Raw genomic sequence first — 288,358 nt, 5'->3', positions numbered from 1 at the left:
TCTCACACCTCTCGGTGGCCTCATACTATTGGAGAACTCTCTCTGGGGACTTGGGAGGGATTGGGAAGCCAGGTAAGAGGGCTGTCTTCTCTGAAGCAGGATTCGATAAGGCAGAACTCAGCTATCCCAGAGACCGTGAGGGGCTGAGGCAGTACAGGAAACAAACTGAGGGCTCTTAGGGGATCCAGCCTCCCTCCCCCACCCCAGCATTAAAGGAGCAGCTACTGGTCTCAGAGCACCAAGTGCTGACCCAAGGTGGCCTGGGGTAATACACCCTCACGTTCCACCTCAGACAGAAGCCTACCCCACGGATAAAGATCAAACCAAGTTAAGGAAAAATGACACACTAAGTTTTAAGGACTCTCAATATAGATTCATGAGTGGAAGCTCCCAAATAAACATGGGTAGAGAACCTACAGATTCTATATGGAAGGAAGGGATTCATGCTGGAAGCCTTGGGCGTTTTACCTGAGCCATTATGGAAAACCGAGAGAGGGAGGGGGATGTAGGAAAGCCCCCTCAGGCTCTGAGGGATCTAGGTGCTCACTCCAGGACTGCCCCTCTGCCAATGCCCAGCTCAACCCTTCCCATCCAGCCGGCTGACTCCTGCTTCACCCCACCCCACCCTGTCTACACCACATGTTTACCATCTACACTCTGAAAGCTGCAGGCTTTCCAAGCCTCATATCCCCATCACTGAGGTCACATGGAAATGGCAGGCTGACTTCCAAAATTTCCTGTGAATTCAGAGCACTGAGCTGGCCCACGTGAAGCACCAGCCACGGTGGCATCAGAAGCTGCCTTGATACTATTATAGTCATCCTATGCTCCCACCTGGGAGGGTTCTGGGTCTTCCATGATCGCTCCCTTGGAGGTGCTACCTGGGGTCCTGATGGGTCTGGACTAGTGGGCAAGTGGGGAAAGCTGTGAGCACGGTGCAGTGAGGTGCTCCCAGCTTCATAGGCAGCTCCACACACTGAGCTTACGGTCTGAGGCGGCATCTAAGAATCCCCTGAGATCTAAGGACCTTTGCCGGGTTCCCAGGTGCTACTGATGCTGCTGTCCCAGGACCACACTGTGAACCACTGCTGTAGGATGAGGCAGGAGGGCCTCTTCCACTCTGTCACTGTGTATGTCACAGGGTGGGAAGGTGGGGCAGTCTGGTCCAGTCGCCTGTCTGGGCCTTTCGGTAAGCCACCAAGCCCTTTCAGGTGTTTCTTGTTCTTTTCTTCTTCCTCCTCCTCCATCCCTCACCCTTCTTCTATCCTATTCTTTTCCTTTCAGGTTTTTGTTTTTCATTTTTAGCTTCTAACACAAAGCCAAGACACCCTGCCGAAACCAGTAATGATGAGTTTAGGAGCTCCTCTGTTTGAGTAAAGGACTGCAGACCCTTGGAGGGTCCCACAACACTCAGCCGCCACACACCTGTCCAGACATGGAAAGCAGCCCCCAAGACTCCCTGCAAAACTTGGCTCCAGCCGGCACCCCAAACAATAGGTTCCTGTGGATATCCACCCACAGCACCCCCACAGGCTCATCTCATTTTTATGAGGAGTGCAAACTCAATTTCTCCAGAAGCATCGACACCACTTTCCCTGTTGGAGCAAGCCCTTAGGAGAAAGTGCCAGGACATTAGAAAAGAATAATGCCACCTATTTTTTTTCTTAAAAAAGAAATCAGTGTGGGTTGATAAGAAAAACTAGACCTAGGCAGAGCAGGCAGCCCATACTGAGGAAATTCTACCATTTAAAGCATTTTATTTTAGAATAATTCTAGATTCATATAAGTTGCAAAGATAGTAAAGAAATTTCTCGTATACCCTCCACTCAGCTTTCCTCAATGTTAACACCTTACATAGCCAAGGTGCATATGTCAAAACTCAAAATTCACATTGGTACACTGTGATTAATTAAGCTTCCTATTTTATTTGGATTGCACCAGTTTTTCCACTAAGGTCATTTTTTTTTTATGTTCCAGGATCTGATTTGGCAAATAAATGGTTTTAGTTACTCAAAAAATGTGTAGGGAATGCTTTAGGTGCTAAAAACCACTATTAGGTGCTAAAAACCACTATGCCTTTGGAAAGTAAAGACTTTTTGATCTTGCGTCTCTAATACACCACTTTTCTGGGATCAGCAACTCCATGAATATGCTGTTAAATAAGATGATTCCATTACCTGTCACTTACAGAAATTCAAAGATCTAAAGAAGGAATATTTGTGATGCAGCATGACTAAAGTATGAGACTTCCCGGGAGGCTGGCAGAATGGGTGGAAGGACATTCCCACCAGACTCCTGCATTGCCGGCCACACACAGTATTTCTTAGATTAACCATGGATCAGAGGACCTAAGGACCTGCGTTCCTGTTCTGGTGGTGTCCCTCTCCAGATAAGGTATCTTAGCGACTTCAGCACCCCTCTGATCCTTAGTGCCCCTCACTAAGGGTGATGCTCAGGCTTTCACCTGCAGACTGCCTACTGTTTGCCATGCAGACTTGCCTGGAATGTGACCAGGAGCAAGAACAGACATTGCCTGAGATTGGAAGGTCATTACTTCCAATCTCATCCCCTGTTCCAGAGGTCTCACCTCAGAGGATAAGTTCAGAGACAGGAAACATGAGAACAATTCCACAGATAGCTGTTTCCAGGATACCCAGCCATCTATAGCCAATATGGCATTACTATCTCTCATCCCCAAGCCTTTCACCATGTTATAGCCAAGGCCACTGCTATGGCTTGAATGTTTATGTTCCTCCAGAATCCATATACTGAAACTTAACCCCCAATGCAGTCCTATTAAGAGGTAGGACATTTAGGGGGTGAGTACCCTGGCCAATGGGATTAGCTCTTGTAAAAGAGGCCCAAGGCAGTTTCTTTGCCCCTTCCAACACACCAAAACACATAAACAGGGCCTGGGGTTGTGGCTCAGTGGTAGAGCACTTGCCTAGCATGTGTGAGGCACTGGATTCAATTCTTAGTACCACGTGTTAATAAATAAACAAAAGGTCCATCAACAACTAAATACACACACACACACACACAACAACAACAACAACAACAACAACAGGGCACCCTCCATGACCAAGAGACTGAACCCTCCCCAGACACGGATTCTGCTGGCACATTGACCTTGGACTTTCTAGCCTCCAGAACTATAAGTAGTAAATTTTTTGTTGTTGTTTATAAATTATCCAGTACAAAGTAGTAATAACAGTCCAAATGAACTAAGCCACCAACAGCCATGGGCTGAATTTTTGTGGGAAAAGTGGTTTGGGTGGAGGAATGTCTAAGCACACAGGGATGCCTGCCATCTGACTGGTTAAACAAATGTAACCCATGTTCCAACCTCCCCCTACTCCCAGGATCAGACAGGATAAAGACAGCTTCCCCAGAGGGCCAGAGAGATGGGAGCAGAGCCCAAGGAAGGGCCAATATGAAGCAGTGCAGAGGGCACTTCAGTGAGCTTCTGCAGGGTCCCCTGCGTAGGCGTGTGAGTGCTCAAGGAGCTGGAACTACGTAAAGAACGCATGTCCCAAAATTCCACCCTGAGGATGAACCAAGAGAATAGGACCACATTGTGCCATGAGCCCATGCGCAGTGGATGCCTTGGGGCAGACCAGCTCCTCTTCCCAGAGCTCTGCAGGGGAAGTGCTCTTGAGAGCAGTCAATGGCAGAATCCCATCGGGGTCTGCTTTGAAGGATAACACTTTCAACATGACATGAGTTCTAATGTAGGAAAATCATAACGTTTTCTCAACACTTTTAACAGTACTGACTACAAATATATGGGGGCAAGGATGTTTCCACTCCAACAATTCTCCGATTCTCTGTAGACACCAAGTGGGTGCCCTACCATTCATTTCTAACACTACCAGATCTCACAAGTTAAGGGCCCAGTTTTATAAGATTTCCCCCACTTCAGTTGTCAATCACAAGTCTGACGTTGCCAACTGTACTTCTAACCAATTAGCTATAAATCAGGGTTCCCGTGACCTCCTCCACAAGTTCAGTAATTTTCTAGAACAGCTCACAAATCTCAGGGAAACGCTCTCATTTACCAGTTTACTACATCATAAAGGTCACAGGTGAGGAGGTCCAAAGGGTGAGGTCTGGAAAGGTCCCAAGCACAGGAGCTTTTGCCCCAGGGGCTGGAGGGTGCCACCTTCCTGGCACATGGATGTGTCCATCAAGCTGGAAACTCTCCAAATTCCATACCTCAGGGATTTTTATGGAGGCTTCATGACACAGCCATAATTGATTATTAATTCCATCTTCAACTCCCCTACCCACCAGAAGACAGTGTCTAGGAATGAAATTCCAAGCTTTTGATCATGGTTTGTTCTTTCTGGGAACCAGCTCCCACCCAGGAGCCCATCTGGAGTCACTTTACTACAACAAATGACATTCCTATCACCCAGAAAATTCCAAGGGATTTAGGACCTCTGTATCAGGAACCAGGATCTGTTAGAACAAAAGATGTTCCTAGCACCCAGTCACTTAGGAAATCACGAAGGTTTTAGAATCAAGTGTATACATTTTGTGTCACACTGGGCCACACTGGCTCCTGTGGTTGAGAACCAGAGGTATTTGTCTCCCTCCGCTGTTTTATTCTTCTGTACCTCCCCACAGTGCTTGGTAGGATTTCTGCCCACAGTGCATCTGCATGAACGGCGCTCACTAATTTACTGTCTGGGATTCGGATGACAGTGGTGGGAAGGGGGTTAGCCATGGGGAAGCCACAGATGGGCACCACCGCAAGGCCATAGGCATCTATGAGGGGGGTAACACTGGGCTGAGTATGCTGAACCAAAGGCAGGGTGACAAGCAGAGGGACTTCACCTTTCTCTGAGGTCAAGAAATGGTGTGTGTGTGTGTGTGTGTGTGTGTGTGTGTGGTGTGTTTTCTGATCCTCCTTCAAGGGAAAAGGAAAAGAGAAAGAAAACAAAAATAAAAACCCATTCTCTGAAGGTTGGGGATGGCCAACACCTTCGATTTCTTCACTTCAAGTTTAACTATGTGGGTAGTCTTCTCAAGGAGAGAATAGAAAGTGGTTTTTCTCCATCTATTTATGGTGTTAGCGACAACTAATAGCATTTCTGTGATAAAGAAACGGACCCTTGACATTAATTAGCTCCAGCAGGAAGAAACTCAAGTTGAAACAACTTGCCAACAAGGCTGGCAAGATGGCCCCTTTCAGGAGCCATGGGACAGCCACTGTCATTTCTACCCAGGTGAGGATTTCATGGAGGTCTTCCCATAACAGAAATAGCTTTTCTGTGCAATTATTCAACAAATATTTATTTACTATGTGCCAGCCACTGTTCTAGATCCTTAAGATTCATCAGTGAGCAAAAAAACAAAAACAAATCCCTGCTTTCCTGGAACTAAAGTGCCAGTAAGGGAAACCTATAAATAATATTTAAAAATAAGTACATGTAGAGAATGTAAGGAAAGGATAACTAGTATGGAAAGAACAAAAAAGTAGAATAAGGTTAGGAGGTTTGGAACTTGGGGGAAGGCAAGTTGTAGCACACAAGCGAGTCAGAGCCGATCTCATCTAGATGGTAACACCAAGCAAATATTTGAAGTAAGTGCAGGATATGAAGATGAGCATATCCGGGAAGGCGCATTCTAGGAGAGTGAACAGACAGAGCCAAGTGTGTAAGGTGGAGTGTGCCTGGTACATTGAGGAACTGTAGTGGGGCCACTGGCTAGAGAGCAGAAATAAGAGGGAGAGTCAAGGAGATGAGCTCAGAGAGGTAGAGTTGGGAGGGCCTGGCAGATGCATTTCTTTAGGAAAATGAGCCATGGAAGAGTTTTAAGAAGAGGAATGACATGACCTGATTTAGATTTTGAAAGGCTCCCTCTAGCTCCATTTTGAGAATAGACCTCAGAGAGAAAATTAGTAGAAAGCTATTATAATAATCCAGGTGATAAATGATGAAGATTCCAACCAGCCATGGAGATAATGAGCCTGAGCAACTAGAACGATGGAGTTTCCATCCAGTGAGGTGGAGACAGTTGTGGATGAAGCAAAAGGTCACCAGGTGGAGAAGGGCACAGGGGACATCAGGAGGGGATGTTGAGCTTAAGGTATCATCAAGTCGACTTCCAAGTAGTCTGAAGATAACAATTTAAATTTGGGCATCAGTAATATATGACATGAAAAGCCATGAGACCTCCAAAAGAATTAGTACAAAGAAAAGAGGACTGAGGAATGAGCCAGCAAAGGGAACCAAAAGGAGCAAAGAGTGTGCTGTCTGGAGTCAAGTGAAGAACGCACAGCGTGGGAGAAAAGGCAATCACCTGTTCAAATGCAGCTGTCAGGACAGCTAAGTTGAGGACTGAGACACCACCACGGACCAGCAATAGGAAGATTGACTAGAGCAGTGTGTTGATATTGGGGCAAAAGCTTGACTATACCGGGCTTAAGAAGAAATAAATGGGAGAAAGGGGAGCACAGACAACTTTCTGGAGGAGCGCAGCTGCAAATGGAGAGCAAACAAAGAGTTACAGGCAAAGTAGGCTCAAGACAGGTGTTTTTAAAAGCGGGAGCAATAATGCCATGTGTATGCTGGTGGGAATGATTCTGGAGGGAATGAGCAAGTGAGGATGTAGGAGGGAAGCTGCATTGACATCCTTAAGCAAGTAAGAGGGGACGGTACACCATGTGTGGGTGGAGAGGTTGGCTCTACAGAGGTGCATGACTGGTTCATCTCCGTTATAGCCTAGGAAACAGAGGACAAGAGGGCAGATGCTAGTGGTGGTTGGAATGGGGTTGTCAGAGAAAAGAAAAACAGGTCATCAGTCAGGAGTGATGTGGAAGGAAGGATTCAGGGGCCTGCAGAGAGAAGCGATGGTGGAAGTCGTCCTCTAGGAGAGTGGGGAGGGGTAAACAGACTCAGAACACAGAGTGTGAGAACTAAGGGCCTCCTTGAAAAAACATGGGCATGAACTGAAAATGAGATCGGTCAGAATGGTTCTATTTTTTTTCCCCCAAAATAAGCACGGAATAAGTGGAGAGCTGGACGTAACCATGGTTGTGGCTTTGCCAAGACGGTACAACGAAATGAAGGGGACAAAGGCGTCAAAGGGATACGCAAGGGAGTGATTATAATGATTGACCATGGAATTTAACTTACGTTCTAGAAAGAAGGGTTTCCATTTTAGTAAGTAGGAACATGTGAGGTCTCTTACTTTGCCAAGAGTGAGCTGTGGATGGAAAAAGTCTGAGACTCACCGCCTGGAGCCATCATTAACTCAGTGACTCCCCGATGATTTAATGGTGGTGACCTGCCTCCTGAACTTGCTCTCGAGATCAGCTTGCCAAGAGAAGGGATGCAGGGCAGGGGCTGGCCGTGGAACAGGGAGGTAAGGGGCTGTCACATTTCACCAAACTTGCCATGAGGCCACCACGGAGTGCCCCACTCACCCCAAAGACACAGTGCTTCCTGCCCCATGGCAAGCCTGGCCTCCCCAGCAGCAGCTCTAGCAGTTAACTCTGACCTCAGCCAGGCCTCTCAGCTCCTCCAATTTGTGCTGAAGGAGCTCTTCCAGGCAGTGGCCTGTCCTGCCTCTCTTCTTAAGGTTGACCCTCCTACCACCCAGTTTGTGAGCCCCACCTCAGTACGTGTCTTTAATTCTCAGGGATGTCTGAATCTCTGCCCCTGGCTTATGTGACCAAGTCCTTGTCTGTTCTGCTCTACTCTTCCCGCCCCAACCAGTCCTGCCACACACCCAGGCTGGACCTCACCAGCCCACATCATTCCTGTACACGTGGTCCCAGGATTCATTGGCCTGGCCTCACCCACTCCACCAGCAGTCAATCTCTAGGCCTGTTTTCAGGATCATGATAATAAAATTAGCAGCAACTATACAGTATAATCACTGATCTATTTAGCTTAGTTCCCCCCAAACCAGCACAGTATGTATAGGAGGTACTCAGTGAATACCTGAGAAATAAAGCAATAAATGAGTAGCATCTATCAAGTGGTTAAGTCCCAGGAACGATCTAAGTCTTTTTCCATATATTACCTAATTTAACTCTCCCAAAAACCCTCTGTAAGAAAAGAAATGATACTGTCCTAATTTTACAGATAAAATTTTACAGATAAGGAAATTCAGATGCAAGGAATCACAAGGCTAATAAATGGCAGAAACAGATGTAGAACCCATTCTTTCTGCCTTTTAAACCCAATATTCTATATTCATTTAGCCAAGAGAGTTCCCAAGGTCACTCTGGATCCACTGAGTAGAGAACAAGGGTTAGAAATCAGAGTCCCTCACCAGTCAACTATATTTCACAACATATGGCATAGCAACAACAAGCCCCTGGCTTGGGCCCCCTACCCCAGCTTTGGGAAGCCAAGCTCCAGTGCCTGATGGCCCAATCTCCTCAGACAGCTCTGCCCAAGAAGTGCCAGATGACCATCAGATTCCTGGACAAGGACTCTAGAAATTCCTCCACTAGTGACCACACTCAGTCTGTTCCCTACACAGCTAGTCCCACTGTGTGTTCCAGGCAGATGTCTCAGATATGAGATGGGGACTTCAGTAAACTGGCAGTCCAAAAGCCTGAGACTGATGCAGAGACTATCAGTTGTCCCCAAACATTAATTCCATTGTTCTTTAATAATAAAACTCACAAGCTTTAGATGGTAGAAGGTTGAACAGCTAAGTTATGAGCAATAAGATGACTCCAGAAGTAATGTGCTTTTTCTAGATCCATAGTTCTTAACTGAGGATGATTCTGTCTCCCAAGAATGTTTAACATCTGCAGATGTTCTTCATTGTCACAACTAAGGAGCATTACTGTGGGTGGAAGCCAGAGATACTAAACACCCTACAATGCATAAAACAGCCCCTCACAACTAAGAATTATCTGGCCCAAAATGTCAACAGTGTCAAAGGTTGAGAAATTCTGTTCTACATTATGCCCTTAAATGGAATGCACACAACTCCCCCTTATCTTTTCTTCCTCTCCTCCAGGCCACAAGTTGAGGAAAAGTGGGGACAGTCACCTTAGTTTAAGAAACTACATGCTTGGGGATGGGGGAGCCACCATAACAGCCCTGGACTGCCTACCCCTATTATTACCATAAGAGAGAAATCATCTCTCTTGCTTCAGGCACTGTACTTGGGGTCCTTTTCTTATAGCAGTTTTTCCCATATACTAAGGTTTGTACACCTTGCCAAGGTCAGTCTGCAATAAATTCCTAGAGTTGCAAATAGCTCTTTTTTTTTCTCTCTCTCTGCATATCCTGATAAAACAGACTTTAAGAGGGCAGCAACATGGAACCCTTGATATGGTTTCCAAAGTTATAAAAATACACCAGTCTCTGCCCTTAGACCGACCTTCCCAGACCATATCTGGTGCTTATCTGAGATGATCTCTAATCCTGGTTTAAACAGGATTTTAACTTGGCATAACTTGGTATAATTCTTTCTCTCCTATTCCCTTTTCCCCCTCTTGTTCTTTTTTTCCATAATATCCTGTGGCAGATCAAGTAACATCCTCCACCAAGATACCTACATCCAAATCTCTAAAACTTGTGAGTATGTTGTATACATATTACAAAGGGAAATTAAGATTTCAGATTAAATTAGGATTCCAATCAGCTGTCAGACTATAGAGGTTTTTCCTGGATTAGCCAGGTGTCCCGAATGTAATCACAAAGGTCCTTATAAATGGAAGAAGAAAGCAAGAAAGGCAGAGGCAAAGTGATGCAGTGTAAGAAAAATGTGATTGGCCATTGATGGTTTTGAAGATGGAAAGGGCCACAAGCCAAGGAATGCAGGCATCCTCCAGGAGTTGGAAAAGAACAGGAAACTTATTCTCTTCTAGAACTTCCAGGAGGAACTAGAGCCCTTCGGACACCTTGATATCAGACCAGAGACCCCTTTAGAACTTCTGACCTCAAGAACTCCAAGAAAATGTCTGTTGTATTAAACTCGAAGTGTGAGGAATTTGTTAGAGCAACCACAGAGAAAGAATATTTACCTCCTTCTCCTTTCCTCTTCCTTCCTTCTACTATATCTCTTTTCAATTTCGCTTCCAGGGATCTATTCATTCTCTAGGAAAGTCGGACTCAGGAAAGAGAACCATGCCCCAGTTGTCCTAGGTCTGGGCTCTCCTTGCGTCCACCAGCAGGACAGATTGAACACCAAGAGAAGGAACAGTGGTTATGCTAGGTTAAGGGATTCATAGATTCAAGACTAATTCCTCTTAAGATATGAAACACATTTCATTGCACCCAAGGTCCTGCAGCAAGTCACCTAGTCTGCTCCATATGAAATCCAGGTCATTGCTAAGATGGTCTGCTTCCAAAGGTGCTGTGTCCAATGCCAAAGGGACCAGTAGGCCACAGCCACACTCTATGGCAGCGGAATTAGCCAACCCTCTAATTCCAAAGTGTTTAGCTTTGGAGCACAAAAAGTTAAACACCTTCTTGCAACACATTGTAAACATGTCAGTGTGTTTAACATGTTAACCGTGCTCTGTTCTCCTGCCCATGTGTTTAGAAAAGAAACAGGTTATGATGTTTAACTAGTAAATGGATGTATGTGCTCATAGCAGCTAACACTTTTTAAACACTTGTGGATGCTTAAAATTATGATGTGTTTAAGATTCGTACACGTTTGCTTTTCTACACTCTTAATCCAGTGAGTGCTTGCCGCACTTTTTTCTAATCGCAAAGGTTTGTCCACCTTGCAGGCCAGTCTGCAATGATGAGTTCCTAGAGCTGCCAATTGTTCTTTTTAATTTTTTTCTTAGCATTTCTTTCAGATGCAGACCCCCTTTGCAGGGGAAAATACTACCTAGGCATGTATAAACAATGAGCATTCTCTAGAGGATTTCTGGAGCCTTGCTCAAAGGGGTTTCACTGGCATCAGCTGCAAGACTTTACCAATTCCACTATGTGGTTCAGAAAATGAAAACTGAAGAGGCTCTGAGTCCTGTGCAGGCTGCACAGAAGCACATGGAGGAACTGGAGGGTGAGGCCAGGTCTCCTTGCTGCCCAGGCCTCTGTCTACTTGTCTTCCCCACCCAGTCTTTCCAAACAGTAGCTGGGAAGGCCTCGGCTCCTGCCTTACTCTTCCTGGCATGGGCTCAGGTGCAATCATGGAGAGGGTGATTAGGGGACGGTGTCCATCTTCCAGCTATCCAGTGCCCTCTCTGCACTCTCACCCAGGGCTCTAGCCTCTCTTGTCCAATGACTCTCATCATCTCCACTATCTCCCTCATCCTCCCTTGTGCTCGCCACATCTCCATGCCTTACTTTCAACCACAGCTCCTGCTGAGACCTCTAAATGACCAACAGACTCCTGTCCTAACCACCCGTTTTGTTGCCAATATTGCTCTCTGTCTCTATGCTCCAGCCCCTGGCCTCCTTTTAGTCCCTGTTACTTCCTGTCCCAGGGAATTTAAGTATGCTGCTCCCTCTGCCTGAAAGCCATTCCTTTCTTGGTTCTCTTCACCTGGCTGTTCTGCACGGCAGTGGCTCAGGAAGGCTTTCAATCCAGGTCATATCCTCCTTCTCAATGCCATCAGAGCACTCTTGGCTTCTCCTCTTGTAGCACCTAATTACCATTTATTTAGGTCTGCCTCTACCACTAGGCTAAATTTCCAATGAGGACAGGGTCTATGACCCGTCTTGTTCACCATTGTATCCCAGCACCCAATACCTGACACATAGTTAGCACCTAATGAATGCTTGTTGAATGGCCAATGGGACTTCCAGCTATCCAGTCAGTCTTGAAGAAATGGAAAGAAAGGTTGCATTATGAGTTGGGGCTGTGAACATAGTTTCCCACCTGGTGCAAAATGTTTAATTTCTCTGACTCTACGTCTGGCTGCATGCCAGTTCGGCAAATGTTTATTGTTCTGGCCCTGTGTATAAGGGCTCTGCTAGGCTCTCTTGGTGTTTGCAGAAAGAAAAAAAAAACACACAGTCCTTACCCTCAAAAGGTTTGTAGTTTAGCATGAAAAAAATAGAACTTCAACATTAAAAAACCACAATTTCAAGGTAAGCTTAATAATGCTCCAGGATAATTGGAAAGGACTAGAGAATAAATAGAAGTAAGAACTCACTTGCAAGTGACAGACTGAGAAAGTTGTACGGAGGAAGGGACATCTGGACAAACCTCAAAACAGGTAGGACTTCAGCAGGCCAAAGGTGGGGGAAATGAGAAAGAATCTTTTCACTAATGCAGTGACATGAAAGGCACAGAGAGACAGAGGTGCCTGAGGAGCATCCAGGATCTAGCTCAGCTGCCATGTGTGAGACTCAGGAGGAGAGGAAACAGGAAAGGAGATTGGTGTCACATCAAGAGGATAAACTCCTGATGTAGCAGGGAGCAACTGGACAGCAGTGAGCAGGGAAGTGACCGACGAGAGTTCCGCTGTAGGGTGGTTAATCCAGTGGCTGGCATAGGGAGGGATGATCAGTCGAAGGCAGTAAAGTCATTCAGGAGAGAAGGAGAAGACAGGTGATAGTGAGAGGAGGCAGAGGCTGAGAGCAGGGACCTTTCGAAGACAGAAGCAGCTGGACTAAGAAGACAATTAGATTAAAGGCCAAGCGAAAGAGTGAAGCCCAGCAAAGATGTCAAGGTTGCAAGCTTGGATCATTAGGAGCAGGATGTAACAGACAGAAGAGACCAGAGGGTAAGAGAAATGGGAGAAATGGGAGGATCAGAGAGCATATTTAAAGCCACTGTGAAAACATCTGCAGGCAAAGGAAATGCAGGTCTTGAAACTGGAACGTGGATTAACCGGTCCCCACCTGGACAAGTCAAAGGAGATGTGAACAGAAGGTACTCTGGGACATAGGACTCACTGTGTATAGTAAGGCATGACAATTTATATGTTTATTACTGTAACAAAATATATTTTTAAATGTTTCAGAAGTGAAGATGGAGAAAGTACATCGACTCTGTCTCTCTCCTTAGAGACTAGAAACCCAAAATCTAGCGGCTGCTTATATTCCCAAGTGTTAAAACCAACCCACAGAGAAGCTGGCTGAAGGTCCTTGAAAGAGACAGAATGACTTCAGGTTCAGCAGATAGTAGTGGCAAAGGAGCTGAATAATCCCTGTGGACACAGGAAAGAGAGAAGTAGGATCTTTACTCTCTCTGGCACGACTGGCCTCATCCAGCCAAGTCCTGACCAGATGCAGAGGCAGGTGCATTCCCATCTTGTTCGTGGTGATCCCTCTCATCACACAAATTCTCATACCAAGTGCACACACATTTGTATGCACACACGCATGCACTTACTACCGATGTCTGGGTTCTATCTGCAGTAATTCAGACTGGTCTTCTAGTTTCGTAGCACCCTTTGAGTTTGGTTAATGCGAATTATGCACACAGAGGATCCTCTCCCAGCAAGCAAGGCTGAGTGCCAGATTCACCATTAATGAATTTGCCAAGTGAATTCTACCTGGTAGAGACCCAGGTCAAAGAGAAATGAACAGGTTCCTGAAGGAAATCTTAGAAGGACAAAAGATCCCAGGCCCTCAAAACCAGTATTTTAAAAACATTTCTCTTTACTTAGAGAAAAAAAGAAGCTTATTTTATATATGATAACAAATAGTCAACCTATTTTTATTAATAGAAACTATTCCAAGCCAGATTGTGGTACATGCCTATAATCCCAGTGACACAGGATGCCAAGGCAGGAGGAGTCCAAGTTCAAGGCCAACCTGGGTAATTCAGTGAGAGCCTGTCTTAAAATTAAAAAAAAAAATTATTATTTTTTTTGTACTGGAAATTAAACCCAGGGGCACTTTACTACTGAGCTAAATCCTTAATCCTTTTATTTTAAATGCTGAGACTGACCTATAACTTGCAATCCTCCTGTCTCAGCCTCCCTAGTCACTGGGATTACAGGTGTGTACCACCATGCCCAGCTTCAAAATAAAAATTTTTATAAAAAAGATGGAGGATGTAGCTCAGGTAGAGCACTTGTGCATGTATGAGGCCCTGGGTTCAATCTCCAGTTGGACCAAAAAAGAAGGAAGGAGAAAAGGAAAGAACAAAGGAAAACCTTTTCTAAATTAAAATAGGATTTCAGACACTGAACGTGCCCTTAACACTTCAGTGCATTTGGAACAGGCTTGCGTTTTCCAGTTTCCTCAGCTCTCAGAAATGGACAGCATTAGTCTCTCATGCTCACTGAGGTCTGAGGTAACTTCTGTGGAGACAGTTACAAAGTCATATTCAAATATGATTTAAATGTCTGTTTCTCAAGCATTCCATTTTCTGTAATCCCGCTGGCATCACTGGTGGAAGGCTGGTTCCCTGCAGGCGGCCTCCCAGACAGGGAGTTGGTATTCTATAAAGCTCTGTAGTTTTCTGAACCACTTAGCTTCTTGGGAGGTATATTAAAATATTTAAATTTTAGATAGCAAAATAAATCACTCATTTCCTGAGAATAGCATCACACTCCATGTATGATTCAGTTTCAGAATTTCATCTGATGATGCCTGCCAGTCTGGGGCCCTTGTCAGCTGGATAGTCTCGTGATGGGTGGGGACTCCCACACTGCACAGCACAAAACAGGCAAATGTGAGTTAGCAAAGCACTTGATGGACGTGGGCCAGTGCAGTGGAGACTGTTTTCTATGCCTCTTGAATGTGCTATGTCCATGAGAACATGGTGGACTCTCCCAGTGTGCACGAACTGTTGGTTCTCATCCTTTTGCTAGCACGGGAAATCGCTACTCCTCATGGCCCATAGAGCAGCAGAGGACACATGCTGGCTCTGGCTGTGGGCTGAGAGAGGAAGTGACTCCTAGAATGACGTAGTACAAGCCCATGCATGGTTTTCCCTCTCCCTTCCTCTGCCTCATTGATTAAGAAAGCCATGTGTTTCAGAAATACAACCCTCATGGGTCTCTGAGTTGGTTATATGAAAGACATTTGCTTTGCAGAGGATCAGGGCTGGTGTAAGTGTTAAGGAAACCTTGTGTGTTAAAACTTGGATGTGTGATGATCATGTGTGGAAATGAGACCACACCAACTTTTTTTTTTTTTTAGACATTTTAGTTCCTATAATGAATTGGTGACTGTATACATTTTCTACTGCTGCTGTAACAAAACTCAATGGCTTAGAACAACACAAATTTTGATTTATAGTCATGGTGATCAGAAGTCCAAAGTCAGCCTCACTGTGCTAGTATCAGTGTGTTGGCTGGGCTAGTTCTTTTTGAGGCCCTGCAGAAGAATCCATTTCCTTGCCTTTTCCCACTTTTGGAGGTTGCCCACTTTGGCTTGTGAGCCCTGCCTCTGTCTTCACAGTCAGTAGTGTGACATCTTCAAATCTCTCTCTGCTTTTGCTTCCGTGGTCACACCGACGCTCTTGCCTTTCCCTTATAAAAGACATTTGTAACTCTATTGGGCCCAAAATCCTTAACCAAATTACATCTACAAGATCCTTTTTATCCTGTGAGGTAACATATTCACAGGCTCAGAGGATTAGGTCATAGATAGCTTTGGGGGGCATTAGATAGTCTTTCACAGTGACCCACACATTGGCTTGTCCAGTATCAATCTGATAGTCTTACTATCAATTTGATGGGATACGGTCAGCAGCCAGACAGTTTTCTCCAAGGAATATGCCTCTGGGTTGTGGTTTGGGTCTAGGATCTCCTTCCAAGGCTCATGTGTTGAAGATTTGGTGCCCTGTACGGCAGTGTTCATGGGGCCTTCAGGAAGTCATTGGTCATGAGGACTCTGATCTCATCAATGGATTAATCCATTTACAGATTAATAATTTTATGGCATATGTTGGGAGGTAGTGGAAACTAGGAGTTGGGGCCCTAGTGGGAGGAAGTTGGTCACTGGGGGGGTTGCCCTAGAAAGGGATATTTTTGTCCCCTTCTTTCTCTCTCTGCTTCATGACTGCCATGAGGTGAGGGGCTGTCCTCTGCATACCCCTCTGTCATGATGTTTTGCCTTGGAGCCAGACAACTATGGACTGAAATCTCCGAATCTATGAGCCAAAATAAATATGTCCTCCTAGGTTGTTTTTCTCAGGTATTTTTCCTGGTGGTAGAAAGCTGACTAACACACTCCAGGATGCCCACGGCTATGCATCTTTCCTTTGAAACACATATAGTTCCACACATAAGAACTGATTGTGGGGAAATAATCCAAGATGTTTATGAAGGATTACAGATTTTAAGAAAAATTGGAAACAACCAAATGTGTAACAACAGAAAAATGTGCAAAGAAATTCTAGAATACCCCACGTATGAATATTATGCAGCCATCCGAATGTTTATGAGAAATTTTTACAACTAAACCTTATCTAGTTTTTAAAGCAAATTGTATATTTATATGATCTCAACTCTGAGGGGGGAAAAATGTGTACAGGAAAAAAAATTGTGGACTTGTTTATTCTAAAATATCTACCGTGGGTTTCATTTTCTTTTTCATTCTTTCACTTTTTAAAATGTCTGCAAAGATCAAGGACTACTTCTGTAACAGCAGGGATCTCCTGGTGTTAATATAGTTCACCAGAGTGGACAAGAGTAATCTGCAGGTCCCGGAGAACTGCAATTCATTAGGAAAGGTGCTCTACCGTCTGTCTGCAGGCACCTGAGGATTAGTGGCTGTGTGTGTTCTGCTTCCCTGTGTCCAGATCCGTCTGTCCTTCTACCTCCTTCCTTTCTGTGTATTTACCTTGAGGGAGCAGCTAGGATTTCTGCAAAATGCAGGGACCCACTGATCACTCTGGATGATGAGGTATAAGGTGAATAAGGTCAGAGATGTCACTTCAACAGTTACCACATGTTCCTATTCAGTTTAGCAAGGAGATGATCAATGGAAGGTATTGGGTGTGGGTATGAACAAGTACACATCTTCAAGGGTGGCCAGAGACCAGGTAAAAACCCCAAATCTCAAGCAACAGCTCCACTGCCCTAAAGCAATGCAGGCCTGAAAACAAGATGGAAATAAGTGATATCCAGTTTTGTAGAATGAGTGGGAAAATGAGCACATTCAAAGGTAGCTAAAGGAAGTATAAACTGATGAAAACCATACTGTATAGCTGTAGGTAGTCTGCATCAAACTACAGGAATGTTTGTATCCTGTATTTCCACTTCAAGAAATTTATCCTAAGATAGGAAAAATAAAAATCTAAATGTGTGGCTTTATGAGTCCCCCACAGTGGAATACTATGCAGCCATTAAAACCATGTTTGAGAAGAACAATTAAGAGATGATATCTATTGTATATGGCCAAGTTTTAAAAGCAGGATATAAAACCGTATATGCAACATAATCTAATTTTGCAGGAAATAAATATATATAAACAGATAAATATATAAATAGATGTTCTGTCACATACAATAATATGTTTTCAACTCAGCAATAACAGTTTTTCCTGATTGGCACCTCTAATTCTTTTTTAGAACAAGGCAGAATATGTAGCAAACATGCATGTCCGGGGAATTCTGGCCTTGCTGCATGACTACTAGAGGAGAACAAGCTTCATTTGGCTGGGTACATTTTATAAACTTAGTTTTTAAGATCAGATTAGTCATACTTCATAAATTCCTGCTGTGTATTTCTATAGGGAAACTTCATCCACATTTAATTGTCTTTCTTAAAGAATTAGCAAAAAGTAGACTTAGCTTGATTGACTCCATCTTGTATTAAGGGTGTCCGCATGCAGCAGGTTTGTCCATAATTCCTCTTTAGATTCCAGGGATGTGTCTAAGGCTGGTTTAATGATGGTTACAGAGGCTCAGCAGAACTCAGGATCAAGCAGAACAATGCCTCCCAGCCCTCGTTTCCCCACTGTCTGACTAGACAGGGGTGGTAGGTTGTCCTACCACCTTGATGTGTGAGGTGCCAGCTACGTCTGATCTGGTACAGTGTCTTCTTTGCCCTATTTTTATTGCTATAGCTGTAGAGAAGAGTCTACCTTTTCCATGACAAATGGTCACCATGGTGACTGCAGCTTTGCAAGGCTTGGGGAGCCAACTCCAGTGAGCACTATCATTTTCCTAGTCAGGCCAAGCTTCATAAAACACCAAGCTGCCTGTGCAGTGTGGCCTGAGTACAGAGACACCTCAAAAGCTCCCTGCTCTGGAGCCTCTCATGCCCTCTGCAGACATCACCATCTCCCATGAAGGCTCCTGTTCCTTAAGAAGAGATAGTCATCAGTTGCCCCCTTTAAGTGTCAATGGGCAAGTGGGACAGGATAGCTGCTGTGGTCTGGGGTACACTGCACTGAAGCCCCAGACCCAGACCCATCCTCGGCAACTCCTCCTTCCTCCCCTAGTCTCCTTCCCTACTCATCCTCTGCCTGATCCCTGTGTAGATGTGCTGCCCTCCGTGTCAGCTCCTTGTCCTGCTGTGACTTCCAGATCATGGGTCTCCCTGCTGAGCCAAAGCCTGGGCTCCTTCTGCCTGCCACCCTTGAGAAGAGTGAACCCCTTCACTGCCAAACACTTTAAAAGGTCTGAATTAATAGCTAATTACCAAGAAGAAGGGGGCAGGGGGAAGGGGCCCAGAGGAGACTCTGGGCAGCGGCAGGAATGATGCCAAACCTCCACTCTGCACCCCACAAACTCGTGGCTACAGTGTAGTAATGGGGTTTGGCTGGGTTCCCTTATCATTGGCCTTCTTCCCTCTGGTTCTCACCCCAAAAGTCCATTTGCGAGGACACTGCTTATCTTAGACTATGAGCTCCTTAGAAGGTGGAATGGGTCTACCCCCAGCACAGGGCTAGATGCAGCCATTTAAAGTCTATAAGGAGAGGAAGGAGAGAATAAGGGAAGAGAGAAAGAGGGGGAAAGAGGCAGAAGGAGATATGCTTTTTCACCCAGCCTCCATGCCTCTGTTCATACTGAAACCTACAGAGGTTGCCACATACAAACTTCTACCTGTTTCTGCCCTGGCCCTTGCTGCTGTCAGCTCCCCTGGTCTCGCCATCTGGCAGTGCCCTGGAAACCCAGCCCGCTCACAGCTGCTTGCGCTGTGGCCGTCCGCTGCATGTGCATCCGTCTTGGGTCCACACCTCAATTGTGCGCTGTTCTTCTCATAGGTGGTGACTAATGGACGCTGGCTGCAGCCTTGATTGATTGAGTGACAGAGTAGCCAGGGTCTGAGGCACCCTAGTGACTCTTTGGAGAGGAAAGGAGAGTCCAAGGCACATTCCAAGCCTTGTCAGCGCTGGCTTAGCCCCTTGTGGTGTAAAATCTCACGCCTGGAGCCCTGTACTCTCCTGGTGCCAGCTGCAATTTTATTGGTGGTCTGTGACTTCAAAGGCCTCCCCTTCTGCATGGCTGGGCTAGGCAGGCTGAGCAGGCCTGTGCCCAGGGCACTGAGGAACTCCCCTGGGGACCTGGACCCAGCCTTCTCTCTAGCCTGCCCTGCCTCTTTCTTTCATATCCATAAAAAATCACTTTCCCAGTTCACTTTGTGGCCATGCAGATGGGGTGTAACCACCTATTTGGGAGACTTCATCAACCTACATGTCCCAGGTGTGCAGGCAAGACACTGCCGACCAAACATCTGTTCACTGTCCCAACAAGTTCCATTAAAATTTTTTTTTTTTTTTTTTGGTATTGGGAATGGAATCTGAAAGCTAAAGAAGAGAAGCTAAAGAAGGAAAAGCCACCCTCCAACCTACCCAGGATCTTGCTGGAGATGGAAACTAATGTGGATGGAAACATGACAGCAGAAAAATACACACTGTTTTGAAGTCTGCCCACCTGGGAGTCAAGCCACATTGAAAATCAATAAGGTCCAATTTACTATTGAGCTACATCCCTAGTCCTTTTTTCTTTTCAGGCAGGGTATAACTAAGTTGCTCAGGCTGGTATTGAACTTGTGATCCTCCTGCTTTAGCCTCTTGAGTCACTGGTCTATAGAAAGCTGCTGGTGTCTCTCTCTGGCAGTTCTGAAACTCAAAGAAATGTTCAAGACGCACTCAGCATTAGAATCTCAACTCTGACATTTCCCAGCTGTGTTCCTTTGGGAGATCCCCAACCCCTCTATGCCTCAGTTTCCTCATGGGGATTAGTTAATAAATCTGAATAGTTCCTGGCACCTGGTAGGTGTTTTGGAAATGTCTGTTATTATTATTATGGTCATGCATATGCCTCATCTTGTTGACTGATTCCACGTGAGTACATATGCCCTGCCAACAAATGAGATGACAGTGTTCACTGTTTCTTTCCCCCATAACACCAACAGGCACACTGGCACACCAGTCCAGAAGGATGTGGTGGCAAGAGTGGCCCAGCTCCTACTTTGTCTTTCTATTTGATTAAGTGAACATGGACAAGTTTGTAAGCCCATGAAATCCAGGTTAATCATGGACAGAGGGGAGCTAAGAATAACCTGTTTTACCCAGTGGCATAGAATTTACATGAAGTTTAAGGAAAGTTACTAGTAAATAGGAACAAAGTAGAGTGCCCAGGCCCACAGGAGGCACCTGGTGCATGCTTGTTCTCCTGGGGCTGTGCACTCGGTAGCTAAATAAACACTTGGTGGGATGAGGTCCTTCTGAAGAGTATAAACTGGGCAGTGGCATTAGTCACCGGCTTCACCTGCCACCACTGGCCACACCTTCTATAGTGGCCACACTTAGAATACACTTAGATGAGCTGACAGACACGAACCCCTTGAGAACAAGGACTGTATCTTCTCCTTCACACTTGCTAGCATTTGGTACCACTCCATGCAAACCTCATCAGACATGACCCCAGCAGAAGTGGCCCCGGCTGTCTAAAATACTCTCCAGAGGAAAAGTAAGAGAAGCTAAAGAAGGAAAAGCCACCCTCCAACCTACCCAGGATCTTGCTGGAGATGGAAACTAATGTGGATGGAAACATGACAGCAGAAAAATACACACTGTTTTGAAGTCTGCCCACCTGGGAGTCAAGCCACATTGAAAATCAATAAGGCATCAAGGCCGGGAGCTCAGAGAGCCAACTGGATACCTGCTTGGGCCTCCTTTAAAGCAGGGAAACCTTTGAAGTTGCAGATGACCAATAAAAATACAGCTGGCATTTACAGCTTCAATCCCTCCTGCCTTTGCTTTTCCCTACACTGCTAAAGCTGCAGACAAAGCTGCCCCAGGCAGAAATCTAGGCCTAGGAGCATAGGACCACTTCCCTAAGGACAGTGGCTCCTGGTGTCCACTAACCAGGGATTGTGATCAATTGTAAGCATGCTGGCACATTCCCAGGACAACCTCATCTTACTTCTGGCCATCAGAGGCAGTGGTTGAGGGGATCTCGAAGCATATAAGATAAGCTCCGTTAGAAGAGGTCTAAGTTGTGGCCTGCTAAGCCCCAGGGAAGCTCTTGCCCTTCTGTGAGACCCTTTTTGTATTTGGTATGCTTTCACATCCACTGCTTCATTCTGTTTGTTTTTCATGCCTCTGACATCAGGAGAAGAACAGGCCCACTGAAACGACCCCCTCTGCCAAAAGAGGGAGCAATCAAGACACAACAGAGTTAAGAGACTAATCTAAAAAGGCCGCAGAAATAACAGTAAATGGGCACTAGACCCTGATTCTGCCAAATGCCTAAGTGAAAGGTGCCACACTGAAGGCTCTTTTCATTGTTTTTTCTATTCACCATCCATAGGAAGTTCCATGACCTTACTTTTCATTCAATACGTACATAACAGGTTCTCAGGACCAGGGCCTCATGGTCTAGTCAGGAATATAAGATTTAGAGACATAAAACTTCCAGGAAAAAAGCTATCTCAGAGTGCATGGAGGATGTTATACTATACAATATATATGGGCAATGTCAGGCCTAATGACCAAGCTGAGCTAATGTCAATAAACAGAGAACTATTAGGAAATTCATTAATCAAGGTCTTGTTTATACTCCTATTTGTCAACCAAATTATTTGTTTGACTTGTGGCCTCCTTGGTTTATTATGGTCATTTCTGTCATCAGCAGAGCTGAGCTGATGGAATTTCACACATAGGAAGAAAGGTCTGCACATGGCCTTGCTATGCTGTCTTGGTCAGCCTTCCCAGGATAAGAGCTCTTGGCAGATCTGAAGTCTGTGTTCAGTTAACAGCCACTCTTTATAATCCAGTGATTTGGTGGATCTTAATTGATTTGCTAATCACTGCTTCCTGTTTCCAGAAATAAACTGGGGAAGCTGACCTCTGAAGCATGCTCCTGCTCTTGGGGGAATGTCCTCAAAAAGCCACTCCGGGATGAAAACACAGCAGCAGGGCTAACAGGAGGACTAGCAGCTTTCCAAGGCCACCTAACATCCTACCCCATCTGGTACTGGTCTCCACCTTTTCTCGCTGTCCTTGCACCCCCACCTCCATGCACACACTGTCTTCTTCTTCACTTGTTTCACACCTGAATCTCCCACTGCCTTTCCTCAATCCCAGCCCCAAAGACAAGCTCCTCCAGAAATCTTCCTCCTATCCACATAAGCCAGAACTGCTCAGTCCCAACAACGGTCTCTGCTCCATAAGCACCTTTCATACACAGCTTTGTGAAATGTGCCCTTCAACTGGTAAAGGTGTGTAAATTCTTTGCCAACCTTACACGTCTCACAGCTCTGTATTCTAGTTCTTTGACCCCATTCCTCCACCAACTCACATACATGTGTTTGTTCACATGCACTGCTGGCCCAATAGAGTGTAAGCTACTCAGTACAAATGGAACCATGTCATGAAGGGGTTTGCCTCCCCCCAGGACAGTTAGATATCCCTACTTAAAGCCCTGCCCTTAAGCAAATAGAGAATGAAAATTACCTTGGTAAGGAGCAGCGCCATTCCCCACTTTTATCTCTTATGTTGTGCTAATTTCTGCGGTTTATGCCTTCTCTGAGGTGGTGCTTCCTGTTTGGGAAATAAATGTGAAATGATTTCTCCATTACAAGTGACAGATCACAGTAGGTTTCTGGGTAGCAGGCAGGGAAACCACCTCATAAAAGTAGACATCCTTTATTACTTTGAAGGGAAAAAGAGCGAAGGTCCTTGTGGAGAGTGGGATCAAGGATTGGATTTCTTCAGAATCATTGAGTAATATCTATCCTCAGCAGCTGCCCTATGGATTCTGACACATCTCAAAAAAACAAGCGTCTGGAAAATGTAGCAGAATCTCTTACCTTCTGCAAAAAGCTACTGTGCAGTCTGCTCCTTTGTAGTTGTATTTTTTTTTTTTTTAAGTCAAGCCATCTTGGAAAAATCAGAAAGCAGATGCGCTCATAATTGAACTTGGCAAGAGCAATAGAAACCTCGTTATGGGTGTTACAGGCACTCGCACCTCAATTAACCTGCAGGGTGAGGGGCTGTTGGTTTCTCTGCACAGATGTCTGGGGATAAGAGAGTCTCAGAGGGCGAGAGATTTGGGTACCCTGAGACCCCTCCAGAAGCTGAGGGCCTGAGACCTCCACCCAGCCTGGACTCCCTCTCTGGGCTTTGGAGTCTCACGTCCAGGGAAATCCCTGGACCCAGGGCCCCGCTCTGACGAAGCCCTCTATGCCTGGTGGTCCACCTCAAAGCAGACCAAGCGAGAACCGAGGCTGGCTCTGCTCTGACAAGTACGACCTGGTGCCGAATTTTACTGTCCGCCATTTACCATTCTGACGGGGAAAACAAATTTAAAACACCTGGACATTTATGTCTCTGATGGGTCGAGTTGCACTGTTCCATTATATTAAATAAGCCAGGCTGTGGGCTTCAAAGGCCGCCGGCCTCCTGGAGGCAGCCAGGGTGCAGGGCCTTTGTTCGCAGCTCTTGGAGCGGGTGCCTGGGCCCACCTGCGCCTGCGCCTGCGCCCTGCCCCTGCCGGGAGCGCCAGCTGCGCCGCGTGCCCAGGACTCTGTGTTGCGCCTGCGCCATGGTCTCCCTGACAGGGCGGACCTCACAGCCGGCTAAGGAGTGATTCTGGTTGCTTTTCCTCTCCTCTCCCTCCATACACGTGGAACTTGAGCAGCTATCAACATTTGCCCGGGCTTGAGTTCCAAAGGTTGATTGAGGTTTCCTCTGTCACCAAGCCGCTCACTGGCAAAGTGACTTGGAGACATGGTTTCTTCATCTTTGTTAAGAGGACATCAGTGGCGGACAGCTGTTTGCGTGGCTTGCTCCCCTCCCCAGCCACACGGTGTTCTCAGTGCACCCCTGGCCTCCAGATTTACTCAGAGGCCAGAACTTGGAAACTCAAGAGGCAGTTCCTGCGAGTTTAATTTCCTCTCCTGGAATAAAAAATTTAAGAACTCCAAAAAGCCCTAAAGGTGATTTGCCTCTTCAAATTATAGCACTAAAGTCACGCCACCAGCAGTCATATATAGGTCAGAAGTAGACTCAGTCCTGGCCTGGATGTTGTTGAGTTCATTGGCCCCAGAGATACTCAACTAAACTATCCCAGGGGGCCACTGGGCTAGAGGAATCAGCAGCCAGAGAGGCCACTCCACTACCTTACCCAGACCCCCAAGTTGGAAGGGCCTTTGGTCCCCCATACTACCAAGGACAGGACATATCCACCTGTATGTACAGTTTGCCATCCCTCCAAGCCTCAGGGGAGCCTTTGAGATTTAGACTGGTTTGCTTTGCACCTATGAAAGTTACTCTACTGTACACCAGAGTGGGAAGGACCTTCAGGAGCCCAGAAAATTAGAGTATTTAGAAGAAATCCTCTGTTAACCCATAATAGGACACCAATGGCAGATGTTGGAGGTTGAAGCAGTCTCCAGAGAGCTCCTGACCAAAGCCTACCTTCAGGCAGGAATGGTACTCATCCCCATATTAAGTCTGCAATAAAAACCCAAAGGAAGGTATGAATATGAGTGCCTCACCTGGTCTGCTCTAATGAACTCCACTTATTTCTGATCCTACTTACTTATAATTAACCGGATTCTAAACTGACCTGCTTGGGAAGTTTTCCTTTCTTAAGCAATAATGATAATACTTTCCTTTTATTATGTGCCTATTTCCACAATGTGGTGCTGCATAACCCCTTGAAATAGGTGAGGTAGGTATTAATGTCACTATTTCACAGATTAAGCACTCAGCATAAGGTAATGCCAAGGTGAAACTCTTCTAAAAGCCAGGTCTCCGGAGTATCTGTCATGGTCTTATCCTCACCCCATAATGCTATAAAATAGTTCTTTCCCCAGCTGCAATTGAGCCTACACCATTTGCTTGTTCAGCAATTTTATTTTTTAATTAAAAGCATGTGTTGCATTCCCAATTATACAGATAAAAAGCATGAGATAAGATTATGTTTAAAATGTGATTTCAACTTTGAAAAAGTATGTGTATGTTATACTTACATAAATAACCCAAATAAAATACATCAAAATATTAACCTTGGTTATATATGGATGGTGAGAATGTGGTTGACTTCTACTGTCTTCCTTTCACCTCTGTGTATATTTTTAAGACTTTTAAGTATGTGTTAATTTTGAATTTTAAAACAAGTTAATTTAAAATTTGAGTTCTGGCTCAGGAGACTGTGCAAGAGTAAGCTTCAGCTCAGCACCATCTGCGTCATCATGAGTTTTAAAATGGCACCAATCCAGTTGGGATGGCAATTACCAAGAGAAAGCATGCAGTTTAGCACCCCAAGCAAAGCTCCAAATTAATGGCTGTTAGCCATCACAATGGTCGATTTCTCAGGGATCATTCCAATTAGGATCTTCTCTGTGGCTTACAACACCAGCCCTCTGACTTCAGACAAGGAGCATCTGCAGCACAGCTGGAGCAGCTGGTTTGGAAAATCAATCACTGCCCAACAACTGTGCAACTGATGGCCCATCAATCAGAAACATAAGGCGCTTGCTCCATTTATAAAACACATACATTTGCTTGCAAATCTGCAAATGCAATAAGCAGCCTGAGTACCTCCAATGCTGGAAAAATGGCAGCACCAGTCACTTTTGCCTGTAAAGAATCATGGACTGGCATCTCTAAATGGAGGGGTTCTACTGCAAGAGCCTGGGGAAGACCCCCACTGACCCCTAAAGCCTCTGCTATCCACAGGGACCCTGAGTCCTCTTAATACACCCAAGGCCAGCTTTGAGATTTCTATTGACCCTGACAACTATCATGCTATAACTCTGTGAGAACCCATTCATACCTGAGGAATTTGAGATTTTCTAAAATGGCTTTTTTTTTTTTTTTTTTTTTTTTTTTTTTGCCATTTTAGACAGCCCATCACACACATCCCTGGCCCCTGCCAAGACTGTTTAACTTGTTCCTCTCTGTGTAATATCGATGATGATGAACATCACATGCTGCTTTGTGATTTATAAATTATCTCATTTGATTCTGAAAATTCTATGTAGTAAACATTAGCACTAACAGAAAAGATGAGGAAACTAAAAGGGAACTAGGAAGAAAGAATGTTGTATAAGTATTTGTCAGTGATATGCTCAACTATGCTAAGCACTTTTCCAATAAGAGATGCTTTATTCTTAGGACAATCCTGAAAAATGTCTATATTCTAGGCCCATTTTACATATAAGGAATTAAGACTCAGAAAGGAAAAAGAATCAGAGAAGTTGTGAGACATAAGCGATGCGATGGATATAGACTGGGATTTAAACCTGGGACATGTGATTGCACATCCTTAAATTTTTTCCAGCTATAGTTTTGTTAATTGACATGTAATAATATTTATGGGGCATAATGGGCTATTTCAACACATGTACAGTGTGTACTGATCAAATTAGCATAATTATGACTGAGGTTCTATGAGTATGTTAAGGGCATAGTTCTTAAAGTCATATAAGCTTTTCTGGTTGATCGATAATTTGGAGGTCTTGATTTCTTTTCTGGAGGGAAGACTAGACCAGAAATATCTCTGAATGGCCCAGCCTGAAGTCCAAACTCATTCCTAAGAATAGTTCCCCATGACCTAGCCTTGCCCGTCAGCCCCAAAGCTAGAACTCGGGGTTCTGAGAGAAGGCCACCTTCTCTCAGATTCTGCTTTCTCAGCCCAGAACTGCAGGCTGTTTGCTCCAGAAAGGATAATTTCTGAAATCCCAGGACCCACCTGCTCTGATTCGGTGGAGGAAAGAGTAAGCTGCCTCTACCGAGGCTTTTACATCCTTTCTCTCCATGAGCAAGGAACACATACCATTGGGTGGGCAGAAGGGAATGCTGCTGTGGCTCCATTCCTGCTCTGAGCAATGCAACCGTGGAATTACAACATCATCAGAAAACTTCAGGCAGCAGAAGCAGACTGCCAAACCACATCACGCCTGGGGGTGAGCCGTGAAACACCGGGGCAAGCGGTGCCCAGAGAGTTTGGCTGGGTTAATGGTGTTCAGAAATAATAATTGTAGAGAGCAGTTATTGAGCATTTACATGTGCCAGGTGGAAAAGCGATTGAACTTTCCTGTATGGCTCCAAGGGAGGGCCACAGGGAAGAAGCAAAAAAGGACACAGACTTCAGGACGTAAAGGGAAGAACAGAGCTACGCAGAGAAACAGAAGGCTGCATTGGTGGGTAATGGGATCTCCTCACTGGAGCTGTTCTTTCACAGTGTGGAGGAGTCCTTTCTATGATGCTTTAGATATAACTATGGGATAGAGGAGCAGAGAGTAATATTTGAAGATCTTTAACATCCCTGTCAACAATGAGGTGCCTATGATTCTACTTCTGTGTTTTAGCCACCTGTCTTCTCTCTTCCATTCTTCAAACCAAGCCATGCTGACATTTTCCAACTGGTAGTTGCTATATCCCAAAAGCTCCTACAGGGACAGGAGCACGAGGACTTCTTTTCCCTGTATCTTCCCACAAAGATGGGAACATGGTGGTGTTAGTTCACGTTCAGAGGCCTTCCTACAGTCCAGAACACAGCAACATTAGATAAAACCTAAGATGAGAGTGTTAAAGACAGACCTCCAGTAGCTCAAAATCACATAAATATCTCCAAGGACCTGAAACAAACAAACAAACAAAAAAATAAGACCAGCTAGCAAACAGCTGCAGCATAGCTCTTGCAGGATAGCAAGCCCTAAAAGTGCCCAACAGAGGTAAAAAGCCGGATTCAGACCCATGGTCCAAAATCAGGGTTGGGCTGGAGTTTGCCTGTTTGTGAAATGAGGTAGAAAATAGCTCTGACTGCTGCTGAGGCTCTGATTGACCTGGAGGGTCAGGGAAACAGTGCAGTCTCTAAGCCAGGACCCAGGGCCAGCTCCAGCTGGCTTGAGATGGGAGACCCAAGGCACAACACCAGGCCTGGACTATAGGACTTTAATGTATCTACATACATGAAATCCAGGACTCAGGACCTCTGCAAAACTGCTAAATGGGAGACGTGGGGGAGGGAAAGAGAGAGAAAACGCCAAAGTCCATTCAAAATGAGCTTGTGAACAAAAATTCCAAAACACCTAAGGAAAACTAACCTTTAGGGGGAAAAAAACTCTATTGGGAAGTGTATTCATTCCAAAAGAAATAAAAATAAAAGAGAATTCCCAAAGCAAAATTAAAATAAATATATTTATGTAGAGGAGGCAAAACAAAAGAAGAAATTATATTTTTTAAAAATTATGTCACAGAACATAAACAAGTCAAGAAGACAAAGATATAAAAATAAATAAAACCCAAAACAATGAAAGTAAAAAATATAGTTAATAAATTAAAAATTTAGTAGAATAGCTTTTATATGACATACAGTTAAAGAGAGAAAAAAATGAATTAGAAAATAGTACCAAGGTATTTACTCAAAATGTAGCATAGAGTGAAAAATAAATTGTATATGCAACTTAAGAGACCTGGAGGATAGATTGAGAGACTCAAACACATGTTTGATAGAAGTCCCACTTTAAAACAAAGAAAGCAGGAATAACAGAAGTAACAGAGACAGTGCAGGGAATTTTCTGAAACTAAGGAGCTATAACTCACCAAATTTAAAGTAGTCACTGAATACAGATGAGGATAAACATCCGAGTGAAACTGCAGACCATCCAGGAGAAGAGGAAAACTATAAAGTTCCTGGAACTGGCCCTATCAGAACTCAGAAAAGGAAAACTCAGGGAAGCCCAGGGCTGGAAGCTGTAAATTCTTGAACTTGTTTCTACAACAGGGAGATCGGCCCCATCAGCAGGAAGGAGCAGGAGTGAGGAGCTGCGGCCACTGTCCTGAGCCTGAATTTGCAGTCTGATGTGCAGAGAAGGCCTGTCATGCTGGGTTCTGGGGAAGCTGTGTCTGTTACGCCCCACTTATATGCCACAATGCCCCAGGTTTTTTACACAAACTCTCGGAGCCATTGTAGCTGTCTCTGGCATTTGGGATGAACACAGAATCCAGAATTTCTTCTTCTTTTTTTTTTTTTTTTTTGCCACTGAAATAATCCCTGATTCCCAAAGAAGCAGGTCTTTTGAAAGGCAATGGATTCCTTTCTTGGCAATTACCAATTGCTGGTTTTCTTTATTTCGTAACTTTCAGTTTTTCCCACAGTTTGTCACTCTGGAAAAAATGTGGAAATGGGGCTTTCACATGTTTGAGATGGAGAACACTCTCCTGTTGGAAAAAATGAAATCTCTGACCTGGAGCCCCAAGTGTGAGTCAAACTTTCCACAGAATCAAGATCTCTACTTGCAACTTGAGAGGCAAAATTAAGTTGTAATATTCCAGCAAATAGCTACAGCCATTCAGAATGCTACTCCCGGCTCCTTGGCTGGATCACAAACCAATGCAGAGGCAAATTTAATTACCTGTCAGGAACTAAATAAAAGGTTTGCTTCATCTAATACTCCCAGCGTGCGGGACAGCTATGAAAACAAGTCTGACGCTCAATCGATTTGCTGTTTACAGAGGCCCAAAGAGGCACTGAAAACATACAAATGGGCTACTTGAAGCTTTGGGAAGTTTAAATATTCTTTAGTGCATGTGCTCCATCTTCCTGAGCTAGACTCAAAGCCACTGCCTACCACCAATAGGTCTTGCATCTATGCCTTAAAAAAATCCAATAATCTTTCCTTTCTGGTGCCAAAAGTGGCTGGTGAGTCCCAGTGCACTAGGTTATCCACAACAGGATGCTCACCTCTCCTAGAGAGAATCCTGCCTCCTCATCAAAACCTGCAGGCTGCCTTTATCCCCAGCGGCCCCAGCCATCAATGAGTCATGGTAGAAAGACTGTTTTGGTACCAGGAGACTTTGGTGAGCAAGGCTAAGTTCAGATCCATTGCTCTTAACCTCAGTTTCCCTGACTGACACCTGGGGAAACCTTCCCTGCCTATTTGCAGGGGTGTCACAAGCCTGAGCATACTAATTGTTTCAAAGGAGCTGGGCCATGTAAGGAAGTCTTCTTAATGCAGATTAAAACCTGCAGGGTTATTTCATTGCCTGGATTTGAAGGCCCAGAGACAGGGAAAGAGCAATTTCTGTGTTCACAAACGTGGAAATGGCAGCTGTGAGTAGCACGCTGAGGTCAGAGGGAAGGGGAGGACAGAGCCATGGTGTGGACTGTGCAGGGAGATGGGCAGAGGCAGCTGGCTCCCAGCACAGCCCAGGGGGGACCTGGCCATCCAGTCCTCTCCTCCAAGGCTTTGCAGAAAGAAGTGTGGGCCCACAGATGAGCTCAAGAGGACCCCACTCAGCTTTAGGAAACCCCAAGAAGCTACAAAAGCCGTAGTTGATTAGAAACAAAGGGACTGAGGAAAAGAAATTCAATTAAAACTATTTTTTTTTCCTGGGCCTAAAGTCAGCAGTATTGATTTTCAGAGTCAGGACCCTGCATGGCTGTATGCATTACTTAACTTCTCAGAGTCTCCGTTTCTTTACTTATAAAATGGACTTTGAAAAAGTAATTAACTTTTTAAAGTGATAATCACTTAGGTGAACAACTCTTGTACCTTAAGGTTTCTGCCACTTTTCACCAGGAGCCTAGAGGATTTCAGTGGATGTACAAATTCATTTGTGCCCCCTGAATGCTTGGGAAGGGTGTTACAGAAAGGGCAGCCTGGGGCCCCCTAAAGCCAGTTCAGACCTGCAGCAGTCTCCTCAGCCCCGTCTCATCAAGCCAAGTGGGCACAGTTTTTCAACTTAAAGACACCAGGTCCTGGCATGAATATCCTGAACTTGTATGGGATTGATTAAAACAGGGTGTCTCCATCTCCCCTAAACTTGGACCCCCGGGTACTGCCACCACTCCCAGCAGCACTCCCAGGACCAGAGAGGCCTCAGGTCTCTTTCTCGCCACACCCCTACCAGATAGGGCCTGGTGTATGCTTGACACAACTGGGCCAGCACCAAAGCCTGTGACTCTGTCACTCTTCTGGCCCTTAATAGGTAGGGCCACAGGAGCTCTGCCCACATCCCCACCTCCCTGTTCTTCACAGATCTGCTCCAAGTGTACTTCTTCATCTGGCCACAAAGAACCTCACCCTCCACCTGGCCAAGTTCAGGGAGGCTCCGGATACCCCACACTGCTGGCCCTGAGCTAAAGATGGAAGATGGCAGCGTCTAGAGAGCCCTAGACTCCCTTTTCCAAGATCAGGGAGAAGAAAGGTGCTCCCTGCGCATCTTTAAGGAACTGGTGATCAGGAAGACACAGCATTCTCTAGTTCTCTCCTTGGTGTTGTTTTTTCCTAAGCGGTGCTAATAAAAATCCCTAACCCACGTGGCAGCCCCACTGCTCATCAGCTATTAGCTGCCCTCAGGCTGTGCCAGTCTGTTTATATTATAAATAAAGGCTGAAATATGCAGCTTGCTCCATGCAGGCTCCTTAGGGGCTGATGGGAGCAGAGCCAGCCCCCTCTCTCCTGCTTGCCCTCCCCCTACTGGGCAGAACAGAACCCTTGCCTGAAGCCAGCTCCTTTGGACATTAACAAACCACTACAAGGACCTGCAATCCATCCCTGGAATCCAGGTTTAATTATTTAGGAGGAAGAGTGCTTTTTGCTCCCCCCAAGCTCTGTAGGCCCCCAGAGCCCGTGGAATCATTGTTCAATGCTTATTACCGCCGCAGGCCCCCGGGCGCGGTGTTGCAGAGACCTCATTTCAATATTTACCACTTAGATCACTTAAGGGCTGTCAGCTTTAATAACATTTTATCAATTGGATACTTATATTATTCACGGCTTCATAAAAATAACAAGACCTGCCTTGGCATTTCAATCATACCCAGGCTAATTTTGGTGACTGCTCAGGGATTTCGTTTTTATTAACATTTAGATCCACTGTGACTGATCCTCTTCCTGGATGCCTAGTATGGAGGTGGCCACACCGGCAGGCGGGGAGGAACAAGCTGCAGAGCTCTTTGCTGTGGGCCTATGGCCTGGGGAGGCACAGAGTTGACACACGAACTGGCCAGGCTGAGACCCCTGCCCAACTGTGTAACTCATTCTCAGTAGGTGGAGTGGCTCAGGGCTCTGTCGGTGGAAAACTGTCCTCCAGCCCTTGACAATCTGTCCCAGCCTTTTCCTCCCTACTCCTGGGCTGTAGCCTCTATTCAAATGTAGCTCCATGGGGACAGCCTCCACTCTGCCCTCCACCTGCAGCATTCCGAGGTCACCTCCATCACCAAGTCCTCCCCTGCTCCCAAGAGCCTGTGTCAGGGTGGGTGCTCAGTGTGTGTCTTGGGAGACAGAGGTACCTCTGGCCCTTCTGGTTGTTCCCTGTGCTGATTCTGATGTCCTCTTCTCTCTCGGGCTACAGAGTTCAGCCTTCCTTGAAGCCACCACTCCTTTCCCTTCTGCCCTCCCTCAGGAACATGGTCCATGCTTCCTCGCTCTTCCAACATTTTGCTTTCTGGGCCAAAAGCTGGCAAACCTCTTCCTGTCTCTAAGGGGTTTGCTGTTGCTAGTAGCTACATGGCAATTCCATGACTTTTATATAGTCATGATCTTGGCTACACCCCCCAGAAACGTTGCCCGTTTAGAGGAAACACCATTTTGTGCAGTGGCTGCCCCGTGTCCAGTGGCTCCTGCCTCCTGTCACTACCTCTCTTCTTTACTGCTCCCCAGGCCGGGCCTCCTTCACTGCCCCAGGGGCCCTCAGCTATGCCCCCTCAGCAGCCTCCTCCCTCGTCTCTCCTCCCTCTCCCTCCAACCTGTTCTCCTCCCAAATGCCATGGGTCTTTTATTCATGGCTTAGAATGCTTCTGTGGATTTTTATTGCCTTCAGAACCAAACCCAAAGTCTCCACCCCTCTGCCTCTGCGCTCCGTGCCTCCACTCTTGGCCTCATCCACAGCCCTTCTCAACTTACAGAGCCTTTGCAGTACCTCCCTAGAATGCCCTTCCCATTGCCCTGCACATGGCCAACACCAGTCTCTGCTTTAATGTCATCTAAAAGACACCTCCCCAACGCCTTCTGTAATGTTTATTTCTCCTTCCATCCTGGTCATCATCTGTCTTGGTCTTTGTAGTCTCCTTGGGACTGATCACAACTTACAATTTTTAAATCATCTTTGTTAATTTAGTTTCCTTCATGAACTCAGAGACTAAAATGGGTACATAGTAGTTGTTTAATAAAAATGAATGGATGAACTTATCCCATTCCCTTATTCCTTTTCTCTTATGAAAATCCCACCTCCCTCAGCCACCTTCCCTCTCACATTATCTTGAATATACTGATAAAGGTAATCAGACTCTTATGGACCAGTCAATTGTTGGAAAATGTCAGACTAGTGTTCACAGCCCATCATCCATAGTGCTTAGGGACACAGGCACAGAAGGCAGACTGGGCTCACTTGTCATTTTGTGCTCTTGGGTAGGTCCCTGAACTTTTTCTGTGCTTCTGTCTGTTCATCTGCACCTGGGGACAAATGGTTATTGTGAGGATTAAATGAGTTGATATGTGTACAGTGCTTAGAGCAGTGCCTGTCCCAGAACAAGTGCTCCATAAATGCCAGCCAGTACTTTACATTGAGAATGGCCCTCTCCATTCACAGAGAGAGTTGATCCCTCTTCACTTGCCCTGCTCATCCCACCCTGCCCAGAGACTTGGGAGGCTGGTCACCATTGACCACTCCCAGGGAAGGGCATCCAATGAAGCTCAGACTCCCTTGCTTCCCTGCAGTGGAGGCTGCAGGTGGGGATGGGTAGAGGCTGGGGTGGATCCTTGCTGCAGGCTCACCAGGCAGACCTATCTCTACAGGGGAGAAACACACTTTCTTGCAAGAAGCATCTTCTCATTCTTACCTGCTCTGTAAAGCAGGCTCCTGGATCACCTTGCAAAGCCAATTCCTTGCAATAGGGGCCTAAGGAACTCAGTTTCTCCCAACGCTCCCAGGAAAGGGTTGCCACATCCGCACGCCCCGTGGATCCACCAATGCCCCTGAAGAGAAGGGCTGGCCTTTCTTGTTACGCATGAGGCAGGTGAGAGCCTGGCCTGCTGCCCCTCTTCTAGCTGGAATCCTTCAAACAGCAATGTTGTGGGGTTGCCAGGCCCCCTTTTGTGCCCATAAGCAGTGTCGGTTCTGTCAGTATATTTGTCTATTGCTTGAAGCTTCTATGACTATTAGGGAGGTTGCAGGGCTGCAAGGTTCCCAGCCTCCTGGGGCTGCATGCGTTCTCATGCACATGTGTGTGGAGCCATGTGAAGTCAGACTTATCCTTTTGACACCCTGGGTCATCTGGGTTCTGTCCTCCCAAACGTTCTAAATTGCAGGAGAAATTGCCCTGACAGAACCTCTCGCTGACAGACAGTGTCTTTTGTTACACAGGGGGTGTTGATCCTTCTCTAATCAACAGCTTAATTAAGTCTGCTGAGATGAAAGCGTCATTTTTACTTTGGGAGCTAATATTTATAGACAACCCTCTCCCCGGCCCCTGCGCTGGAGGTGTTAACAACTTGAGAGCTAAATCAAATAAAAATTATAAAACTCATTTCTTCACTCTACAAAAATCACTGGCAAACTCAGAACTCTCCAGACTGTGAGCAGCTCCATAAAGCAGATTTGTTCATGCCACAGAGCCCAGCCCAGGCTTGGCACACACTGGGCACTTGGGAAGCATTTGTTGAAGTTTGAAAAAGCACAGAGTCTTTTGGATGGTTCCCTTCTCTGGCAGGAATCAGTATGGCACGGTGGTGAAGAGCTTGGCTTGGGAATTAAATCCTAGCAGTCTCACCCCTCAGCTCTACGACCTTGAGCGAGCTGGGGAACATCTCTAAGCCCCAGTTTCTGTGGCTATAAAATGGGACAGTAATAGCACCTATCTTAAAGCCCACAGCACTGCCTTTGGCCCATAGAAGCACATTTAGCACTGGCTACTAGGAGCAGAAGTGGTGTCAGTAGAGGTGGAGGTGCCAACCTCAGAGCCTCTACTTCTATGGAAAGGTCTGCCAGGCAGCTTTTAAGATGTCTTGTTTCCCAGACTGCTCAGTTCTGTTAGCAGTGTCTTAGGGAAATGCAAATCAAAACCATAATGAGACACTACTCCGTGCCTGCTTGGCCAGCTATAATAAAGAAATCTGGAAAATAACAATGTTGGCAAGGATGTTGAGAAATTGGAATTCTCATACATTGTTGGTGAGTTCAATGGTGCAGCCACTGTGGAAAACTGTTTGGGGGTTCCTCGAAAAGTTAAACATAGTTCTATCATACATCCAATAATTCCTAGGTATACGACTTAGTCTGTTCAGGCTAGTATAAAAAGTACTGTCATTTGTAAATAATAGAAATTTATTGCTTCTAGTTCAAGATCAAGTAGCCAGCAGACAGGGCCTGGTCAGGGTTCCTTCTGTGTGTCCTAACAAGATGGGGGAAGGAAGTCCCTTCAAACCTCTTTTATAAAAGTACCAAGCCCATTCTTAAGCGCAGAGCCCTCATGACCTAATCTCCTAGAGAGGCCACCTTTTAATATCATCACAAAGGGGATCAGGTTTCAACAGGAAATTTGGAGGGACACTAACATTCAGGCAATAGCAGTATACATCCAAAAGAATTGAAAGGCGGCTCAGACAGACACTTGTATATCAGTGTTCATAGCAGGATCATTCATATTAAAAATATAGGATGAACATAAATGCCTGCCAACTGGTATATTGAATAACAAATGAAGTGTACAGTGGAATATTAATTAGCCAATAAAAGGAATATAATTCTAACACATGCCACAACATGGATAAACCTTAAAGATATGCTAACAGAGTATGCCACATATTGTTGATTCCATTTATATGAAATGTGTAGAACAGACAAATCCATAGAAAAATAAAGTAGATTAGTGGTTTCCATGATTATCTACCCCTTTATAGTTGGGGATCTAGGAAGAGACTGTTACAGGGTTTCTTTTGGGAGTAATGGAAATGTTCTGAAATTAGTGGTGATAATACTAAGAGCCACAGAATTGTGGGCCTCCAAAGCTCACGTTCCACAGGTCAGAGGGACAGAAATGGGTCACCCAATGCCCATTTCTCCCAAGCAAGGAGCTCCCTGCAGCACTAACCATTGTCTAGCTAACACATGTTCTCCTGAATGTCCCACTGATCTTCACATTGACTAAACGCCTCACACACAGGGCAGTGAGGAAGTCCCTGTTTTCACTCATTTGTCTCCTCCTGCCCCATGTAAGAAGGCTTCTTGTGACGTTCAGAGGCTTTAATGCACAAAGATGAATGAGGTATTGGGGGCAGCTGTAAAGAAACAGGAGAGGAGGAAGGTTTTCCATTTCGGATATTGGGATGAGAGGTGAGACAAAGGGAGGCACCAAGGAAGGGAGTGGAGAATGGACAATATATAGAAGGAACCACGAGGAGTCCTGCCTGCCTGGAGTAAAAAGGGCAGAGATGAAGGGACAGGAGCAGAGTGGTGGGGGGGGGTGCAGAATTACAAAGCCATGGGCAGGAGGCTAAGGAGGGAGGCCCACTCTGGCACTTGTTGACTAGGGGACTGATGGGAGAGTCTCCAAGGTGTAAGCTGACCACGTGGAAAAGTCACTAAAACAAAAACCACTTGCTCATGGGCCTGTAGCTTCTGTGGGTAGCCAGACAGGCATTAATAACCAGCCAAACGGGGGCCGTGTCTCGAGGAATGGAACCAGTGGAGAGTAAAACAAGCTTACACAAAAACTTTAACTCTGAGATATTCAGGAAAGGTCTGAAAATCCCAACGTTCTTTTTCATTTGATTCCTCTGGTACTTCACTGGAATAGAAGGGGACAGGAATAGAAGGAGACCACCTTCAGAATGAAGTTTCAACAGGCAGAAAAATAATGGCCTTGTTGTTTATTTCTGTAGCCATACCAAATCATTTCTTGTTAAGGCTGGAAGTGACCTTTGAGTCATTGATACTTTCATGTGAAACCCAAGTTCTGAAGTAATTAATGTCCTTGCCAAATCATTGTCCGACCTCTGCCTAAACCCCACCCACCACCCCAGTGACAGTGTTGTCCCAATCTATTGGAGCAGCCCTCTCATGTCTTTAGGAATATCTGGCTTTTAGAAACTATTTCCTTAGATAACAAACTTGACCTCCTGCACCTTCCATTCAATGGCCTGTTTTTCTTCCTAGGGCTTGTTCCGAGGCACTTTTGCTCTTTCTTCTATGATAGCTCTTCAGTATTTTAAACCTATTGCATCCTAATCACCTACTCAGTGAGTCCTCTTTGTATTTATTTTGGGGGGAGGTACTGGGAATCAACGGCAGGGGTGCTCAACCATTTTTATTTTTTATTTTGAGACAGGATCTTCTGGCTTTGAACTTGCATTCTGCCTCCCTCAACCTCCCAAGCCGCTGGAATCACATTTGTGCATCACCATGCTCAGCCCCTGCTTTGTATTTCTTAAGTGACATTGATTTAAAATTTTAAACTATCCAAGTCATTTTGCTCTTTTTTTCTTGTGCCACAACTTACTTCTTGGGGAAGGAAAAAATTCATTCTGTATTTCCTCTGAGATACTTTCGAACTTGCCCCCTCTGAACCACAGAGGGAAACCTCATGAAGACATGGTCTCATCTCCTTCTCGCCTCCTAAATAATACACCTCTTTGCATGATTGTGCATAGACATGGTGTGGGACCTGGGACTATAGTATAGAAAGTTCTGAAAGGAATTCAACTGTAACAGCAGAAAGTGGCATCTAAAGGGTAAGGAGACCAACAGCAGCAGTCATCAGGAGTTAATCCAATGAAGGTCTCAAGGAGGATCTCCCATAGATACAAAGATCAGACATCCAGGAATATGCAATGCCCCAAGAACGAGACAGACAGCGACACCAGGAAGTTTTGCAGCAAGTGGCCAAGCCTCAAGCCTAGAGCCTTCATCTTCAGGAGAGTCGTGTTCTGTGAAGACCATCAGTAGTTACAAGCTCATAGTCACAGAGAGTGGTACCCCAGATCTGTATCTGGGTGAGGGACATGATCTTGGCCAGGTTGCCTGCCAGCTCTGGCTGGTTGCAGCCTCATTTCTGCCCTTTTGATTTTGAGCAGTCTGGACTCCTTGAGGTTCCTTCACATACTCGGCATATTTTTCACTTAATTCCCTGTTCTCCTCTTCCTTCCTCTCACTTGCCGTCCCAACATCTGGAATGAAAAGCCCTTCTCACTCTTCTCGGCTTCTTTACATCTGGCCTTCTCTTCTTGATCCAGCCAATTGGATGGCCCCACCACCTCATTCATCTTGATTCTTGGATTCTAAGACAAGATGCTAAGACTTTTTTTCAGAAAAGAGTTTTGTGATTGATTACCAATGGTCACTCCAGGCATAGGAGGAAAGAGTAGTGGCATGAATGTTGACTATTTCCAAACTAGCAACAAGGACCTGGGACCAGGATCAAATGGGAAGAGCTTTAAATGGTACTTGATGCTATTGAGTCCTGAGGTTGGAACGGAGCTACCTCGATATCCTTCCAAAGGACAGGACTGAGGGGCAGGCTGACACCTAGCTGAGCCTGTTGGGAGTGTGGGGATATAGTGGACCAAGGCTGAAGACAAGGTGGGACTCAGCCACAATCTCCAGGCCAACATGAGGCTCTGGCCATTTTATAACCTCTCCAAATTATGCTGACTCTTGACTTTCCTCAGTTTGGGTGGTGAAGTTCTACAAACAAGAAGCATTTTGCAGAAATGATTTTTAACAGTGAACAAAAGGAGAATTCCACCTGTTTCAGGTTCCCCAAACCCAACAAAAACCAGGGGTGGGGATGTGAGGAAAGGAGATGAAATCAGTATAGAAATAGTTAACAGAGAGTTTCCTATAACCAGTAAATGGCATCATATGTGAAATTTCTTTATGTATATTTAAGAGGTTCATCACTATTTGGAAGGTTATACTGCTTGTGAAACCTGTAATGGAAACTGGCTGGGTTTTCTTTAAGTTATTTAATTGTAGAAACCCACATTCTTACTGAGGCATAGGAAAACTGGAGGCCATTGGGCTGGACTATGGAAAGAAGAAGGGCAGGGTATCTTGAGATGTTTGGAGTCTATCAAGACATTTGAGTAGGATTTTATGCAAATCTAATCAGCTCCAAAATCAAATCACAATTATTTAACCTATTATCTCTGGTCCACAGTAGTGTCAGGCACATTATCCTCACCAACCCCTAACCCTGTCAAGACAGGAAAAAATAGGAGTATTTACTTTTATTATTATGCATTCTGTTACATATCCAACTGTCACTAAGTACGTACAGCACCTTTAACTAAAGAAACTAATTGCAAGCCACTTTCAATATCCCTTGTTTTTTAATTTAATGCCCTTGGAGATATATAATTGGGCTGGAGGGAAGAATTTTCACTGAAGTCATGAATTTGCTATATAAATACAAACAAGAAAGAAAGCTAATACAGTAAGGGAATATGGGATTAATTTTGAAATTGTCTGATTAGTGGATTGCTGCCCATCAATAATTGCCTTATATTTTCCCAAGGCCCTCTCTTTATTGGAGTTTGGCACCGCATCTGCCCACAGTCTGTCAATCAGCCCGCGCAGCTGGGAGGGTCTGGAGACACCACAATTGGAAGCCTGCTGGGGCGCCTTGTTAGACAAAGCAATATATCCCAGACGTGAAAATGCTCCCATCTCAACTCAGCTGCTAACGTCTTTACACTCAATCCTCCTGCACTGGAGCAAGGCCTCAGTGGGACTAGGTCTGATTTTTAAAAAGGAAAAGAAGAAGTTGAAGCTGCCTGTTTACATATATTTTACAGGCCTGGGCTCTGCTGGAGTCTGAGGTCAGAAACACCTTCCCTCTCACAGTGGCCAAGTTGCCCAGTAATGTCGTTAACATGAGCTCGGCAACAGCTGGAATTTCTAAAGCAACATCAGTGTCATGGGGAATGCCTGTTTAGGCATCATACACTTCACACATTTAAAAATTAAGAAAGATGATCAGAAGGGTTATGAGCAAGTGTGCAGATGGTGGGTTTCTAACTTAATTAATGCTTAAAATCTGAATGTTCAAGCTCCGAGAATGTTTCCCACCTCTCCTCTCTAGGCCCAATGCTTTTAAGTGCTTAAATATGCTTGAACAGAGAGAGGAGAGGAGGGTCTGTTGACCGAACTCACCATAAACATCTTTTCAAACCCACACGCCCATGCACATGCACACAGACTTGCAGGCTGGCTAATGATATGTTTATGCCATGTCCATTGCCAGAAATATTTATGTCTATTTTGCCAGCAATCAGTCAAGATATACAAAAATGGATTTGCATGTAAAGATGCTCCACTTGGAAGACAAAATATAATAGGACAAAGATGGCTCAGAGCTCATTCTTTTTTTGTTTTGTTTTCTTATCATCTACTGTTTGCCTTTCCTGTTTGGTAAACTGAGCATGTTTTCCACAGGGTTGGGAATTTTGTTCTTGGGAGGTAGGAAATTCAATGATCTGGAGCAATGTCCCTGTGGCAGCAGAATGGGCTTATTAGCTACTGAAGCCTAACTTCCTCTCAAAGTCCAGGTCCCTGCTCTGATTTATGGCTAGGATGAGCTTTGTTGCCCTGTTCCATTCTGCACTTTTGACACCTGTGTTTTTCTGTCTGTCTGTAGTGGCGGCAGCCCACTGGGCACAAGGGTCAAGGTCTAAAGGACAAAGCTGGAAGAGATCCAGGACTGAATTTGATAGCAATTCCAGTCTCTGGTTCTCTCTCTCGTGTCCATGCCCAGAACGGAAACCCCAGAAAACTACCCAAGCCACTTCCCTCTATTTTCCATTTGGATCCACGCCTTGGAGCTTACTGCACCACCCTAAATTGTCTCCCACTCTGTTTAACTAACAAGAGCAAGGTCATCAGGGATTGCTGCTTGCACTGCCAGAACACGCCAGGTGGATGCTTCAGTGCCCTGGACACACACTGCTATGGCCTTGCCAATGAGCAGGCCAGGGTCAGTCTGAAAATGTATGTCCATTGGGTGGAAATGCAAATACTTATGCTATAGAAATGTCATGAAAATTAAGAGCTAGAAGGTAAGTGGAAAAAGTTTTTAAGCTTGCTCATGCATTCTATCAAAGAAATGGGATAGTTTATTATTACTAGCAAAACTTTTCATGACTGCATTAGTTGTGTGAGGGAAGTGGCCTGCGTTGCTTGCTTGGCTTTGAAGGAGCTGGGAGCCACCAGCTTAGCCACATGCACCTGGCACTTACAGCAGCCACTTTCCCAGGTAATGAACTTGGCCTTAGGATGGTAGAGTTTCTTCCCTACTTCTATTTTTCTTTTCCAATCTGCTTCCCCTCCAAGGAGCATCGGACACTGGACAACTTCTCCAACTTGAAGGGACTCACACTCTTTCCTTTATGAGTTAAACCCCCCATAGGTCAATGCAGTGGTAGGCACGTCTTTCTCTCCAGGTTATAAACTAGCTTTCGGACCTCCACACCATGTACCTACTACTCCCCAAATGTGCTCACCTTTTTCTCCACTCTGATCTCATTATCACCTGAGCAGGGCTGACTCTCCCATTTATTATCTTCTTCCCTTGCCTGTAAAGCTTCCTTTATTTCACCATTGGCCCAACCCTGACCTCAAGGCTTCCAGCTGCATTTCTGCCACTTTCCACACCAGCCGTTGTTCATCTGCTCTTTGGCATCGCATCTGTGTCTTGTGGCAGTTGTTGGTAGATGTCACTGGACAATGGTCAACCCGGTGGGCTGTTCCTCTCACATTTGTTGAGACTCTCCTAGTGTTGTGCACGGTGCCAAGGCAGATTCACACAAGGATACACACACTTTTGTCAATTACTGTTATTCTCCCAGTGCCTGAACTATGCTTGGTACATAGAGCATAGAGATCCTTAAGGAATATTTGTTGAATGAGTAAATTAGTGAATAGATAAATAAATAAGATCTAAGTGAATGCAACATCCTCATTATCATGTACACAATAAATCTCATGGAGTAATTAAAAAAAAAACCCTAGGTTTCTTTGTAGGAAAATCAATAGATCCCCCAAACAAAGAAAAACAGTAAAATTGACACTACAGATTATAAATAGCACTCCTAAAGCAAAATGCAGGTCTCTCAAGGTTGGAAGATGTGTCATGGGGCAGGGGTGGCTGGACCTGCCCTTCTGGTAATAAGAGTTCTGAAGGCTCCCTCCCCTCTTAAGAGCTCTGAACCATTATTGCTTTCATGCCAGCTCCAATTTCTCACAACAGAACTGAGACTAGAATAGAACATTTAAACAGGCCCAGGGAAACTGAAAAAAAGTGTGGTCTATAATGAGTAAGTAAGTAAGGTCCTAGGTGTTGCAAGGAGGAAAGACCTTCACTGAGAGCCTTCTAGCCACTTTGGAAAAGACAATGTAAGGTTTGGGAGGCAGAAAAAGGACATAGAAATGGCAATGGAAACGTGCTTGTACTGTCATTAATTCGCAGCAATCTTCCTCACCATGCATGCAAGATATAACTCCAGTCTTTAAGATATAACTCCTTGTGCTTGGAGGCAGGGGTTGCAATCAGGTCTGCATGACAGGTTGCTGGTGTTTTTTGAAACACCTTGGATCTGCATCCCACCAGGTCCCATCCTAACCAAAGTTCCCTTCTCCAGCTGGGACCTAAATAAGACTGTGTGAGTCCCCTTACATTACAAACACGTGCACCGGCTTGTTTTAAAACAAATGGTATCACCCTTGATTCCACATGATTCTCACACCAGAATGAGAGTGAGGGGCAAAGAATGTTCTGAAGCAAAGGTACTCCCAAACCATAAGGCTAAAACCTTGCTAGAAATGTGACTGATGATGTGATAAGAGGGTGCCCGTGCCATACAGAATGCAAAACAGGAATTCCAAGGTAACTGACTGCATATAAAGAACTAGGTAACTGATTGCATATTAGGAACAGTTTCCATTTAGCCACTTGGAACAGAACAAGCTGTAGTATAAAAGGAGAATAAAATTTGGCAGGGCTCACTGTGAGCCCTTGAGGATGCATGAGTGCAGAGAATTCCTAAAAGAGATCCTAACTTAATCAATCACTTGAAGCAGGAGGCAAAAAAGCTGTGTTTAGAAACAGATCAAAAGGGTTGTATTGGCTCAGGCGTGCACACACCGTATCAATCTCTGGCCAACCCTGTGAGCCTCCGGGCGTCACCTCACAAGCGTGCCCAGAGCAGCCTGGTTTTATTTGTAAATGCACAGGAGTGGCCTGAAACACAATCCCAGGCAAGGCCAAGGGGCACGGGCCATGTGGAGTAGGAGGGAGAACCAAATGAAAATTCCCTCATATTTATTTTCCTCCTGATTCCATTTCTGTGGAACATACGCTAAGTCTATCCTCAAAATGACAAATCAGTGGGATCGCATCTCAGAGATGGGAGAGGTTCTGAGGCAAGAAACAAAGGCCAAAGGTGGCTTGTGCCAACAACAGAGGACCTGCATTGTTGGCCTATATCTGCCTGAGTTCAGCTCCCACTAAAGGAGGCCCTTCGGGTCTCCCAGCCCTAAGGGTCTGGGCCCTGCAGCAGCCTTGGCTCAGCTTTCCCTGCACACACAAGCAACCATAGTGATAATTTTTTTTTTTATTTACATGGAACTAATTATAAACCTTGCTTATTGTCCATCTTACTTTTCTCACTTTACAATATATATATATATATATATATATATATATATATATATATATATATATATATATTTTCACTTTATAGTTTATCCTGCAAAAATTTCCACATTAACTTTGGATGCTCTGAGACAACAGTGTCTTGAATTCTCCCCATTGCATCGAGAATGACATTAGTAGTGTACAGTCCTTGCAAGAACAGAGAAAATAGCCATCAAATCATTTTCTGTTTTCTAGGTTTGGATGAGCATCCTGCACTGTGATAGAGAGCTTGATACCCCCACAATTCCTAAGCGGCAGAACTGAGCTTTAATCTGCTTTTTCTTCTATTCTCTTCCCTTTGCTCCCAGGAGGGGATTTACCTTGATATTAAAGCTTCAGATCCACATTGAAACCATGAATTCTATGACCCAGGGAGGGGCTCTAGTGGTGTTTATAGTCAGGTATTTTTGTAAAATTTGGAGATGTAAGATATTGAATGGTAGTTAAAACTATGTCTTTTTCATTCCAGTCTTCCTCTCTGACTCATTCTTCTGCTCTTGGGTGACTTTGAAGTGGTTGAGGGCATTTTTAGGATCTGCCTAAAAGTTGAGTTGTGGGTACATTTAGTTTGGGTTTGATGAGATGTTTATATGATTCACAATCACCTCCATGTAGAACTAAGATACTGCTTGCTAACTTTCTGCAAAAAAAAAAATAAAACAAAAAAATCCTTGATTTTACCAAAATAATATATGTACATGTTAACAAATCGAATAGTGTAAGGGCCTTAGAGAAAAGTTGAATAGTATCACAGACCTTTAACCAAAAGCAGTTCTCCCCAACTCCCTGAAATAATTACTTTCAATTTTCCTGGTGATTACTTTCAGTCTATTTTGACATTTATCTCCATGTTTTTAAACAAAATTCTAATACTTCACTTTTTTAAGTTAAAAAAAATAACAAAAAGAAACTCTTGGGGATATATAAAACTTTTCTTACATAAGTTCTTTACAGTAATTTGGCTTCTATATAGGAAAATATCTAATTTTGAATTTGAATATTATAATAAAATTTAAATATTAAAATATTTATAATAATTACTTTATAATACCTTTTGATTTATAAACATTAGATATTATCTATTGATTTCTTATTTCAGATGATAAAGCTATAGCTAGCTCTCTTAAACCTACTATGTCCTCTCCCTGCCATTTTTTTTATAGTTATATTATCACTTTTGTTAAATAATATGGTTTACATTTTACATGATGGTGATAATATTTTTGCACACATTAAATTTAGCACATTTTCTTTTACCTCAAATAATTATTCCCGATAGAAAAGGAGGCATATGTTCTCCAAAACGACAAGTAGAAGAATATTCATAGACTTATTCATTGTGCCTCTTACTGAAGTGGACCCAAATGCCCATCAACAATAGAGTGGATAAATTCTGACATATTCTATAATTGAGTACCCTACATATATGTTAATAAATAAACTATTATTGTTACATGCAATAACATAAATCTTGACAACATAATATTGAGTAAAAGAAGCCAGACACATCATAGAATATAAATCTTATTATATAACATACAAAAACAGACACAACTAATATATTCAGTTGGAAAGTAGTACAGTGGATGCCCCTGGGGAGGCACAGTAACTATATGGAGATAAAAGGGAAGTTCCTAAGTTCTGGTAATGTTCTAGTTCTTGGTCTGGGTTTTTTTGTATGGGTATAGTCACATGATCACTTTGTGAAAATTCAACACTACATATACTTAGAATTTTTCTAGATTATTTTATATTCATACAAAGTTTATCCTAAAAGGATATTTACACTTTTATTATTAAATTGTATTTTTGACTCCACTAGCTTTTAAAGATTTTGTTATATTTGAAACATTATTATCTTTATTTCTTTTCCTCCAACTTGTTACTTAATTCCATTTTCACATCTTAGTTTATAATATTTACATTCTTTTCTGTAATCAATTCTATACTTGTTAGTTTATTTTAGCAGTTAAGTAGATTCAATGCTCACCACCAGATTATTTTGCTGAAGTTTCCCTTCAGATAATTAAAATGCATGCTTTTTACTGGGCATGGTGTTACAGGTCTGTAATCTGAGCTACTTGGGAGGCTGAGGTAGGATTATAAATTCAAGGTGAGCCTGAACAACTTAGTAAGACCCTGTCTCAAAATGAAATAAAAAGGGATGGGGATGTAGCTAAGTGATACAGCACTTGCGGAGCATGTGTGAGGGCCTGGGTTTAATCCCCAGCACTGAAAGAAAAAAAAAGTATGCTATATTCATCAAAAAGGTTCAATGAAACAATATCCCCTCTACAATGTTCTAGCATATTCAAAACATTCTGTTGTTACAGTACAGTATTGGGATGACAGTTTGGGAATAAAATTCTTGAAGTCATACTTTCTAAAGAAAGCATATCCTATTGTCTTTTAGTTACTTTGAAGCTTAGCTGATAAGCCCCATAATTTTCCTGTCCATAAGTAATTCATTTTACATTTGCCTGCTTTCCAAAGAATTCTTTGAAGTTTAGTAATTTAATGAAGGTATATCTCTAAGCTGACCTTTCTGCCTCAGTATTTCTTAGTTAGGTCCCTTCTTATAGAGTCATAATATATATATATTTTTTATTTCAGGAAGCTTTTCTTGAATTTAGTCTTTAAATATTTGTTCTACTCATTATTTCTCTTGCCTTCTTCGGAGACCCTACCACTGAAATCCTTGGCTTGTCTTCTGTAACTATCATTTCCTTTTTAAGGCTTTCTATTCATTTACTTGCTTTGTTTTATTTTGCTGTCTTCTCTCATTTCTATTCTCAATGCTAGCAGTCTTATGCATACTTCTAGGCAAAGACTTTCTAAGGGATATGCAAGCAGTTTTAAAATAATCGACTTCCATATTCTCAATTTACATATATATTCTTTTCAATTGATCTGCCATCAAGGCCAGTGTTTGTGTTCATTAAGTTTCACTTTTGGTTATATTTCAAATTATTTATCACAAGCTTTATTATTATTAGTGTTGCCACAATAATGTGGCAAAAGAAGCCAATCTAAAATTCAGTACCTTACAACAAAACTAAGCATGTCTATTTTCTCTCTAAGGTCTGCAGGTTGGTCACAGTTCTACAGGAGTTGGCTAAAATTGGTTGGACTTGGCTTGAGGTTACAAGTTTGATGCATGTCTGCCCTATAGATCTCTTCATTCTCCTTGAAACACTAGTTATCTAAAGAATATTCTTTTCTGACATATAGCAGAAGTGCAAGAGAATGAAACAAAATCATGCAAGTAGGTTTAAAGTTCCTGTTTTAGTCAGTGCACAAACAAGTCATTAGCTAAAGGAAGGCACACTTTCAAGGTCAGCCACAATTTGGAAGAAAGTATACTCTGCCTATTGTGGGGATGGAGGATAGGAGTACAAAGCTATGTGATAAAAGAGTGTGGATTAACAATCCTGTTATATAATCTCTATTGATATAAATATATTCTATTGAATTTTTAAAGTTTTTTTTTATAATCTTGACTGAACTCTTGTATCTCTATTAATAGTTGTTGAAACTTTGGGATTTTCAAGACTGATAATCACAAGTGTATATACAAAGACAATTGTTATAAGTACTATTTCTTTTTTCTTTTCTTATAGCATTGGTCAGGACTCACTTGGTTGAATCATAGGAGAGATAGTGGGCAACTTTGTCTTGTTGGAACATGACATTTCATCATTAAAAAAAATTGATCTGCCAGAAAATATACCTATGGGTTTAATGTTTTGTGGGATCTTTTCCCCCATCCATTCTGCTTTCACAGTCACTCAATATCATGGGCGTTGGTGAAGCCTCCTTTAATGAAGGCACCATAACCCTTGGTAGGATGCTATGTCTTTCCTTCTCTTGTACATATTTATATATTACTTATTTATTTATTTATTTAAATTTATTTTTTATTATTAGTTGTTCAAAACATTACAAAGCTCTTGACATATCATATTTCATACATTTGATTCAAGCTGATTATGAGTACATATTTATATTAAGATCGACTTTCCTTAGCTGGGGCCAGGATGCTTGTTCTTCCTGGGAAGCAGAAACCTCTTTGGGGTGAGGTCCTCATTTCACTGGGCAACTAGCATGGCACCTGGCAGTGGCAGCCCTACACTTGCCTATAACATGGCTTTGGTCTCCCAGCTTGCCTGTGTCTGCTCTGACTCACTCTGCACAACCAATAGATAAGCACCATAAAGGATAAGGTCAATGTCCTCATTGAAGCAGTTGGTACAAATGTTGAACCTCTTTGGCCTTGCTTGTTTACAAAGGCCCTGGTTACCATAAACATCGGAAGTTTCATCTGCAATGTAAGAGCTGGTCGACCTGCTCTAGCAGCTGATGCCACATCAGTAGGAGGGCTTGCCCACTCCACTGCTGCTTCCTGGTTAAGCAGAAGAAAGTGGAAACAAAGAAAAGGAGTGTCTGAGGAGTCTGATGATGACATGGCTTTGGTCTTTAGGACTAGCTCTCTTTTATAACATTAATGAAAAGCTTAACTCTTGATGGGGGAGATGGAATGAAGGCATTAGAAACTTAGAATTTTGCCTATTGTATGTTCTGAATTCACTGAACAGTGGAGCAGCAGAAAAGTTGAGTTTTGTTTACTGATCTCACTTCTTCTAATATATAAATATTGTCAAAGAATACACTGCCTCTAAAAGAATCTTATGAGCATGTAGGAGACAAAATTATGACATACCCCAGCTCTTATTTATCTTATCTTTATGCCCATTAATCTAAGATACTGAGTACTGAAGTGATATATATCAATCTGTCATAAATCATTCTTTCTAAATTTCAGCCACTTACAGTGATAGAGCTTGAAGAATATTCTCATTCATTGGCCTATTGCATATCAACATGATTTTAAGGAGGAACTGAATGATTCCACACTAATTTCCAAGCACAGCAGATTAGTGTTGCATCTGGAGGTGGGATTTAAAACAATTTTCTTTTTTTTCAGCACTGATGCTTGAACCCAGAGTTAAACATGTTAGGCAAGCACTCTACCATGGACATCATAGCCTCTTCTAATTTTTATTTTGAAGCAGAGTCTTGCTGAGTTGCCCAGTCTGGTCTTGAATTTGTGATCCTCTGTCTCAGCTTCCCAAGTACCAGTGATTATAGGTGTGTGCCACCATGCCCAATTTTATATTTTTAAATATAAGGCCCTAAGCAACTCAGTGAGACCCTGTTTCTAAATAAAATACAAAGGAGGGCTGGGAATGTGTCTCAGTAGTTATGAGCTCCTGAGTTCAATCCCCAGTAGAAAAAAAAATTATTAACTTTTACTAACAGGTTATGGCATGCTGTAATCTCATGTTTATTTTTTATTTGGGCTTATATTTCCTTCTCATTGCCATCAGAAAACCATGTGTTGTTCAATTATTCTTTTTCACCACGCAGCTATTAGATTTATGTTATTATAACAGAAATGTTATAGATTCTCCTATGAATAATATAATTAGCAACAATTATTAATAAAGTTTTTATAAGTCTTCTACTTATTGATGGTCCAATGCTTTCCTTTTGCCCTTACTTTCCACAAAGCAGTTTAAATTGCATTCTGAAAAACAGAACATCATCCATGTCTATACAGGTGTAGGATAAAATGTTCCCAAAACATATAATAGAACATAATATCCTGAACTTTACATAACCAATTTTATTTAATTAGGGATAATTCCTCCCTCTCAGATCTTGATGTGCTTTTATAACAATATTAAACACATAATTATAAACATGATCTTTTCCAACCATTAAGTGAATTACTAATTTATCTCTGTCAAGTATCAAACTCTGCTCACCTGTTGCCTTTTAAAGACATTTCAAAATGCCTTAGAAAACTGAAATTCAGCATTATACTACGTTCATAATAAACATACAATTTCTAATATTATTCTTTAAAAAAATCCTTCATTTAATTAACTTAAACTGTAAAAACAAAGTTCCTCTAAAAATGATAAGAACAATTAATAGGAATTTGATAAGTCTTAAAAAACACTTTTTTTTTTTTCCTGGGTAAAATTTCCAGAAATTGAGACACTGAATGACTCTAAAGAATAGGAAACAATCCTTTTTGCAAGTTGGGTCAGTTCTAATTCCAGATTTTCAACTGAAAGAGGATCTAATCAAATTATCATCATCTACGGATAATTAAAAATATTTTTTATTATCATTGTATGATTTTGACATGTAACTTGAAGGGACATGTAAAATAATAAAATTATTTTTATTTCTATCTGCTTATAAGAAGAGGGTTTTCAGCTCTTATATCTATAAAAACTAAAAAGAGAAATAGAATTGATGTTATATTGTGGTCTCAATCTGAAAATAACTCATATTTACATATTATGAATGTGAACTAATTGAAAATTCTTTATCCAATGTCACTGAGTGATAATTTTCTAATAACCTTTTACTTTTAAAATTTAATCATTATTTATCAAGTTTATAACATTTATTTAGCTTAATTGTATGCTGCTAATAATTGCAATATTCAATTAGAAGGGGGAAAATGAATACTTTAGAGACATGCAGGCAGGAAATTAAAAACTATTAAATTTTAATTTATGTATGACTTTTGTTGCAGAGAAATACAATAAGGTAATCAATAGCAGCTTTTAAAAATAAAGATTTTGTGTTGGAATAAAATTATCTGGAAGAAGTGGAAAGGTGGTAAGATTGAGGAAAACAGAAATGTATCTATAATATTTGGCTATTAAAATGATTTCATGTACTATGGAGCATATTAAAGCACTGTAACATTTAGATCTGAATGGATAAATTAAAAGTTATGCAGTCAGTTTAATGTGGCTCTTGGGTTGTTGTTAGCTGATCCTTGGTCTAGGATCACTAAGAAAGTGATGGGGAAAATGTTAATAATGCAGATGAATGAAACTTGAAAGTATGTAACATCTGTAGCCACTGTGTTGTGAATAGGAAGAAAAAGAAAGGGGGAAAAAAGAGAAAAATCAAAGTAGTATTCTTCCAGTATTTATAAACTTTTCCAATTCAACAAAGAAGTCACATATGCCATTGATAGCAGATGAATGAGTGACGTTGTGATATATGTGCTCATTGTTGTACTGCTTTTTTTTGGTGGGGGGTGGTACTGGGGATTGAACTTGGGGACACTCGACCACTGAGCCACATCCCCAGCCCTATTTTGTATTTTATTTGGGACAGGGTCTCACCGAGTTGCTGAGGCTGGCTTTGAACTCGCAATCCTCCTGCTTCAGCCTCCCAAGCTGCTGGAATTACAGGCATGTGCCACCACACCCGGCTCATTGTTGTACGTTCATGTTTCTCATTAATGGAAAACAAATTATTAGTCAACATTCATATGGGAACTACACTTGGCCAGCCAGTTACTCAACATTTCTCAGCAGCATACATGATCAGACTTGTAATTGCTTGTTTGGTCCTTTTCCTTGAGTTTCTCAAAATCAAATTGAGTCTTGGGAATCTTCTGCCACCAGCCCATGAGTTTTCTTCATGCTGGTGTGCACAAAGACATTAGATCTTACCCTTAAGAACATGCTCCTCAATTCTGAGAAACACACTTGCTGGGCTCCTCTAAAATCTGCATCAATGAATTCTCAGAGCATCCCTCACTTGAGCTTCACAGCTTTTGTTGTTTTTATCCAGTCTGAATAATCTCTGCCTTGCATATTTAAAGTAATTACTGATGTATTAAGGTTTAAAACTCCCATCTTACTGTTTGTTTTCTACTTGTCCCATATGTTCTGTGCTTTTTTCTCCATTCTTCTAACAATTTAATAAAAGAAAATCAATCAAATACATTTTACCATTGCATTTCCCTTTTGATTACTTTGTTACTTGTACATAATTTTACTGCTCTTTTTGCGATTACCCTAGAGTTACAACATGTATCTTGATTTGCTAAAATCTGATGTAAATTTGTATTTTTCACCAATGTGAGGTCTATATTGAATATTTTAATTCCCTTTATTCTCTTTTCTCATTTTTGTGCTATTATTGTCATGAATTTTATTTCTACATATTTTAAACACCTCAAGATACTATTATAAGCATTGTTACACAGGCAGTATCATTATATTTACCTACATACTTTTCTGACTTTGGTGTCAGAGTAACACTGGCTTCAGAGAATGAATTGGGAAATCTTCTCTTTAATAATCTGGAAGTATCCCTTTAGAAAGACTTCTAGAAGAATTACTTTTTTCCCTTAAATATTTGGTACAATTCCCCAGAGGGGCTTACGTTTTAAACTATAAATTTAATCTCTTTAATAGCTACAGCAAAATTCTATCTATTTCTTCTAGAGTGAGGTTTGATAGTTGTATTTTCAAGGAATTTTATTTGAAGTGTTGATATGTTTTTTTTAAGTTGTAGTTGGACATAAATACCTTTATTTTATTTTATTTATTTTTATGTGGTTGCCATAATGTTGTTCTTTTATTCTTTCAAAAAATCTTTTAAATACAAATAGACTATGTGTAGTTATGTTATCCCCAGCAGAGATTTACCTCTGCTTTTTTTCCCTTCAAATAATCAGTTTCACTGATTTTTGTCTATTATTTTCTCTTTTCTATATGAGTGTGATAAAAAAGAAATCCCAGTATAACAATTAATGAATAGGGTACGAAAGTGGCCAATTCCAATTGGACCACAGAAAGTCTACCTTTCAAAAGAAAGTGGATTTTACCAAAAGGTTATACAGTGAAAAGAGATGGATACTTATTATTACAGTGAATGTATATATTGTAAATATTAATAATATAAACACTGAAGAGAGAAAAAAGATAATTAAAAACCTGGGTTATAGCTCAGTGGTAGAGTATGTGTCTAGCATGGGTGAAGCCCTGAGTTCAATTCCTAAGACTGCAAAAAACCAAAAAGCAAACAAATAAAAAACATGAATCTAAAATGTAGTATAATTTTCTCAGAGTACAAGAAAGATAGAATTATGTATGGAACATCCTGGAACATTCTATTTCAAGAATTAGTGACACTGGATTATGTTTCCTTCTCTAAGTTTCCAATAACGATACTGAAGTCAGTTTACTATATTTGCACAGTCTAAAATAATTTAAGCAAATGTTATTTTTTCCAGTTTTTACAATCAATGTGTAAAAGCACAAAGAAGGCAGAAGGAACTGTAGATCTATTTATTTTTTTAATTTACAAAGTGTTTATATGTGTGTGTGTGTGTGTGTGTGTACACACACATATATATACACATACACACATATATATATACACACATAAATATATTATGTATTTTTAAGTTGATGGGCAAGAAAGAGGTTTAAATGTATAGTTAAAATCTGAAAATACCAGAAGAATTAAACTGATAATAAATTATCAGTCTTTCATTTTTAAGATGGAGGAATAAAGAAATCTATGACCTTATCTGCTTTCTAACACCAATCAGAAATAATAAGAATAAAAATTCCATATAGAAGGAATAAAGAAAACACCTATGATCTGAACCTTAGTATTCATAAAGAAAAGCTGCCAAGCATTAAGGAGAAAGGATGCCAAGAAATGATGCCCATGACTGCGGATATGAAGTACACTTACAAATTAGTGATTTACCTTGAGAAGCAAAAGCAACAGCTCCTTAAGAAAATCTGAGCTTTACAATTTGGCTGCAGAATTCTCTATAGTTCCCTTTTGAAATTACATAGATATGACATTCCTACAAGAAAAAATTTTGAGCAAGTTACAGAAACTAAGGTTAATTGGTGGACCTAAAGTTTTCTTACAAATTAAAATTCTGTATTTTGATACACTCCACTCCTCCTTATACTCTCTCAGCACTTCCTTGTGAGTTAGGAGAAACTCTTTTTGATTCAGAGGTTGTTCAAAATTTCTGACACCTCTATCTCACATTTTATTTGCCCAAGAAAAATCCTTCAAATTTCTTGTAGGAGGACATTATGTTATAAAATGTGGATAATGGAAAAAGAACTAGGAATGTTTTGCAACCCTGAATATATTTTAAAAATATTGTATTGTGCATTTCTGGTAGATGAATTATATTGTATGTGAATTGTATTTCAATAAAGTTTTTTAAAAAATGAATCAGGCGATAAAAATTATAAATTCAGCATATGTCAGAAAAATTTTGTGGAATAGTTGAATATTGTGATCAAACAGCTTCATACAGATTCAAGGAACTTAATAAAAAATTATGGATTGAGAGTGTGAAGTACAGACAAAAGGACTGAAGGAAGAAATGATAAAACATCATAAGACAAAAATTACACTGCACAAGCTCCAAGAAGATGTGGAAGAGAAGTGATGACATCATAGAAATGGAAACCAAAACAGATAGTATCAAAAACAAGCTAAGGAATGGAGGACAGACTTATGAAAATTGAGTGAAATAACAGAAAAAAGTAAAAAAAATCTTAAAGAATTATTGAACAAATCATACGTACATATATGGGAGACAGGTAAGGAGGAGGAGTTAATGTTCAATTATGCATTTTTTGAAGATGACAAAAAAAAGCACCAAAAAATTTCAAAGAATAGTTCAAGAAAATTCTCTGAAATAAAAGACTTGACTCTAAAACTTAAACAAGCACATCATCTTCCAGGAAAACTAACAAAAATCAATCAGTGCTAGAACATACCCTAATAAAGTTACTGGTTTTCAAAGATATGATCATTCAGACAGAAAATCAAATTGCCTCAAGGGGAAGGGCAAGAAATCAGGTTGGCTTTAAACTTCTTTAAAGCAACATTGAACACTGTAGAAATTCACTGTTTTCAAAAACCTCAGAAAAACTATGACTATGACTAAAGATTTTATTTCCAGCCAACACATAATTCATGCATAAAGGCAACATGCAGATGATTTCCAACATATAAATATTCCAAGATCACACAGTTCCTAGGAATCTTTCTTGAAAAAACTTCTAAAAAACAGTTTCGTCCACTGAAATACAAATGGAAAATGAAATGTGTTCAATTCAGTAAGTTAGAATGGTACAATAGCTTTAATGGAAACACTAGTAAACACTAGCTTAAGGCAAAATACTAGTAAAGGTAAAAACACTAGTAAAGTAGTAAAGGTAAAACACTAGTAAAGGTAAAAACAATAGTTAAAGAATTAGGAAAGGAGAGAACTGAAAGACATATATGTTTCTCCAAGGGAATGTTCTTAAGGAAAAATAAAAGGGCAAACATTTAGCTAAACTAATTAAATAATATAAATAAAAGGGTAAAAATATTAAAAACAAGTATGCAGAGGGTTGGGGATGTGGCTCAAGCAGTAGTGCGCTCGCCTGGCATGCGTGCAGCCTGGGTTCAATCCTCAGCACCACATACAAACAAAGATGTTGTGTCCGCTGAAAACTAAAAAAAAAATTAATATTAAAATTCTCTCTCTCACTCTCTCTTAAAGAAAAATAAGTATGCAGAAACGATCATGAATGCTGAGAAAATTAAAATTATGAGAGAATACATTGCTTAGCTTTATGCAAATATAGTTGTGTTCCAGGACACCTGTGGATACCAACATGTGTGGGTGCTGAAGTTCATCATATGAATGACGACAGAAAAAAGTAAAAAAAATGAAATAGCATAGTATTTGCATATAACCTACATACATCTCCCATATACTTTAAATCATCTCTAGATTACTTATAATCCCAAATATAATGTAAATGCTATGTCAACAGCTGGTATACTGTATTGGTCAGGAACAATGACAGTTACAATTTTTAAAAAATATTTAGGATCTGTGATCCATTTAATTCACAAATGCAGAAGTCATGGATACAGAGGGTTTACTATATATGTAATAGATAATTAGCTAAAGAAATACAAATTATCAAAATTTACTGCAGAAAAGAAAGAAAATACAAATAGACCATTTAAAAAATTACAAGTTAATTCCATTAAATCTTTAAGGAACATATAACTCAATATTATTTAAATGGCTCAGAGTATGGAAAGTTTCGAAAATCTTATCAACACTGGAATAGTTCAATTCCTGGACTTACTAAATAAAATATTAGCCTGCTTACTCTAAGTAACACATTATTCAGATATATGTCATGATCAAGCAAAATTCATAACAAGAATGCAAAAATGGTTCAATATGAAGAAATCTATTATTATAAACTCAGATGCTCATCAATAGATGAATGGATTAAGAAATTGTGGTATATATACCCAATGGAGTTTTACTCAGCCATAAAGAAGCATAAATTTATGGTATTTGCTGGTAAATGGATAGAAATGGAGAACATCATGTTACGTGAAATAAGCCAGTCTCAGAAAATTAAGGGTCAAATATTTTTTCTCATATTTAGAACCTAGAGCAAAATAAAAAAAAAGGAGGGGAGGACTAGATATCATAAAGATATAGGGAAGAGCAGTAAAGTAGGAGATCAAGAGGAAGAGAGAGAAGAAATAGGAAAGGGCAGGAAATTCAGAACAAATTTTTAAAAATCATGTTAAGTGCGTATATAAATATATCACAGGGAATTTAACCTTTATATATAAGTAGAAGATATTATTCAAAAATAAATAGATGAGTGAAAAGAAGATTAATAGACTAGAAGGAAGGAGAATAAAAGGGATGAGGAGGAGAGGGAAAAGGTGGGTGATCATGAACTGAAATTGAATTCTATGCATGTACAGTTTTATCAAGATGAATCCAACTACTATGTTTAATAACAATACTCTATTTTTTAAAAAAAACTATTATAATAAAACTTATGGGGCTGGGTTGTGGCTCAGGGGTAGAACACTTGCCTCTCATGTGACACACTAGGTTAGATTGTTAATATCACATATAAATAAATGAATAAAACAGAGGTTCATCAACAACTAAAAAATACTTAAAAAACAATAATAAAACTTGCACATAGATCTAAGGGGAAATACAGTATGAACACTGCTGTAGATGCCAAAAAGGCATCTAATACCATTTGTTATCCTTGTTGAATTAAAAAAAGCTATCAAAAATATTCTAATAGTTTCTTAACATGAAAAACGTACATATCTCATTTCAAAAGCCAGAAACCATGCCATGAAACACTGAATCTCATTAAAATCAGAGGCAAAATAGGGCGCACATTATTACCACTATTATTTAATTTTGCAACACTAGCCAATGTTATTAGAGAAATGAAAGGAAAAATATGTAAGATGAGAAAGGACAAGGAAAAGAAATATTTGTAGATAAGATGGTAGGAACTCTTAAGAAAATCAACTAAAATTTTTCTTATTACCAAGAGTAAGATAATTTAGTGATGTATCTAAGAAAAAATTGAAACAAAAAGATATCAGTATTTCTCCATATAAGCAATAATCATCCCAGAAAATATAACAGAAGAAAATGTCCAATTTACAGTAATAAGAAATATGATAAGATCCTAAGAAACGTGCATGGTGAACATGAATAAAACTTGGAAACATTTTAAAAAATAAGAAATGCTTATATAAAAAGTAAGATGTTATATTCTTAGATATGGAGATGGTGCTAAATAATGGCAATCCTCTCTAAATAAGCCTATGAATAGAACTTTCTCAATAAAAATACCAACACCATTATTTTGGGAATAAAGCAAGAAAAGAGTAATAGGAGAGGACCTGTCCTACAGATACTGAAAAGTACTATAAACATTTTAGTGATTACAACAGTTTGGTATCAACACATGAAGAGAAAGATGTATGAATAGAACTGATATCCCAGAAATAGATGTAATGTATTGGGTTTAATTTCTCATACAGTTGACATTCAGATTAGTAAAATTATGTTTGTTAAATAGTAGAGGAGATTATCTATGTGGAAAATATGAAACTAAATTCTCTTTCATGCCTTACATAAAAAAAAGTTCTAGATAGATTACTCAAATGACAAATGTTAAACACAAAAGTAATAGAAATTACATATTTAACTTTATGAAAATTTTGATTTTATTTGGGGAAAGCCTCTCCAAATTTTGAATTTCCAACTATAATTTAACCTCTTTTATCAGATCACTATTGGTCACTTTTTAAAAGAAAAATTGGGGGCTGGGATTATGGCTCGGCCATAGAGCGCTTGTCTAGCATGGGCAGGACCTAGGTTCGATCCTCAGCACCACATAAAAATAAAGGCATTGTGTTGTGTCCATCTACACCTAAAAAAAAATTATTTTTTAGTTATACACAACAGGAGAATGTATTTTGACATATCATACATACATGGAGTATAACTTCCCATTTTTGTGGTTGTACATGATGTGGAGTTACACTGGTCATATATTCATATATGAATATAGGAAAGTTATGTCTGATTCATTCTATTGTCTTTCCCATTATCATCCCCACTCCCTTCCCCCCACTGCCCCCCACCCCACCCCACCCCCATCCAATCTGGTGAACCTCCATTCCTCCCTCCACCTCCACCCCCATCTAGTGTGAGTCAGCATCTGCATATCACAGGGAACATTTGGCCTTTGGTTTTTTGGATGGGCTTATTTCACTTAGCATGATAGTCTCCAGTTCCATAAATTTACTGGCAAATGCCATACACAATTCCATTCTTCTTTATGACTGAATAATAATATTCCATCATATTTATGTACCACATTTTCTTTATCCAAGGTCACATAGGTTGGTTCCTTAGCTTAGCTATTGTGAACTGAGCTGCTATAAACATTGATGTGGCCACATCAATATAGTATGCTAATTTTAAGTCCTTTGGGTACATGCCCAGGAGTGGGATAACTGGGTCAAATAAATGGTGGTCCATTCCAAGTTTTCTGAGGAATCTCCATATTGCTTTCCAGAGTGTTTGCACCAATTTGCAGTCCCACCAGTAATGTATGAGTGTGTCTTTTTGCCCACATCCTTGCCAACATTTATTATTACTTGTATTCTTGATAATTGCCATTCTGACTGGAGATGAAATCTCAGTGTAGTTTTAGTTTGCATTTCTTTAATTGCTAGTGATGTTGAACATTTTTTATATATTTGTTGACCATTTGTATTTCTTTTGTGACATGTCTGTTCAGTTCCTTTGCCTATTTATTAATTAGGTTATTTGGATTGTTTTTGGAGTTACATTCTTGAGTCCTTCATATATCCTGGAGATTAGTGCTCTCTATCTGAGGTGCAGGTGGCAAAGATTTTCTTCCATTCTGTAGGCTCTCTCTTCATATTCCTTTGCTGTGAAGAAGTTTTTTAGTTTGCTACCATCCCACTTATTGATTTTTTAATTTTATTTCTTGTACTTTAAGAGTCTTGTTGAGGAATTAGTTTCCTAAGCCAACATGATGGGGAGTTGGGCCTACTTCTAGTAGGCACAGGGTCTCTGGTCTGGTGCTAAGGTCCATGATCCACTGGAGTTTTGTGCAGGGTGAGAGATAGGGGTTTAATTTCATTTTGTTGCATATGGATTTCCAGTTTTCACAGCACCTATTTTTTCTCCAATGTACATTTATGGCACCCTTGTCTGGTATGAGATAACTGTATTTAGGTGGGTTTTCTCTGTGTCTTCTATTCTGTACCATTGGTCTTCATGTCTGTTTTTGTGCTACTACCAAACTGCTTTTGTTACTATAGCTCTGTAGTATAACTTAAGGTCTAGCATTGTGAGGCCTCCTTCTTCACTTTTCTTGATGAGGATTGCTTTGGCTATTTGGGGATCTCTTATTTTTCCAATCCATTGGTCACTTTAAAATAATCTTTATAGCCATATAAGATGATTTGTGTCTAATCCCTTCTTTTATTTAAACATATAAAATATACTAATTTTCTAATCTATGTCTAATTATTCCAGTATGCAAAGCTTTATGGGTCTCATTCAGGTTTGTTTTCTTCTGCTACTCTTATTTATGGTGGCTTATTTCTTGGTTTGTTTTTTGTTTTGTTTGTATTTAAATTTTTGACTGTAATATATTCTTTGGAAGTTGTCTGAGAATGCTCCTTCAGTAACTTATGTTCATTTTATCAGATACCAAGAAGCACAATCATTGTAAACAATATTCTTGGCTTAAAGATTTGGGGATCACTCAGGTAACATGAACCAGCAGTTCTAAATAGCATTTTAAATAGATTTTGTTTTTCTTTTTTTAAAATTTATAAATATTTTCTAATTTTCTCTGATTTCTTCTTTGATTGGTGGATTTTTAAACCTTTTGATATCAACTGTTGAGTTTCACTATCCTCGATAACCTCTATGAGCATTCTGCGAGTAAGCATTTACAACTACTCCTGCATTCAGGCCTCAGTTACCTCTTGCTTGTACTAGAATAACCACTGCATACTGTCTATAACACCAAAGCTGTTCTATATTTAGGGGAGAATACTCTTTGTCTTTTTTTGTTTTTTGTTTTTTTAAGAGAGAGAGAGAGAGAGAGAATTTTATTTATTTTTTTAGTTTTTCGGCAGACACACAACATCTTTGTATGTGATGCTGAGGATTAAACCCGGGCTGCACGCATGCCAGGCGAGCGTGCTACCGCTTGAGCCACATCTCCAGCCCTGTTTTGTGTTTTTGTTCTAATTGAATTTAGTAACAGGTCTAATCCAGATCTTACAAAATTATTCTAGAGAAAAATTCACAGACAAAAACTTCTTATCAGTGAGGCATTGAATCACCTGGATTCACCTGAAACAATAGAGACATTGAATCAGGGCACACATGCTTCCTCTGAGGACACAGAATTGATTTGTTTAATTTCTGAAAGGTCATCTGCTCTGGAAAAGGGAAAGGGAATTCTGCATTCTCTTCCTTGGTCTGTAACCTCATCCTTGACAGCTGCAGGGACACGTGCATGAAGAGCCACATCCCTGCCCCCAACTCTGCTATTCATACTTAACTGCTTGGCAATTTACTTTCAATAGCATGTCCTGGGATGGTCATTGCTTGCTAGACATCGTCCTCTCCTCTGAGGCTTGCCATGGGAAAGTTTCTCCTGAGCCTCTGGAATCACTGGATCAGGTATTATTTCCCTCTTGGGTCTATCCTTGGATTGACCTCAGTTCATCACCATCCTCATGAGTGAAGCTATCCATGCCTGGACTCTGAGTCAGTGCCTAATCACACCCAGTTCCAGAAGGCACAACACAAGGTACAGAGCCAAAAGGAAGCCAAATCCAGCTCCTGTTAACTTGCATCTTCACTGCAGCAACTGCTTCCAGCTTATCTCCTTGATTTGTATTCCTCCTGCCTCCCATAAGGCATTTACATGTCTGTCACAGCAACTGTCCTCAAATATCAATTATATATTCAAATGTTCCCATTTCCTTTTTTGTACGAAAACTTCAGGGAACCTCTTTGCTTAGAAAATAAGGTACAAATGAAGAAAACCAGAAATGATATATAAAGAGGTTAATATATAACAAAATCTAAAGTAACATGCTGACCCATTATTTTCTTAGTTCCTTTAATGGACACAAATTTATACAAAAAATATTAATGTTGTGTTTTAACATAGAGTTGTAATAATATATAATATGATATATCAATAACAGTACAAAAAGGGTTGAGAAGGAGTAGAATCATATAGGAGCAAAGTTTCTGTATCTCAGGGGGAATAAGTTAGTATGTATCAGAAGTCAGTTCCACTAAATTAAGATGTACATGGCATACTAGAGAAATGCTAAGAGTATAAATCTAAAAACATCACAAGTAAGGAAAAATACAGACCAAACTCTATTATGAATATAGATACAAAAAAATCCAACAAAATATAACAAAATAAATCCAATCACATGTAAAAATGACTACATAAGTTTTCTAGGGCTGCTGTAAGAAAGTACCAAAAATATGAGTGGCTAAACAAAAATATTGTCTCACAGTTCTGGAGGTTAAAAGTCCAAGACCAATGTGTTGACAGGGTTGGTTCATCTTAAGGGTAGGAAGGAAGAATCTGTTCCAGGCTTCTCTTCTAAATTCTGGTAGTTTTCTGGTCTGTGCCACCATAACTCTAATCTTCACATTATATTCTCCCTCTATGTGTCTGTGTTCAAATTTCCCCTCTTATAAGAATAGCAGTTATATTGGATTACATCCCCAATGACCCTATTTGCAACTGAGGTCATATTCTGAGGTAATTGGGGTTAGAATTTCAACATGAGTTTTTTTAAAGGCATGATTCAACCCATAACGTATATATGACCAAATGGGATTGAGATTGGTTTAACACTTGAAAATTAATTAATTTAATAAAAAATTATTGAGTAGAACAAAAATGTCTCAAAAAATTAATTATACTACATGAATAGAATAAAGGACAAAACCTATGTTATCACCTCAATCGATGAAGAGAAATAATTGGACAAAATTCAATACTTCTTGATGATTAAAATACTAAACAAATTAGAAAATTAGAAAGGAAACTTCAATTTGATAATGTATATGCATGCACACACTCCCACAAACCCATAGCTAACATCATACCCAATGACAAACAAACAAACAAACAAACAAAAACATGAATGCTTTCTTCTCAAGATCAGGAGTAAGATAAGAATGCTCACTCTCACTACTTCTATTTAATTTTGTGGTGAAGGTTCTAGTCAGAGCAATTAGACAAAAATAACTAAATAGTAAATAAATAAAATTTAAAATAATTCCAATTGGAAATTTAAACTACCTTCATTCAGAAAAAGACATGACCTTATGTATATAAATACCCCAAGAAATATTGGAATAAATAAGTTCAGCAAGATTGTATGATGCGAAAATCAATATTAAAATGTCAATCATCTTTCTAACACTTGCAATGTACATAAAGAAAATGAATATAAGAAACCAATCCCACTTATAATTACATCAAAAGATTAAGTACTTAGGAATAAATGTAACAAAAAGCAAAACTTGTATTATGTAAACAACAACAAATTCTTAAAAGAAATTAAAGAACTCATAAATGGAAATATATTCCATGTTCATGGACTAAAAGGCTTAGTATTGTTAAGATGGTAATATTCCTCAAACTGATCTACATTTTCAACACAATCCCAACTAAAATCTCAGTAGACTGACAAATTCTTCCTCAAATCCATAAGAAAATGCAAGGGGGACCCAGAATAGCCAAAATAATCTTGAGAATGAGGAACAAATTCAGAGAACTCACTGTTCCCAATTTTAAAATGTGCTACAAAGCTAGGGTACTCAAGACTGTACAGTACTGGCATAAGGGCAGAAATGTAGATCAATGGGTTAGAATTGATCTATACATCTATGGAATAGAATTCTTACATCTACGGTCAATTGATTATTGACAAAGTGGCAGGATAATAAAATGTGGAAGGAACCATCTTTTCAACAAATAGTGCTAGGCTTGTTAGGCAATAGTGTTTCACCAAGACACCAAAAATCCAAGTAACAAAAGGGAAAAAAATAGAGAAATTAAATATCATAGCAATTCACAATGTTGTGCTTCAAATGACACCATCAAGAAAATGCACAAAATGTGATAAAGTTTAAAAATACCTATGCCTGATGAGAAATTTCTATTTAGAGTCCACAAAAAATCCAAAATGTAGAAAAACAACTTAATTAAAGAATTGTCAGAGTGTGAATAGACATTTCTTCAAAGCTGATATACAAATGGTCAATAAGCATATCAAACATGCTCAATAATATCACCCATAAAGGACATGCAAATTAAAACTACAATGTGAAACCACTTCATACTCACTAGGATGGCTATTTTAAAAAATACAGATAACAACAAATGATGAGCATGTAGAAAAACTGTTACCATCATACATTGCTGGTGAAAATGTAAAATGGTGCAACAACTTTCAAAAACAATCTGGCAGTTCCTCAAAAGGTTAAACATAGTCACCATTAATTCCACTCCTCAGTATATACCCAAGAGAAATGAAAATGTCTATATAAAAACTTACATGTGGATGTAATGCAGAATGATTCATAATAGCTCAAAAGAGAAACAACCTAATGTCCATCAATTGATGAATGGATAAATAAGCTATATATCTATTTTGTTTATTTATTCTTATGTGGTGCTGAGGATCGAACTCAGGTCTCATATGTTTGAGGTGAGCATTCTACCGCTGAGCCACAAGCCTAGTCCCTAAGCTATATATTTATATAGTAGGCTATGACTTGGCTGTAAAAATAATTAAATAAATATAAATGATCATAGCTGGCTACAATCCAGCTACTACAATGAATGAACCTTGAAAACATGCTAAGTGAAAGAATCAGCCACAAAAGACCATACATTGTGTGAATCTATTTATATGAAACCTTCAGAATAGGCAAATGCATAGAGACAGAAAATAGATTTGTGGTTGCCTAGGGCAAGGGTGCAGTGGAGTAACTGCTAATGGGTACAGGTTTTCTTGCTGGTGGGATGAAAATGCTTTGAAATTTATTGTGGTAATAGTTGCAGAACTTTGTGAATATACTAAGATGCTGATTTGTACCATTTACACGGGTGACTGCTATGTGAGTAAATTACATCTCAATGAAATTATCCCCCTCCTTCCACACACCCCCCAAAAGGCGGGACAAGGTAAAGTTTCTGGAGGTAAAACTTTTGACTGCAGACTATTTTCTTTGGTCCTGGCCCTATTCACTGGGGCCAGCAGACTGTAGTAATGAAGAGTTGGCCAAAGCCCAAAGGAACTCTTGCTCTGTGCTTTGCCTTGAGCAATTTATTTTTAAATAACCCTTTGTCAAATTAGACATACACAGCCTAGTTTTGCATATCCTCTCCTAGGGTTTTTGATGTTTTTATCTTGGGGATGAGGTGGGGCATGGAGAGTATGTTTTCCTCTTTGAAAGATGTGATGGGTTAAGGGCCAATTGTCAGCTTTAGTTTTCTTGGCCCCTGATTCTCGTCCATTTTCAACTCTAACAGCTTCCAGTATCAATCAAGCAGGAGCCAAACTCTCCATGAGCCAAAAAGATCTCCCCACTGCTCTGAATTTCTAATTTTCTGTTTTTAACGGATGTGTAGCCTTTGCTCTGTGTTCCTGGAGGGCTGGGGCAAGGTGGGGTGGGGGGAGTGATCCAAGGGAACCTTGTAAACAGTGAAAAAAATAAAGGCTTTTTGGCACTTCAGTCACCCAGTGCTCCTAATTGTGAGGCCAGGGAGTTGGTTGGAGACTCTGGGTTTGAGTTGAGTTCCACAAGTACAAAATGGGAGCCAAAGATGACTGGGGTGGGGTGTGGACTGGAGTGGTGGTGGTGGGCAGCTTCATTTAGGTAAGCTAGATGTGTTAGAACATCAATTCTAATGCACCAGTAGCTGTACTGGTCCAGTTCATGGGGCTCCCCAGATTCACTTGGCCTCACCTGCATCACCCCCAGCCCCATCTGCAGCCAGATGCTCTCTGGGAGGCCTGGCTGCTACTGCAGTTGTGCTGTTTGCTGTTTTATCTCTGCTGGTAGAGGGGAGGGAGTATTGAGAGCCAGACTTCAGCATGGACTCCATCAAGTCTGCTGTTTGGAGATCCAAAGTAACTTCATTCAGTACAATTGGGCCCACCTGTCACAAGCCATCCATAGGCAGTGTGTGTAAGCTAAGTGCATTTGAGCAGTATGAGGGAACTGGTCTGATGTTCTTGCCTAATTGGGCTGTGTGACATATGTGTGTCTTTTCTCTTGCTCTACCTGTGATCCCACACAGCACCTGAGATGGATGTGACTTTCCAAAATGTCACCTACTGACCACAAGACTTTCTCTTACCTGCCTTCTACCCTTCCACTGTTCTAAGCCACCATCATTCCACACAGCTTTTTCCAAGACCATCTGGCAACTTGGAAACCAGCAAGGTTTTCTTCTGAGGCTTTGTCCAGCTCAGTGACACCCCCCTTTGTATATGCTTTCTCTGCTTCCTGGGCTCATTTCCCTTTTTCCTTTCCTTTTCCTGCCCTGGCATTGTAATCCTCAATAAAGAATAAGTTCCTAAGCTTTTTTTCATGCTCTATTTTCTAGAAAAAGTGAGCTCAGACAAAGACGAAGGCAAACATCACATCTACTTAGAATCAAAGGAAGAGGAAGATGGAAAACCCACAAGGTCTGGAAAGGATGGGTAAAAACCAGAGAAGGAAAGGAATAAATAAACGGGGCAACTAGTGATAGTTGCCATCCTCATGGAATGCAGAGGAAGACAGTCTTTAAATCCTGTTATCATGTTCACCAACATAGATGTGCAGAAAGTGAAGGACAGTTACATGGTGCAAGGAGAGCCTATATAACTGTGAACTTGATTTAGTCTGAAAGGTCAATAAGACTTTTGTAAGAAAATGTCATCGGGAGTGAGATCTATTCCTGGGATACAATAAAGGGGTGGGAATGAAAATGAGGGGAATCTTGTTTCAGACAAATGGAATGACAGGTATCATTACTTCCACTGTTGGAGGAACAGGAAGAACCTCACCCCACAGATAAAGGGGCCTACAGAGGTTGACTCTTAAAAATTTCAACCCACAATACACATACTGCATTTTACATCTTAACCTAGTATCCACACATGTTCACAAACACGCACAACTGAAACAAAAGTTCGTGGAACAATATTTATCCTTATATATAGGGGATTTTCATAGTAGGTATTGACACTTAAATGTGCATATACTTCTGTGGTGTTCACTGCAGCCCTGTGGGCAGTTTATACATATAAAATGAAATGTGTTACGGTAGATATATATGTGCTAATATGGAAAGTTGTGCATACTATTGTAAACAGTGTATATAAAATGACCACAACATGTTAAATATCTTAATATAGGAAGGAGTATTTGTATAAAATAGGGCTATGAAAGTGGCTACTTCTCAAATGACAGGGGATTTTTTTATTTCACTATTTGTACTTTTTACACCAGAGAATATGCATTCCTTTAGCTTTGGATTTTTCTGTTAGGTTTGGGCCACATTAACATTTCAGGCCTGTAAGGCCATGATGTTGTGAACAGCTCTCTGACATTGGAGAGGTTTCTCTGTAGAACCATTTATTTCCTTTCTTCACTATGAAACTTTCCTCCTTCAGAATACTTCAGGGGTGTGTATTACAATACTTATTTAGATTCCTGGTACGAGGCAAGAAAATAGCAAACTTTTTTCTGGGAGTATTTTTAATTTCTAAAAATGTAATGTTTAGTGCTAATGGCACTAGTCTACTAACCCCTCTACTAAATAAGAAACGCAGCCTATGTACACAAAATCATCCTCACTACATAGATGAGTGAGCGAGAAGAAATCTAATCTTTCTTCCTGTGGAACAGACTGCTTTGGCAATGAGCCCAGTCATTCAGGAGTTCTCCATGATCTGTTATTTAAATCCAGTTCATAATTATGACTGATTTTAGGCAGGAGGCCAAAATAAAAAGACTGACTAAATATATCTTTGTTTTTTCCATCCTGTCCCTTCTTGCCATCTCCAATTTTAACTCAAGTGCTAACTCCGAGGTCAGGGTTAGAAATACAGACACCCCAACATGAGTACTCTATTAATACAAAGGCAAAGTTACCAAAAAGTCCACATAGCCTCAAATGAGATGGGATGCCATCATATTCTGAAGAGGACAACAGTCAGATTGAACTCCAGAGTGCACATGATATTGAACTTCAAAACTGCTTGCTGCCACTTAAATTCCAGCTCCTCTAGGTTGAACCCATCCTCCAAAGATGTCTTATTCATCTTTTGACTCTAGCACCTGGCATAGGACCTCATATAGGTGTCCAGGAAAAGACTGCTGAGTGAAATTTTTAGGTCTATCGGAGGTGAATATTTTCTTTTTCTCCCAGCACTCCACTACCATGGCTATTCAACCACTTCTCAAAACCCCCCTATGTTTGCTTGTAATTAAAACAAAACAAAACAAAACAAAAAACAACTTCATGTATAATCCATCTGGAGTTTATTTTGATGTGTAGTAAGGCAGCATAACTTTGTTTCAATCTGAAATGCCACTCACTTTTTAACATCATTGATTTTGAAATCTTTATTTTATTCTATTCTTCTCTTTGTTCCTATGCTAGTAACACACTGTTCAAATAATGGCAGTTTTCCAGTCTACTTGAATATCGAATAGGATGATCACCCTCACACCTTCCAACTCAATTATCCTTTATTTAAAAAAAATTTTTAGTTGTAGATTATTTCTAGATACTTCATAGTGTATTATACACAATAAATAGGAATCTTCCATCATTTTTTAATATGATCGTTTGGACATTTGTTTTATATTCAACCATTTTATTGAGTTCTTACTAGATATTTGATCATTTAGTCATTCAATCAACCAACCTTTACTAAGCACTAAATACATGTGGGATACAGTAAGGAAAATGCAAATGTATGTTCAGGAATGTACTTTGGTGTAAACCCTCTCCACTTGCACCTGGCTTAAATGAATAAGGAGTTTCATTTATTCTTCACATAATGTGAAGTCCAAGGAGGCAGTCCAGGCTGTTTTGGTTCCACAATGTCAAGATGACTCAGGCTCTCAATGTCTGTCTGTGTGTCCATTCTTATTGCATACTTGGCATTGTGGGACCCCCAGCACATCCAGCATTCTATCTGCATTCCAAGTAGGAAACAGGGCAGGGGCAAAGGACAAGAAAAGCTTGATATTAAGCCCAATCTCCCCACTCTAACTTTCCCAGAATCCCACTCCATGCATTTTGCCTATACTCAACTGGTCAAAAAACTGTATTGCACGACCAGGTTCGTCTCCATTGGCCCTTTATTGCTCCCCTCCCATCAGAATTGTGTTAGGAAGAAGGGGAGGAAGAAATTCCTGCCTTCACAAAGAGATTCAAAGAATTCATGGCAGAAAGTCTTGGATTTCCAATAACTCAGTCTTTGGACCTCTTTTTTTTACTTTATCTCCACTCATTCCATCGGTGATCTCATTCTGTCTCATTGTAACTAGCTGCACACTAGGGACAAGCATATTTACATTTTTAGTCCAGCACTCTAGCCTGAACTTCAGACTAAAACAGCTAACTTTGCAGATCCACTTGGATGTCTACTGAGTATCTCCAATTTAACCTGTTCAAAAAAAATGTCTTCACCAAACTGTTCCTCCCACAGCATTACCTATCTCACACATAACAATGTATACTTGTAGTTGCTTGGGCTACTCTGCCTGTTTTGCATCTTACACTAGGAAATTCTGTTTGGCTTTACTTTTTCCTTCTAAATATACTCAGAATCCCAGAACTTCTTATCATTTCTACCACTAATATTCTGATCCAAGACACCATATTTTATGCCTGTACTACTGCAACAGCCTCCTAAAGTCCTCATCCACATAAACAACCCTTTCTAAATTGTTCTTGATCTCCTCTTTTCTATAATTTCATCCTTTGCTTGTGCACTTAACCCACCATTATTCCTACAATGTCAGTACCCAAAGCTGCAACCTCTCTAGGATCTCAGAGTTATGCACCCCATGGTTGACAACCACTCTTATCCACCCATTATTTCCTCTTTCATTCTCACTCCAATATTCCTCCAATTCTAATAGGACCCATAAGCCTTTAATCTGACAATTTTCCACCGCCCTTCACTTTTCCCTTACATTCTCACGTTTCTTCTGAGCTTAAATTTCAGTCAATAATTTTTTTGTCTTCCTGTCTTCAACTTTCTTGCCCTTTTCTCATTTGGCAATATAGCAAACTCCCAATTCTGATCAGATCACCTCTTTACCTAATCTGAGTCTGCACCCATACAGCTGATATAGCTGTAAAAAAAATGATAATTAAGTGGACTAGACATTCAATTCACGATCACTGATCTCAAGTGGAACACTGATCACTGCCTGGAAATCATACTCTATTCTCCCTAGGCTTTCTGCCCTCTCATTCAGATCCTTGTCTCTTCCCTTCTTCTCATTCCTCCACCTTCCCTCCCCTGTCATTTAGACTCATATGATGATGTTCCTTCATATTTTAATGAGAAAAATAGAAGAAGTGCAGAGACTCTTCACAAGCTCCCACATTATCTGTCACCTCTATACCCACACACTCAATCTTTTCTCCTGTTAACATGGATGAACTTTTTGAGGTTTTTAATTAAACCAATCCCTTGTATGCTCAATTCCATCTGATCTCATCCAGGCAAGGATATCATTCCAGTAATTCATCCCTGTCTGCCGAATCAAAATTTCTTGTTTTCTGAATTATTTTCCTTTACATACATTATTTCATCTTAAAAACAAACACCTTCTCTTGACTCCATTTCCCTCTTCCAACCATTATGTTATTTTTTAAACAAACTCTCTGAAATAAATGTTTATATTAATCATCTCTAAACTAACTCCTCCTCCTCTATTAAACTCAATCCATTAAGGTTCAGCCTCATCACTTATTGAAACCAACTCTGATTAAAGTCAACAAATAATTTTCCTACTTACTTCTGTTTATTTTTCATATCTCCGTCAAATCCCACTGTAACATTTGGACATTACTAAATCAATTTCTCTAATATATTAAAGTCACTGTTATATCACTTATCATGATTTTAATTTTTATTTGTGTATAATTCTTTGATTTACCTTTCTCTTCCTTAGTAAACTAAGTTCCATAAGGGGAGCAGTAATATCTATTTTTCTATCACAATAATATGGCTTGTGTATAGCACAATGTCTGGTCCACAGAAGACTGACAATAAATATTTAGGGAGATAAGTGCTTTATTATCACCAACCCCATCTTATATTTGGGATTAGGAGACTCCTAGAAGCAAATATAAGCTGAAAGGCACAATGTGGATTATTGGTACAGTAAGGACTAGGAGTAGTATAAAACACTGATTTCCATTCTACATGAGAGTTGCAATGATAAAGAGATGAGGTACCTCTTTTCCCAGCTTTGGCCTTATAGACCTACCACTATGTTAGGGATGGAAAGAACAAACTATACTATCTAATGCAATGTCAAGTTCCCCCTGTGTCCAAAAAAGCTTAGCTGCCAATTCAACAGAGCTGCCCAGCATTGTCAATTACTCTGGTTCCTGTGTACAAAGTGTCCAGGGAAAAGGACATCTGTTTGAAGTTACATCCCACAGGGGTGCATCACTCATCAATGATTTGCAAATTATGGACCATGAAGACTATTGGGAAGAGTGAGTAGGAGGATCAATTTAAGGTTTGAACATTAAAATTCACTGTCAGCTGAAGACCAATAATAAACAGAGCAAAAGTACTCCAAGAATAAAACTACGTGGCAAATAAGATTTGCGTTAACACAAGTTTTAAGGAACATTCTATATTAAAAAGGTCTATGGGCACTAGCTGGAAAGCTCTACATTTTGAGAATAGTGAGCCATCAGGCATCATTGTTATGAGATACACAGTCATACTCACCACACTGTGAGTGACTACTACTACTAGGTGATGATATGATCCAAATGGTGCACTCTGAAGATAAAAAGAGGCATTATTAAAAATTATGCCTAGGATTGTTTCAGGCAAATAAATAGGATTGGTCACACTTTAGAAACCATCCTCTACTCATTATACATAGAGAAAACCAGGTATTGATTCATGCAAATAACTTCATTAGGCAAATCAACAACAGCAGCAACAGTCTGACACTGCTACCAGTCTAGTCTGAGTTCTATTCATATCATTTTGACCCTGAATAGTCATGCTAATACTTACCATGTCCACTAGTTAAAAGACAGTAACAGTCACTTCTTCCTTTGTCTAGTTGTTTTTCTTGCCCCTTCTCACCTGATCTACAATCTTTAGGGAGGGCCATTTTTATTTCCAATTGAAGTTTAATCTGATTGTTAAGAAAGAATCTACCCTTCTATGATAAGCTAACTCAAATAAAATCATTCTTCAAATTTCCAGAGGCACCTCTTCCCAAAGGTACATTTCCATGAACCATATCTTCTTTATCTGAGACTGAATTCTATTCATTCACTGAATCAACATAGCAAAAGCAAGACACTAGCCACAAAACTTTATTGTAGGGATCAATACATATATCCTCTAAGAAATATTTTGAGCCATTCAATTGATGTTCACATCAGAATCTGGTTTTAGTTTGCGTGGCAAGAGAAAATAAAGATTATTGTAAAATCATGAATCATGTCCAAAAGGCCTGATTAAAAAAAAAATCTATAAAATGGAAGAATTACATACTGCCAGCTGTACTGTGTCAAAAAGTATTGTACAATTCAAATAAAAAAGATGATCCCATATAAATCCAATGAGGAGGATGCTGGCAAGTGGGAGTGAACAATCTATTATAAAAAATGTTGAGTCAAAAAAATGAAATACAAAAAATAAAAAATAAAATTTTGGTCAGAAAACTGTGACTACATAATACCATGTAAGGATATCTACTAGCTGCTTTCTTTAACTAGTTGATAGTTTTCTATTTATTCATAAGGAAAGTGGAAAATACTCTTGTGGATTCTTTCTTCTCTGCTATCTAGAACTCAATAACACGTGATCTATCCTTAGAAATGAAGAAATAAAAATCAGTGTCTGGCTTTCAGTGGGACACTCACAACACCCGAATGAGATCCAGAGTAATCCTAGATCGGGGGATGTCAATGTTCAGTACTCGGACTTCCACTCTTTCTCCAGGGCCCAGTCCAAGACTCCTTCTCTTTTTTGTTTTAGAAAGTTTTGCTTCTGTTACATTTCGTATGGGGATCAACCCTGATTTTCCCACTCCTATATCCACAAAAATCCCAAACAGAGTGGCATTCTCAACTTTGCCTGTAAGAACTGTTCCAACCTGCAGATCTTCCAAGCACACTATACTTCTCTTGAAATCAGGTTTATCAAACTCTGTAAGGGAAGAGGAAAAATTTATGTAACTAATAATGCATTGTACTTCTTAGATACAATATAACTTAGTGGATCAGTACTGACTATATATTGATTATATGCTCAGACCAATATTAGACTTTGAAGGAGGACATAAACACAGCAGAAGACATATCCCGGCTTGAATTGTAATGCAAATAATAATAATAATAGAGCTTATGTAAAAATAAATAAATGAATAAATAAGAAAAAGAAAATGCACTCTATAAGAAATAGCAGTCACAGAGTAGAAATAATTTGAGAAGATTTACTTACTTTCTTCTCCCTGAACTCTGTATCACTAATGTAAACATCTGCACTACTCATAGTCTTCGACTATATTTTTCTTTGTAAGAAATGATGACCACATTATTTTTGGTTAATGAATATACATGCTTAAATCATAAACACTGAGAAAGTAAGATCCTTGGACTGGGAATTTTGTTTTCAGTGCCTGAAACCTTAAGCTATATAAAAGTGGCAGAAAAGACATTAACTTTTGGTTAAAGGTGGATGAAATTCAAATGTTCTGTCTTCTAATTTTTTTCTGCAAAACTGGAACTCAGGAATCAATTCTTGTCCATTTCAAATATATTTATGGATTCTTGATTATACAAAATTTATGAATTATGATTCTGGATGTCTTGGTCAGGTACCCAAACCATCTAGAACCCAACCTTCTTTTTCTTCTTTCAAATTCAATTCATCAAACATATATTAACTCCTATTATTACCTCCTGGCCGGGCACTCTGCTGGACACTAGAGATACAAAGGTGAAGACATTAGATCTCTGTTATCAAGTGCCTACAGCCCCCTCATTCCTTGCTTATCCAAGCATACATTTATTTCTCTGTTCACTAGTACTCACTGTCCCCAAAAGGTGGACATAAAGCATGCCAAGGAATCATTATGGCTCTAGTTAAAATAAAAAAACAACAACTCAGGTTTTATGAGGGAGATAGTGAGAACTAACAGTTTAAATGGACCTGTGAATTATCTGTGGCCTCCATTTATCCATGCTCTTCTTGGCCCCCTTTCCTAGGATTACTGAGTGTTGACTCTAATAACAAAGAACACATTCTATGCTTGGATCTCCTTTTACTAAGACCTCATTTTCCCCTCCACCCAGTCCATTTCCTTTTCCTCCACAGCTGTTGGCTTTATCCTGATTACTTGTTAGAGCTATCCTTTACATTTGTATTAACAACTGGTCACCTCTTTGTTCCCCTCCCCCAGTCCAACCACACTAAAACCAGGATCTTTTAAAAATTAAGCTTTTTCCTGTAAAACAAAACAAAAGCCTCCTTTAAAACCTAAATCTCTTTTTTCCTCATTTAAAAAAAAAGAGAGAGAAAGAGAATATGCTAAAATTGGAATTGATTCTGTAGAATTTCACCTGATGCTAAAGCAATGAATTCCTAAAGCAAGAAGCCTACTGTAATGTAATGTTACAAGGGGCAGGGACTATGTCAAAGCAAAGTAAAGCTAAGTCGTTGATCAAGGCCAGAGGTAGGATGGTCTCTGAGGCCCTATAAGGCATTGTTTTTATGCTTGGAAACTCTTCCCCCGCCCCTCTTTTTCTTACAGCGGTCCAGCTGCTGCAGATTCCCCAAGGGGTTCTGATCAGCTGCTTAGTTTAACTCTGCATGGAAAATCAGAGTCAGAAACTACTTAACATGTTCCTGAAGACAGTCTGGGCCACTGAGAAATCAGAAAATCCTCCATATACCCTGTAAACTTTAACACTTTGATGGCCAAGGCTGTGTATTCAGGCCACTCTCACCAGACTGCTTCTGATGAATCCCACTATGGAAACTAACTTGCAACCATTGTTGTTAATAAAAATGGAATCGATTATGTCACTGAGAAAACAGAAGACAGGATGAATATAAGGAAAAAAATGAATCAGCATTAAGAAAGGAAATACTTTTGAAAGAATGGAGAAAAGAAATGTAACATAAATACTAATATGTGGAAACAGCCAAAATATTATCTACCTTCTCAAAAAGCGTGACTATTCTCCCTTCACCTTGGGGATGTAGCAAAATGACAGTTCTCAGATACAATTGTGACTTTTGTTGCTTAAAGACACATATTTGAAATGTCACTTAACATACTGATAAACACTCTAGTAACTGGAAAGCTCAGTCCAAAGCCCAGGTTCATCTATGTTTCTGCTGAACAAAGGGCATCTCAGGTAAGAATCTTACTTAATTTGGTTGGCTAAGTGGACGACATAATTTGAGTGCTGATCTTTTCTCTAAGTTCACCACATAAGTGGGATGATGGTGTGATCAACACCATAACAGAAAAACAAAATGGACAGGGATATCCTGGTATAGGATACCTGTAGCTAAAGCACATTTAACAACCATCCACAGCCATGGCATAGGCCTGCCACTCCAAACACCCACCCTGTTTGAGAACCACTGCTCTATGTAGTATTTCTGCTAGACATATCCATGACACTCACACACAAAGAATCAGGCTTCCAAATGGAGATGGATATGTTTGTTGAAACAGTTATTTTGTGAGAAGGACAATCTGGAGGGGTCCATGCCCACATTTTTGCCATGGTCTAACTGGGTGTTTTATTTATTCTTTTTTTTTTAAATTTAGGACCTACAGAACACTAGGGAATAGCACAATGAATGAACTTGCTGGGTGTGTTTTGAAATTTCCTTAAATCTTTTCAAGGAAGCATGTCCAACTATCTTACACTGCCTAATCCAGACTGAAAAGAGCCAAGCACTAAATATGGCATCATCAAAACTAATTAAGAGACAAGTGTGCAGATTCATTTAAATCTCAGGGGTTCCTAGTCAAACTTCCTTAGGAAGTAGGTCATTTAATACCTTAATTCTTTTTCACCGGTCATTGCTCTCAACAACTATGGCTATTATACTTCCCTCACCCCCTACCTGTGCTGAAAGCTGAGAGCACTTTTAATTAGAAGTAAAATCAACAGAGAGATATCATCTTATTTGTTCAATGTGCTCATTGACACTGAATCCAGAAACTTGGAAGGCTGTAATTTAGGATGAAGATTCACTTTTTAGTTTGTGAGTAGAATGACTTAACTTGCACTTCTGTCTTCTAGGATATAAAAACAGTGTACAAGAAGAATGACAAAAAATGTGTGCCTTCATGCATAAGCAGGACATATACAAGGCATCTAGTCCAGTGATGTGACAAATGAACAGTGGGCAAGGAGTCTGGAGACCTGGTTTTTAGCTTTGGCTCGAAATTAAGTATAAGAACTTTGAAGGACAATTACTAAGTTCAATTTTCTCATATATAGAATGAAAGAATCTGTTTTATTCATGGCAAAGAGCTGTTATGGGGGTCAAAAGAGACAACATAAGCTAAACAAGACCCAGGTGTTATAATTCAAGTTCAACTTACCTGTTCGAAAGTCAAAGCTTTCAGGCTGGCTGAGACCATCTATGATGACCTGTAAAGTGTGTGCTGTTGTCTGCAATCTTTCAGCAGTTTTCTCTATTCCTTCCTTTCCAAGGGATGAATTTATTTTTTGTTGCATTTCAGGCTTTCCAATTTCATACAGTGTCCCTCCAATGAATGATAAAAACCTTCAGTAGAAAGAAAAGCCCCAAATTTATCAATAATATTACTTCTTTCTCACTATCCTTACACAGATTTTCTTAAAATTAATTCATTTCAGATTTATAAATTGCCATCTCAGATCTACACATCACCATACATCAATCAATCATTCTTTATTGAGAATCTACTATGAGTACCATGCTATAAGAGGTGATCTATTTTGAGTGGAGGAAGACAGGGGCAGGGAATGGAGTTGACTGAGTTCTTATACTGTTTTTAAATGAAGCACTTGCTCAGAGTCAGCACCAGAACATTTTACAGTAATGCTCATTGTAGACTAGTGTCATATATATTTTCTAAATAAGGTTGTTTCCTGAAATTTCTGTTAGGATAACATTTGAATTTACATGAGCTAATAAGCAAACCATTAATTGGTAATACTTTGGTATTATCCAACAAAATATGCATCAAGCATTGCCAGCTTCTGACAAATGATTTGTTCTATTCATGGGTAGTATCATTGCTTTTTACTTTTATGTGGCTGTGATGGGAGCATCACCTTGCAGCCCACTTTTAGGCCTAAAGATTCCCCAATTCCATCAAGTCTCATATTAACTAAATTATATCAAGAACATGCAATACTAAAATTCAACAGATGAAATATGGAAGGGGAGCTGGGGAAAGGGTTTAAAGGTAGAGCATGCGCTTAGCACATATGAGGCCCTAGGTTCAATCAATCTTTCTTTCTTTCTCTCTCTCTCTCTCTCTCACACACACACACACACACACACACACACACATACATACAGCAAAAGTGGGGGCATATCTGAAACAAAAAGTAATTTACTTCCAAAATGGAATCAAGTTTAAGACCTCAATTGTATAATCTAAAGATGAATATTATCTTTATATATTTTATGCATGAAATAGCTACAACATTTGCCAAATAAACAGAGCTGACTTAAAAATTTCCTTTTGCTATGCTTACAATTTCCCTTGCTTGTACAGCTCCCTCTCAACTACTTAGCTTTGAAGTTCAGAAATGAGTAAGAGAAAAAGACAAGTCAAGTAAAGGGTTAAGATGTATTTTCCTTCAATTTCATGTGAATATTGGGCTGTAGCTTACTTTCTGACATTCCTTGGCTGGGTATTTTTCTACTTCATTAAGTTCCATTTCCTATGATTAATGGCACTTTAAAAACGTCAACACAGTAATCAGACAGACAGTGATACTAATGCCCTCAAATCCTTTCCTCTAAGGACATCTCTTGAATACAAGAAGGGAAAGGAAAACTGTTGGAAGTTTGTCTACAGTCAGGACTGGGATGTATCCCATTTGGCAGGCTGCTATGTCATCACAAAAGGAATGGATATATAATTCCACGTTTTTATTTTGCATTGTTGTGTTCAACCAGAAAGTGCCTCTTCAGCAGTACTCTGGTAATGATAATCTGGTATCTGGTGGAGAAAGCTCCTCCATCTCTGATTTAACAAGGGTGTCCCTTTGAGTTCAAATGAGCAGCTCTCCTACATTTCTAATGGCCTTTTTGTGTGTGGGTAAAAATAAAATAAATATCTCCATATTCTTCAGTATCCAGCTAATCTTTTGAGAATATATTTTAGTAAATGGTTTAATAAAAGATAAGGAGACTTAATGTCCTTCTTTGGAAATGAGCTTCTATCCAAACTACAAGCCAGTTTGTAAGTCTACAGCTTCCCCCCAGCAGGCAGAGGCAGCCGGTATCAGTGCTGACGGATGGGCAGTAGCACATAGGGTCTGGTGACAGGGCACAGCTGTTGGAGGTCTGACTGACAGGGCAGATGACACATGACAACCTCTGCCCACAGCCAACTTCCTTACACAAGTTTCTAAATAATTCATACCCTGCTGAGCAGGCTTCCCTGGTATTCACTGTCTTGGCTTTATTGGTCTGCAACTGGCTACTTAAGCAGGACATCTTTCAAATCCTCAAGATTCTGGCTTATAACCATCTGTTAAAATGCCCAAAAAATGTATTCATGGGCTGTAAATCTATAAGCTTGAATGGCATTTTACAATTAATAGAAGTAACTAAACAGTAAAAAGTTCCCAAAGCACTGTACATCTTGGCCTCAATAACAAAAATACACACTCAGCAGGCCACTTGGAGTCTTTAGATTGTGCATCTGTGTGTAAGAGAGGAACTAATTGCTACCAAAGTTATTTCCATATAAAGAATTCTACTTATAGTGATCGCAGATCTCAGAAGAAAATTGGTCTGTTTAACCTGGGTGCCTATTTCACATATCATTTTCATTCTCACACACACAAGCCTGAGGGCACCAGTAACTGAAATCAATAAAAGAAAGTACCAGGTTGTGCTCCTAGCTAATGCTTCACATTGATCAACTCTATTTTTAAATGACTACAGAGTTAAGTTGAGTGCTTTTTTACTTTGAAAACTTTCTTAAAGAAGAAGGTTACACAAAGAAAAAAACAGCAAACCAAAGGGGAGAGGGACTATAAAATGAACTGGGAGTAGCACTAGGATTGACCTCTCCTTACTGGCTTTCAAATATATTCAGATGCATATGGTAGGAAGCAGTGCTTTCTCCTTAGTAGCCATTAAATAGACATATGATTCTTATAGAGCCTAAAAAAATTATTCTACATATTCCAAATTTTCAATTTAGAATTGAGAAATAATACACAATACAAGTATTTCCTAGCTCAAAAGTACTAAATTAAAATGACTTTAAGAAGCTTGGAACACAGAACGTAAGAGAACATGTGCTGATCAGTAGGTGCATAGCATTATGCTAGCTGGGTATTCTCATTTAATCAGGGCAATAATCCTAAAAGGACAATAATCCTGTATACTATCATACAGAAAAGAAAAATTAAGGTTCAGGGAGGTTAAATAACTTGCCCAGGGCCATGTAGCTATTCCTACTAATGGAGTTTCATTCCACATACAGGTTATCTGTCTATATAACTGAAAGTACATAAAAATTAATGTGTTGTATTTGGTTAAGATAGAAAACACAATATTATGGATAATATTTTACCAACATGATTTAATGGAAGATTACTTTTAAACACCAGACAGTTAACACTGAGTAAATCCCACAAAGAATTATCATATACAAGCTTTTAAATAGACAAATTCTCTCCAAAGTTAATGAGTTATTGAAGTCATAGTTTCATTTTCTCCACTGTCTCTGGAAGGCTTTTTCAGCTTACTAAGGACTGCTGCTAGAGCTGCTGTTTTTATTTAATATGTAATTTCATCCATCTTACTTAAAGTAAGAAAGTAGCATAAATGCAACAAATAAGCACATCATGTTCTTTTAGCACACATCTGCACAAAGTTAAAATACAGACCTTGGAACAGAGATAATGCTTATTTTTCAAACAGAAAGCTACATAACTAAATCACTCAAAGCTATACACTATAAAATCAGTGGTATGTCCAACAGAGACTTGTTACAAATGCAAGGCTTTTCTTCTCAAAGAATAAGAACAGTCTTTATATATATATATTTTTCCCCCAAAGAAGAAGAAATTCTCAGAATTCACGAGACTTCAGACATAGCTGTTCAGTTTTATGTAATCACTTCCAGCATGGAGATTTAGGCGCTGGGGACTCAGGTTCATTACACGAAAGCAACATGATACCTACAGAGCACAGAAAAGCCTGGTGATGCAACACAAGCAGTAAAAACAACTTCGTATTAGCATGTGCTTAGTGTGCAATGCACACATGACTCATACTTCCACCAGGAACCATGCTATCCGGCAGAGAACTTCTAGCTGTCTACCCATACCTTACATTCTCAGACACCTTTGTACTTGTTTGTTTTTATCCATTAATTTTACTCAATTTTAACATAATTTCATCAATAAGCAAAAAAAATTAATGGCAAGAACACCATCATTTTGGAAATGAATAGGAACAAGTTCCAATTTGTAAAACAGTGAGAAATGTAGTGTTTATTTTTGGTTGGTTGTTTGTTTTTTGTTTTAAAGAGAGCTTACACTTTAAGAAAAAAGTCTGGACTTTAAAAACTCTGATTATAGATTGAATAGGGAGACATGAATGAGAAGTCCAGCATTACTTTGTTATTCTAAAAATACATATATTTTCAAATCTATTGTTGTTAACATGAAAGACTGAATATAAGTTCAAATGAGGCAAAGGAGAAAAATCAATCCTCCTCTGACCTTATCTACAGGAGAACTAAATTCCCACTGGTGAGTGCAGGGCAGCATGGATGGAGTTGAGCTTAGAGAGAGAGGGCCAACTTTACCACATCTGCTGCTCTAGTGGTCAAATCAAAGCGACAACAATGTGAATTGTACTTTAATCATCAAAGAATCTTTTCAAACTTCTAACCTCCTTGTTAAACCAAGACACTGAACTGGGCCAGAATCCTTAAAAATCTATGTTGGTGTAAAACCCACAAGGAGTTGTAAATTCAAGGAGAGTACAGTTAAGAAGAGGCCCCCAGAATACCTCCTTAGTACAGAAGCTAGTAAAGAGCTAATGAAAATAATATCTAAATGGCTTTTCTCAGCATTTGATCAACAGAAAGTAAGCACAAATAACTCTTCATGAGAATGTACCGCTGACTGGACTTAAACAAAATTAACATATTATCAACAGATAAATAGTTTTAAAATGTAACCGGTTCAGAGAGGGTGGCAGGCTTGTTCTGAAAGCTTTCACAGACTGATCTGAGAGTACAGTTTTAAATAATGTGCAGCTACCTGGGCTGGGTAGGGTACCTTTAATGTTATTGCTTGGTACCATTTGGAATGTCTTTGGAGCACCTCTTGCACTGAGGAGTAGCCAAAAAAAAAAAAACCAACCCAGATAAAACCAAACAAAAACACACTGCCATGGATTAAAGAACACAGGTTTTCCTGCCAAAAGACTGCTTTATAAGATCATATTGTTACCTGCTTTTAACTTCTGAAGAACTAAACATTTCCTTCTTTTTTTTAAGAATCTGTTACACTTGTGCAGAAACTGGATACTCACTGCATGTTGCATTAATTGTATGTGTGATAACATATACTTAGAAAGCTGTTTCATTTTAAACTTCTTATTCCCTAGTAACATACTATAGGGAATTAACTGTTAGAAAAAAAAGTGCCAGTTAAAATGTCTTTACACAGAAATCTTCTAAAAGTTTAAGATTTAGGATGGTATTATGGTTTGGATGTGAGGTGTCCCCAAAAAGCTCATGTGTGGGACAATGCAAGAAGGTTTAGAGAAACGATTTGGTCATGAGATACTTAATCCAACCAGTGAATCAATCCTGTGATGGGATTTACTGAGTGGCAGCTGAAGGTGGGTAGGGTATGGCTGGAGGAGGTAGATCTTTGGGGGCATGCATTTTGGGGTATATATTTTGTATCTGGCCAGTGGAGTGTATCTATCAGTCTGTCTCTCTCTCTCCTTCCTGATCATCATGTGACCTGCTTTCCTCTGCCATACTCTTCTGCCATATTGTTCTGCCTCACCTTGAGCCTTAAAGAATGGAGCCGGTTTTCTCTAGGTTTCTCAAAAACCCCAACAACTCAGTATTACGTAGTTTGATCACACTTCTTTCCAGAGAGTATTGGTTGTTTTTAAACACGGACCTCTGAAACTGTTGCCCTCAAATAAACTTTTCCACCTCTACAGTTGTTCTGGTCAGTCTTTGAGTTACAGTAGTGAAAAGCTGACTAATACAGATGGTCTTCCTTTTAGAAATAGGGAAAGACAGTACTCATGCAGTTACACTATAATATCTAAGATCAGTTGGATAATAACCAATGTTGTATTATCTATTATCTATTATTATTATTATCTATTTCAGAATATCTTGCTATATATGATAGATTGTGGAATTATAATTTAAACACCAAATGTATATTCATATCAGCCAAATGAATATGAGTACATAAAAAAGGAAGGTGTCATGCACTGAAAACTACTGTTGCTTTAAAGATGTCTAAACTAGCGGAGCCCAGTGGCATAAACCCGTAATCCCAGTGGCTCTGGGAGGCTGAGGCAGGAGGATTGTGGGTTCAAAGCCAATCGCAGCAAAAATGAGGTGCTAAGCAACTCAGTGAGCCCCTGTGTCTAAATAAAATACAAAATAGTGCTGGGGATGTGCTCAGTGGTCAAGTGCCCATGAGTTCAATACCTAGTACCAAAAAAAAAAAAAAAAAAAAAAGTCTAAACTGTTTCAGGAATTGCCTTAGAAACAAATTTACAAGTGACATAAAAAAATCAGTCTTTTCATATTAAGAAAACTTCATAGATTATATATATAAATAACCAGAAAAACATAAAACAAAAAACCCTAACAACTCAGTATTACTTAGTTTGATCACCTCTTTCCAGAGAATATTGGTTGTTTTTAAACATACACACCCCTACCTCAAATGATAAAGATTTGCTTAAATCAAAGCTTTTCAAAGGAATGCAACACAATGCTCAGGTCAACTAAAAGCAGTTTGGAAAGGCACACCTAGGGCTGGGCATGATGGCACACACTGTAATCCCAGAGACTCCGGAGGCTGAGGCAGGAGGATCACAAGTGCCAGGCAGTTGTTCTGGAACCTCAGCAACTCAGTGAGATCCTGTCTCAAATAAATAAATAAATAAATAAATAAATAAAAAGGGGTGGGGATGTAGGTCAGTGGTAGAGAACCCTGGTTTCAATCCCCACTGTGGCAAAAAAGAAAAGCCTACTCAGCTTATTCAATAAATATTTATTTCGTGAAGAGGAGACCATCAAAGATCATAACAGAATCTTTGCCATGAGTGAGATTATAGTCTAATAATGACAGTATAATTGAATTAAAGAATCTTCTACTCATATCTATTTTTTCAGAGGCAAATTTTTCTATTTGGATAAATAGATACTTTGAAAGTGCTCAACAAAGATGATTTCACTTAATTCTCTCAAAAATTTACTGTAGCTGTAGATTTGCAGAAAAAGGAAGCAAACCTCAGAAAAACTAAGGGACCAGCGCAAAGTCACACACTGAGACCACAAGTTGTAGCTAAGGTAAAAGTTATACATCACATCGTCATTAGCACTTCCACCTCCTTACTTTGGAGAATTTTCAATGCAGACAGAAGATTTAGATCTTAGATAAAATTTGGCACCCAGGGCCCCTGCCTGGGAACAATTTATTATTATTTTTAAACCGAATTTGAAAGAAAAAAAAAAAAAAAACTTTGGCCCTTTTTGAGTTACTGAATAAGAGTTGGACAAAATTAAGTTAGTGGTTTCAAAGGCTGCAGACTCTCTACAGCTCAAAAACACTGTGTTTAGAATTAATATAATTTAATTTACTGCCTGTAAAGCCATGATGTGGATTAGTGCCTGTGTATTTGAAGAGACAAATAAAAAAGTAGCATTCGAAAAAAGATAGGAGTAGTGGAAAGGCTGAAATTAAACAGCTCTAGCACAAACAGGGATAAAACCCACCTCTTAAGGGTAAGGACTTTCTTCATTGGGACACAGTATTCTATTATGAACATGAACCTGTTAAAAAAATAATCTTATTTATTATTATGTAACATCTTCATTTTATTAACTTCTTGGCTGTTCCCTGAATGGGCAGAGACACTGCTATCCATTTAAAGAGTGGGCAACTGAGCTCAAAGTCACTTACTTATGGTGACAAAGTAGATTACTGAGGTAGCAAAAGACATGCTGAGATTCAAATCCACATCTAGCCTGGGAACAAAGAAAGAGGAGATAATGGGAGACCAAATCAATATCCTCTTGAATTTTGGGCTCCAGACTTAGTGGCCTAAAGTTGAAGAGAAGACAAGGAGAAGGGCAGACACATGCTTTGAAAATATAATCCTGAAGCAAGCTCAAGGTTTATTGTAGGTGGCTGGCAGTTCCCTCTCCTCCCTCAGTGGGTACTAACAAGTTGCTCCAGATATGCAGGAGAAAAACTAGCATGTTCTCCAGTCCCAAGAGCCAGTATGAATATAAATCAACAATGTTAAATGCTCCAAATTACATCTAGATCACATGACAAAACAATAAACTTCCTCCGAGTCAAACTGTTGTGATATATCCCATGTTTTCTTTTATGGTTCAGCTTGACCCCACCTTCTTAATTACAACCAAGGGATCAGCCTTAACTGCAGCAACTATACTAACCTACTTATCCCAAGAGCTAAGGATTCCAAATACATTAACTCATGTAATTCTATGAGAAAGGTGTATTATTATCACCATTTAACAGATAAGAATACTGAGGCACAGGGAGGTTAAATAACAGTGCCAGGTCAAATAGCTATATCAGACCTTCTGACACTGCAATGCCTCCAGACTGACTAGGGCAAAGCCATGTTCACAGTCTCAGGTCCTTGAACTTCATATCCATACTCCCTACTACTAGCTTTGTCAGAAACTTTGTGTGGGTAGTATGTTGAATATTGTGTAAGACATCAGAAAGGATAATCAATTCCCAAGAACCTGAGAGCCTAATCATCTAACTCTAAAGTGGATGGATTCTCTTTTATCACTTTTCTCTTTTGTGAGGGTACTTTTGAAAATATAAATTTACTTCCTGAGAGCTAAAGTATGCTATTTAAGTCTTAACTATTAATAAAAAAATCACTAAACAAAAAATTAGGACTCTGTCCATTTAACATCTTTGACTTTTAGATTTAGCCTCTCCTTTATAATTCTTTTTTAAAAATTTTAATCACATATTCTATTTAACCAGATATATTCAACATATTGTTCCTACATGTAATCAATGTGAAATTACTGAGATCTCCTTTATGATTCTTATTTTTCTGAAAAGGCAATCTAATATTTTTATTATATTTATTTTTTTAGTTTTAGGTGGACACAATATCTTAATTTTTTATTTTTATGTGGTGCTGAGGATTGAACCCAGTACCTCATGTATGCTAGGCAAGCGCTCTACCACTGAGCCACAAACCCAGCCCCAATCTAATATTTTCTAATGATAGTTCTATTAGAAATGAATGCAGGATAATGAATTGATAGAAATGCCAAGTAAATTGCTTGTCAAAATCCAGCAATGATTCTCCCTAAATTTTCATGTCTAAAATACTGTCAATTATTCTGAGACAAATCTAGAAAAATTCAACATCTTTCAAATATGCAAATAAATTCTTAGGTCTATTTATCTAGTTGTCATTTATGTCACAGAACTTGCAGTTGGATTTCTTTTCAGGCTAGTCTTCCATAAAGAAACATGTTTTCAGACTATAGGAGTTAGGTGGCATGCTACTGCGGAACAAAGCTGTGGTGAATTTTAGATATGTGAGGAGTGGGAGGTGAACTCAGGGACATATCCCTCAGAAGAATCACAATTGACAAGGTCTGGGGCTTCTGACTGCTCACAGTTGAAACTATGAAATCACATGTGTGATTGGCATAGGTCTACTCTTGTTTTTTTTTTTTAATTGTGTGTGTGTTTTTTTGTTTGTTTGTTTGTTTTTTTAAACCCAAAAGCAATTTAAACTCTCTGTTTTATAGTTGTTTACTAGCTAGAAAACTTCTTTCCTTACTTGGAAAGAAGATTGAAGGCCATAAAACCTCTGAAGGCAATTTCAAAAGTGAGGCTAAATCCTTGAACAGAAATGAGAAAGAGCCAGAGACTGGAAAGCACCTACTCAGGGTCTTCAGTATTGGCCATTGGTCATTATCTGGCTTGACTTATTTTAGCTCCATAGCAGGCACCAACAAGGCAGGACCTCCCAACCTCCCTCCTGCTAGTCCTAACTACTTCTAATCCAGGGCACCAGTTAGGGTCCATCTAGCCACTGATCTGATCATGGAATTCTTGTGTATCAATTGTGTTGATTCTTCTTTTGCTCTTAAAAATCTTACACAAGTTTTTAGTAAATTAAAGATAAATATTGCTTAGATTTTTTTTAAAACAGAAGCTTATTCCCTCTGTAAATAAAGATTTTGTCAAGTTGATAAGATCATTCCTGTTCTAGACCTAAATTTTAAATTCATGGTTCTTTATTCTCTCAAAATATACTTTTCAGGCCACATGCTGGTAATCCCAGTGAGTCTGAGGCAGGAGGATCAAAAGTGAGGTCAGTTTCAGCAATTTAGTTAATCCTGTCTCAAAACAAAATGTAGCTTATTGGTAAAGTACTCCTAAGTTCAATCTCTAGCACATACAGATGCACACCACACACACACACACACACACACACACACACACAAACACTTTTCAGCATTGATTGCTAAGGGTGAGAAACAGGCACATCATCAACAATAAGGAAAATATCCAGTACTAACATTATAATATAGCATTAATGCAAATCATTCCTTGATGTACATTTATCTAGTATGTGATAATGGTACTACAATGTCATATTCCTGTTACACAGGCTGTTAACTACTTCTAGAAACTAGTCCTATAATTTCTCCCTAATGGCCAACATGGAAATAACAAAAAATAGCTAATGTTTTATCAAAATGAGTGCTGAGTGACAGTCTTGACATTAAATTTCCTGGTATTTTTCAAGAGTACAACTTTCAAGCTTAACTATCTGGAGTGCATGAAATTCTTAATGCAATAGATTCTTTGGGAGAGTGCCAGGTCTTACTGGGACACATACAAATCAGTATCATCTAGAGCATAAAGCACGACTTCCTGGCACCTTACATTAAAAAAAAAAAATGGGGGAGTTGGGGCAGATTGGATACATGCCTTGGTTCTCAAGATCAACCCAAATGGCAGGATAAAAGGAAAGGAGGCATGGTGGAGGTGGGGTGTGGGAACCCCTACATAGGCCATTCTGGGCCTCATTCTAACTCATAACATAGCAGTAATTTTATTCATGCCTTACAGTAACCAACATAATGAAATCACTCACATGTGGATACACTATGACTGCTTGATGATGACAGAAAACAGGAAGAAATCCTCCTTCACAGACTGTCTCTGGTTTTCCAGTGTATAAAATCTAGGATGGCTTGGGCACTGGACGCAATGCTTTGTGAAGGTGAGTGGGATTCACTTTGGAGAGGTTCTGAAATCCTTTCTATCCACAGGGAAATCTGAAAATAATTCCTCAATATAGGAAAAGGCAATGCCATGAAAGAATGATCTAGATGTTCTAGCAGCAGGTTTGCTTGTACAACTGCATTGACCTCAGCCAGTGTAGATGATAGATAAAAATATTCAGATTGAAGTAAAGCTAAATATTTCATTTTTTTTTCTATTAAAGTGTCAATTCTTGAGTTCCTTTTCCTCAATGTTCTTCTATTTAGACATCTTCTATTCTCTATTTCTATCATTTATTCTTTCAAATACTGCCCTATCGGTCTTTGTTAGGTGTTGGGGATACAGTGGTAAACTAGATTCTTATGGTCCCTATTTAGAGCTTACAGTCTACCATTATAAACTAAACTTAAATTTAACTGTCACTAGCCTAAGCATATCTGGAACTAAATTTTCAGATGCATCATTTACTTTATGGGGGCAAGGACAAATGGAGAAGTTTACAGCTTTAAATATGATATTCTACTGTCATAATTTTTTGACCACCTAAGTTGATTATGAATAAGTGGAACAGAAGGGAGTAATGAGGGTCACATTAAAGAAACTGTTCAATTAAATTTTTTACCTATTATTCTTTTCTTGATTTTAAGCAAGATGGGTCTTCTTTTAAGATCCCTCACTTCTAAGATCAGTTTAGTGTTCCCCAACTCCTGAATTCTTTATGGTACCAATATTTACTGTATGAATTTTGTTGTTATGATTTTATTAATTATTTGGACCATGTAGATCACTGTAGTAGTGCCTAAATAACATAAAAATGAACACAGGCCATTTATGACCTCCAAGAGTCTACCAAAATAGGAAGAATAAAACTTAAACTCGCAGAGATAGGCACAGTGGCACATGCTGTAATAGCAACTTGGAAGGCTGAAGCAGGAGGATTGCAAGTTTAAGACCAGCCTGGGCTTCTTGAGACCATGTCGCCAAGAAAAAAAAAAATTTAAAGGGCTGAGAATGCAGCTCAATGGTATAGCAGTTCTGGGTTCAATCCTTAATATAACAAAACAAAAACAAATAAAAAAAAACTTATACTACCAGGTACTATAATAGACATCAATAATAGACATAAATAATTAGTTATGAGCTTGGTGGAGGTTCTAGCTGCTATCCGTACACCCCTTGACAGAAGCATGGTCCTCCTCTATCAGGGAAGGTTGTCCTCTTTGACCAAGTGCGCAACTTTGGGAGGGACACCCACTTAGCCAGCCAGATCAGTTAAATCAACTCTGGCAATCAATGAGATGATAGAAATCGCAGTCAGACTGTCCTCACTTCTAGGGCCCTTCATGAAATACAAACATCACTCAAGAAAGAACTCAGAAAGACCTCACAAGGTTAAGGATGACTTCAGAATTGTTGGTATAATAAGCTGAAGGGATGAATGAAATTATCTGAGATGAAGAAGACTGTAGTTGGAGTAAGATTCAGAGGAAAGACCTAAGGTCAAGTTTTAGACATGTTAGATTTGAGGTGCTAAGTAGATAGCTATATATACAGTATGAAGTTTGAAAGAATGATTTGGTTTAAATATAGAAATTTAGAAGTCATTTTCTTATGATACTTCTGCAACCACGAAACTGAAAGAGAGTACCAAGGGAGTGATCACTATTTAGTTCTTTAACTTCTTCCTTTCCCTCTCTCCTTCCAATATAGTAAACTTCTACTTCATTTTCTACATCTTATTTTTGTCATTCATAACCAGCTACTGTCTTTCATAATCTTCACCCAATCTGTCAGCAAATATTGAATTTACTTTCAAAATGTACAGAGAACATATCCACTTCTCACCACTTCTGCTATCATCTGAATGTCAATCATCATCATCATTCACTTGGATTGCTGCAATTAGTATAACCGATCTCCCTCCTTCTCCCACTGCCTCCTATCTTCTATTGCTTACACAGCAAACAATAGGGTCCTTTTAACATGTACATCAGGCTCTTTAGCTCAAAACCCAGCTATGATTTCTGAGTTCACTCAGAATGAAAATCAACTACCTGTAATAGCCTCCCAGTGAGTTGATGGTGTCAAATATGGCAGCAAGGTTAAGTTGTTTAAGGATGAAAGAGTTCACTGGTTTTGACAATTGAGGTCACTGATTGAGAGAGTAATTTCAAAACCTGGGCAAGGATGAAAACCAATCTGTAAAGGACTGGGAGAAAGCAGGCAGTAAGAATTAGAGGCAAGTAGTTCTTCTGAGAAATTTGGCAATGAAAAGGAGGTGAGGTGGACTAGAAGTTCTAGAGAAAAGTAAGACAAAAAGTGGTTGCTATGCTTAGCTCTCAGGGAGTAAGGAAGGGAGTAAGGAATGGGGAGGTTGCAGCAGTAAGTCTGTAGCCCTCATTTAATTCCATCTTAAATGAGGGCTACAGGTATAAGTGGAGACATTAAAATACTAGACATTCACATAATTTTATAAAGCTAAAAGACCTTATTCATTTACCTGCCACTTTCTGCCTCATTTTTAGAAGTGGAGTGATTATGACACACAATTACAATAATAGCCGGGGCCAAGAGTTCTCAGCAGCAGCCTGGGAGATGGAAACAGAATGAAGAAATGAAGGGTAGCTTAGGTAAGGATGGGACACAATGAATAAAGATAAGGAGACAATCAGACAAGTGGACTATAAGGTAGTTTTGAATTTTTTCAGTGAGATAGGAAGTAAAGTCATCAGGTACAAGAATGTTCATAACATTTTTCTCATAAAAGCCAAACTGAAAATAGACAAGTTCCATGTGATATTGGGAAAATATATATATTTCATCTTTATCCTATTTCTCAGCAGAATGTTCCTAAAACCCTTGTAATGTCGGGATAAAAGTGTCTTTTGCATGCTAATGAAATGACTGGTGGCTAGAGGTCCCTAGATAGCTTCAAGATGAGGGTTGCTCACCAAAAAAGCCAACTATGTGATTAGAGGATTGGAATTTCAAGCCTCATGCCGATCACCAATAGACAATGATGTAACTGATCATGCCTCTTCAAAAAACAAAAAGTACTGGATTCAGATCACTTTCCAGGCAGCTGAGCATGTGCAGGTACTGGGAAGGCAGTGCCCCCGGAACAGCAAAAGTTTCCATGCCCCTTATCCCCTACCTTGTCCTATGCGTCCATTACATTTGGCTGTTCATTTGTATCCTGGAAATATCCTCCATAATAAATGGATAAACATAAGTATTTTCCCTGAGTTCTATGAACTGGCAAATTAACTAAACCCAAGGAGGGTGTCATGGGAACCCCAATTAATATTTTCTTTCTTTTGTTTGTTTGTTTATTTATTTTTGTGGGGGATGTACTGGAGATGGAACTCAGGGCCTTATGCACATTAGGGAGTCCTAATTTGGAACAGGATGGTCAAAAGCCCAAGTCACAATCTGTGCTTGTGATTTGCACTTGAAGTGGGGGCAGTTTTGTGGGACAGAACCCTAAACCCTAAACTTGTAGAATCTGACACTACCACTAGGTAGATGGTGTTATAATTGAATTAGAGGGTGTCCAGCTAGTATCTGGTAAAGAATCAGTTACAGAATTGGGTTTTGATGACACACATTTTGGTGACCAGAGATCTCAGAAATATTCTATATCATACTGAGAGTAAAGAATAAAAGAAATAGTTTGGTTTTCCAGTATCTCGTAAAATCTATAAATAGAAGAATAGATAAGCTACAGTATGCCTTCACAATGAAATACTATTCAGCAATGAAAAGGAACAAGCTGCTGGTATGTGTTACAAGGTAGATAAAATTCTAAACATAAACACCATGCTCTAAGAAGCCTTACGCAAATGAGTCAGATATAAATTTAGAGATACTGAGAGAAAATTGAGTGTCTAAAGGAGAAATGTTCCTGTTAGAGTATGAATGGGTAGCTTGTGAACAACTTGTAAGCTAGACAAAAAAGCCTAAAGGATAGAAAGGGACCAAAATGTAAGAGAACCTAAACATCCCATAAATTACTTCATAACTTTTCAGCTCTTAAGTTTTCTAGAATGTAGCAAAGCAGGAACAAAAATCAAATAGAAAAAGACCATTAACCACATGAAGCTTCAGGCTAACACACTGATCAGAATACAACCCTCAAGTGTGTGATCAACCTATCAACCATGTGATCATCCAACAGAGCACACAACCACCAGATGTTGATATCAGCAGAAAGCAACAAACCAGACCAGACTGCAGTCTCGGGGAAGGCCAGGCCCTTTGCATCATATTCAACTGTTATGTACCCTAAAAAAACCCAACCTTATTCCCTGGTGGTGGGTATGTCTCAAGATTCCCTGCATTCTGTTCTGAGAATGCCTATCTTCACCTTTCATTTTCTAATAAAGTTGTTTCTTTCTTCGCTAAAACCTGACTCTTTTCTAAACATGATCAAGAGATTAGAAGGTCCAAGTACAGGTCTCCTCTGTCTCTGGAGTGACCTCTTCATACCCACTTCTGGTGACATGAAGATAACTGTGGTATTGCTTACATGAAGTTCTAAAAGTAAAAAACTAATTAGAACAAGTAGTTACTTCTGGGAGGCTGGAGCAGGATTGGCAGGGAAGAGAAAACGTTTGGGGATACCAGTAATATTCTCTTTCTTTATAGGGGTTTGGGTTACACAGATGTAGTAGGTATATGTCAAAATTCAGCTAAAGTATAGTTAAAATTTAATTGTCTATGAATTTTGCCTAAAAAAATACTGTAAAGAATCATCAAAATATAGTTAATTGGGCTGGGGATGTGGCTCAAGTGGTAGCGCGCTCGCCTGGCATGCGTGCGACCCGGGTTCGATCCTCAGCACCACATACAAAGATGTTGTGTCCACCAAAAACTAAAAAATAAATATTAAAATTCTCTCTCGATTGCTCTCTCTCTCTCTCTCTCTTAAAAAAATATATAGTTAATTGTATTCATGATGAAGAATTTAGAGGAAAGTGTATTGATGTCTGCAATTTTTTATTTGTTCTTATTAGTTATACATGACAACAGAATGTATTTTGACATATTATACATATATGGAGTATAACTTCCCATTCTTCTGGTTGTACATGATGTAGAATTACACTGGTTGTGTAATCATATATGCACACAGAAATGCATCCAAAAAATAAGAAACCAATTGAAGAACAGATGGATATATATGGGGAAAAACTGGTAGAATAAAATGTAAACGATAAAATCTACATGTGGGTATAGAGGACTTCACTTTAGATTTTTTTTCAACATTTTTGTGTGTTTACATTTTTTCATAATAAAATGTTGGGGGGGGGAGAAAGCACTGTTTTGAGGTTAACAGAATATTATTTTTTACTTTTCCCCCTATTTTCTAAATTCACTATAATGTGCTCTATCTTTTAAACAGTTTTAAAAGAAAACAAACCAATGGAATTTACTTAAATAATTTCAAGACAAGTTTCATATCCATTTTAAAGTCAATAAATTATTCACTATTTTTTAACTCACTATAATATAATTCAGCAAGTCACTGGTTTTGAACTGATTAAAAAATTTTAAAGCTAATTAAATGTGCTATTAAAAAGTTATTTTTTTCTTTTAATGCCTTATATTAAACTTCTCTTGTATTCAAAAACCTTCTTGTATCACTCTGTGTTAAATTGTAAAGACACATTGTTTCTTAGATTCTGTAATAACTTACCAGGACAGTATTTCTTAGGAACTCTGAATTGGCTGTTTACTTTCAAAAGTGCTTTAACTTTAGAGAAGCATAAGATTACACCAGGTGCTAGTCAATTGTGTCCTTTTAATTTCCAAAACAAACAGAAGAGAGTGCCATGCAAATTCCATTACACACACTTAACCATTAGAACCAGGGTTTATTAGCTTGACACTGATCCAGGAATAATGGTTTCATTCCTCAATGAAATAAAATAATGTGCCACATAACTGAGCAATGCGGAACTTCTAAAAAATGTTGTCATGTTATTAAACATAGTCATATTTTTCAATTTCCATTATGCCCAAACAAAGGTCATTTGCTGTAGAGAATTCACTATGGGCATGGAGAATTCTTACATGGGCTTCAAACTTACCTCATTGCTATATCATATGATTCTGGATGAATACAAGTCTGATCCAGAGGATTTGGCTTCAGTACAATATCCACTGTAGTTTTGCTCTTCTTTTTGCCTTGCTTCTCACTTGTGACCTCTCCTGCTGAAGATTTTACAGCAACCGCTTGAATTTGGCTTGAAGATTCAGTTTGCTGACTATGGCAGTCATTTAAAACCCAGAATAAAACAAATTTTAAAAAGAGGAAAGGTTGGGCAGAAAAGAAAAGACACTTTAATTAAAGGCATGTTTATTTATCTGCCATAGAAATATACACAAACAGCAACCATTCACTTCACAGAAACTATCACTTATGTGTTTAAACCATTGTTAATAGATCTTTCTGTTAGTTAAAGCCAAAAACATTCTTAACTGATTCAGTCTGTGCAATTGGCATTCTACGAGAGAACAGAAAAATGCAAATAATAAGATGATGATTTCTCAGTTGAAGAAAATCCCAAGTTTTCAAAAGAATCTAGTGAATACAGAATAAGATGAATGGAAAAAAGACTCACATCTGACATAAATAATTTTTTAAAAACCTAAAAATCTTTCAAGAGAGTAAATGACAAATTGCAGGCACCTTTCACTTTTTATTTCTTTTAAAAAACTATTGGACTTTTTGAATAGAGTGTTCAAAAAACATAAAACAAATAGAGAATTATTTTATCATCAATTTTATTTCTGCCTTCAGGATTTTGTGATCTATTTGGAACTTCCACCACTCCATTGTTCTGCAAGACTTACCCATGTTCTGGTACTTAAAACAGTTTCTCTTTTTACATTTAATCCATTTGAAATTTGAGTATAACAAGTAAAGTGGAACTACAGCATCCTTCACACATATCAAACTTTTGATAGTTGTCATAAATGCCATTTATGGATAATTTATCAACTTTTCCCCAGTTTTTGAATTGTTACTTTTATTATAAACTAAGTTCCAACTACATTTTGGTGGATTTCAGACTCTATTCTGTTTTATTTATTCTATATCAAAACCACGTTTAAATCATTAATATGTTTGTTATTAAGCTTTACAATATATCCTACTATCTTGTGGGGCTGCTTTCCCTTTAGTCTTTTCTAGAATAAAGATTATTTTTTCATATAACCTTTATTATAATTCTGTCAAGAGAAAAAATACATGTCAATAAGTTAAGTAATCCCACAGGAGCAGATACATAAAAGCTATTTTTTTCATAATTATAAAATGCTAAGAAGTTTATCTAATTTCTTTGCTTTTGTGCTACCAGGATTAGAAAGTAAGAATTTAGGAGGAGGGGCTGGGGTTGTGGCTCAGTGGTAGAGCACATGCCCAATACATGTGAGGACCTGGGTGTGATCCTCATCACCACATAATTAATAAATAATTAAGTTAAAAAAAAAGAATTTAGGGGGAATGCCAGGGAGTGATACTGGCCAAATTATATTGTTATATTGTGTACACGTATGAATATGTAACACAAATTCCATCATTATGTATAATTATAATGCACCAATAAAAATGTAGAAAAAAGAAAGTAAGAATTTAATTTAATCTACAAAATTGATAACTAATGCTAAGGGAGGAGTTATCAACATGAAGTAGTCAGTGCTAAATCATATTTGACACCTCATCTCAGACCATTTCTTCCTACTACACTACACTCTAATCATGCTAGCCTTCATGTTGTTTCTCAAATATACCAAAGTTGATCCTACCTTAAAATTTTGCACACTCACTGTTTGCTTTCTCTCTGATCCTTGTGCAGTTGGCCCCTTTGTTTCATGTAAAACTCTACTGAAGTAACTTTTAAATAAATAACTCATCTAAAGCATTTGCCCTGCTCTCCAACACAATGTCACATCTTTCTGTTTTAATTTTTATAGCACTTATGTACTATCTGAAGCTATTTATTTTACTAGTTGATTATATTTTTCAAACTTCATGACTCCATGACAACAGGGAATTTGCTGACTTCATAATTGCTGCATTCCCAGTGCCTAGCAAAAAACAGACACTCGACACATACTGAATGAAGGCATAAACAGGGGCATCTAGAATTTATGTCAGTCATAGGCTGAGTAACCATCAAAAGAGAGAAGGAAGAAAATAGTATGAGAAATACACTTTTATAATCACCTGCAAAATGTTCGAATATAATCCTGGTTAATTCTGATGAAACCAGCACACTGTTGGAAGGATTTTGGACCCAGCCCTTTCACTTTCTTCAGCTGTTCTCGGTTGATAAAGGGTCCATTTTTCTCTCGCCATTCAATAATATTTTTGGCTCTGTTGGCATTGAGTCCTGCAATGTGCCTAAAAAATAAATAAGTAGACAAAATGAATAAACTGGGAAAAAGTTCTCGTCTAAAAAGATAATGATATAAAACATCTAGTCATAAAATCAATTGCAATTACATATTATATGACAAAAGTTAATACAAAAGGGTATTAAATCAAAAGGGCAAACAGGAAATAAGGACAACAGAATGCAAAAATAATGACAAAACCAGATGCTGTCAAAGAGGCTGGTAAGTGGTCAACACTGATTCAAGGGAAAAAAAATTCTTTATAATAATTCTCAAATTCATCGTATTTCTGAATCAAGAGAAAACTCTATTTCTATTTAGCTTAAAATGACAGTTAGCAGTAGAAGTTTCAATAGCTATGATTATGTTGTACCATCCTTTTGTGGTGGTGGTGGGGATCTGTCTGTTTTCATTAAAGAAAACCACAGAAGGATACTTATCCATGAATGTTGACATTAGAATGAGAACAATTTCATTAGGTAGTTTGCTTGGTGTCAACTAAAACATTATTTCAGAGAATCTCAATTCTATTATGGAATTCCATATTTGGAATTATGTAATGTTTGTAGCCATGGCGGACAAGCAATACCTTAAAACATGAAGGATATTTTCCACTGTACCAGTTTCAGTAAAAAAGGTCCAGATCAGGGAATTTCATACTGCAATACCATAGTGTGCAATAAATACAAGACTACAAACAGAAAAAGCAGCTCTTCTGCAACCACAGGTAAAAAAAAGGACAGTATGTAAGATAAATCAGTATGATGGAAATTTTGTTAGGTGACATGTGGAATCAGGGTAAAAATATGGTGACCAGACGTTGGAATTTCAGAATTTTATCTTTTGGTTGATGCTAACTATGATCAATGCATGCAAGAGAATGAACTAGTGAAAAATACCTGCTCTCATGTGGGAAACAGCTCTTTTCCATGTTAACTTTATTTAAATTCTATTAGAGACACTAATGCACTCAATGGTTGCCATATGCTTTTCACTTTATATTTGCAATATTAAAAATGATAATGTGAATTGTTATAATTCTTTCCTTAAATGACATCTTTCTCTCTGATTATCTAAAGCAATGTATAATCCATATGTTTTCTACACTTGACAACTTTACACATGTCTCTTGTTCTGCTGGAGTTTGGACTAGATAGCCAATTATATTCAAGATTCTATGATCTTCAGTTACAGATTTCTGTCTCACCTTAGCAAAACTTCTGAACAGATGTTAATATCCACTCCCACAAAGCTGACACATTCTTCTACAACACTGTCCAGTGTGGCCTTGAGTAATGTCTGAGATACATCATGCTGAGAAGACAAAATCAAATATCAATCAAAAGCAAAGGAGATGCAGCTCTTGGACTATTCTGTTATTCTGCCTATACTCCTGGTAGATATCTAACACACGTCACAGAGAATTTCTTCATTCCTCTTAAATACACCTATCAGATTTAACAGACCTGAACTTAATGAATCTGTATGTTCTGATACAGTAAGATACTCATACACCTGATTTGAACATAAGAATACCAATATGTTTTCTTTGTCTGAAATTCTGCCTAGAGTAGTCAATCTCAAACCATAGCCTGCATCAAAATCACTTGTAGGGATTGTTAAAATACAAATTTTTTATACTCAGTGTTCCATTCTTCTGGATCATTCCTTTACTCAAAGACATAGGTGTCAAAGTTTTCTACGCAGTATAGTTATGCTCTCAAGACTCTTGGTAATGCAGCATTTCCAAACAGAGCCGTCCTCTATTATCTCTGAGATTTTCTTTTAAGCTTTAGATGGTCATTCTTGGAAGCTATCTTAATCTTAACAGAAGATATCAACAGAAGAAATTTTAGAATACTTCAAAACTCCTATTTCTTCCTCAAATGGTTACTGTTCAATGGCTTGTTAACTAAAACAGTGAAGGGCCTGCAGTTCAGTCATGTCTCTAGAATTAACAACCAAGTTCATGAAGACACAATACCATAATTAACCACAGGGCCAACAGTAATCATAGGGCAGCATTTATTTTAATATGCTTCCTGATTTCAGAGTGTTAAAAGGTGAGAAAATATGCATCTTACAATTGAAGAAATACACTATCTAAAAGTAAGTATTGCTTGGCTAAGCAATCTTGTTACTACAATTAATACACTTGATGTTATCAAAAATTCTAATTTTCTGATTGTTCTCCTGGTTATGAACTGTAGGTCAACGTATTTCTCCAAATGTTTTAAGTAAGTATGAAAAACAATATAGTATAGTTCCCATACATCACAATTACATTTACCATTTAATAACAGAAGTTTATGCTCCAGAAGACTGAGAATGCAGAAGTGCTTCTGTATTTAAGAGGTAACCCTGTAACTATCCAGGCCAGAGCTAAAATTTTTAGATATAATTTTAAAATGTAATAAGCAAACATCATGATGAAAAAGAATAGAATGAACCTCATTCTGAGACCTCATTACTACTGAGCCATACCTTTTAAGAAGCTAAACAGTGAACTGGAGATATAGCTCAGTGATAAGAGAGTTTGCCTAGCAAGCATGCATGAGCCCTGGGCTCTATCCCTAGTACAAAAAAAAAAAACCCAAAAAACAAAACAAAACAAAACAAAACTACATAGTCTTTTCCTTGTCTAAAAAGAGAGATAAAAAGGCAGATTGACTATTTAAGTCAGTTTTTGCAGTTATTGTGACCAAAAGACCTGACAAGAACAATATAGAAGAGGAAAAGCTTATTTGGGCTAAAAATTTCAGAGGTCTCAGTTCAAAGATGGCCAACTCCATTGCTCTGGGCCAGAAATGAGGCAGAACATGCAGAAGGGTGTGGCAGAGGGAACCAACTCAGGAAACAGACAAAGCCAGCAATCTGAATACTTTAACTGACTTAGTACAAGTCACCTTAAAATCATTTATACTTAGAAGAAACAAATAGTGAAGTAGGATTTACAGAGGTAAACTCAACTACTAGATAGAGAAGTGTTAATAGTATCAAATTTGAAGAAAATGTTGACTCAACTTAATCTTTGACTTGACTCTTGCCATTCTAAATAGAAAAGAACAAATTCTAAGACTTTAAAATAAATTTAATTTTTTTAAAAAAGTTTTACAAATATGCAAAACTTAATGATAGATCTCAGATGTTTGTTAGTAATAATATTCTTGTAGATGACATCTTAAAACCTTCAAAATTTTTAAAAAATTGAAACACTCATAACTAGAATGGCTAACATGAAAAAAATGGAAAATATCAAGTGCTAGTAAGGATGCAGAACAACTGAAATGCTCAAAATATTATCATGGTAAGTAAAGAACATGTTAGATCAGATGTTAAGTTTATGGAGGATTTATTGTATATGGCTCAAATATAACTTCACATAAAAATTAAATCAGATATATTTATGCAATGTAAAAATGTATTATTATTCAATACATGTTAAACTAGACAAGCTTTAAAGGAATAAAACTTAACAAATTCTGGGGAACACAGAAATTGCCAAAATTGACAAGAAGAAAAGAAAATCTGAAAAAACTTAACAAGTAAAAAGATTCAATCAGTAACCACAAATCTCCCAACAAAATAAAAAGTTCAGATTTGGATAACTTCATTGATAAAAAAACTATTATCAATCTTTCTCAAATTCTTCCAAAAAGAAAAACAGTAATAAAAAGGAGAACTCTTTCAAAGTCATCTATGAGGCTGGCATTACCATGACACCAAAGTCACACAAAGATAACATAGGAAAACTTAGACCAATATCCTTTTCTCAACACAATACTAGCAAACAAATCTAACAACATGTTAAGTGAATTATAAGTCATGATATACATAATAGTGTATTCAGAATATATGAAATTTAAAAACCCATGTTTACGTCCCCCACACCCATCAGAAAATAATCCTAGACAATTTTACAACTTTTCATTTTGAAATCATTTCAAATTTAAAAAAAAAATATGTAAGAGCAATTCAAAGAACATCCCTATAGTCTTCCCTCAAATAAATATTTCAGTGTTTTTTCCAAATAACAAGAACATTGTCACACATATCCACAACACAACTGTTAAAATGAAGAAACACATCAATGTAATATTATTATCTAATGTACAGCCCATACTGAAATTTTATCAACTGTCCCAATTATACTTTACAGTGTTTTTTTTTTTCTAATCCAGGATCACATATGGCATTTAGTTATCTTCTCTTTTTATATTCTTGCTAGGTAACTTCAAATATGGTTCCAAGATCCCCAAATCCTGGTATTCACAGACTTATATAATATATTCCCACTGAGTGTGGAATTAATGACTCTTGTCTGAATCAATTCTAAGATTATCTTATGAATCAAAGATGTGAAAAAAATATTTTCAATCTCAATCCAATTCAAATTTAAAAGAGCAACCTCAATCGAGTACCACTGTGTACTCACAGCACTGTTCTTATGTTTCTGGACTACAAAAAAATTAATGAACAGCCTACACCCACACATTAAATTAAATCTTTTCCAATTTTTGTATTTGGGTATTAAACACATTAAAATATAAATAAAATAGCATTTATTCTTACTATCATGTAGTAGAAAGGTTATATATTTTTTTTTGGAAAAAACTTTATTCTGAATTATATTCACTTGTAAAGAGTAACATACATATATTCAAATATATGTGTGATGGGTACCCCAGTCATGATGTAAAATGTGTTTCCTAGCATATGCCATGATCAAAAGGAATAAAAAAAATTGTCTAAATAAATCATGGTGGTGCCATTCCATTTATTTAATGAAATGTGAGGGAAAATCTGCTATTTACAAATGCCAGGCATTGTGTCACATGAAGGAACTAGCTGGGGAGAAGCTGACTCACCAAAGACAGCAGAAGGCATACACTGAAAGGTTGGTGGGTTATTCTGGAGCTCCTGAATCAACTAGCTTAGGACTCATTCCTCCTCTGGGCTTCTCATAATAACATTTCCTTATTGTTTAACAAAGAATAATAATTTCCTTATTGTTCAAGCCATTGACTTAAGATCTCCTGTGTTTTTCTAACTAATTCGTTCACTTTATCTAGAGGCTCAAAGTGTAGTGGGAAGACAGAAGTAATGAAATCTACAATAACCATGCTAGAAAAACCTTTGAACTTTTTCAGACATTACGGTAAGTCTTTATGATATCATCTAACTGAATCTTATACCATATATATAATTTTATATAGTACCTTCATAAATAAAAATTTATTCTAAGGAAATAGCAAGATATATGCAAAGACAGGCGTGTATGTGTGTGTGTGTGTGTGTGTGTGTGTGTGTGTGTATGTACACACAATCTAAAAATGCACCTAGAGGGGATTCATACAAATAAATTATAGACTAGCCACATAGTAAACTAGGATGAGGCAAGTAAAAAACACAGTAGACTATCTATTTCACCAAAATACCTTAGAAAGAAAGAGGTCCAAGATGACACATTGAGTTAAAATTTAACTCCTCTAGAAGTTACTAATGTAAGAGAAATTTCCAGAAGCTCTGCTATCAACTATAATCATGGATTTTGTCTACATTCTCCCCCAACTTTTTGCTTAAGAAAGTACTGAGAGTTGACACTATTTTCTCAAAGTAAAAATCTTACATATTTGGGAGAAGGAAAATGGGACAACATTGCACACTGTGGGGACTGGGGTTGTGGCTCAGTCGTAGAGCGCTTGCCTAGCATGTGTAAGGCACTGAGTTTGATTCTCAGCACCACATAAAAATAAATAAAGGTCTACCAACAACTAAAAAAATATATTTTTTAAAAAAGTTGCACACTGTGCTCATAATAGTGTCCTTGATAAAGCAGAAGTATTTATTTTACCATTTAAAAAATATTTTCTAAGCAACTATTATGTACCAGACACTGTGCTAGTTGTGCTAGGTGCTGAAAGCATAGGAAAAATCAAAAGTGTTCCATGTCTAGAATCTCCATTTAGACTTGCCGAAAGCTGAGATGTGACACATTGCCCTACTGGCAATCACAAGAGGCGAGAGGCCCCCAAGACCGACTGTGTTACTGATCACCAAGGACTTGATGCCAGGAAAAAAAAGGACTGTTCCATTTTTAAAAGAAGTTACCCAATTCTACATTTTGGGGCAAGTTATTTGAATTATATAAACAGTATCTTTTGAATTTAAGGAAATGCTGTTTGAGCAATTAAGATTTTATGTAAAATTTATGAGATTTTTAAAAAGGAACATAAGTGGTCATTTATGCTGGTCAGCTTTTTTGACGTAAGAACCCACATTTTTATTATTACTCTACCACAAACTTCAGAAGGATTGTTCATCAAACTGCCATGTTTTATTTTGTTCTGAAGCACTAAAATTATCTCACAATTATTAAGGAAAAAAAATCATTCCAGATGCAACATTGTCGTCTCTCCAACTGTTTCAAGAACAACATTCCACTTTATATATTCCATGTTAAACTTTAAGTTTAGGCCTCAGTGGTTTTATGGTGCAATATTCTTACTTGTTTTACTTAGCATTATCACTCAGGTCCCTTACTATTGCCAAAATACAAAACACCAGAAGCTAAAGAAGCAAAAAAATTTAACAGGGAAAATCTACCCAATTTTAAATAAAAGCAAGTGTTTTTTTTTTTTTTTCCCTCACCTTGAATCTACTTTCCTTTGATTGACAGGTGACAATTTAAAAGAATCATCGAGGGGAGTGTGTTAATGACCTATGAAAGAGCTGACAGGAAATATTTGAGCAACCAGAAAAATGTGTGCTTAAAAGCAGCAGCTCCTCCAATTCTTCACATCCAGTATACAAGAAGGCTTTTATGTTCTCCCTATAAAGATGAGGACCATGTTCAGAAATACTTGAGCCATTTAAAAACTAGTGTTCTAGCTTTACTGATCACAGATAATTGCAAAAAGACAAAGATTTCTTCCTAAGCACATACTTTTTTTTTTTTTTTAATGAATAAATTGTACAATGAATGACACATTTGCTATCTGGGACCAAGATAGCAAAAAGGGTATCAGTCTTTCAGCACTTGAGGGATTTTTCCAGATCCGAAAATTCAGATCAAAATATGGCCAGTGGTTGTAAGAAAAAAGAAAAAAAAAAAAAAACTCAACATAGGAAGATGTTCTCTTTACAAATTTTCCTCCTCTGAAAAAGTATGTGGAAGGTATGCTGAAGACTCTTCAACTGCAAACTCAGCATTTACATACTACTTTGCATGAACTTAAACTATTTAATAGAAATCAATCATTCAAGTCAACTTCATGGAAAGGTCTCTGGGACAATGATTTGTCTTATATGTTCTACAAAGAAAAAATGGAAGTTAATTTTAAAAATCTAACCTTTAGGACTTGAATAGTCCCACTTCTAAGGCATGAACTTTTGGGGGTACCAAATGAGTATCCACAGATGTTCAGTGAGGTTCCCTCACTTTGCATGGCCCGAACTCCTATGTTTCCGAGGACACTCTGGAATCTCCATTCAGCTCACAAATCTTTAGCAGCTTTTCTGTGCCTTAATATCTGGCAACTGATTTTTAGATAGGAGACAACAATGTAGGACACTATGACCTCAGAAAGGGGGAAACTACATGGGACAAACCACAAAATGTCCCAGTTTTCTATCTGAGGACACTTTCTAGATCTTGGTACAAGCAGAGCATGACAGTCTTAATGAGCTAGGGAAAGATAAAGTAGAGGTCAGGAGTGTTGAGACAACTGGAATTTTAAAAGCGTATCAAAGAGAACAAAGATTTGAAAAGCAGAACTCCAGAAATTTTTATAAGAGACACCTTAAGTATTTAGTATAAATTTGCACATACCCAGGGCACAAGGACAAGACTATACAAGGCCAGAGGAGACATAGCTGCCTGGAAGTTGTGGGCTACACAGAGAATTCTGAGATTGCAAAGAACTTGGACACACATAAGATGTCCTCCCAGACATAACGAGGAGACTGCCTTGAATATCTTCAATACTTTGTTGATACCCCAGAAAGGGTATAAGTAAGATATTCTAGTCCTAGAGTAAGGGCTACCTGACTTTCCTCCTAAAAAACTTTAAAATAAACAATCCTTACCAAGCTGAGTTCACTGGTAAATTCTACCAAACATTTAAGGAAAAAAATATCAATTCTCCTTATTGTCTTGCAGAACAAATAGAAGTTAATTTTAAAAACAGAAGTAGCAGGAATACTTTCTAATTCATTCTATGAAGAAAGTATTACTCTAATCCAAAACCAGATAAGGACATTTTAAGAAAACCACAAACCAGTACCACTTACGAAGAGAGGTGCAAAAATTCTCAATTAAATACCAGCAAATTTAATTTATCAATGTGTAAACATAATTACATATCATGATCAACTATGATTTATTCCAAGTATGCAAATTTGGCTTGACATTCAAAAAAAATAATTAATGGATTCTATCAAATCAACATGCTAATTTTAAAAATAACATAATCCAAACTCTCAGCAATCTAAGCATAGAGGGGAACACTCTCTACTTGATTAAAAACATTTACAAAAACAAAACCAAAAAACCTACAGCTAATATTATATTCAATGTAAGAAACTAGAAGATTTATCACTAAGGTCAGGCACAAGGCAAGGGTGACCTTTCTTGTTGCTCTTTTTTAACATTATATTGTAAGTCCTAGCAATGAAATAAGAAAAGGAAATAAAGGTGAAGGATCAGGAAGGAAGAAACTATTCACTGATGACATGATAATATAGAAAATTCAAAAGAATCAACAAAAAATTCCTAGAATAAGTGATTATAGTGATGATGCAGGATACAAAATGAATATAGAAAAGTCAATCACTTTCCTATATACCAGCAATAAATCAAGTGCCACTGGAAATTTAAAAACACATTTCCTTTTATTAATGTATCCCCCAAAATAAAGCGAGCATACATTAAGAAATAAGTCAATGGGATAGATCATTCACTCAATACGAAAGCAGAAGCAACCTAGAATGATGACCCAGATGTTGGAAATAGCATACAAGAATTTTAAAGTAGCTCCAGGCCTACTTACAGGAAAATATAGTTACAAATGAATGAATATGGAAAACAACAAGAGAGAAATAGAAACTATAATAAGTAACCAAAGAACTGAAAAATAGTGTCTGAAATTTAAAAAAAATAATGGAAGGGTTTCATAATTGATTGGAGAAGAAACCAATCAGGGAACATGAAGAGAGATCAGCAGAGATTACTCCATCAAAAGAACAGGATTACAAAACAAATAGGTAATGATGGAGGGAGAAATAGAGCCTCAATGTCCCACAAGACAAGATAAAAATATGTAAATATGTGTAATGGAAATCCTAAGAGAGAATAGAACAGATAGATATTTGAAGAAGTAACAATGAAAACTTTCCCAAGGTTTCTGAAAAACACAATATACAGATCCAAGAAGCTCAGTGACCCCCAAGAAGGATAAAAAGAAGGGAAAACCTCATCTAGTCAAACTGCTAGAAAACAAAGATAAAATCATGAAAGCCATGAGAATGAAAGGATACACTATATATAGAAGGATAACGACTTATCAATGGCTAAATTCTTATTAGAAACAACAGGGACTAGGAAACAATGAAATGACATTTTTAAAGTGCCGAATAATAATAATAAAAACATACACAAAATCCTGTCACCCTCAAGTTCTATATATTTCAAAAATGAAGGAAAAATAAAGGCCTTTATAGATAAATGAGAACTCAATACCAGCAGATCTACACATAAAGTTAAAGGGAAATTTCAAACTACAGAAAATTGACACCAGATGGAAAATGCATGGATAAATATAAATTTCTATGTGCGTGTATACATTTTTATTTTACTTAGAAGACATGAACATTTAAAGCAAAAATTATAACACGATTTTTCTGGATGTATATACTATATTTGTATATATGCACATATATACAAATATTATATATATTTCACACATGCACACACACTACAGTAGCACAAAGGAGAATGGTAAGGACTGTGAAAAGTTTAAGAATATATTATAATCCCTAGAATAACCACTAAGAAAAAAATGCCAAGCGGTACAGCTGAAAATCTAGTAAAATAAAAATTGAAAACTAAAAATTATTTGATTTTCTGCCCAATATAAGACAGAAAAAGACCAAAAGGCAGATTGGACAAACAGCAAATAACAGTTATAGACCTTAATTCAACCATATCAACTGATATTAAGTGTTAGTGAAATAAATTCTCTAATTAAAAGGAAAGATAAGATAGGTATGATGTCACAAGCCTATAATCCCAGCAGCTCGGGAGGCTGAGTCAGTAGGATTGAGAGTTCGAACGAAGCCAAACTCAGCAATGGCAAGGCACTAAGAAACTAAGTGAAACCCTTTATGTAAATAAAATACAAAATAGGGCTGGGGATTGGCTCAGTGGTTGAGTGCCCCTGAATTCAATTCCTGGTACCAAAACCAAAACAAACAAACAAAAAAGGCAAATGTAATCAATAAAGATTGTATTGCTTAAAATTTTTGCATTCTTTGTGAAAACTATAAACAAATAAAAAAATCAACATAAGTTTCTAAAGTGTTATGTCAGATAATCAGGTTCAAAGGAAACAGTGATGCCCTTAACTCCATCTCCCTTTCAGGTTTCCAAGCTACAGAGTAGGTAGCTGTGTATAAAATAAAGAACACTTCTGATTTTGTCCATTGGAACCTGATAGCTGGTGTCCTCTTGACTCCAAAGCATAATGTCTTTTGTACAAAGTCAATTTCAAAGCCAGAATCATTCTCAGCATATCTTCATGAGAGTCAATTAAAGAGGAGGAGGAGGAGGAGGAGGAGAGGAGGAGGAACAGTTAGGTAGCGCAAGCTTGCTAGTCAGCTGTTTGGTTCTCATTCACTAACTACCAACAAAGACACTGATCCTGCCTATGAGGATAAAAATTTAAACAAAATGTATAACCACTTTACGAATCATGGGAATAAAAAGTCTCTTCGTATGTTACTCTAACAGTCCGGTGTTTATTACATCTTAATCTACTTAGACTTTCCTCAGATCTCCCAATAGGTGCTCTTATATCCCCCTAGTGGTTACAGGTCGATATGGCGGTGGAAAGACAGGGGCCATACTGGCTAAGTAAAGATCATAAATCCTAAATGTCTGCTTTGCCCACGTACTTTTCCAAGCCAATGCCTTGCACTGTCTAATTTGCTATAAACAAGGAAAACATTAACACATCTGAACTGGACCATACTATCTGCCCCATGTGTGGTCCCTATGCTAAAACATAATCCCGGCTCATGACATAGGCATGAACAAATGCACACCAATTAGCAACACATTTTGACCTGACATAATACAAAGGAGTCGACATTTCCACTGTAAATCTCTATTTTTAGAGATTTACAGCTTAGTCATAAAAGTGGACTTCAGAAAAATTTAGGGTGCAAAGATTTAGCCACAAGAGAGAATTTTTCCTTCTAATAAACTAAAAGTAAAACAGTGTGCAGAAAATCTGATCTGAAACTATGAGTGGTAGAAAGGGTGGGAGGGGTGGGGGAAAGGAACACCTTCCTATGAACAGAAAACTTAACAGCTAAGTGTTCAAACTGTTTGTCTATTTTTTTTTTTGAAGGGGCAGAGGTTAGAGATAAAAGGAGGTATTAATGTAAATTTTAAAAGATTTTTTCCCCAAAATATAGAAATAAGCCTCCCTGTTGATATTTTCAGTTTTAAGTTCTAAAAATATAATTTTGTTCCCAAATATACTGATACATACATGTGTGTGGCCAGACATGCAGTTGGATATGAATTATCTTCCAGTCCATTATTATTATATATAGTTCACTTTTCCCAATTAAACCTGAAGCTGACACTGCCAGCACTGGATCCATGTCAATGGGTTTCCACAGCGTCACTACATGGAAAGGCAAAGTTCCCTTTATTGGTGTATCCTCTTCTCCATAATATCATGGCAATAGAAAGACCAAATGCTCCATGTGGTCTGCAATGATACTCTGTTCTCAGCATCCTGCTCTGGTAGGAGTAAAGACTGGACTCCACAACTCTGCCCCTTATATCTCACTTCCTGTTTTGTTTTGTTTGCATTTGTATATTATCATTAGGTATACACAGAAATATGTAAGAAATACACTTTGTTCACTGCTGTATCTTAGCACAGAGTAGTTGCTTATTTCTACTGCCATTTTAATTTGCATTGCTCTGGTTCAGTTGAGGATCTCTTTGTGTGTTTACTAGCCACTTAGATTTTGTTTTGTATTCCCACTTCCTAATGCTATCCTTCTTAGTACATGGTAGGTACTCAATAAATGTAATGAACAACCACAGGCAAAAATCTAGCAGTTTGGCTTTGTATTTTTCTGCTGAACTTGGGAAAGGAGTTTAAAAAAGAGTTGTCATAAATAATGAGATACTGGTGACATGGAATTGCTTAAGGTTATTACAGTAGCACACCTACATTCATATTATAGAAACATGTTTTTAGTTGGCATAATCAACAGCAAACTCATAGGTGAAATTTTAAAATCTAAAATCTTACCATAACATGTTAATACCAACCACGGTCGCAGGCCCTCCCATTTCAAGCTGTCAAATCCTCACGCAAATTATGTCTAGATTTCTATTTCAGTAAAGAGTTCCTGTTAACTCACAACCTAGTCAGAATAATTCCTCATACTTTAAATTAGAAATGCTTAGGTCTTTGTCCTGAGAACTCAGTAAAACTCAAACTTCTCTCATTTTGAACTTGGCTAAAGTGCAGAAGCTTGTTACACAATAAAGTGACAAAAGAAGCTGGGAGATTTGGAACCAAAATGCAAAGAAACACTAGAAAGGAAGTTCTCACTTGTTAGCACCCAGGTAAAGCCTTGTAAAACTCACTCATGGGATGCCATTTATCATAGATAGACTATCTCATAATGGACATGATTAAAAACTGATTAGTGGAGCTGGGGCTGTAGCTCAGTGGTTGAGCTCTTGCCTCGCATGTGTGAGGCACTGGGTTCGATCCTCAGCACCACATAAAAATAAATAAATAAAAACCAAAGATATTAAAAAAAAATAAACTGATTTAGGTACTTGAAAAGTCAAACAGCATACCTTGATACAGGTATATGCCTTGAGATACAACTAATAGGTTGGGTAAAAATATTTTTTATATGAAAATATTGCATTGAAACATAATCTTCTAAGTCTCAGTGTAATACAATGGACTTGTTTTCCCAAAATCTCTCTGAGAAATTGTAAGATTAGGCAAAACCACACCCATATGACTCACAATAACAGGGCATGGATAAGGGCTAGATGATAAGAGTTAAATTGAAAAAATGAAGATTTCTAGAATGTAGAAGAGTGATACAGACATTACAAATTCCTCTCTACAAAAGAACCCTGGGACAGAGAAACCGAATACTATCCTTGAAGAATAAGCTTCACAATTAAGATCAGGACTCAAATAACTCTTCCTTTTATTAAGTCTTCAAATCATCAAGGGGAATATTCTGTCAGAGTAATCTCAGTTTAGAACCAACAGCTAGTTTTATATATGTTTGGGTTTTAAAGTGAATTAGCAACTTATTTCCATTTCAGTGTGAAGTTTTTCTCCCCCCGACATTAGGGAGAAATGTGAGGAAAAGGCAGTCTAGGCTCTTTCTTTAGGTGCCTCCCTTTCATAACATTCTAATGAAATGTCTTTCCTATTTCTTGAATCATTACAGTTTCTGGTTCAAAGAAATTGTAATAAAACTGCTGTTTTGAATGGAAAATTTCAGAGGCAACTACAGTCCTTCATTCCAACAGGAAGAAGTGGTAAGTTTTACCCTCTCTAAAGTCACAGTGAAGGCTGGGGATGTAGCTCAGCAGTAGAGCATTTACTGAGCATGGGCAAGGCCTGGCTTCTATTCCCAGCACCACAAACACAAAAACAAAAAAGTACTAAACCAAAACAAATAAACAAAAACCAGAAAAGAATCACAGTGACCCAGGTTATCCCTAAGGAAACTAACACTTTATCATTAATCACGTGGCAGACAGACCCTAGGTGACCCTCAGTGATAACCAACTCCTAGCACATAATTCTCGTATAATCCCCTTACCTTGACTATGCACAAGATCTGTGATTTTCTTCTTCTAAGCAGGATATGGCAAGGGTGGTAGGATATCATTCCTGTGGTTAGGTTACATTATATGGTAAAGGTGATTCTCCTTATGCATTGATGAAGTAGGCAGTCATGCTGATGAAGTCTGTGTGGCAAGGAGTTGTGGGTAGCCTCTACAAAGAAGTGAGTGTGGCCTCATGCTTTTAATAAAAAGAATTTTTAATGATGTTGTAGCTTTACTAATTGGGTGACTGGTGATGCCATTAATAGAAGTGGAGAAGAATGGAGACAAAGTGATTAGTGATTTTAATTTTAAATTTGGTGGTGGGGGAGGGAGTTAACGGAGTAAGGCTGAGAGTTCTCTTCTAGGCATTGTTAAGTCTGAGAAGCCTGTTGGACTTCCAATTGGCAGGCAGATACATGGAGTTTGGGGTTTAGGGGAGAGATCTATAGTGAAGCATTTAAAGGATGAAGTTCTAGGGTACAAATGGGAGGAGTATAATAACTACTAAAACTTGGGAGAGATTCAGGGTATAGTGAGTAGAGGATCCAGCTTCATCAAGGGGCAGAAAGGGAAATATGCAAACTATAAGCAGGAAAGCAAACAAGAAATCAAACACAACTCTTTTGCAGCTTTATGGAAATGATTTTGAAATTTATGTGCAAAATGTAGGAACTGACACAACCTGCTGTTTTATGGAGGAGGACTGCCTCTAGACTCCTTTTTATGTTCATCAGGTAATTTTCATCAGACAAGGCATTCTATCTTTAATTATAGGAACTCTGTAAGTAAATGTCTATGACAGGGCTGAATGTCCAGCTAAGAATTCATAATTTTGCTTAGTTGTTTTTCACACGAGGGGACAAAACACAAAATGTTATAGGGCACCTATATTAAGCTACCGAACTTACTCTAAGTTCTTGTGCAAAAAATCCATCTTATGATAATAAAGCTAGAAAAAATTTGCAGTGGTTGCTAATAGGTATTTGGAATTTTACAATGCCGACTTAATTCATCCTCACAACACTGTGGGTTAGAAACAATTATTAACACCACTTTATAGAAGAGGAAACCAAGGCACAGATGGTTAAGTTAGTTGCCCAAGGTCATAGTGCCAGAGTATAACTAAACACAAAGAGTCTACCTCTTGAGCCCAAGGTTTTAAACATGGTGCCTGTTTCTCATAAGTAAATTATTATCATTTGATCTAACAAATTCCAGCTTTCTTGTTTGGGTTGCAAAGAAAGCCCATCAGTTTTATCTATCTTATTTTTTTAATGGAAACACTTTAATAATCATGAACACAGTATTTATTAGACAAGATTTTCTATTTACTCATAAGATTTATAATGACCAAAAATTTTCTGAGAAAATACACTTTGAAAATCTGTTATTGCATTGTTCATATTACAAATCTTATATAAGTGGTAACTACAATAAAAAAAAGTGTTTTCAGAAGAAACTACATTGTAACTTGCTTTGACAGGGCACTACTCTTTTCTATTATAAAACTATAATTTAGTTTCTCCTGTTCTCTTTCCCTCTAATTTTTCTATCCTTCTGTCACTAAGAAGGATCAATTGCACCATTTTATTTGACACACTGAAAATAATTATGATTGCCAACTAACCAACTCATCTGTGAATGACAGATGCACTTCTTTCTCAAAAGAAACTTGACTGCTTTGGGACATTTCCATTACTGATTGGTTCCTTCACAGTGGAATAAAGAGTAAATACGGATGCTAGGAAGGAAGTATGCACAAAAAATCAGAGTTAAAAGAAAAGAAACATGCTCCCTCAACTGGTGTTTGTACCCTACCCCCAAAATGGCCTTCTTGTGCAGATGATATTCCAAATTTGATTTTTTTTTTACACATTCGTTTTAGTCATACATGACAGTGGAATCCATTTTGATATAATAATACAATCATGGACTATATCTTATTCTATATCTCATTCTAGTTAGGATCCCATTCTTTTGGATGTACAACAATTTCATTTTTAAAAATGGAAAAAAACAGGGCTGGGGTTGTGGCTCAGCGGTAGAGCGCTTTTTAGCACGTTCGAGGAGCTGGGTTTGATCCTCAGCACCACATAAAAATAAACAAATAAAATAAAGGTATGGTGCCCAACTATAAGTAAAAAAATATTTTTTTAAAATGGAAAAAAAGATTTTATTATTACCATCTCCAAACAGCACAGGAAAAAAGAATGATGTCTAAAAGGTCTTTTTTTAGAATCTTCAACGATAAGGACTGGAAAAGCTTATAAGGAATCATGTTATAACATTCAATTCACAAATGAGAAAATCTAAATTCAGAGCAGCTGGACAACATGATTAAAATGTCTATGAATTATTGTTCTTTCTTTCTCTCTCCCTCCCTCCCTTCCTTCTTCCTTCTTTCCTTTCTTTTGTACTGCATATTGAACTCAGGGGCACTCAACAACTGAGCCACATCCCCAGCCCTATTCTGTATTTTCTTTAGACAGGGTCTCACTGAGTTGCTTAGAGCCTATCTTTAGGTGAGGCTGGCTTTGAACTCGTGATCCTCCTGCCTCAGCCCCAGAGCCACTGGGATTTCAGGCATGTGCCACCGCACCTGGCATGTTATTGTACTTTCTACCACAAATAAGAAATACAATTTGAGTTTGCCAAGTTTTTTCTATAGCCACAATTCCAAAGATAACAAAATTTCCTTTATCCAGCAAAAACCTGAGGATAAAAAAGGCAGATAGTTTTAGATAAAGTTGAAAACACCTAAATGAAATACAGCATGATGAAGTATAATGGTTTCAAATGTCAATTGATGACATCATTTTTAGTGATCAAGAGCAAAAAGAAAAAATGAACAAGTTTATCAATAGGATAAATGTTTTCCATTTAAACAACTGTCCTTTACTGAATAATTACGACATTCTTAGTATTTTGGTGCTAAAATGACTGTCCTTTCCCTTTTCCTTGCTACAATAAGGAAACATTTTAGAACTACATCAGCTCTCTATAACCTCACTGTATTAGTTATCTATAGATGGGTAACAAATTACCCCCCAAAGCTTGGCCACTTAATAACAAATGTTTACTATATCATGCAGTTTTAAGAATAGATGAGCTGGGCGGTTCTGGCTCTCAGGAGGGTATTTCATGAGGCTGAAGCCAAGAGGTAGGCTGGGGTCAGAGTCATCTGAAGATCTGGGTCAGTTGAAGGTCCTTATTCAAGGTGGCTTACTCATGTTAATTGCTGGCAGAAGGCCTGGGGTTCCTCAGATTCTCTTGGCCAGAGACTTCAGTTCCTTTCCACAAGAGTCTTTCTATAGGGCTGCTCATGATATGGAAGTTGGCTTCCCTCGCAGCTATCAATCCAACAGAATCAAAGCATCCAAGACAGAAGTCATATTATCTTCCATAGCAATCTCAGAAGTGACACACCATCACTTCTGCCATATTCTACTGGTCACAAAGACTAATACAATGAAGGAAGAGACCAAGGTATGATGACAACAAGACAGGTATCATTAAGGACCATTTGGGAGGCTAGCTACCATAATATTTTTTAAAAAATATATTACTTTATTATTCCATGAAATCAAAAGTTTGAAAATTACTACTGTAGTAAGAAGGACATAAAAGTTAAAGAAAAATCATTGTTCTAGTTAACAGTGGAAACACTAACTAGTATTGGAAAAGTCATTTAATTGTCAAGGTTTCAATAGATAAAAGGGGGCCAGTTGATAGTCTCTTAGGTCTCCTCCTCAGAGCCAATATTCTACAATCTACAAATCTGTACTAGGAATGACGAGTCATTGTCACAGCATCTAGACTGCAGAGCCCAGGCTATCTTAACCTTAGGAAATAAATGAAAATGAAATGTGGTGAGAATTATTAAGCAAATCAAATAATACTTTTCTGTCTTACTGTCATCAAATGTAAAATGGAGAAAATAATCCTATCCCCCATCCTTATTAAGTACTGTTTTCTTTACTAACTTTCATTGTAATGGTCTATTTTGAGAAACTAGTCTTTGTATAATTTTGTACTACAAGAGTTTTGTGAATTGTGGAATTTCTACTGTAAAATCACTATGCTTACTATGTTGTTATGATATCAGTTTGGTAAAATAATGATGTTAATATTGATACTTATGGAAATCTTCTGCCTAGGTTAGCCTCAAACTTTCTAACTTCCTGCCTCAGCCTCCAAAGTAGCTAGGATTACATGTGTGTGCCACTGTGCCCAGCATGGTAGTAATTGTAAATTATATAATATTTCTTTTTCCTAAGAGCCACTTTTAACTTCTCAGAGAAATTTTCTAATAGCTTAGCTTTCAATGAATCCTTTTGGTGTGTTTTTCAAGGAAAAAAATGTCAAATACTTTTGCACATAAATAGATCAAAAATCATACTTTAATGATTTTAAGTTCTTTATCCTGTTTTAGTTTAAAAACTAATGAACATATTTGTGCTAGTTGACATCATATTCAGAATTATATTAGTTCTTTTTTTTTTCTAAAATTTCCTCTGAATGTACTTCTCAGCCCCTCCCCAACCCCATACTAATTACTCTCTGCGCTAAAACTGGAAGCCACTCAAATGAAGAAACTCCTTTGGTATCAATAAAAAAATAAGGAAAGCCCCTGGCCCTGTGACTGCTCAGTGTTCAATTAGGGCAACTCTTTGGCATGAAAGCAAGGTCAAAAGTCAGGCAAAAAGGATCATGCAAAATTTCCCCAAAATATTGCCAGAAGATGAACATAAAAATTAGAGGCAAAATAATATCATCAAATTGGATCTCCATTTTAGGAACTCAAGGCAAGACAAAAATTTGGAGACTATTAGACATTTTTTTGACACTGCTTTTAACTAACTGCTTTTAACTAACACAGTTAAAAAAAAAGCATTTGAGTTTTAGGCATTCAAGAGTGACAACTGTCTTTCAGACAGTTGGAAAGGACTTGAAAAAACAAAATTGGAATAAATGGAATGTGCCTTGGCTTCTGTGGTCAAAATTTCTGGGACTCAGCTGAAACAAGATTCTGGCTTAAGACTTATATGGTTTTCATCACCCCATAAACATTAACATTATTGATGCAGATCTGTCACTTGAAATATTTGCCCATATCCTCCACTGCAAGGAGTTTTCTTTTTACTCATTCATCTCTAGTGACAAATTTGTGGCACTTACAAATTTAAAAGGCTGTCAAAATCTAATAATGAAATTTGGGGGGAGTTATGTGGGGCATAGATCAGAAAGAACCAAAATTAATTTCAGAGAATTTACTGCAAAGGTTAGGGGTCATAATAAGGCAAGTTTCTCTTTACAATGTGAAATCTACAGAAGTAATATCTTCCCAGAGGTAAAGAAAAAAGTAGAGAAAAAAATTAGTGCTAGTCAAGTGTACAGACAGCATGAAAAACCGCAGGTTGTCAGTGACTTAAACCATGCCTAGGCCCATGCTCATTTTAATAATGGTTATTCCTAAGAGTTAGACATACTCTTCAGCTACTAATAACTCACCTATGAAACTTTTTAACCTCAAAAGGGACTGAATGTAACAGCTTGAGTTCTATACACCCCTTCCAAAAAAAAAAAAAAAGCTTAAAATGCAAAGATGTTTTAAAAAGAAAGGAAACCAGAGGTTCCCCCCATCCCCCCGCCCTTGCTGAATCTTCTATGATGCACCTGCTACTAGAGAAGTTCAATACTGTGGGGTAGACATTTGCCTAAATGCCTTAGTTTTAGGTGTCTTGAGAAAGAAAAGTCAGAAGGAGGAGGAAGTCGTAGCCTGGCACATTCAAGGAGAGGACACAGTTGAGGAGGAAGCTCGTAAGCCAGGTACAGAGCTCTGGCTTGGATATGTCAAGAAGACACTGGATAAGAACTGGGACATTAACTTAAAGTGAGGTTATAAAGTCGTTGTCTCCTAAGACAGGAGTTAAAAATGCAAAGTTTGATGCCAGTGGGCTGGCTTCACACTAAAGTTGGCCTTTTGCACAGTGTGCCATGGAAACAGTAGCCAAGTGCTTAGAACAGCTTTTCTGATAGAAAGCTGCTGTGGTCAATCAGGTCTCTGCTTCATAATATCCAACGCTGGAACTTCAAGTCTTGAGATCTAGGCCCACTTTATCATAGTGGTTCCTCAATCATGAATGCTGAGGTAGCAGAACATGAGAAGAGGCAAAATTCTCCCACACCATACCACAATTCAATCTTCCTTATTCTACCCTAATAATTAAATCTAAAATTCTCATAGCTTAAGGCTTGGGGATCCTGTTATTCATTGTGAGTTCTCAAATCTGAGATGTGAATCTCTGAACTTTGTTGCATATAGTCCCTGAATGAAAACACTACAGGAGCAAGAGGTGCTGTTTTGGTTATTAAGACTTGTTTGCTGCACACCCTAATCTTAGTTTTCTAGGGCTGCTATAACAAATTGCTTCAAACAACAGAAACTTGATCCTCGCACAGCTGTAGTGCCTAGAAGTTTGAAATCAAATGTCCGCCGCAGTTCCTTCTGGGGGCTTTGAGGGAATCTGCTCCACACCTCTCTCCAAGTGTGTGGTATCACTGGCAATCCTTGGCATTCCTTGGCTTGCCGCTTTATTATCAATCTCTGTTTCTCTTCATGTGGCATTCTCTGTTTATGTGTCTGTGCTTTCTTGTAAGTACAGTGATGGTGAATTAGGGTGCATCCTAATTCATTATGGCCTCAACTTAATAAATTATGTCTGCAAAGATCCTCTTTCCAAGTAAGGTCATATTCTAAGTTTCTGGGCAGACTTGATTTTGGGGGTGAAGACACTATTCAACAAGTACACTTCACAAACTTAACACAAGCAGCACCCCAAATATTCATTCTACCTTTCCTACCAAAGGAGAAAAAAATTATAGGGGTTCTTCATGAAGGAGACACAGAGAAAATGTTCTCTGAAATCTGGCACTGAGGTCACTTTCCATCACCCCTCATGAGATCCTGATAAAGCAATGTCTGCTAATGAATCAAACTCCGCCTCCTTTCAACTTTCTATGGCCATGTTCTTAAATAGGAAAAAAACAAGGCTCCTATAAGAAGCTGTTATGGGGGCTGGGGTTGTGGCTCAGTGGGAGAGTGCTTGCCTCGCACATGTGAAGCACTGGATTAGATCCTCAGCAACACATACAAAAAAATAAATAAAATAAAGAAAGGCATTGTGTCCATCTACAACTAAAAAGAAAGAGAAGAGGAAGATGTTATGGTTTTGATAATGGTGTCCCCCAAAAGCTCACAGGTAAGACAACGCAAGATATGGAGGATAAATGATTGGGTTCTAGACTTAAAGTAATCAACAGATTAATCCCTGAAGGGATTAAATGAGTGGTAGCTAAAGACAGGTGGGGTGTGGCCGGAGGAGATCAGAATTAGGGCATGGCTTTGGTATATATATATATTTGTATCTGGAAAGTGGAATCTCTCTCTCTTCTTCTTGATTACCCTGATGTGAGCTGCTTCCCTCTGCCACACACTCCACCATGATGTTTAGCCTTACCTGAGAAATGGAGCCAGCCTTCTATGGACTGAGACCTCTGAAACTGTGAGCCCTCAAATAAACTTTTCCTCCTCTATAGTTGTTCTGGTCAGGTTCTTTAGTCACAGAAGCGAAAAAGCTGACTAAAATAGATGCTGACAAAATCTCCATCCTAAGAGATACCAATGTATAAAACAGGAGAAAGCATCAACAACAGAAAAAACTAGAAGAAGAAACAGACACAGGAAGGCTCCTTTCTAGCTTATATTCTTAAAACATTTACAGAAAATATTATAGCTAAAATAATAAACAACAATAATAAAAATAAGACCAAAATGTCAAAGAAAAGTAGATTAGAGATCAAGATAATATTTTTTTTTTTAGAAATTAAAAATAGAATTACCAAAATGAAATACTCAAAATTATCAGAGGGTAAAAGTTGAGAAACTCCCACAGAGCAACAATAACACAAATCAAGTGGTGAAATTTTAGGGGGCAGGGAAGACAAAGATGTTCCATTGAACAGGTCTAATATCCAACTCAGTGGAGGTAGAGAAAACCAAGGGCCAGTTAAATATACAGCAGAAGATAATTCCCCAGAAGTGAGGGACATCTTCAGATTATAAGAGTGGTATGAGAAGTGTCCAGCTCAATGAATGAAAAAGGACAACCTCCTTGGCACATAAAGGTGCAAAAACAAAACAAAACAAAACAAAACAAACACTTTCAGGAGAAAAATAAAACCAAACCAGATTATGCTCAAATAAATGAGAATCAGATCACCATTAATTCCACAGATAGTACAATGGAACACATGTAAGAAAATCTTTAGGGAAAAATTATTTTCAACCTAAAAGTTTACATCCATGAAACTAGAGGTGAGGACACTATTCAACAAGTAGACCTCACAAACTTAACAAGCGAGTCAGTAAAATACCTTTTGCATAGTGATGATGGCAGTTTGGATATACTAAAGAGATGCCATAAGTGCTTCCTTTAAATGAAAAGGTGAAAGTTCCAATCATTTACATATCTCCCAATTATTACCCACCAATGGTAGATAAAAAGAAGTATTTATTCTTTTGTAATTTTCCATGTATTACTAGAGTTAATACCTGCTTTTTATTAAACTCATTAAGAGTTTAGAAGCAGATAATATTTCTGTGACTTTTCCCCTTTTGTCACCACTTGTAAACAATTACTTTAAGATGGCCTATGATATTCCTGAAATGGGACTCATGTACAAAGAGTTAAGTGATTTAGCCTTCATGAGATTATAACAAATTTTGGAACACACATATTTCTTGTTTCATAGAGAAGCCAATTTTCTCCCTCTAATTAGACTCTCCAACATGGGTTTCTTTTGCCAAAAGAAAAACCAAACATGTATTTGAGATAATAGGCATTAGGCATGAAAAAAAACTATGAAAGTATGTATCAAAGTATTTACCAGAAAGTTTGTTTTTATAGACTTTGTTATTGAAGGGGTTATGTTCTTAAATTTTCTTACACAACAGAAGCTGTTATGTTATATCAGAATTACAAATTTGAAGCTAACATCAGAGAATAACATTCATATTAAGTTTCCATGGTAAATATCAGTGTTTCCTCTCCACAGCTTAACACAATGTACAATAATAACTTAAAAATTAAAAGTTTATTGTTTAATAAAAATATAAAGAACAATATCAGAAACCTTCTGTCCTTTTGTTTGTGACATGCCTAAACAAGAAAGACAACTGTTACTACATGCTCTCTTTGATAGTATGTTTACAGCCAGTAAAAAAACTTCTAAAGTATATGAAATCATTACACATGTAACTTAGCTACTAATGACACAGATTTTGAGTCCAGACAGACAGACTTAGCTTCAAGTCTCGGCTCTACTGTTAATAGACTTATGAGCTTTAGTTGTTTTAGCTATAAAATAGGGAAATAGTAGCACCTAACTGTATTGAATTAGAAATGATTAATGTCCTGGGAGGGACAGAATGAGACTGTGTGACTTCAAAACTATATTCCTTTTACTAATAAATGCACTGTAAAGTTGTATTGATCCTCTGAAATTCTCTGTATTAATACAATCAGATATGGATAATTTTATTTAAATTATGCGAGTTGTTGGGGAGCAAAACCAGGATAGAATGTCTAAATTTAGGAATAATTTAACTCATTTTGGTCAATATAGTAGTTCCCCTCTTATCTGTAGTGTTTGCTTTTCACGGTTTTAGTGACTTCACCTGTGATCTGAAAATTTTAAATAGAAAATTCCAGCAGTAAAAAATTCCTAGTTTTTAAAAAATATTTATTTTTAGTTGTAATTGGACATAATATCTTTATTTATTTATTTTTATGTGGTGTTGGGGATCAAACCCAGGGCCTCGCCTGTGCTAGGTGAGCGCTCTACCGCTGAGCCACAACCCCAGCCCCCAAATTCCTAGGTTTTAAATTGCACACTATTCTGAGTAGTGTGATGGAATTTCACAAAGTATCACTCTGTCCCGTCTGGGACATAAATCATCCTTTTGTCCAGAATATCTATGCTGAATACATTACCTATTCATTTTGTCACTCAGTAGCTGCTTCAGTTATCAGATCAAAGGTCCCCATATTGCAGTGTTTGTGTTCAAAAAACTCTGTATTTTACTTATTAATGAATCCAAAGAGCAAGAATAGTGATGATGGCAATTTGGATATACTAAAGAGATGCCATAAGTGCTTCCTTTAAATGAAAAGGTAAAAGTTCCATTAAGATATTTTGAAAGATACCACATTCACCTTATTTTTTACAGTATATTATTATGATTGTTCTACTTCATTATCAATTATGGTTGTTAATCTCTCACTGTCCCTAATTTGTTAAGCTTTGTCACAGGTAAAGTATGTACAGGAAAAAGCTGTGTGTGTATATGTGGGTGTATGGGGTTTGGGTGATTTGGTACTACCCATGCTTTCAGGCCTCCTCTGGGCATCTTGGAACATATCCCAGTTGAATTATATTGAATCACATTTTCAACCAACTTCAACCCCGAATTTCTCTTTTTCAGAACTGTAGGAATAAAAATTAAAATACCATCTTTTTTCCTTTTGTGGTATTAGGGATTGAATTCAGAGCCTCGTGTAGACTTGGCAAGTACCACACTACTGAGCTCCAGCCCCAGAAGTTTTAAATTTTATCTTGAGACAAGGTTTCACTAAATTGCCCAGGCTAGCCTCAAACTTGTGATCTTAATCCCTGGGATTTCAGATGTGTGCCACCAATGCCTGGCAAAACACTGTCCTATAGGAACAATCTCAGAAGGCAAACACTGCTGTACTACCTTACGTTCTTGTGTATCTATGCCTTTTATGTGAGAGTGAAGAGGCAATGATAAGCCAATCACGGTTAATATAAACTAGATAACATTCTTGAGTTAGCTATTTCAATGAAACTTCAGGCATATGAGCTGAGAAGATGAAAAATCAGGGCTTCATAAAGGTGATTAGGATCTACAGCAATTATCTGTCCTAGTTTTCTGTCTTAAGACAGATTGAAACCAGGTTATAATATAGAGATATTCAGGGAGAGTGGCCCCATCTAACACACAAACAGTTCCTAAATATTTGGAAGGGAGAACCGGCTTAATAGATAACAGGGGATCTCAAAAATGGCACAACAGGCCCAGGATACTAGATTTTCATTATATATAGAAATAGGCATTTGAAAAAAATTATTATCACTAAACAATGTTATGAATTGGTACATTCTGAAGTATTATCAGTTAAATATAACAAGAAGACACTAAATTCAAAGTTTCCTCAGGGCATGGATCATGTACTATGTGATTCCCATGGTTTATACCACATCGTCCTTAAAATTGTTGGTCTAAGGGGCTGGGGCTGGGGCTCAGTGGTAAGCACTGGCATGTGTGAGGCAATGGGTTCAATTCTCAGCACTGTATATAAATAAAAAAATAAAAATAAAGGTCTATCGACAACTTAAAGTTTTTAAAGAAATTGTAGGTCTAATAATTTGTTGAGTAAATAAATAATATTAAACTATATTTGTTTATACCACATGCAAAATACTGTTCACAGAATGAATGAAGAATCTACACCCCTAGTATCAATGTTTCCAAAGAGTTCAGATTCTCTATGTTAGAACAAAAAGAGAATTAACAATATTCTTAATTTTTTCTGCTTTGCAACATTAGCTGCAAATTAAGAAATTCTTATTAACATTATATCATAAAATGAAGCATTGTCATAGTCCATTAGATGTTCAAGAAAGGGAACAAGAGAATGACTATATATTTCAATTAAAGCAATTACAGAACACAAAGATGTTGGGATGAATATCCATCAAGTTAGTTTTAGAATACGTAAGAAGCATCAGGGTTTTTCCTTTTGGGGAGGGGGGAGCAAAAGTGCCCTATCTTGGCTGAGTAGCACTATTAAATTCAGATGCAGGGTTCTATTTAGTTTGGACAGGTCCCAGCCATAGAACAAAGTCAGTCTGTCTTAGTACCATAACTGAATTCTACAAGTTAACAGCTTTTCATGAAAAGCTGCCATTTCAAAATGTCAATCAAATCTGAGCATAAGTGGGAACTCCTGCAGAAATAACCAGCTGCAGGTTTGAAAAACATTTTTCACTGAAAGTGGAAACACAAAAGATGTTTGAACGGGATCTCTTTTCATTCCTGTAACAGTAGACAGCCATTTTCACAACATCAAGGACAGAAAACAGAGGACAAAACTGCAAATAATGTCTTGAAAGAGCTATTTGCAGGGGTGATGACTGATTCAAGTTACAAATGACAGAATTATTGGCAAATGGGAACTCATTAATATGAAATTGTTTGTTTCTCATTAAATGATCATAGACTCACACTATTTTTTAATTGCAGAAGACTGTTTATGCCTACAGAATAAAATGCAGCCAACTTTTGACACTTATTTTCAATTTCTTTACAGAAATTTATGAAGGTATCCTCTGACCTTACAGGAGAAAAATCCACTAATTATGGCTTATGGACATATTAAAAAAAGAAAGGTTTCATTTTTCAGAAAACTAAAGGCAATAAAAAAATTAGGTATCAATACTGTACCAGTCTTCCAAGACAAAGTTCCCTATAAGCATTTATATCATGTAGTGAGACTAAATGATAGAGCACTAAATATATGATGAGAGATTTTGTGGAAGAGAGGATTCACTCAAGGAGATTTGCATCAGAAAATAAGACTGTGCAGGAGAGATCTGTCACCATGCTACATTTTCAGAGCAAAAATAATAATCAGAAAATAATTTGGGGACTGGAGTTTAGCTTGGTGCTAGAGTGTACACTTTGCAAGCACAAAGCCTTGGGTCTGATCCCCAGCACGTGCATGTGCACGCACAAACACACACACACACACACACACAGAAAATAATTTTTAAGAAAAGGGTAGAGTACAAATATCCTCCAAACATTTTCTTTTTATACCACACACTTCAACAAACGTTTTTTGCCTTTGCTGGCAGCAATTAGGAGCATTAAGTTCATAGCCATTATGAGACACCAATGCAATAATCAGTCTGTACGGTGCAGATGACATCAGTGTTGATCTTATTTTACAGTAATGAAAGGTAAAATCAGAACTGTAGTTTAAAAGGCACTACTCATGCTGTATACAAACTATTTAGTTCTTTTAGAATTGGGGGGGCTCCCATTGTAATTAATTTATTTATTTGGAAAACTTAGAGAACCTGCTTGAGCTCTGTTTGTACATTTATTATACTCTATATTGAAAAACAAAAAGGAAATTAGAATTCCACTACTACAGACTGTTTAAAGAAGTGTTTGTATATGACATGCATAATTCATTTGCCTTTTTTACTTTTAAAGAATAGTTCAATTTCTCATTTTCAGAAATTTGGATTTTCACTGTTTTTTTTTTGACACCAAAATTTGACAAATCTAACTCAATTGCAGTTTATTTAATTTTAATATGTTTAATCTAATTTACCTACTTATCGCTTGGCCAAATAGTGATTTTTTGGTTTCATATAACTTTATCTACTTGGGAATTTCTCTTGGGCTCAAAATCATCAGCAATAGAGCCCCCAAATAAGCATATATAATAATAATCAAGCACAGATAAAATACATCTCATTAATCTTCCTTAATCTTTCCCAAAGTGCACCAAAACATGTCTAGCTATAAAACAATCCCATTTACCATGAAAAAAACAAAACAAATTCTCTTTATCCTAATTTAAGTAAATGAATTTGGTTTTAACAGATGTGTTTCTAAATATGAGATAGTTAAGTATTGACACAATGGTGGTGTTTGCATTACCTTAATAACTTTTCACCTAATTCTATACCATTCATAGGTATTCCTATGAGAACATCCAATATTTAGGTCTAAATGTTTTCAATTCTTATGTTCTAACAGCTGTGTGATGTTACAGAGTTTGTTGGAAAAACTGGGGTAAGGGGCATGAGCTGGTTACCAGTTGTCACCCAAAGATAACAGCTGCTTTTATTGGGGTACTGCATATGCAAATGGTTAATGTGGTATAAATTGTATACTAGGTTTCAGTTAGAATGTCTAAAGCTATCACACAAGGCATTCATCGGCATTCTCTGTTTATGGGAATGAAATATGCAGTCATTTGAAGTCCACAATATGTATACTGTGTTTGTAATAACTGCAGATTTTACAAGCACATTATTCTTTCCATTAGGATTAAAACCTCACCGAATAGCAATTTGTGAAAGAATTCTAGCAGGGCCCAGAGCCCAGAACTCTGACCTCTGATGAGATGCTTGGCAGCAACAAACTCTAGGTCTAGGCAAAACATCTGGTTTGAGTTAGACTTCCTGAAAAAATAGCCCCTGTACTGGGGAAACTGGTATTCACTCAGCTTTGTATATATACTTTGACTGACTTCAACACTGTTATAGGGGTAGAGAGAGAGAGAGGTAGAGAGAGAGAGAGAGAGAGAGAGAGAGAGAGAGAGAGAGAGAGAGAGAGAGAGAGAGAGAGACGGAAAAAGAAAGACTCCACTAGAATGCTTGTCAATCATGACAGGCTCGTTGGTGGCCCTTCCAGAATTAAGCACTCTTATTAGTCAGAACAGTATATTTCTTTCCATATTCCTGGAGAATTTTTCCATGTTACAGAATATAGAAGGTACAATAATATTAAAATAAATCCAAGTTTGTTGTTAATAATGTGACACATTACTTTTCTTTAATCACTCTAGAGTAGAAATTACTGGGTAAACCAAACTTCATTCTGTTTACATGTATGAAAGGAAAAAAGATAAAACAATAACATGCTGAGGGTTCCTACAAATTTGGAAAATATTAAAACTAAAAGGAAATTAAACAGTTTCTAATGAGTGTTTCTTTCTTCTAAATGTTACAAATTTAAATGTTGTAGTGATACTTATTAGAAAAAGGGTGAATTCTTGTTTTTAATCTTCACTGCAAATTTGATTAAAAGACTACAAAAATTATTCCTCTATCTCACACACACTAACATATAATTTGGTTATGTGTAATCATTTAGAAGGACCTGGGGTAATCTAAAGGACTGGGAAAGTTTTGTCCATCTCAGGTAGTGGTAAATTGCCATTTTAACTTTCTATGTCACCTTAATTTAATTATTACCTTTAGGAGTAGAAGTGTAAATGTATTTAAATTTTAGACTTTCAAAAATACAGTATATATATGATACATATAATATACACACATATTAGAGAAAAATATGCTCTGGTTACTATGAAAATATGAAACAATCTTGAAACAGAACATTCTTTAAAGTCTCTACTCATTTTCACCTTCTGAGAAGCAGCTTTAGTAGCACTAAATTGAAATCTATCCTTTGCAATTAACATAAATCTCAAGTTCATTAAAAACCCATTGAAAGGTGAGTTTTAAGTTATTTTCTTATAAGTACACACAGTCTTTTGAAGCAGAGTCTTATATGTTAGACTGCAGGCAGTCTAAAACCATGAATGGTGCAACAAAAGGAAAGGGCAATATTTAGATGAGCTGGTTTCTACAACCAAAGGTTAGTGTACAGCCTAATGGGAACCTAAAAGCAAGATATTCCAAAGTGGCATTCCATACCTTGCCGGTGATATATTTGGACTTCTAGTTAAAGTAAAATTGTAACAGGATTTATCCCACTGTCAATGTGAGATTCAGGTCCTGTAAGATAATGACTGGAGCATGATTCACCCGAAAGGACCCGAGAAGTTTTTTCCCTTTCTGGTAGTGGCAAACTGCCATTTTAACTTTCTCTGTATATCCTTAATGTAATCATTACCTTTGTGAGTAGAAGTGCAAAGCTATTTAAATTTAGTCCTTCGAAAGAACAGAGTGGGACAGAATGCAAATTAATAGTTGTACATTTCTTTAGGTACAAATTTACTTTTCTACCCACTGATACTGTCAAGGACTCTATTGAATAATGTTATAAAACATCAATATTGTTCTCGAACAGGTATCAGCAGTGTGCAAACCCCATTTTTACCATACTTCAGGGTGCAATTTAGGAGTGATTATGATTATTTATTTACACTCTGCTTGTGGGTTAAAAATAAAGTCTTATTGACCAAACTAAAAACAGATTCTGCACAAAGTTCTTCAGGGTTCTCATGAATACATGTTTATCTACTTGTCACAAATAGCACAGTTTTTAATATAGGTCACAACCATTATTCAGCAAATCAAAGACTTTGTACCATCTTAATACATTATAATTTTTAAAAAGGAACATTTATAGCTCCACAATTAAGTCCGGTTGTTTGTATTCTAATCTGAATCAGTGTAGAAACCATGTAAAGTAAAAAGTAAAAAAATCTTCTCCAAAAATTTGCTTTTGGAATTTGTAATTTTATGTACTTTTAATATAAAGTTTGCATTTTTACCTTTGGGTAAATACCACATAGCTTCAATCCTGTACTTATTTTCTGTGTGCTCTTGTGACCTCCACTTGCACAGGCACAACTCCTTTATGTTCCTTAGCTCACTATAAAACATTTCTCTAAAAAATATTGATTTTAACATAAATAAACATTAATAAATAAAGGAAAATATAGCAAACTCCTCACTTTCATATTTAATTTTTGGAGAGACTATACTATAAAAATTAATGCAGATTAATACTAGTAAATTTCCATAAGGATGCATTTGCTTTCCCACTTCAAAATAATGATGAAGTAAACCTGCCTGGTTCACTTCAAAAAGAAAGCAGAAGTACTTTTTAAATTGTGTAATCACACTATAGGGATATGGTGGTAGATTTAGGTGTAAAGTTTGACAATGATCATTGTTTTTGAGGCCTACATAAGTGAGTTTTCAAAGACTTTTTTCTCTTAAACCTGACCATGTAACAATACGTGTTTGGACTGAAGCATAAACACATATGCTCATGACTAGACACATGTAATTTTGTTCATTTCTGTCTGACAATGATGAAGAAGAAAGCCATTCTCCTAATTCTGAAGGCCACCCTGACAAGGAGACCCTGAATTACAGGAAAAAGGACTCCTCTGTCATCCTCCTTATGACAAAAGTAGCAAGTAAACATTTTTTTCCCTGATGCAACTTTGGAATAGATATAGTGAAGTCTTGTGAGCATAGATCAAAAAAGCTGAATATAACAATAAATAGAAACAAATAACACCGGTGATTTGTATTCTAGTAGTATTTTTACACTGGATTTGAACAGCAAATTTTCTTTCCAAAAGGCAGAAAGAGCATGTGACTGTTAACCCTGCGCATTTTTTAAAGCTATGGCCACAAAGGCACATTTATAAAATAAGCCCCCACTTGTTAAAACTGTAACATTGCCACCATCGCTAGAGTTTCACCTTAGTGACTTAAATAAATATAAACAAAGTAATAAACACTATATGTTTTATAGAGTTCTATGAACCAGGAATAAAAATCACCTTACCAAATAACCTTCTGGCAAATGCAAAAGAAAAGCTAAATTTGGTTTGCTCATATTTTCTGAGTCCCCAGAATATAAGCAGCAGTTAGAGGATACCTAACTCATTTAACTGAAAGACTTTTGCTTATTTCATTTTCCACACTGGCCTTTCTGGAAAGCAAAAAGAAAAAAAATATTACATAAGAAAGGATGAAGGAATTAGAATATGGCAATCAATAGAATAAAAATATTTGGGCATTTAAAAGATATTTTTCATATTTTATGTTTCAAGATGACTTTGACAGAAATCTTTCTACTGACTGAAGGTGAAAACTGAAAACAAGCTCTGTAAGAATTAGACACAAAAGCCTGCGACCTCAGATGGCCAAAATGTCCAGCAAGTAAGTTACCACTTTGCCTTCTCCGCAGGCAAGTAATGCTACTGCTGCTGTCATAGAAAATGTTTATTGAGAATTGAGAAATAGAACATATTAATGGATGTTACATGAACAATTTTTCAAAAACATACATTGTTTCAGACTCGTTAATGTACTAATGGAGGTTCTGTAAAGTTTGAATGTAATTTTCGAGTCATCACCTGGATGACATCAATAACAACAACACTTATTTTAAATAAGCCCAAATTATATACAGTTGGGTAAATTTTAATTTGTTTTCATTTAAGGTCTTCTAAAGTTGAGGCCATCATGCTGAAGAAAAATATTAAACTATCTATAACCCTGTGTCAACATATGATGCTACTGGGAATGGTAAGTGAATTAATTTTCCAAGGAAAATTAATTACTTATGACTTACAGTTGTAAAAGCAAACAACGTAACTCTGGATTAGGGCACATTTAATTTCTGTTTGTAGTAGCGATGAAATTAATTTCATATAATTCATGGTATGTAATGGAAAGCAGAACAAAAATGAAATTCTAGACAATGACTGACAGAGAAAAAGTTATATATTTATGAAGCTGGTCCAAAAATAAAGGTCATGAATGCTAATCACTGGATAATAAATCAGTATTTTTAATGATTCTATAATAAAGGATTTTTAGCATAGTTTTAAGATAGCATTACCAAATAAAAGTCCAACACAGAGAAATGAAGTGAAAAACCATAATAATATCCTGTAATGTCTCCTAATATTCCCTCCCCCGCGAAAAGGCTAGTAGAGCAGGATTTGCACATCTTTAATTTATAACTGATTATTTTTTGTCCACATAAACTTGAGGCAGTAAAATAAATATGCCATTAAATGATTTGGGGATGAAGTTCCTAAAATTATAACTAAATTTTCTTCCCCTGACACCCAAATAGTAAAGTGTTTTAAAATGGATCATCTGCAATTCATTTGACTGAATTATGCACCTGAGCACTACTAAGACAACAGATTTTTAGCTAACTAATAGAGCCCTAAGAATATATGCACAGCTGCACTTAATGAAAATATTCACCTTTATACTCTATCACTTCCTACCTGTTCCAATTAAGCCAGACATAATCTTTTAATTTTCCATACCAACTTCATGGTATAGCTATTGTTTTAAGATAAAGAAATAAACCTTGCCCTGATATTATTAACTGTAATTAAAGTAATGTAAGTATTAACTGTCACTAGGAATCTGGTGAAATCACGAGAGTCTAATTCCTGTGAACAGTTAGGGTCATTTGTCTAAGAGAAAAAAAGAATTTTGACAAATACTTTTAAAGTAAAATATTTCTATGACTTACGCTTTTAGAAAACAGTACATATGAACTTCAGATAAAAGACATAGTATGAACATAAAGCAAATAATGAAAATTAACAGCATACAAATATATAAAGTACACAAAATATACTTTTCAAAGTTTGACTTTTTACAAATTTTAAACTAATGTATTCCTTTTCTAGTAACACCTTCTATTACAAAAAAGACTTATTATTCACATATTACTGTCTTTAAAAACAGGTATTTATATAGAGAACAATTACTAATTTATGTAATGCTTTTGAGATCAAAGAGAGAAAATTACTAAAAATACTCTAAAGTCCATTATAATTTTAAAATTATCAAACTAAAGAGAAAGTGTTACTCTGGAGTAATGAAAGAATATTTTGAAAATAAAAATGTGTGGCACTGTAGTTTGAAGGGGATTTCTCTGAAATAACTCTGGACTATGAAAAGATTAGTTAAGAAACTGTTCCATCCTAAAGAGCCTGTGACTTAAGCATGATTAGAAAATGTTGTGGCTTTATTTTGAAGAGTAAAACTAAACGAAGCAATAGAAACCTCACCTTTCTGGCTTGTTTTCCTAAAGCACAGAGTTCCCCTTATTTCAAATGGGCCTCACTCAGCACAGTCCAGATTGAAAGGAGTCTGTTTATAAAATGGCCTAGATAAGTCTCTTCAGAGTAGGAGGCACATCCAGCTTTTTTTCCAGCTAGTAAAGCTACCCAGGAAGCTGAAACCTCACCTTGGATCATCAGAGAACTTTGACTTAACTTTATTTCCTTTCATTCTTGGCTTTGCCATCAGAATAGTGTTTTAAGAAAACAGAAAGACAGACAGACAGCAAGTAATCATGTCCTTCTGGATCAGAATGAGACCTAATCTGCTGTCTATATCAGTGCCACCTCACTTTATTAGTAAAAGCAGAAATCAAGGTTCTTCGATCAGCAATGGTCTACAAGATAGGGAAGTCACACCGAGGCTCCCTCCTTAGAAAACACCCATGAAACACCCTTCGCATTGCCTTAAGGCTGAACTGCATTTTGGATGTTTCTTCAGGCATCTTTTTTTTTTTTTTTATTACAACCCACATTCATATTTCAGTAGAATGACTACAAGGGAATCACTAATTTTTTATCTAAACTATGACATTAGGCAAATGTCATATAACTAACTCTAAATTTACAACAAGCCTCAAATACTACAGAGTTAGTAACTTACATGATAAGAAGCAGCCTGATTATGGGAGAGGAAAGGCAGACAGACTGTCAACAAGCAAACAGCTGCTTTTTATTGCCAACCCATAACCAGATCGAGCATCCCAACAAACTAAGGAGTTGTTTCTGTTGTGTTTGTTTTTAACTATTCTTCCACTCCCACCTCCAAAAGAGTGAGTCAAATGAAACATTAAATGCAAACCACAACAGAAGAATCAGATACACAAGGATAACAAGTAAAGCACTACAGACTTACACAAAATTCTGTAGTTAATAACTAACAGAAGTTTAAAGTATACTTTTTCCAATTCAACTTCAAATACCTATCTTTCCCTGGGCAATGCATTCTGTCATTACTGTTTATAAAAGGCAGCTCAGGCAATGGCCTCGACTTCCTCATTCCTGGATTATGACCACAGTAATGCTGCCACTCTGATCCTTTGTTCTAGAAGCTTTCACCACAGTTTCTTCCGTATCCTCCCTTTCAGCAGAAGGGAATGAACATGCTTATACCTGCCAATGTGGACTAACTGACCTTGAAGGTCCCCTGTAACTTGAAATTAAGTGATTCTAGAAATACTTAATAAGCTTAGCATGTGAAAAATAATTAGAATAAAAGGACTTTACCTCAAAGGTTAAAAATAATCTCAATAAAGGAAATAAAATCCAGAATCCATTTATTTGGTGGTTTTCATTATAGAAATAAAATTACTTTCACATCTGCATCTTCAGGTACTTTCATGTCTAATTTTTTTCTTTCCCTTTTAGTATTCCTTCAGAAAACATAGAGGTATTCTCATTTTGCTTTCCAATAAGGCATTAAGAAGTAAAATTATTTTTCCATGGTGACATGGCAAAGGTAAGGCCAAGGCTCCCTTTGGTGTCCTGGGGTTCTGTGTTCTTTCCAACAATGCAGAAATGAGGATGATGCCAATTAAATTGTATACACAGTTTAAGTATTTCTATCTAGAAGTCTTACCCCTCAGGGTAATTTTGATTACACACACCCCTGAACTATGACTATTCAACTACAAGTCTGGGCATAGGTTAGTAAAGCACAGTTATATGCCCTTTGTACAACAACTAACCAAGAATTTTAATTTAGAATCCAAATTTCCTTTTACAAATACAACATTTCTCCACAAAAAGATACCTCCTGTCTCACTCTCAACTTCAAGTTACCATTTTATTTCAAATCATGCCCTTATCGTCTAACAGTTTGGGATAGATGTCTTCTGTATTCTGCCCCTATCACTAGGTCTGTGTTTGGTTAACACTAACTTTGGTAGCATTCCCACAAATTTGCATTTTGAAAAACTCAAGAAATACCTAAATTTGTTAATCCATATTAGAGTAGCTTTTAAATTGTAAATAAGGGTTAGATCACTTTTTAAAAAGCTGGTTATATTTCAAACTATATGAAGGAGCCCTGAGTAAGGGACTAGGGAACAAACTACCTCATCAAAAAGCAGCTCATAGGAGGTTGGAGCAAGTTAAGAGCAAAAAGGCGCCCAAGCAAGTGGACAGGGCAGGAGAAAGCACTTCGGAAGGCAGAGAATAATGGAGCACTGTGTCTTCTTAATTATCTGTGCTGTAGAAACAACAGATACATTCTGCATTGGTTTGTGGTAGTCATTTAGAAGAGCAGAATAAAAAGTACAGTCTATTTCTACAAATAATTTTTAAATCTCAATTTTTTAAAAACTGGAAAAAAAATGTTGTAAATGTTAAGTCCACTTTAACCAAATGCAATGTTAGTTTACAAAGCATCAAACTTAGCATCTCTTGGAATGCCCCAAACATAATTTTATTCTACTAGTGGGGAGACTTGTGAGTTTGACAACCCAACCAATACCATTAAAATAAAATTTACCTACAATCCAGTTTCTTTTAAAATTAAATTTCTATTACAGTCTGGGACTGGATGATCTTTACTATCATGATTGAAGCAGTCTCAAAATGGAAACACTGTCTGTCACCACGAATGACAGGTCATGAAGACTGATTAATGACCTGGTAATTACCTAATCAGGGGACCAGTGCTTGCTTTCTCCCAGTTCACCCAGTTTACAGAAACCACAGACCTGCATTGCCCCTCTCTGTATTGTCTTTACACAAATGATGTTTCCTTTGGCCTTTGCCAACTATATGAAGAAATGACATAAATTTAGGGTTCTGAAGAGATATGTAGTGTGCCACCTTCCAAAGAACCAGAGATAAAATATAAACATAAAGTCACTGTTATCCTTACTTTTATGGAGCTTGCAATGTTCCAGATATAAAATACCCTAAATTAATTAAGTAAAACGCCTCACTGATTTCCAAGCTCTTCTATCTATAAATGGTTGGTACTGGGCACCTCTGAAAAATGAAAGGGCTTTTCAAAAACATTGCTGGGAAGATGACCTATTTTTGCTCTCCTCTGAGGCAGGTTCACATCACCGGATGATGTTGGATATGGCTCGATTCCAAGGAAAACAACCTTTTCTTGGTCATTCAATGGCTGTTTATGAGTATACAACAAGTGCTTTATACACACTGTGAGCTTGTCAGATGCTCAAGTCCTCTTTCGATCTCTTTCTATGGTTCCCGTAACCCCTGTGTGGTGTAACACCCTCACTTCCTCCCACAACTGACCCCAACTACTAAACACACATTTGTCAGAGACTCTTGCAGGAGACTGACTTTCTTTTCCACCAAAGTTCTGTTTATAAATGCAGAGTACAAAGACCAACAGGTGCCTCACTTCTCCTGAATGCCTGACTTGAAACATTTATCCTCACCCATTGAAGATTGAGAATACTGATTCACTCTGTGGAGTTCTCCTCTGAGGCACACACAGCAGCATGGAAACTGTGAAGATACTTCCATGTCTCATGGATTCTTGGTCCCTTTTGTCCCCTTAGCTCATTGGCAAGGACTATTTAGATCATTCATATTCGTAAATGCCCACAAAAAAATGAAGGAGAAAATTTCTTCTGAGATCAGATGAGATCAGGTGCATTCAGGGTGTGGTATGGCCATAGACAGAAGGAGAAAATTTCTAATCTAAAACTGGACAAAAACATTATGGGGGGGAAAAGAGAGAAAGAAGAAATCATTTTGTAGATAAACTTCTTGCTCAGGCGTTGAAAGTTAAGGTCCACAAATCAAAAGGCAGTCATGTCTGCGGAGCTAGGCTTTTCCACTGCCCTCTCAGTGAATCATGCTGCGGTTAGTTGAAAGTGCTATTCACATAATAAATTAACCACCTCATTTCCTTCAGCACCAAAATATACATAGCACCCCCACACAGATTTGTTTTAATAAAAGTAATAAAGCAAGCCCAGAGGTTATGGCTGTTATGACATAATCACACCTCTGAGATTTAAAAACACTCACTTGCACATCATGCTTCAAAAAATCTTTGCAAGCCCCTATAGAACAAAACCTAACTGTACTCATACCTTCTGGTCCCATTTATTCCAAATAAATAATAAAACAAAAGTCTTGAACATGTCAGGAGAAAAATTTCCCCTTCAATTATACATTTGAAAATAACATATACTTTTTAGTAGTAATGTATAATAAACAGCTTGAGTACCTGATTTAGATTATTAAAGAAAATATATCACTGAAATTAACAGTGTCCTAAGAAGGCAGCCAACTAACCTAGTTTCACCCCAAAACAAAGATATTTTCTAAAGTTAGCTGTTCAAAATGACAATACATTTATTTCTTTCTGAGGCCTGAGAAACAATTTTTGTTCTATATAAATCCAAGCAGATGAACTTCTCTTACCTGGCAATGATACATAATTATTGAGAATAACCTGGGGTACAGGAGAAATTCTAGTAAATTAAACTTGTCCTCAACACAGACTCTTCCCCTTAAAATTTCCTTCCATAATCACCAGAAAGAAAGACTGTAATACAACTGTCCATAGCATAAGATGGATTTGGTGGAGTGATGTGTCACAAGTAAGCTTGCCCTGTAATTCTTCAAGACCAGTTTTCCTGTTTCTGCACCAATTATAATCTCTTTGTAGAGGCAGGGTTCATTGTTCTCCTACGCTCTTTACACCTCCCAGTCCCTTCTGCAGAATCATGCACTCTATGCATGCTGTCACTATGATAACCGGGGTGCTTCCCCCTTGAATGTAAGTTGTAATATAATCTTATATTTACCAGCAGTATTTTTTTTAAAGACCATGGTCAGCACCCCCACACATATACATACACATAAAGGAATATATTTAACAACATTTCTGAATAATATCAGATATCAGATATGCAAAATAAACAGTTTAAATGTTTAGAAGTGGCCCTCCTAATATACACATTTTATTTCTTTTTTCAATTGCATAATTACCTGGCACACTCTTATAGTACTTGGATTTTCAGTTACTTTTTTCTAGTGAATATTATTATATTGCACAAATAGTTTTTTTGGCTGAATAAAGTTAAAAATTACTTCAAGATTTTTTTAATATTTATTTTTTAGTTGTAGTTGGACACAACACTTTTATTTCACTTGTTCATTTTTTTGTATGTGGTGCTGAGGATCGAACTCAGGGTCTCGCACTTGTGAGGCGAGTGCTCTACTGCTGAGCCACAACTCCAGCCCCCAAGATTCTCTTAAAATTCAGTATTAAACACATAATTATATTCTACAGTTCAGCAAAAAAGAAAATAATATCTATATCTATACCAGAATTAAACACATTAGAGTAATCTTATAATACACTATAATTAATCTATGGATTTTAGGTTCACACAACCATTATTAGTCATAATCAGTAGTATACTAAAAACTTCCTCAGGGTTCTATATCAAATGAAGATAAAATTATTAAGAATTTTCATAACTTACATTTTAATAGATAACTTCACTTTAAATAAAAGATGGTATTCTAATGGATCCCACTGTGACCAAGATTTTTCTTTGATAAAGATATTTTACTATATTAGTGATAGGTCCTTAGAAATATTGATTGGTTGATTTAATCACATAGAGAATTCCTCCATTTAGTGCTTACTCTGATCTGTCCTAGGAAGAATTATTTCCACACAGAACAGCATAGACATTGTGGAGAGGAAAAAGGAATGAAAGGATGTGTGCTAACGTAAAGAACTTTAGTTCTTTCATCAAGAGTAGTCCTTCCTCACCTTCCTCAGTCATTCTCACTTTAGCTACATGCTTATTTTAATATTCTCTGTTCCTAAATTCTCCAATACCTTTCAGTGCAGGTGCTCCCACAGAAAGATCTAAGAAAAAGGAGAATAAAAATGATAAGATCTTCAATTTCTTTCTTCAGTGTTCTATAGTTCTCATTGTAAAGGTCTTTCACCTCTTTGGTTAGATTTATTCCCACAGGTTTTTTTGTTTGTTTGTGAATGAAATTGTTTTTTTGGATTTCTTTCTCAGAAGATTCATTATTTCCTTATAAGCAAGTTATTGATTTTTTTTTATGTTGATCTTGTATCCTGCTACTTTGCTGAATTTGTTCATTGGCTCTAGAAGTCTTCTGGTGGTTTTGGGTCTTCTAGATATAGGATCATGTCATCAGCAGAAATAATTTGCCTTCTTATTTTAAAAGAGAAAATTATAATTGTCAAAATGGTTATAATATCAAAAATATTATACAGATTTAATGCAATCTCCATCAAAACACAAAGACATACTTCACAGACTAGGAAAAAAAAAACCTAAATTCATTTGAAGGAATAAAATACCCAGAATAGCCAAAGTAATACCGAACAAGAAGAATGATGCTGCAGGCATCACAATATCTGATCTAAAATTATACTACAAAGCTAATGTGAATAAAAAAGCATGGTACTTGGCATCAAAACAGACATGAAGACGAGTGAAATAAAAGACACAGAGACAAACCCATATAGATAGAGTCATCAGATATTCAACATTAAGTTCCAAACACATATATTAGAGAAAAGTTAGCCTTTTTAACAAATGGTGCTGGGAAAACTGGATATCCCTAGATTGTAGAACAAAACTAGATCTCTGCACAAAAGTCAACTGGAAGTAGATGAAAGACCTAGGAATTAGACCAGAAACTCTGCAAGAGAAGAAAACATAGGCTAAACCTCCAATATATTGGCACAGGCATCAACTTCCTTAACAAGACCTATAAAGCTCAAGAAATAAAACCAAGAATCAATAAGTGAGATGGAATCAAGTTTCTGCATAGCAAAGGAAACAATTAAAAGCTTGAAGAGCCTATAGAAAGACAGAAAATGCCTGCCAGTCACTCCTCCATCAGAAGATTAACATCCACAACATATAAAGAATTTTAAAAACTTAACATCAGAAAAATAACCTAATCAGCAAACAAACAAAAGAACTAAACAGACATTTCTCTAAAGAAGAAATAAAAACAGCCAATATATATAAAAAAAGTGTTCAATGTCCCTAGCAATCAGGAAAATGCAAATCAAAACTACATTGAGATTTCATCTCATTCCTGTTAGAATGGCAATCATCAAGAATACAAATAATAATAAATGCTGGTGAGGATATGGGAGAAAAGAAACATGCAAATTATTACAACTACTTTGGAAAGCAGATTCCTCAAAAGACTCAGAATGGAACCACCACATGACCCAGCCATCCCATTCTTTGATATTCATGCAAAAGAACAAAAGTCAGCATACTATAGTGACACAGGCACATCAATGTTTATAGAAGTACAATTCATAATAGCCGAGTTATGGAACCAGTCTAGGTACCCATCAACAGACAAAGAAAATGTGGTAAATATACAGAATTGAGTTTTATTCAAACATAAAAAAGAAAATTGTGGCATTTTCTGGTAAATGAATGGAACTGGAGAACATTATGTTAAGTGAAATAGGCTACACTCAGAAAATGAATTGTGAAATGTTTTCTCTCATATGAGGGAGCAAGAGCAAAATAAGAGGAAAAGCGGGGGAACTCATGAAAACAGAAAGGAGATCAGTAGAGTAGAGGAGCAGGAGGAAGGAGGAACAGGAAAAAGAAGGAACTGGAAATGAAATTGACAAAATTATGATATTTATATATGAATATATCACAGTGATTTTCATCTTTATGTATATCTATAAAGCACCATTTAAAAAATGATAAATAGCAACCAATGAAAAGCGGGGCATGCCTATAATCCCAGAAGCTTGGGAGATTGAGGCAGGAGAATCATAGCAAAGAAAGGAAGGGAAAGAGAAAGTACTGGGGACTGAAATGGAGCAAATTATATTCCATGCATGTATTATTATGTCAAAATGAACCCAAGTTCCACTTATATATAACTATAATGCACTAATAAAAACATTTAAATTTTTAAAAATAAGGTATTTTGAACAAGATAGCTCTCTCTTATCCCATTAAGCATCTTAAGGATATAAGACAGAATACACATCTACTATTTTCAACTCCTGATTTTAACTAAAGTTCAACTGTAAACAATGTTATAAAGTATCTTCTGAAAAGATATGTCATGTCCTCAGAGCTGTGGTAAAATGGCAGACTTACTAAAGAAATAATAGTTTTCTTAAAGCAAAAGGCTGTGGAGGTATGGCACCTGACTACACTGTACTACACAAAGCACTGTATTACAGGGATAACAAGAATGCTAACTCTGGTTTCTACATTCATTTTAAGTTAAAACACATTTTAAATATGTAACAAGCCTTCATAAATCCAGTCACCCACTATACACTTGATCCAAGGACTTAAAACCCATACTGGAAAAAACACTGGGGCACAGAATTGAAGACTGAATCAGTGTTTCAGATTACAGATATGAAAATAGGCAAAATATTGTCAGGTAACTGAGGTTTTAACTCTTAAAAAAAAACATTTGCCAAACACAACTTATGAAAGCAAGAAAAAAGGGTATTTATGAAATAGAAAAGTGATTTCACCAACATCTTTAAGCATTTATTGGAACTGTTCAACAAATTAGAACCAATATTATGTGTTATAAAGAAAATGTCATATTTGAGATTATATACACACACACACAAATGTGGGAGTGGAAATTCTGACAGAAAATAATTCAAATTGCAGAATTAAACTACAGTTCTTGATCAAAGAAATGAACAAATTCTTACCTTGAACATAAAGTATTAAAGTATAAGGCTGAAGGAAAACAAGAGGATTTTCAAGATAACTTTCCTGAAAGGAATTTAATTAAAAAAAAAATACTAGCAACTAGCGGTTCAGATTTACCCAGCAAAATTTTAAGTGAGGGGTATAAAATCTTATGGTATGTCCATAATAAATAGTTAAAAATATAATAAATGTTCAACTACATTGATAATCTACCATCCATCCATTCATCCATCCTTCCATTCATCCATTCAATCAGCAAATTGTTGCTGAATATCTGCTGTGCAACAGGATCTGGTTAGTACAGAGATGGAAATACCCTCTCTTCTTATAAGGGTTTCCATTGCATCAGAAGAAACAATAAATGAATATTGTGGTTTCAGGACACACAATATTCATTTATTTGTTGTCTCATCAACAATAGCTATGCTTTTATGGGCTGGGTATAAAACAGCAGGTTTCTACTTCACAGAGAAAATAAAAGACTAACAGGTGGGGGACAAGCCCTCTCACATCCTTGCTATCTTGTATCTCTTCCCAGAGACACTGCATGGCATATCTCTTCTGAATTCTTCAAGTTGATTTCCTTCCTTAGGTTACTTCTCTAGGCCTGTGGATGCTATCTCCTCAGGCACCCAGCTGCACCTTAACTTCTTGTTAGGATGACACATGGCACTTTTGCCAGAAGGGAGTGGTTGAGAGGTGATGCCAGCGAGCCATTGAGATGATAATGGTTAAGTTAAGCTGCGAATTTAGTTGTACATAGACCCCTGCTGTCCCCCTGCCCCCCCCACACTTTGGAGTTCTCACGGGGATTCCTGGGGAGTTAGCATTGGTTGGTGAAGTTCTGGAGGAGGGATTTCTGGTTGGGGGGTATTGCTGGAAGGGCTGCTTAGGTGGCGTTTTCGGGAGTTCGGGCAATAAAGGAGTTCCTGTTTGAACCTACAAGTGCCTCATGGCAGCTCGGTTATTTTGTGCCCAGCCAGACTGCAGTAACTTCTCCCTTCTCCTATCAACATTTAAACACTTTCAAAACCTGACCTTCTTTAAGGATTTGTATACACTTATCTCTTGAACATTCACTTTTTATTCAGTTTTAATTTACTTGTCTGATGTCTCATACAGCATTCCAGGGAAATTGTTCATTAGGCTCACCATTGACTTAAAAATATATGTGTGTGTATGCGCGCACGCATGCACGCTGAGAGCCATAGCTAAGTAAGAATGACGCATGGCAATTTCCTTGTCAGTCTACCCCATATTGCTTAGAGGGAGGCCTCTCCATTGTGGAAATGGGCTTGCCTTGGACCCAGGTCATTTGCAGTGACATTGCATGAAAGGTGACCTTGCTCAAGGACCAGGGCAGATCAGGGGGTTTAGGGCGGTTCCAGGTTTAAGGTGTATCCTGCTGGGAATAGGGCGTATCCTGCTGCCTCAGGCGCCCGACCTGCTCCTTGAGTTCCCGCTCCTTGAGTTCCCGCTCCTTGAGTTCCCGCTCCTTGAGTTCCAGCTCCTTGAGTTCCCGCTCCTTGAGTTCCCGCTCCTTGAGTTCCCGCTCCTTGAGTTCCCGCTCCTTGAGTTCCCGTTGAGTTCTCACGGGATTAAGAGAGTATTTTGGGATGCAGAGCCCAGAGGAAGTGTGGATTTTCCCCAGAACATGCGTGTAGAGTGCCGGTGAAAGTTCGAGAATAAAGAGTTGCTGTTTGAATCTACAAGGTGTGAGTGGCTCATGATTTTGTGCCCAGCCAGACTGCGCGGCATGTGTGTAAACATGTAAATATATATATGTGTGTGTGTATGTATATATACATACACACTTATATACATATATTAGTTGTTGATAGACCTTTATTTTATTTATTTATATGTGGCACTGAGAATCGAACCCAGTACCTAATACATGCCAGGCAAGTGCACTACTGCTGAGCCACGGCCCAAGCCCTCACCACTGACATTTTTTTAACATAATTTTGTATATTTAAAAATGTATTTGTCTATAGACCAAGGAATGGGATGGCTGGGTCAAATGGTGGTTCCATTCCAGGTTTTCTAAGAAATCTCCCTCCATACATCTTTTCAGATTGGTTGGACCAATTTGCAGTCCCACCAGCAATGTATGAATGTGCCTTTTCCCCCACATCCTTGCCAACACTTATTGTTGTCTGTATTCTTGATAACTGCCATTTTGATTGGTGTGAGATGAAATCTTAGCGTAATTTTGATTTGTATTCCTCTAATTATTAGTGATGATGAACATTTTTTCATATATTTGTTTATTGAATGTATACCTTCTTCTAAGAAGTGTCTGTTTAGCTCCTTAGACCATTATCGATTGGGTTGTTTGGGTTTTTTTGGTGTTAAGTTTTTTGAGTTCTTTATATATCCTGCAGATATATAAAGATTCATGCTCTATCTGATGTGCATGTGGCAAAATGAATGTTTATAGCAGTTCAATTCATAATAGCTAAACTGTGGAACCAACCTAAATGCCCTTATATTGATGAATGAATAAAGAAACTGTGGTATATATGCATAATGGAATATTATTCAGCATTAAAAGAGAATAAAGTTATGGTATTTGCAGGTAAATGGATGGATTTGGAGAATATCATGGTAAGCGAAGTAAGCCAATCCCAAAAAACCAAAGGCCAAATGTTCTCTCTATAAGGTCCTTGCTTAGCATCTGGTCAGCCATCTTAAGTGATAGTTGCCATTTTAAGGAAAAAAGTTTTGCTTTCCCGCAGAAGGGCATTTCTGAGCAAGGTTCACCACTCCCTCATACCACGGAGGATGATTGGGAGTTGTTCCTGGTGAGACTACCTCTCATCCTTAGGTTAATCTCTATGGGCTTCTGCCTCTACTACAAAGTCCCAGGCAGGCACTCAAGTGTCTCTATGGGCTCTTGCCAGCTTACCCAACAGTGGTGACGACCTCCTGACCATAACCGTCTTCTCCACTAGGTGATACTAGAGACTGGGGGACGCCCCACCTCTAAACTCACCTCCTACATTTTTCACCATGGGTGGCTCCTCATCTATTCCCTCCTAAACTTCTCAAAACTTATCCACTGGTGCAATCAGATCTGGCCTCAATATCCTTTGGATAACAACTCTAAATGGCCGCTTAATGGCACTCTAGATCCCAATATTATCAGGGATCTTTTCAACTATTATGAGCATTCAGGAAAATGGAAAGAGATATCATACATTCAGATCGTCTCTCTCTAAGCCCTCTCTCTGCAACTCTTGCTCTCCTGCACGAGGCTTCTTAGCTCTCACCTCTCCTATGCCTGCTTCCAAAGGGACAGAAGATCTTCCCCAGGACTCCTTCTCCTTTGATCCAGGGGATAAGTCCCTGCCATACCACAATTCTCTTTCTACTGAAGCCTCTGTAGCAATTGTCCCCTCGACCCCTCCACTTTTCTCTCCTCCTACTACATGTTTGCGGGTGGCCACTCCCCAACCCGCATCTCTGTGTCCTCTACACGAGGTGGCTGGGGTAAATGGTATAATCTGGGTTCATGTGCCTTTCTCTTTGTCAGATCTTTCACAGATAAAATAAAGTGGCTTGGGTCCTATACTTCAAGTCCCACCACATATATCAAAGAGTTTCAATATCTGACCCAATCATATGATTTGACCTTCCATGATGTCCAAATGATCTTGTCTAACATCCTCTTGCCTGAGGAGAACAGGCAAGTTTGGGAGCAAGCTAGAAATTATGCTGATGAGGTACATCAGACCTCCTCTGCCCATCCGATTGGCACTGAAGCAGTCCCTGATCGGGACCCCAATTGGGATTATAATTTGCCTAAAGGAGTAACTATAGAAACCAATTCATTACTTGCCTCATGGCAGGACTTATAGAAAGGCAGCCCATAAGGCTATCAATTATGAAAGGCTCCAGGAAATCTTCCAAGATAAGAATGAAAACACTTCAATATTTTTAGACCACCTGACAAAGGCTTTATTACAATATACTAATCTGGACCCTGAAACCCAGATGGGAGACAACTACTACTGACCCACTTTTTTTCTCCCAGAGTTTCCCTGATATTAACGCCAAACTAAGGTGCCTCAAGAGGGGTCCCCTAACTCCCCAAGCTGAGGTTTTGGAGAGATGAGAAGGTCCAGAAGCAGAAATATCAGATGCTTGCTCAAGCAGTCCATCCGGCCTTAGCATCTGTCCCTGGTTCCACTGGCTTGTGGAAGAGTCCCTCAGGAAGGGTCCCTGTTTTAAATGTAGTCAGATGGATCACTAAGCCTTGCAAGCCTCCAGGCCCTTGTCCTAAATGCCATCAGGAGGAACACTGGGCCACTGACTGTCAGCCCATAGAAGCCCTCAGGCATCTGGCCTTTCTGGTTCCCCTTTCCAACTCTTAGGACTGGCTACAGGTGAGTGATGAGGCCCAGGTCCCCATCACCTGACCACTACCATCACTCTGTGGGAACCCAGCGTAACTTGGGTAGGCCTGTCTCCTTTCTCCTAGACACTGGGCTACATATTCAGTCCTCAAGGAGTTCTGGGGGCCCACTACTCGTCCTATGACCTCTATTGTCAGGATAGAGGGTAAACCCTACCAGCCCTTACAGACACCTAACCTTATCTGCACCTTTAGCTCTCTAGTTTTCACCCACTCCCTTTTGGTCATTCCATAGTGCCCTGTTCCCCTTATGGGAAGGGATATCCTCACAAAGTTGGGGGCTACGCTTTCCTTCTCCCCTCATACATGCTTCCATCCAGACTCGCCTGCCGCTCCCCTGATCCTCACCCTTACCTTAGGACCATCCCCTATTCCGTCTGCCAATGCCTTCCCATTACCCACTTCCAAGGTGGACCCTACTGTCTGAGATGTTTTAAGTCCTTCTGACACCTGACACCAGGAGCCCATTCACATTTGTCTCAAAACTTTTTGCAGAGCAGCCTTGATCACGTTCTCCCATCAGTCATCTAGTGTTCTTCATCCACACTCGGGTCTCATTTGGATAAGTTACTTCACCCTTCCCCTGCACTCCCTAATGACATCAGTGACAAGTCTCCTCACCAGGACTTAGATCTTGGCACAGCACCAAGGTTCTCTCCCATCCCTTCCCCTTGGCAAGTTCACTTGGGTCTTGGTTCTCAGCTCCTCAGAAGAGCTCACAGTAGCTCTGGCCAGGCAACTAAGACTCTCTACAGGCAAAGCCCAGGACTCAGGAAGTAGCAGGTGACTCCCTTCTCTCACTCCCAGATTCCAAATCGCCATGGGGAACTCCCAAATCCCATCTGACTCACCTCTAGGCTGCCTCCTCACCCACTTAGCCCCACTCCTTTTGGCTCCTGATCTAAAGGTCCTTCGACCAGTTCAACCTTCCAGTCTTCATAACTTTTGGGAGCGCTCAGGAAAATGGAAGAAAATCCCTTACATACAGGCTTTCTTCTTTCTCCACTCTAAGCCTTTCCTTTGCTCCTCTTGTTCCCCTCACCCAGTTTCTACTTGCCACTAAAGCTCTGGATTCCTCCAGAGACCCTACTTCTAGACAAATAAGGGACCCAGAACCCTCCTACATTGTAAAGCCCTAGGCAGCAATCTCCCTGGCCAAGGTCATACTGAAGCTAACATTGAAATACAAAGGCCTAGGGAGGGAAAAGTGTCAATTTAATTTTCCCCTACCTCTCTACTCTTGAACCTACTGTTTGCAGATGGGCCCTTGCTTATGAAGGGTGACCACAGCCTCTCTACTCATTAACAAGTCAAAGAAACTCACCTTTAGGGCCCCACTCACCATCCTGGCTCCCCATCACCTAAAGGAACTCCTCACCTACAAGGGCTTAGTTCCTTACCCCAGTGCCACATTTTATCTCTACAGGTTTCCCTGGTGGAAGATCCCAGTCTTACTTTCCACATGTGCTCACCTTTAAACCTTGCTACTCTCCTCCGGACTCCTCACGACTTTTCCACCTCTTCTCCTCTTACCCATTCATGCACTGAAACTTTGGAGGAGCTTCTTCCACATACCTCCCACATACAGAAATGCTCCTTGCTCCAGACAACAACACATCGTTCACAGATGGCTCCTCCTTCCTTCAAGAGGGAGTTCATCTGGCAGGGTATGCTATAGCCTCTGTAACCTGGGTTGTGGAAGCAGCTCCCCTCTCCAATCAGCAGGCTGAACTGTTGCCCTTCACTTTGGCAAAGGGAACCTCCCTCAATGTCTACTATCCCTTGAATTACATTTAGATTGGACTAAACTCCTTCCCTTAGCTCTTCTAAGGTTACAGGCCCTCCCAAAGAAGCCACTCAACATCTCCCCTTTTGAGCTTGTATATGGACGACCTATCTCCCTGTCAGCTCCCCACCCTCTGATTCTCCTACCCCTTGCTCCTCATCTTTTCTGTCCCCTTCTTGCATATACTAGGAACCTTCTTTGGCAATACAGCGATGCTGTTCTGGCAAAGCCTAGTTCTGCCTCTTCCCCTTTTCCCACTCTGTCTTCTGGCAACCTGGTATTTTTTAACCACCACCCCTACCCCGCAACAGGCCTCTCTCTTCCTCTCAATTCTCTGCAAAATGGACTGGACCCAATCGGGTCATTCTTACCACTCCCTTGGGGGCCCGCCTTGAGGGCATCCCATATTGGGTTCATAACTCCCATTTAAAATGGTTTTCTCTACCCTTTTATACAATGACACCCACAGGCTCTCTCAAGCTGAATTTCTCCAAAGCCAGAACCCCCAATCTTCCTTCGGTCTCTGAGGACCACAAGAACACTGCAGAACCATGAGTACCATCCTTCCCTTTTTCATTTTTGCCCTCCTCCCTTATTCTGCACTCACCTCCCAGGGGTACTATTACCAGGAATTTCCATTCCAATTTCTAGGAGACTTACAGCAACTTTTTCAAACCATACTAACCATACAATCCTAGCTCGTTTCTTAAACTGCTGTGGTTCTGCAGAATCTAAGGGGCCTTGTTCTTTCCACTGAAAAAGGTAAACTTTGTCTGTATCTACAGGAGGAATGCTATTTTTATGTTAATCAATCTGGTATAGTAAAGGACAAGAAAGGGGGTGGGGTTGTGACTCAGAGGCACAATGCTTGCCTATCCTGTGTGAGGCACTGGGTTCAATCCTCAGCACCACATAAAAATGAAAAATAAAAATATTGTGTCAACCTGTAAGTAAAAAATAAATATTTTTTAAAAAGACAAGATAAAAACAACTCCAACAGGACCTTGAACATCGGAAACAACAGCTCTCCTCCACCGAAGGATGATAGCTAAGAAACCCGCTTCTCCAGTGAGCACTTCTTTTCCTGATCCCTCTCCTTGTCATAGGCCTTCTGTTAATGCTTGCCCCCTGTGTCATTAGATTGGTTCAAGACCAGATCCAAAAAAAATCTCTAATCAAACTATAAACCAGCTTGTTACAAAAATACCAAACTCTCAACCAAAATTGGGGCAACGGGCAGCATTACACCACAACTCAACCTCCTTCATAGTTTCAATGACATTCCACCCCACTAACAAGGGATTCAAATGTTGCCTCCTCCCAGCAAGAAGCAGTTACAAAAGATTGACCTTTGTCCCAGTTCCCTGAGGAGCCCAATAAGAAAAAAAATAGGGGAAAATAAGGTCCTTGCTTCAAATCTGGATGGCCATTTTAAGTGACAGTTTAAGAAAAAAGTTTCACTTTCCCGCCCAAGGGCATTTCTGAGCATTTCTCACACCAACCCAATCCGTATCCACCTGCATTAGGACCTGCCCTGCTCTGATTCCCAGCCTCCCCAATAAAAGCCCCAGAATCAAGCCTATTTTGCCTCTTTCCTGTTGTCAGCCTTTATAGTCAGCTCGGACAAATAAACTCTAGTGTGTACCTCTGCTTGGTCTCCTTCTTTCATTTCTCACTCAACCATCTCTTGTTCCTCGCTTTCCCTTCACTCTCTGATACATGGATGCTGATTGAACGGGGGAGGGGGGGATGGGGGGATGGAGGAACTTTAGGCAAAGAAAGGGAGGATTAGGGAGGGGGCATGGGGGCAGGAAAGATGGTGGAATAAGGTGGACATCATTATCCTAGGTACATGTATGACTGCATACACAGTGCAACGCTACATCATACACAACCAGAGAAATGAAAAGTTGTGCTGCTATCATACATACCTAATTAACATAAATTAATTTTTTAAAAATAAAAATGTTTGTCGATATATAACAACCTAAAAATTGTACATATTTATGGGTTATCATATGATGTTTTTCAATACATGTATACACTGCCTAACATTTAAATCAGGTTAAATATATTTGTCTTCTCAAACATTTATTCCTTTAGGGTAAAAACATTTCAAATCCTTTCTTCTAACTTCCTGAAATACACAATACATAATTATTATCCAAAATCATCCAACTGCAATAACTAGCACATCAGAACTTCTTACTCCTATCTGTGGCTTAGTTACCATTGATCAACCTTCCCTATCGCTCTCCACTCCATTTTTAACAAAATATGAAAGACACATTTTCAGTTCCCATGCTACTTTATCTTTGTAGTATTATACAACATGACTTCTGCCTCTTTGATCTCTCACTCCTGCTACTAGTATGACCCAACATTCCTTTTATCTTACATATACTATAATGTGCATTCAAGATACCTGGAAATCATGTGAAAATCAAATTCTGATTCAATAGGCATGGTGGGGCTCAAGAGACTCTGAATGGGGCTTACTGCTCCTCAAAACAGACGGGCGGCATTGGGATAGCTCTCCCCACCCCTTGCCATTTCTCATCCTATAGGTCTTTGAAAAGGGTGCAAAAGTTTGTATTTCTAACAAACCCTCAGAAAATACTGATGTTGCTGGTCCAGGAACCATATTTTGTTCTCAGTCTGATTGTACACAACAATCACCTGTGGAATTTTAAAGATCAGTTTGCAAACTTGTGAGGCATGCCCCATTCCAACAACAATAATTAAATTAACATAACCAGAGAAGTAGTCTAAGCTAGGTATTTTTAAAAGCTCCCCTACTGAATCTTAACATTTCTAATTTAGATAATTTAGGAGTGTAAGATGAGGTTAGTGGTGAAAAGAAAATAGTATAGAATGACTCCTAGTTAAAAGACATACTGTAACTGTAACACACTACTACAATTTCTTAAATATCTTCTCTACCCAATACTACCCTGTATATAAGCACTAGATTTTTTTTAACCTTTATCTTTTTTTTTTTAATTGTAGGTGGACATGATACCTTTATTTTATTTTTATGTGGTGCTGAGGATTGAATCCAGTGCCTCCAAGCGCTCTACCTCTGAGCTACAACCCAGCCCATCACTAGAAATTTAACAACTGTGTCCTGGACCATACCTCTATAATAGTACCATGAGGATAAAACAAATGATGGTTAATCACAAAATTCACAGAAGAAAAATCTATATTTGTGAGATGAAATATGGATTTTACTATTTTTAAAATAGTATTAAAACTTAGCTTTAAAGAGTAATTAACCTGGTATGTTCTCAAAAAAAAAAAAAAAAAGATTAGGGTCTTAAAGAAGATCTAAGACTATTATGAAGAAAAATATAATCTATAATATTATTTATTTTTTCATTTTTGCTGAAAATGTTATATTATCTGATTATATAAATAAATCCTTATTGTAACACACATACACACACATAAAAAGAATACCAACTGAAAGCCAAAGTTCCTGAGTTAAATAACTTTTACAATTTGGCCAAACTTATCCAAATCTTTTTAGAAATTATAAACCATTAAACAAAAAGTTATAGTATATAATATAGCATAAGTCACAATGTACCTACCAACCAGCTATAGATATAATTGAGACTCCTGGTGTAGCTCCGAGATTGATTCTTCTCTTATTTATACTCCATCCAAAGAAATAACTATCTTAAATTCCTGTACTTATTTTTATATACTTAATATGCATATATTCATAAGTTATATTTTAATATTTTAAAATTTTTTATCCATTACATAATACTACACTTATTCTACAACTTGCTTTCTCTCTTTGCATTATATCCTGATATTTATCTACATCAATACAGGTAGCTCTAACTGGGACATTTTCACTAATATATACTATTACACAATATGAGTACACTGGTTTATTTTTCCATTTTCCAGATAATGGGCATATTTTGAAATTTACACCAGAATAAGTAGGGCTTCAAAGAACTCCTTACACTTGTCTTCTTGCACCCAAGTGATAAGATTTTTCTAGACTATGTATTTCTAGCCACAGAATTGCTGAGTCATAGAATCTCCATTTCCAACATTACCAGTTTCTAACTGCTGTCTAAAGTGGTTGCACCAATTTATACTCCTATGAACAATGTACAGGATTACCAATGTTTCCCCTGCTTAATATCTAAATTGTCTAATTTTTGACAATTTGAAAGGTTTCTCATCAGAACTTTAATTTGCATTTCTTTTGCTACTATTGTGATAATTTTTTTCTGTATTTTTCTTTGTGTATCCATGTCTATAAACTAACTACCTTTTGCCTATTTTTATATTGAATTTTCTTTCTCATTTTGCAGCAGATCCTTATGTATTCTGGATCATTTATATGTTATATGTTGTAAATACTTTCCCTCACTGTCTATGAACTATCTATGTATTGTGTTCTGTTTCAGTTTCTAACACAAAAATTCATTAATCTTTTCTTTTGGCTATATTCTTAATGTTATATATTTTTTTCAATGATCATGATAATTACTAATTTTAAACAATGAAAATATCTTGAAGTTTTATAAATCAAGACAGTGATTTTTGTGCCAGTGTATGAAAACTAGAAGGTGAACTGAGTAGAAAATGACACAAATCTAGTTTCACTGTCAAGGTCACTGACAGAGCAAAAGCAAACAAAAATATTATCACTGTTGGGGTATTGGTGAAAGGTGAGTCACATAATACTAAGATTTCACATTTATTTTAAAGATAAGTAATACTACAACATTAGAGTATATGTGTGTGTGTGTATATATATATATATATATATATATATTTTTTTTTTTTTTACATTGTTGGTGATTTCTAAGAACATGAGAATGCTTCCATGTAGGAAGCCTAATTTATCCCAAAGGGATAAAGTATTCAAATAAAAATTTTAAAACTTGAAATTTAAGAAATAAACCAGGTGCTGTGGTGCATGCCTGTAATCCCAGCGGCTTGGGTGGCTAAGGCAGGAGGATTGCGAGTTCAAAGCCAGCCTCAGCAAAAGCATGGCGCTACGCAACTTAGTGAGACCCTGTCTCTAAATAAAATACAAAATAGGGCTGGGGATGTGGCTCAGTGGTGGAGTGCCCCTGAGTTCAATCCCCAGTACCCCCCCAAAAAAAAATTTTTAAGGAATAATTAGCAAATTCTAATACATGAGTCTATCAGGGTCAATTACTTATTTGCATTCTGTGGGGGGGGTCTCTTCATGGTCATGATTAAAATATCTAAGTCCAAGGCTAAGTTTGAATTTCATTCATAACATAAAGCAGATTCAGTATATCTTTTCTCTTGGGACTTAGAGTCGAGAGACAAGATTGCAAAACCATTTTAGCAAGGAATTTACCTGTGTGAATGAATAATACCTCAGTTTTAAGATAGTTTCATTTTGTATTTATTTCAAAATATTGCATTAGTGTAAATGGCAAAAAGCCAAACAAATTACCTAAATGACTGTCTATGGGGCAGACTCTCTTCTGCAACCCATTCTACAATGACAAACAGTTCAGAGACATAAGTATTTTACAGATTTGAGTAAAAAATATAGAATAGATTAACTTTTATACACTTAAACTAAAATTACACTTAATAATTTCTACTTGTTCACTATAAAACAGTTTTTAACAAACTAATGTTAGCATCAAAGAGTTGCTTTTAGTTTTATTAGTTTGTTTTTACCCAGAATTAAGCACAGAGCGGGTAGTGAAATAAAATGCAAATTCCTACCTTTAGGGTTCTACCATGAAAAATTTCAGCTGGGAAGATGAATTTCCTTTTACAGTGACTCCTCATTATCCACAATGAGAAATAAAGATGGCCTGGATACAAAATCCACTAAGGGTTCCAAAAACTTATTTTGGACAACCATTTCATATTCTAACATCATCAAATCATCTAACAGAGAAGCACAAAAGGAGAAAAGAGGCTGTTCTTAGTCCTTCCTACTACACTGCACATGCTCATTACCAAATAGAGGTGTTAATGAGCATGAAAGTATCTAGAACACACTCCAAAGAAAAAATAAATAGCAAGTAAATCCAACTTAATTTAAGTTGTGCTTTCAGGGTATGACAAGGCCAAGCTAAACCACCATTCCCCACGTCCCACAGAACTTCCACAGCCAATCCTGCATCATCCTGCTCTCACCCGGAGTATTTTCTTGGGAGTAACACCAAGCCACTTTCCAGCAAAGTCTTTAGGGGTCAGTTAGGGATATGCTGTCATTCGACCACACTGGCGGCCTCTCTCTTCAGAAATAATGACAGGCATGTGTTTTTAAAATCAGCTCTCTCCATTTTCTAAGACACGGATTGGAATGCTGCCTTTAGCATTTTAGCTGTTATTAAACCAAAAGAATTTCAGTTTCTATTGAAATAATATTATAGTTTCTATTTAACACTTTCATTGAATAGTTTTCATTTTTTAAATCAGTAATGTTTGTCCAGCTACTTATATCTTAAATTGGAATGAATGTAAGTATTAAATTTATACTAAAACCATGGGAAGGTTTCAACTACAAAGGTAAGTTCCTCTAGGGTTGTATTGAAAATTCATCGTATCAAGACTAAGCAGTATATTGACTGAGACATGGAAATGGATATTTTTATTTATATATTTATATAAATAATTTTTTCTACTACATATTCACTACAGAAAGCTTGAAAAAGTGAAAAAAAAAAAATTCCCCCATCACATCAACCAAACACATAAATTACAGTAACTTTCCAGGTACAATTTTTTCTTTTGATGTAAATAACATAGCTATATTTTAAAAACACATGTTAGTTTTATCTATAACAACACCTTTGCTGTAATTTAAAAATATTGTGCCAGGAGCAATTTTCTTATGTTTGTAAATCCTTGAAAGCCTGAATTTTTAATGGCTGTATAATATATCAACTAACATACATATCATAATCGGTTTAATTATTCTCCTACTATAATTGCTTCCAATATTTTGCAATTTGTCCAGCAAATTTGTATATAAGTGTTACCAGAAGTTCTTATTACTACCTTGGAATTACAAAAAGAAGAATTTCCAGGTAAAAAGAATATATTTTTTAAAAAGTGACTATTTGCTAGAAATAGCAATATATACTTCTACAAGAAGTGTATATGAATGCTTGTTACATCATATCCTTCCCACCTACACATATATTTTTATTACAACTTTATTCAACTGTTATGTTGAAATAACAACACCTGGTTTGATAATAAAGATAAATTTCTATTCTTTTCATGATAAATGGCATGTAAAGACTCCTTATATATATTTTATGTAAATGTTTTATAGAAACTAACATATAAATGTATACAAATCAACAAAAAATCTTAATAGTAAAATATGTAGTTATCAAAACATATATATAAACTTGTGGCGAAAAAGTTTTTCCAATTCATCATCTGGTTTAAAATTTATGTGTTAACAAATGACCTGTACATGTTTTGGACTGTAGTTCCAGCCAGTTTTATCTTTGTGGGAGTGACTCTTCACACTTAGTGTCTTTCTGGAATTCCTGAAATTTCCATTCACTAATAGGATCCTTTCTTATTTTTCTAGTCATTATCATTCAGACAGACAAATATGAATTCACATGGGTATAGATACACATGTACACCTTTTCTGTTATTTCAGAGAATTGGAGTTGTGGATACATTGGCAGTAGTGGTAGGGCAGTTAAAGAATATCATAAGTTCAACCTACCATCTGACTACTTTCTCAATTTTATTATTTGTTAAACAGTATGCACTTCAATTTCATAGGGCTCTTTCTTTTAATTTCAGACTTGTAGATGCAACTTCTGTTTAACATCTTTACTTAGATTTCTTATAAGTATCTAAAACCAACATGTTCAAAACTGAATTACCCAAAATCTACATTACTAAAGCATCAAACACATACCAGAACCCATGGAGCAAATTCTTGACAATTTCTTTTCTCTTACTTATCATGAAGTAGTCCCTACAAAATAGACTTAATTTCTTTTCATCTTTAGAGCCATTAACTTTGTCCAAGCACCATTATCTCTTACCTGGGCTACTTTAACAGCCACTTAATTGGCTTTATTGCTTTTCCTCTTCCCCTCTAATCCATTTTCACCAGAATACCAAAGTCAACATTTATAAATACAAAAAAGATCCGAGTCAATCCCTTGCTAAACTCTTCTATGTCTTATTGCTATTGCAATAATTTCACTCTTTCCATTAAACTCAATCTCTTGTTAGGTCTCTGATATTTACTTAAAGACCTCATTGATACTAGTGACTTATTAGCCTGCTTGGATTCTAGAAATGTGAAATCTTGGCTCTTTTTCTTATCCTACCTACCTTGCTAAGATGACCCATAATTTCATCTAATAGAACTACAATTCCCCTCACAAAAACTGTCTATATCACAAATCTGTTTTAAGTTATAATCTTTTAGAAACCAGGTTTTTGTATCTACTTGTAGCTAAATCCCTTTAGTAACTATGTTTTCCCAAACGAACAAGGCCAGTTAAAGCTCTGAATGCCTCTTAGTCCAACTTCCTATACAATGGAAATACTCATATAGTTTCAATATATGGCAAGTTCATACAAACTTTGTCACCATATAATCCTGAGTAAAAATTCTTACTCTAAGGCACAGCCATTATTTCTGTCAAGTGAGGAAGTAAGGTTGTATGATTTATAAGGTCTCTTCTATTTCTAGTAATCACAGATTTCATGAGTGAATGTACAATACAATAATTATCACTTAAAGTCCATGAAGATTGTAATCATACTGTATTATAATCACAATTGTAATAGAAGGTAATATTCTATTTTAGATTTAAGAAGATTTTATCAAAGAGAAAAACAATTTGACCCAAGCTTTTTGGAGACAAATTTAAGCCCCATAAGCTATCCTGCTACCACCATGAATTCACACTATTAAAGATTCAGTGCTGTTTCCAATTGCTCAATGAACACATAGAACCTTAAGAATTGAAAATACAGTAACAACAAAAACAACAACTACTACTACTAGTACTGTTGCTGCTGCTACTACTGGTACTATACAGTAATAACAATTGGTAAGTTTTATTCTGGGTAATAATCAAAACCCAATTACAACAATCAAACAAATGGAAAATAGGGGGAATAAGGCACAGTAGGGACCAAAAGCTTCTTCCTAAAAGATCAATAAAGTTCAATGGTTCATATTGGTTTACACAAAGAACCAAAATGTGCCCCCTCCATTCCACACTCTTTCCATTTTTATAATACTATTAAAAGGAAAGGCTCTCCAAATTGTTACTAGTTTGATCTAAAGGTTTACTAGTTTTTACATTTGACTAGAGACCATTCTAAGACTTGATCAAGATCACAAACACAAGAAAAAGCAAGAATTCTCTCCTTCCCCAGTATCCCCAGTAACATATACCTCCTAACTACCTCCTCACCGTATGACCTTTAAAAATGGAAATCTATTCCCACTAACACTTAATTACTATGCCAGATTTGAGCACTGCTCTTTGTATTGATGGATTTCATAAATTAAATGATCCACATTGCTTTACCTGATACATTCCAACTCCAATGTGCTTCGGCTCAATTTTCACTAGCTCAGCTAATGGATCTTGTACACGCCTTGCTATGGAAACTGAAAAAAACAGAATCAGAAAACAAGTATGACTTAATGTGAAAAGCAGTACTCAGATAATTACTTATGTTAGTTCCTCATAATTTAAGTGCTTAATTCTATCCCTACTTATACTGCCCTCCAAGGACAAACAATTTAAATTTCAAAGTTCTCTTTCTTTCCCATGAAAAATTTCAGAATTAATCATGCCATCCTAGGCATTCTTGAGCATAAATAGACTAAAAAGAATTATAGACTTGAAAAAAACAATCATAACACTTAGTTCACATACCTATATAATTATCTGTTCATTCTTAAAGAATAGGATATTTCATGCTTTAAAAAGTGAGTAGATATTTGTTTTATTTTTAAATAATTATAATTATAAATATGATGTAGGGCAAGCTCAAGATGGCTATAGTTAGGATCCTTTGTCAAGGCTTCTGGCGGATTATGTTTTTAGTATGAAGCCAAGATCATGACTACCCTGATTCTGCATATATATCAAGGTTATAAACGTTTGCTTGTGAGCATATGCCCACTTATGTAACCTGAAGGCAATGGGCTTCTTTTGTTTGGCCTGCATATAAAAAAGGCCTATGGAAATGGCTCAGGGATCTAAATGGAACTGGCTGGGAAAAAAATGGGGAAAAAATGAGGTTGGAGGCTGGGGGACTGCTGCTGCCTCTGAATACAGAATGTCTACTATCCCAACTATGTTGTACATCTTCTTCCACCTGCCAGGATCCCAAATCTGTTTCCAAAGAGTCTGAGCCTCCCCCACAACATATGACTTGTAGTTATATGTCAAATATGCTATCAGGACGAGATCCTGTGATAATAATGAATAAATAATGAATCATATCTTAATGCAAGCAGAAATACTGAGTCTACTAGGTAGTGAATACACTTGTATGCCACTGAATATGACTGCAGGAGTGCATTGGGAGGCGCTCTAGCCCAACTGCTTGTCTTGTAACACATATACAGTTCTAATCACATCCCTTTCTTGACCATCACAATCCATACTCAAGAAACTTGAAAAATAACTTCAAACATACTTTTATCTACATCATGATTTTTTACCTAATCATCATTTACTGCCATCATTTTAACCAAACAATAAAACTTCTATATAATTGAACTTACAGAGTTAGATAGAGAAAACATATTTATTATGACTTTTATGGATATTTCTAAAGGCACCACCCCAGCCCCAACCCAAGTAGCACAGTAACACCGAGTCCTTACGTATGAACAGCTTCATACATATATACACACTATTATATACAATACACTAATATATATTATATTATCAAGTACTGTTGTGTACATACATAGTTACATTGAGTACTTTATGTACATTTTATTTAAATAAAGCTATCTTGTGTTATTTTCTAAATACATGAAAGCCAATCAGTGTTACCTACTCATATTGACCGGATGCAATGTAAATTCATTAAGTGAAAACATTGTAACCCTACCAAAGGAAATCCATGCTTGCTTTCATATTAAACTGTTTAGGTCTAGCAACAAAAGTCACCTCTTGTAAGAGATCTTCAGATTCTCTAGTCCTCTCTCGTCAGAAAATAAGATCTACTATGAACATCAAGTTCACTATATGGACACTGTCATTTTCATGTCCTCTCTTAATACATGTAACACATGTTGACAAAGGCAATTGCAAAGTAAGTTTAGATATTAGTAACCTGGTGACATACAATCCGCCTATTTCTCTTACAGAAGAGAGGATTTCAAGGCCTTCACATATACCTTTCAATCAAAATTCACAAAAGCAGAGTTGAGGGTTTACTCAGTGGTAAAGCACAAGCAAGTTTTTGAGTTCAATCCCCAGCACCATCAAAAGAAAAAAAAAAAAATCACAAAAGGTTAATGGGGGGGGGCTGGGGTTGTGGCTCAGTGGTAGATCACTTGCCTAGCACATGTGATTCCCTGGGTTTGATCCTCAGCACCACATTAAAAAAAATAAATAAATAAAACAAAGGTATTGTGTCCAACTCCAACTAAAAAATAAATATTAAAAAAAGGTTAATTAGGTGTAAACACTGCAGGCTATAAAAGAAATGCTTTCCTCTAATAATGCTACAATTACAAAATGAAAATACAGTGCTACTAGTGATGTACTTGAATTTCTATAAACCAAACATTCATTTATCCTAGCTTTAAATCTATAATGCAGTAAGAATGATTTTCAGGGCTGGGGATGTGGCTCAAGCGGTAGCGTGCTCGCCTGGCATGCGTGAGGCCTGGGTTCGATCCTCAGCACCACATACAAACAAAGATGTTGTGTCTCCCGAAAACTAAAAAATACATATTAAAAAAAAATTCTCATTGTCTCTCTCTCAAAAAAAAAAAAGAGTGATTTTCAAAAAACGTATATATATTGCCAAAATACTTTAAGAATAAACAAAAAAAAAAACAAAGAATAAACCAAGTTAAAATATAGGCATCAGAATATTTAAGTGTAGAAAGGCAAGTACTAGAAATGCAATAAAAGAAGATCAATAATGGGTAAATCCCTTAAATCTACCCCTACCAGAAAACCCACATTATGAAACTCTAAACAGAAACTGGTTAAAGCAATTGCATAATTTGTTAAGTGTGGGTACAGCCTCATAGTTAAAATTTTTCGGAAATATACAAAAGGGTTTTAAGCTATTTTCTATTCTGTTTGCATCTAATTGCTATGTTCCTTTTTGCATTCTAATATTACTAAATGCAGCAGAGTAATGGAATGAATATTGGGGCTTCTAGGTGACATGTTAATGCTACATAAGTCCAGAGCCTCTGGAGTTACAGTGCTTCCAATAAACAGCCTTGACAGACAACCTAATGTTTCTCCAGTTGGTATTTCCCTCTCAGATGCTATTCACTCTGTATAGTCTAAAAACTTAAGTATGGAAGAAAAGGAAGGAGGGGTAAAGAGGATGAAAGATGAACACCAATCAAGACAGATTCAGTCACATGTTCAGGCTTTGGAGAAAAATTGACAAGATCACCAAGCAAGAGTTACTTAGTACACATGATAAAGCAGAGCTCCAGTGGATCATAATCAGGCTTGGCAAAAGATTCCCACAAGGAAAAAGTAAGAGATAACTCAGGAAAAGAGAATATATAAGCTAGTTTACCAAAAGAATTTTTAAAAAAAGGAAGTTGTAGACCCAATCTTAGGGAACATCTTTATTTTGAGATGGAGAGCAAAAGGTAGAAATAATGGAAAAAAGCAACAAATGAATCATAAGGAGACTACAGTAACTGATGTAAGTCAATATGATTTCTGAGAAATGTTAAACATACAGTTATCACATGCCCTCAAATTTTTATTCCTAGGTAAATACTCAAAAGAAATGGAAACATGTCCACATAAGACCTTATCAATGAATGTTCACAGAAGCATTATCTAAAATAACCAAAAAAAAAGTAAAAACATCATAAATATCCATCAACTGATGAATGGATAAACAAAATGTGGTCTACCCATTCAAAAGAGTATCATTTGGTAACTCGACAGTGAAATGTTGATATATACTTTGAGGAAGAGCATGGATGAACCTGGGAAACATTATGCTAAGTGAAGAAGCCAGACATAAAAGACCACATACCGTATGATTCTAATCAAATGAACAGTCCAGAACAAGCAAATGCACATAGTTAGAGGGCAGATTAGTTTGCCAAGAGTTGGCGTGGTAAATGGGAAGGGTGGGCTGAATGGAATCCAAATACTACTTTATACACAAGTGAGATTAATATTTTCCTATACCAATGCTACTTTTTACCATTGTTCAGGAAATAATAGTTAATATGCTTTAACAAAAAGGAAGATATAAATATAAATACAGTATAAAAACTAGATTATTATTATTTTTATTTGCAGATGATATTTGTCTACCTAAAAAACTAAAGTAGCAAGTGAACTGAAAAAATGTAAGAACTAATAAGATTCCAGTCAGTCTGGCTGGTTTCAACACACAGTCAAAACATGATGCTCTATCTTATGCACTCAACAGCCAATAAGAAATGGACTGGGGAATGGAAAAAAAAATGGGGAGATGTTGGTCAAAGGGTACAAACATGCAGTTATAAGATAAGTAAGTTCTGGAGATCTAATATACAGTGTGGTAAATTAAAATTAAAAACAAGCAAAACAAAAGGATCATTTACCATATATGTAGTGTGTGTGTGTGTGTCTACTTAATCTCCGAGAGAAATAAAAAAGTACAGAAACTGGACAAAAGGATAGATGCTAACAGAATTTTGCTTTATATCTTACAGAATTTAAAAACTATTTATTAAATGGATTTAAAGTTTATTTGAAAAAAAAGAAACACCTAAGAAAAGTACAATTAAAAAAGATAAAAGCACTCCTATTATAAGTCACAAAAACAGAATCTTGAATTGTGTTAAACTACTTAGACCAATGAAAAGAGCACAGAAAGTACATATGAAATTTTAGTTGTTAATAAATAGTAATTTGGTAAACGGTAGTTGTCATTAAATGTGAAAAAGAAAATTATTAATAAGGGTATTGAGCTAAGAAGCATTAGAGGAAAAAATGTGTTAGATACATAAAGGAGGATAGTGAGTCCAGATTTAGTGAAGATCGTCACCCTAAAAGGTTAGCAACACCTTTCTCATATGGCTAAGTTACACTGTGTACAACTTGCATGCTGATATACAGTAGTCTGAAAGCAACACCTCTCACCCCCTTTCATTACATGCCTTGTATCCAAAAAATAAAAACGGTTCCAGGGCCCTTGAGTTCTATGAAATACCTAGAATCCTAAAGCTTCTAGAGTAAATCAAATCATTGCCTAAAAAAGACTCTACTTTTAATTTTGTCTTATTATATTATCTAACAATATTAAATAGAGGTATTTCTTTTTAAGATCCAATATTCATCTTGTTTTTATCTTTCCCCTTGTCAGGAAGGAACAAAGGAAAATCCATAAAATTTCTCAATGTAGTTTTTAAATTTTCATTCAATAACATCAAATTTGAATTGTTTTCATTATAAAGTTTATTAAGGCTGGACACAGTGGCCCAACCCTGCAATCCCAGATACTTGGGAGACTGCGGCAGGAGAATCACAAGTTGAAGGCCAGCTTGGGTGATTCAGTGAGAACCTAGCTCAAATAAAAAATGATGAGGCAGGAGGATTGTATGTTCAAAGCCAGCCTCAGCAAAAGCGGGGCACTAAGCAACTCAATGAGACCCTGTCTCTAAATAAAATACAAAATAGGGCTAGGGATGTGGCTCAGTGGCTGAGGGTCCTGAGTTCAATTCCCAGTACCGCCCCCCAAAAATAAGTAAATAAAATAAATTAAAAATGAAAAAAGGGCTAGAGATGTAGCTCAGTGGTAGAGTATTCAATCCCCAGTGCCATTAAGAAAACCCACTTTATTAAAATGTAATGTTAATAATTTTGATGTCAACATATCACCTTGACTCTGTTGAATAAGAAGCTAACAAATATGTTAATGTAGTTTAAAAAAATCACTATACATCTTGATTGTAACAGAGTTAGTAGAGGTTATATAAGTTAATCAAAATTCATAGATGGTGAATTCATCATTTTCTGTAATGAATTTTAAAAGAAAAATTTAAAGAATAATGTCTTCCTTTTGAAAAGATGAATTTTACTTTATGGATGTATCTCTAAATGAATGGAATAATTCTATTTCTCTGAGAATGTTAAACATTTCCTTATTTTTCTTCTGCCAACATCAATTCTACTTCCTCCGTAGCTTTTCCCCTGGTGTATTTTGACATGTCATAAGTAAGTTTTCTTTATACGTTAGGTGACCCTTGACTGTCCACAACGGGCAGGGTATGAACAAGCTGACTGGAAGTACTTTCTTCAAAGGTAAGCGTTACCGCTGGCATCAATACAGGGTGCTCTGGTCATTTCTCTATGGAATCTCTGATCTTGGTTTCTTTAGGTATTATCTCTTGTGTTGGTCAAAGCTATCAATTTTCATAAAAGGTTTGTTCCTCTCTAAATACTCTTTATGGCATCCCCACTCCTGTATGTAAGCTGTGTCCACCACTGTAGAAACTTTGTTTCACCACTCCAGAAAACAAATCTCTAGTCTTCAGTAAAGGCAGAAAAATAACAGTAACCTAACTATGTGGAAGGAAAGGTCTAACTGTTGCTATCTTATTGAGGTGAAAGTTAAATAACATATAATTAATCATTTTTAAAAGTGTACAATTCAGTGCTACTCACTACACTTACAATGTTATGCAACCACCACTTCTATCATTACACCAAAAGAAAACTTTGTACCCATTTAAGCAGTCATTTCCATTTCTCTATAGTGCCTGATAACCACAAATTCTATCTTACAAATTCTCCTAATCTGCACATTTCATATAAATGTAATCAGACAAATGTGGTCTTTTGTGACTGGCTTTCTCCACTTGGTTTAATATTTTCAAGGTTCATCAAGTTGCAGCAAGTATCAGTACTCTACTCTTTTTCATGGCTGAATAATATGCTAATGTATGAATATAACACATTCATCTGCTGATAAGATATTTGAGTTGTTTCCAGCTTTTGACTGCTGTGAATATTGCTATCAGCATTTGCATTACAAGCATTTTAGTTCCTATTTTCTATTCTTTGGGGTATATACCTAGAAGTGCAGTTGCTGGTCAGGTTGTAATTCTATGCTTAACCTGGTCTCTTTGATTTTGAAACAGACTTTCAACCAATCCTCTTATTTTAGAACCACCCTTGGCCTTCCTAGCATACCTCCAAAGGTACTTCATACCACTTTCCTGAATCAGGAGGGATTGCATAAGCCATATCATCACATTATCTTCTGTTTTCTACAATGCTGCCTTAGAATTCAACTTTCTCCAGCTGGCTAGGTCACTTATAACTCATCTATCTGGCTTCTAGTTTCAAAACATTTTGTTGCTGCTTTCTCTTCTATCATTCTTTTTGTCCTAGAGGGCTTATTTCTTATTCCTTTAAACAGAATGTTTCTGTCATTTTAATAGGATTTCAGAAGGGACGGAAGACATAAAAAGTATATTCCATTTCCCATTTTAAGTCAGAAATCAATAAACATTTTAGTATCATCTGTTAGTTTATCCATTCAGATTGAAGGCCTTTCCTGTACAATGTACTTATTATGGGAGAGATAAGCATTGATAAGACAACTTCTATTTTCAATAAGATGATAAACTGACCAAGGAGATGTAGTAATACAAAGGTCATTCTCTTATGTATGTCTAACACTTGCATGGCTGCTGAGGTTCTATTATATAAAAGTAAACTTACAAAGAATTTGTATTAGCCCATTTTCTGTTGTTATAACAGAATACCTTAAACTGGAAATGTCTTAAATAAAAAGGTTTATTTAACTCACAGTATTTTGGGAGCCTAAAAATTCAAGATTGTATGGCCTCATCAATTCAACCTCTGGTGAGGGCTCTCTTGGCTGTGTCACAAAATGGAAGAGAAACAGAAAGGGAACCAGCCACATGTTGAAGGGGCAAAGCACGTGAGGTGGCCTTGTAACAACTAACTGCACAAGATTAGCATTAATCCATTTCAGGAATGATGCTCTAGTGAGCTAATTACCTCAAACTAGACCCCACCAATTAAAGATGTCACCAGAGCCAGGCTCAGTGGTACATGTCTGTAATCCCAGAGGCTTGGGAGGCTTAAGTAGGAAGATCTAGAGTTCAAAGCCGGCTTCAGGAACTTGGTGAGGCCCCAAGCAACTCAGCAAGACCCTGTCTCTAAATAAAATAATTAAAAAGAGGTGATATGGGACTCAGCAGTTAAGAGCCTGGGTTCACTCCGAAGTACCCCCCATCTAAAAAAAAAAAAAGAAAGAAAGAAAGATTCCACCACATGTCAACATCACTACACTAAGGACTGAGTTTCTAGCACACGAATCTTCAGCAGACAAACACCCAAACCACAGCAAGGTTTAAAGGTAAATCCCATAATCATAGGTAGCTCAGGTCTCAAAGTACAAAGTCATTTTTGGCATAAAGTACTACAAAAGAGGAAGACTCCCAATGAGAAACAGGACTCAAAAGGAAGTGGGGGCTGTGGGTGGAACTCAGAGGTAGAGTCTAGCATGTATAAAAACCGACACTACAAAAATAAAAAACAAAAAAGAAAAAGGAAGTAAGCCCTTGGAAGCCAAGAATGGAGACTTGAAGCTTGTTTGAATATTTGCCTTCAGACCTAGACTTTAAAGACTCTAAGGGTCCAGGTAGATGTTTTGAGTTGATATGGATTAAAGATCATCATTGCCACACAGCAGCAAGTTGAGATATATCTTGTGATTCTCAAGGAAGGGATGAGAATCACAAACTAATTCAAGTCACATAGTAATTCCCTTTTTTATTATTATGGTCTTCTTTCATAGAGTCTTGATAGAATGTTGTAATCTGGTCCCACCTATAATTCTTTAACAGTTGTGCAGCCACATGGACAAGGGTTAGGAAGAAACAGCAATCCCTCAAGCAGTGGAAGGACTGAGGACTGCTGCCTTCCAGAAAAAAGATATCTTTTCAATGCTAACTTGGGAAGTTCTGGACTTTATTATTTATAAAGAAAACATCATTCTTTTATAAACATTACGTACACAAATATTACATACACACTTACTGGCTATGTGGCCCTTTAAGCCTTAGTTTTCTCATCTGTAAAGTAGGAATAATAATGATGTCTTATAGGGCAACTGTGAGGATAAAATAAAATAATCTTGATAAATTATTTCTCACAATGTTTTATACATATTAAGTACTTAAGAAAGATTGGAATTAGAAACTCTCACTATGATTACTATTTCTACTCCTCCTACCATTATCATCACTATTGTTATTACAGGGCAAACACCAAAAGCACATGGTAAGGAGGCAAAGACCAGGTTAAGCACATGTGATAGAAACAGCTTCATAGAAGAAGCAAGATGTTGAACTGGAATTTTGAGTTTGAGAAGATGATAATTTTAGACAAGGAACTGTGTTATGGAAGAAACAATTGAAGAGAAACTACAAGGCCTTTTGAATGTTTGAAAAAGAACTTTTTAGCTTTAGATTAATGGAAAACTGCTCAAAAATATATCTCTAGGTATAGATTTCAAGAACAGCCAATGAAAACTGAAGTGATACTTTAAAGAAAAAATTAAATGAAAGGCCTATTAGTAACAAAGTGATCTAATATCCTTCCATTACACAGAAAAATGCTCTGACCAGATCTAATATTTTGCTTGACACAACTGTTTCTACTTGATGTATGAAAGTATTCAAACTTCTTGAAATAAAATATTCCACATCACAGAAATTAAAGCAATCAAATATTACTAAAATAAAAGTAGGCTTTTTAAGGCAATACACTATCAAATGACAACCTTTATAATTAACCCACGAGAGACAAAGCACTTGACAAATATTTAGCGGTAAACTGAAAGACTGTATATGCATGCATTTGTACTACAAAAATTTTATGTTAAAATATTACTTATTGCCAAAAGCCTATAATTATATTTTGTAATAGTAATAAAAAGTATTCTGTTATTTTTATTATTAAACTCTCTGGAATTTGATTTTCTAAATACTTTTTGGGTTAATTTTTTACTATTCTCTAAGAGTACTATGTAATGTTCTTTAAAAATGGGACAGTATTATTCTTCTTTTCCATAATTCCAATTATTAGTAAAATCAACCACTTTCCTTCTATTATGCCAATTCTTGGGCATGTGGTATATCTTTTAAAGTTTCTTGGGTATTGAAAATATTCAGCTTGGCACACATGCAAGTCCCAAATATCAAAATGACATGTTTTTGTGATGGACCATAGTTTCTTACCTGCACTTCTTAAATTAGGATCTAGCCCTGGCATCTCTTTGTTAGCTTCAGGACTAACACTGTAGATTGATGCTCCTGCTTCACTGGTGATACTAAAAAGAAAAAAGAAAAAAAAGGGGGCAACATTGTTTTCCAAACTTTCTACCTAGCCAAAGAACATAAACAAATAAAACTCAGAAGATCTACCTATCTACATATATATATATATATATACATATATATGGTGTATATGTATATATATATATACATATACACCATATATATGTATGGTGTATATGTATATATACATACACACCATATACACACACACACACATATATATATATATATATGTATATATATATATACATGTATATATATATACATCACCATATCATAAAACACACACACGCACATACACACACACTCAGGCAAAGTGCTCTCTTTATACCTCAATGATACCAAAGCATTTAGTATTTCATCAATACAAAGTTATATTAAGCAGTGTTTGTTTTCTTCCACATAGAAAACACATGGGGTTATTATATCCTGGATAAATTCATTCCGTTATTTTCTCTCTTGCTGATAATAAGAGAAAGTTTATAGATGAACACAATGAATACTTTTCCCTGATAATAAATTTCAAAATGTTCAGAATACACTTAGTTTCTCCTGTGTTTAGAATTCATTGCTGGCTGACATTTATTCCTGTGTAGATACGAGGACATATCCCCACCCACACAAATTGCCGTAATTACGACTATTGTTATTATTTGGTTATTTATTCATAATAACCACAACATAAAAAACAAAGAGCAAAAGACCCTTTTTTTCAGGAGGGCTTGAAATTATCCTTTCATTGGATTTGATCCTTTCACCATTTCATTTAATAATTTCTTTAATCAAAGTATCATATAAATCATCCTTTTCCTTTCTCCTGTGGCTCCAGAAACTTCACGAACCATAACTGGAACACTCTCATACAGCTGACTTTTGCATGCTGGTTGGCATTTCTACAGTTCATCAAACATTTTAAATTTAGAGTTCTCCTTTATGACATAAAGTGCAAAGAAATGTTATCTATCCAAATTATATACAAGACCTATGGTTTTATACCACAGGACTATGTAGGTGTCAAGATTCAAAAGCAGATACGTGTCGGTGCTCAATTTTTAATCCATTCTTAACAATCTCTCTCTTCCTCTGCTCCTCTATATTTACTTTGATTACATGAAACAAATTCAGTGGATAACTTATTAATATACTACCCCAATGTAATAAGTGAACACTGAGAAATAACAAGGGGAAAAGTTGGTTTACTACTTTCTTGTCTTTGGGGGAGGGAGGGAGAGGGGGGGGAGGGAGAGAGAGAGAGAGAGAGAGAAAGAGAGAAAGAGAAAGAATGAACTTTTTTAATATTTATTTTTTAGTTTTCGGCAGACACAACACCTTTGTATGTGGTGCTGAGGATCGAACCCAGGCTGCACACATGCCAGGCGAGCGCGCTACCGCTTGAGCCATATCCCCAGTCCTTGATTGAATTTTGACAACTATAAGCCACTAAGACTTTAAAAGATTATTCTCGAGAACATGAAGACTTATCTTTTTGCAATCCACTATCCTAAATTTTGTGATAGGAAAAATGAACACTGCAATTGGAAAGCATGGCTAATTACCCTTCTTCTCATTAACACCATACAATAAGAGATAACTGAGAGCATATTTTGTACAAAATATAAAACCAACTACTTTACAGAAATTATCTCATTTAATGAATTAGATCTATTTTATAAGTGACCAGTAAGCCCAAGGTAAGCAATTGAGCTGGATTTAGACCCTAACTTGATCCTCAAGTTTGAGCTCTTAACCAGAACAACCTAGTAGTTAATAAATAGTTTCACAGTCTTTTATTAACTCATTAAGTCCCAAGTTTTCAATTGTGTGAATATAAAATAAATACTCAAATATTATTTCAAAGTTACCTAGAAGGTAAATATACAATTGTGGCTCAATTTAAGTTTTCCGAGTGTTCCACATCTGAGACAATTGGACAAAAATGGGTTAAAATGAGAACCTGTATTTTTTATTTTTATTCTTTTTTTAAAGAGAGAGAGAATTTTTTAAAATATTTATTTCTCAGTTTTCAGTGGACACAACATCTTTTATTTTATTTTATGTGGTGCTGAGGATAGAACCCAGCTCCCCACACATGCCAGGCAAGCACATTATGCTTGAGCCACATCCCCAGCCCAAGAGAACCTGTATTTTTATGCAAAACAATAAATACAATATATTTTCTAAAGAGCTACTGTCTTCATAAGAACTCATATCTTTCTTCCATTGTCTTCATCTCTGATGCAAAATGAGTTGTTGTGTTTTTTTGTTGATGTTGTTGTTTTTAAGTATCTTAAGATAGAGCCTGAAGCACATAGAAGGTCAAGCATGTCAATAATTTCATAAATTCAACTTTACAATTAAAAGGAAATTGTTTTTTCACCAAAATAAGATTTAAATTATGTGTGCCTTATACTATATAATGATCAAGAAAAAAATATATTAAATAAAGCTTGAAGTAAAAAAAACTCTTTACGTGGCATAATAATATGATGGTAAAACTAGTAAACTAGAAGTGATTTTTCAATTCAATACTTCTAAACCTGGAACCTTTGGACACTAGACAGAGAGAAGCAGGATTAACTAAAACTGTGGTAAAATATTTGTACTTATGTATTCTCCAACTCACCCCAGAAAGAGGGCTTACACCTTTTGCTCATTATACTTCAAGAAATTCAAGACCTCCTCAAAAGATTATGAAGCACCACGACAGGATAAGAATATTCAGTAGCCATTTCAAACACAAATCAACAATCAATCTAATCAAATCTTTTCTAAAAAACTAGAGTATCCATGAAGCACAAGCTCAACCTATTGTTTGGAGAAAAGAATGTTTTATAAATCCTCCAAAGTTACAAGTATATAAACAAAGGGAACTTAAATGGTAAATTAAAATTCTAACTAACTGTGGCTTTTAGCTGTTGGGTACCTGAGAATTTGCTGATGATTCACTGTCTCCTGAAGTTATAATTCTCAATGGACTGAGGGAAACTGTTGCAAAGAAAAACACTCAGATAATAAATATTCCTTCAAATACCACACTGCCACTCCTTTTAAACAGAAGAATACAAAACAGATGTGACACACTGCACCCAAAGATTTTAGATTAACATTAATATTAAATCAATACAAAATGTAGTAAATTTCATATGCTTTAGTTATTGAATAATATGGGACCAATAAACAGCTCAGAACTAAACATAGATCAGAAAGCTTAAATAATCTAAATGAACAGAAAAGCCTCAACACTGATTACTTCAATATAAAACATATAAGGACCCAAGAAGTATATGTGGCAAGAATTAAATGAAACAAATCAAACTGAGAGTGGTGATGATTTCTTCCAGGAGAAATTGCTAAGAACAAAAGCTTCAATGCACCCCTCCCCACCTTTTCATTCAGCAGAAAGCATACTAGATTTATAATGTAACTTCTGTTTAATGGGAAGTTTTCCAATAAACTATTGGGAAATTTTTTCTCACTGTGTTAGACATACAACTATGTCTAACACAATGAGAAAAGTAAAAGTGAACTTTGTGTAAAAATCATATATCTAAATGATTTAATAAGTATTTCAATTTAAAAAAAGAAATTTCTCTCCAGTATAAAAAAGGCTCCAAATCTTAGCAATTCGATTATTTTACATGTTTTACCAAAAAGCAAAAAAGACTAAGCAGAATTTATTATCTTAGGGGACTTTAACTGACAAAGTTGTAATTGAACTAATGTTTCAAGAATATTACAGTACTCTGAAAGTCCTTCAAATTGCTCCAGTTCAGATAAACACCTAAATAGATAAATGGTGGTATCTAGAGCTTTAAATATATGAAAATATGTTTCAGAAGCTAATACTGAAGTCAGACATATGTTAATATGCTAATTCTCTAAAATTAAATTGATAATTTTAAAAGTATGTTATCTGATTAAGTACTATTTTAGGGTCTCTTTGGATCTTTCTAAGTAAATAAACTACCTTCATAATCTAAAAAGCAAGTAAAACATCTACAACATGGAAAAATTCCCTTTAAATTCTTTTAAAATATTTCCCCAAACTCCTATGTCAAAATGCTATATTTGGTTATTTTAATAAAATTCAACAGTATAACTTATATAACACTTATCATTAACCAATATCATTTGGTTTTTTTCAAATATATACATTTAAATTTCAGAATTGATACCTCCATATTTCTTACGTCTCTTCTACCATGATAGACTATATTGATAGAGCTTTTAAAATCAGATTTGTGAGTACTTCTCTTAGAGTGACAATTCATTCAAATAGTAAAAGAATCTTTTCTGATTTGTTTTTGTTTTTAACCAAGTTAAGATGGGAGGATGAGATTCTTTTCACAAAAGAAAACTAGCTTGCTTGGATGTTAAAGCTATTGGGCTAATAGTTTTCAAATTCATTCTTAAGATTACACAAAGTCTCTGTATGAATCTCGAATCTCCTCTTCCTTCTGTTTCCCAAATATCAAAATAACTTTGTTATTACTTCTGATTTAAAATAAATTATATGCTTCCTTTTGTTAAGAGGAAAATTTAATTTACAGGTAATTTTCTTAAATGAAAATATAATTACTTAGTAAGATAAAAAAATTGCTAGTATGTTTCCTAAACTAATACAAGTTGATGTTTTTAATACTTCATAAAAGTATACTAGAATTCCTCAAGCCCCGTCAACATGTAGCACCTTCCTTTTCTCCCTGTCTACAAAAAATATGCACCAAATAGCTATTACATTAAATGCAATGTTTTTGTTTTGTTTTGTTTGCTGTGCTGGGGATGGAGTCCATGGCCTGTGTGCATGCCAGGCAAGCACTCTACCACTGAACTACATGCCAGCCCTAACTGAAGTTCAAAAATAACTTATTTAAAACCTGTTCTTGTAAGTTTTCAGAATAAAAATATTCATATTGAGGGAGGCTAAATGAGTTAGTCTTCAACAAGTAATAGAAAGCACTTTAACAATATTAACAAACAGATATTAAAATCTGTTCTGAATGTACACAACCAGAGATATGAAAAATTGTGCTCTATATGTATAATATGAATTGTAACATATTCTACTGTCATATATAATAAATTGGAATAAAAATAAATAAATTTTTTAAAAATCTGTTCTTAAGTATGAAAGGATAGCTGTTAGTATTTTAGAAAAAGGAGAAAAGGTCAAAATCAAACCACCATTCCTAGAAGAGCCTCTAGGATTTAATGCTTAAAGAATACAGTTCTAAGAAAATATCAAAGCTATTTTAAATTCCTATGTTTAATGATGATCACCACTCCAAGGAATCTCAAATGCACAATATCCAGTCTCTTTAAAACCTAAGGTGATCTGCTGATAAAGAGAACATAGTGAAACAAACAAAATCAAATACTGGTAGACATGATTAACTATAGAAATAGAACTCTTGGGTGGTAATCTGATAATTATAGCAAAAGTCAGAAAAGTGTACATTCTCTCTTCACTATTATAAAGAATTTATGTAAAAGAAATAAAACCCCACAAAATTAAATAGCACTATTCATCATAGCAGAGCAGTGACCAAAAGAAACTGAAAATCAAGATGCATATCAATATAGTTTATTAAATGGAAAAGTATGTTGTTATTAAAAATTATTGTTGTAAAATATTTTCATAAAATATTCAAGATATATTACTAAGAGAAAAAACTAGTTATAAAATTATGATAGTTTTAAAATAAATATATTCACAAAAAGAAAAAGGTTTATGTACTATAAATTGTACTTAAAAATAAATTATTACTTTAATTTCCATTTTTTTAATTTTCTTTAATAACCATGTAATGTTTATTTGTAATAAGGTTGAAATTTAAGCATAGTTATTAACTAATCAAGAAATCTGGCTCTGGACAATGGCCAATATTTTTTAAATGTTGCCAAACTTTCTTTTAAAATTAATTTTAATGTTAACCTGGGTAAATGTATCATTTGTTAATAATAACCTCTGAACATTTAGTATAGTTTATAATGATCTCTAGATCTTAATGAAGTTTTATGATATGATAAAATAAAAGTAGCTAAGCAGAAAATTCAACAATAAGTTTTCAAATTTTACACACAGGTCACATGAGAAACAAATATATGATGAAAAATTTTCAAGAAAGTACATATTATACACCCATATGTTTTACTTAGTCCTTGGCTTCCTGAATCCATCTCCCAAGTTATCCCTCATGATCACGAGAAGGCACAATAAAATCATTATCCATAACATAAAAGAAATGAGGTGATGCAACAGTGTACCAGGAAAGTAGTGTATGTGAAGAAAACAGTAAGGTAAGCAAAAAAAGAAAGAAAATACACAATCTGGGTTATTTCAATGGCACCAAAGCAGTTTATTGTTAGATATGTAACACTAGCACCACCTGGTGGAACATTAGTTAGAAGCAATTCTTCGATTGCCAGTTTTTAATTTTTTTAAAAAAGCCTTTAACTGTAATTTTAAAAAGATGAAAAAAGATATTTTCCAAAGAGAATAACTTGAGCAATGATACAGTTATAACCTGGAGGATCCATAATAAGCCTAGAGAATTTGAAAAGCCTACCAGAGGATCTGCATGTAATCCCAGATGGGCATCTATCATCTTTTCCACATAGTAGTCTTTGAGCAGAGCAGAATTCCTTTAGTTATTTTCCTCCAGTGCCCCATACCACAATGGATGAAAAGAATACTTTCCAGGCACAAAATAAGCCAAAAAGGAAAGATCCAAACTAGCAACTACTGAGTAGAACTTTAGTTTGGATTTTGGAGTTTCTCAAAGAACTAGCTACCAATCCTGCTATGTTATTAGGGGGAGGAAAAAAAATAGTATTTTACCAGAAAATCCATCTCTCCTACTTAGCATCACAATTTTATGTTCACAATGATGTTGAGCTGTTACAGTGTACCACAATGTGTCAAAACACGACATTTAAATCACTTTTACTGCTGTCAGTGGACCATTCAATGACAGAAATGACAAATTCAATAGTACCTTCAAATCCATCATAGGGGAAAGAAAATAAACAACTAAAGGACAAAGAAGACAGAAAGCTTGTCCCCAATCTGTAGATTGAGAGAGAACATCTACTGAGGCAGAAGCAATTTCTGACAAAGAATGGCAGGAGAAAATTTGTCATTCTCCATTACTTTCTACAGTTAAGCATCTCTTTTATTTCCTTCCTACTTTCCTTCATTATCTTCTCCTCTCCTTTTGAAAAATCCTTTCTTTTTTCATATATATATATATATATATATATATATATATATTCATATATATATGACCAACATGAACTTGTTATAAGTACTATACGTCACCATAAAGGGAGCCTCAAGACCAGAGGCTGAATGAATGCACAAGTGGCATTATATTAAGCAAAGGGCAAGGATGTCACTGATTCTGAGACAGGAATAAACGTTTAAGAAGTGAGACACTATCTATGAAAAAAACTGTTGTCTGCAGCAATACTAAAAATGCTCCAGGTTCACCATTAACAAGATACAAAAACTCAGAGGGCTAGAAATTCTAAAGGTTGAAGCTGATCTAACTTTACAATTAGAATATTATTTGGCCAATAACTTTTTTATTGACCTAAAAAACATGATATGTAAAACTACCTGCCATTCCCCCACAACATACTCAAAAGTATAATCCTTCTTATAGTTGACTCTAGAGTGTCAATTTTTTAAAAAAAATTTTTTTAGTTGTAGATGGACACAATACCTTTACTTTACTTATTTATTTTCATGTAGTGCTGAGGATCAAACCCAGTGCCTCCTACTTTCGAGGCAAGCGCTTTGCCACTGAGCCACAACCCCAGCCCAGAATGTCAATTTTTTATGTATTTAATTTACATTTATTCCTATTAACTGTATTTGTTTATTCTTGTTCAAATGCTATTCTATGAATATATTTATTCTTGTTTAGTAATAATTCTATATAGACATTATTGTAAATATTAATAAAGTTTTCTTACAAAAGGAAAAGTCGGCTTCATTCACTCTTCTAACCCTTCTATTCTGTTTTAATTGTTGTTGCTGCTGGTTTTCACTTAAATGCAACTATGGAAGTTGGTCTGCTAATAAATATGAGGACTTCAGATCTCTATGTCACAGATTTGTTAAAATAAAACTTACTATGCAGTATTCTACTCCTTTGTTACTTATCCAATGACAGAAATCAGAATCAAAATGACCAACTGAAAGGATATAATATTCTAATATTCTAATATTTTTCTAATAAGGGCTCAAAAAACTTTTTAAAAGAACAATAAAGAAAACCCCCCAATTAAAAGAGAAACAAAAAACTAACAACTAAAAAGAGAGAAGCAGATATACAGTTTGTCAACAAGAAATAGCTTAGTTCTTTTTATGTATATAAGAATAGTTTGGGAAATAACAATAGTTTATACTACACTATCTAACACTTTCCTAAACAGTACTGTTAACAATCTTTTTTTAAAATAGATGAACACAATAACTTTTATTTTATTTATTTGTTTGTTTTTATGTGGTACTGAGTATTGAATCCAGTGCCTCACACATACTAGGTAAGTACTCTACCACTGAGCCACAACCCTAGCCCCCTGTTAACAATCTTTTTGTTTTGTTTTGTTTTGCTTTCTTTTGTTTTGTTTTGTTGGTACCAGGAATTGAACTCTGGGGCACTTGCCTACTGAGCCACATCCCCATTCCCACTTTGTATTGCATTCAGAGACAGGGTCTCACTGAGTTGCTTAGTGCCTCGCTTTTGCAGAGGCTGGCTTTAAACTCAAAATCCTCCTGTCTCTGGGATTAGGGTGTGCGTCACTGCGCCCAGTCCCCTGTTAACAATGTTAACAATCTTAATTCCATTTACAAATGACACACATTTATCAGTTTTCATGCCTTGGTTCCCACTTCTCCTGTTATTGCCTTTCTTACCTTTGTTCTACCCCTCCCCCCAACAACTTCTACTTTCCTTTCAAGGGAACTTATGCTTCAGTATAAATCATTATCTCTCTTGTCAAGGAAGACCCTATCTACAAACTGGATCTAATACCCACCAACAGCCTTCAGGTTGGAGCCCCAAGCCCTATTCTGGAACACCCTCCACTTTGAGAATGTCTTTTTGCTGTACACAGCTAATGCTGAAAAGAATCCTGAAAGACAAGCTGTGTGTAAGACCACTACACTAGATTAACTCCTTTTCTAATTGTGGTTTTAAAGTACACAGAGAAGGAGAGAGAATGATATGCTCGGTCCAGCTGGCTATTCTATTTACTCCTTCATCTGTACTCAAATCTTTACTTTTTGGGGATCACTGCACATTTCTGGCTTTTCTATATTATACTGTGTAAATATTTAGGAGAAATAATTCCTTTCAAGAATCTAAACTTCCACTATCGTTATGGCAAATCAATCTGTTTATTCTATGTTCGTTAACTAACATAGAATAGTTAGCCTAAAAGAACACAGGAATTTACTAACATATGTGGCACACAAACACCACAATCATAAAGCTTCTCAGAATGGGAAGGGGGACATATCAAGTACATGAAAGACCAGTTTATTTTTATTTCCATTGCCCTGTAATTTCCTTTAACTCTACTAGAACAATCCTTAATTCGAACCTTTCCTGCATTTACAGAAAAAGGGTAGTCTGAATGTATATAAACTACCAAAACAAATCCACATCTCCATTTAAGTTTCCTTGATTTTAGAGTAGTAGTTCTCAAGTGTTGGCTTGCATAAGAATCAGCTGGAGGGCTTGCTGGGCTGGGGTTGTGACTCAATGGTAGAGCAGTTGCCTGGCATGTGTAAGGCACTGGGTTTGATTCTCAGCACCATATAAAAATAAATAAAATAAAGGTCTACTGACAGCTATTAAAAAAATTATATACATATTTCTGGGTCCTACCCTCAGTTTCTGTATAACTGAAGCAAGGAATTTGCAGAAACCAAAGGTGGTGGCTACAGTTCAAATCTTGTCTAGAATCATAACTTGCAAATATATAAAATGAGCTTTAAGAAATGGAAAATATGTTTGGTTCAAGTAGAAACAATACTGAATGTTCTGTGAAAATCCAGATTTCCATGAAGAGACAGCTGACAGAAAGGAAGAAAATATTTGCCAGCTATTCTTTCAAGAGAGGATTAATATCTAGAATATATAAAGAACTAAAAAAGCTTAAAACCAAAAAGCAAATAACCACACTTAAAATTGAAAAATAACCCATTCAATCAATGGACAGGTGAAATTTAAAGACACTTTTAAAAAGAACAATTCTATGAAAAAAATTTTCAATATCTTTAGCCAAATCAAAACTACACTGAGATTATATCTCACTTCAATTAGAATAATAATCATCAAGAACACAAATAACAACAATCTGGTAAGGCTATATACAGAAAAGAACTCAAAGTAATACACTGTCTATTACTGATGATTACCTATATCCAAAAAAGCAAACCCTAAGATGAAGACACATATGATGCAATAACTATAACCTGAGACACATGTTCTGTGAGTCTATAGGAAAAAGCTATTAAAAATGACAGATCTAGTTAAAACATGAAGAAAGACCATTTAAATGTGTGACAAACATCCTTCTTTATTTCAAGTCAACTAGAACCCTAAGCAAAAAGCTGTGTTACTAAAGAACTACAAGGGTTGCACTACAAAATGTTTTCAAATATTTATGTTGCATTTCATGAATTTTATTGATAATGTCATTCATCACCACTGCTTTACAATTACTAAAGATGGATTTTATATTTGTACTATTCTCTATAAGTTATACTACAGGGGACAAGCCTATTGGCCAATATCCATTCTCCCTTTTCCACTATGCCACTTAAAGTCACTTGAACAGTTGTTTTTCAAAAAGAGATACCAGTGGATACAATTTCATATGGGATCCATAATCTCTCAAAATGTTCTGCCTTCCAATAACATAACTATTAGGGTATCTTATCTAACCTCCTCATGTTTTTTGCAATTCAAAGAGATGAGAGTCATTTGAACATCTTACCCTAACAATAATAATAACAGTTTTTTAAATCAGAGTTCAACTCCCTTCCTCAATCAATTAAATACCAGTTATTAAGAGGAGCAAACAAATTTGTCTACTACTACTTCTGTCCTTTATTTACCAACCCTCTTGTCTTAGAACACATAGATGGCACAAGATGAAAAAAGAATAGGAAGCAGCAAGGATCTCAAATAGGAGATGTTACTCCTGAAGATTTAGGATTTGAGAGTCATCAGTGTGTGCACCATTAATACAGTATGATCATTAACAGAAGCAAATCTATAAAGCTCCACAATTTCCTGGTGAAGTTTTCATAAAAATGAGGAGTAAAAATGAGAACCATCTCCCAACTCTCATCATTTCTCTAGTGAAAGCCAGAAAATAATCAGTAAAACCATAGCTTATAAGAAAGAAATACACAAAACCAGTGTAGGCACTCCAAAATAACTGAACTGTACCATTTCAGCAATGCATCCATCTATGAACGACCACCTATGCCTACTCCTGAGACAGGGAAGGATGATCAGTTACATCTGTCCTCATCTTGTCTTGAAATCTTGACATTTTTCAGCAAGTAAAGGTTCCAAATGGCAGGTGTCAAAATGTCTTAGCTTCACATGTGGTGCTAGAAGGCAGAAAAAGCAGTGGAAGCATGTGGTTATGTCAGCCACACAGAAGCTGCCTGAAGAGAACATTCTGAAAAGAGCAAACCTCAGACTCAGTTAAATCAGTCCAATGCCAGATGCCACTATGAGAACAAAGCTGTGGTGCCAAGGATTTGCTGCCCAGAGAAACATTCCATTCAAGGCTCTCAGAAAAAAGGAAAATAGTGAAGTATAATGGCACCTGTCCATGCCCTGTCTGTATAACAATTTGGTCAAACTAGCTCCTTCTATGCAGAGAGAGCAATGGCCACAGAATTCTTTGTTTAGTCTATGAGCGTGTATTATTTTCTCAAGGTCATTTTCAGTTATTCTAAAGTAAATAATATGAATCTTCACCTGCATAACAGTTGTGCAGTTGTGTGTTTCTAATGACAGGAACACCTTCTGAAAAATGTGTCATTAGGTGATTCTGTCATGTGTTAACAACACAGACTGTAACCTACACAACTATTATCACTACAGTATCACTGAGTAATATAATACTATAGGACACTGCTGTATACACAGTTTATCCTTGACCAAAATGTGATTATGTGAAACATGGCTGTACTTAGAGCTTTCTAAAAGTGCTACTAACTCAATCCAACTCATTTTAGTATTTATACCCAATAAGAAAATCAGAAATAAGTAATCTCTTATTTTGGGAATAAGAGAATGAGAAAGAGTTAAATAATCAGACCAAAATAATCTGAAACCAAGTGGTAAAACTAAGACCCAAGAAATAAAACCTTTTCTCTGGATTGTTAGGCCAGTCTTCCTTCTACTCAGATATAGTCTCTCTGCCCATACCTTTCTTCCCAATCTTCTTTCTGCATAGATTTTCCCAATAATGACAGCACTTTGGAGGCTTTTTAAAAAGAGCTTGTTAAAGTTAGTCAATTAACATTTTTGTTCCTGGAGGCTGACACAATTAGTATGATGCCTTTCCCTCAAACCTGAGTCTCAGATATGGTAATGGTGTTAAGGCTACTCAAAACTGGAGATGCTAGAGAGGCATACAAATAATCTATCTGGTCAAGTACATCAGACACTAAACAAACAAGGATTCACGTGAATGATCAGTACATGGCTAATGATACAATATGTCCATGGGAAAATGAAATTCAGTATTATTTAGGTGTTTTACTCTATTAGAATATACAAAAGGATCACTGGGCCAAATTCTGATACTTTGAATCTACCTGATTTCTTCTAATACCTCATAAGGTAAAGCACAAACAAGAACCAGGGCTCCACATAGATTCAAGTTAGTAATCTTTTAACAAAGTAGTATAAATTTAAGAACTTTAGAAGCATATAAAATATTCATGACCTAATTCTCGATCATGAAGTAAGTTATTTCTTTTTCCTTCTACAACATTTTTACTCCCCAGGACCATACCACTAACTTTATTTATTTGCCATATACCTTGTACCTATTTTTACCCTGAAACAACTCCATGGAACTTTCGGTGTCTTGTTGCTGTCTAATCATGTGGCAAACATTGTTCTTCAGCTCTGTTTTCAACTATGTAATTTCTGATCTTCATATTATCAGATCTTCTTCTAAGTCCAATTAAAATATACAGCACAAATAGGACAAAAATGCCAATTAGAACAGAACCACAGTCATAGAAGGACTAAGAGAAATCTCATATATATATTCTACAGCTTGAAAATAAACTTTTAAATAAAATTAAATATAAAATAAAAATTTCTAAATTAACTTAATTTCTTGTCTGCCATTTAGTTTGCAAGTTTCCATTTCTGTTAACAAGTCATTTTTATATGATTTCCATGTCTGCTGTCTTTTTCCTATAAGCTTTGGTGACTTAATAATTGATTCTAGACTTACAAAAAACAGTTGTTTTTATGTTTTACACATTAACATAGAGGAATTTGTTTTTCATTAACATAAATAAAAATGTGGGCTCAGGTTTAGAGTAAAAAATGAGTGTGGGAAAAAACAAAGTGTGAGGAATGTTTTATTGTTCAAAGTCATGCAAATGATAAACAAACACCAGAAATGGATAAGTTTTTCATTGGAACCCAATTTGAAATGTATTTCAAGTGAAAAATAAGCAGGAGTAGGTCAAGTCAGACACAATTATATTATAATCTCCAATGTTATTATAGAGTCATACGAACAGTCATCAGTTCTCCAGGCCACAAAAAGAAGATAAACTAGGGCTTTTAAATATTACTTGGCTAATGAAATTTGTTATAACCTCCTTGATTAAACCAAGGGACAAGGCACAAACAACTATGCTTGTTAAAATCACTGAACATTTTCTAAAACCTAAAAAATAATCCATATTCAGAAAATTCTCTCTTCAAGCCACCAAATTCTTTTAATATCTTCTTTAATATTCTTGACAATTTTAAAGCTTAATTTCTGTGCAAATATATTTTACCTTAATAATTCTCAAGGCTAAGATGAATTCAAAAGTGGCAGAAACAAGAGTCTATAAAGCCAACAAATGAGTAAACATAACCTTATACTCTAATCTTCTATCTCCCTATCTTTTTTTGGAGGGGACGGAATTCCTTTCCCAAATTCTTAAAACCTGGCCAATAGATATTTATATAATTTTTAAAACAACATATTAAATAAATTTAGAAGGTTGTTCAAATATGTAATTCATACTACATTTTAAAAGTACATATTCTTGAAAATTAGAACTAATATAAAAATAGTTTAAAACAAAGCTAAAGCCATGTTCTTGAAATTTCCAAAGACAGGAAAAGTTATAGTTGTCATTTAATATATACTTAACATCCCATGAAAAGAAAATCCACAACATAAACTGATCCTGAAAAATTTAAACCATAGACTTCCTGATTTCTCAGTCAGTGCTGAAAACATCTCAAATGGTAACTACATGCAATTGCTAAAGGAACTTTTAAGATTGTTTTATTTTCCCTAAATTTGATGAAAGTATAAAGTTTCCATTCCATAATAAGTTCAAAACAACCTTATGTTGTCCTTAAAATATTTTATATCAAATGCATCCAATGAATTTTTTCCTGTAAATTTTAAGTTTTCTAACACAAAGTTGGAAGAATTACAATTATAAGTAAAATTATAATCTCTAAAGTACTATTAAAGCATTAGTTCATGCACTTTGAATCATATGCATTTGAAAATTAAAAAACAAAAGAGATAGGGGCTGGGGCTGTAGTTCAGTGAGAGATTGCTTGCCTAGCATGTGTGAGGCACTGGGTTCCATCCTCAGCAACACCACATAAAAATAAATAAAGTAAAAGTATTCTGTCCATCTACAAAACCAAAAAAATTAAAAATTATATTAAAAAAAGAGATGCAAGTGTATGACATAATATGTTGACTTTATTTCTCAGGAAATTTTTTTCTTAGATTAAAAATAATTAGTGGCATTTCTTATGTTTGAGTAATTTTAACCAATGGATTGCTAAATGTACTTTACAAATTATTTTATTAAAAATAATTGTAAAAGATTTTTTAAAGTCTTCATGAAACAAATTATTTATAGTCATACGCATTCTTACACAATGATAATGAAAGACATTAACCTTTTCCCCACATTTAAATGGGAGAAAGGAAAAGAGAGGAGAAAAGAGATGAACGCTGAGAAAGAAAACATGCTAGCTCACACATATACATGACTACATGACTGGCAAATCTGTTAAACTTTTTTTTTTCACTATAATACATAAGATACTAATAATGGTTTGTAAAGAACTAACAATGTAACCAGTCAACACTAAGCAGTCTACTTTTTTTTTTTTTTTTTTTTTTGGTGGTGGTGCTAGGGATTGAACACTGGGTCTTGTGTATTTAACAGGTTTAAAAGGTTTCCTCCAAAAAAAAGATAGGGAGATAGAAGATTAGAATATAAGGTTATGTTTACTCATTTAAATAGGATTTAGACTCTTGTTTCTGCCACTTTTGAATTCATCTTAGCCTTGAAAGTTATTAAGGTAAAATATATTTACCAACTGAGCTATATCCCCAGCCCCATAAGCAGTCTACTCTTCCAAATCATCTACTACCCTAATCTTGGGGAGCTATGTTGATAGTAAAAAGAATGCACCTTCTTCTCCTAGAATAAGTCACTATCATCATGAGCAAATTAGAATGTATTAATTTCTAACATTACCTAGTGGTTAAGAAACAAAACTTCACATACTAGAAACATAGATCATGATCATAGCAAGAGAAAACATCACCTCAGGAACATGTCTAAATTGTTTTTCTGAATTGTTCTTGTCAAATCAAAAGGTCAAAAATTATTCTATCAAATGCTGTCCCTAACGAATCTAGCTGAATCCAAAGTATAGCTACCAATGAGCAAATCTGGGCCCTTTAGATGGGAGGAGAAAGGGTTGATTTCTTTTTCTATTGATATGTGAAATAAGTAGGGTCCAAGAAGAAAAGTTTCATCTCAGCAGTTAGTTTAGGTGCTACTGATAGCTATAATCACATTCAGGCCGCAATTCCTTTTGAAAGGCTTTTCAGATGCACAAATACAAAGAAAAAATAGAAACACAAGTGTTTTCATAGTGAATGACTGCCTAGGATTATGGAGTTATAGAAAACCAAGGTTAGAGATCTAGATATCTGTGAGTATTGTGAACTAACAAACCAAAATCAAATGCAATCGTTGTTCACTCTTTTGACAAGGTCAGTGCACCCATCCCTTAGCACAATAACCAACTGAATTTCAGATTGTAAAAGGTACTCCAGGAAAACAAAATTCTCCACAAATCATTCAATGTTTCTCTACTGTATTGAATATACAAATAAAATTCTTTAAGAAAAACATTTTTCTGTTCACTTTGCTGCTTTTTCCAGAAGCTGTATATCTCTCAAAAACTGCCTGGTAGAAGTGCTCGTTCATCAGAAGCATAAGGGTGTAATGTCCTCTGGCAGCCAATTATTACTATGTTTTCTTCACTTGCAAGATAAATTTTTATAGTACATTTATAATTTACCCATAGAATTAAAAGTCATGTTCATCTGCTTAAAAAGAGCTACAATTTCATGAACTCCACACCCCATCCTCCCGCAAAAGTTCTAAAGCTTGATTTCAAAGGATAGAAATATAAGCAACAGGACAAATAAACTGTTTATAAGAGGCATGGACATGAGATGCCTCGGTTTGTGGTTTGGCAAAAATCATTATGTGACCTATAGCTACTCGGGCAATCAAAAGGCTCCATTTTAACAGTGGCAAGGGAAAATGTTAATAGCAAAAGTTTAATGGCATGTATTCCTTCTGCACTTTTTATAAAAAACCTCTGTAGACTTAGATTATCAAACATTTTCCAGTGTTAATACTTTTTAAAGTCTCTCTTCTAGATACCAAGTTTCCTGGCTTTGTGGCTCAAGTGATGACAAACAGATAATTTCCTATTCATTCCACTTACCCCATCATCAACAAGAATCTAGTAATGTAAAGAATTATTTTCAACAGCCACCTTCAATTACAAATGTTTGCCATGATCACAGACTTCCAATGCTAATCTCCTTTCAAGTTGAAATAACCACAAGGGCTCTTTGAGAAACACAGCATGGCTATTTTCTTTGCTTTGACTTATCCTGCAAAGAGACTGAAATACATTGCCATATACATCTCTTATGCAAAGTAGCATGCAAACCCACAAGCAATCATCAAGACCTGAGTTTTGACCAAGTGATTTTTCATATCTAGAACATTGTTTCCCTAAGTATACTTCTAAACATGATGGCTCTTTAGAGAAAGAAAATCTTGATGTAAAGTGACTCAAGTTTCTCCAAATTTTCCACCTATAGACCATACTTCCTTAGTTTACATACTTTGCATGACCTGAATATATTCCAGAACCCTACTGCTAACCACAATTCCAGACTTAGAAACTTACAGTCTAGTTTAGTTCAGGAGGAATACACAGCACTTATCCAATGAAAAGAAAGCCTGACTCTATCAACCTACACCTACAAAGTTGCACTTATTTGAAGAGAGCTCTGGTACTAAGTTCAGGCATTTTATCTGAAGGGCATTTTGAACTCACTACTTTTTTTGTGTGACAACCATCTGAGGCACTGAATATCAAGACGATGGATCTATTTTCAGGACAATCTGCTTTTACACTGAATTTTTGTAAGTCCAATTTTATTTTAAATGCAACACAGAGCCCACTCACTGAAGGAACTACAAAGTGAAATTTTTAGAATAAAAAGAAATCATTGGTAAAGCAACTGATCTTTGTTGTAAAGTTGTAAAGCAACTCCTTTTTTGGTGAGCTTTTAACTTGTGATTATGCATTTACAACTTATGTAAGTGAATAGTACTTTTCTCCATGCCTGTATTATATTTATGCTAATCATGGAAACATGAGCTTCCATGTTCCCTTAGAAGAAAGAGAGGAAAGATTTAACCTAAATCTAGTTTATGTTAGGGAAGTGAGAGATAACAAACTTCATGCTGAGAAGAACCAAGCCAGCACACAATAAGCACACAAATTACTTCAGTAGCATACCCCCACCAGCTGACAAGAAGCACAACTGCAAAGCAAAAACTCAAGCTCTCCCTTCAAATTCTTTTCTGGTAATGCTACACTATTCTTTCAAAACATTTATTCCATTGCTCCAACAAGGTCATATCCACAGGATAGCTGCCTGACATGGTACAGAGACCTTCCCTTTCTTCCTCCATATTCTTCATCATATAAAACTGTGTTAGCACAAATGTAATCCTTCAGTGACTGTTTCTTGCCAGCTGTTAAGATTATAGGATCAAAAAATAAAAGATGATGAAGAGAAGATGACATGTAGTCTCCTTACGTAAGGAAGACTAGGTTACTTTCTGAAAGATCCACTCCTCCAGAATGTTAAAAAAAAAAAAAACTGACTAGTTAATGAAACAGTTACTTAGTTTTGACCTAGCATAAGACAAATTAAGTTCTTGCTGAATTCTAAAAAGTTGAGGAGATGAAAAATTCCAAAGAGGTGCTACATTCCACCACTCTAATTGGAGGCCGGAGTGGCGTGGAGACACTGAACAAGTTTTAGGACCTATAAAGAACAAAACAAACTCTGCACGGTTTGATCATTGAGCCTCAGGTTCCTTCTAGAAAATGAAGAGCTGGACTAGATCTTTGAGGGTATTCTCACTCCAATATAATACATGATTTAGGGAATTCCTTATGCTGAAAGGCATGAAAACTATTTAATGTGAAGATAAACCCATTCCTGTTCATAGGTTTTTGTTTGTTGGTTTTGTTTTGTTTTGTTTTTGTTTGTTTGTTTGTTTGTTCATGTCCTCAAAGGAAAAGGGCAAAATTAAGAGTATTAAGGTATCAAGTCAAACTTTTTGGTAATAGCTACCATACTTGAACAACTGAGAGGTAAAAAGGCAGTACAGTACACCAGAAACAACATAAGATTTAAAATCAGATGACTTGAACTTAAGTCTCCTTCCTTAATTCTTTAATTCATATTAGTCTGCTAGTTAGTTTCCTCACCTGTTAAATGTGAATAATACAATCAGAGGGTTATTGTGAGAAATAAATAAGAATAGTTATAAAGGTACTGATAAGCAGTAAACTTGCCGGATACTGCAATGAAATCTAAACTAAAATCTACCTTTATTCATCTCTAAGAAAAGTACACATATAACACAAAATAACCTACTTTTATAAAAGCAAAATACTTCTTTTTAATTATATAATGCTAACACTGATATTTAAAGGCAAGATTCCTAAATTTTTTCTGTAATATGCCCCTCGTCCTTTTTTTTTAAGAAAAAAAAACAAATTATTTTAATCTCTTACTAATTAAGAATCTTAATTCTGAGAACTTAATTCTTCATAAACTCCCAGTTTATGAATCATATTCTATGAAGTGGTGACGTAGTGACAAAGCAAAAGAACAAGAATAATCTTGTTGTGTGAAGCAGCAAACAGTATAACCAGCAGTTCTATATAATCCAAATAGAATTTCAAAAGTAAATGGGAATGAATTTCAACAAGAAACAAATGTGAGGAATAAAATGTATCTGACAATTCATCTATGAAGAAATGGAAAAAAGATTATTTTACTAGTACACTTAATCTTCTAAAGTAAAAAGAAAAAAAAAACGCCACTCAGAAAAACACACTGCCACAAATTTAGCTAACTTTTATGCTAAAATTAGGCAGAAAAGCAATTTTCTTAAATGTCTATATATTCCATGGCTAGAACAAAAACAAACATATGTCATACTCCCAGACTCTTCTCAGTAAGAACAAAATTAAATGTGGGGAGTTGGAACTGTCTGAGATCTTCTGGCTCCATCATTATGGAAATCAGTGAACTGTCTGAGTTGGGGTTTCCAGAGGAAATACCTATTTTCATCACAGTGTCTCTGAAATATGTACTTTTCAAATTATTAACAACTTCTCTCTACATTACAAATTTTATAGCTCCCGGAATTTTCAAATCATTTTAAACCAAAAACTCCAACTCTGTCCTAGATTATGAACAGCTATGACCAACTATATTCTTTATCAAATATCTTTACTCAGTTCCTAATCAATGGGTATCACTCTATAATATTAAAAGGAATTTTATCTCACAAGAATTAGCAATATGAAGGAGACACTTGGAAATTAGAAGTACTTCAATCTCAAAAAGAACACATTCAGTGACAATCAGGAACAAAAGAGAGTAGATGAAATTACATCCCACTAGACATACAGTGTGGAACCACTTCAGGATTATTAGTCAATGAGTGTTAAAACTTAAAGAGTTTATAGGGTCAGACACTATAAACTCTAAGTGTTAACCCTCAGTAGCTACTAATACATGTACATTAAGTTCTTTAATATTTTTAATAAACCTAATATATTACAGCTGAAGAAACTGAGGTAGTACAGACAGGTCAGATTATTTGCTAAAGTTTATACAACTAGTAAGCAGCAGAGCTGGGATCTGTACATGTCAGTCTGACTCAAGAGCCCAAATTCTTTTTTTTTTTTTTTTTAAGTAAGAAAACAGAAAAGTTAAGTAATTCACCAAGGACAGAAAAAACTAGTAAATTATTAAAGTTAACCTAGAATCCATAAATCTAGCTCTACTATGCCCTACTGGCCCTTCAGAGTCTACTGAATACTTAATTATCCACCACACTTACTTTAGCACTACTATATGATATAATTTTGAGTAAAATGAGTGATATAACAACACTGTACAGTAATTTCCAAGCTAGGATGGTAGCGCTCATTAATCCAGTTATTTGCTGAGTGAAATGAGAAAGAAATGAGAGACTGGCTGAGGCTCAAAGCCCCAGGTCATACCACTCATTTCCTTTATCCACAGCACCTTACTGGGAAATCAGAGCCAAGGATAAGTAAGTAGGTAGCAATCTTCCACTTTACATTTTTACAACATGCCCAGGGATTTCTTAAGAATCAACCAAGGAAACAACTTCCTTATGTTTTGGATAGACTGTAAGGGGATAGTTTTCAAAAGGATACATCACACAGTAATGATTTCTTAAAAAAATTTTTTAGAAAAAGGATACAACTGTATTCAATCAACTAAATCTCTTTAAACATAAATATCTAATTTTACTTATTTTTTACTATGCTTAATTTATAAATTAAACTTTATTATACATATGTATGTATAGTATAGAAAAAAAACAGTATCTATAGGGCTCAATACTTTCTGTAGTTTCAGTTCATCCACTGTGGGTCCTGGAACATATTCCCCATAGATAAAGAGGGACTGTTGTCTAAAACATTAGATGCCAAACGGACAAAAGAAAAATAATAGAAAATCATGTACCAGACAATTACTAGTCAAAAAAAAAAAAAAAAAAGCTGTTCCAAATGTCATAATCAAGTAGAGATCAATAGCTGTGAGTTTGTGGGCAGTGAATAAAGAACTTTAGTTACTGAAGTCAGAAATAAGAGGAGGACTGACCTTATGAAAAAAATTATAAATGAGTAAGAACAATAACTGAATGCCAATAAATTATATAACTTAGATAAAATGGACAAACTCCTAAAAAATGCAAAGTATAGAAAATGAATTAAAAAAAACAATCTGAATAGATTAAAGACAATGAATTTGTAATTTTTAAAAAACCAACTACAAAGAAAGTATGGCTCTAGCACTGAATTCTACCAAATAATTAAAAAGAAAGATTTAGCCAGCATAGTGGTGCATTCTTAAGAGTGCTAGCTACTTGGGTGGCTAAGGCAAGAATTTAAAGCCAGGAATTTAAAGCCAACCTTGACAATACAGTCAGACTCTGTTTCCAAAGAATAAAAAATAAGAATAAAAATAAAGAAAAAAAAGTAAGGGAATTAGAGAAGAAAACAATTAATACCAAATCTCCACACATTTTCCCAAAAGTAGGGGGAAGATACTTCCCAATTAATTCTATATGAAACCAGTATTACCCTGATATAAAAATCAGACAGACACAAGAAAACTTTAAACAAATGGCTCTTATGAATACGAATGCAAAAATTTCTCATAAAATACCAGCAAACCAATGTCGCAACATATCAAATGAATTATAAGTTATGGCCAAGAGACATACATCCTAAGAACACAAGATTAGTTCAATATCTGAAAATCAATTAAGAGAACACTCAATGTATCAACAGAATAAAAAATAAAATGTGTATACACACACACACACACACACACACACACACACACACAAGATCAATCATCTAAACACAGAAAAAATATTTGACAAAAGCCAACACCTTTTTCTTTTAAAAACCATTTAACAAACTAGGATTAGAAGGGAAATTCCTCAACCAGATAAAGAATGTGTAAGCAACCTCAATAATCAACATATTTAATGGTGAAAGACTGTATTCCTCTAAGAAAGGAAAAAAGATAAAGATGTCTGCTCTTGCAACTCTTATTCAACACTGCATTGGAAATTCTAGCCAAGGCAATTGGATAAGAAAAAGAAAGAAAAGATATGCAAATTGGAAATGAAGAATTGAAAACTATCCCTATTCACAAATGTCATGATATTGTCTTTAGAAAATCCTAAGAAATCTACTGAAAACCTCATAGAACTAATATGTTCAGCAAGGCTGCAAAATACAAGATCAATTACAAAAACCAATTGTATTCCTACATACTTGTAATAATAATCCAAAAATAAGAAAATTCCATTTACAATAGCAACAAATTTTTTTAAAAATCAGGAATAAATTTAACAAAACAAGTGTAAAACTTACACTCTGAAAACCAAAGACTATCATTAAAAGAAATTAAAGAATCTCTAAATAAATGTAATGATATCACATGCTAACAAATTGGAAGACTTAACACTACTAAAAATGGCAATAATCCCCCAACTGAGCTATCAAATCAAAGCAATCTCTATCAGAATTCTGGCTGCCCTCTCTGTAGAAACTGATAATCTGATTTTAAAATTCATACGGAACTGGATGTGAACCTAAATAGCCAAAATAATCTTGAAGCAACCAAAGTAAACAATTCATACTTTTCAATTTCAAAATGTAGCATATTCCTTAACAATCAAGATAGTGTTGGGGCTGAGGATGTGGCTCAAGAGGTAGTGCGCTCGCCTGGCATGCGTGCGGCCTGGGTTCCATCCTCAGCACCATATAAAAACAAAAGATGTTGTGTCCGCCAAAAACTAAAAAATAAATATTAAAATTCTCTCTCTCTCTCTCTCTCTCTCAAAAAAAAAAAAAAAAGATAGTGTAATACTGGCACAAGAAAAGATTTACAGATCAATGGAACAGGACTGAGAATCAACAAATTCAGACAACTGGTCAGTGATTTTGGCAGGGCACTTAAGAACATCCAATAATGAAAGAGTAGTCTTGTAAACAAATGTTGCTGCAAGAACTACAGAGCAATGTGCAAAAGAATTAAGGTGGACCTTACTTTAACATACAAAAATTAAATCAGTCAAAGATCTGAATGAAAGAACTAAAACTATAAAACTCTTAAAAGAAAACAGGAGTATCAAATCACGTCCTTCAATTTGGCAAAGGATTCTTACATATGACAAGCAGACAAAAGAAAAAACAAATGAGATTTTATCAAAATTTAAAATTCTGGTGCTTCAAATGTAGTCATAAATAATGTAAAAAGACAAGCCACAGAATGATAGAAGATATTTGCAAACCATATATTGATATAAAAACTTAAATCCTTATCTATAAAGAACTCTTACAACTCAATATTTCTCCATTTTTCATTAGTGCATTAAAATTACATATAATAGTGTAATTCATTATTACATATATGTAAACAGTGTACATATTCATGATTACACTGTAGAGTGCACACAATGTAACAATGTAAGTTGGTCAATATCATTCCTCAGCATTTTCCCTGCTCCCTTTCCTTTACTTTCATGAGAGCCCTACCCCACCCCGGCAACACACTCACACGCATATCTTTTTGACTCCTTTTTTTCTCTATAGCTTCCACATCTGAGACAAACATACCACCATGATGTTCTGAATTTGGCTTATTTTGCCTAACATAATGTTCTCAAATTCCATCAATTTTCCTGCAAATGACATAATTTTACTCTTCCTTATGACTGAATAAAACTCCATTATGTATATATAACACATTTTCTTTATCTATCCATCCACTAATGTATACCAAAGGCTGTTTCTATAATTTGGAATTTGTGAATTATGCTGCTAAAAATATGGGTAGGTATGTATCACTACAGTATGATGACTTTAATTCTTAAGACTAAATACCAAAAAGTGTTAAAGCTGGGACATATGGTAGTTCCACTCCTAGTCTTTGAGGAACTTCTGTACTGATTTCCATAGCGATTATACTCATTTACAACCCCACCAACAGAGTAAAAGTGTTCCTTTTCCTCCACATCCTCTCCAGCATTTATTATTGTTTGTATTCTTAATGGCTGCCATTCTAACTGGAGTGAGACAAATTCTCAGTGTACTTTTGATTTGCATTTCCCTAACTGCTGAAGATTCTGATACTTTTTCATACATTCGTTAGGTATTTGTATTTCTTCTTTTGAGAAATGTCTGTTTACTTCATTTGCCTGTGTATTGTTTTTTGGTCCATTTTTTTATGGTTAGTTTTTGAGTTCTTTATATATTCTAGATATTAATACTCTGTCGGAAGAGTAGCTACCAAAGATTTTCTCACATTCTGTGGGTTCTCTCTCCACAATCCTGTTTCCTTTGTTATGCAGAAACCACCGCATTTATTAATTCTTGATATTATTTCCTAAGTTTTAAAGATCCTATCAAGGAAGTCATTGCTTGTGCCTATACACTGAAGTGGTGACCCCATGATTTCTTCTTGGAGTTATAACTCAATATTTAAAAAAAAATAAATAAAAACTGAGCAAAGATTTTAGCTAGGAGGAATGTGTTCAAAAAGTTTATTATACGACATGGTAACTTGAGTTAATAATGACACACTGTTCTTGAGAAATGCTGAAAGAATCAATATAAAAAAATGTTCTTACCACAAAAATCCTAATTATGTGAGGTCATGAATATGCTAGTTAGATAGATTTAGTCACTCTACAAAGCATATATACTTCAATATGTCATCTTGCTTTCAATATTTATAATTTTATCCGTCCACTTTTTTAAAATTAAAAAATAAAATCTACAAGAACACAAATCATCCAAGGAATATATACAAATGGCCAAAAAGCATATAAAAAGATGCTCAACATCACTAGTCAGAGGGAAATGCACACCAGAACCACTATAAGATACAACTTCACAACCAATAGGATATCAAAAATTAAGTCAATAAATTATAACAGCATGTGAATAAATCAGAACCTTTGCACACTGCTTATGGGAATGTAAAATGTTTCTTCCAACTGGAAAACAGTCTGCAGTTTTTCAAGGAATTAAAGAGTTGCCATAGTATTCTGCTCCTTGAGAAATACTTAAGAGAAATGAATACTACATTCACAAAAACTTGTATATGAATGGTCACAGCATTTTATTTATAAAAGCCAAATGAATAGAAATGACCAAAAGGCCCACTGAAAGAATACACAAAACACAGAATATCCACATAATGAAATATTATTCAGTCATGAAAAGAAATAAAGTTCTGATACATGCTTTGACATGGATGAATCTTGAAAGCATAATGCTAAGCAAAATAAGTCAGTACAAAAGTCCACACACAATATGATTCCATTCATATGACATTGTCCAGAACTGAAAAGTCTATGGCAATAGAAAGTAGATTAGTGGTTTTAACATTCAGCTTTCTGTCACTGTAATGAAATACTGGAGGGAATTACCTTATAAAGAGAAAATATTCATTATGGCTCATGGTTTTAAACATTCCAGTTCTTGATCAAGTGGCCCCTCTGCTTGGGCCTCTGGTGAGGCAGCTCATCGTGGATGGTACCCAGGGAAAAACAAACCACTCAGGAAACAGAACTAGAAAGGAAGAGGAAGAGACAGGGATCCTACAGTCCCCTTCAAGGTTACACCTACAAAGATCTAAGGACCTCCCACATGAGGCTCCACCTCCTAAAAGTTGGACAGCCTCCAAATAGTACCATCCTGAAGACCTTTGGGAGACACACATCCAAAATATAGCAGTGGTTGCTTAAAACTGGGCTGGGAGGAGTATGGAAAATGGCAGAGTAAGCAGTGATAACTAAAGGACACAAGTTTTCAATCTGAGATGATGAAATGTTTTTAAATTGACAGTGGTAATAGTTGTACTTATCTGTGAATATGTTAAAAATTATTAAATTGTACACTTCAAAGGGGTGAATATAGTATGTGAATTACACCTCAATAAAATGGTTACTTAGACATAATAAATAAGCAGTCACCCCAAAACGACAAAACTTAAAATACTCAAATATCCATCAACTCTTAAGATAAAAATATATAATTACAAAATGCAACACTGCAAATAAAAGAATCACAGTTAAATATAAAATAATCTTGGGGGAGAAAGCAACTCAAAAGACTATATGCAATAGGGTTCTATTTAGATAAAGGAGCCATCATGTAAAACAATGAAGGAATAATTAACACAGAACTCAAGAGAGTAACTATTCGTGGAAGGGGAGACGGGAAATGTGAAAAGGGAGCAACAGAGGGCTTCATACCAACTGATAATTTTATATGTTTTAGAGTTGTAGGGACACAACTCATTAAATTATTACTGTTTTAAGTTACCTCTATTATATATACTTTCAAATGCTTTTAAATATTGGTCTCACTCTGGAAAGCACATAATTTATTTTTGTTTGTTTGTTTCTTCTACAACCCGTGTGGAAGTGCCTTTCCTGAAGGGTTGGTTGTGTATGTGCACATACATGCACACTATGTGCAGGCAGGGAAGGCAGGCAGTTAGCTTTAAGATCAATTCAAATTTCAGAGTGCCAACTTGGGCAAAGCAGGGCACTAGGTATTATTCTAAAAGGATGAAAACAATGACACCCTTATTGATTGTAAATGATTTTCCAAATAACAGGAACACAAGTAGGTATAGTATAAAGAGGACCATATGTTAAATGACTTAGTACAAGTACATAGGAAGTTTGGGGGCATACAAAGGAGGGTAAGATGAATTCCAACCTGAAACACTAGAAAATTTTATAGAGGACATAATCTGAGGACCTGAAGGATGGGTTAAGATTTTAATAGGCAGAGGATGATGCAAGAATATTCTAAGGGAAGAAAACAATATAAACAATCATAATAATTATTATTGTACATTTAGTAGTTCAAATAAAAATAATAGCAACTAACATTTATTGATTGCATACTATGTGTCAAACACTATTCTAAGTATTTTTAATGTCTTACCCAATTTAACCTTCAAAAAAACTCTAAAAAGTAGATACTATTATTATCTCTACTTTAAAGAAGAGATGCAGAGAGATTAGGTAACTTAAGCATAGTCACTGTGGTAGTAAGGGATTAAAGGTGTAATTTAAACCTGGCTCCACAGCCTGAGCACTTAACTACTAAAGAGGTAGGAAAAATTCCACACACGTTCAAAGACCAATATTCCAATTTACTTGGTACATAGGAATTATTAGGATCTAATGATACTTGGTATTCAGGAAAGGGCATTAAATGGATGTCACTGAAAACAGGAATCAAAACTTCACTGCACATAGTACAAAGTAGATCAGGAGATTTGAACAATGCTACTTTGAAAACTAAAACATTAAAAGTGGATTGATTTTAGCTTATATTCAATAAATATGGGATATAATGGTAACTGTGCTAAATCTTAAAATAAATAAAAAATAAGTAAACCATCGATTGTATATATGCCTCTATAAATTAAATGGGTCCTGAATGAATAGCATTAAAGGTATAATGTAACAATAACTAGGAAGACTCAGATTTTGAAAGTTTGAATGATGACACCATGTCTTGGATTGAGAAGGGAGTACCAAAAGTTTACACTGAAGAAGTAAGTTGAGGGTGGTTCATGAATGTCATAACATCTCAAGAAAGAAAACTGGCATATAAGAAAAACTAGTGGGAAGAAAGAAATAGGAGAAACATTCCAGAGACTTAATGGCAATTTGAACGGGACTTAATGGCAGTTTGAACGGCATGTAAGAGAATAAGAAACTTAAGGTAACAAGTTTTATGCCCAAGAGAATTGTTAGACCATCAATAAATGATGAAAAACAAAAGATCTGGGCCCAAAGCAAGGAGTTAAATTTGTTAAATCTCCATCAGGATACTGGAGACTAGCATAAGACATAACTTAAGACCAGGTCTCTATTGAAAACTTGAAACTAATGATGTAGACTTAGAACCCACATAGATATATAAAGATGAAGCCCCAGAAGTGAAAGAGAAATCATCAAGAAAAACAAGTCAATATAGAGAAGACAAAAAGGATGAGAAAAATATCTGGAATGCTGTCTAAGTTTAAGAATAAGGAAGAGGTGCAAGAACACATAGCAAGAATGGTTAATAAAATTACAAGCCAGATTATCAAAAGAAGGTAGGAGAAACACCAGTATATAAAAATGAAAAGAAGTCTAGAATTGCTGGGGCTTAGAAAAGGTCACTGAACTGAACATAAAATGGTTACTGGACATGTTTTTATGAATCTTGGATTCATAACAAATATTGGAGTAATCAACAAAATATGTTGAACGATCAAGTAAATGAATTTTGATAGTCAAAAAAGAAGGCAATTATCATAACCAGAAGGTTCCTGAAATTATGATAGTGAAGATGGCAATAACTGTGATACTACAATAAAATCTCAGGCTTTAACTGTGGAGAAAAATTAAAATGAAATATTTTAATTCTATGTAATGCCAAAAAAAGGATGCTGTGTGTACACCAGGTTTTGGAGACAGACTTTCTCTCAAAATACTAAATTCAAGAAGACAGATACATTCTACATTTTTGACTAAGCATAAACCTGTCACTTTTCACTAAGGAAAAGTAGCTGGAAGAAAGATTTGGGGGGGGGAGTTGGCAGTTAAATAAAAAAAAAAAAATGAAGATGAATAGAAGCAAATCAAACCTGAAAGATCTAAGGTACTTCAAAAGCCCAATGTGTTCCTGAGATATCCATAAGTCTACTTTCTTTACTCTTCACACTTTCCTGCTAAAATCCATGAATGAGAAAAAAAAGAGTCAATTCCCAAATCTGAAAATAGAGTACACGTCCCTAATATCCTTCCAGTCTTTCTGCACCTATCAAAACTTCCTTAAAATAGGGAAAAAAAAAAAAAAGACTGATCTCATGATAGAAATTTTAGGTACTCTTTTTGCCATTGAAATCTAAACTCCCTAAAAGTAGTATCTCCTACTGAGATCCAGATGTAGAATCTCCCAAAGGGCTTAAGAAGTAGAAGACCACCCCAAAAAAGGGGAGGAGATAAAGAAAATAAGCACCTAAATTCCTCCTGCGTAATCAGTAGATTTTCATTTAAAATAAGCCTAGGGCCTTGAAAGAAAATCATCGAATACTAGAAATTAGAGCATATACTCTGAACAGTAATGGTAATCCTCAAAGTATTACTCATTACTGAAGATGTTACAGAGGCATTTGTATCTGTATTCCACAGTTTTGGCAAAACCAACATCTTAATTCTGAGCCAGAAATATTCCAAATATATTGCTGAGAGAAACTTAAAACAGGAAGCAAAACATGACAATGTCAGTGATGATGGTAACATGGTTTTAAACAATGGAATTATCTAATTCAAACCTATTATAAGATAGAAGGGTGGACTATCAAACTTCTTTTATGGTCCCTTATAGTCCTTATATTAATAAAAAAGGTATAATAAAAAATAAAAAATGCTTTGAAAAATAGTATGAATCTTAAGTAAAGGGGGTAACTGAGTAGACATAAAACCCAGTCAAAAATAAACCCATCAACTGTTAAGCTGGTAATTCATTTGCAAGTTCAAGTTGTCATCAAGTAACTAATAAATATCAGTTAAGGATCCTGGGCTATGATGACCCTCATCAATCAAACTTAGGCTAACTTGTAATTAATATGTTTGAACAATAACATATATAATACTAAGACAAATTTATGTATTATAACTTCAATAAGCCTAAACAAGGTGGGATACACAAAACGCCAAAATCTTCAAAAAATAAAATACAATAAAAAACACAAGTAACAAGTCCATCAAAAGACTCTGCAACTGTATCTCAGACAAGTTAAAGTGCTGGAAAAAAAAAAAAAAAAACAAGATCTTGAAGACTCTAAGCAGTATTGCTTCATTGTCTACCAATTCCCTATGATTATGATAGGTCATATCAAATTACTAAAGGAATGTATCCTAGATGTAAAAGAAGATACTGTGAAGGGGGCAGAGGAACAGCCATAAATCTCTCAACTCCAGAGATCCAAATGCAAGGGGTGACCATATATGGTATATGGTAATGGGAGCAAAAGTTCTACATTGCCTATATCAGCAAATGAACAAAAAGTATCTCTTTCCCCCACTTTCCTTATTTAAGCACAGATTCAAATAAACTGCTTACACTTTTCACTCCTCACACATACTAGGCAATCTTTCTTCAAAAAACCCAGAAGACTTCTGTCACTCATTCTATATTGACAGTTATAATCTCTCAAATCATCTGCCTTCCTTGAAAAGAAAGGGCCATTATCAAGATCTTCTGCCAGCTGTAGTACTGATTTCTTAAATTCAATAAAGTGTCATGACCAGGACCAAGCTGAAAATTATTTTCAAAACATATATGAATAAAAAGGCATGCAGGAAACTATACACAAAATTAAAGAATATCAAGAAAGTATACTGTTTTAAGTATTTTAATGCTATACAAATACACATTGACAAATGCTATTTACAGAAGAATTTTTATGATAATAGACTTTTGAAGACCTCTGCATCAAATTTATGTTAGTTGAAAACAAAGTATGAACTTGAAGCCAAGTAAATTTCACTTTCTAAAACATTCCATAATTTCTATTCTTCACTATTCAGATCAATAAGGTTTTATGATTTAAAAAAAAAAGAATGCTAGGAATAGATCCAGAGATAACCCTGCTGAGAATCTAAAAAGTAAAAGGCTTTTAAATGATTTTTTCTTGAATAATGAAAAACAGTCAAGTAATATTTGTAAAATGAAAAAAGAATTAGTTTCAAACCTTAGCTACAAGAAGTTTGTCTCCCAGCCCAGAACAGAGACAGCACCCTCTAAAAGATGTTTATGGAAAAATAAATATTCTACAATACATATGGCAAGCATTCTGAGTTCTGTTTCCTTCATTCTTTGTTCAGACTCAGTTTCCCACATTACTATGTTTAACAGCTTTTTCTCATATGGCTCAGTAAAGAATAAACAGGCTGTGAACTTTAATTATTCAAACAATCTCTGAATCAGATACTAACATGGTCTTTTATTCTTTCTTTCACAGAGGTTTGAAGATTTTCTTTGGCCATCTTCTTCAATCTCCTGATAGAAATAAGTGCCTCTTTCTAATCATAAGCATTGTACTGGACTAAAGACTCCCAACCCACAGAAATATATGAAAATAATATTGGGAGCAGAGATGAAAAAGAGTTATGTTCTTAACCTCTCTTCCCTGGCTCACAAATGCCACTCCACCACCACCACGGCCATCAGCACCATTACTACCATCCCCCACCCACCACCCCTCAAAACTTGAAACAAGGGCTTTAAATTTCTTTTAGTGCAGCAAGCAATAGCTTGTAAAAGGAAGCAAACCAGCTGAAACATTTGACAGACAATGTTAAATACCAGGGAACTCCTATCAACCATTTTACTTTAAAAGGTACTTTGATGTTGGCTATCTTTCATGTTCCTCTTTCATGGCACATTAATAAAGAAAACGGAGCTAAAGTAAATCAAGACCCAGGGTCACATCTAGAATTACAGCACTGTAGGTACTTGATGAAATACGGATTAATGCTGCATGAGTAGTGAATAAATAAAAGCACCTCGATCTACCAATCAGACAAGTTTTACAAGTGCTTCTGAACTTTATTCTGCAACTAGACCTGAGACATCTTTAATCCCCCACACCCTGAAACCTCATTATCATAATGTGAACCCACACATTAGGGTTCCTTCAAAATGCAAGTGCTATGAAGCGGAAAAGTAATGGGAATTAAGCTGGGTGTAACCTTAGAAATGTACGGATGTGGAGAACTTGAAAGTGGTATATTTCAATAAGGTAGGAGAGTATAATACAAAGAATTAGCCACACAAAATACATTAGAATCCAAAGTCTCCTTGCCCAACCCTAGGCCAAAAACACAAATTAGGTAGATTCAAGAACTCATATTTTCAACTATCTTGTCTTGCCCTGAATCTCCAAGTCCTATATAACCACATGAAAAGGCACTTAGCAAAGGATTCCAGCAATTTTGAATTTTTCCATTGAAAACTAAAATGAGAGAAAGACATCCTAGTAATTCTCCACAACCCAAACCGTAAAAATAAGAAACATTTTAAATGTTCCTCAATGATCAATTGAGTACTTCCTTTTAAAAGTATTGGCCAAAGGTGAGGGAAAATAGTAAGCTGTTTAGTGCCATGAAAAAGCTGAAAACATGAATGAAAATAGGCTGAAGAGTTAATCATCTCAGGCTGGGTGTGCAATGGTAGAGCACTTGCCTAGCATTTGTGATGCACTGGGTTCAACCCTCAGCACCACATAAAAATAAATAAAATAAAGGTATTGTGTTCATCTACAACTAAAAAAAACATTTTTTAAAAAAGTTAATCATCTTAAAGTAAAAATGGCTCCATTATTAACCAACTAATATATTGTACTCCTATCTCTTACACATCTAATTTACTCGAGGAACTATGATTTTTTTTAAAAAAAAGAACTAAAATTACTTAATATTAACACATTTGTCTTGTATACACTACATGTCTGTGTTGATGATACAGAGATGATTACTAAAAGTTCCAAAAGATGGACTTCACAACCCTACACTATGGTTTCTAAATTTTACCAAGAATACCATTAATGGAAAGGCACATATACAATTATTTCACTTACTTACAAGAATTCTAAAAACTATCTTTTAGACTTAGTTGATGTCTATATGGCAGAAAATACTGCCCATCTGATATATGTACTTTTGGAAATAACAAAACTAGATATATAAAATCAGTGAACTCTATGCTATTCTCCAAATCACAATAAAATACCAACTTGGAGAAGTAATGAGGAGTATAAAATTATACACACCCAAACTGAAACTAGCAGAGAAAAAATGTTAAACTGCTAAAGTAAGGCATTGTTTCTTTCATTTCTACAAGTTATTCAAAATCATGTAAAATCTCAAAGTTCATCAAGTATTACATTAATGCTGAACACTTTGTTGTTTAATTTACATTTTAGATTCTGTTAGAGCAAATACACTTGTCTAAACAGAACATCTGTTTTGGTTATACTACACTGTATCTCTGGCAAGAACCTACAATAAAACTAACAAAAACAATCAAGAATCTGTATTGGAACTGGCAATAAAAGCAGATTTGTAATCCAAAACCTTAAGATGAGAAATGACCATCACTGGGCTCTAGGCCAGTTCTAATCTAAGTCAATAAACAAAAACCTGTAAGAAGGGCTATTGTAAAGGGTGGGCTAGGATAACTCCTGCAGATACTTAAATTGGACTTAGGGACATAAAAAAACATGGGTTACAAAACATATTTTATTTTGAGCAAAAACTGTCAAATTGAATTCAAATCCAGACACTATTTTAAAACCAAAGACACACACACACACACACACACACACACACACACACACTCCAATTATTTATTCCTTATGCTTCTTTTCCCACTGTACTCCACTGAAATGGTCTATTTAAACACATATTTTTAAAAATATTCTAACCTTTCAACAAAATGAACATGAATTTATTTTAAAATTTATTCAATAGCACAAACATCTCAGCAGGGAAACCTTATCAACATGATGTTCTTTATAATCACAGAAATAGAGAGGAACATCAATACATGACAGGCAACAAAATTCTAGAAAGTCACCAACATCTTCTCAAACCACCACTATAGAAAGAAATGAGAAATTTAAATATCAAATCACCTTGTCATTATGCATAATAATCAAAGTAATGTGCTTTTTAGAAAACAACTTGGGCTATCCAAGTTAGGCTGATAAATGGCCTTCATCGTTATCAGAAACGTTTCCTATATAAAAAAGGGAAAGTACTCAATAGTGAGGGACAAAGAACAGCAACCACAACTTACCCCCATGTAAAACAGTATTAACATCACAACATTATATGATTTACATGGCTAGATACATCGTAGGTTGTACAGATAAGTTTATTGATTGGTTGGAAAATTAATTTCTTTAAACTAAAGCAAAGGAAAAAAGGTCCAGATAGCTCAGCGCAGGGGAAATCTGCTGCATGCTATTTTGATAGAATCATCCAGGGTCAGTTTGAAAAACCTTAGAAATCAACCCATCAAAATTTCTATCAAGAGGCTGGTTCAGGAGTAGATGGCTCCCCTAGCATGGGTGGGACCCGGGTTCCATCCTCAGCACCACATAAAAAAATGAAGGCATTATGTCTATCTATACCTAAAAAATAAATGTTAAAAAAAATTCTATCAAAATATCCTCTTAGCATCACAAAAGTCATTTATTCAAGAGTTCACAGAGTAAGATCAGGTCCAAAAAATAAAGTCTTTCAAAAAACTTCTTAGATATTGAGTCTAAAATGCCTCAGTGTCCTCCAAACCTTGACTAAATTATTGACTACTACATTAACTGATAGGATATCTGTGGCATAACACCAGGGCCTTCACACCAAACAGAAATCCATTAGCTAATCAATATCCTTTTGGAAGCTACATAACCAAATAATATCAATTATCAAAATAATTACCAATTATCAAAATTGTATTAATAAATCCACTCAGACCTTCACAAAATGTTTCATCTGGGCCAAAAGATAAAAAACACTTTTCTAAATATCATCTTATTTTAATTATATTCTAGTGGGTTTTTTGTTTGTTTGTTTTTATTGATACTGATTCTACCACTCCAGCCCTAAGATCATGCTATCTCACAAACCAAAACAGGAAATGAGTAATACCACTTTTCTCTTAGCCCCATTAGGAATTATGACAATCATGATAATTGGTTAGGATTATCTACAAGCAATGGGATCCCTTTTCTAACTCTTTTCCCTAAGATAATCATTAAAAGTCTTTTATGCTATACTTAGCATAAAAGATAAAAGAGCCCCAAGTTTTATTCTTCCAGTACTATTTTTGTTAGCTCAGTGAGTCCCCTCTTAAACACAACCTTGGTTACTTTGTCTTTTTTTCAGCTTTGTGTATGTTCTTGCAAAATCCATACTTGGCCAGAAGTCTGTAATCAGTACACAGAGACTGGTTTACTTTTAGTTCTCAATCTTTTTCTGGTGGCAAAGCCCCTGGAAGTCAATGTGCTCTATTCAGAACACACTGGAATAACTGCATATAGAATAATATAATTAACTATACAAGCACTAAATCAGATACTAGATACTAGTAGATATCAAAAATTTAGAAGAATGTATGAATATAAAATATTTTCCAAACTTGATTTGGAAAAGAAAATTCACAATCTTGTAGAGGAAAAAAGCATTCTTGATAACATGTTTAAACTATTTTTCAATATACTTTAATGGCTATATAACTGTTTTTTAAAACCGATCACCCAAACAATTTTGTTTGTGTTTTATATTATTATTTTATATATTCTCTTCTCCATAACATTTTGCTAGTAAGGGTGCATCTCTGAACTGGCTTACAAGAAGCCCTTTCCTTGTAATAAAATTAAAAATAAAACTTATTAGCCTATGTTAATAACCAAAGTGTTACGAAAGTTTTATCACGAAGAGTCTTAATTTTTAAAATTCCATTAATTTAACTTCTGCCAGAGAATTTGGAAAGGATCAAGGTTCATGATTTTACTGGCAAAGAACATTAGTCAAGCTTACATATCTAAAAGTGTTCTGTAAACAATTACCTATTTTCTTTCCTTAAAAGGATCTTTTGAATTTTATAAGGTAGTCTGAATTATATTTCTAAGAGTTCTCTACCTTCTTATTAGAGACTCTCACAGGCTAATCTTCTCTCTTTGCATTTTTCAAGGTTTAAAATCTTTTAAAAGGATAAAAGTTTACTGGCTTTCATACAACATTTCTCAAACTTTTCTGATCACCAGTGACAATAACAAATACACTTCACATCACAAACTAGTATACAACATATATATCTGCAGCTCATACAAATATTCATGAAATAATATTTAGTCTTCTACATGAGGTATATCCTATATTATTTTTTTATTTATTTCGATTCTTAACAAAATACTGGCTGAAACTCACTAAATTGATTTCACCTTTCACCAATATATAAAACCTATATATAAAAACATGGCTCTACAGAGCTCATATGACATAAGAATAAGGGGGATAAAAATCTGCACAATATGGATAGATACGAACATTTTTTCATACTTTACTTCAGCCTGGATGGCTTTCTTAAAACAAATCTGATATACCACACCACACAAACAGAATTCCTATCACTGAGAGATGAGAATATTTACTATACTATATCTACCTAAATTATACTTCTTACTCTTTATCCCTACCCCTTGCTTTTAATTCTCTATTTAGGACTTATCACTAATTCATATAGTACATAAATGCTCACACATTTATCATTTTACACTCACATTTATCTTTTTGTCTATATTCCCCCACTAGTATGAGAGTTTCAAGTTGGCAGGGACTTTGGTTCACTGTTCCTACTCCTAGCAAATAGTACTAAGCCTGCCCAACATTTGCTTGCTGAGTAAACTGCTGATTTCATGAAAGCACATGTAATGAGATGTTTTTATTTTGGCAAAAGCTCCAAAGGCCTGTTTTACCAACATTAGCAACCACCCACCTTTGTCCTGTAAAATGGGAATATGTTTAGGAAAAGTGAATAGAGGGAATTAAAAAGTTGCAAGAGAAAATATTTCAAAGAAGATGGCTGGAATGCTGTGTATTCCTCCTGCTGTGCCATCACAATGGGGAACATACATGGCCAACACTTCATGGGGAAGAATATCCCATCCATCACATGCAAATTTAGAGAAACTTCGCTGGGACCACTATGTGAGCTTCATCAACACTCCCTGAAATACTGGAAGCTAAACATGACTTGAAGAATAAGCAGCGAGCCCTATGCAGTGGCACAACTCCTATAATTGTTGTAATTCTAACAACTCCAGAGGCTGAGACAGGATCACAAGTATAAAGCTGACCTCAGCAGCTTAGAACTTGTTTCAAAATAAAGAGTTGTGGTTTGGATTGGGCAAAGGGGAGAGGAAGGGGCATGAGGATAGGAAAGAGATGGACATCATTACCCCAGGTACATATATGATTACACAAATGGTGTGACCCTACTTCGTGTACAAAGAAGTAAAAAATTATGCTCCATTTGTATACAATGAATCAAAGAATACACTGCTTTTGTGTATAACTGATTAGTACAAATAAATAAATAAATATTTTTAAAAAGAGCTAGGTATATAGCTCAGTGGTAGAATGTTTCTGGGTTCAAACAAAGAGAGAGAGAGAGAGAGAGAGAGAGAGAGAGAGAGAGAGAGATATGAACAACAAGAGCTACTTCTAAGAACACAGAAGAAGTATAAGGGGGGAAGGGAAGATGATAATAAACAGAACGGTGCAAGCACAAGAAGAGGGAGAGAATTAAAAAAGGAACAAAGCTGAGATGAAAATAGGTTATTGATCCCTCTTTGAGAGTAGGCAAGGATGCCTGAACTGAATGAGCCTATAGGAGTAGATACATGGTAGGCTTTAAAGAGATCTAGCCTTTTTAACAAATGGTTCTGGAAAAACTGGTTTTCCATATGTAGAAGAATGAATGTAGACCCTTATTTCTCGCCCTACACAAAAATCAACTCAAAATGGATCAAATACCTATGAATTAGAACAGAAACTATGCAACACCTAGAATCAACACTCCAGCATATAGGCACATACAATATTCTCAATAGGAACTCTAAAGGTCAGGAAACAATGCCAAGTTCCACACAACAAAGGAAACAATTAGGAATGTGGAGAAAGAATCCACAGAATGAAGAAAATCTTTGGGTACCTACTCTTCTGACAGAGGATTAATATCTATAATATAAAAGGAACCCAAAAATTATAACTTAAAGTCAAATAACCCATTAATAAATGGGCAAATAAATTAAACAAATACTTTCCAAAAGAAGACACAAAAATGGCCAATAAATACATGAAAAAAAAATTCAACATCACTAACAATTAGGCAAACACAAAACAAAATTACACTGACATTTCATCTTACCCCAGAATAGTAGTCATCAAGAATACAAATAATAATAAATGCTAGAGAGGATTTGGAGAAAAAGGAATACTTTTACACTGTTGGTTGAACTGTAAATCAGTACAACCACTATGGGAATCAGTGAGGAGGTTCCTCAAAGACTACGCATGAAACCATCATATGGTCCAGCTATATCACTTCTCAGTATTTATCCTAAAGAATTAAAGTCATCATACTACAGTGATATATGTACATGCATGTTTATAGCATCACAATTCACAATAACCAAACTATGGAACCAGCCTAGGTATCCATCAGTGGATGAATGGATAAAGAAAATGTGTACATTATACACAATGGGGATTTTAAACTCAGCCATAAAGAAAAATAATGTCATTTCCAAAAATGGATGGTACTAGACTTATCAGTTAAGTGAAACAGAAGGTAAAGGTCATATGTTCTCTATCATATGTGGAAGCTACAAAGGAAAAAGGAAAAGAGAGGAGGGGGCAAATCTCATGGAAATCAAAGGAAGAATAAGGTGTTGTGGCACAGGCATGTAATCCCAGCAGCTGGGGAGGCTGAGACAGGGATTCAAAGCCAGCCTCAATAACAATGAGATGCTAATTCATAATAGTTAAACAGTGGAGTCAACCTAGATGCCCTTCAGTGGATGAATGGATAAAAAAAAAAATGTGGCATATATATACAATGGAATTTTACTCAGCAATAAAAGAGAATAAAATCATGGCATTTGCAGGTAAATGGATGGCGTTGGAGAAGATAATACTAAGTGAAGTTAACCAAAAATCAAATGCCAGATGTTTTCTCTGATATAAGGAGGCTGACTCATAGTGGGGTAGGGAGGGGGAGCTTGGGAGGAATAGATGAATTCTAGATAGGGAAGAGGAGTGGGAGGGGAAAGGAGAAGGCAGGGAATTAGCAAGAATGGTGGAATGTGATGGACATTATTATCCAAAGTACATGTATGAAGACATGAAGTTGATGTCAACCTACTTTATATACAAACAGAAATATGAAAAATTGTGGTATATATGTATAATAAGAATTGTAATGCATTCCGCTGTCATGTATTTAAAAAAATAAAATCAATTAAACAAAAATAATACATAAAAAAAAAGAACAATGAGGTGCTAAGCAACTCAATGAGACCCTGTCTCTAAATAAAATACAAAACAGGGCTGGGGGATGTGGCTCAGTGGTTGAGTGCCCCTGAGTTCAATCCCAGTACCCCACTATAGATAGATAGATAGATAGATAGATATGGAAGAAAACAGAGATTCTGTACAAGAGGACTGAGTAGTAAAGTAACCTAGATGTTTATTCTGGAGAAAGAGCCACAACTGGTACACTGCAAAGAATAACTCTCATGTCATAGCCTACTAATTGGAGAAACTAAGAAAACAAATTTTGAAGAAAAATTCTTTAAAATGTCTCATGAAAGAATCAGCCCCAAGAGGGCCCTAGCAGCTTTTGAGCATACTTTAAAAAAAAAATTAAATTGCCAGAGAATGAAAGCTATATCATTTTTATCCTCAGCTGTTACTAATGTTTCAACTTTTTTTTATTTTTATTTTTCTTATTATAAATCCTTTATTTATTTATTTTTGGAGTTACACTGATTGTTGTTACTCATATATGAACACAGAAAAGTTATGTCCAATTCTTTCTACTGTCTTTCCCGTTTCTATCCCATCTCCCTTCTCTTCATTCCCTTTTGTTTAATCCAATGAACTTTTATTCTTCCCTCTCCTGTACCATATTGGGTATTAGCATCCATTTATCAGAGAGAAAAATTGGCCTTTGGTTTTTTGGGATTGGCTTATTTCACTTAGCATGAAGAGTCTCCAGTTCCATCCATTTACCAGCAAATGCCATAATTTCATTCTTCTTTATGGCTGAGTAATATTTGACTCTCTGTGTGTGTGTATGTGTGTGTATAGAGAGACATCACATTTTCTTTATCCATTCATCTATTGAAGGACATCTAGGTTGGTTCCATAGGCTTGACTATTGTGAAATGAGTTGCCATCAACACTGATTTGGCTGTGTCACTGTGGAATGCTGATCTTAAAACATTTGGGAATATGCCGAGAAGTGGGATAACTGGATCCAACAGTGATTTCGTTCCAAGTTTTCTGAGGAATCTCCATACTTCCTTCCAGAGTGGTTGCACCAATTTGCAGTCCTATCAGCAATCTATGAGGGTACCTTTTCCCCCACATCCTCGACAACATTTATAAGTTACTTGTATTCTTGATAATTGCCATTCAGACTGTAATGAGACAGAATCTCAGTGTGGCTTTAATTTGCATTGCTCTAATTGCAACTCCCTAAGTCTATGCTTCTTTTCCATATTCTCCTCAACTCCAAGGAGACCAGAAACTTGGAAGGATGAGAAAATTCAGCTACTGAGGTGGGGAAGAGAAGAAAAAGAGGAACAGAGGAAGCTAACTCTGCCAACTATGAACTCCTATATAGCAAAGCAATGTTTCCCAGAATGAAACAGACTTGATAAAGAAATAAGATAAGCTATATCATGTACACATTTTTAATAGACATCTTATAACCTGAAAATAAGTGAATGAAACAAGTAATTCCTAAAAGTGTAAACAAAGGTGATTAATTATACTAATTACATTTTCTTTTATGAAAACACCAAATTTTAAATTTAAAATAGAAAACCAAATAGTGGCCTCTGTTTCCTAGTAATAAAACAGATTATCCACCTGGGTTAACCTATTTTTGAAAACTAAAAATCCTTAATATATCTTTCTCAGGGGCATCAGTGGATTTCTAAGAGAAATACTCAAACTAAAAAAATTATAATACATTTGAGAAGCTGGATTTCTAAGGCTGACTGTCAGCCTAGGGTATCTGCTGAACTGAGTATATTTTGTTTTCTAGCTTCATGGCCTCAAGGAGTTTCACAGAACCAGAGGAACAGAAGACAAAACCTAGAATGCACCTCAGGCAGGTGGTAATAAAAGATTCCTCTACCTTCCCTCAACTATGTAAAACTGGGACCCCAAAGAGTTAAGCCTTTGGTATAAGGGTAAAATAGAAATAAACTCACTATATCCTACCCTGGTATATAATAAAGAAACCAGACTAACTCAAACCTTGTCACAGGCTGATGTATACAGAATCACTGATGAGAAAGAATGTGGAACCATAAGTCATCTCTGTAGTTTGCATCTGAAATTCACACTACCTGGGCAGTCAAAAGAAAACTAAGAATTTAAGTGATCCTAGATACTGGTAGCATCTACAAGCACCTGGCAGAAAAAATGCAAATCCTCTTTGAAGCAACTCACAATCAATCCAGGCCTCAATGAATTCCAATAGAAAAATTCCCAAGAAAATCAGGAGTTCACAATAAAAACTGAACAGAAAAGGAAACAAAACACCACACAGCTGAATCAGAAGTTAACAACAGATAGCAGAAATCAATTTTCAAGTGTGTTAGACTACAATTATCACAAGACTATAAAACAAAATGCTTAATATGGTTAAGGAAGTCAAGGACAGGCTTGAAAATGTATTAAGAAACAACTAAAAACCATAAATAATCAAGCACACAAAATGGAATTTCTACAGGTAAAAATAGAAATTAAAAATTATATGGGGCTGGGGATATAGGTCAATTGGTAGAGTGCTTACCTAGCATGCACAAGGCCCTGGGTTCAACCCCCAGCACCACAAAAAAATGAATAAAAATTTTTAAAAATTATACGTCAATCCTATAAAAATTAAATGAAAGTTAAATTGTAAAATTTCTACAACAGAAGAAAATTATAGCAACCTTGGTTTTGCCAAACACTTCTTAAATAGGAAACAAAAACTATTTTTTAAAAAACCTAAGTTGGATTTCATCAAAATTAAAATTATTTGCTATTCAAATAATGCTGGTTTTAAAAAAAAACTTAAAAGCTACAGACCAGTATATGTTTTAAAAACATGCCTGAGCCAGGCATAGTGTTGTACACCTATAAGCATAGGAAGGCTGAGGAGGATGACTGCAAGTTCAAAAGCAGCCTTAGCAACTTGGCAAAGCTCTAAGCAACTTAGCGAGATCCTGTATTAAAATAAAAAAAATTAAATGAGCTGAGAATGCTGCTCAGTGGTTAAGCTCCCCTGGGTTCAATTCCTGGTACCAGAATTTCTTTTTAAATATTCCCGAGAACGGGTTTGTATTCAGAATACATTTTAAAATATTCTTATTTTATAAAAAGAAGGAAAACAATTTTTGTTAATAAGAATTTCTGAACAGATACTTCATAAAAGATGATGCACAGGGCTGGGGATGTGGCTCAAGCGGTAGCGCGCTCGCGCGCTCGCCTGGCATGCGTGCGGCCCGGGTTCGATCCTCAGCACCACATACCAACAAAGATGTTGTGTCCGCCGAGAACTAAAAAATAAATATTAAAAAAAAAAAAATTCTCTCTCCCTCTCTCTCTCTCTCCTCTCTCACTCTCTCTTTGAAAAAAAAAAAAAAAAAAAAAAAGATGATGCACAATGGCAAATAAGCAAATGAAAATGCTCAACATCAATAATCACTAGGAAAATGCAGATTAAAACCACAATGAGATACCACAACAAATCCATTAAAATAGCTAAATTTATGAGTCTGACCATACCAAACAATAGCCATAATTCCATAATTCCATTGAAGATATGAAGAAACCAGAACACTGATGCATCACTGGTAGAAATGCAAAATGGTACAACTACCTTGGTAAATAATTTGGCAGTTTCTTTAGCTAATCTCATACCTACCATACAATATACCCTTTCCACATGTTTGTTTATCTAAGAGAATGAAAGCATATGCTCCCAGGATTGTTTAAAAAAATTTCATGCTCCTTTATTTGTAATAGACAAAAACTGGGAATGACCCCAATGCCCACCAACACACGAATAAATAAAGCTAAAGAAAAAACTAGTGAACTAGGAAAAAAGACCTGAAGAAATCAACCACAAAGCAGCCCAGACAGACAAGAGACAGAAAATGAAAAAGAGAGGTTAAAAGCCATGGAGAATAGAGTGAGAAGGCTAAATATGCACATAGTTAAAATTTCTGAATAAGAACAGACAGAGAATGAGATAATGTTTGAAGAGTAATGGCTAAAATTTTGAAGATCTAAAAGACATCACCTCATAGATTTAACAATTCCAATATATTACAAATGGAATAAAGGAAATATAAAATGCTACTTGATGGCAAAAAAAACACTTCATTTTCTTATCAATATATAAATACTCTTACTATTGAGTATCAATGATAAATTTAAAAACAGAAATGCCCTTCTTCCTCAGCTCATAACCAATATCATACTAAATATGCCTGTAAATAAATATTAAAATTATGGTTTGTTGGTTTGTACCACTAGTTTTAGAACCAGAGATTGGAAATAACCCTGCTGGCCAAACAACAGGAGATGACTAAACTACATACAAACAAACAAAAGAATTAAGGAAGAAAAGGAAGTGGAAAGAAAGGAAGAGAAAAGAAATGGAAAAGTAAAGAAGGGGAGGTGAAGAAAGGGGAGAAACCAGGAGGCTCTGTGTTGAGAGCCACAGCCAAAGGGGCCCCAGCAAATTTCCAGCTGCCAGCAAGCTTCAGACTGCCAGCTGATGATTGGCTCACAGTGGCCCCAGCAACATCTAGCTGATTGGCTCCTCTGCGGTGATGTTCATTGGGCTGTTTCCCTGCCCTTCAGACTGCCAGCTGATGATTGGCTCACAGTGGCCCCAGCAACATCTAGCTGATTGGCTCCTCTGTGGTGATGTTCATTGGGCTGTTTCCCTGCCCTTCAGACTGCCAGCTGATGATTGGCTCACAGCGGCCCCAGCAACATCTAGCTGATTGGCTCCTCCAGGGAGCTGCTCATTGGGGGACTTCTTTGGCTCCGCCCACACGACCCAGCCAATCGGCCTCAAGAGCAGGAGGATTGTGGGAGGTTGAGAGGTTGGTGTGAGGAGAGGCTTGTTGAAGCCGGTGGTGGCAGTTGGGCTCTGAGGGTTTTTTCCCTGAGGAGCTGTTTTGTTTGGCGTTTGTAGTTCTAAAAATAAAGTTAGTTTCTTTTTGACAAGTGGCTCCTGAATTGTGCCCAGGCAGACTGCGGCACTCTGCGGTTCACAAAATGTAACAGCTGGGTGAATGAGGACACCTTAAAAACAAAGGGGTGGGGAAAGCAGCATCCATCCTTTGTTTTTCAAAACTTTTCTCAAGTTATTTAAGTTTCTTCTAGTCTCTACTTCTGTTATCTAAACTAAGGTTCTCTAGTCAATTTTTAATTTCTTACAGAATCAAACTTTGAAGCAACTATATAAGTAATTCTGTGGCTTCACAAATAAAAAGAATTAAAGAAAAGTTAGGAAAATAAAAGCTTGAGAGGTTTGCATTTTTTAAAAATTGATATTCCTGGACATATGCGAGATTCATATATTCAACATTACCATACAACACTTTTTAATATTCTAGACTCAAACATAATACAAAACTCAAAAATAAAAAGATAAATCTGAGAAAATTTAAAATTCTGTATATAAAGAGATCAAATTATAAACAAAATGGGGAAAATTATTTCCATAATTTGCAAAAATCATGACAGATTAATAATTAATAATAGAAAGACTTCCCAAATCATTGAATGAAATGAAAACCTGGAATAGGGAGAAGAAATGAACAAAGGACATAAATAAGCTATCCCTGATTACCCCCAAACAGCCAATGAACAATTGAAATATAAATGTCCACTCATCTCACTAATAATAATGGCAAGTATGTACCAGGTGCTATTCTAAACACATTCCATGTATTAAGTCACTTAACCTTCAAAACAATTTTTTAAGATGGGAACTATTATTATCCTATTTTATGGATAAAGAAACTATTACAACAAGCTTACATATCCTACATAAGGTCATATTATTAGTTTATTATATGAAAATCAACTCAAGTCTATGAAAATCAAAACAAAAATAGCAAAATAGACACAGTGTTTAATAGCCAATGCCACAAAACAATGGAATCAGAGATATCTCTAAGAGTATCAACTGGGAATCATTTTGGAAGACAATATAGCACTGTATTTCCAAAGACTTAAACATATGCATAATTAGAATTAATTTTCTTAATAAGCAATAATTCACATAAAATTCAAAATAGCAGCTTCATGGTTTAGATATCAGGTGTTGCTCAAAAGTTCATGTGTTAGCAGTGCAAGAAAATTTAGAGGTGAATGATTAGGTTATGAGAGATTTAACCTAATCAATGTGTTGATCCAGCTGAATAGATAAACTGGGTAGTAACTGTAGGCAGGCAGGGTGTGGCTAGAGAAAGTGGGTCCCTGGGGGTGTGCCACTGGGGTATATAGTTTGTAAGTGGCGCTCTTTGCTTCCTAGTGCCATGTCCTGAATTGCTTTTCTCCACGATACCCTTTCACCAAGATGTTCTGCCTCACCTCCAGCCCAGAACAATAGAGTTGGCATTTATGGATTGAGACGTTTGAAATTGTGAATCAAATAAACTTTACCTCCTCCTCTACCTTGTTCTTAGCAGGTCTTTTGGGCATAGCAAGGAAGTTGACAAAAACATGCAATTACATGGGGTGTAGAAAGAGGATAGGCAGAAAAAGACAATCCAAAGAAGAAGCTCATAAGGGGCTTCAAAGCTGAGAACAAGAATGTTCACTTTGTTCTTTTTAAATTGTATAGAACTTATATAGTCTTTGGCATATTTTGATGTATTTGACAATTAAAAAAATGTTTCTCGCCCACAATCTCAGCAGCTCAGGAGGCTGAGACAAGAGGATCAAAACTTCAAAACCAGCCTCAGCAAAAGTGAAGTGCTAAGCAACTCAGTGAGATCCTGTCTCTAAATAAAATACAAAATAGGGCTGGGGATTTGGTTCAGTGGTCAAGTGCCCCTGAGTTCAATCCCTGATATCCCCGTTCCCCCCAAAAAATACTTTATTTTCTTCCCTTTCTGTGTGGACCTTTATATATATAAAAGCAATATAAAAGTTTCTAAATAACAGAATCCTGAAGTGGTTAACATATTGAAAGGAGAAATGTAGTATAGAAATAACCTAAGTATTCTAGGTTTGGTATTTCAGCATTTTTCAGGTAGGAGAAGAGGTAAGGTGTTCCTTTAAACTCATACTCTAATTCCCAGAATGTATTTTAAAGAAAATATGGCACATGCAAATATCTAAGCATAAGAACATTTACTTTAGCTCAGCTTATAATGGTAATTACTTGAAAAACCAAGCTTTTGAATAAGGCATGACTAAATGAGACTCAACTACACAAAAATGTTATCTAGTAAACTTTAAAAGATGAAGCAGAGTGTGTTTGTTGGCATGGGAAAACAAAATATATATATGATTTTCTTTACACACACACACACACACACACACACACACACACATATGAAAGATCCAGAAATATAGTCCAAGCAATTTAACAAATAGAAAATTTTACCATATATCTATATTTTCTAATTAATGTACATACTTGTAATACCTTTAAAGAAAAAAAGTTGACTTTTAAAATTTTAAGGCAAAAAATTTTCACTGGCTTTGCTATCAAGATAACAAGTGAGTTATCCTTTAAGGCTCAAATTCCCTGTAATTCAGCTAGAAACTCTGACAGATACATCAATTTATCTCAAGCAACAAAGCTATATTCCTTAAATTAAAGCAATACCAATTTCTTTTATTAGAGGTTGGTATTGCACCAGAATGGGCTTCAATGTGTGCTTCACAACTGTCCAGCATCAGGCCTTTTTGTCTAATATGATCTGATTAAGGCCATGGCCTTCACTCACTAGGCCCCATGTATATAATAACCTCTGAAAACACATTCCCAGCCCTCTATATAATAGCATTCCTTCTTTTTTTCTCTCATTCTTTTGTTACATACCACACCTTCTCAGTTCAATCTATTTTCAAATTTTTTCACTGTTCTAATGAGAAAGATCATTAGAAAGCAAAAATAATTTATTTTTTCTTGCTTCCTATATTTGCCTACTCAAATCCATCTATATGTTGCAGCTATCAGAGTAGAAACATTAAACTTAAAAGTCAAAAACAACACAAAATGTTCTCTTCCATTTTCTGATCCCAAGTTTTAAGTGGCCTCATGTATATCTGTGATAGTCCAAAATACACAAAATGCTGTGATTCTAAGCAACATTTGGCCTAATCTTTTAATCAAAGTTTGAAATACAACATACAGAGATTAAATATTATTTTCAGTTCTTTCATAGTTCATTAAATAACAACTCTAACTATACAATTATCTTATTTCCAAATCATCATTTATTTTGGGGAAACTATAAGTCTATAATTGTCAATTGCAAGTTTTCTTATCAATGAAAAAATAGAGCACAAAGTCAGAATTACTAGAGCATTATGCAGAACAGAAATTTCTATACTTTGTGCATATAAAAGTTGAGCACCCCTAATTCAAAAACCTAAAATCTGAAATGCGCCCAAATCTGAAACTTTTTGAATACAGACATTAGACCAGAGTGGAAAATTCCACACCTGACCTTATGTGAAAGATCAGTCAAAACATGGGTACACCATAAATAGTGTATGAAATTATCTTGAAGCCATATATATAAGGTGTATATGCAACATAAATAAATTTTTGTGTTTAAACTTGGGTCCCATCCCCAGGATATCTCATTATGTACATACAAATACTCTAAAATCCAAAACAATTACAAACACTTCTTATCCCAAGCATTTCAGGTAAATGATACTCAACTTATAATAATTCCAGTCAATAGTCTTAAGAAGACACATCTAACTAAAAAGTTAAATGGATAATATGAATAAATACTTATAAAATTAATATTTGCCAAGATTGACACTTAAGTAATATTCTTAATGTAAAGGAGATAGAGATAAATATGGACCTTTGATTTGAGAAGGCTTCAATGAAGGAGACAATGGACAATACCTATGAACACAAATGTCTCCAAGCAGCTAAGCCATTTCTACATATCAATAAATTTCACTGTTGTTACTTACACCCCCCAAAAAAATCCCTATTCTTTATAAAAGAAAAAATAGGAATAAAAGATTAAAACATAATTAAGTATAGTAATTTAACATTAATAGAAACAAATATTAGGATATTAGTAAATTGAGTGCCTGCAATCTGGCAGGAGACTGAAAATGGCAAATCATTCCATCAATACACTTTAAATGATACATAAAATAGTGCAATTTTTCAAGAATACTTCCATCTATTAAATCTGTCTGATTAACTGAGCCTAAATTACATTCAGCAACTTGATTTGAAGCTTTGGATGACTTCTCCCATAATATGTAAGGTATTTTAAGAGTAGGGAGAGAAACAGATGATAGAAAAGGTGGATCTATGGGTCATGATAGAAATGTTAACTTGGGATCATGGTATGTGCTAACCTACTGCAACAAGTCAAGGTGAAAGTGTTAGAAGGAAGAGGTCAGAGGAAATGTGTTAGTATTTATCACTGGGAAAGGTTTTTCAGGATGAATGAAAGGAATATAAAAATGTACATCAGCTTATTTGTTTAGAAGGTACCAAAAAATGACTACCTAAGAAAGCATGGAGATTTCAATTTCAATATAACCTCAAAGTGTTAGATGAGAAAACATGGTATCTTCAAATAGGCACTTGGGACTGGGAAATATAAAATGAAGTTGAACAGCTGATTTTCCTAAAGCAGTCACTGTAAATTCTCATTTGTTTGTTTGCTTTTTGTTTTTTGTACGACTGGGGATTAAACCCAAGGTCTCATGCAGACTAGGCAAGCACTCCACTGAGCTACGTTCCCTGCCTTTTTTACTTTTTATTTTGAGATAGGCTCACTAAATTGTCCAGGCTGACCTAAACTTATGATACTCTTGCCTCAGCCTCCCAAGTCACTGGGATTATGGACATATGACACATGCCCAGCTCTTTTTCCCATTTTAAAGATGAAGGGAAATGTGAAGCTAAACTGAGAAACTATTCTAACCTTGCATAACTAGTAAATGATGAAAACAAAAAGGGAATCCAGATTTGTCTTTCCATGGCCCACCCTTTCTAGTACTATATACTATCTAAATATCAGATGAGGGCTAGGGATATAGCTCAGTGGTAGAGCACTTGCCTTACATATGCAAGGGCCTAGATTTAATCCCCAGTATCCTTCCTCAAAATATTCACATGCAATTCAGAACATTTTTATTACAAGTTTTTTATGATTTGAGAGTTGTATTTATAATCACTATAAATATACCCAAGATATTTACATCAAATGAACATAACACATAAAAAGAAATCAAAGTTGGCTGTGGGAAAAAAAAAACTAACAGAATCAGCTATATCAGGTGCTTATTTTAGGTTCTCAAAGGGACTAAGTACTAAGTACATTTTTTCAGTTTCAGAATAGGAAGACCCACAATATTACCTAGGCCAACTTGAGTAACACAAGAGAGAGAAGGAAAAAAGCTAAGGTGAACTTTTCAATCTATACCTTTCCTGAACCATGCTCTATGGAACCTACAGTTTGTCCCTAATTTTCCCCTAGTTCTCTTTGGGCACCCTGACTTTCTTTTCCTGACTTAATTTGATTACATACACTCTAAGCACTTGGAATATTACAGTAAATATCTGTCCCATATTTTCTAGCCTACTAAATTAATCCTAGAGTTCTTCTTTTTGTAGGTTTAATTATTTATTTTGCAGTATTCATCCTACAAATCTCCTATTTATTATCTGACAATCATAGTTATTAGATTTCTCATTAAGCAGTGGGAAATGGCTCTTGAGTACTGTTCCCCTAAATACCCACCACTATTTCTACCCTCTTTCTTAGAAATAAACTCTATAGGACTTACTATTCATTCCACTACAGTTTGAAATGGGTAATCTTGGCTTTGAAGTCCAAAGGAAAAACGACAGAAAATGAAAACAGAACTACTAGAAAATCCTAAAAGAAACTAAGTCAAACTGATCCACAACCATCTATAAGTTACATGTATGCCTATATGTAAAGAAAACTTGTAACCAGGAAGACAAATGAGAAAGGAACATCAAAAATTCTTTTTAACTCATATCCTTACCTTGGCTCTCAGTTCTGAAGGGCAATGATTCATTAAAATATTTGGGAGAAGGCAGGCAAAGTTACATACAATCTGTAACTGCTAACCCAGGACTGGTACCCTCCAACACAAACACACACACCATGCACACCTAGAAAATCACATTAGGTGAGCCCTAATATGCTGCTTCTGTGAGAGGATTCAGGACTCATCCTGCTCTAGTCATTCCTGTCCTAAATTTCTCCAAGAGACAGACACTTCACATAATTCTACAAAACTCTCACGAACAACAAGAGGTGGGTTGGGAAAGGAGGACAAATAAGACATATATCTTAAAAAAGAGAAAGGAGAATTCATCACAAAAGGAACTTTAGAAGCTCCCATGGCTCTCCAAGAAAACAAATATTCCTAACATCCTTACCAGTAAACAACATCCAGTGGTGCAAAGTAATTTTTCATTATCAGGTCAGCAAAGTAAGCTTCGGTTTCCCGGCAGGCGGTTCCATTTCCAATCACCACTGTGCTGCAGCTTCAAGGCAGAAACAGAATGAGAAACGGAATGAGTTCAAGGTATGCTTTGAAATCAACCAGAGAAAATGTACAGAATGCACAAATACTATTCTACACTGCTCTTATTCTCTCATATATCCAAGCAACCTCTCCATTGTTTCAAAGGAAAATAGACATGCAGTTTAAAAGATGCTGCCCTTGCATTTGGTATAGATGGCAGTGAAAAAACAGTTTATTGTCATACAATGTCAAGAAGAATCAGTCAGCTTTCTTCCCATCAACAGGAATCAAAATTAAATGGCAGTAGGTTAAAGCTGGGGCATTCTAAGCTGTAATAAAGACAATATGGCTGAATTATGTTGTCATAATTTCTGAACATTCTTAACTAAAACTATGACCATTCCTCAGAGAACAAAAGGAGGAAGGAAGAAAGGAAAAGAGGACAGGGGATGAAGACTGGCCAAACAGAAGAAATAAATGCTCACTTTTTGGCAACATCACCACCTCTTATTTGTGAAAGAGAGAGAAAGCGTACTTGTCAGGAATCCCCATATGCAGTTCTCCAGAAGTTTGCCCCAGCATTGTTTTACATGCCTCCTTCTCTCTCACCAAGGCACCTCCCTTGATTGATCTCTCCCTATTTTAGGTTTCAAAGGAATTTCTTGCTGGGCTAGTGAAGTACTGAAAAGATTACTTATTTTCATACTTGAAATTCAGCAAAAGCCTCTTTATTTTCTCAGCCTCTCTGAAGCCTTGTCCACAATGCAAGTAAACCACATCAGTATGAAGTATCTGACCTTAAAAGAAAATAGAAAAAAAATTAAATAAAAAGCCATTTTGTTGTAAGAAATTACAAAATATAACACCAGTGTTTTGATTAAGCCAGTTGTAAGAGAAAAGGCTTGTCTTTTCAAATGCAATCTAAATCATTCATGTTCACTTCTCCCTAAGACCTCTGAAAAACTGTTTCTTTCAAAGTAACATGGATTGTAACAATCTCTACACTTATTTTGCTATACGAAACAGTTAATGTTAACAAATTAGTAAAAACTAACATTTACTGAATACTCACTACATAGTAAACACTGTTGTAATACTATTCTTTTTCTTCTTTTTAGTTGTAGACATATGAATTTGTTTCCTAGTAAATATCTTTGTGTTATATATTTAAGAATTGCACTTTTCTACACTACAATACATAGAAAATATTTTATTTCTAATACAAATATTGTTTTAATTAAAACTTCATGCAGATTTGAGTGTAATTACCTAACAAGGAGGTAATTTTCCTAACAAGGAGGTTAAGAAAACAACAGAATAATTTCAAAGAAAGCAGAAGATAGGAAATAATAAAGTTAAAACAGAAATCAATGAAATAGAAAAAAACAACACAAAGGAGCAACAAAATTATTTTTTAAAAAATACTTTTAATAGCCAGGCGTGTAATACTGTAACAGGTGTAACTCCTGTAATCCCTAGCTGGTAAAGGTGAGGCAGGAGGATCTCGAGTTCAAAGCCAGTCTCAGCAATGGCGAGGTGCTAAGCAACTCAGCTACACCCTGTCTCTAATAAAAATACAAAATAGGGCCGGGGATGTGGCTCAATGATCGAGTGCTCCTGAGTACAAACCCCAGTACCAAAAAAAAAAAAAATACTTTTAGCAATTAACAATCAAGAAAAATCAAATAATCATTTTTTAATTATAAATAAATATAAAGTATTATATTAGAAATAATTTTATTATATTTAAATTATAAATATAACTATAAATATATTACAAATTATAAAATATTTTCAAATTGGCACTTGGAACTGGCAAATAATAAAGTGAAGAACTGATTTTCCTAAAGCAGTCGGTGTAAAATTCTTTTGGGTTGTTTTTTGGTTTTTGCAGGACAAATAAATTATATTTTAAAATGATTTCATAAATTATAATAGAAATAAAAATATGCTATAGAATATAAAAATGAAAATACAGAATATATGAGATATATTATCTATCTATAGCTATATATATAGAAATGAAAAGAGAATATAGAGTATAGAAATGAAAAGAAGCTGTAACTAGAAATGGAGCAGATTAAAAAGAAACAGATTCAAATAATAGTATGTATGTAAATAATATAGTATTTTGATTAAATGATGAAATGGATAATTCTTAGAAAAATCTTACCAATGAAGATTGAGGATTAGTCCCTATATCTACATGTTAAAAATTTTAAAAAGAATTATCCTATAAGCAATACAAGACTGAAAACTTGATTTACTAACATATCCAAAAGAAAGAATCATGACCAAGTTGAATTTAACTAAGAAAAGTGTAATTTGACATTTTTTGAAAAAAATCTGAATAATAAACTTCATCATAGTTAGAACAGCAAAAGATAAAAGCCACAGGATGAATCAGTATTTGAAGAAAAAAAATTGATAAAACAGACTTCCCATTTATTATAAAAATGAACAGCACCAAAAGACAACTTAAGGGGGCTGGAGTTGTTGTGCATCAGTATTAGAGTGCTTGCCTAGCACATGTGAGGCACTGGGTTCTATCCTCAGCACCACATAAAAAAATAAAACAAATAAAGTTATTTAAAAAAATCATGTTTTAAAAAAGAGACAACTAGGAATAAAAAACCAAAACCTCATGAGTGCATCTATAATAAACGTAACAAAACATCTTCACAAAACCCAAAACTGAGCAGATGGGTACAGTGCACTGACAGCTAAGACCTCCGCACATAAGCATCTGTGTGGGAGGAAGCAGAGAGAATAGAAAATGTGATGATCCTCCGAACAGAAGAATCCCAAAATGTCAAAAAGTACTTCCCTAGGAAACACAAGTTAGAAAGTTTCTAAGATCAGTTAGAAATGCTAAAGCTTTGAAAACCTCCAAGGGAAATTCATGCAAGCAAACACACACACACACACACACACACACACACACACACACATACACACACACACATACACACACACACACACACACACACGCATATCATAAGAAAACTTCTGAAAATCTTAGCAAACAGGGGGGAAAGACATATTATTTTCTAAAAGAACAATAATAAGATTTTTGGCTAAATTCTCAACAGAAAATATGATGCCAGAAAAAAATAAAATAAAAATAGAATGACATCTTTAAGTAACAACCAATCTTGAATTCTACAACCATCAAAAATATTTTTCAAAAGTAAAGGCAAGAGGGCTGGGGTTGTGGCTCAGTGGTAGAGAACTTGCCTAGCATATGTGAGGTACTGGGTTCCATCCTTGACACCACATAAAAATAAATAAAATAAATAAAGATCCATCAACAACTAATAAAAAAAATTTTTTTAAATGAAGGCAAGAGACACTTTTTCAGATGAATAAAAACTGAGACAATTTCTCATCATCTGACCCACATAAAAATTAATAAAATAAGATTTTCATGTCTGCCGCCCATGCAAAATGTGCTCAACTGCAAACACAGAAATGCAGAAAAAAATGAAAAGTATTAGAAAAGGTAAATATATGAGTGAATATAAAAAACAATATTAGCTGGACAAATCAAAAGTGTCTTTTGGTGCTTAAAACATATAGAAATAAAATGCATCAAATATAACTACGTCAAACAAGTTGATGAAGGATGATAGGGTTCAAGTTCGAGCCTTGTTAATCCTCAGTTCTCTACTGAGAAATAGGGAAGGAGGTAAATGATGGTCATATGTTGAAGGCTTTGATCAACAAATAAAGAGAAATATGAAGTTTGATTCTCTGGTTCTCATATCCCTATGAGAAAACCATTTGCTAAGCCTCAAAAATTCACATTATTTCCAAATCCTCATGAAATCTATAAAGTAAAACTTAACAACAGACCAAACAACTTTTATATAAAAAGCTAAAAAAGAACTTACTGGTAGGAGAAATTATAGCTAGTTTGCAACCATGTTTGTAACCAGGATCCACTCCCATCAAGGTGCGGCCTGGAACAGGGCTTGTTAAAAGAAGCTGACGAAGATTCCGTCCAAACATCATTACTGATTCCTTCTCTGCATCTGATGTCAGTTTGGCTCTTCAGAAATGAAAAATGAATGAATGAATGAATGAATGAATAAAGGGAAAGGGAAAAAGTACAGGGATCATTTTGTATAGTTAGTTATTCCTCACAGGAACATTCCCTATAACAAAATAAGTTAAAAAAAAATCACATACAAAAATTAGATTGGGCCTATTTTTACTAGTCACAGTAATATATAATACCACAAAAATTTTGAAGTAATCTTTATGAGTTTGTCATACCTACCTTCCTTCTCTGTCTGCTCTTTGCTATATACAAAAGTAATATGATTAAAGGTGTATATATCACTTCTCAGCCTTTTAGCTATGATAAAGTGTTGATATGCATATATGTGAGAAAAAATGTATAAAGACTTGCAGGTCATGTGGGAGTCAAATTAAAGTTTATCAAATTTTGAAAAATATACACACAAAAATTAGAGTATCACAGATTTTTGAATTATTGAATCACATTATTGAATTATTGAATTATTGAATCACAGATAGCCTCCAATAACATTTAATTTTATACATTTACCTTTAAATATCCCAGTCATCTTCTCTATTCTCCACATCTACTCCTTTGTCATTCTCAGTGTCATGACATTACCATAGATACTAATAGACAGTCCAGAATCATGCCTCATATAAATAACTTCAGTTTTATGCAGAGAAGTTATTTTTTTAAGTGTGCTTCTAGGCACACTCTAAGATAAAAATGTCCAATATGGCTTAAAATCATTTGGAAACCAAATTTTATTCCATTGACCTACTTAATAGAAGCTCTCCACATACTGTCTCCTGAAATTCTTAAGAATTTATAGAGTATAACTTCTCTTAGACTATGTGAACTACACATGCTATTGACCATAAGAAAACTGAACATATAAAAGTCATCAAAGCACATTTCATATCAGTGCTGAAGCAGAATATGTTACAGTTATAAAAGAGGCACACAGCTAACTAATGTTAGTGTCTCTGGTTTAATTCACTTTCTAAAGATTTCTCCATTTTCTCTAAACATTTCATTATTATTCTCTCTAAATTCAGCCAAACAAGAGAAGAAATATCTTTCCAAATATTTCTATATCTACACTTTTACTTTATTCATTGGATGAACATTTGTTAACAGTCTTACAGAAGGTACCATGATTGGTATAAGCCAAAAAGACAAGATTCTCTGCACTGATTTTCACTGTGCAGTGGAAAAAAAAAAAAAAAAAACAGAAAAAATACACAGGCAAGTTTAAAACAATGGTTAAGTGCTAACGTAACAGGAATGCCTAGGAAGGATAGCTGAACTAGGTAAGCTCAGGTCAATCAAGAGGAAACGGAGATGAAAGAAAGGGAAATGACTCATAGAAAAGGTGAGTAATTTTGTAAGCCACAGAGTGAACATATAAAAGCTCTAGAAGAAAAACCCAGATCACACAGGGTCATGTATGTTCTTCTGACCAACTTGGGTTTTATCCTGGAGACAAAGAAGATACACTGGAGGACTGTAAGTAGACAAGCATAAAATAATGAGATGGGGATTTTAAAATGGCAATGTGGAATCTATGTTGGAAAAGATAGAAGACAGTAACATCTATGACACTAGTACAGTAATCCAGACAAGAAATGATGATGCATTGAACTAAGACAGTAACCATGGACATAAAGAGAAGGAACAATGCATGATACAGTACAAGATGGTAAAACACTTCTTGATAACTGACAAGGTAGAAATGATAAAGAAGATACGAAAAATGCCACATGGATGAATGATCATGACAGTCACGTTAATAAGAAATGCAGAAGCAGTTTATGCATAGGATATAGTCAACTGAATAAAATGACTACAAAATAACATAGTCTTAATGGTCTCTTTTAATTCACACACAGATGGAGAAAACTATGGCTAACAATGGGTATCTCTATCGAAATTATGTTTCCCCCCTTTTGTGCTTTACTGATGCTTTCAATTTTCCTATAGTTGGGACAAAGTTCTTTTCTTTTTTTTTTTTAAGAGAGAGAGAAAGAGAAGAGAGAGAGAATTTTTTAATATTTATTTTTCAGTTTTCAGTGGACACAATATCTTTATTTTATTTTTATGTGGTGCTGAGAATCGAACCCAGTGCCCCACATATGCCAGGTGAGCGTGTTACCGCTTGAGCCACATCCCCAGCCCCAAAGTTCTTTTTAATTAGAAAAATAAAGTATTGTGGAAATGTATACACAATGAAATATTACTCAGCATAAAGAAGAAGGGTGGGCAGGGGGCCCGCTGGGGGCGGATGGAGGTTCACCAAATTGGGCAAGGGGGGGAATGGAAGGAAAGGAAGGAGGATGGGAATAGGAAAGATTGTAGAATGAATTGGACATAACTTTCCTTTGTTCATATAGGAATACATGACCAGTGTAACTCCACATCATGTACAACCACAATAATAGAAGTTATACTCTATGTATGTATAATATGTCAAAATGCATTCTACTTTCATGTATAACTAAAAATAACAACTAAAAAAAAATAAAGTATTTTTCTTTATTAAAAAAAAGTAAACCTGACTGGGACTGCCTTCCTCAACTGCTATTCATGGAAATATATCTATCAAGACACATCTCCAGACAATGTCTGCAAACCAACTTAAGAACTGAAAGAAGATGTACTGTTTTAACCAAAGGTATTTTAGAAAAAGAGAAGGAAAGTCCTTGTGATTTCTCACTGCTAGATTATATGTCAGACACTCCTGAACCAATTGTTTATATTCAATCTGAACAAAATTATTCCACAGCCACCCAAATCAAATAGATGCAAAAATGTCAAAAGTGCCACTGACATAACATGCATGATGAAAAAAAATAAGTTAATGACAACTATATAAAAGGAATTACATTTTTAAATAAGATAATTTTTTCTTCACTAAGGACAGAATTTCCTATATTTAAATTTTATGCCCTATTACCAAAAGCAAGAGATGTTGCACAACATAAATTTGAAACAGAATTTCAAAATGAACACTATTGTTAGGGGACTTCTCAACAAAAAAGGCTGAAACAAGAAACTGAATGTCATTGATAAAAAGAAATTGAACAAGAGAGCTATGTGTCATTAAGAGTACCTGCTCATTCAATACCCTGAACTCAATGGTCATGTCAAGCAAAAGAGAAATAGACAAATAGTATATAGTCTGCTAGAAATTCTAGTAAGGTTGATGAGATGGAGCCCTTGCTGAAACTTCAAAAAAGTGAGAATGAAATTTAAATCTATTCCACTCAGGAAAGACCATATGAGAGAATGGCTAGTTTTTAAGGACTGACTACCAGAACAAAGGCTGGAGAAAATGGAAGTAGAGGGGGTTTGCCTCCCTACATTTCTTTTCTTTCCATCTTCTCATCTAAAACAATCCGCACCCCATTTTTTTTGTAGTTTTCATCTTCATTGCTCTTAGAACTTCTATTAGTCCCTTTAAATGGCTATTTTAATAATGTCCTGATATTTGCTCATCATTGCTGATAATATTTCATCCAAACACTTCCCCTTTAGAGAATAAAATATATATAACAGCCTTCCTTCTTCACAGTAATAAATTCATCATGTCCTGCTTATGCTTTCTTTGACTCTCTTACCTCTAAAAAATGACTGCACGTAACTTCTTCATTAACTTCTCAGTTTGTTTCTTCCAAACCAAATCTCAAATCAATAAAACCATTTATGTGGCTTGGTTGTCAAAATGCAAGACTATTATTCCAGAATATACTTTTCAAGCTGGACCACTTATGTAGTCCAGCTTGAAAAGTATATCACAATTAACAACAAAGTTTTAAAACTTATGCATAAGGCATGTACAGATTGCAATCAAGGCTTAAACTTAAGACTTTGTGATTCTAAGTTCTTTGGCTTTGTGATTCAATCAACAAATACTTATTATATGCTTTAACAGTACAATGCAAAATAAATAGCACACAAAATTAAGCAAGACAAAATACAAACCTGAACTCTCTACACAGAAGAGGATAAATAAGGCGTTTAAAGGAATCATCCAGTGAATTATGTAAAATCTTCATTAATTCTGGCCTTGCAAAGCCACGTGGTCTCCACCTGCAAAAAGAAAACCCATACTAAACCTGATGTGACAATAATGAGACCATGAAAGGACACCTGGAAGAAAGAAGTGTGAAATAGGCAAGGGGGGAAAAGCCTTTATTAAAGCAAAAGTAACATAATCTGTAAGGAGAGGCTGTGGTGTCTGGAACTTGTTACTATGACATCTGGATGTTTTATTTTTAAAAACCTATTAACTACAGTTAGACATAAAACTTAAAGGGGAAAAAAATCTGCTGGAAAGAGTCATCAAAGCATTATTAGTAATAAGTAAAATATCAAGATACAAGAAAGTCACCAAAAAATTATTACTGTGGACTAACAGTACTGCTATGAACTGAACAGTGCCCTTCCCCAAATTCATATATTGAAGCCCTTATCTCTATTGTGATGGCATCTAGAGATGGGGCCTTTTGGAGAATATTAGCTTCAGATGAGGTCATGACACCAGAGACCTTGCTCTCTTTTTCTGGGTCTCTACTATGTGATGACACAGGGAGAAGGTGACTGTCAAACAAGAAGAACACCTCTCTTTCCTACCCCCACAGGAAGTGACTCAATTCCTTATTTTGGATTTACTAGCCTCAGGAACTGTGAGAAAATAAATTTTTGTTCTGTAAGACACACAGTCTGTACCACACTGTCATGGCAACAAAACAGGGCTGGGGATATAGCTCAGTTGGTAGAGGGCTTGCCTTGCATGCAAAAGGCCTGGGTTCTAATCCCCAGCACCACAAAAACAAAAAATGCTAAGACAATCACTGATTCTTCTATTACCTTTTCTTTATCTCTTCATGAGAATTAAAGGAGACTGAGCAAAGGAGAAACTGAACCTCACCTCTAGTCATTCATTTTTTTTTAAGTATTTTTTTAGTTGCCAATGGACCTTTGTTTTATTTATTTATATGTGGTGCTGAGAATCAAACCCAGTGCCTCACCCATGCTACACAAGCGCTCTATCACTGAACCACAACCCCAGCCCTGGACATTCTTGAGTAGAACTCAGGCCATGCTGCTCTACTGGGAACACATATACCCATACTTAAGAATGTAAAGGCCATAGAACTAACTGTTAGTAGACACTGAAGAAAGAATGGAGAGAAAAAACGCAACTAAAAAGGACAGATTTAGTCCTACCCTTTCTGTGTTTCCATCCACCTACAGCATTTCTGCCTTTGCCCTTCAATGGCTCTTGAACAGACTCCATTAACAAAATATAAATATTTTCTAGTCATCCATTAATACATGTCAAAGGTCCTCTCATCTCTGTTAATCATCTCAGGCAAGGAAATGAACTCAGTTTAAGTGAGCAAACGCACAAGCCTTTACAGTGTTACATACCAAAGGTTATGTGTTAGCAAATAACTAAACTCCTTCCATAGAGGGTAACATACTTAAATTACAAATAATTTTGTTTTTTAATTTCAATGAAAGTGCTTTTAGGCAGGATGTATATTTCCTTCTTTCTATCTAAATCTTCACTATTCCCCACTGTCACCTTTATCTGAGGACATGAGGAGTAGGGAGGAGGAGGACAAGAATTAGCCACAAGTCTTGCTTTCACTGGACCTTTTTTAAAAAAAGATAGTATGATAAATGCAAATACTAGAAATATGCAAAAATAAAGGTATAGAGCTCAAAAGTAGCGGTGATAGCAGTACAACATATTTAATGAAAACCAAGATTTGAAGCAGATTATCTCTGTTTAAATTCCATTTTACTACTTTGTTGGGAGACAGACTTAACCATGTCTGCTATCTCATTTATAAAATGAGAGTAATAATCATATTTAATTCAGTGTTGTGAGTTAATATGTAAAAGACTTATAAATTTTTTGGCACATTGTATTTAAGCACTTGCTGCTGCTGCTGCTGCTGCTGCTACTGCTGCTGCTGCTACCATCATTGTTAATTTGGAGAATTCAACATCAAGAAAAGCTTCCCAGAAAAACACCTCAGATGGGTTTTAAAAATGAATTGTGGCTTACCTAGTAAGGCAAAGGAATATGATCATTCTGAGAAGAAACCACAGCATACTGGAAAGCTCAGAGGCAAGAAAGAACATGATAGATTCAAGTAACTACAAATAGATTAGTACGGCTTGGGTATAAACTGGCAGGATAAAGTCAAAGGAAGAAGAGGCTAGAATGCAAGGCAGTGGAAAGATTATAAATGGTCTTATATACCATGCTATAGAGACTGGCTAGTTGAGACAGGAAACACAGTCCTAGGTCATGGGATAATATGCTATGAAGATAGTGCTTAGAGGCAGGAAGACTAATGAAGTGATTTTTTTTTAAAAAAAAATTAGTATAGCTGATGTCTACTAAGGTTATTCCCTTAAGCCTCCAATAAAGATTTCCCTACTACTTGCAAGAAATAGCCAGAAATCCTACTATTACCTTTGCATATCCTCTTGTAGCCCCCCAGTGATCTTTTTCAAACCTCAAAATCCTCCCTTGGTTTAGACTGCTAGGCTCTCCTCCCTGGAAGAATGCTGTGGGTCTATTTTATTCTTAAAGATGTATCAGTTATTTCCATTCAGTTGACCTTCAAACCACTGGACCTGAAACATAGCAGCTAAACTAATATCCAGCATTACAGAAACTTCTTTTGGTTCCTTACACAATAATAATTTATGCTCCTTCCCTAGCTTCCTAGAAGCTATTCACAGAAATTAGCATGAGGGACTTGAAACAGTATGGTGAATTCACAGACTTTATTACTTACTATATCCTTAAAGCAATACAATATGTTTACCTAACAGAATATTATCTCAAAATCTGAGTCTTCCATCACTCAACAACTAAATATCTCTGAATAAAACTGAAGGACCTCATCTAAGCCAAATTCTACAATATGAAACATATGTCTTATGAGATATGCACAATAAAGCAAAAATATAAGGCAGGAACCACAAACTCAACTGCCTGCAAGGGCCAGGAGAGTACTATAAGCAACTGAAAAGATCTATGCCCTAAACTGTATGTTTTTGACAGAGACATGCTTTGTCCACCCACTGCACAAAAAAAATATTCTCTACTTTGGCAAAGAAATACACTCTGCTTGTTTCTTATACCTAAGATAAAGACAGGCTCTCTACATTTAGCTTTCATTTTTCCACATTTAAAAAATAACTGGATCAGGAGACAGTTCTTAAAACTACTAAACAAAATATAGTATAATTTTAAACAATAGAAATTTACTCATCAGATAAAAGACATAAAAGCTCGATGCAAGGGGGCTCAAACTTACAAATCCTGGTCACTGTACAGTCCAAGTCATGAACAGGGAAGCATTGAGATCATTCCCTCACATATGTTTTGTTTAAAAAGCAAATGCAGAAACTAATGGAGTTTTCACAAACATAACTATTACAGCATGTGACAAGATTAGAAATCCTCTTCATATTTATCCTCTTGAACTAGCAACATATAATTATAAATTATGAATTGTTCAGTTTTGAATTTAGGCCTAGGATTTTTTTATACTAAGACAGTAGTATTAAATTCTTCCTTGTTATTCTAATTAACTTAGATAATAACAAGATTTCCATTCAGCTCACTCTCTGCCCTAATCATATAGAACTTTATATATTCATAGCATAAGTGATACCATCATCTATCTTCTTGCCCTGCCATACAAATGCTATGCTTCACTTCACCTCTCCCTAATCAATCCATCCACCATTTAATTGAATGATTTCTCCTACCTCTGTAGACTCTACCTCCTAAACATTGCTCGAATCTGTTTATTTCCTATTGTTATTACCCTAGTCCAAAGCTACCACACCTACTCTTAGTTCCTCTCAAATAATTTTCTATGTTGCAGCCAGACTGATTTTAAAATGCAATCTGATCATGACACTTCTCTGTTTGAAACCTTTATTAGTTTCCTACTATACTTAAGATAAAAAACCAAAAATCTTTAGTATACTTAGAAAGCTATGTATGACCTGGCCCACACTGATCTCAATTCTCACTTCATGCTGCCTCTACTCCCATTCCTATCTCTAACCTACATACATGCCAGGCCAAATAGACTTCTATGACACAAACTCTTATAGGTACTCTCTACTTCTATTCAGTGTCACCCTTATTAAACTACATGGTCTTCAAGGACAGACAGTGTATTTTTCAAGTTTCCAGGTGGATCTCCAACGTCTAATACATACTTGAGTGGATAAGTATATGAGGGAGAGTGGGAAAAGAAGTAGAGAGAAAAAACAAAAAAAGAAAAAGAAAAAAATTCATTAGGCAAGCATGTCTAGCCATTCAAATGTGTTCTAGAAAAGAAAAAATTCCTTGAGAATAGTCCCATAGTTCCCAGAGAAGTGTTTCAGCTCTTGGAATTATCTACATGGACAAAAAAAAAACTTTCGATTAAAAATTATATTACTGGACTAGGGTTGAAGCTCAGTTGGTAGAGCCTTGCATGTGTGAGGCACTGGATTTGATCTTCAGCACCACATAAAAACAAATAAATAAAATAAAAGTATTGTGTCTGTCTACAACTAAAAAAACATTTTTAAGGCCGGGCCCAGTGGTACATGCCTATAATCCTAGCAGCTCGGGAGGCTGAGGCAGGAGGATTGCGAGTTCAAAGCCAGCCTTAGCAACAGCAAGGCACGAAGCAACACAATGAGACTCTGTCTCTAAATAAAATACAAAAATAGGGCTGGGGATGTGGCTCAGTGGTTACAGTGGTCAATCTCTAGTACCATTATATTACTATACTATAGTTACATAATATGTCATATTGTCGGTTAAATAATATTACCAATTATTTAACTGGGAAAGGAGATTCTTTTTTTGGAAAGAGTATAATTAAAAGCACAATACCAGCCAGGCACAGTAGAACACACTTGTTATCCCAGCAACTTGAGAGGTTGAGGCAGGAAAATCACAGTTTGAGGTCACCCTCAGCAACTGAGGGAGGTCCTAAACAACTTAGCAAGATACTCCATCTCAAAATTTAAAAAATTTTTTAAAGGGCAGGGGATGTAGCACAGTGGTAAAGCAGACCTAGTTTCAATCCCCTCTACCAAAACAAAACAAAACATCACAGTACAAGGAAAAAACTAAAGTCAAATATAGGTAAGCCATGGAAAAAGTAATTATATCATTATAAGGAAAACTATCCCCTGATATTTACTTAATATAAAGATGGTAGGTTAAAAGTATAACTAATACTTCTTTATTAAGTACGACTTTGATACAAAGAATTAAGAATATTTTCAGGAAAATAAGCTAGAAGTTGTCCCCAATTTATTGTGACCTCTTTACTAAAACACTTCTAGGAAAGGAATTAGGACCGTAATCTCACCACTTTGTAATAACAGATACTATCAAAGGCCTGTTCAACACCATGTATAAGCTACAAAATTACATGTAATATCACTTCATTCTTTTCAATTCATGAGGAAGGTATAATTCACTACTTTAAGGACAATGAAACTGAAATAAAATTAAGTAAAACACCTATAGTAACATGGGTAGGAAGTAATATAACTGTAATTGAAACTCAAACATATCTGTTTTATATTTTCTAAAAAACCATCTTAGAGTTTCATTATAATTAAAATATATGTTAATGTAATTTCTCAAATATAGTATTTCTTTTAGATATTTATTCTCTTCATTTTTAATGAAATTTATTTATTTATTTACAAAGGAAATAAGCATTCAAAGAAAGTGACAATTACACAGTAAAGTATAAGATAGAAAATTAAAATCTCATACCAAAGCCAAGGAGTAAACCATTTATTATCTTCTCAGGCATTTTCTTATATATACATAGACATATTATTTGCCATTAATGAAATTATAGAATAATTATAAATTATCTTTTTAACCTAATAAGACATGTTTATATCTCAGCTTTTTCTAAAAGCTGCACAAAATTCCATTGTATGGATATGACATAATTGATCAACATTCAAACTACATTTTACTTGGTTAGTATTATTTCGTGGTTCAGCAAGTTGATCCTCTGTGGAATTGCATTGGGCAAACTGGCTTTCAGTGAATTGATACAAGAAGTATGTTGGATGTAGGATCCATTTACCAAAGTATAGCACATATATTTCTCAAAGAATGCTACATCTAACTTTTCAAGTAGTATTCACAGCAAGTTCCCTAAGCTATGTTCGCACAGAGATAGCTGCTGATAAGCATATCTAAAATTTAACATTCTAACCAAGCTCCTTTACATCTTTGTATTAGCTTTCTTATTAGTCACATGGTGGCCACAAAATTTGCTGTACCAATCAAATGGATTAATGTGAAGATCAAATATATTTAGAAAAATTAAAAGTCAATTGTTATATAAAATGTGTGGCTAGTTTAAATGGTTTCCTTAACAACTAAAAAGGTTAATTAAAAATATGATGTTTAAAAATGTTTAATGTTTATTTCAATCATCCTTAATGTGCAAAGGTTTTTTAGGAAAACCATACAGTTTGTTTAAAGATTTATATTGTAATATCCTATTGATCACATTTTTGTTTCAATCATCCTTAATGAGTAAAACATTTCAGATATACTATATACAATATGATGGGGTTTTTTATCTTTTTATATTTTTATCTATAGATGGACACAATATCTTTATTTTATTAATTTTTATGTAAAGCTGAGAATCGAACCCAGTGCCTCACACATGCTAGGCAAACACTCTACCAATGAGCCACAATTCCAGCCCCTATATTATGATGTTTTAACCTATTTTTTTCATGAGGGGAAATATGCTCTTTATAAAAGATTCAAATGGTACAGAAAAGTACAGTCATGCATCACTTAATAATGGGGATAAGTTGTAAGAAATGCACGATAAGTCATTTCATCACAGTGCAGGCCTCTAAGTATGCTTCTGTGAACTAAGATGGTATAGCCTACTATGCACCTAAGCTATATGGTATTGTCTATTGCCTCTATGTTTTAAACCTATACAGAAGGTTACTTTACTAAACACTTTAGGGAACAATAACAAGATGGTAAGTATCTGTTTATGTAAACATAGAGTAATACAGTAAAAATACAGTACAAAAAATTAAAATAAAATAGTATATATCATAGGGCGCTTACCATGAATGAACCTTGCAGGACTGGAAGTTATTCTCAGTGTCACTGACTGGGGAGTGAATATGAAGGTCTAGAACATTACTGTATACTACCATAGACTTCACTTAAGTTACACTAAATTTATTTTTAAGTGTTTTTTCTTCTTTCAGTAATAAATTAATCTTACTTACTTTAACTATTTCACTTTACAAGCTTTTTTAACTTCTTGACTCTTTTGATGACACTTAGCTTAAAACACAAACACAGCTGTACAAAAATAACTTTTATATATTCTAATTCTATAAGACTTTCTATTTTTTTCTCTTTTTAAAAATACTTTTTAAACTTTTTTGTTAAAAATCTAAGGAGAAAACATTCAGATTAGCCTAAGCACATCTTGTCATATAGGAATGTCCTCAGGAACAACAACATGCATGGAGTTTTCACCCTCCATGATACCCTCCATGATAATAATGCCTTCTTCTGGAATACCTCCTGAAGATCTTCTTGAGGAGGCTTCACACTATTCAGACAGGTATCTACGGTGGTTTCCTTGGTTTGCTTTTTTAATCACAGATTTACTTAGAAGCAGATAATGTACCATTGACTGAAATGTTGTTATGCACTGCTGACTGTACTGAAGTAAATGTTCCTCTTCCAGAAATCATTATTGTTTCTTATGCACCCTCTAGGTATTTTCTATTTAAACATACACAAAACTCATATACTTCGTTTTTTAAATATAGCTGGGCATGGTAACACACAATTGTGATCCCAGCAACTCAGAAATAAGGAGGATCACAAGTTTGAGGCCAGCCGCAGCAAAGTGGGCCTCAAACAACTTAGCAAAACCCTGTCTCAAAATAAAAAGGGCTAGGGATGTAGCTCAGTGGTAAACTGCCCTGGGTTCAATTCCTCCATACCAAAAAAGAAAAGAAAAACAAAAATAAAAATAAAAAACAAAAGATACAATATACATTGACATTTGCTTTTAAAAAAAAAACACATAATAGACATCTTTCCATATCAGAACATAAAGATATCAGTATGGTATTTTAGAAAGGAAATTCATTTTTTTTTGGCGGTGGCGGGGACTGGGGATTGAACACAGGGGCCCTTGACCACTAAGCCACATCCTCAGCCCTCTTTTGTATTTTATTTAGAGACAGGGTCTCAATGAATTGCTAGTGCCTCATTTTTTTTTGAGGCTAGCTTTGAACTTGCGATCCTCCTATCTTAGCCTCCTAAGCCGCTGGGATTACAGACATGTGCCAAAACACCCACCTAGTAAGGAAATTCTATAGAAATCTATAAACATACCTGTTTTGGATGCACCACCTACAGAATTCATTCTTCACTCCATCGGAAATGTTGACCTTGACTGTCAATATCTTCAAATTCTCTCCACGATTAATTGCCAAAATCTGAGCACAAATGTATATGGTAAAAATTGATAATCCACAAAATATATATAAATGATAAATTTAATCAGTCGAAATTCATGACTAATTGAAACCAATTAGGCAGTTATTTAGCCAAGAGCTATTATCAATTATTTATTTTTTAATTTACCAAGAATGTATTCAAATAATAACTTGCTTATACTTTTGAGGGTTTTGGGGGTTTATTTTTTAATTGATTTTTTAAAAAATAAATGACAGTGAAATGCATTGCAATTCTTATTACACATATACAGCACTATTTTTCATCTCTGGTTGTATATAAAGTATGTTCACACCAATTCTGTCTTCATACATGTACTTTGGATAATGATGTCCACCACATTCTACCATCCTTGCTAACACCCTGCCCCCTCCTTTACCCTCCCACCTCTCTGCTCCATCTAGAGTTTGTCTATTCCTCCCACGATCTCCCTCCCTACCCCACTATGCATCAGCCTCCTTATATCAGAGAAAACATTTGGCATTTGGTTTTTTGGGATTGGCTAACTTCACTTAGCATTATCTTCTTCAACTCCATCCATTTACCTGCAAATGCCATTATTTTATTCTTTTATTGCTGAGTAATATTCCATTGTGTATATATGACACATTTTTTTATCCATTCATCTACTGAAAGGCATCTAGGTTGGTTCCACAGTTTAGCTATTGTGAATTGTGCTGCTATAAACATTGATGTGGCTGTGTTCCTGTAGTATGCTATTTTTAAGTCCTTTGAGTATAGATTGAGGAGAGGGATAGCTGGGCCAAATAGTGTTCCATTCCCAGTTTTCCAAGGAATCTCCACACTGCTTTCCATATTGGCTGCCCCAATTTACAGTCCCAGCAGCAGTGTGTGAGTGTACCTTTTTCCCCACATCCTCGCCAACACTTATTGTTGTTTGTCTTCATTTAGCTGCCATTTTGACTGGAGTGAGATGATATCTTAGAGTAGTTTTGATTTGCATTTCTCTAATTCCTAGAGATGATGAACATTTTTTCATATATTTGTTGATTGATTGTACATCATCTTCTGTGACATATCTGTTCAGGTCCTTGGCCCACTTATTTATTGGGTTATTTGTTTTTTTGGTGCTTAGCTTTTTGAGTTCTTTATATACCCTAGAGATTAGTGCTCTATCTGGTGTGTGAGGGGTAAAAATTTGCTTGAGATGCTTATACCTTTCCCAAGCAACTTATTTCTCTTATCAAGTAAACTATAACACACTCTTTGAAAGAAAATACAGTACATTGTATTTTGGTACAATGCAATCTCCTTTTCAGATCCTACTGAAATTTTCTGACCATCTGGAGTTGATATATTTTTTATAACTGTGAAAGATAATTTGTGCTAAAATAAGTACAAAATGCATAATCCTAAGAGGAATCGTTAATAGTTACTAATTGCTATCATTTACTAGCACTAATTGTAAGGCCCGTCTAAGCACTCTGAATACATTATCTTAAGTATTCCTTAAGTCATCAATGATGTATTATCTTCAATTGATAATCATTTTTCTGAGACTAACTTTCCCAAATCACAAAGCTAGCAAATAGCAAAGTAGAAATTTAAATTCATACCCTGTTCTTAATATTATGTTGAAAGAGCTACCATTAAAAACACTCCTTAGAAAAGTGCAAACAAAAGCTAAAATAAGCAGAATAAAGGAAATAAAAGAGTAGAAATTAAGAATTTTAAAAAAAAGACAGAAAATTCAACAAAACCAAAAGATGGGTCTTTCAAAATATCAACAAATTTTTGTTTTGAAATTTTATTTTAGTTGTAAATGGACACAATTTACTATATATATATATTTACTATATATTTATTTAAATAAATAAATGACTTATTTATTTTTTTATGTGGTGCTGAGGATGGAACCCAGTGCCTCATACCTGCTAGGTGGAGCGGTCTACCTCTGAGCCACAACTCCAGCCCAATATCAACAAAACTGACAGATCTTTTGCTAACCAAAAGAATGAACACTCAAATTACCCAAAGCAAAAGAGAGAGGCCATTACTATGGATCATAGAAATAAAATATCCTAACAAAATATTATGAACAACTATATACCAAATTAGATAACTTAGATAAAATGAAAAAAAGTCCTAAAAAGACCCAAATTACCAAAAGCAAATCAAAAGAAAGAGAAAATGTGAATAGATCTAAAAGTAAAAATATTGAATTGGTAATTCTAAAATTTCCCATAATGAAATGTCCAGGCTTAGGTGGCTCCACCATAGAACTCTGCCATTTTAAGAAGACATAATACCAATTCTTCATAAAATTTTCCAAATATATAAGAGAAGGAAAAAAAAATTCTCTTCAAGGCCTGTATTATACTGATACAAAACCAAGCAAGATGTCACAAGAAAATTACAGACCAATATCTCTTATGAATATAGATGTAAAAATCCTCAGCAAAATAACAGCAATCCAAATTCAGAAATACATAAACAGGATTACACACCAAGACAGAGTATAATTAATTCCAGGAATGTCCAGTGGTTTATCGTCTGGAAATCAATTAATATAATACATTATATCAATTCAATAAAAAATAAAAAATCACCTGGTTAATCTCAATAGATTCAAAAACATTTGACAAAATCTAGCAGTTCTTCAAGTTAAAAACACTAAAAAATTAGTAACAGAGGAAAGTTCTTTAATGTAAGAAATAATAGAATGAAACTGAAAGTAAGTAGTGGGATAAAGCAGAATTATTGTAGATGTCAGCAATGAACAGGAAATAGGTAGTAAAAAAAAAAAAAAAAAGGCAAATGAAGTGGGATCAGTGAAAGCAGCAGCAAAAAAAAGAACAGAAATGGAAGATCCCAGGAGAGAATGTGAAGGCCAAGTGACAAATTCATATAATAAAAAAGACTTCACTAAGGACCAATGAAAAGTTGTAACCAGAGTAATTAATTTAGTAGACAGGCCTAACAGCTCCCTCCACAACACATGGAGAAATTATAGGGAATGCTGTTTCTTTACCACAGATTTCCATCATTTTCATAGGTTTCTGTATTCCAAGCTACTACATCTTCGGACATTTACGTAGAGGCTGAAAAATAGGGTTCAGAGCTGGGGACACAGGGCCTCAGCACTGAAGGGTTTAGAAAGCTATCTTTGTGACATCATCCCTCTTGCATTCAAAATAATCTAAAAAGTTCTTAAAACATAGGACTGTTTTTCAAAACTGACATTCCCCAAAGGGTTTACTTTCTCAGGCCTAAGTTCTTTACATCTAGAAGATTGTGTCAATCACAAACTTAAATTTAGTTACAAACTAACCCAGAATGACACATGGATTAAACATACTATTTAAAATGTGTTTTAAATGCTGAGACCAACAAAATATTTTCAAGCAAATATTAGAAAGGATGGTTTCAGAAAAATAAAACTGCATGTTTTCCAAAGTTGTATTAAAATTTTAAAAAGCAAAGAAGGGACAAAATATGATATCGTCATTTCCGTAAAAGGAAATTAAGTATGCTTAGTTACTAATACTATTAGAAATTATTTCTTCATTATGCTATATCTATTGACAAAACCTGGCAAGTAAAATATCAAAGTGTTAACATTTTTTCAAATTACTAAAAGTATATACACTTCACCCAATATGATACAATGTATAAAAACCAAAATTGACAACTTTGGAATATACATAGTGAAACTTTTCTTCAAGGGCACAGGCCATGTCACCTTGATTCTCCAATTAAGATCCAAAATATAATAACTATATAAAAAATATCTTTGGGATAATTAAAGATTTTCATATCATGTTACAACAAGATCAAAATATTCTGTGTCTGTGCTATCATAAGTTTTTCGAAAAATTCTATTTTTAGTATGGAAATTAAATGTTGTATAAATGGTAAAGCATTCTACTACTTTCCATCATCCCCTTTTTACCACAGTAAAATGCAGACAGTAAGAGAAATAAATTTTTTAATTATTTATTGAAGACTTCAGGTTTGTAGAAGAGTGACAGTCTCCTGATTCTAAATCTCCCTTCATCCTCCTAGAAGAACCACAAAATCAATAAAGAGAATTAATAAAGCAACAGAGGACATCTTCAGCTGAGATTTTTATCTAAGACAGATTTCTTCAAAACGATATTCAAGGAAAAGCAACAGCAGTATAATGTATTCAAGAAACTTTAAAAAAAAAAAAAAAGAAACTTAAGGAAAAAAAAGTGCAAAAAAATGTTTAAATGTGCCAGAACTAAGAATACTGAACCATATACTAGGGTAGTGGTCAGCAAACTATGGTTCATGAGAGTGGCATTGGTTTGGACAGAGCTTCTTCACTAGGCCCAACAGTCCAAATCAAAATGGAGTCACTTATGCAAGTTCCAAGTCATCCAACAAGTTTGTTTATAGGATCTTCCAAGAAATCAGGAGAGTGAGAAATACAGTAAGAGTCAATCCCCAACATGACAGTTTTAGCCTGCATAATAGCTCCAACCTTTATAAAGAAAGTAACTTCGAAAAAACCAATCTGCTTTTTTGTATTCTTTCTGCTTTCCCCAGATCAATTTTTTTCTATAAAGCCAAACTCTTCTGCTCAGCTCATCAGAATAGTCATTGTATGTTATATGAGGCCTTGTCCCATTCTAGAATCCCAAATAAAACACAATTAAGATTTTGTTGTAATTTTGTCTTCTGACAGGATTAAGCCTATCTGACATCTATTTTTGTAAATAAAATCGCTAAAACACATTTATGATCACTCACTTACGTATCACCAGTGACTATTTTCATACAACATGGTAGTTGTATATTTTCAAAAAAAAATTATCTAACAAGCCTAAAATATTTACCCTCTGTAAATTTTTACAGGAATGGTCTACCAGTTTCATACTAGATTAGAGAATAAGCTTCATTCATCCAAATGACCAGGAAGCTGTGGCAACAGGACTAAAAACAGGTATTTTGAATAATTGTGGGGCTATGATTAAAGCAAGAGTGGGATCATTTTTCATTAAGAGAGCACACACTACAATCCTAATAGATAAAGAAGACTTCAAGACAAAAAGCACTAAACAAGACAAGGAAAGAAACTTAATAATTTTAAAAGCCATATTCTATTTGTGGAACTGAGGGGCATACTTACTACACTTCAAAGATGTTGACAGGAATATCACTAAAAATGGTAAAATCAGGAACTCCAGAACTCTTTTCTAATACAAAATTAGCAGAATGAACTTTTTCAGAGCTCTGGGATCTAAAAAAAAATTTCAACAACCAGAACATCACCCACTGAAGAGGGAAGCTGCATAATTTCCATAAGAGAGCACTTTTAACTTACCTGCTTATACCCGCTACTCTGGGGTTCAGCAGGGCCTTGAAGATAACAGTCCACATCCCACATTTCTGGGGCAGGTTCCTGGCACCAGAGGGAGCAATACAGATCTTCTTCTCAAGTACTTGAGATTTTGTGTTTTAATCTGTCTGGATTGATTTAAAGGTTTGCCTTTGTTTCACTTGTCTTAGAGCTTACCCAGAGCAGAAGCAGCTTTCTAGGGGGACTAGGTCAAAAAGGTTTTTTTTTAATTTTGTTTTCATTTTTGTCTTTGCAGTACTGGGGATCAAACCAGGGCCTCATGGTTCATGAGCTCTACCACTGAGCTATACCCTCAGTCCTGTCAAAAGTATTTCAAAGCAAATGTCTTGGTCAGAGTCATTAAGGCTATGGCAACTAATAAAAAGACCAAAATAAAGAAAAGAAAATAAATAGGGAAGAAAGAGGCTAGAAAACGAGATATTTGAGGGAGGCTAGAAAACGAGATATTTGAGGGGAAAAGTTCTTTTAAAAATTCCTGTGTATATCAGGGACTCTAGGAGGTGCCTGCATACCTAGGGCTGGATATATGCTCTAAAAATCCCCAAGCTTTCACCTCTGACTTTGTGTTGCATGTAAACAGCAAGCAAAGGTGAAAACAACAAGGCAGAGTTGCTAATGGCTTCTCTATATTTTGAAGAAGCGCCCCAACACAGAACCAATCTACAAAGGCTGAGTTTGAAAATTTCGTTTTTAACTCCATGCTTTTGTTTTTTGTTTGTTTGTTTGGTTGGTTGGTTTTATTTTGTTTTGTTGTGGCATTGGGGATTGAACTCAGGGTCTTGTGCATGCAAGGCAAGCAATCTACCAACTGAGCTATATCCCCAGCCTTGACTCCATGGTTTTAAGGAAATCTCTGGCAAATAGCTAGCTACTTACTAAGCTAACAGAAAAGAGACTGTTCAGAGTCCAAACATGAAAAGAACATAGAGATTTACAAAAGTAATTCAGAAAAGTCACTAAAACAAATAACCCACAACCAATAACTAAATTGGGGAAGTGAGAGAATGATTTCCAGAGTTGCCAAGTTACCAAGAAACAAGTTATATAAAGAAAGAAATTATGATCCACTAACAGGAGGAAAAAAAATGAAAAGAAACTAAAAAAGAAAGTCCCTGAGGAAGCACAGACACTGGCCTTACTAAACTAAGCTTTTAAATCCACTGTGTTAAATGTGCTCAGACTTGAAGGAAATCGTGGACAGAGACCTAAAGGAAGCCAAGAGAATGATATTTAACTATACGAACAAACAATAAAGCTAAGAAATTTTGAAAAGGAACCAAATAGAAATTATGGAGCTGAAAAGCACAATGAAATATTCACTAGTGGGGTTCAATAGCAAATTTTTTTGTCCTTTTTCTTTCTTTCTTTTTTTTTTAAATTTGTTCCAATTAGTTATACATGACAGCAGAATGCATTTCAACTCACTGTACACAAATGGAGCTTTTCATTTCTCTGGTTGTACACAATGCAGAGTCACACCATTCATGCAATCATACATGTACACAGGTTAATAATTACCATCCCATTCTTCCATCCTTCCTACCCCTATGCCCCCTCCTGTTCGCGGCATCCCCTTTCTCCACAGAAAAGTCTTAACAGGGCTTCTCCAGAAATCTTCACCATGGCTGATTTTAGGACTGTCAGCAAGAGACTCTACAAAAGAGTCCAATGTAGATAAACTTCCTATTTTCGTGTTGCCCTATCTTACTTGACCACTGGCCAGGAAGAAACCAGCACTCCAGATGCTGGACACCCCCTTACTAATTTTTCACAAACATATCCAGTATACTAGTTTGTAGAAATGTGTAAACAAGGCCTCTGGCCTTGAGCTGGGGCTTCACAGAGATGTCTACATTTCTAAGAGAAGAGAAGATACCAATTTGGCTCCATGGTAACAGCTGGCAGGCAGAGGAAAGAAAGGGAAGAAGAAGCTCTCACCTTCTCAGGTGTTGTCCTTGAAGGGTTAACTTGCCCAAAACAGTGAAGAAAAAAGCTGCTTTTATGTGAACTTCTGCAGACTGTGAACTTCTGAGCCCCTCCCCTTACATGCTAGGTATAAAACTCTGAAACTACCTGAACTCGGAGTTCAGGGGATTGATTGATTTCAGCAAAAGCTGTGCCCTCTGAACCAGGCTTCAGCCAAATAAAACTGTTTCCTGCTATCTTCGGTGCCTTGTCTCATCTGTCCCTATAACACTCCCCTCCCCTCACTCCCCTTTGCTCAATTCAAAATTCCTCCATTTTTCCCTTGTCCTTACCTCCCACCCCATTAAGGATCACCATCCACATATTAGAGAAAACATTTGATCTTTGGTTTTTTGGAATTGGCTTATTTCACTTAGCATGATATTCTCCAACTCCATCCATTTACCTTCAAATGCCATAATTTTATTCTTCTTTAAGGCTGAGTAATATTCTATTGTATCTATGCACCACAGTTTCTTTATCCATTCATCTATTGAAAGACATCTAAGTTGGTTCCACAGTTTAGCTATTGCGAATTCAGCTGCTATTGTGAATTGAGCTGCTATAAACATTGATGTAGCTGCATCACTGAAGTAGGCTGTTTTTAAATCATTTGGCTATAGAACAAGGAGTGGGATAGCTGGATCATATGGTGGTTCCATTCCAAGTTTTTTAAGGAATCTCCATACTACTTTCCAGAGTGGTTGCAACCATTTGCAGACTCAACAACAATGTATGAGTGTACCTTTTCCCCCACATCCTCACCAACACTTACTGATGCTAGTATTCTTGATTATTGCCATTCTGACTGGAATGAAATAAAATCTTAAAGAGTAGTTCTGATTTACATTTCTATAATTGCTAGAGATGTTGAATAATTTTTCATATATTTGTTGATCAATTATATATCTTTTTCACTTCCTTAGCCCATTTATTGATTGTATTATTTGGGGTTTTTTTGATGTTAAGTTTTTGAAGCTCTTTATATATCCTGGAGATTAGTGATCTATCTGATGCCTATTTGGTAAAGATTTTCTCCCATTCTGTTGGCTCTCTCTTCATGTTACTGATTGTTTCCTTTGCTGAGAAGAGCCTTTTTAGTTTGAATCCATCCCATTTATTGACTTTGATATTATTTCTTGTGCTTTAGGAGTCCGTTAAGGAAGTCAGATCCCCAAGCCTACCTGATGAAGATTTGGGTCTGCTTTTTCTTCTATTAGGTGCAGGGTCTCTGGTCTAATCCCTAGGTTCTTAATCCACAATAAGTTGAGTTTTGTGCATGGTGAAAGATAGGGGTTTAATTTCATTTTGCTGCATATGAATTTCCAGTTTCCCCAGCACCAATTATGGAAGAGGCTATCTTTTCTCCAATGTATGGTTTGGGGGTGGGGGGGTTGGTGCCTTTGTCTAATATGAGATAACTATATTTATGTGGGTTTGTCTCTGTGTCTTCTATTCTGTACTATTGGTCTACATGTCTGTTTTGTTGTCAATACCGTGCCAATTTTATTACTATAGTTCTGTAGAATATGTTAAAGTCTGGTATTGTGGTGCCTCCTGCTTCTTTCTTCCTGCTAAGGATTGCTTTGGCTATTCTGGGTCTCTTATTTTTCCAAATGAATTTCATGATTGCTTTTTCTATTTCTGAGGAATCTTGTTGGGATTTTAATTACAATTGCATTAAATCTGTATAACACTTTTGGTAATGTGATATTTTGACAATATTTTTTTTAATATTTTATTTTTTAGTTATCAGCGGATACAACATCTTTGTTTGAATGTGGTGCTGAGGATCGAACCCGGGCCGCACGCATGCCAGGCGAGCGCGCTACCGCTTGAGCCACATCCCCAGCCCACATTTTGACAATATTAATTCTGCCTATCTATGCTTCCATCTTCTAAGGTGATCTTTAATTTCTTTCTTTGGTGTTCTGTATTTCATTGAAGAGGTCTTTCACCTCTTTTGTTAGGTTGATTCCCAAGTTTTTTGTTTGTTGTGGCTATTGTGAAAGGGGTAGTTTTCCTAATTTCTCTCCCAGAGGATTCATCACTGATGTATAGAAATGCATTTGATTTATGAGTGTTGATTTTATATCTTACTACTTTACTGAATTCATTTATTAGTTCCAGAAGTTTTCTGGTGAAATTTTTTGGATTCTCTAAATATAGAATCCTATAGTTGGCAAAGAGTAATAGTTTAAATTCTTCTTTTCCTATTGGTATCCCTTTAATTTCTTTCTTCTAATTGCTCTGACTAGAGTTTCAAGGACTATGTTGAATAGAAGTGGTGAAAGAGTGCAACCCTGTCTTGTTTCAGTTTTTAAAGGAAAAGCTTTCAATTTTTCTCCATTTAGAGTGCTGTTGGCCTTGGACATAATAGCATAGATAGCTTTTAAAATGTTCAGTTATGTTACTACTATTCCTAGTTTTTCTAGTGTTTTCAACATGTAGGGGTGCTATATTTTGTCAAATGCTTTTTCTGCAGCTATTGAGATGATCATATGATTCTGACCTTTAAGTCTATCAATGTGATGAATTACATTTATTGATTTCCATATATTGAATCAATCTTGCATTCTTGGAATGAACCCCATTTGATCATTGTGCATTCTTTTTAATATGTTTTTGTATGCAATTTGCCATAATTTCATTGAAGAATTTGGCATCTATGTTCATCAGGGATATTGGTCTGAATTTTTCCTTCTTTGATGGGTCTGCTTTTGGTATCAGGTTGATACTAGCCTCATAGAAAGAATTGGGAAGAATTCCTTCCTTTAATATTTCATGGAATAATTTGAGGAGTATTGGTATTAATTCTTCTTTGAAAGTCTTGTAGAACTCACGTGAGAATCCCTCTGGTCTTGGGCTTTTCTTCGTTGGCAGGGTTTTGATGGCATCTTCTATTTCATTGCTTGAAATTGACCTATTTAAATTGTGCATATCTTCCTGATTCAGTTTGGGCAGATCATGTCTCTAGAAATCTGTTGATGTCTTCAAGATTTTCTATTTTACTGGAGTACAATTTTTCATAAAAGTTTGTAATTATCTTCTGTATTTCAATAGTATCTGTTGTGATATTTCCTTTTTCATCATGAATTTTAGTAATTTGAGTTTTCTCTCTCCTTTTCTTTAGGGTGGTTAAGTGTTTGTCAATTTTATTTATTTTTTCAAAGAATCAGCTTCTCGTTTTATCTATTTTTTCAGTTGTTTCTTTTGTTTCAATTTCATTTGATGTTAGTCCTGATTCTAATTACTCTCTGTCTTCTACTTTTAGTGTTGGTTTATTCTTCTTTTTCTAGGGCTTTGAGATGTAATGTTAGGTCATTTATTTTCTTTTAAGATTTTTTAAATATGTACACAATATCTTTATTTTTAGGTGATGATGAGGATGGAACCCAGTGCCTCACATGTGTGAGGCAAGCTCTCTGCTGCTGAGCTATAAGCCCAGCCCCAGGTCATTTATTTTCAACAGCAAATTTGAGCAAACAAAAACAAGTCATCAAAGTTGAAAACAGGACAATTGAAATTACACAATTTGAGATGAGAACAAAAAAGGAATAAAAAAAACTAATAGAGTCCCTGTGGGATACTACCAAGCACTACATATAATGGAAGTTCCACAAGAGGGGAGAAAGAGGCCAAAAGATTATTTGAAGAAATAATGACCAGGAGTTTATCAATTTTGACTTTTTTAAAAAAATTACTCTATGCATCTAAGAATCACAATGAACTACAAATAGAATAAACTCAGAGACTCCCAAGGCACGTTATCATCAAAATTTCAAAGACAAAGGCAAAGAATCTTGAAAGAAGAGTGAGAAAGTAACTTGGCACACTAAGATTAGCAGCTGACTGCTCATCAAAATTTATGAAGTGTCCAGGCATGGTGGCACAAGCCTATAACCCCAATGGTTTGGGAGGCTGAGGCAGAAGGATTTAAGTTCAAAGCCAGCCTCAGCAACTTAGGGAGTCCCTAAGCAATTTAGCAAGACCCTATCTCAAAATAAAAAATTAAAAGGAGAGTAGGGCTAAGGAATGTGGCTCGGTGGCCACTGAGCACCCGTGAGTTCAATGCCTGCCACAATAAAAAGAAAAATCATGGAAGGCATACCACAAGATGGTAAATGACATATCCAAAGTTACAAAAGACTGCCAATTAGGAATTCTATACTCAGAAAAATCATTCTTCAGAAATAATGAAAAAGTTTAATGGGTAGAGTTTCAGTTTTGCAAGATGAAAAGGTTCTGAGACAGGTTGTAGAAACATTACTCATTCTTAAAATGATGAAGATCATACATTTTATGTTATGTGTATTTTACTGCAGTTATGTAAAAGTTAATTAAAATGAGAACTTAAGACTTCCCAGATAAACAAAAACTATGAAAGTCTGTCATTAGTAGATCTGCCCTACATAAAATATAGTGGGGGGACAGTGTTTGCAGTTTAGGATTGGAATGAAAAGACAGTAGTCAGTAACTCAAAGCCAAATGAAGAAATAAAGAACATGGTTAAGGTAACTATACAGGTAAATATAAAAGCCAGTACTACTGTATTTTTTATTTATAACTCCTCTTGTTTCTCCTATATTATTTAAAAACCAATGTTTTTTAAATTCTACAATGTACACATGCATTCCCTAAATGACTATATTTAAAAAAAAATTAGTAAACTGGAAAATGAAATCAGAAGACTGAGTAACAATGACTATGGTTCATGCAACCAAATGAGATCTATCACACTTTATTCTAAACCAGACATCTCTGATTTGTATTTCATGTAGAAAAGAAACCCAAGCAAACGGGGAATCAGAGTCTAACATGAAAGATCACCAGGCAGAAAGCAAGAAATCTAAGTTGTTATATTGTTGGCTCTGCTAAAAATTCCCAGTGTCACTAACTTCTCTAGGTCTTTAGTTTCCCATTTGTGAAATTAGGAAAATATAATATTTTATAAGAAATGTGTATGAAGAAAAAAGAAACCAGATGACATAAAATTCTTTAAATTCTTAGGTAAGTAAAGCAGCAGGCAAGTATAGAGCACTATCATTACTACTGGCATCAGAACATACAAGTAGTTCCTTACTCACCTGATGATGCTGGATGTTTCTTATGTTACATGAAAAGTTCTGGTAGAGCTGAAACTTATCAACATCTTTCTCATTTACCTTTTTTGAGGACACTTTTGCCAGAGATGACTGGATACAAATGTATCTATTTTGGCACCTGATCAGATACACAAATGTTCAAAAAAATTAATATTTTATTTACTTATTTAAGTACTGGGATTGAACCCAGGGTGCTATACCACTAAATTACATTGCTGGCCATTTCTATTATTTATTTTGAGGCAGTCTTGCTAAGTTGCTGGGGCTGGCCTCAAACTTGTGATCCTCCTGCCTCAGCCTCCCAAGTTGCCAGAATTATAAGCATGTATCCAACTAATAAGTACCTCAGTAGAACAAAAATAAGTTATATGGAAATAAGGATAGCAAAAAAATTAAGCCATTACCAAGTGCAATGTGTTTAATGATGCCCAATTATGAAAACAATAGAATTATTAACCCATCATAAGGACATTTTGCCTACCAGCTAACATATATCCTACAGAACTATTTATGTGTCAACCCAATATGCCTAAATGAGTTCAAATACCATTTATAGTTACGCAAGAGACCAAAACTATCATAGGAATCAGACTAATAACTGTAGTCTAAATATCATCCTTCCCTAACCACTGAATTATTCAGTCACAATCAATTAAAAGCTAAAAAAAGAAAGAAACAAAAGGATGTACCAGTATAGCTTCCTATAATAATTTATCAAACTGAGACAAATTTCAGTTGCATAATTACTCACACACACACACCCAAAAAAAAATTAATCTAATCACTTTTCCTACTTCAACCCATTCCTGCTAGGACCACTGAGAATACAGAAAAGTTCTCTTCCTTGAATTAACAAAACCCCTGATGCAATAGCAATCAACTGGTTCATCTCCTTTCCTCTTTCCGCAAAGTCATATAGCTGGAGGTATGGAAGGACACACAGCAAAAGCAAATCTCTGGCAGAAACCTACCATTTCTTTTGATAGATAGCAGAAAAAGAACAACAGGGTACATAAAAATAAGGTTTTATGGGCTGGGTTTGTAGCTCAGTGGTGGAGCACTTGCCTAGCACATGTGAGGCACTGGGTTCAATACTCAGCACCACATATAAATAAATAAGATAATTTTGACAACTAAAAAACATTATGTAAAAAAAAATTTTAAATAAACAAATACAGATGCATCAACAACTAAACAAAAAAATTAACTACAATTTTAAAGTAATGCCTTTTTAAGGCATACTCATACATTGCTGGTGGGACTGCAAATTGGGACAGCCAATATGGACAGCAGTATGGAGATTCCTTGGAAAACTATAAATGAAACCACCATTTGACCCAGCTATTCCTCTCCTTGGTCTATATCCAAATGACTTAAAAATAGCATACTACAGGGACACGGGCACATAGCAGCACAATTCACAATAGCTAAACTATGGAACCAACCTACATGCCCTTCAGTAAATGAATGGATAAAAAAAAAATGTAGTATAAACACACGATAGAATATTACTAAGTAATAAAAGAGAATAAAATCATGGCATTTGCAGGTAAATGGATGGAGTTGGAGAAGATAATGCTAAGTGAAATTAGTCAATCCCAAGAAACCAAATGCCAAATGTTTTCTCTGCTATAAGTAGGCTGATGCATACTGGGGTAGGGAGGCAGAATATGGGAGGAATAGACAAACTCTAAATAGGGCAAGGGAGTAGGAGGGAAAGGGAGGGGGCATGGAGTTAGAAATTGATGGAGGGATGAGATGGACATCATTATCCAAAATACATGAATGAAGACACGAATGGTGTGAATATACTTTGTATACAACCAGAGATATGAAAAATTGTGCTCTATAAGTGTAATATGAACTGTAATGCCTTCTGCTGTCATACATAACAAATTAGAATAAAAAAATTTTAAAAAATCGGAGTTGCAAGATATGTCTTCTTTTCATACAACTATTGATATATTTTTAAATGAAATAAATTAGCATCTTACATCTAAAAAATTTCCATGAAGCAAAGACTTGAAAACAATTATCTAGCCAATTCAGTTAGGAGAAATACATATATTTTCCCTTGATGTCTAAAGTCAGAGTTGTTTGGATTAAATCTAAACTATATAGGGTTGCATTATCTACCCATTATTCTATTTTTATGTTATAATCCAAACACACTTGAGCTGATGCATTAAAACTACAGAAATATTTTCATAAACATAAAAAGATGTTCATACAATCTATCCTAGTATATTAGTGAATATGCATAGAAAAGTATATTGTGAGTAAGCACTCTTAGAAATCTGCAACAGTAGTAAGAATGGTAACTGAGTGTGTGGCTAAAAATTATTTTTGCTTATCTGTACTGTTGACTTTTTAAATTGTTAAAATTAGAAAAGCAAAAGTGGTCATTTATAAAATCTAAAAGTAACATAGAACTATTAAAAAAAAAAAGTATATGTTCCTTTTTACTGACAGCTACCCCACATGATATCCTACCTCTTGGAAACCTCTCCTCAGGAGTGAACATTTTTATGTGCTTTATAAATATTTTCTATGTCTCTTGTATAAAAATATAGGAATTTGTTTATATTATAGGATTATGCTTGAATTTCTATTTTAATTTATCATATACATTATTCCATATTTGTAAAATTCTATTTACTAGGTAAACTTTTATACTTTATGCAATTGGTATGTATTACTATCGTAGGAAGAAAATAAACTTTATTTTAAAAATATTTAAAAATTAATGCCTTTTTTAAAATGAGGCATAAAATCCATGAGCCCAAATAGGTCTAGCAAAGAGTTTTAATCTCATAAATGCAGATTGTGATGCAATGGATGGATAAGCTGCTCCCCGCAGAAGCCAAAATTCATTTTAAGGTCAGTGCTTTTATCCATATCTCATATGACACATTCTGAAGATAACGCAATTGCCAATAAACTCCATAAATTAACTATTATAAAATTAAACATGTACATCACAATTAACATGTTTAAGAAAGCAATGCTACCAACTCTAAATAAGCATAAATCTCTAGTAGATGTTATGTAAATGCAGTGGTTTCTAAACTGTTTTCATCAGAGCCCTCCATTGAGGTGCCGGGGTTTAATAAGATGAGTAGATAGAGTTCCAGGCTCCCTGACCATAATTCAATTAAAACATCTTTTCTTTTATCTGTTCTATATATTAAGGTTCTATTGTTTGAAAAAAGTGATCTGATACTAGGGGAAAAAAAAGTCTGAAGACAGTTTTTAATGAACACTGGTGTTAGCAGTAACCATGTGACCCTTAACAACAAAAGCCCACAAAGCAGAAAATTCTGTGAAAGAGTTACTCACAATTTCCGAATGAAATCAAGCGTGTCTTTGTCTTTAGCAATCATGTCTGCCAAAATATGCTGCACTCCTGTTTCAATATCCTGGAGTGCTGACAGCCCTTTAGGTGAAGGGTAAGAGGGAGAACAAAAACACAAAGTATAAAGATTGCTTTTAATGCCGGTAATTACCACATTATTTTAAATCCTAGTTGAAATAAAATTTTAACTTAACAAACTTAAGACAGAAAGATACCATAACAATGACTAGCTTCCATATGCAACAAAAGAGAGCCTCCAGAAGCAATACTGTAGGGCCTTCCCATAATATATTGCCTAGTAGTAAAAAGGCAGGTTTGGAGACAGCTGCCTGATCTGCTCCTGGTTCTAATACTAATTGTGGAACCCTGGGAAAGTTTCTTAACTTCTCTACCTCAAATTTTCTATAAAAATAATAGTAATGCTTTCATGAAGTAGTTGCAAAAATTAAATGAGATGGTAAATATGTAGTAAGAGTCATCTCCCAAGGTTCATAAATTTTTCAATTGTTACAAAAACTCTCCTTATAAGCAATTTTATTACTACTCCTATTTTGGATTATAAAACATTTATTTACATTTTCAATGACCCAGCTGAATTTCATAAACCTCACAAACATAAAACAAAAGCTATAGTTCGAATATTCATCTTCAAAATAAAATTGTCTCTCAGTGATGTACTATGTTCTCTCCAAGTGCTTTAGATTTGCTAATTTACAGAACTCACTCTTATTTATCATGGCCCCTGTGAAATCAAACTATATAGAAAAATGTCATTTGCATTGCCTTCCTTCATTTCCTTTGTCTTTATTGTTTTATTTGCATTAAAAGTGTTTTGGTGGTGTTGTTTTATATGAAAGCTTAAATTACACTGCACTGAGTATGTTGTTCATGTATGTTTTTCTGTGGACACAGTTTTAATGAAGAAGAGGCATAAAAGCCAAAGAGAACAGAAAAACAGACTTACTATGACCTAATTAATAAAAAAGCAAAATGCCTTATTGTTATTGTTATGATAGTTAATGTAATTGTGATAGTAGTTAATTGTAACTACTGAAGTAATTGTGTTTAAAGAAATTCAAAGAGAAATTTTACTGTGGAAATTAATAGAAATTCTATTTCCATTTGAAGAGAATTTCTCTATGAAGAAAATTTCAGAAACAAATTAACTTTATAAGGTGGAAGACTATATGCAAAATACTTAGAACAGCTCTAACATAGTGAGCACTCAATAAATGTTTGCTCCTATGTTAGGCATCTCCCTACATCAGCCTTCACCTAATGCACAGAAAATGATTATTCTCTATGGTTATCATCTCTATGGTTATTCTCTATGCACTACTTCTAGGATACTCAAATCACCTTGAAGTGTTATTACTCAAAAGTCTTATGATAACATCATGGTAATGAGTAAAGATGGAATCTATAATGATGTACAGAATAGAAAGAAAAAATTATACACATTGCTATAAAAAGAGGCTTTGAAAGGTGGCTCAGCGGTAGCTCACCTGCCTGGCATGTGTGAGGTACTGGGATCAATTCTCAGCACTGCGTATAAATAAATAAAGGTCTATCAACAACTAAAAAACATTAAAAAAAAAAAGGCCCCATCACATTGGGGGAATACAGTTAGAGAACCTTATGTAGTTACTGAACCTTTCATAATTAAAATTACATTAGAGCTCTAGTACAATGGTTTGTGAAATAGTCTGAATACCTGAAAATGAAACTATACTAGGTACTTGTTAAATATACAGATTTCAGACTGGGGTGTTATCCAGTGGTAGAGTACCTGTTAGTATGCACAAAGCTCTAGGTTCAATACCTGGCATGTATGCACGCGCGCGCGCACACACACACACACACACACACACACACACACACCCCTCAAACTATGGGATTGTACTGTTTCACAGAGCATCCCAAATGATTCTGAAACTCATTAGACTTTTAAAAACCACTGCTAGGGAGGTACCTTGAACTACCTCTACAGCAGAGGTTCTCAGTGGGAGGCAGAAATTATCAGAATCATTTGGGAAGATCTTTCAAATTACATATCCTTCTCAGCCCAGAGAATAATTGAAAAATATGAGTCTTGTGTGTTTTGAAAAATTCCTTCTCCAGTCAAAGAGAATTGATTTTAGAGGTGCATAATATAGCCAAAGACAACAGGAGTTCCTAAACTTCAGTCTTTCAGTGAAAGCAAGAGTAAATTAAGACCATAGAATCAGAAAATCCTGTCCCTTGCCTTACAATGTAATCTTTCTAGCCACCGACTCTCCAGATCTCCACATCTGAAACAAAAATTGAAAAGTCCCAGGGGCTGGGGTTGTGGCTCAGGGGTAGAGCACTTGCCTCGCATGTGTGAAGCACTGGGTTTGACCCTCAGTATTACATAAAAATAAATAAATAAACAAAATAAACATATTGTGTCCATCTACAACTAAAAAACATATATATAGAAAAAAACTGAAAAGTCAACATTTCATTTCTCTCTTACTACACTTAGGCAACCTCCTGTTACATTCAACAAAATAATCAGCTACTACTTGTGTACAGTATGGATCGCCTAGGACACAGTCCATCTGCAGTATAGAATAGATTTGATTCAAACCAAATTTTGTTAGTCTGTGGCAAGCAACAAGTGTCTTCCACTGGGGGAAAAAAATCTGAAATATCCAGTTTCTTAAATATTTCTTGAGGAATAATGAAAATACTTTAGAAAAATAGTAATTAAAAATGATCGTGTGTATGTATACCGGAAAAACAGTGAAGGGGCAGTGAGACAGGAAAAAACATTTCAAATTTTTAAAAGCAGTACCTGGCTTATTTAGAATTAATTATAATTCTTCTACATTTATGATCAGGATAAAAGAATAAAGCAAACAAAGTCTTGATATGTTTGCAAGTACTACTTGTGTTGGCTCTGAGCTATTCATCTACGTGATCAGAAGTATCACTACCAGGTATCCATCATCATGTATTCCAGGAGCTACACCACATATGACAATCAAGAGATAGTTATTAAAAACCTACTCAATAGGAACTCAGTATGTGTGAGAACTAAGGAGATCTTTAGTCCAAAGGGGGTGGGAAGAAGAAGGAAAAGAAATTAATCATAAGGAAAAAAGAGGAAGTAAATCTGTGTGCATCTAACATACCAAAAGCTCCAACATTCCATTCTAATAAAACATTCCATGATGGGCACAGACAGTTTCCACTGTGATTAACCTTAAGGTTTGGCTATTCAATCTCAGCTATTATTAAAATATTAAATATTGCAACCATTTGAAATTTTAACTTTAAATACACATTAAAAAATTAAAACATGTGAATGTTACTTATTTCAAACCATCTCTAAATTCAAATATTACTATTTTGCTTTTCCTTTTCATTGTTGTCTCTTCCCAAAGATATTAAGATGAGTTTGTATGAACAATATTTGTATTTTACAGACAAACACACAAATCTACAATTTCTGGATTATTTAAATCTAAAAATGGGTTATGGTATGCTATTATTCTCTACAGTTAAGTACAAAGTGTGAATTTTGTTATCAGAGGCTGCCCCCTACAGACATTTATGACTCCCATCCTAAAGAATCAACAGAAGGCTGAAGAAACTACAATGGAGATAGAGACATACAGCTCAAAGTTGCAGTTATTTCAAGTAAGGTAGGCTGACTAAACCTTGAGATCCAGTGAATAAAAATGAAAATTAGTTAACAATATTATGTACTGGAAATTTACTAAGAGAATAAACTTTAGGTGCCCTTACTACAAAAGAATAAAAAAGGGAACTGTAAATTAATGAATATGTTAATTTGAATATCAAGTACAGTACTGTTTTACTATAGTAGTCATTTATGTACACACACACACACACACTCACAAATGTTTGTGTATAAATATCAAAACATCTTGGAGACAAGCACGGTGGCAAACACCTAAAATCCCAGCTACTTGGGAGGTTGTAGAAAGAGAATCACAAGCTCAAAGTCAGCCTTCAAATAATTAAGACCCTGTCCCAAAATTTTTAAAAAGGACTGGGATAGAGCTCAGTAGAAGAGTGCCTCTGGGATCAATCTCTAGTACCATAAAGCAAACAAAAAAAAGATCACATTGTATACCTCATACACACAAAAAAAATTTTAAAACATAAACATTTTTTGAAAAGAATAGGAATCACCAGAATATCAATCTCTCACTCAATCGAAAAAGCAATCCTGATAAAAAGTAATTCTTATTCAGAAAGTTCTCACTCTTGGGCTCATTTTGACAATAAAACCAGAGAACCTTGACATGAATCAACTAGTTTCTTTGAATTTTCCTTCAAAATCTCTCTCTCCTTTACTCCCTCCTTCTCATTCTCTCTCACATACAATGGACAGGAAGATCTCCTGGGATGTAAATTTCAGAAAAAGATATTTTACTTCTTAGAAAGTATAGGGGTATGGCTTTAATTTATACTTCATGCATGTCAGAAGTGTTGAAAGTCTTTATAAAGAGGAGGTCTGGGTTGTAAAATTAAACAAATTTTTAGAAACAGAATAAAAGCTTTAAAAAACAACCTAAGGATATAAAACTTCAGGGTATGAAGAGATTTCTTTAAAAAGAGGGAGAAAGCACTTATTAAAAAGTAATAATAATAGGGGTTGGGGTTGTGGCTCAGCAGTAGAGCACTCATCTCTCACATACAGTTCAATCCTCAGCACCACATTAAAAAATAGATAAGTGAAATGAAGGTATTATGTCCAACTACAACTAAAAAATAAATATTTTTTTAAAAAGTAATAATAAAACTAATACCTTATATTTACCAAGAGATGACATAAAGAAAGTCTTCTTTCTTTGAAAAGATTACAACACACATTATGTAACAAAGAATGCCTAAAAAATATGTACATATTCATAAGAAAAAGAGAAATAACATAAAAGAAAAATGGGCAAAAGACTAGAATAGGTACTTTATCAAAAAAGGAAAGGTGAATGACTAAGCAACATGTCTACCAGGATCTGTTTCATTAGAATCACTTAATATTTACATGCTATAATATTCCTTTGTATGGTCATTACTTAATGACAGCACTTGTTAGCATAAAGTTTGAAGTAAGAAAAAAAAGAAAGAAATGAGGGAAGGAAACAGGGCTGAACTCTTTAAGTAAAGCTGGTACCTTTAACATCAGGTCTAATGTAAGACAGCAGATTAAGCTCCCCTGGCTTCTCCAGCAGGGTCCAGGCTGCTCTTTCTAATCCCAGCTGCTTTGCTCTTTGGGCTTTGGTGCCTTTGCTCCCAGTTTTATAGGGAGCAGACTAGGAAAAAAAAAAAAAAAAAGGCATAAAACACTTAGGATTCAGTTTTAAAAAGCAAAAGTTAAAAAAACTAAGATGCAAAATAGAGGACACACTAAGAATTCTGAGGATATCCTTTTCTTAAACCTTTCCCCTTACTTCAGACATAAATTTGTACTAATTAACTAATACTTATGAAGATGATATATGCCTTATCTTATTCTTTATACTTTTAAGTATGCTTAATTAGTTATTTGTTTACTTATCTTAAAAACCACCACCTGACTGCAAGGTCCTCTTCTCAATCAAGCAAGCTACTCTAAAACTTGTCTGCTTAAGATACTTCTACTTAATCACATTCATTCCTCAACCCACCACCATCTGGCTTCTAGAAAAGAAACACCTTACTGAAAGTGGTATCACAAAAATCTATAAAGAACCCCTAAGTATATACAGCTTTCAGTTTTATCTCACCAAACCTCCTCCACTTACTTAGTGATTGTTTCCCTCATTCTAAAACTCGCTTCCCTAACTACCGTCCATGCACCATCACCTCTGGATTCTCCCCATAATTCTCTAACCATTTTTTCCATGTCTCTCTAGGTTCTCCCCTCCTCACTTTAAGCTGATGTTGCCCAGTGGCTCATTCTGACCTGCCTACCCACTTAAATAAGTTCTTCCACTCTCATAGTTTCTAACACAACCCTCCTATAGTTATCCATGGAAGACTGGTTTCAGGCATTCCCTTCCCTTCCTCCTGGATACCAAAACCTGATCATGCTCAGGTCTCTTATATAAAATGGTATGGCATTTGCATATAATCTATGCATATCATCCTGTACACTTTAAATCATCTCTAGATTACTTAGACCATCTAAAACAATGTAGATATATGTAAATAGTTGTTATATTGTATAGCTTTGGGAATACTAACAAAAAAGTCCATACATGTTCAATACAAATACAACATTTTTCAAATATTTTTTTACCAACATTGGTTGAACACATGGATGTGGAACACACAAATGAATAACCAAAGGGCCAAATATACGTAAAGACACTCATATCTAGGTCTCCAGTTTAGCCCCCTCCCTTAAGCTTCACATTATTAACCTATTCTTCTTTCACTCAATGGGGAATTCCTTGGGAGTAAGGACCACTTATTACCCATATTTGTAAACCCAGTGCTTAACACAAAAAAAGTATTCAATAAGTATTTATTGAACAAAGGATAAGTATTTTGAGGAATTAAGTAATGATGGCTAATAACTTTAGCTTTTTATGTCTTGGTCTTCACTTCTAAAAAGATCCAAATCATATTCAAGCATTACATTAAAAGATAAAAAGAGTTCCTTACCACGTGTTCTAGTTCTTCCAAAGTTTTACAATTCAGCAAGGCTTTTAGTAAGCATTCAGACATCTTCCCTTCCTTCTTAATTTTCTGGATTGTACTATGAACCTTCTTTGCAACAGCCCTGAAAATAAAAACTTTTGTAATATACAAGACCAATACTTGAAGACTTTCTTTTTGAGCCCATCTCAAAAAGTTGCAGATAAAGGAAACAGAATCCTTTTTCCTCTGATTCATTTGAGAATAATACTGCCCCCCCCACATTTTAGTGTGTTATTTCCTATAAAAAAAATCTACAAAATCACAAAATGATCTTTAACACTAAATAATTAATAATGATGCATTATCATCATCTAATACTCAGACCTGAGGCCTCATCCAAGTTTCATCAACTGTTTGAACAATGTCTTTGATAGGGTGCAGTGATATACACCTGAAATCCCATCTACTCAGGAGACTGATGCAGGAGGATTGCAAGTTCAAGGCCAGCCTCAACAACTTAGCAAGACCCTATCTCAAATGAAAAAAAAATAACAAGGGCTAGTGATATCACTCACTGGTAGAGTACTCATGGGTTCAATCCCTAGTACCGTAATAATAGTCTTTTGTAGTATATTCACTTCAGAATTACAAGTTCCACGTATCTCGTTTCCTTCAAAATCAAGGCCTTAATACTTTTAAATGCTGTAGGCCAGTTATTCTGTTTGAAGTCTCAAAGTTTAGGTTTTTCTGATGTTTCCATATAGTTAAATTCCACTGGTGTCTCCTTGCAGGGACAGCTTAGAAGTGACTCTGGTCTTTTACCACAACCCATTAGGTGGCAAGTAATTTGATTTGTTCCATTACTAATTAACTTTGATCCTTATATTATCTGATGTCTATAGGTTTCTCCACAATACAGGTACTCTTTATTCCCTCTGTAATTAATGTTTTGTGTAGAGGTGCTTTGAGACTATGTAATTATCACATTCCAGATTAAGGTTTCAATTTATGCACAGATTCATTTATATTACTCTAGATTTGTGGTTTCTTTTTTATTTAGTTGTAATAATCCATTGCTATCATTTATTTTAATGGTCATATTGTCCCCAATGTGACCAGACATAACCCCTTCAAGCTTGCTGCTATATCCTTCTGACATGTATCCACCATTGCTTGAACCCTAAGTTATTCTTATTCTCTGCTACAAGATATTCCAGGCTCATCCTTTACATTCTCTGTCCCAGCCCTGGAATCAGAAGAATGGCACTTAGAAACCAAGTTATGAGTATTAGGTGTGCTCACTGCTATGGGAGTATCATTGGTCAAGGTGGGCACACCTAGCACCCACAACTGGTTTCTAAATACCATTCTCCACTAAAAAGAAACAGGATTTCATATAAAAATGCTGATTCCAGGAATCAACATACAGGAATCAATTTACAAATAAGGGGAAGGGAAGGGTATAGTAGTTTTCCCCGCATTACAATGGCTTTTCTCTGTGAATATACAATTCTCTTCCTATATATAATGGATCTCACCCTATTTCACTCCCTATTCCTATTTATAGGTTCTGTTTAATAAGGGTATTACTAGAGTGATGGGTAAAAGTTAACAATAATGATTACAAAAATTGATAGAAAAAAATTAAATCTATTTATATTAAGAAAAATACTAAAGAAGATTGTCAATTAAAGGAAAAAATGTGAACTATGAAATTTTAATTTACAACTTTTACATCTTTTATAATCCTGGCAACCCAAGCCATTTGCTATCAGGGTCATTTTGACAAAAGGCTAATATTCTAATGGGCTGCATATAAGGAAGAGGAAAAAAAATTTCAGGAAACTTTCCTTACTATCCAGAGGTATACTACTTAATTCCCTTTCTAATAGCCATTCATACTAATATATTTTAACTCACAACTAATTTTATATGCACAAACACACACACACACACATAATTGAAACAATGTTTCATGAAATAATATTTTCCTTTACCACATAAACTGTGCCCTATGTTTTCCATTTTATTTTTAAATGGGATGAATTATTGGTTTCACTTTTCATATACAGGTAACATTTAATGGATTGAAAATTAATATTCTAGTTATAGAATATGCTGACTTATGTATGGAGATTCCTCAGAAAACTTGGGATGGAACCACCACTTGACCCAGTTATCCCACTCCTTAGCATATACCCAAAGGACTCAAGATCAGCGTACTATAGTGACACAGCCACATCAACATTCATAGCAGCTCAATTCACAATAGCTTTTAGCTATGGAACCAATCTAGGTACCTACAAAGATGAATGGATAAAGAAAATGTGGTACATACACACAATGGAATATTACTCAGCCACAAAGAAGAATGAAATTATGGCATTTCCCAGTAAATACATGGAAATGGAGACTATCATGCTAAGTGAAATAAGCCAATTCCAAAAAAAACAAAAGCCAAATGTTCTCTCTGATATGCAGATGCTGACTCACAATGGAGGGAGCATATCACTGGATTGGGGGGGGGGGGGTGCGCATGTATGGGGAATGGGAAAAACAGTAGAATAAACCAGACATAACGTTTGTATATTCATGTATGAATACATGACAAGTGTAATTCCACATCATGTACAACCACAAGAATGGGAAGTTATACTCCATGTTTGTATGATATGTATTTGGACATATCACACATACATGGTATGTCTCTCACTCTCTCACACACACATACATATATATATTTTATATATATATATATATATATATATATATATATAGAGAGAGAGAGAGAGAGAGAGAGAGAGAGAGAATGCAAATAAAAAATAAAAGAAAATGCAGAGCTTAAAAAAAAGCAGAGATCATATGTCTCATTACCAAAAAAGAAATGTAATGGAAAAAGATCTTCTAAGCCTCAATGTTTCCACTTATGTCAAGGAATATTCCTTTAGTAATAGTTAATGTATTCCTCCATTAACAGAAACCCAAATAATGAAACTCTTTTGCAGAAGGGCTTTTTATAGAAAAAGAAAACATTAATAATAATCTTGACATAAAGTTTCTTTTTGTCCCATACAATAAAATATTGTTAGAATACCTTTAACTTTAAGCAAACCATTCTTCTGTGACACTGTCCCCAAATTCTCAGGCTTTCTTTACTACCTTGCTTTCAACCAAGCAGAAAGCTTACTTAGAATTTGCAAATTACTGGCCTGTAGACAGTTTGTTTGGTTCAGAAACTCCTTACATAAAATTCTAGATTAGCAGCTTCTTTTCACATACAGGAAACTCCAGCAAACTGGACAGACAACTCTGTATGTCGTGATTCCCAGGAGATAATTAAGGGCTCCCCTCAGAGACAAGACTTGGGATCCCTAAGTCTTTTGTTTTTTTTAATATTTAGTTGTAGATAGACACAATACCTTTATTTTATTTATTTATGTGGTGCTGAGAATCAAACCCACACATTCGAGGCAAGTGCTCTACCACTGAGCCACAATCCCAGCCAGTAATCTCTACTTCTTATCCCCTGATGCTTGATTATACTATCCAGGCTGGAAGATCTACATCTAAGACCATCTGTTTGGCAATTCATTTATACTTCTGAATTGGCTAATTTATTCTGCCTCTCAAGGAAATATAATTTACTAGACACTAAGACTTTAATTGTCCTGGCAGTAAAAGAACATCAACAAAAGTAGTAAAGTTGGTGAAATACAAATTCCCCATACATCACAGAAAGCTTATCAGGATAATTTTACAAGTAACCATTAGTACTTTTTAAAATGGCTTGAAAGAAGAATTATATCCAATTTTAATCAGATCCTTGCTGTAGACCTGAAGAATATACACATTATACATTCCTGTAACAAACATGCAATAAATGTACAAATGATATACAGTGTTTTAATAAATCATTGTAAGTAATATGGTCACACTTATGTACTTATTACTCATATTGAAGTTCTTAAATTATCCACTTTTTAAAAGGTACTTTCCATCCTACAACCATAGAAAAATTACAATCCACTAAAATTAAACTATCCTTATCTTCAAAAAGAATGGAAAAATATACTTCCTACCAAACACTACAGAAATGTTCCTTGACTTACAATGAGATTATGGCTCAATAAGCCCATTATAAATTGAAAATATTATAAATCAAACATGCATTTAATATACAAATAATCTAACAAATATAACTTAGCCTAGCCTACCATAAATGTGCTCAGAGCACTTTTTTCAATTGGGCAAAATCATCTAACACAAAGCCTATTGTATAATAAAGTACTGAATAGCTTATATAATATTTTTAATACCTGAATCCAAAAACCATTGGCAACACTGTGCAGTGTAGAGTGTGGCTTGTTTGCTCTAGTGATCACATAGCTGAATGAAAAAAAAAACGATCACAAGAAAAGCTGTAGGATACAGCTAACCTAGAAAAAAAATAGAATTCAAAATATTCAAAGTATGGCTTCTACTGAATGCTTATGGTTTTAATCATCACAAAGTCAAAAAACTGTTAAGTCAAAGTATCGTAGGTTGGAAACCATCTGTACTTCCAAAGAACTCTCCATTTAGGGACTTTGTAGTATTAATAGCACAGTTTTATGTAAGCTGTTGAAGAGTTAGACTAAAATGTACTTTTCTGAGTTTCCTGCTGGCAGTCCTGATTTTACCATTTTTTGCTGGCAAAAATGGCAAATCACTTCTATACATGAAGATGACATCAAACCCTGAGGCACACTCAACTACAAACCACCTTTCCACTGATTCATGCCCAAGCTATTCAAATACACACCAGCAGAGGGACTCATACACACCCAAATATGTAAAACAGAGCTGACTGTCAGAAGAGGACCACATTCAAATTACAATTCTAGAAAAGTAAACATTGGAACTATTAAAATAAGCTGTCATTCACTTCCTCATTGGCTTACCAGGTCTCTATTCCCTTACATTAGGTTCATCCCTTCCCAGGTTTCTTACCGTAACTCCTCTAGGGTTTGTCGAACTTCTCTCAAGGAATCAGCATCAAGGTTATTAATGAGTTCTTTTCGATAACGTATAATGAAGGGAATTGTGTTATCATCATTAAAGAGACGAATAATGTTGGCACAAACCCAAAGTTCAATGTTGGTTCTCTCAGATAAAACCTACAAGTTAAAGATATAGAGTGATTTAAAACACTGAAAATTAGACATCAAATACAGTATTAAATATTGCTTTCCAGGCACTTAGAAACCATTTGTTTTGTTTTTAAAAGAAACCATATGAATTATATATATGAACTGGAAGAGCATTTCCAATAATGCAATGATGTTCTTTTCATTTCTCAAAGTAATAGCAAAGATCAAGGAGTTGGTAACTCACTATGTTGGCCTGAGTACAGAGAAAAAGCATTTTTAATCACCGCTAGTGACAAGATACAATGGTTTAACCTTTAGAGGAGGAACAATTTGGCAATATCTATCAAAATTTACAATGACTAAATTGTTTGACCCAATAGTTCCACTCCTGGAAATTCATCCTAATATTGACATACCTCTGGTAAATATACTATTTAAAATAATTTTTCTTTTTGAAGAACTGTTTCTAGCATAGTAAAATTCATCAAAAACCTAAGTTTACAATGGGAACTGGTAAATGAATTACAATATGCTCATGTAGTAGAATACTGTGTGACTAAGAATACGACACAACCCTAAATGAACTGATAGGGAATGGTTCACAAAAACATGGACCATGATTATTTGCAGAAAATGTAACTGGTCAGCTGAGGATTAAGGTAGGAAGACCCATCTATATCTTTTAAATTTTGTAATATGCACAGATACCACACAGTCAAAATAGTTAAATTATTTTTAAAAATGAGTCACAGGTCCCAGCAAAATGTACATGTAAGCAGAAAAGTCAACCTGGAGAAGAGAAAGAATAAAACTCAATTTCAGTAACTATTCCCAAAGAAAAGAACAAAAGAATTTAAGTTTTATTATAATTTCAACCTGGATGCCCAAGATCTGCCAAAACTTGAGGAGTGGGAGGAACCTCAGGGGAAAAATTATTTAAACATTATAATCAACTAACAAAATCAAGTCAAGATATGACTGAACTCCAGGAACTATAGAGGACACCTCATTCTCTAGGTATCTAAAATTCTGAGACATACATCTCTATTACCCATTCTGATAGTTTACTACCAAATCTCTGATAAGGACATCAATTTTTACATCTGTAGTCCTTTCTCATCTCAGCACAAGCTCCAAACACCAACTACTTAACATATTCTCTCAGAAATCTAACTGGGCATCTCAACCTTGAATTTGCAAAGTGTTCTTCCTCTCAAACTTATTCCTCCAGCTTTCTTCATATAACTAATATCTTTTCAAACAGTGCAAGCAGGAAAGTCTTCCATTTCCTTCAACTCTTAAACCAATCCATCATTAAGAACTGGTCAACTCTAACTACAAAATAACTTCCTAAGTCTCTGTGTTTCTTCTGCCCTATACCCCAGTCTATTTCTACTATTTTCTACTGAAATAGTCTGCATTTGCTCCTGTCTCATTTTCTATATAACACCAATAATAGTCTTTTCAAAAAGTCTATCTGATCATGTCAATTAACTGATTTTCCATTGCATTTGAAACCCAAACTCTTTGCCATGACCCAAAAGACAGCAGCCTCCCTTTATCAACCTCATCTTATCCTTCCTTCTCCCAATGGTTCTGGAACAAGCCCAGTTGCTTTCCTCTTGAATGAATTCATGAAGCTGCTCCACCATATGGAAATGCTCCTCTTCAGCATTTTCTCTCTTAAACCTGTACCTTTCCCCATTTATTATTCTAGTCAACAATATCGTCATCCACTACAGAGACCTTAAAGGATTTTGTGGTTATCTCCTCCAAACTATATGTAGCAACTATTGGTTTGACAGTACTTGACCCCAATTTCAGCTCCATTTGCCTCAAATAATTTTTATAAGAATTAACAGCCAGGTAAATTAAACCAACCAACATGAAACTCAAGATTTGGACTGGAACTCTGGGCCCCAGTACAATGTCTTCTTCTGGAAAAATACAGTTTGTTGTGTAGATCATGAAGCTGTAGCTATTTTGCTATAAAGAAGACAGTAGTACTGAAAAAATAGTAGAAATACACTGACCCCCAACTTTCCTATTTTGTAGGTCAATAAATCGCCTTTATTTCTTTTTTTTAATATTTATTTTTTGTAATATAGTCGGACACAATATCTTTAATTTTTATTTATTTATTTTTATGTGGTGCTGAGGCTCGAACCCAGGGCCTTGCATGTGCGAGGCGAGCACTCTACTGATGAGCTATAACCCCAGCCCCTCCTTTGTTTCTTAAACTAGTTTAAGATGGGTTTTCTTTTTTTGTAACCAAAAGCATTCTAATTAAAGATGTCAACATCACTGTGGATTCTCTATCACACCCATTTAATCTGTCACCAAGGAGGAGAATGAAACTTGTAAGACATCTGTTCCCTCCCCTTGAGCTCCGTTCTCACTAATGAAAAATTTTATCTTTAATACATACTATGTATTTTAATACATAAAAATATATGTATTAAAGATAAAATATTTCATTAGTGAGATATTTTATCTTTAATACATAGTAGTATGTTGTTGTCATTATTATTGTTCTCTATCCATCCAGCCTCTCTGCATGACTACTGTATTTTTTAAATATAGATATAATCAGAAACTGCTATGGTTTGGATATGAGGGATCCCCCAAAGCTCCTGTGTTAATGCAGGAATGTTCAGAGGTGAAATGATTAGATTATGGGAGTTGTAACGAATGAATTGTAGCAAGCCAATAGCTGCTATATAACAAAGAGGTAACCATAGTTTGGAGGAGATAACCACAAAACCTTTAAGGTCTCTGTGGTGGATGACGATATTGTTGACTAGAATAACAAATGGGAAAAGGAACAGATTTAAGAGAGAAAATACTGAAGAGGAGCATTTCCAAATGGTGGAGCAGCTTCATGAAGGTATTCAAGTGGGTTCAATCCCCACTGGGTTCAAGTCCCACTACTGGGCTGGGTGGTAACTCTGGGCTAGTGGGGTATGACTGAAGGAGGTGTGCCGAAGTCTGGCTTGGCACAAATCAGGAGCCACTTGTCAAAAAGAAACTAACTTTATTTTTAGAACTACAAACGCCAAACAAAACAGCTCCAGGGAAAAACCCTCAGAGCCCAACTGCCACCACCGGCTTCCACACGCCTCTCTCCCCCACACCAGCCTTTTCCTCCCACAATCCTCCTCCTCTTGAGGCCGATTGGCTGGGTTGCGTGGGCAGAGCCAAAGAAGTCACCCAATGAGCAGCTCCGTGGAGGAGCCAATCAGCTAGATGTTGCTGGGGCAGCTGTGAGCCAATCATCAGCTGGCAGTCTGAAGGGCAGGGAAACAGCCCAATGAACATCACCGCAGAGGAGCCAATCAGCTAGATGTTGCTGGGGCAGTCTGAAGCTTGCTGGCAGCTGGAAGTTTGCTGGGGCCCCTTTGGCTGTGGCTCTCAACAGAGGTGGGCAGAAGAGGGGATGCCCTTAGGGATTGTATCTTGTTCCTTCAGCTCTTCCCTTGCATTCTTTCTGCTTCTAGGCTGCCATGAATAGAGCAATACTCTTCCACCATGCTCTTTTGTTATGTTTGGCCTCACCTTGGTCCCAGAGCAATGGAGTTGGCCCACCATGGACTGAACCTCTGAAACTGTGAGCCAAAATAAACTTTTCCTCCTCTAAAGTGTCCTTGATAGGTATTTTGGTCACAGCAACAAAAAACTAACACACACCCCTTGTTTTTTCTTTTCTTTTTTGAACATCAACTCCAGTGATTTTAATCTACTTACTGGAAAAGGTGTAACCACGTAGCATAGTTTTAAAATTCCTTCCCAAGTTGAGGCTCAAACTTTCACTGTCCTCAAAGTAGTTAGCAATATAAAAAGGAAGATAAAATATTAATGCAAACAATTACAAATAAAACAGCACATGCCAGACAGTAAGTAGTACCATGCTTTCAGAAAAGAACAAGCTTTCTTTGGGATAATCAAGAGGTGCCTATTGCAGGGGTAGCATTTCACTTGGCCCTTGAAAGACAAGCAAGATTCTGAAAGATGGTAATGAGAAATAGAAGTGACAAAAATGCTCATTTTGAAACTGTGTGATTGTTAGTGTAATGAGAAACTATACTAAATAGATCAGCTGTTGCTGAGTAACAGAATTTAAAGCTAAACATAGTAGAGCACCAGTGACTGGGGAAGAGGATCACAAGTTTGAAGCTAGTCTTGGCAACCCTGTCTCAAAATAAAAGAGGATGGTGGATGTGGCTCAGTGGAAGAAAACCCTTGGGTTCAAACCCAATACCACAAAAAAAAAAAAAAAAAAAAAAAGTCTAAGACAGCTAAAATCCCAGACTCACACTTGGATAATACTAAGTCCTAAGGAATCCAGCTAGCATCACATGTATTAAGGGAGTATATGTTGCTGCTTATGCAAAACTGCTCATTGAAATTAAAACTAACAAAACTACATAAGCAGTCATCACTTTTGGGCCTCCAAATCTCCAAATTTCTTCTATGTTGATTTTGTCAAACTTATTTTACTTCATATTACATGTCAAAGGCCATATTAAGCCAATAATAACCAAGATATTAAAAAACCAAGTTCCCAAGGCTGTCAGGGTACATTAGAGGCAGGGCTCCTACCTAGCACACAAATCCTATGTTAGATTCTCAAAACACACACACACATACACACACACACCCCAACTCCCTGTTCTCAAGGCACTAACAACCTAACAGAAATCAACAGTTAAAATATAGTGTGATCTCTATCCAGTTGAAGCATAAGTACACAGTTTTAAGAGCACAGGAGCACAGAACAACAACAACAAAAAAAAAAAAAAACGTAAATGAAGGTATCTCCAGACAGCTAAATGAGGGGCAGGAATCCAGGAAGAATGAATAGCATATCAGAAATCAGTGATGAGAAACCACTGTACATTCTTTAAATTGCTAAAAGTTCAGTAATGCTGAAATGTGCATGTGGTAGAAATGCAAAGATGGATGGGGCTAGATGGTAATTCTATAAAGAAAGAATTTTGTTTCTTCTATGCGCAGAAGGAAGACATTCAAGGACTGATCTGCTCATTTCTTGGTTTCAGTGAATGAGTCAAATCTGTAAGCTGTTACATTTGAGTTAACAAGATCTGTGGACTGCAAAGGTGGTTCACAGAGTGTGTGGTCTCAAACCAGCAGCATAATTACATCATCTAAGAACTTGTTAAAAATGCAAATTCTTGTGTGCTGCCTAAAATAAACTGAATCAGAATTCAGGAATATGGCCCAACAATCTGTATTTTAGAAAAATGAGGTAGCTGGGTGCTGTGGTACGCTCCTGTAATCCCAGTGGCTTGGGAGGATCACAAAGTTCACAAGGATCACAAGTTCAAGGCCAGAATCACCAACTTAGCAAGACCCAGTCTCAAAAAAATAAAAAGGTCTGGGTTACAGCTCAGTGGCAAATCACTCCTGGGTTCAATCCCCAGTATATAACATAATTAAGTGAAAAGTAGAGAACAAGACTTATGGATGGGGAGGGGTGGGACAGGGAACAACTGTGCTTTTTACTTTTAAATTATTCACATATATTACTTCATTTTTTAAATTAACTGGTAGTAATGAAAGTAAGGTTTTAAAGGCAGTCTTGAATTATTTTTTTTTAACCTCTAAGTTTTAGAGAGGTTATTTTTATTGTTTTATGCTAAAACCTTTATAGGGCTTATTATGTGGTAAAGTCTCTTATGCATTCAATATTAACTCATTTAAATTATGAGATAGGTACAATAATTATTCACATTTTATTAACACAAAAACTAAAGACCAAATTAATCAAGTAAATTGTCTCAACTCCCAAAGGCTATATTACACCTTCAAAAATTCAAATTTTATGCAAAACAAGATGTCTTTTCAAATAAAAATACAAATTGCTCAAATTGCCTCACTTTTCTTCCTGAGCGCAACTGCAGATAGGTAGCTCAAGGTGTCTTCCTACCACCCTCCAACTGTCAAAAAGGTATACAACTCAGTGGTAGAGCGCTTGCTTAGCATGCACAAGGTTCTGAGTTCAATCCCCAGCACCATGAAAAAACAACTCCAAGAAAATGCCTTCTCCCAGGGTGACCTAAGATTTACTCCTCCAAATGAAAATTGCCATTCCCTCAGTTCAAAAGAAAACATCTGGGCATGAGCAAATACACTATAGCTCTAAACATTCAGGAAGCATCTGCTTCCAAAAAAAAAAAAAAAATCAAAATTAAATGAGTCTCTAGTGAGTAGAATTGAGAGGATTTTCTATTCAGAATCACTCCCAAACCACAATTGGACACCTTCTGAAAAGCTGCTGATTCCTGCTATTCTCTCTACCCTTCTCTAGTTTACTGTATCACTTATTTTATCACACACACCAAAATTTTCCTTAAAGACTGAAGAAGGAAAACTAAACTATGCTGTTAGAAATGAGAAGAGTGGTTATAAGAGAAACAAGGAGGAATTGGAAAAGGGTATGATTGTGTTGTTTCTTGACATGGTTACCTCTTGAACATTCCTGGGCTATACACTTAAATAAATTTTCTGTATGTGTGTTATACTTCAAAAAAAATTTTTAAGCAAATACTATCAGTTAAATTACAGAAACAAAAAATATTCTAATTTCTTTTATTTAATCTCTCCTAGGACAAATAAGTTGCACCTACCAAATGGTTCTGCATATAGATGCAGAATTACAGTGAAATGACCAGCTCACAGACACTGTCCACCTTTTCATACCACTTCTTCCCTCACTTTTGTCATCCCATGCAGGTCTTCCCCCATATAATCCCACTCTCCTAGAACAAAGGGGAAAATGGCTCATGAAAAGATTTTTGTTTCCTTTAGCTCCTTCATTTAGACAAATGTTACTAAGATAAGCATAGTTACTCCACTCCCCTATGCCCACCCTCAAAATAAGGAAACCATGTAACAGCAATCACAACTTTGTAGCAGTTTAAGTTTTTCAAAAATTGATTAGTGCTACTTGCTTTTTTAAATGTTCTAAAACTCATAGTGTTGTTATATATTTGCATAATGAATTTTAACAAAAATTAGTTTCTGGTGATAACCATACAATTGTAGTTTGAGAGAAAGGGATAAAAATGAATAGGTTGCTTTTGCTCAAGAGATCTAGTCATCCCCAGACCCGATCAGAAACTAGACAAGTATGTTCATATGTAAAGCCTAAAAATAAATCAAGTTGGCTATGTAGTTTTCCCTCCCCAAACAAGATGGTAATGTTCCTGAAAAAGCAGTAGAGTTTTCAGAATTCAGAAATATACCTGAAGAAAAAAAATTGAGGATCAGGCATGGTGGTGGGCAGGGGCCAAGAGAACTAACTAGCACACAGAATAATAATTAATAATTTCTATACAATCAATTTCCGTTGACCATTCCTCAGTGGCTAGGTACTATTAGGGATTTACCAAAAGAACCTGGGCATACATTTTGTGGCAGATAATATAAGCATTATAGACAAATCATTCAGTCTGGTCCTTATGCAAATGTTTAGACCCTCCTGATTTTCCACTGACTCAGTCTTCTTACTCCCTGTTCTTCCAACATCAGCCACTTTCTCAACCATGTTAGGAAATATAAATATGATTTTAATACAAAACTATTCTCTAACACAGAGTTTCTCTTGTTTATGGAGAAATTTAAAATACATATATATTATATATTTCATTGCATATATGTATGAAATGAAATACACATTTCATACATACATTATGGTATTTCATACATATATAAAATGAAAATACACATTTCCAATTAAGGATTTCCATAAAAGCTAATTTAAAGTTAGCAAAGAATGACTGTATTTGATTAAATGAAAAGAACCCAAACATGTAAAAAATTCTTAACAGTTTCCCAGGCAATTTCCCTTAAGCTTACCTGGAAAACATTGGACTTAACAATTGTCATCAAGTTGCTCGGCTAAGGTGAGCAACCACTTTTCCCAGCTCACAGAAAAGACTGCCCAGATTCCCTGAGAACAGGATTCAGCCATCAAAAATCACTTCCAATAAGGAGAAGGAGGGAAAAATTGCTTGAACTAAAAGTTAAGATTAGAGTATGTATGTTTTCCAAGGAGACCAAAGACTGTAAAATGCTTTTAGGGTCTTAAAAATGAGATAACGCTCTTCCACTTGATGTTCCCACAATTAATGGACAGTGCTGCTATGGTTTATAAATGAACCTTCTCCTTCTGCCTGTTTTCTGCCACTTACCCTGACAGCTGGACTCTTGTCTCTCAACACAGGTTCCCCTCCTCATTCTATTCAGCAAGTAATCTCACCTTTCTCTTTTATTTTCGAAAAAGCTTTGTTTAGCTGCTATCTTACTGACATTACAGAACTCATGAGCGAACCCAGGTAATCTCCCCTAATAAAAAGTAAAAAGTCCAGGTTAGCAAATTTTAGATTTAATACATTATGGTATTTAATACATTGAAATTCATAATCAACTTTAGTCACACCTATTAGAGAAAGGACACACCCTATAGAAACTAAATTCTGCAAACACTTTTGAGTTAATTCTCAGTAATTTTTAACTTTGAGATGACTTCTCTTTAGTCCTTATTATATAAGCAAAAATATTTGTCTATTCTAAACCTAGCTATAATTGATTTTTGAGATTATACATTATTTCTAATAATCTATCATGATAATAAATAAATAAAAGAAAGTAATAAAGTGTCTGGTATGGAGCCTAGCCTATCCCATAATAAAACATCTGCAAGTAAATGGCAAATATTATCCCTTGTCAATTACAGATCTGTAAACAAACACTTTTAGGTATTACAGCAGTGATTAAAAATAAATTCTAAAAAATATGTAAATATTCATTAAGTGCCCAATCTTAATACTATCTTCCAGTCTGGAACTGTATGTTTTGTTTTTTTGGGTTTCTTTTTTCCTTTGGAGAAGTGTCTTTTTACCAACACTGCCTTTTCTATTATTTACAAACAGAATGCCAACAGTAATTTTTTTTTAATATTTTTTTTTTTGGTTTTCAGCGGACACAACATCTTTGTTTGTATGTGGTGCTGAGGATCGAACCCGGGCCACACGCATGCCAGGCAAGTGCGCTACCGCTTGAGCCACATCCCCAGCCCCAAACAGTAAATTTTAACCATGATTGTTTTCTTTCTGGCTCACTAAGGAATAGAATGTAGCCTCACAGCTCATCCTGAATTAAATAGTCTAAGGTATCTTGCAGAAACTATAATTAGGCTCCTTCTTATGCCTTCTTTTGCTTTATTCATTTAAACCTAAAAGATAATGCTTTTGAATTGTGGGTCATAGTTCTATATTAGACTCATCCTGAAGGCTATTTCTACTTGAAATGGTCCCAGACGTGTGGTATCAGACACAAGATAAGAATCACTGTTCATGAGTTACTCATTAGGACCCTTCTACTCATCCCAAAGCCAATCCCCCACCCCTGAAAAAGGGAAAACAAAGAAAGAAATCCTATTTCCCTGTAGTAAAAGATATCATTTTGGCATCTCAAGTTTAAATTCTTAAAAATTTCCCTTTGGAAGATTGCTAGGCTTGTTCATAGTACATTACAATACATTAAGGTTTAAATAAAGGCATGAATCGCCAATGACCTAATGACCTGAACTAATTTTATGGTGAAAGATAGTCCAACTTCAAAGCAAAAATAAAGCAATGAATCTCTGAGGTCTCAATCTGTTGGTATAATCTGTCCACATAGTATCTGTCTGCTATAGTTTAGATTTGGAATATCCCCCAAAGGCCCAAGTCTTAGGGTTGGTCCCTAGCTGAGTACCACTGGGAGATGGTAGAACCTTTAAGAGTGAGGCTTAGTAGAGGATCTTAGGTCACTTAGTCACTTAGGTCACAAGATGGAATCTTGGGACCCTGACCTTCCTCTTTCTTTCTCTGCTTCCTGATGGCCATGAGGTAAGTAACTTGTCCAAAAATATGCTCTTGCTATGGTATACTGCCATAGGCCCAAAAGCAATGGGGTCAATCAACCATGAATTGAAACCTTCAACCCATAAGCCAAAATAAACCTTTCCTTATTATAATTCGTTCATCTCAGGAATCTGTTATAGCAACAGAAAACTGATTAACACAATTAAAACACCATGGCAAAGACCCACCTTGACAAAGTTCACAGCTCTGAACCAAAGAACTGACGATGATGATAAGCCATAATACAAAATAGCATGCTCTAGAAAAGAACCAGTGGTCCAAGCATCCAGATATCAGTGGCAATACTGAGGAGGGAGTTGAAAACTCCAACCCTTCTTTTAACCAGCACAACCCCTATTTCAAAAAGAAGGAATTAAGTCAACTAAAGTAATAAGAAATGGCTGCACTTACCTGAACTATGTCCCAGTTCATTTCTACTTCCTCCTTAATATTGTTGGCACTTGCTGGAAACTTGACAGGCTGCCCCTGAGGGCACATTTCAGTCTTGATTTTCTTTAAAGGAGACTGACCAAATGTAAAGTCATCTTCACTCTCTTCCTTCTTGCATGCACCTTCCCACATGGTGCTTGTTGATGGTATTTCTGTACTATTAGTCCCACCCTCTAAATTGCTGGCTTTGCTCATTTCTTCTTCAATTTTCAGTTTTTTGGTCCTTTGAGCTGAATTTTTCCTTTTTGTCTTCGCTGTTTTCAGAGTCTGTACAGTGTCCAATTTGTATTTTTCCTTTTCCAAATCAACATCAGCAATTGCCACAGAGCTATTCTATTAAGCCACAAAGAGAAGACATAAGAATTAAATAAAAACCAATTTCCCTAGGATACTACTCAGAAATTAAAAGGAACAAATTATTGATATACACAATAACTTGGAAGACTCTCAAGGGAACCATGTTGAGTGTGGAAAAAGCCAACCTCAAAGTTACATACTACAAGATTATATTTATATAACACTCATGAACAGATTAGTGATTGCAAAGAGTTAGAGATGTGAGTGGGGGAGGCAGGAAGGAGGTGGGCTTGGCTATAAAAGGGCAACACTAGGGATCCTTGTGATAATGAATATGAAAACCTATGCATGTGATAAAATTGCATAGAACTAAATACATACAAATGAATATAAGTAAAACTAGAGGAATCTAAATTATTAATGTCAACATCCTGATTGTAATATTTTACTAAAATTTTGTAAGATAAGTGAGTTTACTATTGGGGACAACTGGATAAATGGTACATGGAATCCCTCTGTGTTATTTCTTACTACTACATGTGAATTGTTTAAAAATAAAATTTAATTTTAAAAAATAAATCTATACATGCCAGAAAACAAAGATTAAAACTTATAATCAAAAATCAACAAAGAAAGAAGACACTCATAAAAGCTACATGTGCCATCTATTTAATCAAAAAGAGAGAGAACAGAAAACAGAATGTCAGCAGGGTAATAGCAGGCATTTTCTTTAATCAGAGTCCATCCAGCAGTCTACACAGGAATCCAGGGACTACTCACTTCACCCTCACTTTCTCTCCCCATGTGACAGCTCAGCTGTGAAGAAAGGAAACCAGACACTTAGTGCTGGGGATAGAGCAATAAATATATTCTGCCTTTAAGAAGCTTACAGTTTCACATGCTAGCTTTGTTTCCAGTTATTTAAGTAACATAGATGGCACAAACAAAAACAACAATGCCCAATCTTCTCTTCTATCAAATATTTTTCCAGAGTTATTGACTATTAAAAACATTGCAGGACTGGGGATGTCGCACAGTGATAGACCACTTGCCAAACATGCATAAGGCCCTGGGTTCAATCCCTTAAACACAATGGATTCAGAAAAGAGATATGAAGATAATATGATGCTGAAGCAGTAAGAGTTGATAATAACCTAATTAAATGAATTGCTACATCTAAAAAACCAACATATCAGTTATAAAGGGAATTGTCAGCCACAAAGGAACAGAAAAAGGAAAAAGCAAATATGATCAGCATGGGCTGGGGCTGAGGCTCAGTGGTAGAGCATTCGCCTAGCACACGTGAGGCACTGGGTTCAATCCTCAGCACCACATAAAAATGAAATAAAGATATTGTGTGTCCACCTACAACTAAAAAATAAATATTAAAAAAATATATGATCAGCATTCTTATAAGTAATGTACAAAAGAGAAGAAAGCTCAGCAAATAGATCAAGTATTTTGGTCCCAATGGTAAGAGAATCCTGCTGTGAGATGAATATTTCAGACTACCTTAGCTCCACACAATTAAAACATTCAATTGTCACTGTGACAAGCACAATGGCTCCACCATAGGAAGCCTTCAGTAAACCCAATAAACAGTCAAGTCTCCCATTCTGAGTCCATGCTCATCAAGCAAATTTCGGATTCTTATTTATGGCCCAACTTAGGTCAGACTAGAAGGAGAAAAAGTGCTAGCTATCAGAATTTTAAAACCCTGTGGTGATTATTTCAAAGTGTTAATTATTAAACTAGCACTCCAATTATATACATCACTCCTGAGTATGGCTAATGTGAAAACACTCATGAGAAATAGATGAGTTCCTGAAATGCTGACTTAGAAAACCAGTGCCATCACATACTACCTATGTACTATGAGCAAGTCACTTAAAATCACTTGCCTCAGCTTTTTTACCTATAATATCTGGAAATAACAGCACCTCTCTTAGCCAACAGTTGTTGCTAAGATTAAGATCATAAGAGTGAGCTGGGTGCAGTGGTACACACCTATAATCCCAGAGGCTCAGGAGGCTGAAGTAAGAGGATCACAAGTTCAAAGCCAGCTTCAGCAATTTAGCAAGGCCCTGTCTCTAAATAAAATATTGTTTAAAAGGAGATGGGTTTGTGGCTCAGTGGTTAAGCACCCCTGGGTTCAATTTCCCCTACCAAAAAAAAAAAGATCACAAGAGTGCAATGTTGAGCATATTGCTTCATTAACAATATTATTATTTGCTAATATTGCCATTATTACTAGGAGAGGAAAAAGAAAGCAGATGAAGAAACACAATGGTTCTGATGATAAATATTATTAAGAGAAGGTTAGGGGGTTAGGGTTGTGGCTTAGTGGTAGCGCACTTGCCTGGCATGTGTGAGGTACTGGGTTCGATTCTCTGGATTGAGTATAAATAAATAAAATAAAGGACTACCAACAACAAAAAAAAATTTAAAAAAAGAGAGAGAGAGAGAGAGAAGGCTGGGAGTATAACTTAGAAATAGAATGCTTGCTTAGCATGCACAAGGCCTAAGTTCTATCCCCAGCACCACAAAAATGTGTGCATATAAAATACTGTATATATATATATGCTATTAGGACTCATGACAAGGACACCACTGTCCTTCATTTTTTTTCCATTTGCATTTTGTCCTACTCTATGTAAGCAGAAAGTAACATCCCAAATCAGGAAAACACTTCAGCCTTCCCCCTATCTAGGTTCAGCACCTACCAGCTCCTCTTTAACATCCACAACCCCTGAGCCATCACTGATCAGTGGGGTGTTCTTCTTCACTCGAGGTACCCTTTTTGGTCTGGTTTTCTTGGGAGCTGGCTGCTTACGGCTTCTGGAGACTTTCTTTTGGGGCTCCCAGGCATTATCTTCCTTGTCATCTTCTTCAGAGGCAGATGATCTAGCAGTAAATTGACAGAAGAATTTCCAGGGGGAAAAAAATATATCAAAGGTAAAAAACAGACATATACTTCTTAAAAAACTGATAAATTCAGATAAAATGGAGTGATAAGAGCATAAGCTGTGAACAATTATTGCTAAGAATTAAAGGAACAGAGTTGATTAGAGTATAAAAACATCTTCCCCATATCATATCATACACTGTAATTCACTGGTCTTGCCACTCTCCTCTCACCTAATCAACAAACATGTTCACACACACTTTCATGACACGGAAAATCACTTATTACCTTAAGTAATTTACTAAGTCATGTCACACATAATCAATGTGAGCTTTTCAATTTTAACAGTGAAGAGCACTTAAATAAGTTCCTAAGTGCTAATCAAATCTATTTAAATTGTATTGTTATTCATTCAATGAAAGAAGTGAGTAATGACTCCAGGAAACATCCTAATTACATAAAAAGTCAGCACCAAGGCCTGTCCAGTTGTTTTTATTAACCCTTCTTTTCCTCTCACAGATCTTGACTACATTGGATCAAGTGCAGTTATCATACTTTTTGAAAACCAAGCATTATAATACTCAGAGCACGAGCAGAAAGAAAGTAGCCAGTGAATTCTGTTGAGGGAACATCATGCTCCTATCAAGTCAGTTCGATCGGTTTTGGGGTAAAGGATTCACCCCAAAGAGACTAGTGAATAGAGATGTCAGGGTTTTCGATTGGTTAAATTCCACTTGGCAGCAAAAGCCTGACTGAATGACTTCTTAGTTAAATTATGCTACAGGAGAGCACAATCATGATGGGATGAACAAATAATATCCTCAAAGTTGAGTTCTCTGCAGAGGTAGATTCTAAGCCTGTGACTAAGCAAAAAACACACGAAATCATTAGAACATAATAGCAGTGGATTTAAAAGGAACTAGAATTAGAAAATCAAGGAATTAGAAAACCAGGGTTTCCTCTTACTACCAAATTGAGCAAGATGATACCTTTCCACCTTAGTCTCATCACCTGCTGAGCAGGAGTGCAGACCAATACTATTTCACATGGCAATATTGCCAAAAGTAAAGGGATTTTTGTTATTAGGAAGAAAACGCAAACACTGCCTACTCAAACACTGATACCATTTTGTTACACATGAAGCAGTTCTGAGTCAGCTAAGTCAACTCCCATTCCCTATAACACCTGTCCTCAGCAGCATCAGACACTCACCCTCAGAGAACATCTTCCACATGCCTTCAGGGAGTCATAATCCTTTAGTGTTCCTCCTTCTCTAAAGTTTCCCCTTAATTTCTCTTACTTCCACCTCCTTCCCCTTCAAAGGTTGGAATCTCCTGAGGGAGATAAGTCCTCAGTCCTCTTCCTCCTCTCTCCATGCTCTCTTGCTAGCTCATGTATCTTGTCATCTTGTCATATGGGTCAGTACAGGAATTTCAATTTCATATCTCCAAAACGACCTTCTCCTGAGCTCAAGACTTGCATATCCACTTTCACAGGGATGCCTGACAATCATTTGAAATTTACCAAATCCAAAATAGGACTCCAATTTCACCACACTTACACTATACCTCTTCCATTATTCCAAAAACATCTGTCTTTCCTTCATACTCAAATTTAATTAATCCATCACCATGTCCTATCTCCTTTACCTTCAAAATGTATCCCAAATTAGGCCATTTCCTACCATTTTCATTTCTTGGCTTCTATAATAATCTTAACTTATCCCCCCACTTCTATTCTTGCCCCCACATAGTCTGTTCTCCGCCAAGAAACCCAAAATGATATTTTAAAAATGTAAATCAGATCAGCTCATATCCCTATCCACAAACCTCCAGTGGCTTCCCAAACCACATCAAATAAAATTCTAGTACCCTGACATAGCCCCTTATATCCTACTCATTCCAATCTCATTTTCTACTTCTCTCTGTCTGATGACTATGAACTGGCCATACTGGTTTTTTTTTTGCTGTTCTCTGAACACATCAAAATCATTTCTATCTCAGAAATGATGTGTTGCTCTATTTGGAATTCTAATCCTTGAGAACATTCCATACAATTTCTCTCCTCTGTAAGATACAATAAAATACCTGAACAACTAACTTACAGAGAAATTGTTTATTTATCTGAGTTTCGGAGGTTCAAGTCCAAGATAAGGCAGCCCCATTTGTTTGAGCCTCTGATTAAGGCAACAGATGGCAAAGGCAGGAACACATATTAGAGACAGTATTCATATCTCAATGCAAAAACAAAAAGATACAGAGCAGAGCCTCACAATCCCCCTGGAAGGCATACTTCCAATGAACTAAGGACCTCTCACAGGGTCTCACCTCTTAAAGGTCCCACCAACTCTCAAAACCACTACCACCTAGAGACTAAGCCTTTACAAGTGGACCTTTGGGGAACACATTTAAATCACAGCCAACTCCCAGATTTTTATTAGATTCCAGCACATCTACCAAAGAACTCCCTGAATATCTAAAATGCCCTTCCACTAGTATCACTGTGTTCTCTATCCCTTGCTCTGCTTTATTTTTTTTACAGTACCTATTATGACCTAACATTAATCACTTATTTCTTTAACAAATATCTTAAGAGTACTTAACATGACACTGTACAGCAAAGATTCTCAACTGGGGACAATTTACAAATACACAAACCTGGCACTATCTAAAGACATTTTTTATTGTCACAATGGTGGGAGGGGTGCTTATTGGGTAGCAGTCAGGGATGCAACTAAACATCCTACAAGGCCAAAGACAGGCCCCACAACAAAGAATTATTCTGCATACAATGTCAATAGGGCACAGGTTGAGAAACTCTGCTCTAATATAATATAAAGTACTCCCTATGCTCATGGAGTTTACATTCCAGTGTAAATACTATGTTATGTATTTAATTAGTTACTTTCTCTCTCCTTATTTAACACTTTATCACCAACATTAAAGGCTGGATCACAGCATGAGTTCAAGAAATACTGTTGTATGAATGAATGTAAAAGATACAGCTTTCTTCCACCCAAATGACTTAACATGTCTGTAAGAGACAAACGCATTACTCCTTAAAATATGTTTCATTCCCCCACTATCATATTAAACAAAGAGGCTTACAACTCCGAGAAGCAAGCAAATTCATCTTTGGATACTGCAGTCTGGACCTGTATTTTTGCTCTTCTTGGCAACGATGACATCTGGAAGAATCAAACATAAAATCAGCATAACTTGAATAGTCTGATCACGGTCATTCAGTTACAAAATGATGTGCCATTTGAAAATAACATTCCAATAGCTCTGCTGCTTAAAAATGCCATAGGAAAAAACAGAAGGCTTATTCATAAGCCAAACACTGGTTTTCCCCTCTAAGTAGCAGCCAATTAAAAGAGCTCCAAACACCTTTGCAAAGGATTCAAACACTTTATGAGTGTGGGCTACCTTCTGAAAAATAAGGTATTCTGCAAATAAGGGTGGGTATTCTGCAAATATTATTAGTAATACTATCAGCCATCAAATTATAAAATCTTATGTTAAACTATATCTCAAAGACAAGAAATATTTTCCTCTCTTCTGTAACTTCTTACAGTATACAATAGAGGTGCCTCTACAAAGGTGGCAGTCAAATGGTATTGATTAACTGAAAAAGCAGTCAGGTTATTCCTAAAACAAGACAGGCATTTCTTATAATAATAGTTCATACTTAGATAAAATGATTAATCACTATGCCACTAAAAATATTTACCAGATTCAAAGGCTCATCTATAGAAAAATATCCAGACAGATAGCAAGAGGCATCACAAAATACAGGAAATAAATTTACTGAAGCTGCAAAATTTATTTCCTAAAGATCGTGTGTCAGAACATAAAAAAGTACATTAGACTCTGATATGTTTAGAACCCTTAAACTCTGATATGTTTAAGGTCCTAAACCAGTCATATATTATAGTGCCTCTGGTGGAGAATTGTCACAAATGGGAACATGTTCCCCCAGCAGAAATAGCTCATATCTGTCCAGTAAGTATAGAAAGAACAGCACTCAGAGGAAATCAGGAAGGAAAACAGTCCCAAGGAAGTAGACAAAAAAAAACCCTCCCATCTTTGCCTTCACATTCTTTTAGAATATGGTTATGCAGGTAATCCTTCCTTAAATGAGTAGTTCTAAATATTGTTCATCACAACATAACAGGTAACTCTGATTTCTGGATTATATGTAATTTACCAGAATAAAAATAAAATAAAACAAGCTGGGGCTAAAGTTCAGAGTGCTTGCCTTGCATGCACAAGCCCTAGGTTTGATTCACAACACCAAAAATATAAAATAAAATAAAACAGAGGAAGTTAGTTTTGACAGGGGTGGCAATTCAAATCAGGGCAGGGCAAAAACAGATTAATCAGTATTGAGACAATCAGGTATTCCTCTGAGAAAAACAAGTGTTTAATTCCCACCTCCACACTATGAACAAAAATATATTCCACAATGACTAATTATTTAAAACACACAAAATAAAACTACAAAAGTGCTACAAAAAACAAAGATAACTATTCATAATCTTGAGTAGGTGTAAGGAAACACAGCTTTTCCTGGGCATGACTCAAAATTCCAGAAGCAGTGCTGACACCTTTGAGAACAAGGATGAGGAGGTTCAGTATAAGCTATCTGACACAAGGTTATATATCTAGGTTCCCTACCCAACATGCCAGTAGACAACTGCCCTAGGAAAAGGTCTAGTTTAATTTCCAGAGAAGGTAAACTAGAATCTCCAGACTAAAGTATACCAAGTGCAACTACGTACATGTGAACCATAGAGACTGTATGCTAAATGCAGAATCCTCCAGTACTCTTCTTCCACTAGGAACCCAGAATGCCACCAGTCAGATCCTTGCCCTCTAAGGGCAAACAATGGAAAGGCTTTCTTCAGGAGGATCTGACCACACCCAAAGTGAAAAACTGTAGGTTCTATGCTCTTCATCAAACAACCCACCCAGATCACCTTATAACCATTCCTATCACCCCAATCTACAATGTAAAGTAGTTCCTCCTTTATCCAGGGTTTTGATTTCTACAGTTTGTTACCTCAGTCAACTGCAATCCAAAAATGTTAAACAGAAAATTCCAAAAATGAATAATCCTTATGTTTTAAACTGCATACTGTCCCAAGTAATGTAATTAAATCTCCACCTTACTCTTTAAGGACATGACTCATCCCTTTGTCCAGCACATCCATATTGTATAAACTACCCACACCCATTAATCACTTAGCAGTCATCTTGGTTATTAGATGGACTGTCATAAGATCACAATGCTTGTGTTCATGGAACCCTAATTTTATTTAATAGCCCCAAAGCACAAGAGTAGCAATGCTGGCAATTTTATCACAATATATTGTTATAATTATTCTATTTTACTATTAGTTATTATTAATATCTTACTATGCCTTATTTAAAAATTAACTATCATAAGTAGTATAGAAAAAACACATGGCATATATCCAGGGTTCAGTACTATTTGAGATATCGATATCAAGTATCCACTTGGGATCTAGACATGTATTTTCTAAGGATGAGGGAGCTACTATACCACACAGACCATCATATACCAATTCTATCTCCACATTTTAACCTTAACAGAAATGCATTTAAAATAGGGAAAGACAAACTGGGCATGGTGGTGCATGCTTGTAATCCCTCCCAGTGTGGGAGGCTGAGACAGGAGGACTGCAAATTTGCAACCAGCTTTTACAACTTAGCAAGCCCCTCAGCAACTTACTGAGATCCTGTTTCAAAACAAAAAATAAAAAGGACTGAAGATGTTGCTGAGTTCAAGACTCCCACCCCCCCCCCAAAAAAAAAAACATTGGCAGGCTTAAGTTTGATTAACAACTAGTCTTAAAGAAGGCTTCCCTGAAACTAATATTTCCAACTATCCCTTTATTAGATACCCTAGACACAATGCACATAGAAAGGTGGGTAAAATGGAAACATTTCTTTTCATTGGTGGGAAAAAATGACTGTAAAAAGGGAGATAGAAAAGGAGACTCTGTATGAGCACAGAGGCTAATTACAAGCAGATCCATTTTAGAAAGTATTATATACAGAAGCTGAGACCTAGAAATCATTTATTACAAATTATTCATGCCAGTTATACTCCCAGAGGTGTGTTTGCTCCAGTTTAAAGACCAATGTCCTTAAAGGGCCTGTTTCTCCACTTCTACTCCTATCACGTCCTCTTCATATCATAAAAATTATTATGGCACCCATTTCCATGTTTGGGGTTTTTTCTTCAATTGTTTTGTTTTGTTGTTTTTGGGTTTTAGTACTGGAGATTGAACCCAGGGGTGCTTTACCACTGAGCTACATTCCCAGTCCTTTTATTGTTTGTTTTTTGAGACACCATCTCATTAAGTTGTTGAGGTTAGCCTCGAACTTGCAATCCTCCTGCCTCAGCCTCCCAAGTTACTAGGATTTCAGGTACACCCAGCCATTTCCATGTTTTCAGTTCAGTCAAGTATCACTTAACAATAGGGACACATTCTGAGAAATGCATCATTAGGGAATTTTATCATCATGCAAACATCATAGTGTAATTTCACAAACTACAGCTATGACATCATCAGGTGATACAATCTTCTTGGATCACCTTCAAGCATATATACATCCATCACTGGCATCTATCACCAACATTACTGTTATTCAGCACATGACTGTACCTATATCACCTACTAAACAATCCTAATTCCTCCTTCCCAAACCTTGCCTTTAAAATTCTGATTTACATAATAAAATTCTTGCCTCTGAAACTATTTAGATGTCTCATAGTTAACTAAAATTTTTAAAAAAAAAAACAGAACAGAAAGCTTGATAACCATTCCCTGCCCTAAAACACATTTCTACCAAAGTCCTTCCCATCTCAGAAAACAGCATCAGAATCCATCTATTTGCTGAGCCAGAACTTGGAATTTTTCTTACAGCTTCACTAAGGTGCAAATGACATTCAGTACACTGAATACTTTTAAAAGGTTCAAATCTGGTAAATTTTGACATATGTATACACATCACCACAATCAAGACAATGAACATATCCATCATTTGTTAAGCCAAAACACTGTGAAATTTTTTTCTCTTCCATCTCTTATATCCAGTTTATTAGCAAGTCACATAATTTTTTTCTCCAAAATATATCTCTACAATCTTCAGTGGATATTTGGTTCTTGAGTCTGTTTCCTGTTGTTATTTCAGAATAACTACAGACTAGTGGTTGTGAAGTTGACCTTTTTTTTTTTTAAGAGTTGTAGATGGACACAATACCTTTATTTTATTTATTTATTTTATGCAGTACTGGGGATCAAACCCAGTGCCTCACAGTTTCTAGGCAAGAGTTCCACCACTGAGCCACAACCCCAGCCCTCGGCCTTCTTCCTGAGTCATATCCTGGCAGAAGGCATCACACACTAGAGAAAGAGCTTTCCAGAAAAAAGAGAGCTTTCCAATTCAGATTTCCCTCCCTCTTTTATAATGTCACCGATCCCATCATGAGGGTTCCAGCCTCATAATCTCATCTAACCCAAATTACCTCCCAAAGACCCTACCTCCAAATTCTATCAATATATGAATTGCATATTAAGTGTTCAACATGTGAACTCTGGGGGGATACATTCAAACTATAGTATCACATCTCTCACCTGCCCTATGGCACTCTCCCCAACCACCCTTCTGGCTTCCATGCTCTTGTCCTTACAACCCATTCTTCACATATCATCCTAAGTCATGATTTGAAAATGTTTTAAAAAACACTTAATGACTTCCTATCTCATCCTTCACTCAGAATCCAATCTCCTGCTTCCCTTCCTAATCATATTTACCATTTGTTGTAGCTCCTAAACTCCAGTCACATTCTTTCATTCCCTCTAACAAGCATAATTCTTTCCCAACTCAGGGTCACTCTACTTTTTCTGCTCATCAAATGTGTGGATCCTCTCATTATCTTAGGCATACTATGAGCTTCTCAGTTACATTGTCTTTTTTAAAGCCCTATTTATTTCTTTTATACAGCAATATATAGCATAATCTAAAATTATTTTGTTTTACTATTTTATTAATATAGTGAAGAACATGAAGGAAGGAAACATTTGTCTTACTTTCATATCACACTGAGCCTAGCACTTACTGATTTCTCTATAACTATTCATTAAATAAACGTAAGAATATATACAAATATGGGCTCTAAAGAGAAATATGAATTTACTTTCTATCCTTATTAGGCAATGCAATATTTGGCATTCACTGCTGTCTTGAAAAGGCACATTGAGAACATTTCTATTCTTCAGCGATCTAGGATTTTCCCTCTTCCAAGTTATCTTATCTCTTTGGGCACACGAACATATTCCAAACCAATAATTAGTAGGTTGCTGTGATGTTACTAAGGGAGGAGGCACCAAACTAGGGCAAGTGGAAAGTGGAAACAAGGGGCAAAAGGACCTATAAATGAATCTTAAAATAGGAGGGAAAACACTAAAATTCAAGGAGATGAGAAGGTATACTTTCTTTAAAGGCACCTAAAGAAGTTCCCCAGAGGAAACCAACAGAAGGGCTTCAAATGTTAACATAAATACCCAAGTCACAAAAACAAAATTCGAGTTAGAAAGTACCTCTGGGATCAGACAACCCTGCCATACTGCCATTTTTTAAAAAAATCAATGAGAATCCTGACGCTAGAGAAGGTGAAATGGGTTACTCAAAAAAATACATGGCAAAGGACTAGAAACCAGCGCCCAAACAGCAAGACTAGTCTTGTTTCCCATTTCATAAAAATTACATTAATGACATGCTGAAACGTGGGAGGCTCGAGGATAAAGTTGCCTGGAGTTCCCGTTCATCTTCCCTAAGTTATTCAAGCGCCTCCTAGATGCCCAGCACACTGCTGAAAATGCAGCTAATGCAGACAGGGCCACGATCTGATAGTGAAAGGGTGCTTCCTCCCTCACCTTCGAGGTATAAAACAATCTAAGTCTGCCCGAGCTTTCCCATGTTTGCCCCTCTGAGCTGGAATTAGAAGACGCGCCAGGTGACACGCAGCAGCTAGGAGATTCTCCGGGTATAGGTTATGAGATACAGTAAAATGTAATGAACCTCTCACTTTAAAAAAAAAATAGGGGAAGTGTTAGTTCCCAAATGGGCGCTTGGAACTTTTTAAGTGACCTCGAAAATGCCGGAGCCCGGACGCCGGCTCTTGGGAGCCCAAAGAACTGCCGCTGAGGAAGACGCACAGCTCACCTTCCCGCCCGGCGTGTCGGAAGACCGGGGATTCTGTGCTACTATATCTTCCGGTTCCCGCCGGAAGTTTTTCAAATGACGGAAGTCCCGCCTCAGTTTTTCCGGACGAAGGTAAAAACGCCCGAGCCAAGTCGCGGCGCAGACGAAATGGGCGGAGCCAAACAGGATGGAGGCGGGGCCGGAGCTAGGACCCTGGAGGAGTGTAGAGGTGATCCTGGCTACTGGGCTGCGAGTCGGCTGGGCTGCCATCTGGGGTGGGGTTAGGGTGCTGCGAATGCTCTTTCTTTGACCCGCTTTATTTTCATCTATCCTATGTTAAGTCCAATCAAGGACAGTACTTTTCATTTGCATTATTCATTTACCGTGAAAAAATAAAAAACATTTTAACTTTATTTTTTTGTTTAAAGCGCCGTTAATTTCACATCTTTATTTCTAAAGGCCCGAAATATGGATTTTGCTGTAGTCTTTAAGATAGATCCAAATCTTGTTGCCTCTATCTAAAGTCCTTCTTCAGCTACCTTAATGGAAAACTTAAACCCTGGACTCATCACTAACTTATTTTGGTCATTCAAGTAGCTGGGTACACTGCCAAGTATACCGATTTGAAAAATGGGTTCTCTCAGGAACTTCGTAGTAAAAGTATCAAACAAATCTAAGTCTGCCCGGGCTTTGTGCAAATTGCCCCACCACCACCACCTCCTTTGGTACCAAGGACAGAACCCAGGGACTCTTCATCACAGGGCCAGGTCCCCAGCCCTTTCCATGTTTTATTTTGAGACAGGGTCTCGGTAAGTTGCTTAGGGCCTCATGGAGTTGCTCAAATTGGCTTTGAATTTGAGATCCTTCTGCCTCGGCCTCCTGAGTGGCTGGGATGACAGGGGGCGGCCCCTGCACCTGGACTGCCTTATGTTTTGGGAGCTGTTTCAACTACCTTCACCTTCCACTAGTCCTTTACCTGTTCAGATACCCAGCAAACTAGGAGTAAATGCTAGAATTAATCAATTTACTTTAGGCAATTGGCAGACCCTGTACTTCTTGGGCAAGAATAGAAAAAGTCTACCCCATTTCATTTTCAGATTATTTGGAAAGTGCTGTGACTTAATTCCTGGTAACCCAATATCCTAGGTGGGTCTTATTCTAGATTTGTCGTTTCCATTGCCCTTGCCACAATACAAAAGTAGCACCTGCTTTTTAATCAATGAGGCATAAATATCTTAATGCTGCTTCCATGCCCTGAACCCCACCTTTTTTTTCCCACTCTAACCCCAGCTACTAGGGAGGCTGATACGGGAGCATCTCAAATTGAAGGCCAACCTGGGTCATTTAGCCAGACCCCCTCTTTGAAAATAAAAAGGGCTGAAGCTGTAGCTTAGCAGTAGATTACTTACTGAGTAAGCGTTGAAGCTAGCTTTAAAGACAGGTAGTTAGTGTAGGTAGGTAAATTAGGTCTGATGGGGAAATGGAGTCCTATTTGAGTCCAGGAAATCTGAAACTACACCTGGGAGATTGAAATGTTAATGTCCCCAAAGCCTGGCCTGTGCAGCCCATCCTAAAGAATTGTTAATAATGTGGGGCTGGGGTTGTGGCTCGGTTGTAGAGCACTCGCCTAGCATGTGCGAGGCCCTGGGTTTGAATCTCAGCACCACATAAAAAAATAAAGGTATTGACAACTACCACTTAAAAATAATATTTTTTAAAAATTCTTAATGAAGCAACTCCAGAGCAGACAGGAAATTGATAATTAATTGGCCCTGGGCCCTCCAGCCCACCTGTTTCCCACCTTTTGGGCATCCCTCCCAGCATTTCTGGGGCCTAGTCATGTATGCAGGAAGGAGAAAGATAAGGGGAAGAGCATAGGAGAACAAAGGAATCCTAGGACATATAAAAAGCAGACCGCCCTCACTTCTGGGGATACCAGGATACCAGGATACCAGGTATGGCCCCCTTCTCCCTCCCAGTAGAAGTCTATGTTACCCCTTTTTAAATAAACTCTATTTTATATGCTTGCCTCAGAATGCTTTTCTAATGTTATACTTCAACATGTGAGGAAGCAGAACTAACCGGAGGTATCAGTGTAAGTATCACAAAAAAGAAAATTGCTTCCCATCAATTCTTTCTTTCTTTCTTTTTTTTTTTTTTTTTTTTTTTTTTTGGCGGGGGTGGGGGGGATACCAGGGATTGAACTCAGGGCCACTCAACTCCTGATCCACATCCCCAGCCCTTTTTGAATTAGAGACAAGGTGTCACTGAGTTGCTTAGAACCTCACTTTGCTGAGGCTGGATTTGAACTCACGATCCTCTTGCCTCAGGCTCCTGAGCAGCTGGAATTGCAGGCCTGTGTCACCGAGCTCACCCCCAATCAATTCTTTCTGTTTACTGTTGTACACATCATAAAATCAGTGCTCGGTATATATATAAAATGACTTATCTTTAGTTTCATGGTTTTTACCAGGTTTCTAAACCAAGCCCACAGAAACTAATTCAATTGTTAAATTAGAGAAATGAGCCTTCTATCTAGATTATATTTTACTACTAAAGTCAAAACCCCATGGATTTGTTTTAGAAGGTCTAAAGAGCAGCTTTCCACTGCTACTCACTCATTTCCTGGACTCTAAGTATGAAAGAGCCTAGCAAAAGTACTGAAATGACCCAGGAGTGGGCCTTGCTAATGATTCATCCAAAGCAAGCATACATTTTACTGGATACATTTTGTGATGGGAATAAAAGCAGGGCTCTTTTTAAACTTGGTAAATCTAATCTTGTATATCTGAAATCATTGATCACTAAAGATCATTTTCTAAGGTTGCTTAGGGATTTTTTTCCTTTCTTAATTTCCATTCTTATGTTGCTTTTTGCAGCTGGTTTCAGAAAGTCTGTAAATGTCTGCTACAATCATAATTTGTGTATTTTATAATTTATAGTCCTGAATGAATACAAGGGAACATGTTACAGTTCAGGGTTACAGGAAAATAAACCACATCATAAAAATCAACCACAATTATTCACTAGTTACCTCCTTTTGATATTGCATTGTGCTAGACAAATTTAAGGTAAATGTATTAAGGGTCAAGGTGAATCAATATACTACAAAGCTTCTTTCTTCCTTCTTTCCTTTCTTCCTTTCTTCTAGTACTGGAGATTCAACCCAGGACCTTGCACATGCTAGGCAAGTGCACTGTCACTGAGCTGCATTCCCAGACCATTTTATTTTTTAATTTTGAGACAGGGTCTGGGTAAGTTGCTGAGAGTAGCCTCAAACTTGGGATCCTCCTGCTTCAGCTTCCCAAGTGGCTAGGATTGTAGGTGTGTGCCACTGTGCCCAGATCTACAGTCTTTTGGCATGGTTCCTACCCTGGAGAATTTACAAACAAGACTAGAAAATAGATATAGCCACAAGAGACAAAGACCCAAGTAATACTCTAGAGACTACTCTGGAGTTAAGCAGGTAGTAGCCACACTACATATCCAGGAAGAAAGTAGGGATTGACCATCGTATGTTGGACCTTGACCCACATCAAGGATATTTGCCTTTTACCTGGGAAAGAAAAGATTACTAAGCTAAAGTGAAAAGTCTGGTAGGATTTTAGGCATCAAACATCTGGGAAAAATAAAACTTAGGTCATAATCCTCTAAAATTAAAATATGTAGCTGGTGTCTTAATCCAAAGAGAAGTAAAATTGTCCAGAGAACATTTCCCTTGGAATTTTACAAGAGAGCCACTCCCACTAAGAGCTGTCACAGGATATTTGTAATCAGTTAAGTATAAACCAGGCCCTACCACTAAAACTGCCTTTTCTGTCTAGAACCTTGCCCAATTTATTATTTACCTTTGGATCTCAAGTGCTGAATTCCAAGAAATTCATGGATTTAGACACAGAGCTGGAGTAATCTGGACACCCCCTAAAATTATGCAATCAGGGAGCAAGTAAAACATGCTTTGGATTTGCTTGGGGATTATTTATTTTATTGCTTCAAAACATACAGCTCTTGGCCAGGCGCAGTGGCACTCACCTATAATCCCAGCAGCTTGGGAGGCTGAGACAGGAGAATCTTCAGTTCAAAACCAGCCTCAATAACAGCTAGGCGCTAAGCGACTCAGTGAGACCCTATCTCTAAATAAAATACGAAATAGGGCTGGGGATGTGGCTCAGTGGTTGAGTGTCCCTAAGTTCAATTCCTAGGACCAAAAAAAAATATACAGCTCTTTATATGATACTTTTTAGTAAATTATCATTTGTATGCTATTGTCAGTGTTTTCAAATTCTTTCTATGTGTTTGGTCTCTCCAGGGAGAACATAATAATAATAATAATAATAATAATAATAATAGTAATAATTTAATCTTTGCTGGGGATATAGCTCAGTTGGTAGAGTGCTTGCCTCAAATGCACAAAGCCCTGGGTTTAATCCCCAGCACCACACATACACACACACACACACACACACACACACACACACACACACACAAAAGTAATAGTTTACCCTTATTAATTACCTGCCATGTGTCAGACACTAATTTAATGCTTTAACATGTATTTATACAATTAATTCACATATCAGCTAAAGGAGCTCTTGCTATCTCCCCCTTTTTATAAATGAGGAAAATGAGGAATAGAGAAGTTAAATAATTCATATAAAGTCACATCAGTACTAAATTGCAGATGTGGGATTCAGAACCAGTGATATGCTTTACTCCAAAGCCAGTACTTTTTAATATATCCATATACCATCAATGTGAAGCAAAGATATTTCTTTTTCAACTATAGTGGCCCCTGCAATACTTTGAATCCGTGAGACATTCAGAAATAGTTGAATCTCTAAATACACTAAATAAAGTACTGTCTAACCACCTGAAACACAGCAAGGCTATTTTCTTTATTGGCTTTGAACTAATTGAAATTCCACCAGAAGCAAAAATTCTTAACATAGATGCAACTGTTTCACCCACTAAAGTGTAAGATACTTGGATCTAGAAACTAAGTCTTGTGTATTTTTTATCCCCAACCCACCTCCATCCTCTCCATTCACCTACTCAGTGGCTAGTAATGCTTGACAAATACTCAATAAGACAGTAGACTAATCCCTGAACCCAAAAAGTGCCTGGAGTTAAAAAAAATAAAATAAAATAAATCCTTTCTCATTCTAGAAAAGTTAACTAGAGCTCCTATTCCAGCTAGGTTCCCATTTATAAAACTGACTATACTTCTGGTGATTCAAACTTTTTCCCCCTTAGAAACAATCACTTAGTGTGATAATTAATTTTAGCTGTCAACTTAACTGAATTAAGACATGGCCTGATGGCTGGCACAGCATTGTTTCTAGATAAGTCGATGAGGCATTTCCAGAAGAGACTGGCATTTGAACTTGTGGACTAAGTAAAGAAGATCCTCCCTCACCCAATGTGGGCAGGCATATCCACTTGCTAAAGGCCTGAATAGAGCAAAAAGGAGAGGAAGGTGGAATTTTCTCTCTCTGTTCTGGAGTCGAAACATGCATTTTGTCTGCCCTTGGAGATTCTCTGGCCTTTGTACTCCAGAACTTGTGCTTGTGGCCCTTTAGTTTCTTAGATATTCGGCCTTGGATGAAAGGTTTAGTCATTACCTCCCCTGATTTTGAAACCTTTGGATCAGCCCATGTTTCCAGCTACAGTGGTTCTCCAGCTTTCAGGTAGCCTATGGTACCATTTATGGCCTCCATAATTTCATGAGCCAATTCTCTTAATAAATCCCCTCTCATCTGTCTGTCTCTCATATTTGTTGTTTCTCTGGAGCATCCTCACTGATATAATTAGAATGGTGGAAGAGTGTTTCAGATTGGAAGATACACAAACTGTAACTGTGTCCTATTTTACCATTCCAGTAAGTAAATAAGGGTTTTTGTTATAGTTTCAATTTGTATCTTCCTAATGACTAATGATGTTTATTATTAATGTATTTATTTTTCATCTATATATCTTCTTAGATGAAGTGTCTATTCAAATCTTTTATCAAACTTTAACTGGGGCTGGGGATGTGGCTCAAGCGGTAGCGCGCTCACCTGGCATGCGTGCGGCCCGGGTTCGATCCTCAGCACCACATACCAACGAAGATGTTGTGTCGAGAACTAAAAAATAAATATTAAAAAAAACAAAACAAAAAAACTTTAACTGTATTTTTGATTATTGAATTTTAAAGATTCCCATTATTGTAAATTTTAGTCCCTTATCATATTTT

At 36.5% G+C, this 288,358-nt stretch overlaps 1 protein-coding gene across 7 annotated transcripts; it reads right to left on the bottom strand.

The window, feature by feature from the left end:
• Positions 1-71,848: 71,848 nt before the first annotated feature.
• Positions 71,849-282,269, bottom strand: Srbd1 (S1 RNA binding domain 1). Of its 7 annotated transcripts, none has more exons than XM_040271009.2 (24): positions 282,148-282,269; positions 275,995-276,074; positions 272,706-272,886; positions 270,763-270,798; positions 269,647-270,018; positions 259,167-259,333; positions 254,202-254,319; positions 252,727-252,865; positions 247,541-247,637; positions 244,184-244,319; positions 237,096-237,173; positions 231,662-231,765; positions 223,171-223,278; positions 219,053-219,210; positions 215,866-215,956; positions 215,071-215,178; positions 163,934-164,025; positions 154,014-154,096; positions 96,904-97,010; positions 95,527-95,703; positions 93,386-93,562; positions 83,759-83,815; positions 76,127-76,311; positions 71,849-72,702 (listed from the first exon to the last, which is right to left on the bottom strand). In XM_040271009.2, exons 2-24 carry the CDS (start codon positions 276,072-276,074, stop codon positions 72,413-72,415), a joined length of 3,141 nt encoding a protein of 1,046 aa, XP_040126943.1. In that variant the 5' UTR covers positions 282,148-282,269; the 3' UTR covers positions 71,849-72,412. The 7 variants fall into 7 exon arrangements, with proteins under 7 accessions (XP_040126943.1, XP_077885394.1, XP_021581516.1 ...); XM_078029268.1 differs by having other exon boundaries at positions 282,073-282,170; XM_021725841.3 differs by lacking the exon at positions 83,759-83,815 and having other exon boundaries at positions 282,148-282,248.
• Between the last annotated feature and the right edge of the window lie 6,089 nt (positions 282,270-288,358).

Source organism: Ictidomys tridecemlineatus, chromosome 12, assembly GCF_052094955.1.
Source record: "Ictidomys tridecemlineatus isolate mIctTri1 chromosome 12, mIctTri1.hap1, whole genome shotgun sequence".
Classification (NCBI taxonomy): Eukaryota; Metazoa; Chordata; class Mammalia; order Rodentia; family Sciuridae; genus Ictidomys; species Ictidomys tridecemlineatus.
Note: the sequence above shows the minus strand (reverse complement) of the source record. Positions and strands in the feature narration are given on the sequence as shown.

Bases quoted from the DNA above. Each gene is read 5' to 3' on its own strand.
- Srbd1 (XM_040271009.2), bottom strand. From the start codon at position 276,074: ATGTCATCGTTGCCAAGAAGAGCAAAAATACAGGTCCAGACTGCAGTA. The intron at 259,334-269,646 runs GTAAGTGCAGCC...TTTAACTTGTAG, and splicing joins TGAACTGGGACATAGTTCAG to GTTTTATCTGAGAGAACCAA. The intron at 247,638-252,726 runs GTACCAGCTTTA...CTTCACCTAAAG, and splicing joins CATTAGACCTGATGTTAAAG to GGCTGTCAGCACTCCAGGAT.